The sequence below is a fragment of the Pan paniscus genome, chromosome 21 (genome assembly GCF_029289425.2).
Source record: "Pan paniscus chromosome 21, NHGRI_mPanPan1-v2.0_pri, whole genome shotgun sequence".
NCBI classification, from domain to species: Eukaryota; Metazoa; Chordata; class Mammalia; order Primates; family Hominidae; genus Pan; species Pan paniscus.
In genome coordinates, this window is record NC_073270.2 from 55,525,604 (window position 1) to 55,809,992 (window position 284,389).

At 48.5% G+C, this 284,389-nt stretch overlaps 4 protein-coding genes, 2 long non-coding RNA genes, 4 other non-coding genes and 2 pseudogenes across 13 annotated transcripts; 9 read left to right on the plus strand and 3 right to left on the minus strand.

Annotated features, from left to right (window-relative positions):
• Positions 1-18,195: 18,195 nt before the first annotated feature.
• Positions 18,196-18,299, plus strand: LOC112438064 (U6 spliceosomal RNA). Its single transcript, XR_003026561.1, has one exon. It is a non-coding gene; the product is annotated as a U6 spliceosomal RNA (small nuclear RNA).
• A 14,819-nt stretch (positions 18,300-33,118) lies between these two features.
• On the plus strand, positions 33,119-112,484 carry SLC9A8 (solute carrier family 9 member A8). Of its 2 annotated transcripts, none has more exons than XM_003809261.5 (16): positions 33,119-33,430; positions 35,488-35,669; positions 43,534-43,614; positions 59,905-59,963; positions 65,417-65,500; positions 69,939-70,040; positions 71,171-71,205; positions 75,802-75,945; positions 83,275-83,413; positions 85,074-85,179; positions 95,057-95,173; positions 98,341-98,423; positions 101,290-101,401; positions 104,213-104,433; positions 106,997-107,143; positions 108,074-112,484. In XM_003809261.5, the coding sequence occupies exons 1-16, from the start codon at positions 33,405-33,407 to the stop codon at positions 108,179-108,181; spliced, it is 1,746 nt and encodes a 581-aa protein (XP_003809309.1). In that variant the 5' UTR covers positions 33,119-33,404; the 3' UTR covers positions 108,182-112,484. The 2 variants fall into 2 exon arrangements, with proteins under 2 accessions (XP_003809309.1, XP_034803610.1); XM_034947719.3 differs by lacking the exon at positions 33,119-33,430 and adding an exon at positions 34,631-34,749.
• Positions 43,622-51,692, plus strand: LOC134729685 (cytokine-like nuclear factor N-PAC; annotated as a pseudogene).
• On the plus strand, positions 48,464-48,525 carry LOC112438009 (U7 small nuclear RNA). Its single transcript, XR_003026517.1, has one exon. It is a non-coding gene; the product is annotated as a U7 small nuclear RNA (small nuclear RNA).
• An 11,144-nt stretch (positions 112,485-123,628) lies between the features above and the next one.
• On the minus strand, positions 123,629-137,299 carry SPATA2 (spermatogenesis associated 2). 2 transcript variants are annotated; one of them, XM_003809257.7, is made up of 3 exons: positions 135,571-137,299; positions 128,355-128,792; positions 123,629-127,045 (listed from the first exon to the last, which is right to left on the minus strand). In XM_003809257.7, exons 2-3 carry the CDS (start codon positions 128,688-128,690, stop codon positions 125,819-125,821), a joined length of 1,563 nt encoding a protein of 520 aa, XP_003809305.1. In that variant the 5' UTR covers positions 128,691-128,792; positions 135,571-137,299; the 3' UTR covers positions 123,629-125,818. The 2 variants fall into 2 exon arrangements, with proteins under 2 accessions (XP_003809305.1, XP_034802792.1); XM_034946901.3 differs by lacking the exon at positions 135,571-137,299 and adding an exon at positions 133,680-135,469.
• Positions 135,736-148,932, plus strand: LOC130541072 (uncharacterized). The gene is made up of 3 exons (XR_008955116.1): positions 135,736-136,276; positions 140,790-141,001; positions 147,152-148,932. It is a non-coding gene; the product is annotated as an uncharacterized LOC130541072 (long non-coding RNA).
• Positions 148,933-154,700: 5,768 nt separating this feature from the next.
• On the plus strand, positions 154,701-171,903 carry RNF114 (ring finger protein 114). Its single transcript, XM_003809256.4, has 6 exons — positions 154,701-154,958; positions 159,953-160,103; positions 163,755-163,861; positions 164,515-164,629; positions 167,292-167,399; positions 170,095-171,903. Exons 1-6 carry the CDS (start codon positions 154,819-154,821, stop codon positions 170,158-170,160), a joined length of 687 nt encoding a protein of 228 aa, XP_003809304.1. The 5' UTR covers positions 154,701-154,818; the 3' UTR covers positions 170,161-171,903.
• On the minus strand, positions 158,680-158,784 carry LOC112438033 (small nucleolar RNA U13). Its single transcript, XR_003026537.1, has one exon. It is a non-coding gene; the product is annotated as a small nucleolar RNA U13 (small nucleolar RNA).
• A 118-nt stretch (positions 171,904-172,021) lies between the features above and the next one.
• Positions 172,022-188,100, plus strand: LOC129394914 (keratin, type I cytoskeletal 18-like; annotated as a pseudogene).
• Positions 188,101-190,167: 2,067 nt separating this feature from the next.
• Positions 190,168-190,274, plus strand: LOC112438060 (U6 spliceosomal RNA). The gene has a single exon (XR_003026558.1). It is a non-coding gene; the product is annotated as a U6 spliceosomal RNA (small nuclear RNA).
• Positions 190,275-196,617: 6,343 nt separating this feature from the next.
• SNAI1 (snail family transcriptional repressor 1) lies at positions 196,618-206,956 on the plus strand. 2 transcript variants are annotated; one of them, XM_003809255.5, is made up of 4 exons: positions 196,618-199,274; positions 199,589-201,202; positions 201,885-202,412; positions 205,942-206,956. In XM_003809255.5, exons 2-4 carry the CDS (start codon positions 201,121-201,123, stop codon positions 206,124-206,126), a joined length of 795 nt encoding a protein of 264 aa, XP_003809303.1. In that variant the 5' UTR covers positions 196,618-199,274; positions 199,589-201,120; the 3' UTR covers positions 206,127-206,956. The 2 variants fall into 2 exon arrangements, with proteins under 2 accessions (XP_003809303.1, XP_054960705.1); XM_055104730.3 differs by having other exon boundaries at positions 196,618-201,202.
• Positions 206,957-260,104: 53,148 nt separating this feature from the next.
• LOC130541096 (uncharacterized) lies at positions 260,105-261,049 on the minus strand. The gene is made up of 2 exons (XR_008955128.1): positions 260,774-261,049; positions 260,105-260,445 (listed from the first exon to the last, which is right to left on the minus strand). It is a non-coding gene; the product is annotated as an uncharacterized LOC130541096 (long non-coding RNA).
• Between the last annotated feature and the right edge of the window lie 23,340 nt (positions 261,050-284,389).

Genomic DNA, 284,389 nt, shown 5'->3' on the forward strand with positions numbered 1-284,389 from the left:
GACGAGGTCTTGCTCTTGTCACCCAGGCTGGAGTGCAGTGGCGCGATCTCGGCTCACTGCCTCCGCCTCCCGAGTTCAAGCAATTCTCCTGCCTCAGCCTCCTGAGTAGCTGGGATTACAGGTGCCTGCCACCTACACCCAGCTAATTTTTGTAGTTTTAGTAGAGACGGGGTTTTGCCATGTTGGCCAGGCTAGTCTCAAACTCCTGACCTTTTGATCTGCCCTCCTCAGCCTCCCAAAGTGCTGGGACTATAGACGTGAGCCACCACACCCGGCCGCTTCCAGGGTTTTACAAGGCGAAAAAAATCTTACATTGAAAATCAAGGGAGCATTAATAAATACTATAGCACTGGGTGCATTGCCCACAGATAGGCAGGCAAGTTTTGTTCAACTGGAGGCACTTTATGACTAGGTCTAAAGTCGCCATTTATCTGACATTGTCCTATCTCTAGCAGCTGGGTCTCATTTCATGCTCAGAGGAAACTTACGAGGAAAATGCTTTTGCTATCCCCACTTCACAGAAGAGAACTGAAGCCTAGAATGTAAGACACTCGCCTCAAATCTCATATACCCGATCACTTTTTTTTTGGAAACAGGGTCTCAAGCAGCCACCCCGACTGGAGTGCAGAGGCTGGAACACAGTTCACTGCAGCCTTGACCTCCCTGGGATCAGGTGATCCTCCCACCTTAGCCTCCCGATTAGCTAGGACTACAGGTATGCACCACCACACCTAGCTAATTTCTGTATTTTTTTTTCCGAGACGGAGTCTTACTAAGTTGCCCAGGCTGCAGTGCAGTGGTGCGATCTCAGCTCACTGCATGAGATTGTCTGCTGGGTTCAAGTGATTGTCTTGCCTCAGCCTCCCAAGTAGCTGGGATTACAGGCATGTGCCACCACACCCGACTAATTTTTGTATTTTTAGGTATTTTTAGGAGAGACGGGGTTTCGCCATGTTGACCAGGCTGGTGTCAAACTCCTGACTTCAGGTGATCCACACACTTTGGCCTCCCAAAGTGCTGGGATTACAGGTGTGAGCCACTGCACCCGGCCGCCTGGCTAATTTTTAAAAATTATTTGTAGAAATGAGGTCCTGCTATGTTGTCTAAGCTGGTCTCTAACTCCTGGGCTCAAGAGATCCTCTCATCTCGGCCTCCCAAAATGCTAGGAGTATAGGCGTGAGCCACTGTGCCCAGTCATGGTCTTTGTTTAATCTTTACAATAGAGCATCCCCATTCACGATATGGGAAAACAGAGGCCCAGAGAGTTGAAGCAACTTGCCAGAGACATAGCAAAAGTAAGGGAGTGCTCCTACACTGCTGATAGGAATGTAAAGTGGGGCAGCCACTTTAGAAAACAGGGTAGTAGTTCCTCAAAAGGCTAAACAAGCCGGGTGCAGTGATCCAAGTGCCTGTAATCCCAGCACTTTGGGAAACTGAGATGGGAGGATCACTTGAACTTGGGAGTTCGAGACCAGCCTGGGCAACCTCGATAGTGAGACTCCGTCTCTATTGAAAAAAGAAAAAAAAGTGTAAACATAGGGTTACCATATCATCCAGCAATTTTCCCCCTAGGTATATGTCCAAGCATTGAAAACATACGTCCTCACAAAATTTGTACATGAAAGTTCACTGCAGTATTATTCATTATAGCTCAAAGTGAAACCAATCCAAATGTCCAACAACTGATAGATGGATATATATATTTTAGACAGAGTCTCCCTCTGTCACTCAGGCTGGAGTGCAGTGGTGCAGTCTCAGCTCACTGCAGCCTCCACCTCCTGGGTTCAATCAATTTTCCTGTCTCAGCTTCCCAAGTAGCTGGTATTACAGGTGCCCACCACCACACCCAGCTAATTTTTCTATTTTTAGTAGAGACGGGGTTTCACCACATTGACCAGACCGGTCATGAACTCTTGACCTCAGGTGATCCGCCTGCCTCAGCTACCCAAAGTGCTGGGATTACAGGTGTGCGCCACCACGCCCAGCCTATAAATGAGTAAATAAATGTATGTATCCATACAATGGAGTCTTACTGAGCAATAAAAAGAAATAGAGGCTGACACTTACTACAATACAGATTAACTGGAAAAACATGTTAAACAAAAGAACTGGCCGGGTGAGGTGGCTCATGCCTGTAATCCTAGCACTTTGGGAGGCAGAGGTGGGCAAGAGTTCAAGACCAGCATGGGCGACACAGTGAAACCCCATCTCTACTAAAATACAAAACATTAGCTGGGCGTGGCAGCGCGCACCTATAGTCCCAACTACTTGGGAGGCTGAGGCAGGAGAATTGCTCGAACCTGGGAGGCGGAGGTTGCAGTGAGCTGAGATCGTACCACTGCACTCCAGCCTGGGCGACAGAGCGAGATGGAGTCTCCATAAAACAAACAAAAAAAACGAGCAAAACACAAAAAACAAATGAACAGCGTAAAGGAGCATATGTTACATGATTTCATTTATGTGAAATGTCCAGTATAAGCAAATCTGTAGAGGCAGAAAGTAGATTAGTGGTTGCCAGGGCAGGGGGACTTGGGAGAAAATGGGGATTGACTGCTAACGTGTATGGGGTTTCTTTTGGGAGTGGTGAAAATGCTCTAAAATTGATTGGGGACTTGGTTGCTCAACTCCAAATGTATGAAAATGAAAACCCATGAAATCATACACTTTAAATAGGTAAATTATGTGGCATCTGAATTATATCTCAGTAAAGCTCTTACAGGAAAATGTTTTAAAAAGTAATAATAATAGGGGCCGGGTGCACTGGCTCACGCCTGTAATCCCAGCACTTTGGGAGGCCGAGGTGGGTGGATCACCTGAGGTCAGGAGTTCAAGACCAGCCTGACCAACATGGAGAAACCCCATCTCTACTAAAAGTGCAAAATTAGCCGGATGTGGTGGCACACACCTGTAATCCCAGCTACTTGGGAGGCTGAGGCATGAGAATCGCTTGAACCCAGAAGGTGGAGGTTGCAGCAAGCCGAGACAGCACCACTGCACTCCAGCGTGGAAAACAAGAGGAAAACTTTGTCTCAAAATAATAATAATAATAATAATAATAATAATAGGCCCCAGCACAATGGCTCACGCCTGTAATCCCAGCACTTTGGGAGGCCAAGGCAGGTGGATGACTTGAGGTCAGGAGTTCGAGACCAGCCTGGCCAGCATGGCGAAACCTGGTCTCCACTAAAAATACAAAAATTAGCCTGGTGTGGTGGTGCATGCCTGTGGTCCCAGCTACTTGGGAGGCTGAGACAGAAGAATCTCTTGAACCCAGGAGGTAGAGGCCACAGTGAGCCGAGATCACACCACTGCACTCCAGGCTGGGTGACAGGGCAAGACTCCATCTTAATAATAATAATAATAATAATAATAATAATAATGGGGTAGGCTGTGATCATGACCTAAACCATGATCTATGTTTGAACATCTGCACTTACTATGTACTCAACTAGCCTGAGCCAAAATGAGCAAGGAGGGGAACAGAATATATTAGCTCACACAGTTGAAAAATCCAGGAGTATTTCAGGCATGGCTGGATCCAGGAGCTTAAGTAATGTCAGTGGGACTTTGTCTTGCTCTATTTCAGATTTGCCCTGTGCTGCCTTCCTTTTCAAGTAGGTGACAAAAATGGCCTTGGCAGGTCTAGACTGCTGAGCTCTTACTACCCTGAGGGAGTATCTTTTTCCTTATAGTGTTTAGTAAAGATCTGATGGAAGGTTCACACTGATCTGACTGGGGTCACTTTTGAATTAATCGCCATAGCCAGGATAATTTTCTGCTCTGGTGGGCTAAGACTGGGTGATACGACCCATTCTAGAGCCAGGTTTGTGGTCAGCTTCACCCAAACCATATAGATTATAGGGGTGGGGTAGTTCCCCAAGGGAAAATTAGGATTCTGGGCAGGCTCAAGTCACAGATACCCACAGTATTTGGACACTGTGGACCCTGCTGCCCAGGTTTGACCCTTGCTTTTTCCACATGCCAGCTATGTGACCTTGGCAAAGTTCTTTTTTTTTTTTTCTTTTTCTTTTTTTTTTTCCTGAGATGGAGTCTCATTCTGTCACCCAGGCTGGAGTGCAGTTGTGTGATCTTGGCTCACTGCGACCTCTGCCTCCGGGGTTCAAACGATTCTCCTGCCTCAACCTCTCAAGTAGCTGGATTACAGGTGCCTGCCACCACACCTGGCTAATTTTTGTATTTTTTGGTAGAGACGGTGTTTCACCATGTTGGGCAGGCTGGTCTCAAACCCCTGACCTCAGGTAATCTGCTCGCCTCAGCCTCCCAAAGTGCTGGTATTACAGGTGTGAGCCACTGTGCCCAGCCTCCCCAGATTATTATTATTGTTATTATTTTTTTGAGATGTAGTCTCACTGTGTCACCCAGGCTAGAGTACAGTGGCGCAATCTTGGTTTACTGCAACCTCCGCCTCCCAGGTTCAAGCGATTCTCCTGCCTCAGGCTCCTGGGTAGCCGGGATTACAGGCGCAAGCCACCACGCCAGGCTAATTTTTGTATTTTAGTTAGAGACGGGGTTTCACCATGTTGGCCAGGATGGTCGCGATCTCCTGACCTCGTGATCCACCTGCCTTGGCCTCCCAAAGTGCTGGGATTACAGGTGTGAGCCACCGCACCCGGCCCCCCAGATTATTCTTTACAATGGACAATCCACAGCCACAAAGCTAAGAGCCAGGTGCTTGGTTTTTCCATTTTTTTTTTCTTTTCTTTTCTTTTCTTTTTTTTTTTTTTTTGAGACGGAGTCTCGCTCTGTCACCCAGGCTGGAGTGCAGTGGCGCGATCTCGGCTCACTGCAAGCTCCGCCTCCCGGGTTCACACCATTCTCCTGCCTCAGCCTCCCGAGTAGCTGGGACTACAGGCGCCTGCCATCACGCTCGCCTAATTTTTTGTATTTTTAGTAGAGACGGGGTTTCACCGTGTTAGCCAGGATGGTCTCAATCTCCTGACCTCGTGATCTGCCCGCCTCGGCCTCCCAAAGTGCTGGGATTACAGGCGTGAGCCACCGTGCCCGGCCTGTTATTTTTTCTTTAAACAGTGAAGAGGGTTTCAAGGAATCTCTCCTTAAAGGCAAAGACCCTGCCCAACTGAGTGTTGAGGCCTTTGTAGTGGACTGACCTGGGTTAATTTCTGGCTCTGGGTTCTGCCTTGGGCAAATCACTTTCTTTCTCTAAGCCTCAGTTTCCTCCTCCATGCAATGGGCAGAGTAGAGGGGAATAAATGAGAATCATCTCAAGTATTGACTAGCTCAGCACAGTGCCTAGAATCTGTGTCTAATAAGTGAACTTTTATTTTCCCTTTTTTTTACTTGTTTATTTGACTACATGAATACCTTCAAAGAGTACAGAGTGAAAGTAAAGAGTGAAAAATGGATGGGTCTCCCTTCCTCCCTGTTCCTTTACCCACCCACTTCCCTTTCAGAGATATAATCAGGATTACAGGTTTCAAAACGGTTTTGAATTTATAGGACTATAACAAGAATAATTCAGAGAATTCCATATACCCTTTACCCAGAATCACCTGTCTTTACTATTTTGCCATGTTTGTTTTATTATCTTTTCTTTCTTCATGTGACTATGTTTATTATTTATTTTTCTGAACTGTTAGAGTATAGTTTTCATACATCACGCCGCATTTACCTCTTAATATTTCCACATATGTTTACTAAGAACACGATATTATTTGCTGTAACCACAGCACTGTTACCAAATTCAAAAAATTTACCTTGATGCCCCATTTACCTCATAATATTTCAGCATGTATTTCCTAAGAACAAGATATTATTTGCTATAGGCTGGGCGCAGTGGCTCACTCCTGTGATCCCAGCACTTTGGGAGGCTGAGGTGGGTGGATCACCTGAGGTCAGGAGTTTGAGACCAGCCTGACCAACATGGCGAAACCCTGTCTCTACTAAAAATACAAAACTAGCTGGGTGTGGTGGTGCACACCTGTAACCCCAGCTACTTGGGAGGCTGAGGCAGGAGAATCGCTTGAACCCAGGAGGTAGAGGTTGCAGTGAGCTGAGATTGCACCACTGCACTCCAGCCTGGGCAACAGAGTGAGACTGTCTCAAAAATAAAATAAAATAAAATAGATATTATTTGCTGTAATCACAGCAGTGTTACCAAAAAATTTACCTTGATTACCATCCATACGCCAATTTTGTCAGTTGTGGTAAAAAAAAAAAAAAAAAAAAAAAAAAAAAAAAAATTCCTTACAGCTTTTTCCCGCCTAGTGCAGGATCCAGTTCAGGACCATGTTTTGTCTGTCTTTTTTTTTTTTTTTTCTTGAGACGGAGTCTTGCTCCGTCACCCAGGCTGGAGTGCGGTGGCACAATCCTGGCTCACTGCAACCTCCACCTCCTGGGTTCAAGCAATTCTCCTGTCTCAGCCTCCCGAGTAGCTAGGACTGCAGGCGCCTGCCACCACGCCCTGCTAATTTTTGTATTTTTAGTAGAGATGGGATTTCACCTTGTTGATCAGGCTGGTCACAAACTCTTGACCTCAAGTGATCCACCCACCTCGGCCTCCCAAAGTGCTGGGATTACAGGCGTGAGTCACCGCGCCTGGCCTAATTGTCTCTCATCTGAAATGATACCTCTGCCTTGCTTTGTCTTTTATGACCTTGACATTTTTTGAAGAATACAGGCCAGTTATTTCATAGAATGTTCCTCATTTGGGATTTGTTTAACAGATTACCCCAAATTTCTGTAGGATAGGAATTCAGGAAGGGCATAGTGGGGAAAAATTCTATCTGCTCTAAGGCTCACTCCTGTAATGCCAGCAGTGAGGCCTCAGCTGGAAAACTCAAAGGCTAGAAGCGAGAGTTACCTGAAGTCTCACTGTCTGGCAGCTAATGCAGGCTGCTGGCTGGGGCTTAGCTGAGGCTCCACACACAGCCTCTCTACGTATCCTGAGCTTCTTTCCAACTATGGCGGCTGGGATGGAAGGGCAAGCATCCAAATGGAGAAAGCCATACTGTCTTTTTTTTTTTTTTTTTGAGACGGAACCTCGCTCTATCGCCCAGGCTGGAGTGCAGTGGTGAGATCTCAGCTCACTGCAACCTGTGCCCTCAGGGTTCAAGTGATTCACGTGTCTCAGCCTCCCAAGTAGCTGGGATTACAGACACCCGTCATCATGACCAGCTAATTTTTTTGGAGACAGAGTTTTGCTCAGTCTCCCAGGCTGGAGTGCAGTGGCATCATCTCAGCTCACTGCAACCTCCACCTTCTGAGTTCAAGTGATTCTCCTGCCTTAGCCTCCCGAGTAGCTGGGATTACAGGTATGTGCCACCACGCCCAGCTAATTTTTGTATTATTACTAGAGATGAGGTTTCACCATGTTGGCCAGGCTGGTCTCGATCTCCTGATCTCAGGTGATCCACCTGCCTCAGCCTCCCAAAGTGCTGGGATTACAGGTGTGAGCCACCGCACCCAGCCACTAATTTTTATATTTTTAGTAGAAATGGGATTTTGACATGTTGGCCAGGCTGGGTTTGAACTCCTGACCTCAAGTGATCTGCCCATCTCGGCCTCCAAAGTGTTGGCATTACAGGCATGAGCCGCCACACCTGGCCTGTCAATATTGTTTTAATGATGGTTGCTCCTTCTCAGGCTTTCCTCACATACTGTTTTTTTTTTTTTTAGACAGGTTCTGGTTCTGTCACCTAAGTCTCCTGAGTAGCTGACATTACAGCTGTGTGCCACGAGCTTGGCTAATTTATTTATTTATTATATTAAATATATATATTTATATATAATATTAAATAATATATAAATATATATTTATATATAATATATATAAAATAATATATAAATATATATTTATATATAATATATATTAAATAATAAAATATATTAAATAATAAATAAACAAATAATTTATTTATTGTTTTGTAGAGATGGGAGTCTCACTATATTGCCCAGGCTCATCTCAAACTCCTGGCCTCAAGCATTCCTTCCACCTCAGCCTCCCAAATGGCTAGGATTACAGGTGTGAGCCACCACACCCAGCCCTCCCTCATACCTTCAAATGGCCAACTCCCTTGGCTTCCTCAAGTCTTTGCTTAAATGCCACCTTCTCAGGAAGTCATTTTCTGAACACTCTATTAAAAATTGCAACCTGCCCCCAAACACGTCTTGCACTCACCGTCCCTGTCTCTGCTTAAATTTTCTCTGTAGCACTCATACCATCTAACATACTGTGCGTTTACTTGTTTATTTTTATTTTTTTGAGACAGGGTCTCACTCTGTTGCCCAGGCTGGAGTGCAGTAGTGTGATCATGGTTCATTGTAACCTCTGTCTCCTGGACTCAAGCAATCCTCTCACCTTAGCCTCCCAAGTAGCTGTTACCACAAGTGCACATCATCACACCTGGCTAATTTTTGTATTTTTTGTACAGAAGGGGTTTCGCCATGTTGACCAGGCTCATCTCAAACTCCTGGGTTCCAGCGATCCACCCGCCTCAGCCTCCCAAAGTGCTGGGATTATAAGTGAACCATCATGCTGGGCAATTTATTTATTTATTTTCTGTTTCCCTCTACTAATGAATCAGCTCCAGGAGTGCAGGGACCTTGTCTGTTTTCTACACAGATGCGTTCCCAGCACCTAGCACAGTGCCTAGCAGGTATGTGAATGAATGAATGAATGAATCCATGCATGCATGAATGAAGTATCTTTGTACAAACCATGAACCATGTACATGTTAGGTGTCTACAACTTGTCATTTGAATTAATGAATAAAAGAACAAGCAAGGCGCGGTGGCTCACACCTGCAATCCCAGCACTTTGGGAGGCCGAGGTGGGCGGATCATCTGAGGTTGGGAGTTCAAGACCAGCCTGACTAACATGGAGAAACCCTGTCTCTACTGAAAATAGAAAATTAGCCAGGCGTGGTGGCGCATGCCTGTAATCCCAGCTTGGGAAGCTGAGACAGGAGAATCGCTTGAACTCGGGAGGCAGATGTTGCGGTGAGCCGAGATCGTGCCATTGCGCTCCAGCCTGGGCAACAAGAGTGAAACTCTGTCTCAAAAAAAAAAAAAAAGAAAGAACAGACAGCACCAACCCTCCTTGTAAGTTCAATATGAGGTTGATCTGAAGCTGCCACCCAAGGCTACTGATCAAAATATCCTTCTAAACAAGTCTGTCCCACAGTCCCGGCGTCTGATAATATGGACAGTCAGGCTGGCTGGCACCAGACTGGACCCAGATGAAGGAATGGAATCAGGCCACATTACAGGGGCAAGAGGAGCCTTGTGGCCAGAGGCTCTAGAGGTCAGCAGCAAGTCATGCATCTGAAGAGGAAGTTGATTGCTGTACCTCAAGCTGAAACAGAAACTGCGGTGGCTAGCAAGGAAGGGTCCCCACCTGTGCGCCTCAGCCCCTCGGCCATTGCCAGCTTCCAACAGACCACAGAGACTTTTGGGGGAAAACTTTTTTATTGAAGTGTAACAGACATACAGAAAAGTGCACAAATAAGGAAAGTGCACAGGGGAGCGATGGCTCGATACATTTTCACAAAGGCAGACAGCGGCGTAACCAGCCCCCAGCTCAAGGAACAGAACATTCCCCACCCCGGAGAAGTTCCCTTCAAGTCTTTCCCATCCTAAGCGATAACCGTTATCCTGATTCCAACAGCAGTGACGATTTTTGCCGTTTTTTGAACTTGATGAAATGGCAGCACATAACACGTATTCTTTTGTGTAAGACTTACTTACTACAAACTTTGTATGTTTGTAGCAACAGCCTTTTGACCCTGTCTCTTCCTCCATGCCCTCAAAGAGAAAAAGGAACCTAATAATAACACAAAATAAAGCGAAAGAATACTTGCTTGACTGGTTTAAATGTGCCATCTGGCTGGGCACGGTGGCTCACGCCCGTAATCCCAACACTTTTGGAGGCCGAGGCGGGTGGATCACTTGAAGTCAGGATTTCGAGACTACCCTGGCCAACATGGTGAAACCCCATCTCTACTAAAAGTACAAAAATTAGCCAGGCATGGTGGTGGGCACTTGTAATCCCAGCTACTTGGGAGGCTGAGGAAGGAGAATCGCTTGAACCTGGGAGGCGGAGGTTGCAGTGAGCAGAGATCGTGCCACTGCACTCCAGCCTGGATGACAGAGGGTGACTCCATCTCTCAAAAAATAAAATAAAATAAAATAAAATAAAATAAAATAAAATAAAATAAAATAAAATAAAATGTGCCATCCATTCTTTCATGCTTCAGCCACCCAGTGGGCTGGAACTGTTACTGCTTCCATTTCAAATATTGGGAGGCTGAGGCACAGAGAGGTTAAATAATTTGCTCAGCCAGGAAGTGAAGGTCTGTATTTAAAGCCAGGTCTCTCTGATCTCCAAGCTCATGTTCTAACCCAGCATACACTCCTTATCAATAAAATGACCATGTATTGAACACCCTCTTTGGACTGAATACTATACTTCAACTTTATGTCCATTGTCTTATTTGATTTTCCCAGCCGTTGATGAGTAATATACCATTATCCTTGCTTAGCAAATGATGAAAGCAGGGTTCAGAGAGGTTAAGGAACTTTCTTAACGTCATACAGCCCAGGAAGGCATGAAATAAAAATTTAAACTCTATTTTATTGATTCCAAAGTCCAGTGCAGAACGATATCAGTACCCAGCATTTATGCGCATCTTTCAAATATGCCTTCTGAGGCCCTGCAGGGTGGCTCATGACTGTAATCCCAGCACTTTGGGAGGCCGAGGTGGGTGGATCAGTTGAGGTCAGGAGTTCAAGACTAGCCTGGCCAATATGGTGAAACCCCGTTTCTATTAAAACTACAAAAATTAGCCGGGTGTGGTGGCACACACCTGTAATCCCAGTTACTTGGGAGGCTGAAACAGGAGAATTGCTTAAACCCCGGAGGCAGAGGTTACAGTGAGCCGAGATTGCACCACTGTACTCCAGCCTGGGTGACAGAGCAAGATTCTGTCTCAACAGAAACAAACAAACAAAAACAAATATACCTTCTGAGTTTTTCAAAAAAGAGACAACAATAGCAGTTACCTTTTATGGATCATCTCAGAGTCAGTTGTTTTGGTCAAAGATTGCAAATGATCCCTTAATTTGTGTTCCTGTCTTCTCTCTCCTAGTAAGAGTATACCTGATTTTTAGCTTGGCACATGGCTTCCCATGGCTTTACTACCTATCTCAGCCTTCCTTGCAGCTAGGGGTAGCCACATGACTAACTTATAGCCAGTGAAGAACTGTTCCCCGACATGCCCACATGGCTCATGTCAACCCCAGCATTACATCATTTGTTTAACCTCTCAGTTTCTCTGTCTTGGAAATAGGGATTTAAATATTTATTTAAGCCAGGTGTGGCTGAGGTGAGAGGATCACTTGAGGCCAGGAGTTCGAGACCAGCCTGGGCCACACAGTGAGACCCCTGCCTTTACAAAACAATTTTTAAAAAAAATTAGCTGGGCATGGTGGCGTGTGCCTGTAGCCCCAGCTACTCAGGAGGCTGAGGTGGGAGGATTACTTAAGCCTGAGAGGTTGAGGCTGCAGTGAGCCTTGATTGTGCCATTGTGCTGCAGCCTGGATGACAGAGCAAGACCCCATCTCAACATATGTGTATACATCTATCTATCTATCTATCTATCTATCTATCTATCTATCTATAGCTATATCTGTCTCATCTCTCTCTCTCTCTGTCTATATATATATATATAAATATGTTCTTTTTTTTAAATTTAACAAAAGCAGGAAGTAGACAGACACAGTGGGTGGTTCATGCCAGTAATCCCAGCACTTTGGGAGGCCAAGGCGGGAGGATTGATTGAAGCCAGAAGTTTGAGACCAGCCTGGGCAATATAGTGAGACCCCTAACTCTACAGAAAGTTTTAAAAAAAAAATCAGCTGGGTGTGGTGGTATATGCCTGTAGTCCCAGCTTCTTCACATCACTGCACTCCAGCCTGGGCAATAGAGCATAACCCTGTCTCTTAAAAACAAAAAACAGGAATATATGTATTAGAGTCACCTTGAGTGTGGATTGGGAGAAGAAGCTAGGACAGGAAGGACACTAATGGGTTTGTGTTGGGTAAACAAACCCTGTTTATTGGGAGACCACCTGCTCCAGAAGAAAAGACACCAGGTGAAGACAGGAAGCTGGGTGCTGCTAACTGAATGAGCTGGGACAAGGCCCTTCCCTTACCTAGGGATAGATAATAAAAAATATTTTATTGTATATTTTTAAGGTAGTAGTTCCTTGTCTGCAGAGTGGGGATTTAGATTACATCTATCCTTTTGGTTTTGTCTACTCACTATGAATTCCCCTATCATAACAGCATCCTAATTTCTCTGGGAGCCCCCTTCTTTACTCTCTGTCCATGTGAAAGGCATGCAGCACTAATTTTATCCTTGGTTCCAGGAAGGCCAAATGCTCCATGCTGGCCAATCAGCACCCCTCATTTCTCTGCCCATAGGGATTGGCTCAGAAATGGGCACCTGCCCCAAGTGGACCAGTGAGTTATCCCTCAGGTTTTTACTGGGATTGTTTTGCTTCTGCTGCGCTAGGCTGGTGTGAAGAGGGTCTGAAGCTCAAAGGTAGCCACCATTGTGAGAGTGAGAGAAAGACTGAGCCCTGATAACTTATGAACCCCTGAATCCAGCTGTACCTGAAGGCAGCCACATATTCCTGAACATGTTATTCTCCATGAGTCAATATGGTTCCTCTTTGTTGTTTTTTTGTTTTTTGTTTTTGAAATGGAGTCTCGCTGTCACCCAGGCTAGAGTGCAGTGGCACCATCTCAGCTCACTGCAACCTCCACCTCCCGGGTTCAAGCAATTCTCCTGCTTCAGCTTCCTGAGTAGCTGGGACTATGGGCACGTATCACCACGCCCAGCTAACTTTTTTGAATTTTTAGTAGCAACAGGATTTTGTCATGTTGGCCAGGCTGGTCTTGAACTCCTGACCTCAAGTGATCCACCTGTCTTGGCCTCCCAAAGTGCTGGGATTACAGGCATGAGCCACTGCGCCCATCCTCAATATGGTTCCTCTTTGGACTTAAGTCACTGTAGCAGATGACGTGGCTTCTGTGTCCATATCCCCTTGGCATTCATCCTTTTGACCCACAGTGAGTGGATGGCTTCAAATTTCCACGCCTATGTTTGCAGCCTGAGGGCTTTGCTCTCATATACACTCTGCATACACAGTCTGAGAATGCTGGGGGCTTCACCCTCCCCTACAAGCAGCCCTTAACCAATGAGTGACAGGGGCTGGTGGATAAATGTCCCCACTCCCTTGCCCTTCACCTGGATAATTCTGAGGTGTATCGCACTCTGTGTCCCACAGTTCCCCAGCAGGGTTGAGCCCCAGCTGCCCAGAGTGATAACCTGCTCAGTAACTTACCTTCTATTGGCTTCTTTCCCTTCCCTGTCCTACTTCCCTCCCCGACCAGAGCTTCCTGGGATCATTTCTCAAGTAAACAATTTAATATCTGCACACAAATCCTTGTCTCAGATCTGCTTCTGCAGGAAACCAACCTAAACGTTTCATAAGATTGGTTTTCTGTCACGCACAGCTAAAGCTGCTCTGGCAGACGCATGGTTCAAGAATTCTTTTAAAATATTTGCCTCATAACTGTATTTTTCCAGCCTGCTTTTCAGCTCAAAGGAAGTATATGCACTGTGAGTTGACTTATCAGTGTGCATAGCAGAAAGGGACCCAGTAAGAGAAAGCCCCCTGAGAGGCCCTGGGACAGCTGAGTGATCCACCCTGGCTGCCTCCTCTCCACCTCATTCTCACACACTAACCTTTCCCAAGCCTTTTCATTCCAAGGCTCCTAGCCAGCGCCCCCCACCTGCCTTAGGAGATAACCCCAGTTCCTTCCTCGGATTCTTTCATCTGCAAGGCCTCAGTGTTCTTGTCTGGCCAGTGATAAGGACATTCAACGTCATTTTCCTGTCCCTGACCTTTGAAAGAACCCTACCCATCCGGGGCCTGTGATGTAGACTCAGACTGAGATGTTCCATCTTGGGGATATAATCAGTGGGAAAGAGAGAGATTCCTAAGAGGTCATCATTCATTCATTCATTCATTCATTCAACAAATATTTATGGAGTGCTTGGGCAAGGAATTCTAAATTGCAGAGTCAACTAGAGCCAGCTTAAGCAGATAAGGATTTTTTTTTTTTTTTTTCTAAGATGGAGTCTTGTTGCCCAGGCTGGACTGCAGTGGCACAATCTCGGCTCACTGCAACCTCCCTCTCCAGGGCTCAAGTGATTCTCCTGCCTCAGCCTCCCAAGTAGCTGGGATTACAGGTATGCACCACCACGCCTGGCTAATTTTTTGTATTTTTAGTAGAGATGGGGTTTCACCATGTTAGCCAGGCTGGTCTCAAACTCCTGGCCTCAAGTGATCCACCTGCCTCAGCCTTCCAAAGTGCTGGAATTATAGGCATAAGCTACCGTGCCTGGCCCACAAAGGGATTTATGAAAGGTAGAAAGTACTCTAGATGTTAAATAGCCACAAACGGTGCAGCCAGGAGCATCGATGCCAGGAGCAACACTCACCTTCACTGTTGAACTGTTCTAATCAGAATATCACTGCTGCTGCTGCCCCCCTCTCCCCAAACTCAGGACCTAGGTAGCTAGAGACAGGCTGCTAGAATTGCCCCATGCTTCCCCAGAAGGACCAGATACCTCTCCCACTGTGCTTGCCAGAAGACTCCACCACTTGGCATCCTTCTGCTTGCTTCTGTCTCCAAGGCTTACTAGGGGAACCCAGATCACATAAGGCACTCTTGCTGCAAAGAAATCTCAGAATGTAGTTTTTCTCTGTCTGGCCTTTACAGTACAGGAGGTCACATTAAAGGGGAATGGGATAGGTGAGTGAGCCAATCTGTAGTATCTGCCATAGGCTCACAACAATGATAAAGTCAGGGCTGGGCACAGTGGCTCATGCCTGTAATCTCAGCACTTTGGGAGACCAATGTGGGAGGCTCCCTTGAGGCCAGGAGTTTGAGACCAGCCTAGGTAACAGTGGGAGACCACTCCATCTCTACCAAAAAGAAAAAAATTAAGTGGTGGTGTGTGCCTGTAGTCCCGGGCTGAGGAGGGAGGATTGCTTAAGCCCAGGAGTTCGAGGCTACAGTGAGCTACGATCGCACCACTGTACTCCAGCCTGAGCGACAGAGCAAGACCCTGCTCTAAAAAAGAAAAATTAAAATAAAAAAATTTTAATGATAAAATCAGAAGAGTCCCCTGCTTTCCAGGAGCTCACCATTGAGAGGAGGATATCAACACCAAGCAATTCCAGGAGGGAGAGCATTCCAAAAGGGAAATTATAGACAGTTACACACACATAGACCAAGAAAACTCAACCTATTCTAACAGGACCTCCTGAAACAGGTGCCGTTGTACATGATGTGTGAAGGTGTTTAGAGGCTAACCAGGCAAAAGAAGGGCAAGAGGGAACAGCACTTCAGGCAAGGGAAAATCTCATATGCAAAGGTCCAGTGGCAGGGAAGGTGAGGGGTGCAGGAGGAAGTGAGAGAAGGCCACTTCTCTCTGACTGGAGAACAGAGAACAAGGGGAACAGAGGGAAGGAAGAGGGGCGGTAAGGGAATAGACCATGACCTTGTGGTCCATGATGTGGAATTCAAACTGTCTCCTAAGGCCAGTGGTGACCACTGAAGGCTTATGAGTAAGGCAGTGACATAATAGCAACTGCTAATATTTATTTATTTATTATTTTGAGACGGAGTTTCACTCTTGCTACCCAGGCTGGAGTGCAATGGTGTGATCTTGGCTCACTACAACCTCTGCCTCCCAGTTCAAGCGATTCTCCTGCCTCAGCCTCCCAAGTAGCTAGGATTACAGGAGCCTGCCACCACGCCCAGCTAATTTTTTGTATTTTTAGTAGAGATGGGGTTTCGCCATGTTGGCCAATCTGGCCTTGAACTCCTGACCTCAGGTAATCCCCCCACCGTGGCCTCCCAAAGTGCTGGGATTACAGGTGTGAGCCACCGTGCCCTGCCTGCTGATATTTATTGACCACTTATTCAGTGCCAGACTTTTTTCTAAGCTGCTAACATGTATCATTTAGTATGTATTTGCAACAACCCTGTAATTAAGGTTCTCCAGACCACGAGCAAATTACTCAGCCATTCTGTGCCTCAGTTTCCTCATATGCACAATGGGAGTAATCATAGAACCTACCACAAAGAGTTAGTATGAGGGTTACAATGAGTGCTTGGCACATGGGAAATGCTGTGTATGTATTAGCTTTTGCTACTATTATTCCCATTTTATAGATGAAAAAGCTGAAGCCCAGAGAGATGAATCAGTTTGTCTGAGGTCACACAGCTAATGCTAATAAGGCATAGAATGAACAGGACAGGTGTGGGTGGAAGTGCTGGTGGGCGTGGAGAAGCCACATCTTCATCCTAGGAGTGATGGAAGTGTGGACCACCCATTGGGACCCATGTGGCCAGCCTCTGTTCTGACTGGTCAGTGCCTAGGTCATGCCAGTTCTTAAATATTTCATTATCACCCCGTTATTACCACATATATGACATTGTTTTGTGGATTTAATATTTACACAAATGGTATCATACTAAATGTTAACTTCTGCAAGTTCCTTTTCTCACTCAACATTATTGTATGTTTAAGATCTGTTTAGATCTAGTTCATTCATTTTATTTTCTTTTTTAGAGATGGGGTGTCACTATGCTGGCCAGTCTGGTCTTGAAATCCTGGGCTTAAGTGATCCTCCCACCTCGGCTTCCCAAAATGTTGGGATGACAGGCGTGAGCCACCGTGCCCAGCCATTTATTCATTGTTTTTTTTTTTTTTTTTTTTTTTTTTTTGAGACAGAGTCTCGCTCTGTCACCCAGGCTGGAGTGCAGTGGCTCACTGCAACCTCTGCCTCCTGGGTTCAAGCGATTCTGCCTCAGCCTCCTGAGTAGCTGGGACTACAGGCACATGGCACCACACCTGGCTAATTTTGTATTTTTAATAGAGAAGGGGTTTTGCCATGTTGGCCAGGCTAGTCTCAAACTCCTGACCTCTCAGCTGATCCACCTGCCTTGGCCTCTCAAAGTGTTGGGATTACAGGCGCGAGCCACGCCATTCATTGATTTTAATTGCTCACTAGTATTCCTTTACAGGAACACGTCATGGTCTCCTTGCCCACTATCCCATGGATGCCTATTTAGTCCACTGCACTTTGGACCCATTGTAGGCAAAGCTGCCACACCCAACTTTGCATATGTTGGAGCTTCTCTAGGGTGAATACCAGGAAGTGGGATCACTGGTCTCAGAGTTCATACGTTTCAACTGCCAAGCAGCAGTGCATGAAGAGTTCTTGTTTCTGCACTTCCTTACCGATGAAAATAATACCACTACCCCACATGACACTTACTATGTACCAGGCATCTTTCTAAACATCTAACATGAAATAACTCATTTAACCTCTCAAAAAACTTTGAGGTGAGGTACTATCATCATCTCCACTAGATAGATGGAGAATGAAGACACAGAGAGGGCAAATAACTAGCCCAAGGTCACTCAGCTAGGAATAGTAGAGCATGGCATGAACCCAGAGAGGCTGGTTCCAGAGCCTGGGCTGTTCATCACTCTTGTAGGCCTTGGAATTTTCTGGTTTTCAAGTTGCTGCCAGTTTATGGCTGTGAAATGTCTCTAAGTGCTTTAAGTTGCATTGCCTGCTTAGAAGGGACCTTGAGGACCTTTCCGTCCATTTTTTGGCCAATCCAGCATCCTCTTCAGAAAAATGCCTCTTTCTAGCCTTGGCTGTCCCTGAGTTTCTGATCTTTTCTGCAAGTATGCCTGGAGGCCAGGACTTGGGGCGGGGCCTGGCACAGTGAGGGCACTTGGTAAAAATGTACCAGATTCACCAGGCGTGGTGGCTCATGCCTGTAATCTCAGCATTTTGGAAGGCTGAAGCAGGCAGACTGCTTGAGCCCAGGAGTTCAAAACCAGACTGGTCAGTGTAGTGAGACCCTATCTCTACAAAATAAAAATTAAAAATTAGCTGGGCGTGGTGGCACATGCTTGTAGTCCCAGCTACTCAAGAGGCCTCTGAGATGGGAGGATGGCTTGAGCCCAAGAGGTCGAGGCTGCTGTGAGCTACGATTGCACCACAGCACTCCAGCCTGAGTGACAGGGCAAGACCTTGTCTTTGGGAAAAAAAAAAAGTGTTCACTTTGGCAGCGCATATACTAAAATTGGAACAATACAGAGATTAGCATGGCCCCTGTGCAAGAATGACATATAAATTTGTGAGGTGTTCGATATACAAAAGAAAAAAGAAAAAAAAGTGCCAGACTGACTGGTGGTGTCTTTCACGTCTTTCACCCTCTCTTCCTCCTGGGAGGCCAATGCTGATGAATAAAGCTTCTGCTTAAGTCACTGGCCCACATCTGTGCTGTGCTAGGCACGCACAGTGGCCCTTTTGCCTCAAGCTCATTTCCTCTTCTGTTATCTGACCCTAATCTAGTTCATGATCTGACCTCATCTCCTTCGACTCTCCTTGTCTCTTGTTTCTCATGAACCCCACTGGCTGTCCTCCTGTCTCTTCAGTGGCCAAGTTCATTTCTACCTCAGGACTTTTGCATGTGCTGTTTCCTCTGCCTGGAACACTCTTCCTGTAGTGGCTCCAACTCATCCTTCAGGCCTCAACTCAAATGCCACCTCCTCAGAGAGACTTTCCTGATCACTCTGTTTAGAAGAAACAGAGGCATGAAGAGATTGAGCATAGTTGTCAAAAATTGTACAGCTGGCTTATTGATGCGATTTTTGAATTATGTTATCTTATTATGTGCCTATATTTCTAAATTTTTTCTACAGTGGTGATGTATTCCCTGTGTGAATTTTTTAAACCTCAAATTTAGGCTGGACATTGAGGCTCATGACTATAATCCCAGCACTTTGGGAGGCTGAGGCAATAGGATCGCTTGAGCTCAGGAGTTCAAGACCAGCCTGGGCAACATAGTGAGACCCCATCTCTACAAACGATTTTAAAATTAGCCAGGAATGGTGGCATGCACCTGTAGTCCCAGGTACTGAGGAAGAAGAGGTGGGAGGATGTCTTGAGGCTAAGAGTTGGAGGCTGGAGTGAGCTATGATCACACCACTGCACTCCGGCCGGGATAATAGAGCAAGACTGACTCTTAAAAAAAAAAAACAGGCCAGGTGTGGTGGCTCACGCCTGTAATCCCAGCACTTTGGGAGGCTGAGGTGGGCAGATCACGAGGTCAGGAGATCGAGACCAACTTGGCTAACACGGTGAAACCCCGTCTCTACTAAAAATATTTAAAAATTAGCCAGGTGTGGTGGCGGGCACCTGTAGTCCCAGCTGCTCAGGAGGCTGAGGCAGGAGAATGGTGTGAACCCAGGAGGTGGAGCTTGCAGTGAGCCGAGATCGCGCCACTGCACTCCACCCTGGGCAACAGAGCGAGATTCCGTCTCAAAACAAAAACAAAACAAAACAAACAAAAAAAGCAAAAAAGAAAGACCTCAATTGTTGTTGTTGTTGTTGTTTTGAGATGGAGTCTTGCTCTGTTGCCTAGGCTGGAGTGCAGTGGCACGATCTTGGTTTACTGCAACCTCCGCCTCCCAGGTTCAAGCAATTCTCCTGCCTCCGCCTCGAGAGTAGCTGGGATTACAGGTGCCCGTCACCATGCCTGGCTAATTTTTGTGTTTTTAGTAGAAACAGGGTTTCTCCCTGTTGGCCAGGCTGGTCTCAAACTCCTGACCTCAGGTGATCCGCCCACCTTGGCCTCGCAAAGTTCTGGGATTACAGGTGTGAGCCACCACACCCAGCCAAGACCTCAAATTTAAAATGAATTAAGAGCCAATCCTGAGAGAATACGAATGAGTGTCTGGGGCTCTGTTTCTCAAGCCTCCTGGGTCAGGATAAGATCATAGCATTCTTCATCCTCCGTGATTTCCTTACTGCCCACTTTCCCACGCCTTTCCATCTGACGGTCGTCCCTCTTGGCTCTGAATCAGAAGGCTGAAAGCAAAGCGTAGGTCCACAATCCTCTCTGATAATCAGCCTCCCCTTCCCTACAGATGTTTCTCATTGCAAAATGGGAATAATGCCAGGTGTGGTAGCTCACACCTGTAATCCCAACACTTTGGGAGGCCGAGGAGGGAGGATCACTTGAGGTCAGGACTTCAAGACCAGCCTAGCCAACATGGTGGAGCCCCATCTCTACTAAAAATACAAAAATTAGTTAGGTGTGGTGGCGTGCACCTATAATCCCAGCTACTTGGGAGGCTGAGACAGGAGAATCACTTGAACCTGGGAGGTGGAGGTTGCAGTGAGCTGAGATTGTGCCACTGCACTCCAGCCTGGGTGACAGAGGGAGACTCCATCTCAGAAACAAAAGGGATAATAAAAGACCTACTTCACAGGGATTCAGCATGATGGGGCTGAAAGACATTTGGCGGAAGGAAGACTATTGCTGTGTGGGAACCGTACTGTGTGGTGAGTTTGGAGTCAGATAAACTCTGGATCAAAGGCCAGCTCACTGTGTGATCTCAGGCAACTCAATCTCTGAGCCTCACTCTCTCTGTAAAATAAGGACAATAAAAATACCTACTGAGTTATTTAGAATGCCTTTCACCAGAAAGAAGTGGGTAATAAAACTCAAGCGTGCTTTACTGGAACAGGCTCCCCTGGCTCCCCACACAGGACACTTCTAGGACTGGGGAGCAGGAGATCCAGCAGCCTAGTGATCTCATCCTGGAGCCAGGCTTTTTCCATGTCTCCGTCCACAGTGTTGGTTTCATCCTCAGGCTGGTCCTCCTCGTGATCGCAGGATGACTGCCAGGAGCTATCAGGGCCACGGGCATCCTCTTTCATGTCTGGTAGGAAAATAGATTCACTTCCAGGCCATCTTCCTGGAAGAGTGAGGAAGAACTTTCCCAGAAGCATCTGGCAAACTTCTCTCCACTTCTCATTAGCCTGAGGTAGGTCAGAGGCCCATTCCGAAACCAAACTCTGGCAAAAAGATGCAAGTCTCATGATTGGCTTAGACTCATTGGTTCCAGTGCCTGTGGCTGGGCTGGGATGGAGGTCGAGGAGTCAGTCAACAACATTGTCCTCTCTACCTGCCTCGAACGGTTACTGGGAGAAGAAAATGAGATCATGCTTGCAAAGCTTAGCATACAGTAGGCGCTCAACTAATAATAGCTCTTATTACTATTACAGGCTGAGTATCCCTCATCCGAAATGCTTGGGACCAGAAGTGTGTCAGAATTCAGATTGTTTTGGATTTTGGAATATTTGCATTATATTTACCAGTTGAGCATTCCTAATCTGAAAATATGAAATCCAAAATGCTCCAGTGAGCATTTCTGTTGAGCATTACATCAATGCTCAAAAAGTTTGGGATTTTGGCACATTTCAGATTTCAGATTTTCAGATTAGGGATACTCAACCATATTATTATTATTTTCTTTTTTGAGACAAGGTCTTGCTCTGTCTCCCAGGCTGAGTACAGCAGTGCGATCTTGGTTCACTACAGCCTCAACTTCCCAGGCTGAAGTGATCCTCCTGCCTCAGCCTCCCGAGTAGCTACCTGGGACCGCAGGTGCCACCACACCAGGCTAATTTTGTTTAGTTTTTGTAGAGAGGAAGTCTCACTATGTTTGCCAGGCTGGTCTTGAACTCCTGGACTGAAGCGATCCTCCTGCCTGGGCCTCCCAAAGTGCTGGGATTACAGACATGAGCCACCGCACCCAGGCTTCAACAGTATTCTGATTATTATCAACATCACCATCATCCTTTGGGGGCTTTGATGTCAGGCAGGCTCTGATCAAATCCCAGTTTCTCCACTTCTTAGCTGTGTGGCCTTATGCAAGTTGCTGAGCTTCAGTTCCACCCTGCAAAATGGGAATGATAAGTGCTCCTATCTCTTGTCATTACTGTATGGCAATAGTTAATGCTCCATATGTGCCGATAATGCATTCCTTTGGCCTTCCCATTAGGAATTTGGGTGGCCTTTTCCTGCCCTCAGTAGATGTGATTCAGGTGAGGGAGACTCTCCCTTCTATTCCAGAAGTGGGCACATTCTCCTCACTTGAATTCCTGAATCCCTCAGGTCGATATGATTGGTTCAGGGAGCCAGAGAAAGAGAGTCTGTCTATCCTCTAGAATTGCTGGCTGGAAAAGTGGAAGCTAGGAGCTGCGGGAAACCATCTTGGGGAGAGCTGGCTCGAAGTGGAGCCAACAAGAGAGGAAGCAGAGATGAGAGATGGAGAGAGGCAGAGGACTGTTGACTCTGTTGAGCTCCTGGATCCAGCCATGCCTGAATCGGATTTACCACTGGACTTTTCATTATGTGAGCCAATAAATTCCCTTTTTTTTGTAGAAGAAGCCAGTTTGAGGCGGGGGTTCTGTCACTTGCAGTGATGTGTGTGGAGTCTAGTCCAGACCAGGCAGGATGGGGAATTAGAAAAGGAGATAGTCCTCTGAGGGCAGAATTATGCCTACCTAAATCAGCTTGGTATTCCAAGAGTTTTGCCCAGGCCAATGCATAGAATGGAACTCCAGAAGTATTAGGAGTTAAAAGCATAAATAGGCTGGGCCTATTTGTGCCCTATAATCCCAGTACTTTGGGAGGCCTAGGTGGGAGGTTCGCTTGAGTCCAGGAGTTCAAGAGCAACGACAACAGCCTGAACAACACAGTGAGACCCCATCTCTGCAAAAACAAAAATAAAAAATTAGCTGCGAATGGTGGTGTGCACCTGTAGTCCCAGCTACTGGGGAGGCTGAGGTAGGAGGATCGCTTGAGCCCAGGAGTTTGAGGTTGCAGTGAGCCACTGCACTCTAGTCCGGGTGACTGGGCAAAACCTCATCTCTAAAAGTAAAAAAAATAAAAATAAGAACACAAATAGAGTCTAGTGAGTATCCCTCCAGACTTCTTCTCTGTGCTTAAATAGTCATATACAAACACAGAAGAATATTTTTACAAAAATGGAAGCACACTCTACATTTTCAGTTCAAACACTCCCTCCCCAGTGACCACCCCATCTGAAGTGGCTCCATCTCCATCATGCTTTCTTGCATGCTAGCATTTTTCATTCCCTAAATTAACTTATTCAGAGCAGACATTTTTCTCTGTTTGCCACTGCTGTGTCATCAGTACCTTTCACAACTGGCCAAGTATCCAATACACATTTGTTGAGTAAGTATCACTCTGTAGTTTGTGTGTTTGTTTTAACTTGTAGCGAAGTAGACATGGATCTGCTTTGACCTTTGAGACGAATGCATGGAGATCTATTGATCGGATGGGCCACGTTTGTTTCCCACACTTCGTTGAAAAATTGGGGGTGAAAAAAACTGGGAGTGAAAAAATGGCCAAACCAAAAGAAGGGTGAGTCATTCCCTCCTACCCCAAAATACAGAGGAGAGGGTGAAGAAGGAGGACCGCCCCTCCTCGCTCCAATAAAGCCTTTAACAGGCCCATCCTGATTTACAGGGAGCGGGCTTGGTTTCCTGTTCAAGAATTTCCAAGGCAAAAACAATCCTCAAACACATGAAAATGAGGTTGGGCAAATAACTCATTGATGGTCTCAACGCTGGAGGGCAAAGTTGTTTATTAAGCTCCCGACCCTCAAAGGGAATTACTTACATTTTTTTCTTGATTATAAAAGTAGTATTCCAGCCTGGGCAACAAGAGCGAGACTCCATCTCAAAAAAAAAAAAAAAGTATTGGCTCATCACTATGAAAAAGCATTTTCAGAGAATACAGAAAAGTGTGAGGAATAGAATAAAAAACAGTCATAATTTTGGAGCATTTTGTAAGTTAGCCCATAGATTTTTTAAATGCATACACGTGTACTTAATTCTAAAGTGAACCTGTGCTATTTTTTTATTTAACAGTAATCCTAAGATTTATTGAGTATGTACAATGCATATGCTAGTTGCTCTCTGTGTATTAATCCATTTTATATTTACAGTAGTCCTGTGTGATAAGCACTATTATTAACTCAATTTTATAGATGGGGAAACTGAGGCAGAGAGTGGTTAAGTGATTTACCCAAGATCACACAAGGTGGCCAAGCTGGAATTCAGAAACAAGTAATCTGGCTTCAAGGCCCATGACGTTAACTGTTATACTACATTGCTAAGGCAGAGCAGAGACCCCTCCCAAGTTAATACCCATAGATATGAGTCATCCTTTTTAGTGCCTGCACTTATTCTTCTATTACTAGATAATTGGGTTTTTTCTAGTTTCCCCCTCCTAGGAAATAGAGAGAAACTTCCTTTTTGGGCTTTAAATTAGACAAGAAAATATGCGGTTAGATGTCACCACAACTTGTACTTCTTTTTTTTTTTTTTTTTTTTTGAGACAGGGCTCGCTCCGTCACCCAGGCTGGAGTGCAGTGGTGCGATCACAGCTCACTGCAGCTTTGACCTCCCAGGCTCAATCTATTCTCCCGCCTCAATCTATTCTCCCACTTCAGCCTTCTGAGTAGTTGGGACTACAAGTGCACACCACCGTGCCTGACTATTTATTTTTCTTTTCTGTAGACATGGGGTCTCACTGTGTTGCCCAGGCTAACAACTGCTATTTCTAACCCAGGAGAAGCAATGAAGGGCTCAGCCCTACTTTGAAGCAATCGCCCCATTATGCACATATATATTGACTGGGGGAGGTTATTTTATTTAAGAAACATCCATGAAGTACTTATGTGCCAGGCAGACATGGCTTCAAGAATTTCTGAATAGGCTGGGCACGGTGGCTCATGCCTGTAATCCCAACACTTTGGGAGGCCGAGGCGGGCGGATCACGAGGTCAGGAATTCGAGACCAGCCTGGCCAACATGGTGAAACCCCGTCCCTACTAAAAATACAAAAACTTAGCTGGGCATGGTGGTGGGCGCCTGTAATTCCAGCTACTTGGGAGGCTGAGGCAGGAGAATTGCTTGAACCCAGGAGGCAGAGGTTGCAGTGCAGTGATCCGAGGTCACGCCATTGCACTCCAGCCTGGGCAACAAGAGTGAAACTCTGTCTTAAAAAAAGAAAAAAAAAGAAAAGAAAAAAGAACTTCTGAATATTAGCTCACTTCACCCAAAAATAATACTCTGAAATACATACCAGGGAAACTGGGGCACAAGGGGGTTAACTTGCCCAACATGACAGAGGCAGTAAGTGGCAGTGCTGAGATCTGAACCCCGGAAGCTTGGCTCCAGTGTCTGGGTTCTTAACTCCCAATCAGCCTCTCTGTCTACCCCTTGGCCCAAGAGAGCTGGCCCGCCCTGGGGTACTCAAAGCAAACCCACTTTCAGCTGAGGACTGAAGGCAGCAAGGTGAATATATCTATTTTTCCTTTTAAGTGATACTCATATATTAGCTCACAGTTCTGTAGGTCCTAAGCTCATGCAGGCTCTGCTGTGTTATACGTTCAGGGCATCACATGGCTGAAGCAGAGATGTCAGCTCACTGGAGTCCTCATCTGGAGGCTATGGGAGGAATTGGACTCTTTTCAGATTGTTGGCAGAATTCAGTTCCTTGCAGTTGTAGAACTGAAGCCCCCATTTCCTTACTTGCGATTCTCTCTGCAACTAGAAGCTTCCTGCATTCCTTGTCCTGTGGCCCCTTCTTTTTTTTTTTTTTTGAGACGCAGTCTCCCTCTGTTGCCCAGGCTGGAGTGCAGTGGCGCGATCTCGGCTCACTGCAAGCTCCGCCTCCCGGGTTCACGCCATTCTCCTGCCTCAGCCTCCCGAGTGAGTGGTGCCCGCCACCACGCCCAGCTAATTTTTTTTTTTTTTTTTTTGTAGTAGAGACGGGGTTTCACCATGTTAGCCAGAATGGTCTTGATCTCCTGACCTCGTGATCCACCCATCTAGGCCTCCCAAAGTGCTGGGATTACAGGCATGAGCCACCGCGCCCAGCCTATATCTTTTTATTTATGGCAAATATTTTAACTGTCCCACAGATTTGTCTTGAATAAGAAGCAAAGAGACGGCAAAACCCCTTAGAAACAGGTGTGTAATGGGACTTTTCTTTTGTTTCCGTTTTGGTTAAGGGCTCCGTGCTGAGGTACTGTGGCTCTCTCTAGAGACAGCTAAATGTCTGCTGAGTTAGAAAAGGGGAGACTTCCCCAAACCGTCTATGAACCCTTAGCCCATCACCTGTCTTGAGGGTGTACCGGGAAGACTTGAGGATTACTGAGGGGAAAATAGAGGTTATGGAGAAAGTTTCCCCTTCATTGAAAATGCCTGGGCCGGGTGCGGTGGCTCACGCCTGTAATCCCAGAACTTTGGGAGGCCGAGGCGGGTGGATCACCTGAGATTAGGAGTTCGTGACCAGCCTGGCCAACGTGGTGAAACCCCATCTCTACTAAAAATACAAAAAATTAGCTGGGCGTGGTGGTAGGCGCCTGTAATGCCAGCCACTTGGGAGGCTGAGGCAAGGAGAACCCAGGAGGCAGAGATTGTGGTGAGCCAAGATCGCGCCATTGCACTCCAGCCTGGGCAACAAGAGTGAAACTCCATCTCAAAAAAAAAAAAAGTTTGCAAAAATAAAAAAATAAAAAATAAATAAAGGGCCGGGGACAGTGGCTCACTCCTATAATCTCAGCACTTTGGATGACAGAGGCTGGCAGATCCCTTGAGCCAGAGTTCAAGACCAGCCTGAACAACATGGCGAAAACCCGCCTCTACAAAAAAATACAAAAATTAGCCAGGCACAGTGGTTGTGCCTGTAGTCTCAGCTACTTGGGAGGCTGAGGTGGGAGGATCACCTGAGCCCAGGAGGTTGAGGCCAAAGTGAGCAGTGATTGCACCACTGTACTCCAGCCTGGGTAACAGAGTGAGACCCCGTCTCAAAAATAAAATACAATAAATAAAAATTAGAAGAAGAAATAATTGAAAATTCTGAAAAACGTAAAATAAAAAAGACAGTTTCCTTGGAGTTTTCTGTGCTACTGTGGACATAGTACATAGTAGGTGCTTAATCCATACTTAATGATTTATGTCAGGTGCTAGTCTCGGTACTAGACCCCCTGTGAGCCTAATGGGGATGACAGGTCACAAGGAAGTAAATTTGAAAAAGAAACAACATTGTTCTAAGTGAAAGAAGCCAGTCATAAAATGCCACAGATTTTATTCCACTTACATGAAATGTTCAGAATCCGTAAATCCATAGAGACAGAAAATAAAGTAATGATTGCCAGGGGATGGGGCAGCAGGGAGTGACTGCTGATAGGTGCAGAGGTTCTTGTTGGGGTGCCAGAAATGTTTGGGAATCAGACAGTTGTGATGGTTGCGTAACACAGTGAATACACTAAATCCCACTGAATTGCACATGTAAAAATGAAGTTTTTGTTATATGAGTTATATTTCAATATTTATTTAATTTAATTTAATTAATTAATTTATTTTTTGAGACAGTCTTACTCTGTCACCCAGACTGGAATGCGGTGGTACGATCTCGGCTCATTGCAATCTCCACCTCCCAAGTTCAAGTGATTCTCGTGCTTCAGCCTCCCAAGCAGCTGGGATTACAGGTGTGCACCAATACATCTGGCTAATTTTTGTATTTGTAGTAGAGATGGGGTTTTGCCATGTTGGCCAGGTTGGTCTCGAACTCCTGACCTCAAATGATCCGCCTGCTTTGGCCTCCCAAAGTGTTGGGATCACAGGCATGAGCCACCGTGCCGGGGCCATATTTCAATAATAATTTCAAATATGTTTTTTTAAAAAGGACAAAACAGAGTAACTTCACATAATAGGTACCACGAGGACAAGAGAGTGAAATGCTGGAAGATGCAGTGGCTGGCTGGGGCAGGTGGGAGACGGCCTCAGTCAGGTTGCTTCCATTGTATGGGATCTGAATTATGACTAGGAGGCAGCTCTATGTATATCTAGAAGGTGATAGACAAAGGAACAGCAAGTGCAAAGGTCCTGAGGTGGGGAGGAGCATGGCATGTTCAAGGAGCAGATAAGTGAGTTGGGATGCAGGGGAAAAGGGACAAGAGACCCCTTCAGGGAAAGGGAGCTGACCAAACAGGGCCTTGCAGACTGCCAAGAGGAGTTTGGGTTTTGTTTGCAGTAAAATGGGGAGCCGTGGGATGATTTTGAGCAGAAGAGTAACATGATCTGATACATACTTCAAAAAGACTGCTTGGGCCAGGCACCGTGGCTCATGTCTATAATCCCAGCACTTTGGGAGGCTGAGGTGGGAGAATCACTTGATTGAGCCCAGGAGTTCAAGATCAGCCTAGGCAACATAGCAAGACCCCGTTTCTACAAAAAATAAAATAAAACAAAAAATTAGCCAGGAACGGTGGCACATGCCTGTAATCCCAGTTACTTGGGAGGCTGAGGTAGGAGGACGGCTTGAGCCAGAGAGGTTGAGGCTGCAGGGAGCTGTGATCCCACAACTGCACTGTAGCCTGGGGACAGAATGAGACCCTGTCTCTCAAAAAAAAAAAAAAAAGACTGCTTGCACTGTCATTGTAAGGTAAATACAGCTACAGACATACAGATATTTTGGTCAAAGATAGACCACAAATACAATGGTGGTGTCATGAGGTTATAATATGATACTTTTACTGTGCCTTTTTTGTGTTTAGATATGTTTAGACACACAAAATCTTGCCATTGTGTTACCATTGCCTGGAGTACCCAGTACAGTAACATGCCGTACGGGTGTGTAGCCTACGAGCAATAGGCCATACCATAAAAGCCTGGGTGTGTCATAGGCAACATCATCTGGGTTTGAAGAAGTCTGCTCTAGGATGTTCGCACATCAAGATCGCCTGACCACACGTTTCTCACAATGGATTCCTGTCCTTAGGTGATGCATGACTGTGGTAGGCAGGTAGGAGTAGAAGCAGAAAATGTAAGTAAATCCGTTTGACACTGTGCTTGTGACCTGCAACACTCAGTAACTGCCAGTCATCTTTCATAAACTAGAAACAAGCCAGCTTGTCATATTTATTTCAATACAGAAAGTCAAGGCCGTGGGTATTTTAATCTTTCTGTCTTGATGCTGCCTCACCTCCCTGTTCTGAGTCACCAGCCCTGTGGATTCTTCCTCCTCCACCCTCACCCGCTTTGTGTCCTCCACACTGTCCCCACCCTAAGACCTGATGACCGATAGAAACACTTGCATCCTTGGCTTACCTTTTTTCTTTCCCCCTTTAAAAAATATCATAGTTTTGGCTGGGTGCAGTGGCTCACGCCTGTCATTCCAGCACTTTGGGAGGCCGAGGCAGGAGGATCACTTGCACCCAGGAGTCTGAGGCCAGCCTGGGCAACATAGTGACACACTGTCTCTATTTTTATTTTGTATTTATTTATTTATTTATTTTTGAGACGGAGTCTCACTGTATTGCCAGGCTGGAGTGCAGTGGCATGATCTCGGCTCACTGCAACCTCTGCCTCCCGGATTCAAACAATTCTCCTGCCTCAGCCTCCCAAGTAGCTGGGACTACAGGTGCACACCACCACACCCGGCTAATTTTTGTATTTTTAGTGGAGACGGGGTTTCAACATGTTGGCCAGGATGGTCTCAATCTCTTGACCTCATGATCCACCTGCTGCAGCCTCCCAAAGTGCTGGGATTACAGGCGTGAGCCACCGCACCTCGCCTATTTTAATTTTTTTAAAAAAATCATATTTTAGTACCTGTAGTCCCAGCTACTTGGGAGGCTGAGGCAGGAGAATTGCTTGAATCTGGGAGGCAGAGGTTTCAGTGAGCCAAGATCACGCCACTGCACTCCAGCCTGGCAATAGAGCGAGACTCCGTCTCAAAAATAAATAAATAAATACAAAATAAAAATAGAGACAGTGTGTCACTATGTTGCCCAGGCTGGCCTCAGACTCCTGGGTGCAAGTGATCCTCCTGCCTCGGCCTCCCAAAGTGCTGGAATGACAGGCGTGAGCCACTGCACCCAGCCAAAACTATGATATTTTTTAAAGGGGGAAAGAAAAAAGGTAAGCCAAGGATGCAAGTGTTTCTATCGGTCATCAGGTCTTAGGGTGGGGACAGTGTGGAGGACACAAAGCGGGTGAGGGTGGAGGAGGAAGAATCCACAGGGCTGGTGACTCAGAACAGGGAGGTGAGGCAGCATCAAGACAGAAAGATCAAAATACCCACGGCCTTGACTTTCTGTATTGAAATAAATATGACAAGCTGGTCTGTTTCTAGTTTATGAAAGATGATTGGCAGTCACTGAGTGTTGCAGGTCACAAGCACAGTGTCAAAGGGATTTACTTACATTTCAAATGACGTGTCATTTGCAGAAAAAAGATATTAAAAATACAAATAAGCAAAAGGAAAAACAATATCCATGACCCACAATTGAGAAATAACCATTATCGAAACAATATTTCAATATGTTACTCCTGTCCTTTTTTATTTCTTGGTTTAAATTTTATTTGTATTGAGGTCATAAATGCACATAAATTGAAGAGTCAAATTTTCTAAAAATAGGAATCCCCACTTCACTCTCTCCTCTCATTTCTGCCTCCCCAAAGATAATCACTTTGAGCTGATTTTTTGGGTATTTAACTCCATGTCTTGGAATAACATGCTTCTATCGCCACTTCTTAGTTTTTCTGTTTTCAGTAAAATCTGCTTTCCCACTCTGGGCAATAAGGGTTCTGCCCTCTTTCCCTCCCCTCACCTGCCCAGCCCATGCAGAGACCCTTCCCATCCTTTATTCTCTCAATATACTTATATGGTTATTCTTGTGAGATTGACATTTACAGTCTACATTATTGTGACTATGTAAATGCCATTCACAGCTGAGCTCCGTGGTAAACTATGATGACCTTTACTTTTCTCCTTTTCTGCAACTTTTCATTTTTCTTTTCTTTTTTTTTTTTTTTTTGAGATGGAGTCGCCCTCTGTCGCCCAGGCTGGAGTGCAGTGGTGCGATCTAGGCTCAAGGCAACCTCCACCTCCCAGGTTCAAGTGATTCTTCTGCCTCAGCCTCCCAAGTAGTTGAGATTACAGGTGTGTGCCACCATGCCCGGCCAAAACTATGATTTTTTTTTTAAAGGGAGAAAGAAAAAAAGTAAGCCAAGGAAGCAAGTGTTTCTATCGGTCACCAAGTCTTAGGGTGGGGACAGTGGGGAGGACACAAGGCGGGTGAGGGTGAAGGAGGTTTTGAACTCCTGACCTCAGGTGATCTACCTACCTCGGCCTCCCAAAGTGCTGGGATTACAGCTGTGAGTCACCATGCATGGCCTGGAATCTGGATTTTTTTCACAAACTTTCTCAGAGAATTACACCTGACTCCACTGAATTCTACAAGCCCAGATTTTCTATTTTTGCTTAGTAATTCTAGTGCCTGTTACGTGCTAAGTGGCCAGGGCCAGATTAAAATGTTAGCATCCAAAGGTATTAAAGAAATTATGCCCCACTTGTTCCCATGTATAAATCAATATGAAATGATAATAAATAGCAAAAATACATGAAGAGGGCTGGGTGTGGTGGCTCACGCCTGTAGTCCCAGCACTATGGGAGGCCAAGGCGAGCAGATCACCTGAGGTCGGGAGTTCGAGACCAGCCTGACCAACGTGGAGAAACCCCATCTGTACTAAAAATACAAAATTAGCCGGGTGTGGTGGCACATGCCTGTAATCCCAGCTACTCGGGAGGCTGAGGCAGGAGAATCACTTGAACCCAGGAGGTGGAGGTTGCAGTGAGCCGAGATTGTGCCATTGCACTCCAGCCTGGGCAACAAGAGTGAAACTCCGTCTCAAAAAAAGAAAAAAAAATACATGAGGAGAAGTCCAACAGATCTTATTTTTCCTATGGCGTGGTGGGTAGGATAATGGCCCTCCAAAGATGGCCACGTGCTAATTGCTGGTCCCTGTGAATATGTTACAGGGCAAGGACGAATTAAGATTGCAGATGGAAATAGGGTGCTAATCAGCTGACTTTGAGATGGGCAGATTATTCTGATTATGTAGGTGGGTCCAATGTAGTCAGAAGGGTCCTAATAAGAGAAAGAGGGGCTGGGCACAGTGGCTCATGCCTGTAATCCAAGCACTTTGGGAGGCCAAGGTGGGTGGATCACCTGAGGTCAGAAGTTCAAGACCAGCCTGGCCAACATGGTGAAACCCCATCTCTACTAAAACTACAAAAATGAGCTGGTGTGGTGGTGGGCACCTGTAACCCCATCTACTTGGGAGGCTGAGACGGGAATCGCTTGAACCCCGGAGGCGGAGGTTGTAGTGAGCCGAGATCATGCCACTGCACTTGAGCATGGGCGACAGAGCAAGACTCAGTCTCAAAAAAAAAAAAAAAAGGGGGGGTGGAGGGGAAGAGGAAGAGGAAGACAAGAGAGTCAGAATCAGAAGCAGAGCATGGGGTGAGGCAGTCCTTGGCTTTAAAGATAGCGAGTGGGCCATGAGACATGGGATGCAAGCAGCCTCTAGGAGCTGGAAAAGGCAAGAAAGTTTATTCTCCCCTAGGGCCTCCAGAATGAATGTGACCCTGCCAACACCTTGATTTTAGCCCAGTGAAAATCTTTATCTTCTAACCTACAGAACTATAAGATAATTCATTTGTGTTGTTTTAAGCCAATTCCTTGCCATAAAGCTCTTAAAATATATCCCCTTTTGGTTCTGCTTCCCTGATTGAATCCTGACTGATACACATGGTAACCAATTTGATTCCCTGTTTAATAAAAGCATTAAAGATCAAATTCTTAGCCAGGCACAGTGGCTCATGCCTGTTATCCCAGCACTTTGGGAGGCTGAGGCAGGTGGATCACTTGAGGTCAGGAGTTTGAGACCAGCCTGGCCAATATGGCGAAACCCTGTCTCTACTAAAAATACAAAAATTAGCTGGGCATGGTGGCACACGCCTGTAATTCCAGCTACTTGGGAGGCTGAAGCAGGAATCGCTTGAACCCAGGAGGCAGAGGTTGCAGTGAGCCGAGATCGTGCCACTGCACTTGAACCTTGCACCACTCCTGCTCGGGTTGGGGAAGTGTCCCCCTGGGGTCTCTCCGCTTAGGCTGCAGGCTGGGCATCCTTTTTCAAACTCTTTGAGCACAGCGAAGTCGAGGGCACTGGGTGGAAGGTGCTTGCTTGCCCTCAGGGTGAGTCACAGTGACCTCAGAGGAGTTTCCCCAAAACGTCCCCGCCCTGTGATGGGGAAAAGCCGGAATCTCTCGGTCCCAGGTGGTCATGTGGCCCAGGCCGGACAAGCGTCCCGAAAGCCCCGGGAGAGACTAAGAAGCAATCCTCCCACGCGCTTTCTCCCACCCTCGGGCCACTGAGACGGAGGGACAGAGGGCCGCCCTCGCGCGGCCGAGGCCCCGCCTCCCGCTCGCCCGCCCGCGCCTCCAGCGGAAGCCGGAAGCAAAAGCGGGTCCTGCTAGCCCCGCGGCTCCGAACTCGGTGGTCCTGGAAGCTCCGCAGGATGGGGGAGAAGATGGCGGAAGAGGAGTGAGTGGGCTTTTTCCCGGGCGGCGGAGGCGGCAGGGCTGGGCCCCGGCGGGTGACAGCGAGCGCCTCAGGCCGCCCTCCGGCCCCGGAAGGCGGAGCCTCTTTTGCTGGTTGGCCAGGACTGACCAAGCCGGTGCCTACGAGGAGGGCGGGATGGGCGGGCCTGGGCCCAGGTGGGCCTTGCTTTCCCCTGGAGGTCGGTCCCTCGAGCTGGGAATCTACTGCCCAGCGCAGGCCCGGAGAGCCGTCTTGCGGAAAATACAAACCATATTTACTTTCCCAGTTTTCGGTAATCTCATGGTTACTGAGCCCTCTTCCGCCTCCTCCAGGAAGTCGTCCGGGTTCTCCACACCCACCTCCTACGTAGCCAGTCGCCTCCTCTATAACGATCAGTTTTCATGTCTTTCTCCTTCACTAAGTTTCATTTAGTCATTAACTGTTAGCCATCTACTCAATTCCAGGCCCTGGGCAGGTGGTAGGAAAGGAGGCCGACCAGGAGCCGCTCTCTGGGAGCTTCCATTCTAGTGGGAAAAGAAGACCATAATTAGTCAAGGTGGTTTCAGATCGTGATTAATTAACGTTCTTTGTGCCTAGTGTTCCATTATTGGAACGCTAAGCATGTGGGAGTTATTTATATCCTACTGCTCAAGGTCATCGCCAAGGTCTGATTTTTCTCACGTCTGCAGTTCTAAAAATTGCAACCTCTGGCATGAATGGGTTAAGTGTTCTGAAGGAAGCAAAATAGAGTTAAGGTTGGGGAGTCCACTCAGGAAAAAGTGACATTCAGCAGAAACTTGAATGACCAGAAGGAGGGATAGGAGAAATAACATCAGGTTCAAAAGGCCTGGCTCAAGAAAGAGTTTAGTGCTTTTGAGTGACAGGCAGCATGGCTGGTGTGTAGAGAGGAAGGGGGTTAGCTGGACAAGGGGAGATGGGGAAGGACGGGCTGTGTCCTCCAGGTACTTTTGGGCAAGTCCAAAAGTCATCTCCATACCTGCAGGGCAGAGTCTGTTGCAGATTGTAGATGCCCTCTCACTGTTTGTGGAATGAGTATGTGAAGATGAATAAGGAACCCCTTCATTGATACTGGAGTCCTTCACCTGATAACTTTTCAAATATATTTCTTGGCCATGTGGGGGTCATTTCATGTAATGAGTTATTTATTGAGCAGCTGCTCCATCCCAGACTAAACGGCCTCAGCAGCACAAAATAAAAGAGGCAATATAGCCCAGCGATTTCAAGTTTGGGTTTTCAGCTTGATTCTGCCACTCACTGAGATGTTGGTGAAGTTTTGCAACCTCCCTGAGCCTTAGTTATGCGTGAGTAAAAAACGGAAAGTAATCATACCCAATCAGACATGTTATACCTATTAAATGAGAGGTAGTGTGTTACCTAGTTTCTGGAATAAAGCAATGCTCATAAAATAATAACTTTTGTAGTCACAGTAACAGTTATTATAGCAATATTGTAGTAGTTCACAATCCCAGCACAGTGTGAAAGAGCTGTGGGAACATACGCAGTGGAGTGGGTAAATTCGGGTGTGGTAAGATGGGGTAATAGGAGGTGACATTTGAGCCGTTTGAAATCTGAGAGGGATTTTGTAAAGTAGGGTAGGGCATGCCCAGATCAACAACTGGGCAAATTCAGGTGGCTTCTTCAACTTGCAGAAATAATGCCAGGAAAATAATGTAAATTGGAGAAACAAAGGTGCTAAGTAAACAGTGTTGGACCTTGGAAAGTGATGAGACTCCAGTTTGCCTCCCTTTAAATCCCCCAGTATTTGCCAAAGAGCAGGCAGCATTTCATTTCTATACGAGCTCTGATTCCCTACCGTTCTTGTCCTCTAAGTGGCTGTATTCAAAAGCACCAGAGGCCACTGGTACCCTTGTGCTGTGCAGGCAGGGATTTTCTTAGTAGGTTTCTCTCGAAGGCCTGCCTGTTAAAGACTTCTGAATCCCATAAAGTTCTTGGACAGCTTCTCTTTCTGGTGTGAGGTGTGTGAATTGATGTTTTGGGACCCTTTTCCATTATCTAATTATGCTTTCTATGTCCTCCAGGAGGTTCCCCAATACTACTCATGAGGGTTTCAATGTCACCCTCCACACCACCCTGGTTGTCACGACGAAACTGGTGCTCCCGACCCCTGGCAAGCCCATCCTCCCCGTGCAGACAGGGGAGCAGGCCCAGCAAGAGGAGCAGTCCAGCGGCATGACCATTTTCTTCAGCCTCCTTGTCCTAGGTGAATATGGACACTGTCATCCCCATCATCTGCCATCCCGTGTCTGTGTGCTCGGTCTGTGTGTTTAACCCTGTCACTCCACTTGACTGTCAAGTTTTCCTCCCATTTGGTTTTCATATCAAACACTGAGGGAACATGATCAGTTTATAACATCATTAACAGGAAACTCTCTTCTTTATAAAATCATGGTGCTTAGCAAGTTCTGAAGAGCTCTTAATGTAATATCTTAGCCTTTGAAAGAAGGATTAAAAAAATTTTGGCCTAGAAAGAATCTTGAGGCCTGGCGCGGTGGCTCAAGCCTGACATCTCAGCACTTTGGGAGACTTGGGTGGATCACTTGAGGTTAGGAGTTCAAGACCAGCCTGGCCAACATGGTGAAACTCTGTCTTCACTAAAAATACAAAAATTAGCTAGGCGTAGTGGTGTATGCCTGTAATCACAGCTACTCAGGAGGCTGAGGCACGAGAATCACTTGAACCTGAGAGGCAGAGGTTGCAGTGAGCCGAGATCACGCCACTGCACTCCAGCCTGGATGACAGAGTAAGACTGTCTGGAAAAAAAAAAAAAAAAAAAAGAATCTTGAACATCTAGTTTAATGGATTTCAAGTTCTACTCAAAGGAGTATGCGCCTGTGCAGGGGATAAAGGAGCAGGGGGTGGGGTGGCAGGAGGTGGGAGGAGTCAGATGGGAGAATATCTGACCCCCTGCTCCTGGCTTCAATCAGAGCAGCATTTTGTGTTCATATTTATTTGACTTCCATGTGAATTTTATTTAATGGTTTTGCTGCTGATTGAAAGAGCAGAAACCCTTGCCCCAGCACCCTGTTTTCCTTAACCTCTGTCATTCTCATTAACCATGGTCATGACTTTTGCCATATCTATGCACCACCTGTATTGTTAATTTAGTTATGTACTATTTTTGATTAAATGCATTCACTCTCTGAAAACCTCATTTTGGGCCGAGTTTGGTGGCTCATGCTGGTAATACCAACACTTTGGGAGGCCAAGGCAGATGGATCACTTGAGGTCAGGAGTTCCAGACCAGCCTGGCCAACATGGTGAAACCCTGTCTCTACTGAAATTACAAAAATTAGCTGGGCGTGGTGGTATGTGCCTGTAATCCCCGCTACTCAGGAGGCTGAGGCAGGAGAATTGCTTGAACCTGGGAGGCGGAGGCTGCGGTGAGCCAAGATCGTGCTACTGTACTGTAGCCTGGGCGACAGAGTGAGACACTGTCTTAAAAAAAAAAAACAAAAAAACCCAAAAAACTAATTTTGTTCAACCTTCTCTTTTAGTGTGTGAGGAAATTTCAGCATAGAGAAGTCAGGTGGTTGTCATACCGGGCTGATATAAGACTAGAGACTGATAACCAGGTTACCAGATACCAGTCGAGAGGTTTAGATAAAAGACAAAAACTTAAATGCCTCCCAGTGTGCCTCCATCTCAAAAAACAAACAAACAGACAAAAAAGAAATCCAGTTGAAACTACACAACCACTTTTGATTAGCTAAGGAATAAATAGCTTTGAGTTTGACCCAAGTTCAAATTCTTTTTTTTTTCTTGAGATGGAGTCTTGCTCTGTCGCCCAGGCTGGAGTGCAGTGGCATTATCTCAGCTCACTGCAAGCTCTGCCTCCCGGGTTCACGCCGTTCTCCTGCCTCAGCCTCCCAAGTAGCTGGGACTACAGGTGCCTGCCACCATGCCCAGCTAATTTTTTGTATTTTTAGTAGAGTTGGCATTTCACTCTGTTGGCCAGGATGGTCTCAATCTCCTGACCTCGTGATCCACCTGCCTCGGCCTCCCAAAGTGCTGGGATTACAGGCGTGAGCCACCACGCCCAGCCAAGTCCAAATTCTTGTTTGGCCGGGCGCCGTGGCTCACACCTATAATCCCAGCACTTTCGCGTGGATCATCTAAGGTCAGGAGTTCGAGACCAGCCTGGCCAACACGGTGACTCCATCTCTACTAAAAATACAAAAAATTTTAGCCAGACGTGGTGGCGGGCACCTGTAATCTCAGCTACTCGGGAGGCTGAAGCAGGAGAATCACTTGAACCCGGGAGGCAGAGGTTGCAGTAAGCCGAGATCGCGCCACTGCACTCCAGCCTGAGTGACAAGAGGGAAACTCCATACCCCACCCCCCCAAAAAAACAAAAACAAATTCTTGTTTGAAAGTGAAACAAGCATTTCATTTGCTGCTTTTCTTTAATGATACCAAAGTCATACTCCTAATGAGATTAGGTCTTTTCAGAAAGTTAAAAGGTGCAACTGTTTTTTTTTTTTTTATTTCTCTGATGTGTATTAGGACTGTTTATTAAGGAAAAGTATAACTTCTCTTACATTTATATTCTGTCTCTGGTGAGTGGTCAAAGAATTTTAATAATACACTTGAGGCCAGCGATTTGAGACCAGCCTGGGCAACATAGTGAGACTCTGTCTCTACAAAAAATAAAAGATTTTAATAATACAGTCTTTTTATTTGAAATCCTAGGACTCATCCTTGTCTGTCATAGTTTTAGAAACTTTTAAACCGATACTGAAAAAGTACACAGACCAGAAGTATACAATGTCTCATATAGATTTAATACACCCTGGTAATTTTTTACCCTGTAAATGTAGTTGAATTCTATTTCTAGGGGATTACTTCAACAATGAAGGACTCTCTTTTGTTTTATTTTCTTTTTCTTTTGTGATAGTAGTCGAAGACAAAGAAGAAAAGCATTTCTTTTCTTGATTGAGAAATCTTTAGTAGCTGAAGTCTTCCTTCAGGATTAAGGAGTATTATTAGTCTATTTACACTGCTGTCAATTTGATATGTTAGACAATATAAAAGGCGGGCCTGGAAAAAAAAACTTTTGTAATCACTTTTTTTTTAAGGGAAATTGAAAAGTATAATATGACTTTTAAAGTAACTTCCAGGGCGTGGAGCATTTAAGATTAGCTGAACAAAAGACCACAAAACAGGTTTCTATAATGTACTTTTTAAACCAGGCAAAATCCTGCCCAGTGTTAATACATCTTTGGGGCCAGAAAGGCTGAACTTGCTGTATATTTCTCTTGGATTGCCCTCTCCAAACAGATTATAAACCTAGACTCTAGAGTCACACCAATGTTAGATGGCTTTCATTTTCACCTAATCAGATTCTTGATAGTTTATGAGTTAGTGTCTCTGCTTATGTGGAGGTTAGCATGTATTACCTAAACAGAATGATGCTTTCTTTTTAAGTAAATTTAAGGCATTGTTTGCCTGTTGCATGTTATTTTATTTCTGATTAGATATCCAAACATTGAATTTTTTTTTTTTTTTTGCCCTGAGATGGAATCTTGTTCTGTTGCCCAGGCTGGAGTGCAGTGGCATGATCTCACCTCACTGCAACTTCTGCCTCCCGGGTTCAAGTGATTCTCCTGCCTCAGCCTCCCAAGTAGCTGGGGTTACAGGTGCCCGCCACCACACCCAGCTAATTTTTGTATTTTTAGTAGAGATGGGGTTTCGCCATGTTGGCCAGGCTGGTCTTGAACTCTTGACCTCAGATGATCCACCTGCCTCAGCCTCCCAAAGTGCTGGGATTATAGGCATGAGCCACCACACCCAGTTCAAACAATGTAAATCTGATGGTGTTTTAAAAATTGCTGTTATTAGGTAACTTGCTAATTCATGAATAAATGAACTCAAGTGAATTAAGGGAAATTAGCCCATAGTTTATTCTAGACCTCAGAACTCCTGACCTGGAATTCATTTGCCACTTTTTGTTACTCTTTTAGTTAATTCAAATGAAATGGTAACTTTTGTGTCCTGTAAGCACATGACAGGATTACAGTGTGTTCCTCTTTGTTGAGAAGGGATGACAAAACTCTGTAGTTACTTTTGATTTTTAGAAGCTTGAAATCAGTTGACTTGCATTTAACCGTTGTTGATCTTTGACTCCACAAGAAAAAATGGGGAATCATTGTTATTTACGTACACTAGATTAACAATTAACATTATTTGACACATACATTTTATGGGCCTTGAAACTTAATGGAGTTATTATGATTGATATGTGTTTTATATATTTTCCATAGTCATTACTCCAGGCATGAAAAATTGAAAGCACACCCTCCATACCACACAGAAGTGTTTGCCCTTTCTTGCTCGGTTTTTTTCCAAGTGTACTTGAAAACGTGCTTGTTTTTGCATATACAGATGTATATTCGTAAGTACATGCAGAAACACAAATAATACATGTTTGGAGTTGCGAATTTGTTTTGACATAAATGGGGTCCCATAACTTGCCTTTTCATCTCACAGAATGTCTTGGAGATCATTGTATTGGTATTTTTTCTGTCTACCTCATTCTTTTTTTTTTTTGTAGTAAATACGTAACATACATTTACAATTTTAACCACTTTAAAATGTACAGTTCAGCAGCATCTAGTACATTCACAATGTTGTGCAGCTATCACTACTATCTAGTTTCAGAACATTTTCATCACCCCAAAAGAAAACCATTAAAAGCAGTCATTCCCCATCCCTCCCTTTTCTAGTCCTTGGCAACCACTATTCTGCTTTCTGTCTCTAGGAATTTGCCTATTTAGAATATTTCATATAAATGAAACCATATAATATGTGGCCTTTTGTGTCTGGTTTCTATTACTTAGCATAATGTTCTCAAGATTCATGTTATAGCATATGTTAGAATTGCATTCCTTTCTATGGCTGAGTAATATTCCACTGTATGGATATGCCACATGATGTTTATTCATTCATCAGTGAACATTTGGATTGTTTCTACCTTTTGGCTGTTGTGAATACTGCTGCTGTGAACATTTGTGTATAGGCTTTTGTGTGGATAAACGTTTTTATTTCTTTTGGATATATACCTGCAAGTGGAATTGCCGAGTCAAACGGTTACTGTATGTTTAACTTTCTCAGAAACTGACAAATGTTTTCCACGGGGGCTGCACCATTTTACAAGGGTTCCAGTTTCTCCATGTTCTTGCGAACACTTGTTTTCTGGTTTTAAAAAAATGATAGACTGGGCGTGGTGGCTCATACCTGCAATCTCAGCACTTTGGGAGGCTGAGGCGGGCAGATCACTTGAGGCCAGGAGTTCGAGACCAGCCTGGCAATATGGCGAAACCCTGTCTCTACTAAAAATACAAAAAATTTAGCTGGGTGTGGGCGTGGTGGCATACACCTATAATCCCAGCTATTCGGGAGGCTGAGGCACTAGAATCATTTGAACCTGGGAGGTGGAGGTTTCAGTGAGCTGAGATTGCACCACTGCACTCCAGCCTGGGTGACAGAGTGAGACTCTGTCTCGGGGGAAAAAAAAATTATAGCTATCCTAGTGGATATGAAATTGTATTTTTGTTTTTTTTTGTTTCTTTGAGATGGAATCTTGCTCTGTCTCCCAGGCTAGAGTGCAGTGGCATGATCTTGGCTCACTGCAACCTCTACCTCCTGGGTTCAAGTGATTCTCCTGTCTCAGCTTCCCATATAGCTGGGATTCAGGTGCGCACCACCACACCCTGCTAATTTTTGTATTTTTAGTAGAGACGGCATTTCACCATGTTGGCCAGGCTGGTCTTGAACTCCGACCTCAGGTGATCTGCTTGCCTCGGCCTCCCAAAGTGCTGGGATTCCAGGTGTGAGCCACCGCACCAGGCCCTCACTGTATTTTTTAAAAAATCTTACATGTCCTTCCAGTGAATCATTGTATTTTGATTTTAGTTTCCCTTGTGACTATTGATGTTGAGCATCTTTTGTCTATTCATGTCCTATGCCCGTTTAAAAGCTGTGGTGTTTGTCTCTTGGCTGTTGAGTTTAAGAGTTCTTTATATATTGTGGATAGTACACCTTTATCAGATATATGATTTGCAAATATTTTCTCCCCTTCTATGGATTGTCTTTTCTGACTTTATTCTTTTTAATGGCTGAAGGCTATTACCTGGCATTGATGAGCCTTATATTAACTCTTTCTGTTAATAGTTTCCCCTTTTGCTCTTAAAGCCGCAAAGAGTTGTTTGACCTATTTATGAGAATAACTTAAATTTTTAAAAATCTAGCTTGGTACAAAGGAAGAGCAGAAACTGGTTCAACTCTCTTGGTCTATTTTCTGTCCACTTATGTGCTTATTTGCCGTTTTTTGTTTTGTCTAGACATTGGGCATGTTCATTAGTCACATGTTATGTTTATGCACTGGAACTTTTTTCTTGCCATTAGTATTTAATGTAGGATTTCTAACTAGGTTAAATATTTATATAAAAATAACACCACAGATTGATAGTTTAAAGCACAGAATGAAAAGAGGACAAAATGTCTACATTTACAACACTCTGGCCACCTGGTGTTTTTTGGTGGGATTAAAGAAACCTAATTTGTCAATGCAGCCTCTGAGGGTGACCAGTTAACAGGCATGTGGATTGTTTAAACATTTCCTTGAAAAAAATAACAAAATTAATGTTAGTCCTGTTAATACTGTGGTTGATGAGCTGGTATACCATCTAGGTGCCCAATAAAAGAAAGACATGCACGCTAACATTTGGATTAGGAAATTGCATTCAGGAATAATTTTTGTGAAGTACCCATTTTTTTTGCCGGGGGGTTGGGGGGGCCAGAAATATCCCTTTCAAATAGTTTTATTTTACATCTTCTTATTTTCTTTCATAACAACACCTCTGTGAGGAAAGTTAGACATTATTCTCTTTTGGAGGTTGAGGAATGAAGGCATCCAGCCAAGTGGGAGGTGGTGGGGTATGCTGTGGTTAAGAGCACAGATTTGGAATCTGACTCAATACTGCAGCACCTACCAGTGGTGTGACGGGGGCTGTGATGTCTAGAAGCCTCAGTTTTCTGATCTGTAATCAGAGAAGATAGTGGCAATGACAGCTAATTCCGAGGGAAGTTGGAGGATTAAATGAGAGAGTATTTGGGGTGTTCAGCCTAGTTCATGGCTCATGGGAAGCCCTCAGCCGATGGGAATGGCAGGACACAGCTGCACCCAGCTGGGGAGCAGGAGTGTTCCATATTCAGATCTCTGATGTTCTTGTCACCAAACCATTTACTTTTTCCTGTTTGTAAAACCCTTACTTCCCTCTATGTTAAGAGCCAGTCACATGATGGCAAAATAATTTGTGTCAATGCAATCTGTTGCAGTTACATTTATGTAAAAGTGATTGATTTCATTGACTTCCTCTTCACCATATGGTGTTCCAGTTGATAATCACTTCCAAAAAGTTGAAGACCATTTCTCAGAATCAGAAAAATTTGAATAATTTTAAATAATTGTATAAGGTTTAACAGCTTATATAAAAAAATAGGTTCCTGGCTGGTCACTGTGGCTCACGCCTGTAATCCCAGCACTTTGGGAGGCCAAGGTGAGTGGATTGCTTGAGCCCAAGAGTTGGAGACGAGCCTGTGCAATGTGGCGAAACCCCATCTCTACTAAAAATACAAAAAAATTAGTTGGGTGTGGTGTCATGTGTCTCTAGTCCCAGCTACTTGGGAGGCTGAGATGGGAGAATCACCTGAGCCTGGGAAGTTGAGACTGCAGTGACCCTAGATCATACCACTGCACTCTAGCCTGGATGACACAGTGAGACTCTGTCTCAAAAAAGTTAGATTTCTGTTCCTCTTCCAATAACTACTGGGAAACAAACTAGTTCAGGCAGACAAAGAAGTATAGAGAAAATATAATAAACATTGTAAATGTACCTCCAGTTTAAGAAATGAGACATGAAAAACACAGCTGAAGTTCACTGTGTTATTCCAATTGTCCATTTCTGTGAGGACCCCCCCAGAAATAACCACTGACTTGAACTTGGTGTTTATCATTCAGAATTGGGTGTTTTTTTAAAAACATTGTATTATTTTTTTTTCCACAGCTATCTGCATCATATTGGTGCATTTACTGATCCGATACAGATTACATTTCTTGCCAGAGAGTGTTGCTGTTGTTTCTTTAGGTAAGTGTGTATTGGTGATTCCATAATAAAAGCAGTAACAATAACTACCATTTTTTGAGTGCCTCTTTAGTGCCAGGAACCACAAGAGATGCATCACATCCCTGATCTCATTTGATCCTCGCTGCAACCTGCCCTAAGGGTGTTATGATCCCATTTTACAGATGAGGACACTGGGGCTCAAGAAGGGTAGTGACCTCCTAAAGGTCATGTAGAAGCCCAAAGGCCATACAGCTCTGTACAGCTCAAAGGCCCTTTCTTAGCCTTTTGCTTCTGGTAGAACTACCCTTGGGGAACATTGACCTCTACTGCTAGGCTAGGCTGACATCCAACTCAACTAAGATAAGCAGTGACACTTCATAGAGTCACTCAATTTTATAGACAGAAGGGACTCTGACTTTACAGTTTAGGAGGAAGGAATGGCTCACTTAATGCCAGAGTCAGGTCTAAAGTCTTCAGAGAGCATTGTGCTCTACCCCACTTACATTTCTGTTTTGTTTCCTGTGCCAATTAACTGTTGAGATCTAGTTGCAGTGAATGAACCCGTGTAATAACAGGTGTGAATGCACACACAAGTTCATTGAAGTGGTTAGTGAAGGAAGAAGTGGGGAATTTCCGTAAGTGTAAATTCAAGGCTAAAATGTGGGTGGAGACATGTAAGGCACAGTAAATAAAGTCTTACTAAGGTCAGCCAAAGCTTTTTATCAGTTTATTATGTTGCAGTCACTTTTACTAGTTTCTACTTGCCTACTGATGGTATTTAATTTTTCCTGATCACTGCTGATGTTTAGAAATTAACTTTCATTGCCTGGTAGATCTTTAGTGGAGTAGTAATTCTTTCACAAGATAGTTATTGTTTAGGTTAGCTTTGGAAATGATTGTTTAGACTGTTCACTAGCCTCCCCCTCCTCCCATCACCCCAGCAGTCCTACTACCTTGGTTCAGACTCTCCTGTATTTTCCCTGGACTTCAGTACTAAGTGCCAGATCCTGGCTTGTGAGGCTTCACATTGTCATCTATCTCATTTATGCCTTATGACCTCCAGGTGATGCCGTATTTTAAGGAATGGGCACCACTGGATAGTGTTGACCTTGAGTACAGGTTTCAAAACCAGTTTTACTCAAAAAGTTCTTGTTCTGTTTTTAGCATGTTTTTTAGCAATATATCTTGGTAGATTCTAACAACCTTAGCTAGTAAGATAGTCATAGAGCTCTAAGAATAGGAGCCTTGCTCATTAACATTCCTTTCTGCTATTAGGCATGTTGAAAAGAACCTATGTGACTAATACCCATAATTCTGGGACATTCGGTAAAGGCTTAAGAACTACTCCAAGGAATTTACAGTTGTGTGGTCAGTTTTATAGCTTCTTAAATAAATTTGTTATCAAAATTATGGTTGGTGTGTATTTAGATATTATACACATGAAAATTAAAATGATAATTCTTATAATTTCGTTTGGAATTTCAAGCTCCTCATGTTTCTTGAATGTTTGGGTAACTGCAGCTTGCTGAACACCAGTGCTTCTATTAGGACTTAGAGCAGACATTGTTGGTGGCTTACCAAAGAGTCATTTCCCCCTTCTTCTTTGAAAATAGAACCCCAAATTTGATCAGGTATCTTGCCACAGTGTGCTCAAGGAAGATGGGCCCCTCCAAGTCAAGATTGGTCTTTGCCATCATGTTAATTTCACTCTTCTCTGCCAATCATTAGTTGAGGGGGTGGAGGCGGCAAGGCAGTGCGAAACCCAGTTCTGGCCAGTGACACCAAGGGGAAGCGTGATGAGGTAGTGGGTCCTGGAAAATATTTTCCTCTCAGATAGTAATGAGAAATTTCCTCTTCATTTCTTTGATGCTGCTGAATGAGGGTGTGATGCCTAGTGGACTGGTAGCCATCTTGCAACTACTGTGGCTCAAAGACAAAAGCCAGAATGCTAAGGATTGCCAAGGGGACAGATGGGAATCCCAGATTATTGATAGCATTGTTGCTTTGTTGAGTTGATAGCCCTGAAACTTCCTATCTTAGTGCTACCTTTTATATGAGATAATAAACATCTATTAGCTGTTGTTGACTTGGAATAAAGAAAAAACCAAAACCAACAACTATTGTTTAAGCCATTTTTAGTCTAGGTTCTTTTACTTGCAACTAAAAGCATCTTAACTAACATAGAACTCTTTCCATTCAAGGGACAAAACCCAATTCAAAAGAAAATAAATTGGCCAGGCGCGGTGGCTTACGCCTGTAATTCCAGCACTTTGGGAGGCTGAGGTGGGTGGATCGCCTGAGGCCAGGAGTTCAAGACCAGCCTGGCCAACATGGTGAAACCCCTGTCTCTACTAAAAATAGAAAAATTAGCTGGGCATGGTTGCAGGTGCTTGTAATCCCAGCTACTCTGGAGGCTGAAGCAATAGAACCACTTGAGTCCAGGACGCGGAAGTTGCATTGAGCTCCAGTCACGCCAGGGCACTCCAGCCTGGGTGACAGAGCAACACTCTGTCTCAAAAAAAACAAACAAATAAACAAAAAAAATTGGTGGGGGTAGGGGCGCTCACCTCTTGACTCATGTAACTGGCAAAACTACAGGTAGTATTAGCTTGAGACTTAGCTGAATCAGGTCTCCTGGACCCAGTTCTTCTCCATGCCTCAGCAGTGAATCCCTTTTCCCCGGCTTCGCTGTCAGGCAGGCTCTCTTGCTGTGGTACTCTGATCCGCTCTCAGACAGGCTCTTGGTGTGGTAAGCCCTTAAAGCAGTAACTGCAGTGGGAGAGAGGACCTCCTCTTCTTTCTGGCACCAAAAGTTACAGGATGAACTCTGACCACCTGGCGACCTCAATTGGGAGTGGGGTGGAATGGTGTTGGGAGTCAGCCAGAGCGCTCCATCTACAAGGTTCATTTCTTCACTGATGTTGCAGAAATAATTGTAGCCTGAATAGCCAGGTCTTGGGAGAAGTGATGGAAAGGCAGTCTTGCTTTCAATGCTTACTTGCTAACTCAGGTGACTGGAAACCCAAGAGCACTTCCAGGGAGAGTGCTGAGGTCCAGAAAGTACTTTTTAAAAATTTTGTTAGAAGACATTTGGTTAGAATTTGTAAATGCTGACATAGCTATCAAAGTAATTCTATATTTCATAAAGCTAAAGAAATGGAAGGAAAATGTTTTTCCCCAGCTGGAGCAAAGTGTAACAAAATATTGAGATATCTACCATTTCAAGAATTTCCAACTTTTGTGCCAAAAAAGAATCTAGAAGAAGTTGCCAGAGAAAGTATGGTTTTCATTCTTTCAGGGATAAATTTTCCTCTCCTGCCAGAAGTTGCTTTGTAGCTTGCAGTCATTTCGAGACATTACTGGTCTTTTGCTTTATAGTTAGGTGTTCAGCGTTCCTAAGAAATTCTCAGTATAGAAAAGGACCATCTGCACTCCAAAAGCACATGTCCCCTCCTTCTACTTTACTGTATTTTTAAATGAGTGTCTGTCTGGCCACTTTTCATTCTTTATAAAAATACAGTGTCAACCTGAAGTTCTAAAGAGTTCCTTGGCCCCTGTTCAAAGCTTTCAGGATACTTTCTATACTTTATGGAATTCTGTAGTTTGGGCCTTTTAAAAACTAATTTCTTTTGCACAGTTAAACAACTACTATATATAGAAAAAAGAAAAATCCTGTTTATTGACAATTATTTTTATCTTGTTTCATTCTCTTCCAGTCCATGTGTAGACATGTCCATATGTATTAGATGACTTTATACAGTTTAATTTGAGTTTATATCATTTTTTCTGTTCTTTCCATGTATTAGTTGAGTTCACATATTTATTTATTTATCTTTTTTTTTTCAGACAGAGTCTCGTTCTGTCACCCAGGCTGGAGTGCAATCACGATCTTGGCGCACTGCAACCTCCGCCCCCTGGGTTCAAGCGATTCTCCTGCCTCAGCCTCCTGAGTAGCTGGGATTACAGGCACATACCACCATGCCTGGCTAATTTTTGTATTTTTAGTGGAGACAGGGTTTCACCATGTTGGCCAGGCTGGTCTCGAACTCCTGACCGCAAGTGATCTGCCTGCCTCAGCTTCCCAAAGTGCTGGGATTACAGGCATGAACCACTGTGCCCGGCCCATATTTATTTTTTCACTGGCTGTGTAATGCTGATTCATGTATATATTTTAGGCTAAAATTTGTAAGGAATGAAAATGAGGCTGGGTGCAGTGGCTCATGCCTGTAATCCCAGCACTTTGGGAGGCCGAGGCGGGCAGATCACCTGAGGTCAAGAGTTCGAGAACAACCTGGCCAACATGGCGAAACCCCATCTCTACTAAAAATAACAAAATTAGTCAGGTGTGGTGGGGCACACCTATAGTCCCAGCTATTCAGGAGGATGGGGCAGGAGAATCACTTGAACCTGGGAGGCAGAGGTTGTAGTGAGCTGAGATCGCGCCACTGCATTCCAGCCTGGGCAACAGATAGAGACTGCATCTCGAAAAAAGAAAAAGAAAAAGAAAATGAAATACTTGTAAGCGTATGGCCAGCATCCTCTGTTGAATAATACCAAAGACAGGAGTTTCCCCCTAACCCCAAAAATCATGCTTTATTTTAGAGTGAGAAAAGGCCAGATTAGGGTTATAAGTGGAGGGCTGGAAGTTTGACTTTCAGTTGCCAAAGTTTAGCCTTAATACTGCTGATGATTAGAAAAACTGTGATTTAACTTACAAACTAGATTTGATTGAATCATTGGGTAAATAGAATATACAAAAGTGCTCCCCTGTCATAACTTTTTAAACCATATTTGTGCTACTTAATTCTATTCCTTCTTGTTTTCTACTAAAATATTTTAATTTTTTTGTTTTTTAAGGATAGTACTTTTGGCCAGTTACAGCTCTTTCAGAATTTGTCTAGCAGGCTTTCTGGTTTTTGTTGGAAAGCTCCCGTACCCCCACCAAAAAAAAAAAAAATTTTTTTTTTTTTTTTGAGACAGAGTTTCACTTTTGCCACCCAGGCTGGAGTGCAATGGCACGATCTCGGCTCACTGCAACCTCCGTCTCCCTGGTTCAAGTGATTCTCCTGCCTCAGCCTCCCGAGTAGCTGGGATTACAGGTGCCTGCCACCACGCCCAGCTAACTTTTTGTATTTTTAGTAGAAACGGGGTTTCACCATGTTAGCCAGGCTGGTCTTGAACTCCTGACATCAGGTAATCCGCCTGCCTCGGCCTCCCAAAATGCTGGGATTACAGGCGTGAGCCAATGCACCCCGCCTAATTTTATATATATATATTTTTAGTAGAGACGGGGTTTCTTCGTGTTGGTCAGGCTGGTCTTGAACTCCCGACCACAGGTGATCCACCACCTTGGTCTCCCAAAGTGTTGGAATTACAGCCGTGAGCCACCGTGCCTGGCCAAAAAATTGTTTTTAATTAAAAAAAAAAAAAAAAAAAAGGACCTGGCACAGTGGCTCATGCCTGTAATCCCAGCACTTTGGGAGGCCGAGGTGGCCGGATCACCTTGAGGTCAGGAGTTTGAAACCAGCCTGGCCAACATGGCAAAACCTCATCTCTATTAAAAATACAAAAATTACCCAAGCATGGTGGCATATACCTGTAATCCCAGCTACTCAGGAGGCTGAGGCAGGAGAATCACTTGACTCGGTAGACGGAGGTTGCAGTGAGCCAAGATTGTGCCACTGCACTCCAGCCTGGGTGACAGAGTGAGACCCTGTCTCAAATAAATAATAATAATAATAATAATAATGTATTAATATATTTTACACATAGCATGGCACACAGTATGGATACGTGTGTGTGTGTATGCATTTATTTCTTTTTAACACAGTGCAAATACATAGGTGTGTGTGTATGTGTATATATATATATATATATATATTTTTTTTTTTTTTTTTTTTTGAGAGAAAGAAAACTTGTGCTGGGATTCTACACTTTGTAACCTGATTATTAATACATTTGAGGATGTTTTCGGTGGCCCATGCGTCGGGGATGGTTGGATAGTAAGATGGGGACTGTGAGTTCGCTGCTCAGCAACCTGATGTGGGGGAAACTCGGCTGGTATCCTCCTTCACCAGGAAAGATCGTTAATCCACCGAAGGACTTGAAGAAACCTCATGGGGCCGGGCGCGGTGGCTCACGCCTATGATCACAGCACTTTGGGAGGCCAAGGTGGGCGGATCACGAGGTCAGGAGGTTGAGACCATCCTGGCTAACATGGTGAAACCCCGTCTATACTAAAAATACAAAAAAAAAAAATTAGCCAGGCGTGGTGGCAGGCTTCTAGTCCCAGCTCCTCAGGAGGCTGAGGCAGGAGAATAGCATGAACCCGGGAGGTGGAGCTTGCAGTGAGCCGAGATCGCACCACTGCACTCCAACCTGGGCAACAGAGCGAGACTCCATCTCAAAAAAAAAAAAAGAACCTCATGGAAAGAAATGCTTCTTTGTGAAATTTTTTTGGAACATAAGATCATGCCTGGATTAAAGTGAAACAGCTGAAGCCATATCATGCTCATAAAGAGGAAATGATGAAGATTCTCAAGGGTAAACTATTCCAGCAAGCGGTGGATGCCGCCAAAGAGTTTCTCAGGAGAGCCCAAAGGGAAAGATCAGACGTCATCCCACAATTCTGCTGATGACAAGAATCGGCTTAATTCCAGTGAGGAGAGAAGCAGGCCAAACTCAGGTGATGAGAAGTGCAAACAGCCTGTCTGAAGGAAAAGTGAAGAAGATCATGGGAGATGGAAAGAAGGGGGTGTCTTCGGGCTCTTCAGAGACAGGCTCCAAATCCCCTCTGAAAAGAATCCAAGAGCAAAGTCCCCAGAAGCGGGGTCAGCCCCCAAAGAATGAGAAGAATGTCACCATCCTGGAGTCCGGTACCTTGAAGTGGATGATGGCCGGACCAGTGGCTGCATTTAAATGGCAGCCGACCAGAAGCGAGCCTGTTAAAGATGCAGATCCTCATTTCCATCATTTCCTGCTAAGCCAAACAGAAGCCATCTCTGTCTGTTACCAGGCAATCACAAAGAAGTTGAAAATATGTGAAGAGGAAACTGGTTCCACCTCCATCCGGGCAGCTGACAGCACGGCCGTGAATGGCAGCATCACAGACAAAAAGATGGGATTTGGGGGCCTTGGTCGCATGAGAAGTGGAATCGTCTCTAACTTGCTAAAAATGGGTCACACAGTGACTGGAACCGCACTGCCAAGAAACGTGATTTGTTCATCTAGGAGGGGGCCTGCCTGGGAAGAACCCCTGCTGAAGTCCTCTCAACCTGTGACATCACTTTCGCCCGTGTGTTGGATCCCAAGGCGGCCAGGGACCTGGTGCTGGGCCCCAGTGGTATGCTGCAAGGGCTCTGCCCTGGAAAGTGCTACGTGGACATGTCAACGGTGGACGCTGACATAGTCACTTAGCTGGCCCGGGTGATTGCGTCCAGGTTGGGGGGTCGCTTTCCAGAAGCTCCCATCTCAGGGAATCAGCAGCTTTCTAATCACGGAATGTTGGTGATCTTAGCAGCTGGAGACAGGGGCCTATAGGAGGACTGCAGCAGCTGCTTCCAGGCGATAGGGAAGACCTCCTCCTTCCTAGGTGAAGTTGGCAACGCAGCCAAGATGATGCTGATCGTGAACATAGTCCAAGGGAGCTTCATAGCCATGATCACTGAGGTGCTGACCCTGGCCTAGGTGACAGATCAGGCCCAGCAGACACTCTTGGACATTCTCAATCAGGGACAGTTGGCCAGCATCTTCCTAGTCCAGAAGTGCCAAAATACCCTGCAAGGAAACTTTAAGCCTGATTTCTACCAAAATACATGCAGAAGGATCTCTGCTTAGCCATTGCGCTAGGCAATGTGGTCAACTGTCCGACTCCCATGGCAGCTGCAGCCAACCAGGTGTACAAAAGAGCCAAGGCACTGGACCAGTCCAACAATATGTCTGCTGTGTCCTGAGCCTACATACACTAAGCCGTCGGACCCCCCGCCCCCAGCCCTCTAATCTCTCCGCTAACTCCCTCTTCCTCACATGGGGTCAGGGGCCTGGGACTTTGCTCTGGACCAGCCCACCTGTCTCCATTTCCTTTTACACAGACTTTGAGACTTGCCATCAGCACAGCACACAGCAGCACCCTTCCTTTGAGGCTGGTATGGAGGAGACGAGTGTCAGCAGGATTGGCTCATGGGAAAGCTCTTGAGCAGGGCACTGGCCTCCACACGAGGAGGTGGCTGTGTGTGCACATACACACATACACACACACACACACACACGAGGAGGTGGCTGTGTACACACACACACACACACACACACACACTCTCTCTCTCTCTCTCTCTCTCTGTCTCTCTCTCTCTCTCTCACCCCAGGATAGAAACTGCCCAGAAACAGCTGCCTGGCTTTTTTTCTTCTTCCAAGCTTGTCTTATCTCAAACCCCTTCCAGTCAAGGAACTAGAATCAGCAATGAGAGTTGGAAGCCTTCCCACAGCTTCCCCCAGAGCGAAGAGGCTATAGTCATGTCCACTTCCCCCACTGAATTCTCTGCAGGGAGAGGACTTGGGCCCAGATGAGCCAGACCAGACTCCAGACGGAGGGTCCCGTGGGGCCCCCAAACTCAGGTGATGAGCTGAGAAAGAGAAAGATGTTCACGTCTAAGCGTCCAGTGTGCACCTAGCACTCCTTAGACGCCTTTGTGAACTGAAAAGAGACTGGCAGAGTCCTGCGAAAATGAGGCCCTGGCTTTCCAGGGAGTATGGTGAGCATCTGGCCTTCGCTGCCTCGAAGTGACACCCCAGACACCACTGCCACAGTGGGCGCTTGCCCCGCCCTGGGCTGTTCTAGTATTTGGATTTGCATTCCAGTCCTTGGGAGGGGGTCCTCAGGGTCATTAGTGAGGAGCCAAGAGGAGTGGGGTTGGGGGACACTCCTTCCTGTTTCTGTTAGGCCACAGACTCTTCACGTGCCTCTGAAGAGCTGCTCTGACCTTGGTCTCCTCCCCGCAGTCCCACATTCTCCAGCCTGCCCAGCCAAGCCCCCTGCATGCCCACTGCTCTCTGTCCTCCCTTCTCCCCGCCTTCCTCTCATGGAGACAGTATTTCTTTCTGTCTGTCTGTCCCTTCTTTGGCCCAGACCCAGCCTGACCAACGATAAGCATTTCTTAGGCTCAGCTCTTGATATGGAAATGAGTGTCTTCACTCCAGCCAGCATCATGGTCTTCGGTGCTTCCGGGCCTGGGGTCTGTCGGGGGTGAAAAGAACTGGCCTGACCTACCTGAACTGACTGACCCTCTGGGGTGGGTCTGGGACGGGTCTGGGACATCCTCGAGGCCCTAGCATTTCTCCTTGGATAGGGGACCAGAGGGCGCTTGGGATGTTGCATAAGAACAGGAAGTCACCCAAGGGATGTCAATTTCTTATCCCTCTGCATGGGTTGGATTTTCCAAAATCATAATTTGCAGAAGACCAGCACTTATGGTGGAATGTATATTATAAGGCAGCCACACTGGGGCAGGGTCCCTCCCCTCTCCCCACTCACGGCTTTGGCCCTTTCACAGATTAGAACCTAGGTTAGAGGATTGCAGAAGACGAAGTGGGAGGGCAGGGAAGATGCCTGTCAGGTTTTTAGCACAGTTTATTTCACTGGGATTTTGAAACATTTCTGTTTGAACACAAAGCCTGTTCTAGTCTTGGCAGGACACATTCTGGGGGTGGGGGTGGAGGAAGATGTGGTAATGTAACCGGTTAGTCAGTGTTGTCTTAATATTGTTGACAATTCTGTAAAGTTCCTTTTTATAAATATTTGTTAAGCTGCTTCACCTTTGTTTTGAAATCCTTTCCTTTTTTTTTTGGAGACAGAGTCTCACTCTATCACCCAGGCTGGAGTGCAATGGCGTGGTCTCAGCTCACTGCAACCTTCCCCTCCCGGGTCCAAGCGATTCTCCCACCTCAGCCTCCCAGGTAGCTGGGACTACAGGCACGTGCCACCACACTCCGCTAATTTTTGTATTTTTAGCGGAGACGGGGTTTCACTATGTTGGCCAGGCTGGTCTCGAACTCCTGACCTCGTGATCCGCCCACCTTGGCCTCTGAAAGTGCTGGGATTACAGGTGTGAGCCGCCGTGCTCAGCCTGTCCTTCCCTTTTAAGAAGAAAATGTAACACTTGTGAAAAAGCTTGTAAGACAGCACTTCCCTTTTTTTCCCTTTAAACCTTTAAATGACAAATCTAGGTAATTAAAGTTGTGAATTTTTATTTTTGCTTTGTTTTTAATGAACACTTGTCTTTCAGAATAGGAATGTGTGATAATGTCTAAATGGCAAAAACAAAACATGATTTTGCACAATTAACAAAACTACTGCAAGAAAAATAAAACATTTCTTGGTAACAAAAAAAATTAATACATTTGAAACATTTTTCATGTAACCTTACTGACCAGGAATACTTATATTTTACAGTCATAATGGTAGCCCTGCAGTGCACTCTGGGAGTGAGCGAGCGAGCATTGGCAGTTCATTGTAGTAGTGTAGGCAGCCTGCAGTAGTGCAGTCTCCTGTGTCTTTAGCATGATGAGATGGTAGGATGCACCCGAGCCAACGGGCCAGCATCCTTACTGGCCCTAAGCTCTCAGAAAAGCTTCTTAAACTCTCTGAGCTTTCCTACAGTGTTCTTTTGAGGATTAGAAGTAATTGAAAGTGACAAATCTGAAAGAAGCAGCTCAACAAATAATCATTAATTGCTCCTGATCCTCTGAATGAATTGAGGGGTGTCCTTAATTAGTTGTATGCACAAAGATCAACTAGGAGCAAAGGAAAATGTTAGAACTTGTGTTTCTATTTATTTTTAACCTCACTCTTTTACAATTTCTATTTTTTTGTGAATATTTTTAAATATAAGCTGGGCGCAGTGGCTCATGCCTGTAATCCCAGCACTTTGGGAGGCTGAGACAGGCGGATCACCTGAGGTTGGGAGTTCAAGACCAGCTTGGCCAACATGGTGAAACTCCGTCTCTGCTAAAAATACAAAAATTAGCCGGGCGTGGTGGTGCACGCTTGTAATATTAGTTTGTCTCTCTCTCTCTCTCTCTATATATATATACACACACTATATATATATATATATACACACACTATATATATATATATATACACACACTATATATATATATATACACACTGTATATACACACTATATGCACTATATATACACTATATATACACAGTATATCTATATACACACACTATATATACAGTGTATATATATGTATACACTATATATATACACACACACACTATATATATGCCATATATAATATCTGGTGGCCAGTTGTGTGAAATACATTCATTTTCTCTGTTGGGTAGATTGATTTGACCTAACTTTGAGCCTCAATCTCAAGAGGTAAAGTGGTAGTTTGCCAGTTTAATGCTGCACAAAGGATTATTTAAGTAATAATAACAATAATATCACATTGTATTTTACAACGCTTCCTAGTACATCATAAATAATAAAAAGACGCAGGCTTGGGCAATAGAATAATTACTGATTTTTAAATGTAACTGCTTCATGTGTGATTATAAACGAGGTAATCATGGCATTAAGGTTTGGTATACATTTAGAAGGGAAAAAGAAAGTTGAGGTTTTAGTAAAGCAGAAAAACACTAAGCTTTAAAAATGAAGCCTGAAACCATGGAAAGAGGTTTAACTTCCCTAGTAATCAGGATGATTGCTGAATGCAAATTGAATCAAATACAAATTGAAACATTAAAGTACAATTTTTTGCCCACTATGTTGGCAGAAATGTTAACATCTGATGATTATCCAGCGCAACTGAGGATGTGGGACGCTTTCTTGTGGAAGTGTAAGTCGGTACAACCACTTTGGAGGATAATTTGGCAATATTTTCAGAGTTAAAAATGCTCATGCTTTGTAAACCTGCCATTTGTAGTCTCTGGATCTGCCCTAGGGAGATAGTCTGGGTTTTTGTGGGTTTTTTTTGTGAATGTCTTCCACAGGGAGATACTCTTAACACAGAGTGGCATGTACAAGCATGTTCAATGCAGCACCACTGTTAATAGCAAACAGTTGGAGGCAACCATCAGTGGGGCAATGGTTCAAAAGGTTGTGATTTTAAAAAAAAGGTACAATATAATTCACATATCATAAATGTCACCATCTTAAAGTGCACAATTCAGAGTTTTTTAGTATATTCACAGAGTTGTACTACCATCACCTCTACCTAATTCCAGAACATTTTCATTACCCCAAAAAGAAACTCATACCCATTAGCAGTCACTCCCCATTTCCACATTTCTCCCTTCTCCCATCCCCTGGAAACCACCAATCTACTTTCTGTCTGTGAATTTGCCTGTCCTGGACATTTCATATAAAGAAATAGAGTCATACAATCTGTGGTACTTTTTATTTGGCAACAGCTTTATTGAGATGTACTTTGTATGCCACACAATTCACCTTTTTTTTTTTTTTTGAGATGGAGTCTTGCTCTATCACCCAGGCTGGAGTGCAGTGCTACAATCTCAGCTTACTGCAACCTCCGCCTCCTGGGTTCAAGCGATTTTCCTGCCTCAGCCTCCCCAGTAGCTGTAATTACAGGTGTCCGCCACCACGCCCAACTACTTTTTTTGTATTTTTAGTAGAGACGGGGTTTCACTGTGTTGACCAGGCTGGTCTTGAACTCCTGACCTCAGCCTCCCAAAGTGCTGGGATTACAGGCATGAGCCACCACGCCCAGCCAATTCACCCATTTTAAATGTACAACAATTTTTAGTATGTTCAGAGTCGTGCAGCCATCACCACAGTCAATTTCAGGACATTTTTATCACCTCAAAAAGAAACCACATGCCCTTTAGCTCTCCTCCCTATCCCTGGGCAACCATTACTGTCCCTGTAGATTTGTCTATTGTGGACATTTCATATAAACGGAATGGTAAAATATATGGTCTTTTGTGTCTGGCTTCTTTCACTTGGTGTATTTTCAAGATTCTTCCATGTTCTGGCAGGTACAAGTACTTCATTCCTTTTCATTGCTGAATAATATTACATTGTATGGATATACCACATTTTGTTTATTCACTCATTAGTTGATGGACATTTGGGTTCTTCCCACTTTTTTTTTGAAACGGAGTCTCACTTTGTCACCCAGGCTGGAGTGCAGTGGCGCAATCTCGGCCTACTGCAACCGCCGCCTCCCAGGTTCCAGCGATTCTCTTGCCTCCCAAGTAGCTGGGACTGCAGGTGCATACCACCATGCGCAGATAATTTTTGTATTTTTAGTAGAGACGGGGTTTCACCATGTTGTTCAGGCTGGTCTTGAACTGACCTCAAGCAATCCACCCACCTGCGCCTCCCAAAGTGCTGGGATTACAGGCGTGAGCCACCACACCCGGCCTCTTTCCACCCTGTGACTGTTTGAAATACTGCTGTTAGGAACATCTGTGTACAGGTTTTTACATGAACATGTTTTCAGTTTCTTTGAGTAGAATTGCTGGGTCATAAGGTAACTTTTGAGGAATTGCCAAACTGTTTTCCATGGTGGTTGCCCCATTTTACATTCCCATCAGCAATGAGTGCGTGTTCCAATTTCTCTATATCCTTGCCAACACTTATTTCTCATTTTTAAAATTATAACTGTGAAAGGAAGACAAATCTTGGGACCCTAAAATCACTAAGCTAAAGGGAAAAGTCAATCTGGGAGCTGCTTAGGACAAACCTGCCTCCCATTCTATTTCTAAAAAGATAGCTACTAAGATAAAAAAGTTACATACCTCCCTCTCAATTTGTACACAAGAAAATCCTTGTGGACAAAGGACAGAACTCAAAGTCACCCCTCTCTTTGTTGAGATAAATGCATATCTGATTGCTTCCTTTGGAAAGGCTAATCAGAAACTCAAAAGAATGAAACTGTTTGTCTCTTATTTATCTGTGACCTGGAAGCCCCTTCCCTGCTTCTAGTTGTCCCACCTTTCCAGACCAAACCAATGTACATCTTACACTGTTGATAGATGTCTCATGTCTCCCTAAAATGTATAAAGCGAAGCTGTGCCCCGACCACCTTGGGCACATGTCGTCAGGACCTCCTGAGGCTGTGTCAAGGGTGGTCATCCTTAACGTTGGCAAAATAAACTTCCTAACTTGACTGAGACTTGTCTCAGATACTCTGGTTTACATAACCATCCTAGTGGGTATGGAGTGGTATCTCATTGTAGTTTTTATTTGCATTTCCCTAATGATTTATGATGTTGAACATCTTTTCATGTGTTTCTCAGCCATTTGTATATCTTCTTTTCCAAAATATCTATTCAATTTATTTTTTATTATTTTTATTTTCATTTTATTTTATATAATATTTTGAGATGGAGTCTCACTCTGTCCACCAGGCTGGAGTGCAGTGGCATGATCTCAGCTCACTGCAACCTTTGCCTCCTGGGTTCAAGCGATTCTCCTACCTCAGCCTCCTGAATAGCTAGGATTAGAGGCGCCCGCCACGCCCGGCTAATTTTTGTATTTTTTTAGTAGAGACTGTATTTCACCATGTTGGCCAGGCTGGTCTCGAACTCCTGACCTCAGGTATCTGCCCGCTTCAGCCCCCTAACGTGCTGGGATTACAGGCGTGAGCCACCACGCGCGGTCGGTTCTGTGTGGCATTTTTATACTATCCTGCCCAGCTATTAAAAGGAATGAAGCAAATCTATACATAATAATCCCTGACTAGATCTCTAAGACTTAACGTTGAGCAAAATAGCAAGTAGTAGGATGATACATTATACTACCATAAATTTTATATAAATAAATACACTGAGGTGTGCCATGCATACACTTACACACACACACACACAAACACTCACACCCTGGTACTGTTCAGTTAAATATATATATGTAAGAGGATAGAGAAGGGCCTGATATAATATTTCCCAAACTTTCCAAGATAGTTTGTTACCTTGGGCCAGGAAGAGAGAGAACGAAGATGGGGGTGGAAGTGGGGTATGATCTAAAGGGGCTTTTGTCTTATTTATGACATTTTACATAGTATCCGCATACTATTTGGCCAATAAAACATGTAAAAGCTCCTTAAAATGTAATTACAACCTGAAAAAATAAGAACATGGGAGCTGTTGGGGAACTGTAGCAGGAGATGGGTTCGAATCCATGCTCCATGCCCCCTGGCAAGGGAATGTGTATTCATTGACTCCTTTTATAGCTCAGCTTTATTTTGTCTTGGGTCCTTCCTCTTTTTCAAAATAATTTTATTATTTTTTAATACTATATAACAATTCAAATAGCATGGAGGTTTATAAAGTGAAAATGAACTTATCTCCCCTCTTCACCTGAAACTACCCACCCTGAGATAGTGTTAGTGCACGTCCTTTTCCTGCTCAACTTCTGTGTTCTGGTATTGTCTCCTGCCCACCTAGTAAGCTGTGCTTCCATCTTCTCGTTGATGGCGAAAGCTCCTTCCTCCATGGGAAAGTGAAGTCTTCGTTTTGAAGCATCCATGGAATGGCCTGCAGGCTTGCTTTGTGTCACCTCCTACCCGAGATTGTGATTGTGTCACCTCCTACCGAGATTGTGAACTCCTACCCTACAATGAGTAGGTCTGGAGTTCTACTTGGGCGTCTTTATTTTATAAAAAGTTCCCATGGTGATTCTGGTGAACCAACAGAGGGTTAAGAGTCATTTATCTAGGGAGTAGCAGAGCAATCATAAATTGTGCCCATGCTGCTTCTTTGAGAATTATTTTTGGTAGCCACTTTATGAGAGTGATGAGCCTGTCAGCTTTATGGAAACATGCCTGAACTTAGATGGTCTGTTTTCTTCCAGGAATTTCACAGAACTTTTACTTTAGGTTATTTTCAGCATTTGTGTTTTTCTAGCTAAATATTCAACATGGAACTGCTGTTTGAGTCTGAGAAAGTGATCATAGATTCTTTTTTGAAAATGATGGAAATAAACAGTACACGGCAAACTTAGCTTGTAAACTCTGCATTTCACATTGAAAATGGGTGGATATAGTAAAAATGATAGGCGGTAAATCTTCACCAGGCAGAGTGTCCTTGGGTCTTGCTTTAAAATACTTTTCCTCCCCCACAGCCTGACTTTTGTATTTCATTTTAGTGTGTTTGCCTGAGATGTGAGTGAGAAATTCATGTGATAGATGTCTCATGTTTCCCTAAAATGTACAAAACGAAGCTGTGCCCCAACCACCTTGGGCACATGTCGTCAGGACCTCCCGAGGCTGTGTCATGTCTTAAATTTGAGTAATCTTTCTCATATCTTAAATTTATGTTAAAGTTTACATTTTCTCTTGTAGGTATTCTCATGGGAGCAGTTATAAAAATTATAGAGTTTAAAAAACTGGCGAATTGGAAGGTAGGTTTGCCGTTTGGTTGTTCTTAATTTTAGTAACATTGATCATTATGCTGGCTTTTTTGTAATTACTTGGCTATCAGTGGAGTTATTTATATTATTATATTATATATCCCATTACTTTTTAATTTTTTTATTAGATACAGGTTGATGCCTTTACATCTGAGTTTTTGCAAAAGCATAAGTCTCATGCTGTTTCAAGTGAACATGGGCGCCAATGTCATTTTTTTTTTGTTATTATACTTGGCATTTTTGTAATCCTAGACTAACCTACTTTTTTAGGCAGGAAAATTCTCTAATTAGCATTAAACATTAAATACTGTTTATTGCTCCCAATTCCATTTTGACAACTGAGGATAATAAAACATACTTGTCCAGTACTGTGAGACACAGTACTTTATATATTGTAGCTCATGTTATTCTCATGACAGTCATGTGAGGTGGATTGTCTGGGTATTGTAATATCATCACCTCGTTTTTACAGATGAAAAAAGTGACACTCAGGGAGATTGGGATGTATTCAGTGTCACAGAGCTAGAAAGAAAGTGGCCGAGTGGAGTCTTGTGTCCAAACCCTCTGGCCTGAATATGCAGTGTTTTCTCCACCATACCACCCCGTCCTCAGTTTGCTGATATATATACCCTTGTGTTAAAGAGGTTGTTAGAGTATGAACATCATCCTGGGGTGCAAGTACTCAATGAAACTGGAATTTCAACATAAACTTGAGTATCCATGTTGAGTAGGGCGAGATTAATAAGTATGCTACAAAATTGATTTTGTGGAGGGAAATAAGATTCATTTCAAAATAATAAAGAATTATATGGCTAAAATTGATCACATTTAAGCCCTTCCTACTTTGATGAAGCTCCTAGGTGCTAGGATTAATTGACCTGTGAAACTGTAGAGTGTAAAATTAGCAAGACAAACCTTATAGACTAACGTAAAACACAATTTGAAGCTGTTATAAATAGTAGTAATGAAATATTTTATATATTAAATAAATTTTCAAAATGTATATTGAGCTCTGGAGAGTGATAAGACACACCTCTGCTGGGGAGGCCCCACTGGAGCGCATTGCATGTGGGATCTCTGCCTTCCTGCTACTTGGTTACATTTAACCACCCAAGAGTGGGTCATGACTGAAGAGCCTTTTTCTATTCCTAGGCTGGATATAGCCTGATGTGTAGATTTTGCCCACTAACCCATTTTGTTTGATCTGATTTAAAAATCATTTGATCAAGGCTGGGTGTTGGCAGCTCATGCCTATAATCCCAGCATTTTGGGAGGCCAACGTGGGTGGATCACCTGAGCTCAGGAGCTCGAGACCAGCGTGGGCAACATGGTGAAACTCTGTCTCTAAAAAAATACAAAAAAAAAAAAAGATCAAAATTTGAATTGACTTTAAAACAATTAAAAATTGTTAGATTTTGGGCGGGTGCGGTGGCTCATGCCTGTAATCCCAGAATTTTGAGAGGCTGAGTCGCGTGGATCCTCTGAGGTCAGGAGTTTGAGACCAGCCTGGCGAACATGGTGAAACCTCATCTCTTCTAAAAATACGAAAAAGTAGCTGGACGTGGTGGCACGCACCTGTAGTCCCAGCTACTTGGGAGGCTGAGGCAGGAGGATCGCTTGAGCCCAGGAGGATCGCTTGAGGCTGCAGTGAGTTATAATTGCACCACTGCAGTCCAGCCTGGGCAACAGAGCAAGACCCTGTCTCTAAAAAAAAAAAAAAAAAAGTTGGGGCAGGCTTCCTGGAGGAGCCTGCATTTGTGGAGAGTCAGAGTGAGAAGCAGGATACCTGCCTGGAAACCAGATGTGCAGGGAGCAGTGGGAAGTCAGAAAAACAAGAGGAGCTGGTGGTTTCTTTCCCTGAAGTTCTGATTGCAAACTGACCTGCTGGGTCTGCCTTCTACCTGTATTATCATGTGCTTAATATTTTTCTATCAACTTGCTTTTTAATTATATGTATATATATATATAAATTATTTATTTATTTCTTATTTTCTTTTTTTGAGACAGAGTCTCTCTTGGTTGTCCGGGCTAGAGTGCAGTGGCACGATCTCGGCTCACTGCAACCTCTGCCTCCCGGGTTCAAGTGATTCTCGTGTCTCAGCCTCCTGAGTAGCTGGGCAAGAGAACAGGCATGTGCCACCATGCCCAGCTAATTTTTGTATTTTTAGTAGAGACAGGGTCTCACCATGTTAGCCAGGCTGGTCTCGAACTCCTGACCTCAAGTAATCCACCCACCTTGTCCTCCCAAAGTGCTGGGAGTACAGGTGTGAGCCACTGCGCCTGGGTGTGGCTAATTTTTAAAAAAATTTTTTGTAGAGACACGATGTCACTATGCTACCCAGGCTGTTCTCGAGCTCCTGAGCTCAAGTGATCCTCCCACCTTGGCCTTCCAAAGTGTTAGGATTACAGGATTGAGCCACATGGCCTATATATTTATTTTCTTTTTTTTTTTTTTTTTTTTGCTGGGGAGTGGTGGGGAGCAGAGTCTCACTATGTTATCCAGGCTGGAGTGCAATGGCGTGGTCTCAGCTCACTGCAACCTCCGCCTCCCAGGTTCAAGCAGTTCTCCTGCCTCAACCTCCTGAGTAGCTAGAATTACAGGTGCCTGCCACCACGCCTGGCTAATTTTTGTATTTTTAGTAGAGATGGGGTTTCACCAAATTGGCCAGGCTGGTCTCGAGCTCCTGACCTCATGATCCATCCACCTTGGCCTCCCAAAGTGCTGGGATTACAGGCATGAGCCACCACGCCTGGCCATGTTTATTTTCAAGGCAACATTACAGTACTATTTCAATTCAGAAACTAATATTGTTTTGTAAACATGATAAAAATGAAGTAGTACAGATGCCTGCTGAAGCATCAGAGGTCAAGTCTGCTCTCTGTCGAGGGAGATCAGCACGTTGGAGAGAGCCCTTAGAAGCGGTATTGCCATCCTAAGGTGTCTTGGATTTATTTGGGCCTGAAGAAATAATCAAAAGGGGCTGACTCTCTCAATCCATGAGGTCAGTGGTATTTGACACACACTGCTCAAGTGCCACCTAAAATCACCTCAGAGCATTTTGGGGGAGCCATTGCCAAAAGGAACTGTAACACTATTTCCCTGAAAGGCAGTGTGTTCATAAGGGCTGCAGTAACAAATTATCAAAAACTAAGTGGCCTAAAACAACAGAGATTTGTTTTCTCACAATTCTGGAGGCCAGAAGTGAGAAGTCAAGGTATCAACAGGACCAGGTTCCCTCCCAAAGACTCTAGAAAAGAATTCTTCGTTGTAGCTTCCAGCTTCTGGTGGCCCCGGTTTTCCTTGGCTTGTGGCCGCATCACTCCTGTCTTTGTCTCTGTGCTCACATGGCATTCTTCTCCACGTGTCTATGTGCCTTGTTCTGTCTCTTACAAGTCGATGTTTGCTGCCTTTGGCCTTCCCTTATCCAGTGTAAGGTCATCTAGATCCTTACCTTCATTAGATCTTCAGAGACCCTATTTCCAAATAAGGTCACACTCTGAGGTTCCTGGTGGCCATGAATTGTGATTGGGGTTGGGGGACACTATATAACCCCACTATAGGTAGATTCTCCTTTTTCCTGGGGTGGGGGGGGCTAGTTTTTATACCTCCAAAAGGCTGTATATAGTGGTCCTGCTGCACAGATCCTGAGAATAGGTTGCCCCGTAAAACACAGAGCTCGGCTCATTTTTTTTCACACAGTCCCAGTCTGAATCATGAGCTTGAGCTTGTTGTACATGCTGCTATTTTAAGACTTAATAAGGCATTTCAGAAGTCATCATTTGCTTCTATTTTGAGCCTTTTTTGAATTTCTTTTAGTCTTTATGGTAACAGCTGTACATTTGTAAGAATACATTTAGGCATTCTTTGGAATAGGCATTTTGACAAGAAATCAGACTGTCAAAATTGTGACATGGGAAAATATTCATATGAAAAAGGGCCTGATTTTGCATTTTTAAATAGACTGTGTATTACACATAACCATTTTGGGCTTGAGGACCAATATATATTTCCCCAAAATTCTACCAACAACTAGAGAGATATATTAATAATATAGAAAATGAAATTGTTATTGTTTCACCCCTCCAAAGATGGCTGTATTCTAGAAACACCTTTCATAGTGGCACTTAATAATCAAATCTGGAAGCATGGTGCTATGGTTTGGGCATTTGTCTCCCCAAACCTCATGCTGAAATTTGATTCCAGTGTTGGAAGTGTTTGGGTCATGGGGGTGGACCCTCATGGATAGACTGATGCCCTTGCTGGGGGAGGGAGGTGAATGAGTTGTTGCTCTGTTCGTTCCCTATACAGCTGGCTGTTAAAAACAGCCTGGTCCCATCCCCGCCCCCGCTTTCTTCCTCTCTTGCCATGGATCTCTGCACACTCTGGCTCCCCTTCTCTTCCCCCATGAGTGGAAGCAGCCTAAAGTTCTTATCAGATACCCAGTCTTGAACTTTTCCAGACAGCAGAATCATGAGCCAAATAAACGTTTTTCCTTTGTAAATTACCCAGCCTCAGGTATTTTATAGCAAGACACATGGTAAGGGGCTGTCTTTGTATCGAAGTCTCAAGTCGAAAGAGCATCCAGTGTGGACTGTTTTATCACATCAGACTTTGGAAAATGGCAGAGTTGTCTGTGATAAGCAGAAAGAAGGCAGAGCTATTTTAACCATATATAGGATTTACTGTTCCTCTGAGTGGATTGTTTTAGGGCTTGCCATTACCTTTTTCCTGGAGGATTCCAATTTGTGGAGTTGTTTTTGAAAGTCTGCAACCAGAATTGAAATTTTCTGTATTCAGATTAATTTTCTTTCTGTACTAAGGAATAAAAAACATACTACTGTGTATGTGTGTTTGGAAGTAGTTTGTTGTGCTGTTTCTTTTCACTGATCACCTTTAAAATCCTTGTCTTGGCCACGCATGGTGGCTCATGCCTGTAATCCCAGCATTTGGGGAAGCTGAGGTGGGAGGATTGCTTGAGGCTAGGAGTTTGAGACCAGCCTGGGCAACATAGCGGGACCCTGTATCTTAAAAAAAAAAAAAAAAAAAAAAAAAAAAATTAGCCCAGCATGGTAGCACGCACGTGTAGTCCCAGCTACTCAGGAAGCTGAAGTGAGAGGATCACTTGAGCCCAGGAGGTTGAGGCTACAGGGAGCTGTGATTGCACCACTCCACTTCAGCCTGGGCAACAGAGCAAGAAAGACTCTGTCTCAAAATAATAATAATAATAATAATGATAAAAATAATAAAATACAGTTTCATTTTTTTTTTTTGGTGGGGGAATCTCTCATTCTGCTTGATTTTATTATCAGGTAGTTATTTAAACATTATATGTTTCCACTAGGCCAGGCCCTGAGAGAATAATTATTTTGGCTCTTTATTGATTAATTTATTTCTTAATTACACAAATTCCATGCCTCTTAAGATACTCATTTTCTATTTACAGGAAGAAGAAATGTTTCGTCCAAACATGTTTTTCCTCCTCCTGCTTCCCCCTATTATCTTTGAGTCTGGATATTCATTACACAAGGTGAGACTCAGGCACACATTGGTGCTTTGGTCTGGACAGTTTCTCATGTTTGTAAGGCAAGTTCCTTAAAAGCTTGGGTATAATTTAGCAGCAGCAGCAGCAGCTCTGCTCCTTCCTGGTTGTGCTCAGTGGAAGCTGGACTGCAGTGCCTGACTTCTGGAGAGGAGCAGACATGATGAATTGGCTGCTTTAATGGTTTCAGGCAGTGTGGCTCACTGAGCCAGTGTTTGCCATAAATGGGTGCTTTGCCCAGGAAGATGGCTGAAGTGATGTTAAGTGGCTCACAGATGATGCATTGACTCGTCTTCCTGGACACAGACTGATAGATGTAAAGAAGATAGACTGTGTCCTGGGACGACGGGGACATGTGCCCCAGGACTTTTGTTTCTTTCAGCTCCCCCACTGGGGCCTTTCTAACCTTCTCAGGCCCATCCATCCTTCCATGTCTCCCTCTCGGTGCCCTCCCCTGGCCTCAGACCCCAGCTTGATATTCCCCTTCATCCCTCAACCTCTATCGCTCCTCGCCCACTCCCTGGTCCAGCTTCTCCTTCCCAGGCTGGAGCCCCATCCTTCCCTGCCTAGTCCCACAGTTGCCTGCCCATTCTTGCCTCCCTGTCTTGGCGAGCAGTGGCACTGGCCCCTACCCACTTCTCTGCTTTGGCTTGGCCTTGACGGCCATTGCCTTGCAACTCCCAGTGTGAGTTTTTTTTTTTTTTTTTTTTGAGATGGAGTCTCACTCTGTCACCCAGGCTGGAGTGCAGTGGCATGATCTCGGCTCACTGCAACCTCCACCTTGTGGGTTCAAGTGATTCTTCTGCCTCAGCCTCCTGAGTAGCTGGGATTACAGGCACACGCCACCTTGCCCGGCTAATTTTTGTCGTTTTAGTAGAGACGGACGGGGTTTTACCATGTTGGCCAGGCTGGTCTCGAACTCCTGACCTCAAGTGATCCACCCACCTTGGCCTCCCAAAGTGCTGGGGTTACAGGCATGAGCCACCACACTCGTCCCCTAGTGTGAGTCTTTCTGCCTGAGCAGGAGCTTCTCACTTTTAAGCCTGCTTGTGTGCGTGCATGGTTTTTTCCTTGTCTGTGAGTTTTCTTTAAACATAAATGTATTTAAGTTTTAAAATAAAGTGATTCAACTTAAAATACTAGTATTAATAATACAGCAGCTATTTTGTGAATGTGATTTTTTAAAAAACTGTGAAGATTGGAAAGTTTAGGCCAGCCCTTGGAGAGAGAAAAGCCAGAGACACAACACAGATCTAATCATGCGCTGCCCCCTGCAGGTTTCTTTTTGGTAAAGTAGAAACCAAAAACCCCAAAACCCTACCTCCCAGGGTGCTTTGAGAGTCACACTAGATGAAAGAACGTAGGCAAAGCACCACCCACCACACTAAATAAATGGAGTGCTGCTGCTTGTTATTAATGATAAAAATGTCATTTATTATTAATAACAATATTACCACCAGTAGTAGTAATAATAATTTATTAAGCTTAATATGGTCGGGCCCAGTGGCTCATGCCTATAATCCCAGCACTTTGAGAGGCCGAGGTGGGTGGATCACTTGAGGCCAGGAGTTCAAGACCAGTCTGGCCAACATGGTGAAACCCCATCTCTACTAAACATACAAAAATTAGCCGGTCGTGGTGGTGCGTGCCTGTAATCCCAGCTACTCTGGAGGCTGAAGCATGAGAATCATGAGAATAGCTTGAACTCGGGAGGTGGAGCTTGCAGTGAGCTGAGATCACGCCACTGCACTCCAGCCTGAGTGATAGAGGGAGACTTTGTCTCAAAAATAAATAAATAAAAATAAACTTAATTTGTCGTTGACATGGTATAAAATAAATACATAATTTTAAAAAATGAGTTAGATTTGTCTAGAAATGTTTGGTAAAAACATAGAAATTAAGTCTTTAATTTTCCTGTACTAAAACAAAAGCATATTAAGATGTTCAGCCCAGATTTTTTTTAAGTTATTGTTTTATTGTGCATCTATCCAAAGAAAAAGTGAAAAGGAAATTTAATGTAAAAAATATTCGCAAGTCTTACAAACTGTTACTGACATCAGATAATTTTTAACAAGGAAACATAAGTTGAAGGTCACCATGTCTTTCCTTTCACTTTGTAAACAAATCTTAACTGTAAGCAGATATGAAAATATTTCAAAACATGCTGAGGAAATTGACTTGATTTTGACTTAAAAACATGACATTTTGAATATTAGAGCATGTAAAGTTTTTATTTTCTGTTTTTTTTTTTAAGAGGGAAGGAAGAGAAACTTGTTCAAAATTTGAGGAAAGTAATAGTTTTTTAGAAAAACATTTTGTTGAAGATGACTTTCCAGCAGAAAATGTGACAATTTATATGAAAGGGACTGATAGGATTATGAAATGCTACTTCTGAAACTTCTATCCACTTTCTACCCTCCCCCAAAGATGATAGGAAGTAAAGTTTGAATATTTTGTTTTAATATTGTGATATTTGCTAATGTAAATTTGGACTTAGAATACAGATTACAGTAAGATTATCATCAGTTGATATGCATTAGCTAGGCAGCAACTGGTTCTTTGAATTACAAATATTACACAAATCACAGGATGTTAATTATGTCAGAGAGAAACAGATAAATTTGCTTTATGTAGCAGAGGAAAGTTCTTGTATTATGGTAACTTTAATTTGGGTAAATGTTCAGGATCCAGATTAATATTAACCAAATATATAAATTATATCAACATTAGATCTCTGCAAACAGGTCAAAACTGATTAGTCTGTTTTTTTTTTTTTTTTTTTTTTTTTTGAGATGGTGTTTTGCTCTTGTTTGCCCAGGCTGGAGTGCAATGGCGCGAACTCGGCTCACTGCAACCTCGGCCCCCTGGGTTCAAGCGATTCTCCTGCCTCAGCCTCCCGAGTAGCTGGGATTACAGGTGCCCATAACCACACCAGCTAATTTTGTATTTTTAGTAGAGATGGGGTTTCTCCATGTTGGTCAGGTTGGTCTCGAACTCCTGACCTTAGGTGATCCACCCGCCTTGGCCTCCCAAAGTGCTGGGATTACAGGTTTGAGCCACCGAGCCCAGCCTAATCTGTTTTTAAATAACAAAAGAAAACAGCGATTTGCAAAGAGCAACTCATAGATTGAAAGCCCTTTGTTTTGAAAAACCAAATCATTGTGTTTTAAAATTCTTTGTGCAGTAAAGACTGATATGCCAAACAAAGGAATTGAATGTCAGATGATAGGTAGCCAAGTCAAAATTGCAGCTTCTAGGAGGTGGGCTTAGTGGGGCAGTCAGTGTTCAGCTGAGGACACTCTTTCACAAGTGGGCTTTAAAATAGCAGGTCTCGATGTCCATGGTTTGGTGATTTCTGAGCTAAAAACAAGATTCTTGTTCACAACCACAATCGGGGGTGATCAAAGACTCTTGGTAGCTCCTAAGTGGAGTTCATAGGGTTATAATAAATAGCTTAATTTCCTTAATTTTATGGAAATTTGAAAGATGCTACCATGCTGCTTGGACTTGAATATTTTATCTTAAACGCTGTGAAGTATAGATAGAAACATTTTATCTGACATAGTTAATGATGATACTAATAGAGTGAAGTAAAATTGTTTAAAAGACCTGGCCAGGAAAAAGGAATATCTGATAGTGTATCTTGGTATCCTAATAGTGTGGAATTTGGATGTGAAACACAGTTAATTCCTTCAGTGCCTGTCTGTTGGGCATCTTCCATCTGACGGGCATTATGTCAGGGACCGTGTTGTGCGAAAGCAGGTGGGGTCATTGCCCAGAATGAGCCTGCAGCTTCATGGGAAGGTAAGACATCAGTACATGAATAAGTGCAAAATTGCAGTCTTGTCAACTGCTACAAGAGAGGGTGACTGTGCACTGAGAGCACAGACTAGGATCTGGGAAGAGTTGAAATGTCCTGAGATCTTGGGATGATGAAAGCTTAACAAGCAAAGAGGGAGCACAACCTGCTCGAAGCCACCAGTGGGACTGGAACCCAGAGAACAAAGGCGAGCATGGTGCCAGATGAGCCCAGAGGCCTCCCCAGGAGTCAAATCATTCAGGGTGGGGGCTAGCTGCATTTTAAGTGGAAGTAGGGGTCCAGGTGAAGGCAGCACAATCAGATTTGTCTTTTGGGAAGATCATTCTGGAAAGACGGGAGAGTGGAGGGAAAGGGGCCCTGGGGGGTTGAGGAGACTTGTGCGAAGCTATGCGGTGTTCCAGATGAAAGATGGTGTGAGTGATGGGACACTGCAGTAAGTGCGGGGGTGCAGGAAGACTCCCAGGCTCCCAGCTTGCCACACAGGATGGGCAGTGGTGCCTTTTACAGAGAATCAAGTCTGCACGGAGGGCCAGGTGTGCAGGCCGTGCCTTCACTGACAGGAATGGCTTTTCTAATCATTTCCCTGATTTCTGCTCTTTCAAACAGGGTAACTTCTTTCAAAATATTGGTTCCATCACCCTGTTTGCTGTTTTTGGGACGGCAATCTCCGCTTTTGTAGTAGGTGGAGGAATTTATTTTCTGGGTCAGGTAAGAAAATCATCTTTGAAACACTTTGAAAGTCTTACATTCTTAGAGCTAGTGCAGGGAGGTGGGAAGGTGAAATGGGGCCACTTTGTGGGGCCTGGGTTTCACCCTTAAGGTAAATTCCTTCTGGAAGGAAATCCTAGCTTCATATGAGGCACAGTAGAGGCATGCTAAATTGTTTCAAAGTGTCCTCCAAGACCTTTGGTGTCTGGAATTGAGTAAATCTTTTCCATAATCCCCCCCAAAGTATTTGAGTTTATTTGCAAACCAATACTGTCTTAAATTAGAATACCTAAAAATGAAGCCAAATATATGCCATCAAGAACTTCAAACAGTTGTGTTGTCAGGTAGACTGAATTGGGGTTGAATGCTGTTTTTTGATAAAAATTTGTATTTAAAAAATCAAAGATGTGCTTTTCTGCTGGCATTGGAGAAATAATAAAATCAAAGGTGATGCTGAATCTCTTCACTCAATTCTAAGCTGTCTACCTGTAGAATTATATACTCTGGATTTTCCACAATTGCTAAACCACTTCCCAGTGGCATCAGTTGGGTGGTCTCTACTTTAGACTTCAAATTAATTTAGACCAAACATCCCTAGGAAGGTAGTATCTGTAGTTTTGTATTATGCATGTCCATGCATGTCACATTCTTTTCCTTTATTGTCAGTTGCAGAAAGTTTGCCTGTCTCAGTTCTGAAAATTAAGTTGAGGGTCAGGTATCTGAGTGACTGGCAGATTTCTTTAACACATCAGCTGCTTTCTTCTCTCAATAGCCAAAGCCCATTCCATCGGATTTTCACCTATATTGCAGCTTTGATGGCACCAGAATAAATCTGTCTGTCATGCAGCTTTCTTCATTGCTCAGCTTCTAGTATTAAGTAAGAATAATCTTAAGGAAACTACAGTTAATTGGGCTTGAAGAATGTACCATTCTTTTCCATACTCTCGTTGCATGCTGATGGAATGCATGTTTCAGCTAAGGCTTAGGAGCCTTTATTTTTCAAGTGGTTTGGGAACTGAAGATTAATGTCCTTATTAGTTTTAATAAAGCACTAATGGACATTTAAATCTTGGCTGTTCTCCAGGGTTTTTTTTGTGTGTGTCTGTGTGTTTGTGTGTTTTATTTTACAGGCTGATGTAATCTCTAAACTCAACATGACAGACAGGTAAATCCTTCATACTGTAACACCCATGCGACTGCTTTTCAGACAGGGGAAATGTTTCTCCACATTGCTTCCTGGGTGTGGTACTGTTCTGTTCTCTCTCTGTGTATTTATTTTTGGTAAGGATTTCTGCCATAGAATCTTACTCTGAGTTAATTTGTATCTCTGAAATGAATCAAAACTATCCTAAAGACTTTTGAAGATCCCTAGTGGGGCATTGCTGATTGGAATGATTTAGTTTAAGCTTGGGAGGGAGTAACTCTGCTCAGCTAACTGCCCTGCCTGTGTGCACGCGTACACTGTACCATTGTCTTCTTATTATTTACAAGACTTTTCAGTCACCGTAACAAAAAGTCTTCTTGACAGATTAGAGATGGAGAGGGGGAGTGACGGAGAAACTTTCCTCTGGGATTCCCACGAAGCCTGTGGTGGGGGAAGCAGGGCCAAGACCTCTATTGTGGATATTGTAGAAAGCCCCTCCATCTGAAGCCATTCCCGTGAGCACTTCCCATGAGCCCCGTCCAGGATTTCCCAGAATTGCATAGTGAGAAGCAACCTCACTAGGTTGAGGCAGTTGTCTCTCAGAAGGTACCAGATCTAGTGCTGAAAAAGTGCCCATGCTGAGCATAGTCTGGGTTCCCCCCTCTGAGAGCGGACAGCCTTGCTCAGTGTGTCTGCATTTGGTCTTGTGACATGGCTGGGGAGCTGGGCAGCAGGGTCACATGTTCGTCCCCAGATCCTTGCCGTGGGGCCCGTCAGAGCTTTCAGGATTTAGCAGCAGTTTAGCAGCTTGGGACTAGAATCTGGGAGCCCTTTTCATGGGAACTGTGTCTCTGATAACAAATCCAATGCTATTTCTACCTCCACTCACCACCCACCCCAGCCCAGGACAATTTTGGAGCTTTTGTTGTAAGACAGTTTTGATACATAAACAAGTAGTCCTATTCCATGGGAGTTGGAAATAAAGCAGAACTGATGTCCTGTGTTTGGTAGATATTTTGCAAATAAAAATAAATGCCCAGTAAAGGAAGGTATCACAGTATTCAAACCTTCCACTTGTTTTGGGGGCAACTGGTTAGAGATACAGAAAATGCTGGATAACTTCCTGTGAAGTTGAATTGAATCAGTGGTTGGGATGTTCAGGTGGAGGACAGGAAAGGAATTGCCCTGTAGACACACTGACTTAGAGCCGGGTAGTGTTTTCCTCTCCATGTGCAGAAGTTTCCTTTGCTGTTAGAAAGTGACGATCCCTCAGATGGGGACTGCTCTGGGGTCGCAAACCCACACAGCCGCAGGGCCTGGCAGAGCACTTAACAGAGGGAAGCTGGCCAGCTGTGAGTCTAGACGTGGGGCAGCGGCCAGTGGGAGAACACACCCTGTATGAAGGGACAGCCACTTCTCAGCGCCAACTCATGATTACCATGTGGAAATCTGGGCCCAGAATTGGTGGCTATTTTAAATACTTTTTTTTCAAAAAGAGGCTGGGTTTCTAGATTTTTATAGGGAATTTTCCAGTTTTTCAATGTCGACAACTTGCTCAATTTTTCACAAATACCATGCAGACCAAACATGAGAGGGGACCACAGACTTTTTGCAACCTCTGCACTGTAGAAAACATAAAAATAACTTTGTTGCACACGTTTTGTTTTGTTCTAGTGATATCTTGTTGGAGAGAGATTTCACTCTTAGAGATCCTGAATTATTTCGCTGCCTTAGTTCATTTCTTTTTCATTTTGTTAATGTTGCTATCTTTTGGGGCTATGGGATAAAGAAAATACATTTTTAAGTTGAACTTCTGGCGTTTAAAAGGCGAGGTCTTAAAGATGTGAAGTGGAACAGCTGACAGCCAGGTGAAATAACCGTTTTTCCATACAGACCTCTCAATGATTCAGCCGTTTGTATTTCAGACTTCTCATCTTCACTGTCAGAAATACTCTGCCTCAATTTAGATTCCCAAGCAAACTGTGTAACATGATTTATACAAAGCATTTCCCCCAGCCTTTTGTTTGTTTTGTTTTTTTCAGTTAATTTAGAAAGTTTATTTTGCCAAGGTTGAGCATGCGCACCCGTGACAGCCTCAGGAGGTCCTGACGACATGTACCCAAGATGATCAGAGCACAGTTTGGTTTTATACATTTTAGGGACACATGAGACATCAGTCAACTTATGTAAGATGGACGTTGCCCCAACCTTTTATTATGAAAAATTTTAAACATACAGAAAAGGTGAAGCATTGTGAAGTGAATACCCATAAACAAATTTTTAAAATATAAAAGGTGTATCCTGCAGGGGTAGGAGAGGCACAGGACAGGGAACTTGGGAGCCTGTGGTGGGCCTGCGCTTCACTGAGGCTGGAGTATAGTGGCATGATCACAGCTCGCTGTAGCCTTAAACTCCTGAGCTCAAGCTGTCCTCCTGCCTCAGCCTCCCGAGTAGCTCGGACTACAGGTATGTGGCACCACTTCCGGCTAATTTTTGTGTGTGTGGAGATCGGGTTCTCTCTCTATTGCCCAGGCTGGTCCTGAACTCCTGAGCTCAAGCCATCCTCCCACCTCAGCCTCCTAAAGTGTTGGGATTACAGGCGTGAGCCACTGTGCCCGGCCCAGGATACACTTTTTAGACATCATCCTCCTTCCTTCACGGCCTCTGGTGATGGGGCTGTGGTTGATGAGAGTGAAAATAAAAGAGCGACCAGAAGCTCTGTCTGTGTTGTGGTGCAAGGGCCTGGGGACCAGCCACCAATAAAATAGGATCTCCCAGATGGGCAGTTGTTTAGTGGAGTTACCTTCCCTTTCTTCCTTCCCTTTCTTCTTCCCACCTGCCTGCCTGCTTGCCTTCTGCAAGTGTCTCTGGGCCATGCCCAGTACAGACCCTGGGAATTCACCCATGACGAAAATTCAGCATCCACTCCCTTGGAGCTCACAGGCCTGTGATGACCTCTGTGAGGACAGGCGAAGTCTGGGAACTGAATCCTCAGCCTGGGATCCGGAGGCACTCTAGGTTAATGCGCATGAGTCACATTCACAGGCAGCTACCATGGAAACCAGAGGCCAAATGATTGACTTCTGAAGAGAACTGTACCTGGCAAGGCAGCCAGGCATTTCCTCAGTCAGCTCTCCTCTCCCTGACCCTGCAGCCAAAAGATCACCCATTGAAGGCTGCTCAGCCGAACATCCTTTTCCCCCTAGACCCAGGCTTGGTGAGGGTGGGAAGCTCAGGGCAGTCGTCTCTGGCTGATGACTGACACAGGCTGGCCATTGGGTCTCCATGTTTTGGCTGGTGTTGTGGAAGGGGGCAGACCCACCATTCTGCTGCCCTGGAAAGAAAGTTGCAACAGGCATGGCACAGAGGCTTGTGGGAAAATCACCAAAGGGCAGGGAGAGTGAATTGTCCAGGCTCATGTGGCACATGAGGCCCCTTGAGGGAGCTGGTCCTGCCTCCCTCGCCAGCCTCTTAGGGCTCCTGCCACTCGCCCCACCCCCACCACCACATGCACCTTCCTTCTGTTCCTCAGGCAGCAGGCTTGCTCCCACCGCAGGAGTCGCTTGCTGTCGCCTCTGCCTGCAGCTCTTGGCCTGGCCAGCTGCTTCTTAACATGTAGGTTCTTGCTTACATGTGTCATCCCTTCACAGAGGCCTCTCCAGACCGCCCCATCTAAGTGGCTCCCACACCCACACCCCCACCCCACCTTCCCACGTCACCTCAATTGATTTCCTGGGTCACACGTGGTATTGTCTGAATTTGCCTTCATCTCTGGGTATTGCTGTATCTACTGTTGGGGGTAGGAGTACCAACTCTGGGCAGATAGCCTGGCTCTGCTACTTGTTAGCTGAGTGACCTTGGACAAGTTACTTCATCATCCCGTTGTCCCTCGGTTTTCTCCTCTGTCATCGGGGCAGTAGTAGCAGTCTCATACAGTCACTGTCTGGATTGTTGAGTCACCGTATGTGAAGTGCTTAGAACAGTGCCGGCCATGGTAGCCTCCATTCCTGAAACATGTTAGACAATCAGCACATATCTGCTGGGGGTGATAAGATCTTCACGGGGACTGTCAGTGAGGTCACTGGCCCAGTTGGGAGATGGCCTCAGTGTTTCTCTCGGCTGTCTACGCCACTCACCCCCAAAGCACACTGGGGTTGCTGCTGCTTTTTGACACTTTCTTAGATCTTGCAAATCTGAGTGCAGGCTGGGGTCGGTCACAGACAGCATTCCAAGGGGCTGGTGGCGAGGGGCAGAGCAGAGGTCAGATGCAGGAGCTCATGGGCCATTTGGCTCCAGCTGCTCTGACCCGTGGAACTGGGCGGTGTATGATAAATATATCTAAGCAAAAGTCTCCCTTCCATCATTGGTCAAAGTCAAGTCTCCGTGCTGACACTAGAAAACCAGGCCATTCCTAACAACTCAGTTTAGAGTGGGCCTTTCATATTCCACCCACAAAACAGCAGATAAGTGGGGAAAAAATACGCTACCTTCTGTAGTTACTTCAGCTCTAGCGTGTAGTATTGCTTTCTGTTAAATATGGCCTTTGACTTTAATGCTTTAATATGTGGACCAAGTGACACACATTACAGAATCTCCCCTTCCCTCTGTCTCTTACAGTTTTGCGTTTGGCTCCCTAATATCTGCTGTCGATCCAGTGGCCACTATTGCTATTTTCAATGCACTTCATGTGGACCCCGTGCTCAACATGCTGGTCTTTGGAGAAAGTATTCTCAATGATGCAGTCTCCATTGTTCTGACCAAGTAAGTACGGGGGCAGAGAACAGACTTTTTTCATGTGACAGAACTAAAGGTCCTTGTAACAAAGGGGCAGATATTTCTACACAGCATGTGTACAGTTGCTTGTCCTCTGGGTGATCAGTTCACCCACTCTCTTTCTCTGTATTTCTGTCCTGACAAGACTTGATGTGCTGCAAGAATATGGTCAGGTTCCAGGGGTGGTTAAAAGAGGAGAGTCCACCTTTTTTTTTGAGACAGGGTCTCGCTCTGTCACCCAAGCTGGAGTGCAGTGGCTCCATCACAGCTCACTGTAGCCTCAACCTCCTGGGTTCAACTGATCCTCCCACCTCAGCCTCCCGAGTAGCTGGGACTTACAGGCACGTGCCATCACGCCCAGCTAATTTTTTAAGAAGTTTTTGTAGAGATGGGGTTTCGCCATGTTGCCCAGGCTTGTCTTGAACCCCTGGGCTCAAGCAGTTTGCCCACCTCAGCCTCCCAAAGTGCTGGGATTACAGGTGTAAGCCATTGCTCCTGGCTTTGCCCACCTTTTTCGACCTGCCTTTTAGTAGTGGTTTCTGAGCCCAGCTTGTCGACATCACTGAGGGTGCTTATTAAGTGTGACATTCCTAGGCCCCACCCTCAGAGCTTCTGATTCATTTGGTCTGGGGTGAGTCCCAAGACCACGGGTTTTTAATAAGTTCCCCAGATACGATGAAGCGGCCTGTTCAGGGGTCAGTGTTTGGGCAATATTATTGGCGACAAAAGCAATAGAGGCCCCACTAGCTGATGCATGTCACCTTCCTTTTCACAGCTTTAAAATAAGGTAGGAATGCTGATAGGAGCCCTGCCTTAAGATGCTATTGTGTAAACTCTACTTTGGAAACTACAATTTGTTTTCAAATATTTGTTGGTATTACTGCCCTAATTGATGGGATCTGAGAAGTTAAAGATGAATAATAAAATGTCAAGAAGTCATTGGGGGCCAGGAGCAGTGGCTCAGTCCTGTAATCCCAGCACTTTGGAAGGCCAAGGCGGGCGGATCACCTGAGGTCAGGAGTTCAAGACCAGCCTGGCCAACATGGTGAAACCCTGTCTCTACTGAAAATACAAAAATTAGCTGGGCTTGGTGGCGGGTGCCTGTAATCCCAGCTACTCCGGAGGCTGAGGCAGGAGAATCACTTGAACCTGGGAGGCGGAGGTTGCAGTGAGCCGAGATCATACCACTGGATTCCAGCCTGGTGACAGAGCGAGACTCCGTCTCAAAAAAAAATTTAGCTGGGTGTCATATCACGTGCCTGTATTCCTAGCTACTAGGGATGCAGTGAGCTATGATGGAGCCATTGCACTCCAACCTGGGCAACAGAGCAAGACCCTGTCTCAAAAACAAAACAAAACAAAATCACTGGGAAAAGGAAATGCATTTAAGATAATCTCAAATATATTTTTCTGATGCAGGGATATTTCCTTGAACTCTGCATTTTATGGTGGTCATTAACAGGCAGGCAAGAAACCCAAAGAATTTTGCCAAAACACAGATGTTTGAGACCAGTCTGGACAACATAGCAAGACCCCATTCTCCCACCTTCCCGCAAAAAACTCCAAAGCACGTGGAGAAAAGAGCCCTGGATAATGTATCAAAAATGAGCTAAGAGAATCTTAGAGGCCAGTGTGTGTTCTGTTAGATAATAGAATTTCCATTTACCTGAATACTGACTTACTGCCTTTGCTAAAGCATAACCACTCTGTGGTAGCTGGCATTTTCTTAGAAGTTTTTTTATAGACTATATTCAGAATTCTTATGTTGGAATAAAATGCCTCAGCCTAGGACTAGATTTGAGGACTGAATAGTTAAATAAGGTACTACAGGGCTGGGCGCGGTGGCTCACGCCTGTAATCCCATCACTTTGGGAGGCTGAGGCGGATGGATCACTTGAGGCCAGGAGTTCAAGACCAGCCTGGCCAACATGGTGAAACCCCATATCTACTAAAAATACAAAGATTAGCCAGGTGTGGCGCACACCTGTAGTCCCAGCTACTCGAGAGGCTGAGGCAGGAGAATCGCTTGAACCTGGGAGACAGAGGTTGAAGTGAGCCAAACTCACATCACTGCATTCCAGCCTGGGCGTCAGAGTGAGACTCTGTGTCAAAAAAACAAACAAACAAAAGGGTACTATGAGAAAAGCATCCAGCAATGGGTAATGTGACATCCTTTCCTTTTCTTTCCCTGCCCCTAGTTGCTGTTTTCACCACATTTGCCCAGTTTTTGCCCTGTTTTTGCCCTTCCTTTGCAGGAGGAGCTTACCAAATACTGCCTGATGGCAAGAGGTGCTCAACAGGCCTTAAAAAACAACCAAACTTATAAGTATTTTTGTTATTCTAAATGTAGTACATATATTCTTACAAAATTTAGGAAATACACAAGCAAAAAAGAGAGAAGTATCACATACATTGCTACTACCTAGAGATAATTATGGTTGATAATTTGGTGTAAATATATATACATTTTATTTAAATAGGCTTATACCCAAAATATTGTACTCTATTTTCCATTGAACACAATTGATAAAACAGTCTTCTGGAAAATAATTTTACTGGTTACGGTGTATTTCTTTTTCTGGGTTTACTATGATCTACTTAACCAATTTCCTACTATTGGCTTTTTCATGTTTCTCTTGGCAGAAATTTCTATAGCTTTATTAGGATATTATCAAACATCATGCCACAAGACCTTTAAAAAATCCAATGGCAGTATTTTTTCTTATTTAAGATCTACTCTGAAAGCTGCCTAGCATTCTGGTTTTTACTTTTATCTCGTATCCTGGCTACACATATTCAACATTTGTGACAAGGAATTTTGCCTAACTTGGAGGTGACATCATGAGTTATTTTTATGCATTGGGAGCTAAACTCAATTGCTTTGTCTCTGATTTTTTTAAAGAAAAATAATTTTTCAGAGGTAGGATCTTTTCTGAACTTTTCCAGTTGTCTCTATTATAAAAGCCAAAGATAGGAGACTTTTTCTATTTAAGATGGGAAATGATGGAGTCATCGTCGGTAGCCAGAGGTTCTTACTGGAAAAGTGCTTTGGAAACCCAAGATGGGGCAGGCATGGTGGCTCATGCCTGTAATCCCAGCACTTTGGAAGGCCAAGGCAGGTGGATCACCTGAGGTCAGGAGTTTGAGACCAGCCTTGCCAACGTGGTGAAACCCTGTATCTACTAAAAATACAAAAATTAGCCCGGCATGGTGGTAGGTCCCTGTAATCCCATCTACTTGGGAGGCTGAGGCAGGAGGATTGCTTGAACCTGGGAGGCGGAGGTTGTAGTGAGCCAAGATCGCACCACTGCACTCCAGCCAGAGCGACAGAGCAAGACTGTCTCAAAAAAAAAAAAAGAAAAGAAACCAAGATCGTCTGTGGTAACAGTTCCCACGGTTGGATCTGTGGAGCATGCATGTATAGTTTCCAGTCTCCTCGTCCACCAGCAGCACTGCTACTGCTGAGGCCACGGTTGGATCTGTGGAGCATGCATATATAGTTTCCAGCCTCTTCCTCTACCAGCAGCACTGCCACTGCTGAGACCCAGGCTGGCTTGAGAATCAGCCTCACAAACTCTCCAGCCACGGCTGGTCATCTGCCATCAGCATTTGGTGAGGGACCTCTGTGTGCCAGACACTGCTGAGAGCCAGGTGGATTTGACAGTCGGTCCATGATGGGCAAAAGATGCCTGTAGAGAAGTGAACCTGGTGCCTTAAGCATGAGGGGGCTCAATGACCAGACCATGAAGGATATGAGGAAGGCTTCTCAGAAGGAACGTCTTGTGAGCCAGGCCTGGGAGGCTTATTTTCAGACAGAAGATACAGAAAAGGGGCATGTCAGACTTACCCCCGCCTCCCCCTCCACCTTTTTTTTTTTTTTTTTTTTTTTTAGTACAAAAGAAAAATATGCTCCTGGGAGCTGTTGTCACCTTTCCTTGGTTATCAGAATCATACCTGGTTTTCAAGAGGTATACTTCATAAACGATCATCTCCAAAGTGAGCTGACACATTTATCTTTGCAACTGAATATGTAAATGAATTACCCCCTTTTTGATGTTGTTACCTTCATGAATGCCAGAAAGCAAATGTCTTCTGTTTCTTCAGTAACTTGAATTCATTTTCAGCTTTGATTTGTTGCTATGATAGTGTGTTCTTAAAGTCACTGCTGTAGAGGAAACCTTTTGTTTTCTCCAGCTACAGCTTAAGCTTATGAAATGGACCCTGAAGCAATACTCCCTTTTATTCTTTAAGGTATGAGAAACATGACCTTAAGAAACAAAATGTAGAAAATTACCAGGCCAGAAAGAGTCCAAATTCTACTTTCATTACCTGGAGTTCAGAAACCATTGCCCCAGCCCTGGATCTGCTGTTAACCCTTTGTGTGACCTTACCCAGTGACTCACTCTCTTTGGGCCTCAGGCTACTCTGTATAAAAAGCAGTGAAACCAGCCTGGGTACCTGCTGTGGTAGTGATGTGGGCTGAGGCTGGGCACTGTATGTGTGTGACCTGCAGATCCATTTTTGGGAACTATGGGTGATCATGGCCTTCAAAAGCACTTTTCCAATATGAGCCCTTGTTGGCTGCCACATTCCTCATGGTGGGATGTTAACCTGTGATCTGCTAGAAAGAAGGGGGATTGGGGAGATTGTTTGTTCAGATGAGTCTGCAAAGCTTTCACGTGAAGAAAGTTAGATTTCTTTTTTGCAAGACTTCTCAGACCTTTATTATGTTATTTTGGGCTGTGAATTTCCTCGAAAGGCTTTCTGAGGTTATTTGACCAAGCTACCTTTTCATCTTATTCTGCTTTAAAATGATACCAATCCTGGGGCCTGGCATGGTGGTTCATGTCTGTAATCCCAGCACTTTGGGAGGCCAAGGCAGGTGGATCACTTGAGGGTAAGAGTTCCATACCAGCCTGGCTAACATGGTGAAACCCCGTCTCTACTAAAAATACAAAAAAAAATTAGCTGGGCACGGTGGTGCGCATCTGTAGTCCCAGCTACTTGGGAGGCTGACGCAGGAGAATCGCTTGAACCCTGGAGACAGAGGTTGCAGTGAGCTGAGATCGCACCACTGCACTCCAGCCTGAGCAACAGAGCGAGACTCCATCTCAAAAATAATAATAATAAAAAAATGATGTCGATTCATGACATGGTGATTGATGAAGCTGAATATTACTGTTGACTATTCTTTGTTTCATTTACTGAGTCAACAAAAAGGTATTGACTGTCTTTTGTGTGGGAGGCTCTGCTTTAAGCCCCGGACATAAGGCAGCGAACAAGTTGGACACAGGCTTCATCCTCATGGAATGAGGCACGACAGTTTCCCATGCTGTGAAGGAGAAGTCAAGCACCATGACAACCTTTAAATGGGCAGGCCTGCGTGAAGGGATCAGGGCAGGTGTGCCTGAGGGAGTGGCACTGACCCTGGGTTCTGAGGGATGAATAAGGGAGTTAGCTGGGGCAAGGAAAAGTGAATGGTGACCACCTGGGAGGTGCCAGTGACAGTGTGGCCCAGATGTTTAGATTTGGGGAGAGGAGGTAAGGTCAGAGAGGTATGGCAGGCAGGAGCCAAGTCAAACTAAGACTGGGCTTCCTGATAACGTTGGGAAACTGAGTTCTGAACAGGCTGGTAACCTGATCAGGTGTGCCTTTGAAAAGGATCAGTTAGGGCCTGTATTTCTAGCACTTTGGGATGTTGAGGCAGGCGAATCACTTGAGCCCAGGAGTTCGAGACCAGCCTGGGCAATATGGTGAAATCCCATCTCTACAGAAAATACAAAAACTAACTGGGTGTGGTGATGTATGCTTGTGGTCTCAGCTACTCTGGGGCTGAGGTGGGAGGATCACATGAGCCTGGGAAGCAGAGGTTGCAGTGAGCTGAGATCACGCCACTGCACTTCTGCCTGGGTGACAGAGTGAGACCCTGTCTCAAAAACAAAAAGAGGGGGATCATCTAGGCCACTGAGTGGACAACGGGGTTGGTCTGTAGGAAGGCAAGGATGTCTAGAAGGAGATCAGTGAGACTTATCCCTGGGAGTAAAGGGCAGTAGGGGAGGGAAGAAGGGAATGGATTTGAGAGACAGGAGGAGGATATTTAATGAGAATAACTCGATGTTCATGGTGTAATGGTTTTATCTTTAAGGACAAAACCAACAATTGAATTTAATAACATCTGACATTTTACTTTGTTCTGTTACAGTAAAAGGAAAGTTCTTTCTTTCATTTCTTCCTCCTTAATGTCTCCTAAATCTTCCCTCTCAGCCTGAAACCTCGGACATTTCTTCTTTGGGTAGCTCCATTCTAATCTGACTTGCCATAGCCTCAATTTCAGGTTTTATCACAGGATTTCTGTACTGAAATCCTTCCTATCGACTCCCCAGGCCTTCAAGCTGAAATACCAGCGCCTTTCCTGGGCTCTTTCCTGTCCCTCTGCCACTCTTCTCACCTTGCCTCCTGCCACTGTCCCACCCCCACCCCACCGCTGCGTTTTAGCTGCACTAATCTCGGTACTTGAAAGTTCCTACAATGGGTTGCATATGCATGGGCTCTCTTCCTTTGCAGATGCTGTTCCCTCACTGGGTGCCTTCCCCCATTTCTTCACCTGGGCAAGTCGTCTTTATCCCAAATCTAAACCCAGCCCCCCGCCTTTTTTATTTTTTATTTTTTTGAGACAGAGTCTTGCTCTGTTGCCCAGGCTGGAGTGTAGTTGTGCGATCTTGGCCCACTGCAACCTCTGCCTCCTGGGTTCAAGCGATTCTCCTGCCTCAGCCTCCCGAGTAGCTGGGATTACAGGCGTGTGCCACCACACCCGGATAGTTTTTGTATTTTTAGTAGAGACGGGGTTTCACCATGTTGGCCAGGCTGGTCTGAACTCCTGCCCTCAAGTGATCCGCTCACCTCGGCCTCCCAAAGTGCTGGGATTACAGGTGTGAGCCACCACGCCCGGCATCAGCCCACATTTTCTCAAGCACCTTCCTTGAGCCCGGCCAGTCTGAGTTAGTTACCTACCCACCCTGCTTTTCTACAGCCCTCTACCCCTCCCGCAGATTGTCATTAGTGTTCATCTTGTTTTTCTCCCTCATTAGCCTGAGGGGAGGCGCTCCTTAAGGGCAGCAACTTTGCTCTCATCTCTGAACCCCAGAAAATAACAGTACCTGGGACAAAGTAGGTGAACAATAAACGTTTGGCTGACTGAATGAATGATGGTATGAATGAATGAATGAGCAAATAAGCAAGAAATAAGTTTTAAGTTAATTTCTAAGAACTTTGTGTATATAACATTTTAATTTATTTCTGTTTTCTTTCATTTCCTAGCACAGCTGAAGGTTTAACAAGAAAAAATATGTCAGATGTCAGTGGGTGGCAAACATTTTTACAAGCCCTTGACTACTTCCTCAAAATGTTCTTTGGCTCTGCAGCGCTCGGCACTCTCACTGGCTTAATTTCTGCATTAATATCCTTTTAATGTGATGAACATGCAGGGTTAAAATTATTCTTGATAACTTCTGTCTCTAGCCAGTTTCTCCTGTTTTTTAAGGGGGCCAATTTTAGATGAAGATTTTGCTTAAAGGAGGATTTTTTGCTTAGTTTTTGTTTGAGAAACACTCCAACTCAAGGATTTTTTAATCTAACGTGAAATTTAGGATGTCACTTTTCAAAGTTTAAAAAACATGTACACTGTTGGATATCAGATGTGATTTTGGGGACCTCTCAGTTCCCAGAGTATGATAACCACACTCCAATGATTTTCGTTTTCTGCCATCTTACTTTTCACATTTGGAAAACTGGAAATTAATTTTCTTTGAAAATGTCAAATAGACCAGGTGCAGTGGCTCATGCCTGTAATCCCAGCACTTTGAGAGGCTAAGGCCGGAGGATCGCTTTCGCCCAGGAGTTCAAGACCAGCCTTAGCAATGGAATATAGTGAGACCTCATCTCTAAAAAATACACAAATAAAAATAAAATGTCAAATAGAGAAAATTTTTATCCCACTGAAAGTGTTTATCCAGAAGGATTGCAAAAGGGGCTTTCAAAGTGTTATTTGCACTGATTTTGTTGTTTAACAACCAATAAGCTTTTCCAGCTGGAGATGGAAAGAGGCTTGTTAAGGCCAATGTCACCTTTATTGCTGTAGAAATTTCATTATGTTTAAAATAGTAACAGGCAGTAGACCACTTCGGTGCGCACCTAAGCCTACATCTCAGGGAGATGGCCACCTGGCCCGCCTCCACGAGCAGTTTGTGTCACAGATGGCCGGAAGAGACTCTTTTGCCTGGTTACAGGCATGTTTTTCTGCCATCCTGTTGAATTTTCCCATCAACTCCTTTGTCCAGAAGTCTAAGGGCTCTATTGAGTTGGCTGACAGCTTCTCATATTGTACCAATAAACAGAATGGAAAAGAAAATTTTTTCCAGTTCAGTATTTTCCTCTATATTTATCTTTTTCTTAAAAAAATAAAGTATCTATCAAAATGAAGTGGAGCAAATGGGTACTGTGGGCTCCAGTATAGGCATTGTGAATGATGTTTCAATATATAGAAGGCTCTCTCCTTTCACAGGGGCATGAGTTTGGAAATCTCCAGGAATAGGAAATACTGTGCTTCAACAGGGCCTCGAACCTCAGTTTGAACAGCGATTCACACTAGTTGTCTTTGACTCAAAACTGATGGGGAAAGCAAGATGGGTAGCATTAGTGATCTCATCCGATGTTGTTGGAGGAGTGGGGGTGATACCGGCCCTGGGAGGAACCTGGCCAAGTGAGCTGTCCTTGGTGTGTCTGCAGCCCCAGCTTCGCGCCATGGCCCGGCACATCCCCAGCCCTCTAAGTCAGCGTTTTTAAATGAGTTGACTTAGGTTGATTTTCATCTTCCACCACCATTTATCTCTGGAATTTACATTTCTTAGTGTTTTGTCAGATTCCCTTTCTTATAGCAACAGTCTCCCTACAAAGGAAAAAATCCATAATGACAAATTTCCATTTGTAACCTTGGGACATTCTAAAATCTTCTACATCTGTTGTTTACTTCATATATTTGGAAAGCAGCAGTTTTGTGACTTCTCCACATCTCCCATCAACTCTCCCTCGATTCTCCTTCCTTGACAGTTGTCATTTACGTGCTGAAGCATATTGACTTGAGGAAAACGCCTTCCTTGGAGTTTGGCATGATGATCATTTTTGCTTATCTGCCTTATGGGCTTGCAGAAGGAATCTCACTCTCAGGTAAGTGACAGAGAGCCTGAAAGTGCTGTGTTGATGGCATCTTGTCCTGCCTGGGGAAAGAGGCTTTGTCAGTTGGGTCACTTTTAGTCACAAGAGACAGTCACAACTCAGAAGAGCTTAAGTAATAAAGGAAATCTACTGGTTCCCTAGAAACACATCTGGATTTAGGCCTGCCTGGATCCAGGGGCTCAAACAGTCACATTGGTGTCACGGTCACATTTTCTCTTAACCTGCCTTCTCTCATTTAGCCCATCAGTCCTGTGAGGCTCCCTCAGAGGAGGGTAGCCTGTAGGAGGGAGGTACTGTGAAGGTCCCTGTTTTACTGATGAGAAAACTGAGGTTGAGTGAGATTAAGTAAATTACTCAAGGTCACAGCTGGGATTGGTGGAACAACGATTCAAACTAGTTGTCTTTGAGTCAAGAACTAGTGCTTAGAACCCTCTAATACAACTCCCTCCAAAACAGATCATCATGAAACCATGTACTCAGTGCTACATAGAGGGACAAGCAAAGTGTGGTGGTGGCGTAATGTTGGGCGTTTATTGGACACACTTTACCAGTATTCAATTTTTTTATGCTGCTACCAGCCCTGTGAAGTAGGTACTAAGAGGTTGTCATTAGCCCAAAGCTGCACTGCACAGGCAGTGGTGGCAGTGAGATTGACAGTGGAAGCCCAGAGCCTTTTCCCTGCACCCCATTGGAGGAGGGCACACAGCTCTCAGCAGCAGAGACGACTCTGATGCGGCCCTAGAAGATGATGCTCACCAGCTGGAGGAGGGGTGGCCACTCACAGCGTAATGATCTTGGAGCCGTCACCTGGTAATCACTCAGCAGCCCCATCAGGCTTGGCTTAGTTGGGCTTTCTGCCTACAAGTGGCAGTCAAGCTTGCGTCCACAGCTTGTTACGTTGTAAGGATGTTGACCTGAAAATGGAGTGTGACTCACCCCTGTTCCTATGTGAGGGGGCAGCCAGTTGGGAAGGGCTCTGCCCTGGAAGTCTGATCCCATCCTTTGAGTGAAGGCCCTTCAGAGGCCTTGTTCTGGAAAGGAGGCACTATTGCAGGGATGTTTTGATCTGTGCCACAAGATGGCAGAGATTTTCTTTTTTATTAACTTCGTTGAGGTATAATTTACACACAATACATGGACCCGTTCTAAGTATATAGTTCCATGAATTTTTGCAAATGTGGACAGTCATAACTACCCCCACAGTCGAGGTGTGGCATGTTCTTATCGCCCAGTGTGGCTCCCCTGTGCCCTTCTGCAGTCAGTCCACCTGCCTGTCCTGAGCCCTGGCACCCACTGATCCTGCACTGTCATTGTAGTTTAAATGAAATCATGTGGTACGTAGTCTTTTGTGTCTCCTCTCTTTCAGTTACGTTTTTGAGAGACATCCGTGTTTTTGCGTGTGGCAGTAGTTTATCGTTCTTATTGCACCACAGTTTGTCTGTTCATCATTTGAAGGGCATTTGGGGTTTTCCAGATTTGGGCTAAGAACAGTGTGCATGTGTTTTCATTTATCTTGGGTAAATACCTAGGATTAAGGCTGCTAGGTCATATGGTAAGTACATTTTTACTTTTTTAGAAACTGCCTAGTGTTTTTCGAAGTGACTGTATCATTTTACATTCCTCAGAATGTATGAGAGAGTGCCAGTTGCTTCATATTGCCACCACACTTATTTTAATTTAAAAAAGTTTAGCTGTCCTGATACGTGTGTAGCAACTGCATTTAGATGTGCTTTGGAGTGGTTATTTTTATATTCGTCTTGGGTTCATTGAGTTTTTTGGGTTTATAGTTTATATGAGTTTATAGCTTTCATCAAATTTGGTAAGCTTTTGCCCATTTCTTTATCAATATTTTTTTGTTCCGCCTTCCTCTTCCCCTTGAGACTTCAGTTTACTCCAGTTATGAGAGGTAGCATGCTATTGGCCCACAATATGCTTTGCCTTTTTTTCTTTTTTTCCCTATGTGCTTAATTTTGGTTATTTCCTGTTGCCGTATCTTCAAAGTCACTGATCTTCTGCCATGTGGAATCTCCTGCTAATCCTACCCAGCGTATTTCTCATTTACATATTTTATAATTCATCTACAGCAGATCCCTTTAGGTTATTTTCATTTCTTCCATTTCTCTCTTCATCATGTTCATGTTTTCTTCTATATTCTAGAGCATATGAAACATAGAAATTTCTGATAGCTGTTTTAATGTCCTTGTTTGCTAATTCCGTCATCTCTGTCAACTCTAGGTCTGTTTTGTTGTTGATTTTTCTTGTGCTTATAGGTCACATTTTCTTGCTCTTTGCTTGTTATTAAGTTTTGATTGGATGTCAGTCATTGTGAAGTTTTATGTTGTTGAGTACAAGATTTTATTGTATTCCTTTACAGAGTTCTGGACTTTTCTTTTAAAAAAATTTTTTTTGTTTGTTTTTGTTTTTTGTGTTATTTCTGGACTTTTCTTCTGGCATGTATCTAAGTCTCTTGACATCAGTTTAATCCTTTTTGAGGCTTACATTTAAACTTTTTTAGGGCTGTTGCAGAGTAGCAGGGCCCTAACTAAGGTGTCTCAGGTACTGTGAGCTCACTCCACTCTGGCTGGTGGGAACGCAAACTATTCCCACCCATGTCAGCTTCTGGAATTGTTCAGCCTACTTCTTTTTAATGGTTCTTTCCCCAGCTTCTTGTTTCATCCGACATATTTACTGATCAGTATCAGTCAAAGACTCAAGGGGACTTTACAGTAGATGTCCAAGAGCTCTCTTTCTGTGCAGCTTCCCCGACTCAACAGGACAGCCCTCTAAAGCCTCAGCCTCAGGCAGTCAGCTCAGCAGGGGGCCTAGGGAAAGAGTGGCCACCTTTGTCTCCCTTCCGGCAGGAATCACAGTCCTACCCTATCTTTTGTCCCATGTCAGAAAATAGTTTTGTTTCATATCTTGTATCAGGTTTTCTAGTTATGTAGAGCAGGACAGTGTTCTGTGTAGCAGTAATTTCTTCAGACGCAAAGCTGAAGGCCCAGTGGTCTCTAGTGACTCAGTTGACAGAACTTTTCTACCCAGTCGCTATCCGGAGTCACACGTGGGTGCTGCATGAGCAGCACAAGGAGGAAGCAGAGTGGACTCACCATTTTCAGGGTTTTGTTTTTCATCGCAGACCAGTTCACCAGGGTAATTCCATCCTGGTGTCTGCCATGAGGTTCCCTTTCTTTACTGAATGTTGGCACTTACAAAAACGTTACCTGTGAGTCATTCGGCTCTAGCCTAGCTATTTTTACATCTGTTTTTCTAAATTGTTCCTCTACCCACTTGAGAAGATCATTGAGTACCTGTTGGCAAAGATGTGTTTCATGCATCTGTTTGGAATCTGTGATTAAAATAAGGGAGTGTTTTTCTTACCTTCTTTTCAGACTGGCAGTGTTTCCTGTTGAGAGGGGTTTCATTTCCTTAGGGACCTTGCTCCACACACAGCAGTGCAAGCCAGGAACACCAGATCTGCCTCTGGGTGAGGGAACCTGCTCTGTCCACACTTTGCCTTTTGGGTATTTGTCACGCAGGGTTTTCAGAGAGGGGCAGGATGGCCCTGTGTGGTGTGTGGACGCCCCACATTGCACTGTGAAAGCACAGATGGAAAGCGTGGTTTCTGCTGTCTTCACCTTCCTTTGTGTGCTCCCCTTTTCCTGACTATCACAAAGGACTGATCTCAAGTGGTTCCCAAGACCATGGAGCAGGACATTCTCTTCCTAGGAAGTGGGAATTATTTACCTAAATCCACATGTAGGGAACACAGTTGCTAAGGACTGGGGCTGGATAACAGACAGACTTGGATTTGAATCCCAGCTCCACCTCTTATTGGCTGTGTAACCTCAGATTACAGACTTAACCACCCCATGCTCTACTTCCTCATTATAAAATAGACAAAAGGGCCAGCCTGACGCTTTTGCTGAGGAGTGGGGAGCGATGCAAGTGAGAGTCCTGACGGGGCATCTGTGCCACTGCTGGGGTGGCCAGAAGTCCTGGTTTGCCCTCTGTCTCAATATGATGAATTAATAATATCCCCTTTTATTCTAAAAAATGTCCTGGTATCCACAGCAAATCAAACAGTCTCCCTAATTATTACTCAGCAAGCGTTAGCTATTCTCAGAATATTCGTTCTGACTGTATCCATGTTAACTATTTTTATTGTTCAGTCAAGCCAGTTTTGAGGGCCACTTTGGCCTCTGACACTAAAGATTCAAAGATGAATAGACCCCACTTAGGCAGAGCAGTTAGCGAACACTGGGCTTGCAGGGGATGGGAGAGAGTGACACTCTGTCAAGGTGAGTCACAGAGGAGGGGACTTTGGGCTTGAAGGATGAGTTTGCAAGATTAATCATGAGATAACTCTTTCTTGCTTTCTTGCTTGCTTGCTTGCTTGCTTGCTTGCTTTTCTTTTCTTTTCTTTTCTTTTTGAGGCGGAGTTTTGCTCTGTAGCCCAGTCTGGAGTGCAGTGGTGCCATCTCGGCTCACTGCAACCTCTGCCTCCCAGGTTCAAGCAATTCTCTGCCTCAGCCTTCCGAGTAGCTGGGATTACAGGTGCCCACCACCACGCCCGACTAATTTTTTTTTTGTATTTTTAGTAGAGACAGGGTTTCACCATCTTGGCCAGGCTGATCTTGAACTCCTGACCTCGTGATCTGTCCGCCTCGGCCTCCCAAAGTGCTGGGATTACAGGCGTGAGCCACTGCGCCCGGCCGACATAACACTTTCTTAAGATGTTGGCATGGGCCAGGCGCAGTGGCTCACACCTATAATCCCAGCACTTTGGGAGGCCAAGGCAGGTGGATCACGAGGTCAAGAGATCAAAACCATTCTGGCTAATATGGTGAAACCCCGTCTCTACTAAAAATACAAAATATTATCTGGGCATGGTGGCACGTGCTGGTAGTCCCAGCTACTCGGGAGGCTGAGGCAGGAGAATTGCTTGAACCGGGGAAGCAGAGGTTGCAGTGAGCCGAGATCCTGCCACTGCACTCTAGCCTGGCGACAGAGCAAGACTCCATCTCAAAAATAAAATAAAATAAAAATAAAAAGATACTGGCATGAAGTTGGCCAAAGATAGAATGTATGGTGCAGTGCTCTTCTGCACAGATATCTAAGGAATTCCATTGCAGCACTGCTTGGGAGAGAAAAACTGGAAGGAACTATATGTTCATCAGTAATGGAAAAGATCAAATTCCAGTCCATTTGCACTATGGAATCCTGTGCAGCCACTTAAAAAATGAACTTGACCTGTCTGTACTGCCATGGAAAGAATTTGACATATTGTTAAATTTTTTAAAAGTAAGTCGAAAAATCAAACTCTCGCCCATTCAAGGAATATTTATTAAATGTCCACCCTATGCTGAGAACTATCCTTGCTGTTGGGGCTACATTTATAAACAACACAAGATCAGTTTCCTTTTCTTGCAGAAGAAAGCCAGAATTTAAGCAAACCCATACAACAATTCCAGGTGGCAAGAAATGACAAGAAGAGAAATTAAAGCCATGTGACAGAGAGTGGCATGTGGTAGAGAATGGATGGGATCTCAGGCAGTCAGGGAGGTCTCCCCTGGAGGTGGCACTGGAGCCCAGACCTGTGTGGCGAGAGGAGCCAGCCCAGGGACGCTCTAGGGAAGGAGGGTTTTGGCAGCAGGAACTGCAGGAGCCAGGGGTCTGAAGATAGATGTGCGGGAGTGTGGCATGCTCCAGGAAGAGAAGGAAGACCAGTGTGGCCAGGACGCTGCCTCACAGGTTCTGCAGGCCTGAGAAGGAGCTGGGTTTCTAGTATATGCACCACGACAAGAGAGTTGGAAGCCCTTGAAAAAAAATCACTCTGCTGGTAATAGGCACCATATATGTGATGGGATCCTGTTTATTACTTTAGTTTTATTTTATTTTAATTTTATTTTTTGAGACAGGATCATGCTTTGTTACCCAGGCTGGAGTGCAGTGGCACAATCACGTCTCACTGCAGCCTTGACCTCCCCACGTTTAGGTGATCCTTCCACCTCAGCCTCCTGAGTAGCTGGGACTATAGGCACGTGCTACCACACCCAACTAGTTTTGTATTTTTTGTAGAGCCAGTCTCACTCTGTTGTTCAGGCTGGTCTCAAACTCCTGGGCTCAAGCAATCCACCCACCTTGGCCTCCCAAAGTCCTGGGATTACAAGTGTGAGCCACCATGCCAAGCCTATTACTTTCAAGATAAACTTTATAGTCACATGGTAAAAGAACTGGCAGTCTGCATATTGAAGTGTTAATAGTAGTTAAGAGTAGTTACCTCTGAGCGGGCAGTGTGAATAGATTCTCTTTTACTCTGTACCTCAGTGAGTCTGAATGTTTTATGGCAAAATATGTTTATTATTGAGTAATTAACACAGCGTACTCATTATGGTTTCACTCAGCCCTCAAGAAGTATGTCATATTTTACATACAGTAAGGCACGGTACAGTGTAAATTGTACCATGATACCTTTTCACTGCCTTTTGGACTTGAATCCCATACTGTCTTCCTTTATTACATCTAGAACAGTGGATGTAACCATAAACAGAAGTGGATTTCCTCTCTCCCTTTCTTCTTTTCTGCCATTCTTCCTTCAGGAGGCTGAACGCTTTTGCTGCATTTGCTTTCTTAAACGATTTTGCCTAATTCTTGAAGGAAATTCTTCCTTAAGCGTATTTTTTTAAATACCATGCCTTTTACCTCACTTAAAAAAGTTATCCTGGTTTGCACCAACCACCGCTTTTGTGTTTCTGTAGCCTGCTCCACTGGCCGCAGATGAGGGTGATGTGGGTGGTGGAGAGTCCCCTTTGCTTCTGGAGGGCATATGAGGCAGATACTTGAGCCATCCCTCTGGCTTTTGTGCCTGCTGCTGACCCTCTTTCCTTTCGCCTAGAACTCAAGGTGCCCTGACCCCACACTAGCCCAGGGTAAAGCCCTCTGGGATTGTCCAGATGGCCCAGTGCCAACAGTGGGTCAGGTGCACAGGTGGCAGCTGTGGTCCAGTCTCAGCCCCCAGACAGGGCTTACTTATCCATATAGAAAAATCCAAAATGTTTGAATTTGTTGCCATCCTTAAAGATGGAGATTTCCTGTAAGGAAAACCAGAAGGAAGACTGGTCCATGTTAGATCCTCAATCCCACAGGGCTACTGTCAGCCTTTGTAGACAGGCTGAGCCGAGACTGCGCCTCTAATCCCAGCTGCTTGGGAGGTTGAGACAGGAGAATCGCTTGAACCTGGGAGGCGGAGGTTGCATTGAGCTGAGATGGCACCATTGCACTCCAGCCTGGGTGACAAGAGTGAAACTCCATCTCAAAGGAAAACAACAACAAAAACACTCTTGAGCTTCAAAGAGCCCTAAAGGAGCAGGTAAAGAAGTCTCCTACCCTCTCATTTTCCTTCGCCCACCATGTCAGGTGTGTCTTACAGGAAGCATGGCTGGAATCTCCCTGTAGGGGAAACTGAAGAGCAAAGGCATTTGCTGTTTCCTAAGAGGGTTAGGAGATCAAATGTCCAGCTCCTGCTGTCACTCAGCCAGCCCATACCTGCTGGGGCAATACAAAAAAGTAGGGTATTGTGTTACAGTAAGCTTAGCAGTTGACAAGTCTGTAATACAGTGCTGTGATTTTCACCCTTTTTTTTTTTTTTACAGTTTTTTGTTTGTTTGTTTGTTTGTTTTTGAGACAGAGTCTTGCTCTGTCACCCAGGCTAGAGTGCAGTGCCGCAGTCTCGGCTCACTGCATCCTCCACCCCTCCAGGTTTAAGCAGTTCTCTGCCTCAGCCTCCAGAGTAGCTGGGATTACAGGCATGTGCCACCACGCCCAGCTAATTTTTTGTATTTTTAGTAGAGACGGGGTTTCACCATCTTGACCAGGCTGGTCTTGAATTCCTGACCTCGTGATTCACCGCCTCGGCCTCCCAAAGTGCTGGGATTACAGGCATGAGCCACCGCGCCCGGCCGATTTTCACCCTTTTATACACGGAAAGTTTGCCAGATAGTCACTGTTTTCACAAAATGGCAGAAGTGAATTAAAACTTTGCTTTTAAAGTTTGACTTGCAGTTAGTATATGTTGGCAGCTTATTTGATGATTTTTTAAAACAATCTCAGCTTCCTTACATGAAATAGAGACCCCTTTCCTGCTCCCTATGCAGGGAGATGCTGAGAAGAGACCTGTGAGTTCCTCAGGAGTGACTGAGGGCAGCGGATGAATGTCGAGGCTCAAATCCTGTGTAAGCACAGAAGGTTGTACACACCCTCGTGCAGGGCTCTGAAGAAAAGATGCATTACCTTTTTAAATAACAGTTCATGATTATGGGAAAATTCAAAGTTAAGGAAAAGTATTTTAAAAGTCCATCAAAATCCACACATTTAGCTGGGTGCAGTGGCTCACACTTATAATCCCAGCACTTTGGGAGGCCGAGGCAGGTTGGATTGCTTGAGCTCAGGGGTTTGAGACCAGCCTGGGCAACATAGTGAAACCCCATCTCTACAAAAATACAAAAATTAGCTGGGCGTGGTGGTATGTGCCTGTGGTCCCAGCTACTTGGGAGGCTGAGGTGGGAGGATTGCTTGAGCCCAGGAGATGGAGATTGCAGTGAGCTGATACGCCATTGCACTCCAGCCTGGGCGACAACGCGAAACCCTGTCTCCAAAAAAAAAAAAAAAAAAAAAAGAGGCCGGGCATGTTGGCTCACGCCTGTAATCCCAGCACATTGGCACAATCCTGAAGTCAGTAGTTCGAGACCAGCCTGACCAACATGGAGAAACCTCGTCTCTACCAAAAATACAAAAATGAGCTGGGCATGGTGGTGAACACTTGTAATCCCAGCTACTTGGGAGGCCGAAGCAGGAGAATTGCTTGAACCCAGGAGGGGGAGGTTGCAGTGAGTCGATTTCACGCTATTGCACTCCAGCCTGGGCAAAAAGTCTGAAACTCCGTCTCAAAAAAAAAAAAAAAAAGAATCCACACATTCTCCATACACAGATTCTTAGGCTCCTTTCTGCCCCCCAGAGTGGTTTGCTTGCCCCCCTTATATAGTCATCCCTCAGCATCTGTGGAGGATCAGCTGTAGGACTCCCCACGTATAGAAAATTCATAGGTGCTCAAGTTCCTTATACAAACGGTGCAGTTGGCCAGGTGCAGTGGCTCACACCTGTAATCCCAGCACTTTGGGAGGCCGAGGTGGGCAGATCACCGAGGTCAGGAGTTTGAGACCAGCCTGGCCAACATGGTGAAACCTCTTCTCTACTAAAAATACAAAAAATTAGCCAGGCATGGTGATGCGTGCCTGTAGTAGTCCCAGCTACTCAGGAGGCCGAGGCAGGAGGATCACATAAACCTGGGAGGCAGAGGTTGCAATGAGCCAAGATCGCACTATTGCACTCCAGCCTGGGTGACAAGAGCAAAACTCTGTCCCCCCCAAAACAAAGGGTGGAGGGGGGGGGTAGTGCAGTGGGCCCTCAATAGCCACAGGTTCCACATCTGCCAACCCTATCCCTGGATGTCAGTGATGGTCCACACCTTTTTAGCTTTGGTGCTGTGAAGGGGACTTTACATGGCTTATTTTCACTCACCCTCCTAACAGTTCTGTGAGTGGCTACTATTAGTCCCACTGTACAGAAGTGGAAACTGAGGCTCTGATGGGGGATATAATGTGGCTCAAGGTCACCCAGCTAGTAATGAGGCTGCCAGAGCGAAGGGACCCATAGTATTTTTTCTGAAGCCTCTGGGAGGCTTCAGGAATTCATTTATTTTCCTTTTTCTTAAACCCTCTAATGCTCTAGGTCCCAGGGCCTTGCAGGCATTGTGAGATCTGAGTTGGGGATCACACGGCAGTGCTTTCTGTTCTGTTCTCTCCCTCTCTAGGCATCATGGCCATCCTGTTCTCAGGCATCGTGATGTCCCACTACACGCACCATAACCTCTCCCCAGTCACCCAGATCCTCATGCAGCAGACCCTCCGCACTGTGGCCTTCTTATGTGGTGAGTTCTGCTTCTGTGTGGCCATGAGCAGGCCCACCCAGAGCTGATCTTGCTTCCTTATCCTGTTTGAGAAGTCAGTTGAGACTTTCCCTGGCAGCAGGGCAGCAGCTTCTCAGAGCCAGATCCCTCACTCCCTTATCTTTTGTTTGTTCCTCTGGCTTTGAAATTTCATAAAGTAAACCAAACACCTAATAAATGAACATCTGGCGCCTACAATTTAAAGACCAAAAATAGTGAGAACCAATTATGAACATTTGATACATGCATTTTTAATGTATTAATGTGACATTTCCATAAATGTATTCCTTGGAAATAAAATATTAATGATGGTTTGGTGAAAATGGCTCCATAGTCAAGCAAGGCATGGGGCTCACACCTGTAATCCCAACTGCTTGGGAGACTGAGAGGATCACTTGAGCCCAGGAGTTCAAGGCTTCAGTGGGCTATGATCTTAAAAAAAAAAAAAAAAAAAGAAAGAAAGAAAAACATAAAGCTTTTGTAGTCAAACAAGAGTTTAGGAAATCCTGGTTAAATAAAATTTAACATTTATGAATTGCCAGACTTTTCAGCAAATAATGGATTGTCAAATCCTTAACGGGGGATATAGTTATAGAATTTTCCAAACTTGTCCACAGAATCCTTTATTCACAAGAGCAGCCTGAGGGACATCACTCGGGGACAGTTCGCAGTAGAGGTGTCATTTGTTGGGCTAGGATAAACCACGATGGCTTTGTCTTTAAGCAGTTTGTTCAAGCTCTTGTTCCCCCACGCTCAGACATACCCATGTATCTCCCCACCAACTTTATACTTGGAAGTGGTTGGAGTCGGGGAACAACTCTCACCATGTCCCTTTAAGCTGGCCCCCAAGTGACTTTGCCCTAGCTGTCATCAAAATCACCCCTGGCATTTTGAGGGACTTGTCTCTTTTTTTTTTTGAGATGGAGTCTTGCTGTGTCGCCCAGGCTGGGGTGCAGTGGCGTGATCTCAGCTCACTGCAAGCTCCGCCTCCCGGGTTCATGCCATTCTCCTACCTCAGCCTCCCGAGTAGCTGGGACTATAGGTGCCCGCCACCATGCCTGACTAATTTTGTTTTTTGTATTTTTAGTAGAAACAAGGTTTCACTGTGTTAGCCAGGATGGTCTCGATCTCCTGACCTTGTGATCCGCCTGCCTCGGCCTCCCAAAGTGCTGGGATTACAGGCAAGAGCCACCGCACCCGGCCACTTGTCTCATTTTTAATTGCTACTTCCACACTGTTAGCGTGCTAGGAGGCAAAGGCAACCCAGGCAGAAACTTCAGCAGATAAGGAGGCTCAGGTGAGGAGTAGTCACATGACTTGCCCATGGTCTCATGGCCAAGAAGTGGGTATGCAGGCCAGGTCTCTTTATTCCTGGGCCAGAGGGTATTATTTGTACAGCACCTCTCTCAGAAAGCCAGGCTACAGATTCTGACCCTGAGCCTCCCAGTTAAAGACACATAAAGCAAATCATCCATCCAAAAAGATTCTATTTTGTACCCAGCAGTTTGGCAAATGTTAAGTTTGATAATACCCACTTCTGGCCTTGGCGTGTGGAAAACAGGCCTACTGGAATCTTTTCTGGAGAGTCATTTGCCACGTCTGTCTGAATTTAAAAGGCACGTGCTCTTCGGCCCAACAGTCCAACCCTGTGGAATTTAGCCCGTACTGGGGTGTTTGTTGAACCTCTCAGAAATAAAAACAGTCTAAATATCCATCCATAGAGGATTGGGCATTAGCATTAGAAAAATTGTCGAATTTTGACAATTTGTCAAATGTGACAGAAAAACTGTCAAATTTCTCTGCAAATAAACATTATCCCGCCCAGGGAAGATGATAAACACAATTCTGCCTGTTTGCTGAACACCTTCATTAGCAAGGGTCCCAACTGTGGCAAAGTGGCAGAAATTCAGAGCAAATGGATACCGTGATGTATCCAGATCCTGGAGTTGATGCTGTTAGGGAAAAGCATCCACTAGATCTGAATGTCTTCTAAATGTGCTCATTTGGAAAGATCACACAAATATTAGATAAGAAAAAAATTTCAAAGAGAGAAGGGGGGGTAAATTCTCCAGCTTGTGGACTTGTTTTAAACTTGGGTACCATTCAGAGGAAAAACATTGTTAGAATGTAAAACAGCCTTGCTGTTTGTGATCAACTATGTTAAAATACAGTTTTAGGCCAGGCGCGGTGGCTTATGCTTGTAATCCCAGCACTTTGAGGGGGGCCAAGGTGTGCGGATCACAAGGTCAGGAGTTTGAGACCAGCCTGGCCAACACAGTGAAACCCTGTCTCTACTGAAAAAAAAAAAAAAAATTAGCTGGGCGTGGTGGCGAGCGCCTGTAATCCCAGCTGCTTGGGAGGCTGAGGCAGGAGAATCGCTTGAACCCAGGAGGCGGAGGTTGCAGTGAGCCGAGATCGTGCCACTACATTCCAGCTTGGGAGACAGAGTGAGACTCTGTCTCTAAAAATATATATATACAGTTTTAATCTCTTTAGTCATTATGCTGTTCTGAGGGCCATCACAGTTTAAGCAGAGAGCCTAGTGTTAGAAATTTATAAGGTGCTTTTTCTTAATATATACAAGTTTGTGTGACAGAGAGTAAATATTGGGCTCTTTTTGGCTTGCAGAGTGGAGCCAGGAGTTAGCAATGAGTCTCACTCTGCAAATCCTGCTGGGTGTGAGCTGTGTTCTAAACCTTGTGGCAATGTTAAATATATTAAGCTAATCATGTGGAAGTTAACCAGAGGCCCCTTCACATTTGTCATGTGGCGTCTGCAGTCATTTGCTCTGAATTTTTGCCACTTTGCCGCAGCTGGGGCCCTTGCTAATGACAGTGTTCAGCAGATTGACAGATTCTTGTGTTTATCATATTCCCTGGGTGGGATCGTGTTTATTTGCAGAAGTATTTGACAGTTGACTCATTACATTAAGAGATTTCTGAATACCAGGGACATGTAGCTTATGTAATAGAAAAGAATGAGAGAATTTAAGCACAAGTTTGACCAAGATACTGGCTGCAGGATTTTCAAGAAAATAAGGAAAGTGTTGTATTGGATTCTGACTGTGAATGTTTGCTTGCTTAATAGTTTAGTACCATATTGGAATGAAATCATTGGGGTTGAATAATCCATTCTTTGGTTTGTTTCAGAAACATGTGTGTTTGCATTTCTTGGCCTGTCCATTTTTAGTTTTCCTCACAAGTTTGAAATTTCCTTTGTCATCTGGTGCATAGTAAGTATTTTCCTTTTTTTTTTTTTAAATTTAATTACTTATTTGTAGATCAATAAACACATGTTCCGGATTCATTTATGTAACTGTTAACTGTTCAAAGTCAACAGCTACATAGACACTCTTTTGTTTAAAGTTTCTTTTGTTAAAAAAAAAAAAAATCACAAACATACAGTAAGGGGGCAGGGGTAGAATTAAGTGAATAAATATCCCCAGAAAGGACTTTTGCTTGTTTTTTAAGATTTTTAATGGCCTTGAATATTATGGTCTTTAAATAAAAGTACAGGTTTGTAAGTTTTTGTGTGAGGAGGTAAAAGCAGATTTCAAAATTGAATATGTAATCGATCATAACCATGTAAAAATATTATGCACAGAAAAAAGAAAATATGTATAGAAAATATAGCCACATGTTCACAGTGGTCATAGAGTTGGGATTTCTTTCTCTTTTCTGCTTTTTCTGGATAATTTATTATGTACTTCTTACTGCAGTTTTCTTCAAATTTGTCTATTTATATTTGTCTATTTGTCTGTTTATAAGATATTCTTCCTGCAACCTGGGTACTTCCATCTCTGTCAGCAAGAGCTCATTGCTCTTGGTCACTGTTATTTGTCCTCCAAACTCAGGTTTCAGGGCAAGAGAGAAGCAGCAAAAGTCCTTTACAGAAAGTATAATAGCCTAGGCTGGGCGCGGTGGCTCACGCCTGTAATCTCAGCACTTTGGGAGGCCGAGGCTGGTGGATCATGAGGTCAGGAGTTTGAGACCAGCCTGGCCAACATGGTGAAACCCCATCTCTACTAAAAATACAAAATTAGCTGGGCATGGTGATATGCGCCTGTAATTCCAGCTACTCAGGAGGCTGAGGCAGGAGAATCGCTTGAACCCGGGAGGCAGAGGTTGCAGTGCAGTGAGCTGAGATCATGCCATTTGCACCCCAGCCTGGGCAAAAAGAGCGAAAGTCCATCTCAAAAAAAAAAGTATAATAGCCTTTAGTGTGGCCACTGGGGAAAAGGGACACATTTGATCAAACCTGAAACAAGTGTAGGCATGGAAGATTGGATTTCAGTGGGTGAAACAGGGAGGTGACTATTTCAGCCACAGGTTGGGAGGAAAATGAAAGGATGCCCTGGGGTGACAACTCAGTTTTCTCTAAGCAGTTAGGCCCAGGCTGGCCCTGCAGCTAGTGGAGATGGCCTATTCAGGTGGGTTACAGTTCCTGCCCTGTAAACTCAATTTAGTGGGCAAGAGCATGGGCTTTGGGGTCTGAACCAGATTTGAGACTTGGATCCATTACTTCCTGCCTTGTCAACTTGGACCAATTACTTCATCTCTCTATACCTCAGTTTCCTTGTCTATAAACTGGAGACAACAATACCTACTTTGTAAGACCTTTGCAAGGATTTAAATTTAGCAGGATAATGCATGTAAAATGATTAGCATGTTGTCTGGCATAGAAATGTTTGATGATTGGAAACATTTACTCTTGGCCAGGCATGGTGGCTCACGCCTATAATCCCAGCACTTTGGGAGGCTGAGGCGGGTGGATCACTTGAGGTCAGCAGTTTGAGACCAGCCTGGCCAACTTGGCGAAACCCCGTCTCTACTAAAAATACAAAAATTAGCCGGGCATGGTAGCACACGCCTGTAATCCCAGCTACTAGGGAGGCTGAGGCAGGACAATTGCTTGAACCCGGAGGCAGAGGTTGCAGTGAGCCAAGATCACGCCACAGCACTCCATCTCAAAAAAAAAAAAAAACTCTCAAATTCATGCTTGTTAAAGGAATAAACTTAAAGCCTAAAGAATGTACTGTACATGTCTATATCATCCTTTTCAAGTAGTTATGGTGAGAACCAAGATGAAGAAAATGAAAGTAAAGTAATAAATGTCCTAAGAATCCACTTAGATAAGATTTAAACTTTAGGCTGGGTGCAGTGGCTCACACCTGTAATCCTAGCACTTTGGGAGGCAAAGGCAGGAGGATTGCTTGAGACCAGGAGTTTGAGACCAGCCTGGGCAACATAGCAAGACCTCATCTTTAACTAAAAAATTTTAAAAAGTAGCCAGGCATGGTGGTGCATACCTGTAGTTCTAGCTACTTGGGAGGTTAAGGTGGGAGGATCACTGGAGCCCAGGAGGTTGAGGTTGCATTGAGCCACAATCACACCACTGCACTACAGCATGCGAGACAGAGCGAGACTTTGTCTCAAAAAAAAAAAAAAAAAAAAAGATGTAAACTTTACATAAAGCTGTACTTTGCCAAGACTAGCATGCCTTTGGAGATGGAGAGGAACCAAAAGCCACAGCAAGCAGCTGGCAGGCTAAGCCGGGGCATGTGGCCTCCTGATAGTCCCTACCTCTGCGTTCCTCTTGCTCAGAGAGCAGTGTTTCCATGCATGGGAGGTCCTTCATAGCTGCCCTCCTTTCCCTGAGGGAGAGGCAGAAACACCTTGTCTGTCCCCCTAGTGCTGGAATGATCAATGCAGGCCTGTCCCAAGGAGGGGCACCTTTGGAGTCAGGTTGCCCTTAAACTAATCTGTGAATACTTCTGTACAGCCTCTTGGCATTCAGTTTTGTTCTGCTGTCATTACTAAAGCCCTTCCTGATACCTCGTCCGTCCTCTCTTTTCTGGCTACTGAGAAAGGTAACGTACAAAGCTTTATCCTTTCCTAGATGCATAGAATCCCGCAGCTGTGGCAGCACGCCCATGCTGGGTCTCTGACGAGCATGGTGTTGCTCGTGTCTTTTGTGGCTGAGGGGAATACTGCATTTGTACGGGATGTGTTACACAGTCTGCATTAGCTTCATCCAAGAAGCTTCAGCTTGAAGAGCCAGATGTTTTCACCTAAGACTTAGTTTGTTGCTATCAACAGGTGCTTGTACTATTTGGCAGAGCGGTAAACATTTTCCCTCTTTCCTACCTCCTGAATTTCTTCCGGGATCATAAAATCACACCGAAGATGATGTTCATCATGTGGTTTAGTGGTAAGTCAAATCTTGGATAAATGGGGTGGGGAAGTACCTGTTAAAAGCACGCCCCATACAGGGAGAGCTGTGGTTCTCTGCTAGCGCCCTTGGCAAAACCACAAGTAATCAATACTCCCGTTTAATGGCACCCACTGCAATCAAGATGGTGCCCCTCACCATGGTGCTATGAAGTGGGTGAGGCTTGGTTGGAAGAGGGCAAACGTCATGCCCAGGGTCACGTGACCACTGGAGGCAGAGCCGGGATTTCTGCCACTCTCTTCTGAACACCATAGTGCAGTCCGGGATGCAGCTGGGCGTGCTTCAGCGCCTCCCTGGGGGTCTTGTAGGCTGAAGTGATAATGGTCTCAAGGTAGAAAAGGTGAAAGTTGAAACTGTTTCATACCTTAGGTTAGTTTTGGATATTTTTCCTTTTAGTCACAAAGTTCTAGTAGTTTAATTTGAATGTTTCAGTTGCTATTTAATCACTTTTTAAAGGACGGAAATGATTTCATACATCTTTGCTTCTAAAGAACTGGATCCATAGGCATCCTTAAATTTATTTTTGAGCAATACATACTGTTCTTTATGCTTTCTTGCTTAAATATTATAATTAAAGTATTTTCCGTGTGGGTTGGGTTATAGCAACACACTATAATGTTCTCTATCCAAAGGCATATCTGCAAGTTTGTCTCAGATTTCTCTTCTTTCAAAAGGCCATGTTTAAAAATGTATATGTTTCATATATATGTACGTATGTGTATATATACATATACATTTGTATATGGTGAGAAAAACTCATTTTTTTCCTAATCTCTTTTGCCAGTGAGGCAAACTACTTTGTAAATGGTTGCAGAAGTGTGTCAGAGGTTTTTGAAGTGATGTGGGCTATTTGGGAAGGGGGGCATGAGGATAAGAGAGCGTTATGGGGAAGGTTGGAGTGTATTTGAAATGGCGGGGGCTGTCGGCTCCTGTTCTCTCCCAGGCTCCCCGGGCTCTTGCTCTGTGGGTTTCCATCCAGGCTTTCCTGGATCCTCAACGAGGGGCACTGAACAGGCCTCTGCTACCGGCCCCTCCCATCATCATTTAAGCAATCAGAGCTTCTCCTCCTTCCCACAAAACACCAGCAACTTCAGCCAGAGTTCCTCCTCACGTCCCCCGCAGCTGCGTCCGCACCTCTTTCGCCATGGCCAGACCCTTGCGAGTGAGCCGTGCTCGCTCATTTTCTCCACTTCTTCACCGCCTGTCCACGGGGCTGGAATTGGCCTTGGCAGGTCACCAGTGACCTCCCGCAGCCAGACCTGGAGGGGAGGCGTCCGCCCCCATCCTAGCCTACCTCCTTCCCACTGCCCCTACCTTCTGGCGAGGACCACTTCACTCTCTTCCCCGGCCTCTGGGCCATGCTCCTCCTTTCTCTCCTTTGACGTCTCCTTGGGCTCGTCCCCCTTCGCTGACCCCTCAAATAGTGGCTTCTTCAGGACTTGGCCCCAGCCCCACTTCTGTTCATGTGTTCTGCACTTCACCGAGTGCGCTCACCCGTCCACTGGCCTTCACTTCCACCTAGTCCCAAAGCTGTTCCCGCGAACCCAGACCTCCCTCTGGGATCCGTACTCCTGTTTCCAGCTGCCTGTTTGGATGCCGTGGAGATGCTGTCATCCCTATGCCTTTGCATCCCCCTTGCCCAAGAAATCCTACTTTGAATTGCCCCGTGGCCTGGCTAGCCGGTACTAAGCACTTGCTGGGTACACACCCTGTTAAAGCACATTACATGTCCCGTGTCACTGAATCCTCTGGCCCGTGACAGGTTTAGAGAGGCTGAGAGTCCCTTATCCTCACCATGTCTCTGTATTATGTGCCCTTTGCTCTTGCCCTGCCGTCTCCCCATCTGGGTCTGGCCTGCAGCAGTCTGGCTGCCCTACCCCATGGTGATGTGAGCCTCCCCGCTTTCCTGTCTGGGGAAGGTCCTGGTGCTGTCTGCACCATGCCCCCCAACCCCCCACCCCCCTCCCCCCACCATCTCTTCCAGGTAGCATTTCACAGCCCTCATTTGCTGTGTCTCCTCCCAGCTGCTCTAGGAGCTCCCCAAGGGTGGGACTAGGACTGCCTGTCCCCTCCGTATGGCACCAAGGAAGCCAGGAAGCTTCTAACAGAGGAATGTGCTGTTTTCCAGCTCAGTCCATGCCCCTCAGTTGTGCCCTAGTAGCCTCACAGAGGACCAGCCAGCCTGTCATTACCACCTAAGCAGCCCACAGCCCCATCAGTGCCACCAGGGGCCTCCACAGGGACAGCATCTCGAGATAGGAGGGGTACTGGACACATTGCATCTTGTGCTGTTGTGGGTATTAGTTGAGTGGCCCTGGGCGGGCCATGCTGCTCTTGGCCTCCATCCCTCATCTGTGTGTTGTGGACAAGAGTAGCGCTGCTCGGTGAGGATTCCTGTGAAGATCCAGTGATGCTCTGCACGCTGAGCACCTGCCCAGGCCTGGCGCACACACAGGGAGGGCTCAGCCCACAGCAGCTGTCCTGCAGTTTCCAAGACACGAGCATCAGGCTTGCTAAGTCCTCCCGCACCCGCATCTGGGGCTCTGTAGCTGGGGCAGGCCACCTCATTTGATCTGCCAATGTTGGAATGGAGGTGAGTCTGTGGTCCCCACATCTCTGCCACCTGCTCTTTACACCCCAAAGCCTCACAGGGTGAGCACACACTCTTCAGCAGGGCCATTAGAATAGTCAGCTGGTCGTGGTGCTGGGCCGGCTGGATTTCCAGGGAAGCCAGCCCATGAAGCTGCTGCCTCTTCACTGTGTCCTCTCACACTGTTTGCTGTCACCCAGGCCTGCGGGGAGCCATCCCCTACGCCCTGAGCCTACACCTGGACCTGGAGCCCATGGAGAAGCGGCAGCTCATCGGCACCACCACCATCGTCATCGTGCTCTTCACCATCCTGCTGCTGGGCGGCAGCACCATGCCCCTCATTCGCCTCATGGATATCGAGGACACCAAGGCACGCCGCAGGAACAAGAAGGACGTCAACCTCAGCAAGACTGAGAAGATGGTTAGTACCATGCGCCTGTGGGGGTGGGGCAGGGGGCTGGCCTGCTACGCAGCTGGTGGTCCCCACTGTCAGGAAATGGGGAGATGAGCCTTGCTTTGAGGATGCCCAGCACCTCCACACACGTCACACACACACACACACACATACACACACCGGTCGTCCCCCCTGAGAAGGAGGTGACGGAACTTGAGTTCTGAAGCATGGCTCTTGGGGTGGGGGTGTCTGGTGGCCTTGTGACCTGCCGCAGCCAGGGGGGCTGTGGACGACCCCATCTGCTCCCTCTCTGAAGCTCCATGGGGCACCACAGGAGTCTGGACCTGTGCCACTCTCCCAGCAGTGCCTCTGCCCTGCCAGCAGCTGAGACACCTGTCAGGGCCCAGGTTTGAGGGTTTCAAAATCCTGTCATTCCCCAGTATGGTTTTACTAAAAACCACCTGTTGGGGGCCTGAGGAGGGGAGGATGTCTTGCGGTGGCTGTGAGGGCCGTGAGAGGGGTACTTCCCCAAGGACAGACATGGTGTGGGGCTGGAGGTACCCAGGCCCCAGCTGTAGGGAGAGCTGAGGTTCTGCAGCCTGCCCACCTCTTCTTCCTACAAGCCACCGCCCCTGCCACCAGGCTGCCTTCCCGCCCTGTCTTCACCCTCAGGACCCCTGTGCAAAGCTAGGCCCTCTGACCGAAGCAGAGGCTGCTGTAGGCTCCAGCCCAGAGCATCCCCTGCTGATCACCATGCATTTCTGGACATGCATCTCTTTCTAGTTCCCGTATTCTAGGCCTCAGTAACTTTAATCAGTCATCAGAGGCCCAGGAGTCCTCACGTGGCCATCCACGGCTAACACTGGAGTCAGGGCTGGCAAGACCATGGCCTCCAATCTCCATGCTCGGCTGGGCCCCTCACCCAGTGCAGTGCTGCTGGGAGGAAACTTCCAGATGGCTGTGAGGCCTGGCTCTGCAGAACTTCCATCACACTAAGAGGCCCTTTGCCCCCACCCCCTATCTACCAACTTTTTTGTTTTTCACAAAAGCTCTAGCTTAGGCCTTTCTGGGTATCAGAATCGGTGGGGGGCTTGCTACACACAGGCTGCTGGGTCTCACACCAGCATCTCATAGGTATGGTATGGGGTCCGAAAGAATTTGTGTTTCTTCTTATTTATTTTTGAGACAGGGTCTCACTCTATTGCACAGGCTGAAGTGCAGTGGCGTGATCGTGGCCCACTGCAGCCCAGACCTCTTGGGCTCAAGCGATCCTCCCACCTCAGCCTCTGGAGTAGTTGGGACTCCAGACAGGCGTGACCCCACCCAGTTAATTTTTTCTTATTTTTAGTAGAGATGGGGTCTCACCATGTGGTCCAGGCTAAGAATTTGCGTTTCTAACAAGTTGCCAGGTGGTGCTGCTGCAGCTGATCCTGTGAACACGCTTGGCGAAGCACAGCACTAGCAGAAACAGGACAGCTCCTCTGAGGATGAACCGCTGAGTTTCTGGAATGTTTTCTGTGGCAGTCAGTGTGCTTGCGTTTTCCTTGGATGATCTCAGATTGTCCCCATAGCCTGCCAGAAGCTGGCGCTTTCATTATACCCACTTTGCAGATGAGAGTGCTGAGGCACCAAGAGAATCAGACAGCTGTGGGCACAGACTCCCGAGCCTGCCCTCTTTACTACCACGCTGATCAGCAGTCCTCAAAATGGGCTCCCCAGACTAGCAGCATCACTGGAAACCTGTTAGATCTGCAGATTCCCAAGCCCATTCAGACCTACTGAATTAGCACCTCTGCAGGTGGCTGCGGTGGGCTCAGTATTTTGTGGTTTCACAGGCCCCCCAGGTAGATTCTAATACAGACCAGTGTTTGACAACCACTGCTTCACGGCATCTAAATGCCCTCCCCTCCCCGGCCATCCTCTGCCCTCCTTGCACCTGCCCCGTCCCCCTCCCCACCACCTGCAGTGAAGCTGCAGAGCACACTTCACTGTGGTCCCACTGAGACTCCTCCAGAAGAGCAGGCACTGCACTCAGAGCCTGTCTGCTTTGCTCCTACCTATGACCCAAGTCCTGCCTCTTTACCTCCGTCTCTCCCCTCTACATGGGGTCCTTTTCTTCGTCCCTCCCCAATTCCTACAGGATGTGTCCCTCTCCCCTCTCCTCTCTTGACTTGATTGGCAAAAGCCTGTCCACGGTGGAGTCCTAGCTAATAGAGCCACAGGCAAAGAGACAAAAAGCCTCCCTGTGCGATTTGCTGCTAATGAAAAGCCCAGAACAGCAGTTCCAGTCCTGGTTGCATGATAGAATCACCCAAAAGCTTGAAAAGCTTAAAGACCAAGCCCCAGCCTGGCCCAGTCCTTCTGTTTTAGCTGTCCTAGGTGGGGTCCTGGGCATCCATTGTGCCCTGATGGACGTTCCTGCCTCCCTGCAGGCTCCCAGGAGGCCGTCTGCTGCCCATCACCCTGCATTGATGGTCAAGTGAAGTTAGGGTTGGGGACACTGGCGGCCTGGGTGGTGTGGGGGCTTCCAGGAGGTGCCCCCCGATGGTGCCAGCTGGTGGCCTTCGGGCCGCCTTTCCTCCCTGCTCAGGGCAACACTGTGGAGTCGGAGCACCTGTCGGAGCTCACGGAGGAGGAGTACGAGGCCCACTACATCAGGCGGCAGGACCTTAAGGGCTTCGTGTGGCTGGATGCCAAGTACCTGAACCCCTTCTTCACTCGGAGGCTGACGCAGGAGGTGGGATACCGGCCAGGCCACACTTTCTGGGGGTCCCTTGCCTGCCTCCTTCAGGACCTGCGGTGGCCCAGGGTGGGGTGGAGGAAGAGTGGGGAGGCAGGAAAGCTCACGTGGGCCCGCCAGGCCGCCGCCTCCCGATCTGGAGGCTGGACGTGCTTGTGGAACTCGGCATCTGCTGTTTTTCCTTCGCTGCCACATTTAGTGCGAGGTTAATAATAGATTTGTTAACACAGTTTGGTTTTCCTGGATGATAGACTCGGGGTATTGATCAGCTACTGAATCGGAGCTGAGGAATTTCAGACATACCAGGGCCTCAAGCTGTGGCCCAAGTCTGCCCCCAGCTCAGGGCTCTGGTTCTGTCCCTCGGGGCACTGCTGGCCTCTCTTTAGTTGGAGGCCTTGGGTAGGGGTGGGGCTCTTCCCGCTGCTGCCCGCTTTGTTTCTGAGCAGGCCCATTTTCCACTCTCCGGCAGGCCTGAGAGCTGCCGGTGTGTGCGCTCTTCCAGGAGCCAGGCAGCTCCAGTGACTGTGACCACGACCGCTTCCTTCTCCAGCATCCTGTGCAGTGGATGCAGCTGTGTCCCTGACAGCTGAGGAGTTGGAGGCCCAAGGGGGTGCAGTAACCCCGCAAGGTCACAGCCAATATGGGCATAACTGGGAGCAGAGCTAAGTGTGTCTGACTCCAGAGACCACATGTTCAGCCTCAAGCCATGCTCCCTCCTCCTTTCTGAATGACACCTCCTGTGACCTCCACCCCCACAAAGAACAATCCCAGCTCAGTTTGTTCAATTGAAACTGAAGTTGCCTGTGGCCATCACCCTGCCTCCCACCTCCTCCCTAGACACCCCACACAAAACACCCAGCAGCCTCCCCTCCCTTCCATGGCCCTGCCCCTGACGCCCTGACGGCTTGGTTGTGTCTCTCGACCCAGGACCTGCACCACGGGCGCATCCAGATGAAAACTCTCACCAACAAGTGGTACGAGGAGGTACGCCAGGGCCCCTCCGGCTCCGAGGACGACGAGCAGGAGCTGCTCTGACGCCAGGTGCCAAGGCTTCAGGCAGGCAGGCCCAGGATGGGCGTTTGCTGCGCACAGACACTCAGCAAGGGCCTCACAGAGATGCGTGCATCCAGCAGCCCCTTCAAGACATAAGAGGGCGGGGCGAGGTACTGGCTGCAGAGTCGCCTTAGTCCAGAACCTGACAGGCCTCTGGAGCCAGGCGACTTCTTGGGAAACTGTCATCTCCCGACTCCTCCCTGAGCCAGCCTCCGCTCAGTGTGGCTCCTCAGCCCACAGAGGGGAGGGAGCATGGGGCCAGGTGCCAGTCATCTGTGAAGCTGGGGCGCCTACCCCCCCACCCAGAGGACCCCTGCGGCCCCCTGCCTAGAGGAGCACCATCTACAGTTGTGCCATTCCCCAGCCACTGCCTTCATGCTGCCCCCGCCGGACTGGCAGAGCCAGGGGTCAGCCACCTGCCTTTGAGTCATCAAGATGCCTCTGCAGCCACAATTCTGACCTAAGTGGCAGGGCCCAGAAATCCTGAAAACCTCCCGCTGCCTTTTGTGATACTTCCTGTGCTCCCTCAGAGAGAAACGGAGTGACCTTTTGTCCTTTACCTGATTGGCACTTCGCAGTCTGTCTCCCTGGGTAGCAGACGGCGGCTGCCCTTCTCTGGGCATGTTCTGAATGTTTACACTGGTACCTTCTGGTATCTTCTTTAGAGCCCCCTGCAAGCTGCAACTCTAGGCTTTTATCTTGCGGGGTCAGAGCGCCCTCTAGAGGGAAAAGCTAGAGGCACAGGGTTTCTGCCGGCCCACAACTGCTGTCTTGATTTGCATTTTACAGCAAAGTGCTGAGAGTCTCCAGTCGCCTCCTGCCATCTGATCTCCCTCCCCACCATTCCCGTACTCGGTTGTTCTTTTGTCTAATCGGAGGCCACTGTGCTGAGGCCCTGCAGTGTCGGCTCACTGCTGCCATCTTCGCTGCTAATCAGGGTTCCATCCTCTTTCCCCTCTCCCAGTTCCCTACCACGTTGGATCCCATTCGTCACCCATGCTAGGGTCCCCAAAGCACTGGGGCAGGGGCCAGAGCAGCAGCACCCAGTTCTCCCTCCTCTACTCTGACCTGGGGCCCCAGCATCCTGGAGCACACGCTCCACGCACACACACCCCAGCCCTGTCCCAGGGGCCTGGCCCCCTCAGCCATCTCAGGGTGAGGAGCTGCCAGTCATGTCCAGATGGAATGACTCCCATCCTCTCCTCATCTCCCCTTTGACGAGCCTCAAACTGCTCAGCTCATCAAAGAGCCATTGCCAACTTCCGTATGTGGTTCTGGGTCCCAGGGAGCCTTGGAACGTGGCACCCTGGGGTGGTTTAATTCATCATTAAGAAGCATTCCTGCTTCTCAAGGGACACAGTGGCCTGCATGGGCCAGCGTGGACCCTGGGCTGATCATGTGCATTCCTGCTTCTCTGGGGACACAGTGGGCCCACATGGGCCAGCATGGACCCTGGGCTAGAGCAAACACATCTCCATCTCTTCCACCTCAGGCAGTGTGGCTCCAGATGTCAGGAGGGACTGACCTCAGGACCTTCCAGGTTCCTCTGTGCCAGGAATGAGAGGCCAGGCCCGATCCTACCACCTCGCCTTGACCCTGAAGTCAGAGCAGGCCAGCCGAGCAGGAAGCACACTGTTTACTTTTTGCATGAAAAGTAAATGTGTACTTGATAGAGCTAAAATATGATTTTTTTTAATTCCTCAACCCCATAATTTGAGCCATTGCCTTGCTTAATTTTGGTCTCCACCATTTCCTTTTAGTGGAGAAGAGAGGAAGTCAGAGGGTGGGGACCTTTGCCTGCCCCTGGGCGAGTGGGGGCAGGGATCTGAGACCAGATTGTTCTCGCGCCCCTGCCAGAACTCACTCTCCCCTGAAGTTTAGGGTCCCATCTCCCAGATATAAGTTGTTTTGCAAACTCAGTTTGCCAGGATTTCTTTCTTTCCTAATCTTAAATTCACAGATAAAGCAATGAAAAGAGTCAGATCCCATTTCCGTCTGCCCCCTCGTCACCAGGTGTGATAGCCCTTAGCCACGTCACACCTGGCCTCACACTTTCAGCTGAGACTTGAAAACGATGCTGTGGCGGAAGAGCATGTGGGGCTTGGTGGAGGGGCCCCAGGATTTGTTGGGGGCAAAGGGGGTGGCGGGACCGTTCCCAGGAGGTACCAGCACCTGCCTCGATCTCCTCTGAGCCTCTTCTGCCCCCTGTCGGCCAGGTGAGGTCAGCAGCCTGGGAGAGTGCCCCCAAGAGATGAGGGCACCCCGTGTTCCTTGGCAATCTTGGCTCACCTTGGTAACAAAAGGCCATAGAAGTCTGTTTTTCTGGGTCAATTTTTTTTGCCTGAGAATAACAAATTGCTGCTGTCTACCTTTAGCACACCCAATAATTCTATTTGGGGCAGTGAATGCATAGAAGATATAAAAATACGCAGCTTAACTATATCTTCCTGCGTGTGTATTTATTTTCTTCTGGGTCTAGGCCATGGTACAGGAGAACTGTGGCGTGTAGGAGGAATACTTCAGGATGAGTGAAGGCTGGAGCCAGGGAGCGCTGGAGGAAACCAGCCCTTTAGCCAGCAGCCCCTCCACCACAGGCGCTGCTGTGTGGAACGAGTTCTTGGAATGAATCCCATGCTTTCTGCAGCCTGTAGTTGTTATGACCCCTCGGAACAACCACCCCCTGTGGCTTGTGTGAGGTCTCGCAGGGAAAAGGGCTTGGCTTCTAGGTCCCCGAGGTAAGTGTGCAGGGGGATGGGCCAGGGCCAGGCTAAGGGTGGCTCAGTTCCATCATCTGCAGGTCAGACACACTGTCCAGAGGCAGAACTGAAGCCCTCTCGGCCCCTACCCTAAGCCAGCCACCCCTCTTCACAGTGGGTGAGCTGGGCCGGGCTGGCTGGCATGAGGCCAAGGGGCAGGCCTGAGCGCCAGAGTCGCCCAGGTTAGCCCACAGGATTCCTTTGTGTGCCATGGAATGCTGAAAGATGGGTGACTGGGGACCCTTCTTAAAACCTTTGGCAAAGGTGCCATCGGCAAGGCTTGGCCTCATGAAGTCTCAGGTCCGTGTTCCCGCAGGGCGCACATGCTTGGAGAGTCCTCAGCAGGGTAGCCGAGGCCAGGCCACTTCTGCTGAGGATGGGGCAGGCTGGGGTGTGGGTGTGGCCTGGGGTGGCTCAGGGCTGGAACTGCTGCCTGATTCCTGTGTGGGGAGAAGCTCAGTGGCCGTTTGCTGCCACTGACAAGGATTTCACATGCAGAAGAGAAAAGGCCCCCCTCCACCCCCCGCATTCCCTGCCGAGTGAGTGCCAGTGTTTGCTGCCCTTGCTGGGGGCGGGTAGGAAACCCTGAGCTTCCTGATGCGGAGTCATGAAGCAGAGTCCTCGGGAAGGCATCTCCACAGCCCCGGGTCCTCTGTCAAACGCCCTCCGTTTCACGCCCTCCATCTCACAGTCAAGATAAAGGCCTCGAGAATAAAGAGCCAGCCCCCTTCCATTTAGTCTCCTGCCATTTCCCAAACAGTTGTCCAACAGTTAGACATTGAGGGGCTTCACTGTTATCAGGCATGTAACAGAAGGAGAAAGACTAACACACACCCCCTGCCCCATCCCATCCCCCTCTCCCGAGCTATTTTCTTGCTGTGGTCTCTGGTGCCCTTGAGTTGGTCTCCCCGGCTGCTCTGCGGGGGCTTCACTGGCTTCGGAGTGAGCGCGAAATGCTGGTGAGCAGTGGGCCTGTGATTGGATGGGAAGATGTGCATCCGTGGTCAAAAGTCAGCTGCCAGCCCTGCGGAGCCAGAGCCTCAGGCTGGGATGGGGAGGCCTCCCTGCTTCCACCTGCATGGTGGGCATGGCCTGGCTTACACCAAAGGCTTTGACGGTTTCTCCAAGTAGGGATCTGCAAATCTTGAATTGTCCTCAAAATGACGAAGCTTGAATTGTCCTCAAGATGGATGTGAATCTTACATTCCTTTTCATCATTTCCTTTGTAAAAATGACGAGTGCTGGGTTTTTGTTTTAAGAAGCATTATGAAGGCCAGACTTACTCATTTTTCTCCCCCAAGTGAGCTGCAAGAGGCCCGTTAGGCCCCTGTTTCCTGAGCAGTGATGTGCTGCTCTTCTTGGTGGGGCTTTGGGCTGGGAGGGGAAGGCGGGTCAGAGATGGGGGACCTGTGGCTGCCATGCAGGAGCCCCTGCGTCATCTCGTTGGACTCTTTAAGGGAGTCAGGAATAGATGTATGAACAGTCGTGCCACTGGATGCCTATTTAGAAATAAAGTGTATGCTGCTGAATTGGAGCCAGTGTCTGTGTTCATGTTCAGGTGGCTTTGCAGATGCGCAGGTCACACCTCCTAGACTGGGCTCTGTGGCACACAGCTACCCAGCCCCTGGGCCGGTGGCAGCCATGTCACCAGGAAGTACAGTGCTTAGGAGCAGGGCTGGGTCAGGCTGGCCTGCGTCTGGTTCCCACCTTTGGCCCTCAGTGAGGAGCATGTGAGGCTCAGCCCCTAGCCAGGCTCAGCTTCTCCTCACGATGCTGGGAGCCCTTCCTCCCTGGGTTCGCTGGCTGTTTGCCCAGGCTGCAGGGCCGCCTGACCTCCTGCTCGGGGCTTACAGATCAGTCCCCCACAGGCCTTTGCCTGATGGTGGAATGGGGAAATTCTGTCATTGAACCTGCCCTGCCGCAGGAGCGGGGGCATCCATAGCCTCTGATCAGAAGTGGTGGCATGTGGGGCAAGAAGGGTCGTGAGTTCATCTATACCCCCACGTACTTCCAAAGGCATCCAAGCTGCTGAAGGTAACAGGCACGAACCAAAAATGCATGTGATGTAAAATGAAACCAGTCAGGAGAAGCTGTCCTGGCCCCAGCCAGGGGGCAAGAGCTGAGTTTCCTGGTTCCTTCCCACACTGTGCTTCAGCCCACCCCAGGGGAGACTCCCGAGGCCACAGTGGGCTCCCCGTGGCCCGCTTTTGGTGGAAACCCAGATTCAGAGAAATATTTCTCCACCATAATAAAAACTGCAAGTGTGATGACAAGTGGTAGCTGACACTTGGCCTCAGTGTCAGGGAGGCACCACGAGAGTGATAAGGACTCTGGCTAACAGCAGAATTTTCCAGGCCAGCCCTGCCTGCGAGGGCGGCTGGGAAGTGGAGCTGCGCTGTGCTGAGCAGAGTGTCAGCTGGGACGGAATGGAGTGCTGGCAGCAAAGGTGGGGGGTGGTCCTGAGTGGGCACCTCGTTCCCACGGAACAGGGTATGTTTCATTTGTATTTCAACCTTCTCAACTCCTAAAAAAAGCTCTCAGGGTAGAGGGGAGCAATCGAGGCAAGAAATATTTTCCTTAGAGGCTAGAAAGCTGGCGGGGGGTTGGAGGGTCACGCACAAAGTTGAGGGTCCTATAACCCCCGCTTATTATTCCACAGGGCACTAGGGGAATGAACCTGGCCTGGAGCGGGGCCCCACTGCCTCTTGGAGGCAACCCCCCACCCCAAGCAAGGGACAACACAGCCCTCTGGCTCTAGCCAGAGAAGATGTGAGACATGAAGGGCAGTGGGGGTCAGGGGCCAGGGGCCAGGGGCCAGTACAGTCATCTCAAGGCCCTGGGTGACAGTAAGTGCCCCGTAAATGAGGGTCCTCTTTGTAAATATTTATGGACCTGCAGGAGAGCAGGCAGGCATCAGCCACACTCCCCCTGCCTGGGGAGGCCGCCTGGCAGACCTGGGGGGTCTTAGCATCAGTTGGGACCAGTCTGGTGCTGGGGACAGAAGGAACCTCTGCGCATACAGGCAGCTGCCAGCTAATACCCTGATGTAAATGGGGAAGAAAATAAGTCTTTGCTTACAGAAAAAAAAGGGCACAGAAATGTAGTTGGTTCATTTTGTGGCGAAGATGAGCCATACGCTCCTATCTGCTGGTGGGAGGGCAGCTGGCTCACACTCTCCAGAGGACACTGTGGTGACAACTCTCCAAAGCCTGAAAACGGCCCAGCAGTTCCACTCATGGGGCAAAAGGAAAGTGCATGAAAACTGCACTCCAAGAATGGTCATCCCGGCAATATCTGAATGAGGATAAATGGAAAACAACTTCCTTGTCCATGAATGAGGGACTGGTGAGATAAATGATGATAGAATATTTACCAACAGCTCAAGATTCTAAGGATGTGGAAAAAGGTTTAGAACGTTATCAGACCAGCATTTTACCACCTTTAGGGAGAGAGAAACATTTCACCCTCTCCTTAAATGCTGTTTGAGATTTTAAAATGACTAAAAATGAAAGTAGAAATTTTAGTACATCCTTTTATAAAAATACACACACTGGTACTCCAGCACGCACCCATTCATCCCTAATATGGAAGACCTGGTGGTTCCTTTCAACCACCACTTCTTCCCTGAGCCCTGTTGTCTTTGCTAAGAGAACCCATGTGGTTCGTGTAATGGGTGACTGTATGCTTCAAGGGGAAACAGAGCCAGTTCTCAGTTCAGGTTGTTCCTGGTCATTCCCTCTACTTGTCTGAGATTGGCTGAGGAATGGGTCTGTGACCTTATTTGGCAGGAGAATGAAGCGATTAAAAAAAACAAAACAAAACAAAAAACAAAGTCTCGCTCTGTCGCCCAGGCTGGAGTGCAGTGGCACCATCTCAGCTCACGGCCACTGCAATCTTCGCCTCATGGGTTCAAGCGATTCTCCTGTCTCAGCCTCCTGAGTAGCTGGGATTACAGGTGCCCGTCACCACGCCCAGCTAATTTTTGTATTTTTAGTAGTGACAGGGTTTTGCCCTGTTGGCCAGGCTGGTCTCGAACTCCTGACCCCAGGTGATCCGCCCACCTCGGCCTCCCAAAGTGCTGGGATTACAGGTGTGAGCCACCGCGCCTGGCCTGAAGCAATCTTTTGAGGAATTTCTAAAACTTTCCTTACTCTCAAAAAGACACTCAAGGAAGGGACATGTTCTCTTCCCATTGTCTGACCTTTGCCTCCCATTACTTGAGGATGTAATGCCTCTACCTGCTGCAGCCATTTGGAGACCAGGAGGGAACACCTTGCCACCATGCTGAGGATGGCAGAGCAGAAAGACAGAAGGCTTGTATGTTGTTAAGGACACTGCTGGAGCAGTGAATTAACCAGTCCTGGAACTGACCTCCCTCTGGATCTCATTACGTGGGGCAATACATGTTCTGTATCTGCCATTTCTGGTTGGGTATTTTGTTACAACAGAAATAATGCTGTTATAACTTCATGAACTGAGAAAAGCAGATTTCAGAACCATATCAATAGATGTGGCTCTATAAATTAAATTAGCAGTATGTGTATATAGGAAAAAAATCTTAAAGGATAGACATAGAGTTTTAACTTTGGTTCTCTCCAAGTGGAAGGATTATAGGTAAATTTTTTTTTTTTTTTGAGACGGAGTTTTGCTCTTGTTGCCCAGGCTAGAGTGCAGTGGCACGATCTTCGCTCACTGCAACCTCCATCTCCCAGGTTCAAGAGATTCTCCTGCCTCAGCCTCCCACGTAGCTGGGACTACAGGCCCCTGCCACCACGCCTGGCTAATTTTGTATTTTCAGTAGAGACGGGGTTTCACCATGTTGTTCAGGCTGGTCTTAAACTCCTGACCTCAAGTGATCCACCTACCTTGGCCTCCTAAAGTGCTGGGATTATAAGCATGAGCCACCGCATCTGGCCGATTATAGGTAACTTTTAAAATCTTGCTGTTTGCATATATTTTCTATTTCTCTCATAAAGAATATTTATTAATTCAATAATAAGGAACACACATGTTCTTTGACCAGAACTAGAGGAGCAGTGCATTAGATGGAGTGACTTGAAGGCCCCTAGGGAAACAGGTGAGGGTCCAAACTGATGCAGTCACCACGGAGAGGCCTGTGGCCCTTCCACCCACGATTCCTCTTCTAGCCCTGGGGCAAAGATTGGCAAATTACTGCCTGTGGCCCAAATCCAGCCCGCCTCCTGTGTCTGTACTACCTAAGAGCTAAAAATGGTTTTAACATTTTTTAAAGGTTGGGGAAAAGAACAGAAGAGTAAGGCCAGGTGTGGTGGCTCACACCTGTAATCCCAACACTTTGGAAGGCCAAGGTGGGAAGACTGCTTGAGCCCAGGAGTTTGAGACCAGCCTGGGCAACATAGGGAGACCCTGTCTCTCTATATATAATTAAAAAAAACTAGCCAGCATGTTGGTGTACACCTGTGGTCCCAGTTACTCAGAAGGCTGAACCCAGGAGGTCAAGGCTAAAGTGAGCTGTGATCGTGCCACTGCACTGTAGCCTGGGTGATAGAATGAGACCCTGTCTCAAGAAAAAAAAAATCATAGATTCACAAGAAGTTGCAAAAAAAATAGTACAGAAAGGTCCCATGTACCCTTCCCCCCGTTACCCTCAGTGGTAACATCTTGCACAACTACAGAATAGTTTCACAACCAAGAAACTGGCATTGCCACAGTCCACAGATCTTGTTCCAACTTCATTAGTTTTACAGGCACTCGTGTGTGTGTGTGTTTAGTTCTACACAATTTTATATCGTGTAGATTCGCATAACCACCATCACAGGGAAGTTGCCTTTTATAGAAGTATTCCAGCTGCCAAACAAAGAAGAAATCATTGAATTGGAATATCTCTATTTTGTAACTTCCAGTGAAATAATGGATCTAAGTGGGAAGTAACAGCCTTAATAGCTGCTAATTCCCCAAAGGGAGAGAACTCGACATAATATGCCTCCTGATAAGAGAATACGCATCAAGTATTCTTACCACAGAGATCAGACCCAAATCCAAGCAAACCCCAACAGCCAGCTACCATGCAATACATGCACACATTCAACACCCTTTCACGATCGAAACACTCAACCACCTAGGAATAGAGGGAAACTACTGCAACACAATACAGGCCATCTAGGATAACAGCTGACAGCATACTCAATGGTGAATGACTGGAAGCTTATCCTCTAAGATCAGGAACAAGGCAAGGATACCTACATTCACCACTTCAATTCGACGTAGTACTGGAAGTTCTAGCCAGAGCAATTAAGCAAGAAAACCAAAGAAAAGATACCCTGGTTGGTAAGGAAGAAGCTAAAATTATCTCATGGATGACATGATCTTATATGTAGATAACCCTGAAAATTCCACAAGAAAAAAACTGTTCAAACTAATAAATAAATTCAGCAAAGTTGCAGGATACAAAGTCAACACACAAAAGTCAGCTGCGTTTCTATAAACAGTGGACAATCAGAAAAGGAAATTAAGAAAAAAATCCCATTTATAATAGCATCAAAAAGAATTAAATAGGAATAAATTTAACCAAGCAGCAAGAAAGACTTGTACACTGAACACTATAAAACATGCTGAAAGAAATTTTAAAAGACACAAATAGGGCCAGGCATGGTGTCTCACGCCTGTAATCCCAGCACTTTGGGAGGCCAAGACCTCCCAAATCACTTGAGGCCAGAATTCAAGACCAGCCTGGGCAACACAGTGAAACCCTGTTTCTACAAAAAAAATTTAAGAATTAGCCATGCGTGGCACATGCCTGTGGTGCCAGTTACTTGGGAGGTTGAGGTGGGAGGATCTCTTGAACCAAGAGTTCAAGGCTGCAATGAGCCAAGACTGCACCACTGCACTCCAGCCTGGGTGACAGAGCGAGACCCTGTCTCAAAAAAACAACAACAAAACGATCTATACTGCCCAATGTGGATCTACAGATTCAATGCAATCCCTATAAATGGTATTTTTTACAGAAATAGAGAAATAAAACCATCCTAAAATTCATATGGGATCTCAAGGGACCCTGAATAGCCAAAACAATCTTTAAAAAGAACAAAGGTGGAGGCGTTACACTTCATGATTTCAAAGTATATTACAGAGCTACAGTAATCAAACTAGTGTGGTACTGGCATGAAAACAGGTATACACTCATAGACCAACGGAATGGAATAGAGAGCCCAAAAATAAACCCTCACATATATGGTCAAATGATGTTCGACAAGAGTACCAAAACCACTCAATGGGGAAAGGACTGTCTCTTCACCAGATAGTGTTGGGAAAACTGGACATTCATAAGGAAAGGAATGAAGTTAGACCCCTACCTTATTCTGTATACAAAAATTACCTCAAAATAGATAAAAGACCTAAATGTATGACCCAAAACTATAAAGACAACTTAAGGGGAAACTTCATGACATTGGATTTGGCAATGATTTCTTAGATATTATACCAAAAGCATAGGTAGTAAAAGCGAAAATAGACAAATGGGATTACATCAAACTTTTTTTTCTTTTTTTTTTTTGAGACAGAGTCTTGCTCTGTTATCCAGGCTGGAGTGCAGTGGTGCAATCTTGGCTCACTGCAATCTTTGCCTCCTGGGTTCAAGCGATTCTCCTGCCTCAGCCTCCTGAGTAGCTGGGATTACAGGCATGCACCACCACACCCGGCTAATTTTTGTATTTTTAGTAGAGATGGGGTTTCACCATGTTGGCCAGGCTGGCCTCAAACTCCTGACCTCAGGTGATCTGCCCACCTCAGCCTCCGAAAGTGCTAAGATTACAGGTGTCAGCCATCACGCCCAGCCGACTACATCAAACTTTTAAATTTTTGCACATCAAAAGAAATAACAGTATGAAAAAGATAACCTATGGAATGGGAGAAAATATTTGCAAATCATGTATCTGATAAGGGATCAATATCCAGATTATATAAAGAACTGCAAATAAAAAACAAAAAATTTACCCAATTAAAAAGTGGGCAAAGGGCTGGGCACAGTGGCTCATGCCTGTAGTCCCAGCACTTTGGGAGGCCGAGATACGAGATAATTTGAGCCCAGGAGTTTGAGACAAGCCTGGGCAACATAGAGAGATCCCGTCTCTATTTTTAAAATAACAAAAATTAAAAGTGAGCAAAGGACTTGAATAGACATTTCTCCAAAGAAGATATATAAATGGCCGAAAAGCATATGAAAAGATGCTCAACATCACTAATCATTAGAGAAATATGAATCAAAACAATAAGATATCATCTCACCCCATTAGGAAGGCTGCTATAAAAACAAACAAACCCCAGAAAATAACAAGTGTTAGCAAAGAGGTGGAGAAATGGGGACTCCTGTGCTGCGGGTGGGAATATAAAACGGTACCGCTGGCCGGGTGTGGTGGCTCATGCCTGTAATCCCAGCACTTTGGGAGGCCGAGGCAGGTGGATCGCTTGAGTCCAGGAGTTTGAGACCAGCTTGTGCAATATGATGAAACCCCGTCTCTACTAAAAATACAAAAAAATTAGCCAGGCATGGTGGCGTGCCTCTGTCATCCCAGCTACTCCGGCGACTGAGGTGGGAGGATCACCTGAGCCTGGGAGGTCGAGGCTGCAGTGAGCTAAGATCATGCCAACTGTATTTTAGCCTGGGTAATCGGAGTCAGACTCTATCTCAAAAAAATAAAATATATTAAGTTCAGGGGTACAATACGAAAATTAATTAAAATATAAATAAAAATGATAAAATGGGTACAGCTGCTATGGAAACAGTATGGAGACTCCTCAAAACATTAAAAATAGAACACCGTATAGTCCTGCAGTTCCACTTGAACCGCCTCCTCCTCCTCACATAGGACCCGAAATGTGTTACCAGTGGAGATTCGCATGTCTGAAAACCTGGACCTACTCCCATCCCTTAAGCTCACCCCTGCCTTAAGTGATTTCCTCTCATCTCTCATTTATGAAGCTGCAGCCTTGAATCATTCCCATAAGAAGTATTTATTTTTCTACTTTTGCACAATATGTGCAAATAAACAGTAGGAAATTGGAGGTAAACAGAGAGAACAACTACTCCCAGTGCTAAAACAACAAGCAGGCTGAAGTAAACATTTAGGCTCTGGCAAACTCTAAAGGACAAATAATCCAGTTTCCTCAACAAACACGTCGCAAGAAAAAAGTTAGATGTGAAGGTAATACTGTCTCAGCCTGTTCAGGCTGCAAAATACCACAGACTGGGTAGCTTTTATACAACAAAAATTTATTTCTCTTAGTTCTGGAGGCTGAGAAGTCCAAGATTAAGGCACTGGTAGATTCAGTGTCTGGCAAGGGCCCAATTCCTGGTTCACAGACGGTCAGCTCGCTGGGTCTTCCTGTGCTGGGAGAACTCCGTTCTCTTCAGCCCCTTGTAAGGGCACCCATCCCATTCGTGAAGGCCCCACCCACATGACCTAATCACCTCCCAAAGTGCCCTCCTAATACAAGCACACTGGGGGGATTAGATTTCAACATTTGTTTTTTCTTGGGGGGACATATGCAGTCCATAGCAGGTATCATGTTTTAAAAGCCCTCGTCTCTTAGATAAACACTGAAAAATTCACAAATGAGACAGACATCTAGAATTTGCTTCAGAAGAGTTCAGGAGCAGGAAAGTGGATGGCCAGGGTAGAGACAAAACCAGATTGGCCACAAGTTGGTAACTAACTGTTCAATTGCTGAAGCTGGGATTCATTATACTAGTATCACTTTTTTGCTTTTTTTTTTTTTTTTTTTTTTTTTTTGAGACAGGGTCTCACTCTGCTGCCCAGGCTGGACTGCACTGGTGCCATCACAGTTCAGTGAAGCCTGGAACTTCTGGCCTCAAGTGATCCTCCCACCTCAGCCTCCCAAGTAGCTGGGGACCAAAGGCATGTGCCACCATCCCAGCTAATTTTTTTAATGGGGTCTCACTATGTTGCCCGATTAGGCTTCATGTCTTTTGTAAACAAAAAGGTTTTAAAAACAGACAAATTAGGCCGGGCGTGGTGGCTCACGCCTGTAATCCCAGCACTTTGGGAGGCCGAGGCGGGTGGATCACGAGGTAAGGAGATCGAGACCATCCTGGCTAACATGGTAAAACCCCGTCTCTACTAAAAATACAAAAAATTAGCCGGGCGTGGTGGCAGGCGCCTGTAGTCCCAGCTACTCAGGAGGCTGAGGCAGGAGAATGGTGTGAACCCGGGAGGCAGAGCTTGCAGTGAGCCGAGATTGCGCCACTGCATTCCAGCCTAAGTGACAGAGCGAGACTCCGTCTCAAAGAAAAAAAAAAATAGACAAATTGGGGCTTAAGTGAGATAACAGTTTATTTTTCATATAACAGACCTAGAGGCAGGCAGCACGGGCAGGCCATGGGGGCAGCTTCCAGAGCATCAGGGCCAGCTGCTGTAGCTGCTGCCCACCCCTTCCTCGCTTGGCCCCCTCAGCTTCATAGAGCAGCTCCATCTCCAGCCATCACAGCCATTCCAGCCAGGAAGAAGGGCTGGGTGGGAAGGGCAAGCTCCCTTCCTTGAAGGCCATGCCCAGACACCACACAAAGCACCTCTCCATCCAGGGACCAGACAGTCATCTGACCACACGTGGCTGCAGGAAAGGCTAGGGAAGGCAATCTTTACTATAGGTGGCCACAGATTTGAAAACCGGGGCTTCTACTACCAAGGGGGAGGGGATGGAGACTGGGGTAAGATTTGGTGTCTGCCACAGCTCTCATCCCTGAGATTGGTAATCTAGCATCCTAGGTGCCACAGATCGGCCAGCAGAGCTAATGCTGTCCAGCTGGTGGGCCCAAAGAGGTTTAAATATGTTTGTCATTTACATGTACATGTAATGTCCATGAAGCAATCTGCTCTGAAGTCTCTGTTCCCTTTTGGATGGGGAGCAAGCACCTGGCTTCCTTAGCTCTCCCAGGGTAGGTGTGCGTCTCCAGGAAACTGCTACCCCTGACAGCCAGGGTGGCAATGCCGCTTCCTATGCTGTAGCTCAAAGCAATCCAGCACCTAAGCCTGGCTTTGGCCCAAGGCCTGGGTATTTGTTCAGCCAGCAAATGAAATGGAGAAACCTGTTCAGTGTCTGCCCTGACAGCTGAGCTGCCTGGTAGGAGCCCACACAGCAGCGTGGTCAGTGGGTGGGCACAGGCCTGCTGCTGCTGCCTTAAGGTTTCTGCCATGTATTTTGCTTTTAAGTCAATCCTCACTTAAGAAAAAAACACCTTTTTTGTTTTGTTTTGTTTTTCCGAGATGGAGTTTCACTCTTGTCACCCAGGCCGGAGTGCAATGGCACAATCTTGGCTCATTATAACCTCCGTCTCTCGGGTTCAGGCGATTCTCCTGCCTCAGCTTCCTAAGCAGCTGGGATTACAGGCACCCGCCACCATGCCCAGCTAATTTTTGTATTTTTAGTAGACACGGGGTTTCACCATGTTGGCCAGGCTAGTCAACCTCCTAACCTCAGGTGATCCTCCTGCCTCGGCCTCCCAAAGTGCTGGGATTACAGGCGTGAGCCACCGCACCCGGCCCTTAAATTGATTTTTAAAGCAAACCTATCACTGTTACAATGGAAAAGTAGTATGGCCTGCCCTGGAAGGTAACAAAACCTGGCTAAGAGCCTGCCACACGCTGTGTCTGATGCCAGGTTTCTCTGTTAAAGACAAGGTAGCATCGAACTGACTCCCTCCTCAAGACAGTTAAATGGATGGAAAAAAATTCAAATGGAATTAACTTTTAAAAAACATCTTCCAATGTTATTAATGCCTCTTTGTCTCTACTAACAAGCATTTCTCCTGGATGATGCAGTCCCCTCTTTGGGAAACATCTGAACTCTGTGTACCGCCATTTCCCCATATGTAAGATGGAGATGGTAACAGTGCCTATTTAATAGGATGACTGAAGCTAGTAAACAAGATCATGCATAGTGTCAGGATACAAACGCCTGGCGGGAGGATCACTTGAGCCTAGGAGATTGAGACCAGCCTGGGCAATATAGTGAGACCCCACCTCTACAAAAAATTAAAATTAGCCAGACATAGTGGTGCCCACCTGTAGCTACTTGGGAGGCTGAGGTGGGAGGATCACTCAAGTCCAAGAGGTCTAGGCTACAGCTAGCCATGATCACACAACTGTACTCCAGACTGGGAAGTAACAGAGCCCGTCTTAAATTAAAAAAAAAAAAAACACGGCCGGGCGTAGTGGATCACACCTATAATCCCAGCACTTTGGGAGGCCGAGGCAGGCAGATCACGAGGACAGGAGATCGAGACCATCCTGGCTAATACAGTGAAATCCCGTCTCTACTAAAAATAACGAAAAATTAGCCAGGCGTGGTAGTCCCAGCTACTTGGGAGGCTGAGGCAGGAGAATGGCGTGAACCCGAGAGGCGGAACTTGCAGTGAGCTGACATAGCGCCACTGCGCTCCAGCCTGGGCAACAGAGCAAGACTCCGTCTCGAAAAAAAAAAAAAATTTTTTTTACAAAAAATTTAAAAAATAAAAAGTGCCAGGCTCACAGTATAGCACTCAAATGCTATTTGTCAGTTTCATGGAAGAGAAAATTTAAGTCTTGTCATTAAAAAACTAAATACAGCTTGAGGAAAAATAAACTCCCAAGTAACCAAACTTCAAAGCAGGGCCAGGGGACATAAAACCCCAAACACTTCATTTAACAATGGAAGACACTTTATTATTATTATTTTTAATCATCTCTCAACATTTCAACTCTTGGTAGAAATCAAATGCAAAACATCTGCATTTTTAAATTAGCATGTATTTAACTATCTCAATCACAGCAACCTCATCCAGTAAGATGCACACCTGGGAGCAGGGCTGTAGTATTTCATATTCCAGTCTGTGACCACAGTGCGTCCGTGATGACAGGTACACTGGACTTTCCCTCCTAGGATGTGTTAGTCATTCCTGCTTTTGTCCATAGGGTAAGTTACGTGGCATCACGGTTGGTTAGAAAGAGTTAGTTACTGTAATGCTGGCGCAATCTGGAAATGGAAAACTAGAAAACTAGAGCTCTCAGGAGTGGGCCAGGCATTGCCGATTCTGAAATGTGAAAAGGAAGAACATCAAAGATGAATGCCCTGCTAGGCTGGTCTTAGTAATAAAGTTGGTTGAAATTCAGCTTAATATACACACTGTACATCTACATGTGATCTACCAGATATATATATATATATATATTAAAAAGAGAGCCATAGAAGATTTGGAAAACCTTAAAATCACTCAACTGAGTTGGAAGAACATCAGCAATTTCACAGTGGCCTCAGGATTCAGCCAGACTTAAACTTGCTCAAGAGCTGAATAACTTTCTCCCAGAAAAGCCCACTGCATATAAATCCCTTAACATTGTGTACATCACAAACAGTTATGGCTAAAATATAGTTAGTTCACAAGGAAGCGGCTTTATTTTCAAACTCTTGCCCCACTCCTGCTCTTGTACCCCCACAAGGAAAATCCAGGGGTTGGTAATTCACATGAGAAGCTGAAGGGGCCTTCAGGCTTGGAAGCGCTTAGGCTTAGCTGAGCATCTGAGGAGCCGTCTGTCTGATGGGCACATGCCAACTCCTGCCCACTTTTAGTGCAAAAAGATTGCAAATGTTGCAGATGAGTCCTGGAAACTGGTGAAGAGAAGAGGATTGAGATGGAGGGGCAGTAGGAATCCCAAATGATTTTCCTTCTGAAACGAGACTCAAGAAGTGTGAAGTGCAAGGTTCCTGCTCAGCAAGCTATAGGTCCGACAGGTGAGGTCCCTGAATTGTCACTAGGTTAGCAGTCTGCAGGCACACAGACCTCGACACCCGCGCTCACCCCCTAAGTGCACACTGGAGGTAGGTGTATAGATAGTTACTGCAGGGAAGACAGTGGCTCTCCACCAGCTCAAGAAAAGGAGGCTTCATGTCTGTTCCTCCCTGCCCCAAACTCTCCTCTCCCCTCGGGCCGTAGTGAGTGGAGGATACAACACGAATGGGCGCGAGGCCCTCCCTTGGAAGACTAAAGAACCCAGGGCATTTAATAAATAGCTACATAATTCATTTTTTTAACCACGTTGAAACACACAGCAAGTTGAATATTTATTTAAAAATAAATCTCAAAAGTATCTATTGACAGTACAGTAAGAGGGGCATGTGCAAACAACAGAAAGGGGGAAGTCAGTCCTGCTGTGGGAAGCCCACACATCAGTGTGTTGGAGCAAAGTTCACGAAGGCCATGGGCTGACTGAGCTGTGGTGTACGAAATGACATTCAGCTAATACTGGACTCGGTTCACCTTTGACACCTGGAGAGGTGGGGAAGCCAGGGGGTGGGGAGTCCAGCTGGGGATCCTTGTGTTTAGGAAGGGGGCGGCCAAGGGATGAGCCTTTGGGAGAGGCCCCGTGTGGCAGGAGGGCTCATTTCACAAGCCAACAGGCCTCTAGCTCGCCGCTCCAGGTGGATGTTTGGTGACCTGAAGGGCCCTTCCCAGTCCAAGTTGGCTTTGCAATGGGAGGGGTAGGTGCGGCGAGGGTCCCAGAGACAGAAATCCTCTTTAAAGGAAAAAACAAAACAACAAAACAAAACCAAACCCCAAAAAAAGAACCAACTGAACAGGGAGTGGAGAGATTAGCAAAATGAATCTGAACGGAAGTGCCACCTTCTCCCTTGTCAGACAACAAAGCAGCCATTGGTTGAGACATCTGAGTCGCTAAGTGAACTCCCACGTGGACACAGCCAGCCCACGATCTCTGCCACCTACATGGTCAAGTGCAGGCCTCCGCCTCTGAGATCAATGCGTTAGTACTTCTTCACCGTGAAACCCGAAAGGTCGGTTGATGTAGCCCTTGGAGCTGGAAGGGGCGAGGCCGGTCTATCTGTACACGAGATGGGAGAGCTGGGTGGACTTGTAGTTCAGCTGGTTGTTGGGCATGAACTTGTGCAGCTCACTCTTTTTGTAGCAGGGGTCATAATGGTAAGCGCTGAGGCAGGCGTCACATGAGACTTTTGAACACTGGGTGCAGGTGTTGGTGGCGCCTGGGCGGTTGCAGAAGCCACAGCGGGAAGTGGGCGTGGTGGAGGGCTTGGATTTGGAGTGAAGGTGCGGGAGGCGGTCGAGGCCCTGAGTCTGGCCTGGGTACTTCTCCCGCAGAGATGCCCCATGGGCCAGGCTGTCATGAGTGGAGGCCTTGCTGGGGAAGGCGCTGGGCTTGGAAGCTGGAGGACAGGTGAGCAGGCTGTCACAGCGCTGGCAGAGGGAGGAGCTGCAGGACAGCCCGCAGCTTTGGCACTTGGAGAGGGCGGACTCTTTGGCAGGGGGCGAGCGCTTGTGGTAGAGGGAGTGGGCATCGTTTCTGAGCAGCCACACATCCGGCCGCAGAGCATCCTGCCGACGGTAGGTGGCCCTGGGTTCAGAGTCTGTGTACAGATCCACGTCATCCTGAGTGGAGAAGTAGGTACCGCGCAGCAGGGCCGGGCCGTTGCTGGGGGAGGCGGGTGGAAGCACATCCGGGCTGCCGTGGGGGGAGCTGGCCATGGTCAGCAGCGAAGGGGATGGGCGGATGATCTCATCCTTGAGGTCGTCCCCCACATCCGTTGCCACAGGCTCCTTCCGAAGACTCAATGAGGCCTTCAGGGGTGGCTTCCGGCTCTCCCAGTAGCTGTCATAGGCATCCACTGACCTCGAGGGCTTGGTCACGCGGGGCTTGTAGTAGTCCTTGGCCGCCCGCTCGCTGGCCGACTTCTGGAGTGCCACTCGTGACATGGAGGCCGTCAGGTGCTCCCGGCCCTCCGCCCGCCGCCGCAGGGCGTCCGAGCAGCCGCGCACATCCTCTGCACTGCTCTTGCGCTCGCTCACAATGTCCAGCTCGGAGTAGCCCTTGTCCTTCACTTGTGAGTGGATTTCTAGCATCTGCTCACACTCGACTTTGGCCAGAAAGAGCTCAAAGGAGACCATCTTCACCTGGAGGGTCTCCACGAGCTCTCTGAGCTTGTATGCAGTGCCCAGCTCAGGTGTGTAGCCCATGCAGCTCAGGATGGCTCGGATGTCCTCTTCCAGTAATGTCGACTTGACATAATAAACAAAAGGGCCCGTGTAGGTCTAGAAGGGAGGGAGTAGAAAAGAAAGGTGGGGTTTTCTGTCAGAGACACAAGACAGAGACTATGTCAAAGCAAAGGATGTCCAGCTCTGAAGTGGGGCGGCGGGGAGAGGGCAGGGCAGGGAAGGATCTCGACAGCCTCACCCTGCGGGAGGCAGAAGATGCAGGGGCTGGGGCTTGCTAAGCACTCAGGAATTGTGCAAGGAAATGACCCAGCAGCTCCTTTTTTTTTTTTGAGATGGAGTCTCGCTCTGTCACCCAGGCTGGAGTGCAGTGTCGGGATCTTGGCTCACTGCAACCTCCGCCTCCTGGGTTCAAGCGATTCTCCTGCCTCAGCCTCCTGAGTAGCTGGGATTACAGGCGCCCGCCAACACGCCCAGCTAATTTTTCTGTTTTTAGTAGAGGCAGGGTTTCACCGTGCTGGTCAAGCTGGTCTCAAACTCCTGACCTCGTGATCCGCCCGCCTCGGCCTCCCAGTGTGCTGGGATTACAGGTGTGAGCCACCGCGCCTGGCAGCAGCTACTTTCTTAAACACAGGAAGCAAAACCTCTCGCTTCCTAGTGGGGCATGAAGACTCTACTCCATATGAAGAGGGAGCCTGGGCAAACATGGCTGAATAAAGGGGCCAGATTACAGGCAGAACGCGATGACAATCAGAACATTCCTCTCTGGTATTTCCATGAGGGGCTGAGTAACACGGCAGACTGAAGGGCCTGGCTAGGTGACAGCTCTCCTGTGCCATCCCCTCTCTTGATTACCACTCCTCCCATGGCAGAATGAAGAAGCCTGGCTAGGTGACAGCTCTCCTGTGCCATCCCCCGCGTGGTCTGATTCAGGATCCCTCTCTCAATTCCCCCTCCTCCTCTACTGTTCCCACTTAGTACAGAACACCCCTCAGCTTGCTGGGACCGCTGAGAAGCTTCCTAACTGCTCTCCCCATCCCTCCCACCTCCCCCCACCCCTCTACAGCCTACTTCCCATACCACAGCCAGAATGACCCTCTTCAGATGCAAGCCAGATCCCACACTGCCTCCTTCCCCGCCTACTCAGAACAAATCCAAGCCTTGCCCTGGGCCACAAGACCCTGCATAACCTGGCTGCCCCTGCCTTCCCAGCTTCTCTGCTTAAGGTGTGGCAGCCAGGCCAGAAACGGTTCAGAGGTGATGCTGGAGAGACGGGGAAGGTTCGGAGCCCGGAAGGATCTGAGAGCAGAGGATGGACGGGATCAGACTGGCATAGCCTCTCAGGAGGGACTGCCAGGGGCAGGAAGAGAGAAGGAGGGCCTGTATGGAGGCTGCTCCAGGACCTCACCTTGATGCTTCTGAATTCCTTCTTCCACGGGTAGAGGAAGAGGTTGATGCCCACCGTCTCCAGCATGCTGAAGGCGCCGTGCAGAGCCCGCAGGCTGGAGGAGCTGAGCGAGCGCAAGGAGCTCTCCACCACCTCGTAGAACTGGATCAGCCGGAATCGATAAAAGGGATCCACCTTGTGCAGGCTGAGCAGGGTCGAGGCTGCCACCCGCAGGCACTCATCGCTGCCAGGCCGCTGCCTGCTGGTGGTGGCATCCACTTTGCTCTCATGGAACTGCACGTACTTCCGAAATAAGTCATCCTTGAATTTAGTATCCATTGAACTGGGCTTCCCCATCCGATCGAGGGGGGCTACCTTATCTCCTCCATGGCTTCTGGATTAGAGGCAGGGACATCACTAAAAGCATGGACATGTTGCTGCCTGGACCAGCGGAGTGCTCTGGAAGGAGGGGAACAAGAAGCATGTCATTCCTCGATACGGTCGCGCTTCGGCTTCAGGTCGCTGAGGCAAAATGAACAGCAGAACTGGCCTGGGCTACACTGGACCCCAGCAGCACACTACAGAGCATGTACTACAAGCAGGGTTACAACAGAGGCCAGAGAGAGATGGACCTTGACTTTGTTGTGCTCACAAATGAAAAATACGATTAATATTCCTGAAAGAGAAATTCGGGTGAGTACAGCAGGGGCTCCTGTCCTGGTTTCGTTGGGGAAGGGCGAGTTTAGGAAAGCCCTCTTGAGACAGCAACAGACCTGAAGGATGAGGAGTTTGCCAGGCCAAGAGGCCGGGGAAGGAGTCGCAGTAGAGGAAGGCCCTGAGCTAATAGTACCAGAGGCTCCAGACATGTGACGAGCTTCACACACACTAACTCGCTTACTTTTTTTTTGAGACGGATCCTTGCTCTGTAGCCCAGGCTGGAGTGCAGTGGCGTGATCTCAGCTCACTGCAACCTCCGCCTCCCAGGTTCAAGCGATTCTCCTGCCTCAGCCTCCCAAGTAGCTGGGATTACAGGCACCTGCCACCACGCCTGGTTAATTTTTGTATTTTTAGTCAAGATGGGGTTTCACCATGTTGGCCAGGCTGGTCTCAAACTCCTGACCTCAAGTGATCCACCAGCCTCGGCCTCCCAAAGTGCCAGGATTACAGGTGTGAGCCCCCATACCCAGCCTCACTTTTTCTTCTTAAACAATCCTAGGAGAGAGACGCTACAGGCAGCCCCAGTGGACCATGTGCAAACTGAGACACAGACATTAGAAACTGCTCAAGGTAGGCCAGGCACAGTGGCTCACACCTGTAATTCCTGAACTTTGGGAGGCTGACGGGGGAGGATGGCTTGAGTCCAGGACCTCGAGACCAGCCTGGGAAACACGGTGAAACCACGTCTCTACAAAAATACAAAAAAATTTTTAAGAAAAAGAAACTGTCCAAGGTTATAGAACTCTCAGGAGGCAGAGAAGCTGAGCTCAGAACCCAGGCAATCTGGCTCCAAAGTCCATGCCCTTACCCACCACACCCTGCTTTCCTGAGGCAGGAAGCCTGGAACAGTAACAGAACTGCAGCCAGTGAGGCCGAGGCCACGAGGGCAGGGGCATGAGGAGAGGCAGATGCCAGCATCAGCGGGACCCTCAGCCCCAAGGCCGCAAGAGCACGTTCAGAATTCGATATTTTATACAAAGAGCCACGTGAAGCCACTGAAGAGTTTACAGCGAGGGGAGAGAGATACGGTCTTATTTACAATTTTCAAAAGAGGCCACCGTGGCTACCGGCCCCTGGAGTGCTGTTACCGGCCTTTGACAACCTGCGGCCCCTTTATCACCAGAGCGCTTGACAGCCCCCTGTTGGGAGAGGATAGAATGTTCTGAGCTGGGACACAGGCTTTATACAATCTTGTCATCTGCTTAGCCACTTGTTAGTAGAACAGGCACAGATCCAGCAATATTCTTGTCACCACAATGCTGGGAGCGAATCCGGATTAATGGAGGGACACTGCCAGGGCCAGGGGAGACAACAAGCGCAGGGTCACGGACACGGGGTCCAAGGCCAGGCACCTGCAAGCAAGGCCAGGGCTGCTTCTCCAGGTTACTTGGGCAAATTGCTCCACCTCCCTGGGTGTCGGTTTTCTCCTATAAAACGGGGTTAATAATAGCGCCTCTGTCCAGAGCTGGCGAGAGGATTATGCAGGATGGAATATGAAGCTGCTCAGAGAGCCGGCTCGGGGAAGTCCTTGATGGCCATTGCTGTTGTCTGAAGTTGCTGTACCCCTAAGTGGACAGGCCTTCTCTGAGTGGGGCAAATACCTCTGACTGGGTGGTAGATGTGCATTTTCACATGCTCTGGTCCTGCTGCTCCTGCCCAGAAGCTCCGTGGGTGCAGGCCTGTGACCATCTTGCTCAGTAAGGTGACCTGTGTGCTTCATGTCTGCTGAGTGTGGGAGACAGCAAGGGGCTGAGAGAAGCTGCAGCAGGACTGGGCCTGGCATGTGGGGGACTCCTTTAGCAGACCTGTGTTCAGCTAGGAAGGTCCTACGAGCCCAGCAACTATCAGGAGGTCAACAAAATCATCCTCATCTCAAAGAGCCAGTAGTCTGGCTCCTCCACGGATTTTGTCCCCAGGAGGAGACTCCTGGGAGTACTAATGGTGCGGTGAGAGGTGGGATGTGTAGCAAAACTAGGGACACAGAGAGGCCACTGTCTCCAACACACTGCACTGCTGAGGGAGCCCAGTGCTACAGCGACAAATAAGGCTGAGGAGTACAGGAGGCAAACACATCCACTTAGGGGCCAGGTGCGGGGGCTCACGCCTGTAATCCCTGAACTTTGGAAGGCCAAGGCAGGAGGATTGCTCAAGGCCAGGAGTTCGAGACCAGCCTGGGCAACATAGCAATACCCTGTCTTTACAAAAGAAAACAAAATCCACTTGGGATAAAATTCTGCCTCATGAAGATTCTCATCATTCAGGCCTCAGCTCAAACATCAGCCTCTAGAGGTACCACCCTATCTCACCTTCCCAGTTCCACATTGTCACATTCTCCTACGATAACCACAATCTGAAACTATCAACTTCATTCATTTATTAGCTTCCTCTCTTTGTCCACCCCTCACCCTCCCTGGTAAGCTGGTAAGCTCGTGGTAAGCTCCATAAAGGCAAGGACCATGTCTGTGTTGTTCACCACGATGCCTAACACAGAGCCTGCCTGTGCTTGATAAAGTAGGTGAAATGGATGCTGCAGCCAGGCACGGTGGCTCACGCCTGTAATCTTAGCACTTTGGGAGGCCGAGGCAGGTGGATTGCCTGAGCTCAGGAGTTCGAGACCAGCCTGGGCAACACAGTGAAACCCCGTCTCTACCAAAATTAAAAAAAAAAATTAGACGGGTGTGGCAGCATGCACCTGTAATCACAGCTACTCGGGAGGCTGAGGCAGGAGAATTGCTAGAACCCAGGAGGCGGAGGCTGCAGTGAGCCGAGATCGCCCCATTGCACTCCAGCCTGGTCAACAGAGCGAGACTCCGTCTCTAAAAAAAAAAAGAAAAAGAAAAAGAAAAGAAAAAAAGAGAAATGGATGCTGCAAAGGATGTCTGCATTCACGATGCCATCACTTTAGTTTCTCATTGGTACCTCCCAAGAATCCTGGGAGATCAGCTGGAGAGCAAAGAAACGGGCTCAGAAAGATGGCATGAGGTACGACAAGTAGCTCAAGGTTAGCAGATGATGGACCTGATAATCCAAGCCTGGCCTTCTGACTTGGAACCTGTATTCCTCTCACCACCCCACGATTCCCAGGTCCAGCAAGCATTTCTGCAGCCCCCACCCTCTGCCTGAGCTGGACCCAGTCGGGGAATGGGGATGGGTGGGACAGGTAGAGGACAGCAATAAAGGAGACACATCCTGCCTGCAGCTCTAGCTGGAAGAGCATACCACCTAGTATCAAAGTAGGTATGTGCTCTAACTTCATACTGTTCTGTCCATAAAAAAATAAACAATTTAAAATGTATATTCTCTTAAAAAATAAAAATATAGGCCAGGCGCGGTGGCTCATGCCTGTAATCCTACAACTCTGGGAGGCCAAGGTGGGTGGATCGCCTGAGATTGGGAGTTTGAGACTAGACTGGCCAACATAGCGAAACCCCGCCTCTACTAAAAATACAAAAATTAGCTGGGCGAACACCTGTAATCCCAGCTACTCAGGAGGCTGAGGCAGGAGAATGGCGTGAACCCAGGAGGGAGAGGTTGCAGTGAGCTGAGATCGTGCCATTGCACTCCAGCCTGGGCAACAGAGCAAAAACTCCATCTCTACATAAATAAATGTATTGCACCACTGGAGAGGATAGTCACACATGCATTTACCATTCTTGACTTATCTAAGAGAAGCTGCCATCACGCCTCTGGCCCCAGGGTCTGTTTTTTGGTAGTCTGAGAACCATTCAAACACAGAGACATTAAGCTTCCGAATACTGCTGTAATTTTTCTCCAAGGAAGTCAGCCTTGAACTCAAAGAGACTGATTTTTTACAAAGTCAGCCAGTCTCAAGCTCGGCTCAGCGTCTGCTGCTCTATAATCGCACCACAGTCCACACCCTTGTTTGTTGCTGAAAAACAATAAATAAAGGAAAGGGATCCAAACAGCCCAGCTGATGTTCAAAATACTCACAATAAGGACAGGAAGCCTATCTAAAACAAATCTCAAACCAACCTGGGTAGGTGAGGGAAAAGGCGGAAGAAAGTAAAAGCTAAAAGATAATTAAGGGCAAGACAAGCCTGGACAACATAGTTAGACTCCGTCTCTACAAAAAAAAAATTAGGTGGGTGTGGTGACACGCACCTGTAGTCTTAGCTACTTGGGAGTCTGAGGTGGGGGGATCCACTGAGCCCAGGAGTTTGAGGCTGCAGTGAGCTATGATGGCACCACTGCACTCCGGCCTGGGTGACAGAGCAAGACCTTGTCTCAATCAGTCAATAAGGAAAGGAAAGAAAGAGACTAACAATTACTGAGGTTCTACTATGTGCTAAGCATTGGGCTTCCCACTTTACCTACATCATCCCATTTAATCCTCACAACTCTATAAGGAAAACAGGCTCTCCCATTAAAACAACCTGCCCAACAGAGTTTGAAAGGGTCAGAGCTGGAATCTGAACTCTTGTTGGGAGGCCCTTGATGCCTGGGCTTTCTCCAATTTACCTCACTCATTTATTGTTACATCAGTACCATTTACCAAGGGATTACTGTGTGGCATCCCTCTGCTAACTGCTCTGTGAAAACCAACGAAATCCACAGGATAGATCCAAGGTTAAAGAGGAAACTGAGGCTCGGAGAGGCCAACTCACTTACCGTAAGTCGTAAGGCTAGGAAGAAGTGGATCTGAGCTCTGAACCTAGGTCTAACGCCAAAACTCCGACTCTTGCAAAGCCATCCTGCTGCATCTGCTGGACAGCTCTACTCGAAAGTGTCTGGCTAAGTTAGAATGCCTTATGGCGGCGCAAGCAGAGTTGAGTTACAAAAATTCCTGTAGTAGCAAAATTCCCATCTTCCCACACCGAATGGGGCTAGGAGAGCTAATCTCTATATGATGTAAGCTCAAGGGCCAAGGAAAGAGGCTGGTCAGAGACATCGGCCAGTGATGAAGCAGCTGACATCATCCCTGCCGAAAACATTTTCTGAGAATACAAGATGCCTTGTAGCTGGTCATAGCTGGTGTTTTTTCTGAGCACAGAGCCAGCAATTCATTCCCAGCACTCTGCAAGAACAACAAAATACGCTCTCTGCAAAAACATCGTGGTTACAGGAGACCGAGACAGCCCAGCGACAGAAGCTGTTAATTTCTCCAAGCAACCCAAGGATTGGAACGCCAAGCCGTGCCAGTCTCGTGGAAAAAAAAAAAACAAAAAAAACCCCAAAAAACAAAAAAACAGCACTGTGAATATCCTGAACACAGAGACAGGCAGGTGCCCAGAGTCAACGGCTCCAGTCAGCACCTCCTGCACCCAAAATCTAGGTACCTTCTTGAAAAGCAAGTCAATGGAAAAAGAGATACTGCACAGTCAGGGAGGCAGTGGCTTCTTTAGTTATTTTTTGAACATCTAAGAGGAAAGCTGTATCTGTTTAGAGTCCCACTGCATGGAAGTGAAGTGATTCCGAGTAGCTAAGCATTAGCTTGGCTTTACCTCAGCTGGCCCATTCAAGCAGAAATGTTCCCCAAGCAGCATTTGAAGGCGCCCCCTCTCTGCACAGGCAGAGCTATTTTGGTCTGTGCACTGCCCCTGTCCACAGGTTTACACATCCCTGGTCTAGCTCCATCAGCCTCCAAACAGGAGACGGGGAAGTCAGTTCAACCCCCTCCACCTCCCCACCCACACCAATGCACTCGTTCCAAGCAAGAGGCTCCGAGAAACATCCAAGGCACCTTCCACTGGCTGTGAAACACCAGAAGGTCCCCACACTCCTACTAGATTCCAAAGAAATTCACACAGAGTCCTTCCAAACCTCTGAAAATAACCTCAGCGGTGCTGAAAGAAGCTTCCCTAGTGGCAGCTGCCTCTCTCGGAGAAGCTCTGAAGGAAGCTGTTTCCCTCCCTGCAGGGGACAGAAGCTGGCGGCTGCTAAGTCCCAGCTCGGTCATTCCTACAGCCTCGGGGGGCCACGTCAGTTGTGAAAAACAGCCCCGTCTCAAATTCTGGCCCCCCCTACGGGTTCGTGAATTGAATGAACTAACAGGAACTATCACTTATTGGACGCCTGCTGTATGCCAGAGGCCCTGCATGATCTCATTCCATCTCCACTCCAGCCCTAGCAACCAGGTTCAATCACTTAAATAGGCAACTGAGGCTCTTAAGATGAAGTGACTTATCCAAGGTCACACAGTGAGTATAAACCCAGGTGTGCCGCCAGAGCCTGAACTGGGAACCCCTGCGCGGTAACTGCCTCGTGGCGAAATTGGGGTGTCCTCCTGTTTGGCCAGTCGCCGAAGAGGGGTGTTCCTCTTGAGCGGCCCTGAGCCACCCTCGGCGGGTCCCAGGAGCCTGCGAGGCAGCTCCCGGGAGAATGGGGATCCTGAGGATAGGCTGGGGGTCCCGGGAGCGCCGAAACAGCGGGCCCACCTGTAGTCCTGCCTGCCGTGAGGGTACCCCGCTCCCGGGCCAGCCGAGCCCTGCCGCTGTCTGGCGCCCCCTCCGCCTGGGGAAGCCCCGAAGGCAGTTTCCGCCCGCGGCCGCCCGTCACTCACCCTGACACTGCCGCCGAGGACGGCCCGGCCGAGGGAAGCAAGCGAGAGGCGCGGCTGCCGCCGGAGCCGGGCCCCGTCGGGCTCTAGCCTCTCCGGCCGGCTGCAGGGGTACTGAGACCAGTACCCGGGGGCCAGCAGCGACCCGGAAACACTCGGCCCGGAAATGATGTCACCAGGAGGCGGGCCCGAAGAGAGGGTGGACCACGGCTGCGCGCTGGCTCCGGGAAGCGGTCGATGCCCGCGGCCGACGGAGACTACAACCCAGAGGCGGAGGACAAAGCGGAAGGCCGAAGAGCGAGGACGAAACCGGCGGAACCGCACTTTGGAGCCTAACGAGCCATCGCTGCGTCTGAGACTGGGACCCGGAAGTAAACAGGCCGGACGTGACGCAAGCCGCTCGGCCTAGGGATGGTGGCTGGCCGGGTTGTCATGGAAACCGCTCCGGAGCCGGGAGCTGGGAGCTATGAGTGCTGACTGCGTGAACTCGGCCTCCACTTCCCGGACCTGCCACTTATCATGATCCACGAGCTGTACTCATGACTCCGCACAAGCAAGCAGGGGCTGACGGTCGGATCCCTCGCCCCCATTTTACGGACAGAAGTACCGAGGCTCAAAGAGAGCCAGTGAGATGCTGAAATCACGCGTGATTGGAATCCAGCCTTGCTAGGGCTGCGGGTGTTACGGGCCGTGGGCGGCGGTTAAGAGCGTGGGTTCTATTTTTAGTTTTGCCACTTACTAGCTGTGTGACCTTGGACAAGTTACCTAACCTCTCTGAGCCTCAGCTTTCTAACCTGTAATATTAAATAATAAAGCCAGGCGTGGTGGCACGCGACTGTAGTCCCAGCTAGTCGGGAGGCTGAGGCGAGAGGATGGCTTGCTCCCAGGTGTTCGAGACCAACCTGGGCAACATAACGAGGCCACGTCTCTTAAAAAAAAAAAAAAAAAAAAAGCCGGGCACGGCGGCTCACGCCTGTAATCCCAGCACTTTCGGATAAACTATATATATATATAATCTGACATCCCCACCAGACCCTGAGCTTCTTATTCATCTATTTCCCCCCGAGCTCTGCACATGTCTGATAAGGAGGCACACAACAGATGTTCATTGATTGTAGGATTCTCACTCTGAGTCTTGGTGACCCCAGCTAAAACCGGTGGGGCTTGTGTGATGAGTCAGTGACACAATACTGGGAAACGTTTGGAGAACCAGCAATCTGCTGTCCAAACAGTAGCATTACTGTGTTTACCTGTCGTTGCCTGAGCACCGCTCAAGGTCCCTGTGTTCTTTATCAGCTCATGTTTAAGCTCCTCTCTTAATTATCTGCAATGTGATGATGTTCACAGGAATTCCATCTGAGACAAACTGTCCCACCTTAAGTCTGCCTCTTACAGCAACTCAGCACTCTGGTTTGGTAGCTCTTACAATATTGCATTTTCACGTGGGGCTGCTTAAAAAAGTCCCCTCCAGCTCTGTGGGTCTGTGACAGGCAAAAGAGAAACAAAGATTTTGAAGAAGGGCTTTACCAGTAGGAAACCCTGGTCATCGAAACTTGGTGGTATCTACTATCAGAAAAGACCCAAAGTCTCCAAAGACAGTCACATTTCTCAGTTTTTTTTGTTGTTGTTTTTTTGAGACGGAGTCTCGCTCTGTCACCCAGGCTGGAGTGCAGTGGCACGATCTCAGATCACTGCAAGCTCCGCCTCCTGGGTTCACGCCATTCTCCTGCCTCAGCCTCCGGAGTAGCTGGGACTACCGGCACGCGCCACCACGCCTGGCTAATTTTTTGTATTTTTAGTAGAGACGGGGTTTCACCAAGGTGGTCAGGATGGTCTCCATCTCTTGACCTCGTGATCCGCCCACCTCGGCCTCCCAAAGTGCTGGGATTACAGGCGTGAGCCACTGTGTCCGGCCATGTTTCTCATCTTTTAAACACAGTTGAAGGCTTGTGATTTCTCTACTTGGTGATGTAGAAATGACAGGAGCGTCCTTTCCCGACTTTATTATATAATGATTAGCAGATTATGTAAGGGTCACGTGACAATGATTAGGCACTTCTACTTCCGAAGAGCCAACAACACGAACAATCTACCTACCTCTTTCTATTTTTTAGTTTTTTTTTCCATCACCAAAGTAATACATGATTCCAACAATACAGAGGAGTATAGAACAAAAAGCAAAACAGAAAAGCTACCCCATGACCCAGCAATTGGATTTCTCAAAATCTGCTAGAGAAACATACACTGTGCCCAAAGAGACCTGTTGCATCATTGTTTCTAATGCAAAAGCAGTAATAGGAAATATTTAAATCTCCATCACTGGGGTAATGGTATATCCATACTAACAAATACTGTGGATCACTTAAAAAGGGTGATGCATGGCCGGGCGCGGTGGCTTAAGCCTGTAATCCCAGCACTTTGGGAGGCCGAGGTGGGCAAATCACGAGGTCAAGAGGTCGAGACCATCCTGGCTAACACGGTGAAACCCTGTCTCTACTAAAAATACAAAAATTAGCCGGGTGTGGTAGCGGGCGCGGTAGCGGGCGCCTGTAGTCCCAGCTACTCGGGAGGCTGAGGCAGGAGAATGGCATGAACCTGGGAGGCAGAGGTTGCAGTGAACCGAGATGGCACCGCTGCACTCCAGCCTGGGCTACAGAGTGAGACTCTGTCTCAAAAAAACAAAACAAAAAAAGTCAACTGGGGACAGGAACACAGATACAGATATCTGTCTTTCATTCCACAAACACACATTTATGTGATCTGTATTAATATCTTTCTCCCCCAGAAGTCAGTGAACTCCATGAGGACAAAACTATGTCTGTTTTGTTCACAATTATATTACTACTACCTGACATATATGCACTACCTAGCATGCAATAGGTTGTTCAACATAATTTGTTTCTGACCAGAATTTTCACTGAATACCTACCATGTGCCAAGTTTGATGTCAGATTTTTTTTTTTTTAATTGAGACAGGGTCTCTCACTCTGTCACCCTGTCTGGAGTGTAGTGGCATGATCATAGCTCACTGCAGCCTCAACCTCCTAGGCTCAAGCGATCCTCCCACCTTAGCCTCCTGAGTGGCGGGGACCACAGTTGCACACCACCACATCTGGCTAATTTTGTTAACTGTTTTGTAGAGGGAGGGTCTCGCAATTTTGCCAAGGCTGCTCTCAAACTCCTGGGCTCAAGTGATCCTCCCACCTTGGCTTCCCAAGGTGCTGGGATTACAGGCATGAGTCACCATGCCCAGCCTGATGTTAGGTTTAAAGGGCATAACTGTGAGTGAGACAGACACAGTTCCTGCCCTCACAGAGCATCCAGCCTCCTTAACAGAAAGAGAATATTCATAACATAGGAGTAGGATTAATAAAACCCTAGAATTCAGGATAGAAGATGGTAAATGATATGAGAGGGGTATAGAGCTTAGAGCATGGAGAAGTGACCTCTGACAGGGTAAATGAAGGATAGCCTCCAGGAGGAAGTAGCATTTGAGCTGGGCTTTGAGTGACCTGGACCTGTGAGGCTGTCCAGCTTTCCTTCCAGCTGGAGTAAAGGGAGCAATCAAAGGCAAGGACCTGAGATCAAAAACTCGGCTACCTGTGGCTGGGCTCAGTGGCACAAGCCTGTAATCCCAGCAATTTGGGAGGCCGAGGCAGGCGGATCTCCTGAGGCCCAGAGTTTGAGACCAGCCTGACCAATACAGTGAAACCCCATCTGTACTAAAACCACAAAAATTAGCCAGCCTGTAGTAGTGCCCACCTGTGGTCCCAGCTACTCAGGAGGCTGAGGCTGGAGAATCGCTTAAATCTGGGAGGCGGAGGTGGCAGTGAGCCAAGATCACGCTACTGCACTCTAGCCTGGGACACAGAGGGAGACCCTGTCTCAAAAAAGCAAAAACAAAAACAAAAAACAAAAACACAAACTCAGCTACCTGCAAGCACATAATGTGGGCAAATACGAGGTACTAGAGTACTATAGCCTCACACTGCGTAGGACCAGAAATGAGTAACGTAATCCAACATGGTACCTGGCTCACAGTAGGCATCCAATAAGTACTTCAGTGAGAAAACAAATATTGTTGAATTCCTTCCATGCTTCAGCGACTTGTGGCCAAGATCCCCGCTCACCAGGCATGACCAGATACTCTGATTTTTGGAGAGGAGTTAGAGATCCAGATTGTTTGTTTATTTATTTATTTAAAGATAAGGTCTTGATCTGTCATCCAGACTGGAGTACAGTGGCATGATCATGGCTCACTGCAACCTCAAACTTCTGGACTCAAGGGATCCTCCCACCCCAGCCTCCCACACAGCTGGGACTACAGGCTCATGCCATCATGCCCAGTTAATTATTTTCTGAAGACATGGGATCTTGCTGTGTTGCCCAGGGTGGTCTCAAACTCCTAGCCTCAGGTGATCCTCCCACTTCGACCCACCAAAGTGCTGGGATTACAGGCACCAGCCACTGCGTCCAGCCTGGAATCCAGATTTTTAAATAAAATTTCTTAATTATAAACAATATTTGTAAATATACCTCCTGTTTCTACCTGTTGAGAGGGCCTAGAAGAAATGGCACACCTGTAGCAACAAGCACGTAGACTAAGACTAACCAGATCTTAGTCCATGGAACCAGGGCTTCCTGGAGAAATGGCTGATTCCCAGGGGTAGGTCAGGGAAATTACAACATGAGGTTGGAACATGTTATTGAGCCAGAAAGTAGGAAGTGCCCAAAGAATGATGGGACGTGTTGAAAGCACACAAAAGCCAGGATGGAGGGTCCCTATTGGCCAGATATGGGGCAATGTGAGTATCAAAATAAATAATAATAACAGATTATAATAACTTAATTGTGAGGAGAGAAGTTATGAGCCCATACTAATGCTAAACATAAAATATCATGCTTCAGCCAGGCATGGTGGCTCATGCCTGTAATCCCAGCACTTTGGGAGGCCGAGGCAGGTAGATCATCTGAGGTCAGGAGCCTGGTCAACATGGTGAAACCCCATCTCTAGAAAAATACAAAACAAAATTAGCTGGGCATGATGGTGGGTGCTTGTAATCCCAGCTACTTGGGAGGCTGAGGCAGGAGAATTACTTGAACCCAGAAGGTGGAGGTTGCAGGGAGCTGAGATTGTACCATTGCACTCCAGCCTGGGTGACAGAGCGAGACTCTGTCTCAAAAACAACAACAACAACCATGTTTTATTTTTTATTTTTTAGGCTAGTCAAGTGAAGCAATGGGAATGGAGAAGAAACAAATCTATAACTGGTTGTGATGAATTAGTTGTAAGCAACACTGCAATTGGACCAGTCAATACCATGGTTATCACAGGAGCGTGGCTGAGGCTGTGTTTGGCCCTGGGTGCCAGGTCTGCACCCTGCACTAAGGATGGGTGAGGAACGACAGGCAGTCGAGCTGGTTGGTGCTACAGGTAACGATAGTACCTACCAAAATACAGGTTAAATGAGATAGTCCTTGTGACATGATAACATGTTAATTACTCAATTAGCATTAGCTATCATTAATCAATCTTTTTATATGTTTTAAAGCCTAGAGAAGCACTTTATCCACAGTGGCTGCTTATTACATTTATTACATTTCTCTTGATTGAATGAAATGATACAGTTTTGCTAACTACTAGCTCTTACTTCCCATACTGTTTTCTTTTCAGGATCCTCACTCTGATCTAAGAGCATAATTTAATTGTGTTGTCAGACAGCTTATCTTCAGGGTTATGACATGGAGTCAGACTGCCTGAGACATCATATTTATTTATTTATTTATTTATTTATTTATTTATTTATTGAGACAGGGTCTCTCTCTGTCGCCCAGGCTAGAGTGCAGTGGTGCCATCTTGGCTCACTGCAACCTCCACCTCCCAGGCTTAAGCGATCCTCCTACCTCAGCCTCCCAAGTAACTGGGACTACAGGCGTGCGCCACCATGCCCTTGTATTTTTTGTAGAGACAGGATTTATTCATGTTGCCCAGGCTGGTCTCAAACTCCTGAGTTCAAGCAATCCACCCGCCTTGGCCTCCCAAAGTGCTGGGATTACAGGCGTGAGCCACTGTGCCCAGCCTCATCATCTTTCTAAGCCTCAGTTTCCCCACCTGTAAAATGGAACTGATCATAGTATCTTCTTCATAAGGTTATTTTGCATATTGAATGGGATAACATGTGCAAAGAAGTTCCCCCAGTGCCTGGAAGGCAGTGATCCTGCAGCAAATGTTATCCACGATTAGGATTCTTGTTGTCCCACATGAATTTGCTGGGTGCTACAGATTCTGTCTGGCTCCCAAAGCTCAGAATTCATCCTGGCCTCCCACGGGTGGAGGCAGGGTTTGGGGGAGGTTTGTAACTCTAAAGATGGCACGTCTTGAACTGAAAGCTGGCGCTGTCAAGCTTCTTCACAATCAGTAAGAACGGCTTTCTTCCCCCTTTTCCCTAAATATAAACCCAACTGCCAATCGCTTTAAAGTCTTCATGTCTGCAGCAGGAGCAACCCACGAGTCCAAAGGTGAGGCAGCTGGCAGAGGGCTGTTGTTAGTGGGATCCACCCAGCCCAGCCCAGCTCCAAGGAGACACACTTCATGGGACTGGATGTGGGCAACTCAGCATTTCTTCCTTATGATTCTTAATTGCTCCTGAAAACAGTAACCCCAAAGTTACGAGCCCCAGTGTGTACTATAACAGTCTCTTAAAGTACTGGGTTTCAGGGCTGGGCACAGTGGCTCACTTGTGTAATCCCAGCACTTTGGGAGGCCAAGGCAGGCGGATCACTTGAGGTCAGGAGTTCCAGACCAGCCTGGCCAACATAGTGAAACACCATCTCTAGTAAAAATACTAAAATTAGCCGGGCATGGTGGCGCATGCCTGTAATCTCAGCTACTTGGGAGGCTGAGGCAGGAGAATTGCTTGAACCAGGAGGCGGAGGTTGTAGTGAGCCGAGATTGCACCACTGCACTCCAGCCTGGGCAACAGAGCGAGACTCCATCGCAAAAAAAAAAAAAAAAAGTATTGGGTCTTAGAAGACGGCTTGCTGGAAGCAAACATCTTTGTCCTTCCCTCTCCCTTGAAGCAAGCAAAGGAAAGCCACACACAGGTTGTCCTTATTACATAGCAACATTATCCCTAGACCAGAAGTCGAAGTAGGCTCTGGAGCCGAAAGGCTTAAGTTCAGATCCTAGCCCTGCCGCTTTCCATCTGTGTGACCTTGGACAAGCTAACTAACCTCTCTGGGACTGCCTCTATTTCCTTATCAGTAAAATGGGATTAATAGTACCCCTGAGGATTATTGAGAGATTAAATGAGCTAATAATATACAATGCCAAGTGCAGAGTGAGCATTCAACACAAGCTAGATATGACTGACTCAGTCACAGGGCTTGCCAGGCTGGGGTGTAGAGTCAGCCTCAGACCAATGGGGAACATAATGGGACTTATGCCATTATGGTCAGGCCTTGACACCTTGCATTTATGCTGCTCAAAAGAGTAGGATTTTGACTAGGGGCCATGGCTCACGCATGTAATCCCAATGCTTTGAGAGGGTGAAACTGGAGGATTGCTTGAGGCCAGAAGTTGGAGACCAGTCTAGGCTACATAGTAAAGCCCCATCTCTCCAAAAAATTTTAAAAATTAGGTAGACACGTAGCATGAGCCCATAGTCCTAGCTACTGGGGAGGCTGAGGTGGGAGAATCTCTTGAGCCCAAGAGTTTGAGGTTACAGTGAACTGTGATGGCACCACTGCACTCCAGCCTCAGCAACAGAGTGAGACCCTGTCTCTAAAAAAAAAAATAAGTTAAAAAAAGTGTAGAATTGTATAATATCCAGAATATATGAAGAATTTCTATAACTCAACAACAAATAGACAACCCAATTTAAAAATGGGCAAAGGTGGCTGGGCATGGTGGCTCACACCTGTAATCCCAGCACTTTCGGAAGCCAAGGGGGGTAGATCATTTGAGCTCAAGAGTTCAAGACCAGCCTGGCCATCATGGCAAAATCCCATCTCTACTAAAAATACAAAAGTTGGCCGGGCACAGTGGCTCACACCTGTAATCCCAGCACTTTGGGAGGCCGAGGCAGGAGGATCACCTGAGGTCGGGAGTTCAAGACCAGCCTGGCCAACATGGTGAAACTCCATCTCTACTAAAAATACACCAGGAGCAGTGGATCATGCCTGTAATCCCAGCACTTTGGGAAGCCAAGGTGTGTGGATCACCTGAGTTTGGGAGTTCGAGACCAGTCTGGCCAACATAGTGAAACCCCGTCTCTACTAAAAATACAAAAATTAGCCAGGCATGGTGGCATGTGCCTGTAATCCCAGTTACTTGGGAGGCTGAGGCAGGAGAATCGCTTGAACCCAGGAGGCGGAGGCTGCAGTGAGTCGAGATTTCGCCATTGCACTCCAGCCTGGGTGACAACAGTGAAACTCTGTCTGAAAAAAAATAATAATTTTTTTTTTTTAAATACAAAAATTAGCTGGGTGTAGTGGCAGGCCCCTGTAATCCCAGCTACTTGGGAGGCTGAGGTGAGAGAATCATGTGAACCTAGGAGGTGGAGGTTGCAGTGAGCCAAGATCTCACCATTGCACTCCAGTCTGGGCAACAGAGTGAGATTCTATCTCAAAATAAATAAATAAATAAAATTAAAAATGGGCAAAGGACTTGAATAGACATTTCTCCAAAGAAGATACACAGATGGCCAATAAGCATGTGAAAAGATGTGTGTCATCACTAATCTTTAGGGAAATGTAAATCAAAACCACAGTGAGATTCCACTTCAAACCCTCTAGGGTGGCTATAATAAAATGTTTTTGAAAAGGAAAATAACAAATGTTGGCAATGATGTAAAGAATGGAATACTCGTACTTGCTGGTGGGAATGTAAAATGGTGCAGCCACTGTATAGAACAGTCTGGCAGTTCCTCAAAAAGTTAAATACAGAATGACCATATGACTCAGCAATTCTGCTCCTAGGCATATGCCTGAAAGAATTGAAAATAAGGACTCAAAACAGACACTTGTACATCAATGTTCATTGCAGTATTATTCACATTAGCCAAAAGCTAGAAACGACCCAAGTGTTTGCTGACAGATGAATGAATAAACAAAATGTGGTACATCCATGCAATGGAATATTATTCAGCCTTAAAAAGTGAGGAAATTCCAATGCTACATCATGGATAAACCTTAAAAATATTATGTTAAGTGAAAGAAGCCAGTCACAAAAGGACAAATATTGTGTGATTCCACTTAGATGAGATGTCTGTAATAGGCAAATTCATAGAGACAGAAAAAGGATTAGAGGTTACCAGTGGCTGGAGAGGGAGGAATGGGGAGCTATTTCTTATAGATGGAGTTTCTGTTTAGGTTGCTGAAAAAATTTTGGAAACAGAGGCGATGTTTGCACAACATTGTGAATGTAATTACTGCCACTAAAGTATATGCTTTATGGTGGTTAAAATGGCAATTTTTATGTTATGTATGTTATCACAATAAAAAAATTTTGGGGGGGCCAGGCCAGTGGCTCACACCTGTAATCCCAGCACTTTGGGAGGCTGAGGTGGGTGGATCACTTGAGGTCAGGAGTTCAAGACCAGCCTGGCCAACATGGTGAAACCCTGTCTCTACTAAAAATACAAAAAAAAAAAAAATAGCTGGATCTCATGACACGCACCTGAAATCTCAGGTACTCGGGAGGCTGAGGCAGGAGAATTGCTTGAACCCAGGAGGTGGAGGTTGCAGTGAGCCACGATCACACCATTGGAATCCGTGCACTCCAGACTGGGCAACAGAGCAAGACCCTGTCTCAAAAAAAAAAAATGGTGTGGCTGGGCACAGTGGCTCATGCCTGTAATTCCAGCACTTTGGGAAGCCAATCTGGGTGGATCATTTGATGTAAGGAGTTCGAGACCAGCCTGGCCAACATGGTGAAACCCTGTCTCTACTAAAAATACAAAAAAATTAGCTGGACGTGGTGGCACACACCTGAAATCCCAGCTACTAGGGAGGCTGAGGGAGAAGAATTACTTGAACCGGGAGGCAAAGGTTGCAGTGAGCCGAGATGGTACCACTGCACTCCAGCCTGGGAACAAAGTGAGACTCCATCTCAAAATAAATAAATAAATAAATAAATAAATAAATAACAGAAGATCTGGACAGACACTTCACAGAGGTAAAACATACAAAATGGCCAATAAACAAATGAAAAGGTACTCAACGTCATTAATCATTATGAAATCTAAAATTGCACAGTACCACTACACACTCACTAGAATGGCTAAAAGTGTCTGACAACCAAATGTTGGTGAGGACGTGAAGCAACTCATACCTTGTTAGTGGTCATGGGAAATAGTTGGAAAATGGCTTGGTTTGGCAGTTTCTAATAAAATTAAACACACATTGGCCGGGCACGGTGGCTCATGCCTGTAATCCCAGCACTTTGAAAGGCCAAGGCGGGCAGATCACCTGAGATCAGGAGTTCAAGACCAGCCTGGCCAACATGGTGAAACCCCATCTCTACAAAAATACGAAAATTAGCCGGGCATGATGGCAGGTGTTTGTAATCCCAGCTACTCAGGAGGCTGGGGCGGAAGAATTGCTTGAACCCAGGAGGCGGAAGTTGCAGTGAGCCGAGATCGTGCCATTGCATTCCAGCCTGGGCAACAGCAAGACTCCATCTCAAAAACAAACAAACAAAACAAAACAAACAAACAAACAAACAAAACAAAAAAAATTAAACACACATTTACGAAATGACCCGGAAATTCTACTTCTATGTGAATGCTTAGTTTTGAAATGTCTTGTTAATTGTGATGACTTTCTTCTATCCTTAGCCAATGTCTCAAGTCACAATATACACATGAGGTGCAGTTTATTGTAGATGAAGGTGGATTCAAATCCCCTATTTCAATGTCTTCTTGTTAGTATTCATTATTTGGTTGTAGTTCTTGTCAGATATTATGAGATCGTTATGTTTTTACCTCATTATGTGGCTGACCCTTGATATAATAGAAACTGTAAAATGCTATGAGCTGGTGGGATAACTGATGAAATGCAATTTTCTGGAGGCAGTTTTTTTTTAATTTTTTTTTTTTGAGACAGGCTCTCACTCTGTCGCCCAGGCTGGAGTGCAGTGGCGCAGTCTTGGCTCACTGCAACCTCTGCCTCCTGGGTTCAAGCGATTCTCCTGCCTTAGCCTCCTTAGTAGCTGGGATTAACAGGCATGCGCCACCACACCCGGCTAATTTTTGTATTTTTTTGGTAGAGACCGGGGTTTCACCATGTTGGCCAGGCTGGTCTCAAACTCCTGACCTCAAGTGATACACCGGCCTCTGCCTCCCAAAGTGTTGGGATTACAGGCTTGAGCCGCTGCACCCTGCCAGGGGCCGCATTTTTATGTGATCATCCCCGCGTGGCTTTCCTGTTTGAGACTGAATAATTCACTGTTACATTTCCAACACTTACCAGGATACTTAGCACATAGGGTTATTGGTTGAATGAATATTTACATGCCAGTGTCTCCTCTGTTAAGACTCCTTTTAGGCTGAGACTCTTTTTTTTTTTTAATTTTTGTTTTCAGGCAATGTACAGTAAGCCATGATGGGCAGAGGCAGGAAATACTTAGAGAACTGGAAAGAATAAAGGAGCCGGTGTTCTCTTCGCAGGGCCAGGTGAGTCTGTGAGATGCTCACACGCCCCCTGGTGGTGTCAGTAGGAATTCTTCCTGGCGCTCAGCAATTTGGCAATCTTGAAGAACCGGCTGAAATCAAGATGAAATTATCTGCCCACAGGTTTAAAAATGTAGCAATACATGATGGGGTAAATTATGCCTAACTTAGACAAGTATAGCGATAAATTTTACATGTGGACTGAGGCTGATAGAACTGTGACGCCTGAGAGTTACAGGATTTGAGGGCTGGAGTTACTTCCGATTCATCTTAACTGTTCCTAATGCATCATTGTTTATTTTTTCTTTTTTTAAGAGAAAAAAAAGTCACCCAGGCTGGAGTGCAATAGCACGATCATGGCTCATTGCAGCCTCAACGTCCTGGGGTCAAGCAGTCCTCCTCAGCCTCCCCAAGTGCTGAGCCCACATGTGCATGCCCCTATGCCCAGATATTTTTTGTATTTTTTGTAGGGATGGGATCTCGCTATGTTGCCCAGGGTGGTCTTGAACTCCTGGGCTCCAGGCAATTGCCTTAGCCTCTCAAAGTGCTGGGATTACAGATGTGAGCCACCTCACCTGGTCCCGAATTTTTAATTAAAAAGTGGTGCATGAACTTGATATAAATATTTAGACAACACAAGAGGAAACAGAAGGAGAAGTCTTTCTCCAGGCCCAGAACCTAAGACCCAGTCCCTTAGCTCCCCTTTTGTTTTTTGGTTGTTTGTTTGTTTCTTTTCATATAAAATAGAGACAGGGTCTTGCCATGTTTCCCAGGCTGGTCTCAAACCGCCAGGTTCAAGTGATCCACCTGCCTTAGCCTCCCAAAGTGCTGGGATTACAGGCGTGACCCACCACACCCGGGCCATTTTCCCTTTCTAATAGGAACCATTGGTACCAGATTCTCAGAAATCTTCCCAGGAGGCCGGGCGCGGTGGCTCACGCCTGTAATCCCAGAACTTTGGGAGGCCGAGGCGGGTGGATCACCTGAGGTCAGGAGTTCGAGACCAGCCTGGCCAACATGGTGAAATCCCGTCTCTACTAAAAATATAAAAAAATTAGCCGGGCGTGGTAGTGGGCGCCTGTAATCCCAGCTACTCGGGAAGCTGAGGCAGGAGAATTGCTTGAACCCAGGAGATGGAGGTTGCAGTGAGCCAACATGGTCCCACTGCACTCCAGCCTGGGTGAGAGTGAGACTCCGTCTCAGAAAAAAAAAAAAAAATCTTTCCAGTAGGGCAATTGACTCATCCTGTTTTGCCCGGGACTTTCCCAGTTTTGGCACTGAAAGTCTCACATCCTGGGAAACCCCTCACTCCCAGGCAAACCTGGACACTTGGTCACCCTACTTTCCAAAGGCATCTATTTATCATATACAAACATATACATATATTAGTTGCATTACTTGGCATCTTGATGTTGTTTTAATTAAAAATATTTTTTGGGCCAGTTGCAGTGGCTCACACCTGTAATCCCAGCACTTTGGGAGGCCAAGGTGGGCAGATCACTTGAGGTCAGGAGTTCAAGACCAGCCTGGCCAACATGGTGAAACCCCGTCTCTACTAAAAATACAAAAGTTAGCCAGGTGCAGTGGCGCGTGCCTGTAATTCCAGCTACTCGAGAGGCTGAGGTAGGAGAATCTCTTGAACCCAGGAGGCAGAGGTTGCAGCGAGCTGAGATCGTGCCACTGCACTCCAGTCTGGGTGACAGAGTGAGACTCCATTTTAAAAAAAAGTTATATATATATATGTGAAATGATTCAATATCAGCTTCATATTTATTTAACAAATATTTATGTAATTACCTAGCATGCACCAGGCATTATTTTGGAAGCTGAAGATACAGCAGTAAACAAAATTGACAAAACCTCCTGACCTCATGGAATTGATATACTAGTAATTATATCTATTGCATTTATTTAATCACCCCCCAATCATCATTTTGGTTGCTTCCAGTATCTTCCTAGTGTGACAACGCTGTCCTGGATATCCGTGTGCATGTAGCTGTCTCACATGCATGAGGGTATCTATAGCAGCGCTGTCCAATAGATCTTCCTGCAACGATGGAAATGTTCTGTGTCTGATCTTTTCAATATGTAGCCACGAGTCACTTGTGGCTATTGAGCACTAGACATATGGCTAGTAAGACTGGGGAATAGAATTTTATATTTTATTTAGTTGTTTTGTTTTGTTTTGTTTTGAGACAAAGTCTTGCTCTGTCGTGCAGGCTGGAGTGCAGTGGCGCAGTCTCAGCTCACTGCAAGCTCCGCCTCCCGGCTTCACGCCATTCTCCTCCCTCAGCCTCCCGAGTAGCTGGGACTACAGGCGCCCGCCACCACGCCCGGCTAATTTTTTTTGTATTTTTTAGTAGAGACGGGGTTTCACTGTGTTAGCCAGGATGGTCTCGATCTCCTGCCCTCATGATCCATCCACCTCGGCCTTCCAAAGTGCTGGGGTTACAGGTGTGAGCCACTGCGCCTGGCCTTTTTTTTTTTTTTTTTGAGAAAGGGTCTCTGTCAGTCAGGCTGGAATGCAGTGGCACAATCATGTTTCACTGCAGCCTCGATCTCTAGAGCTTAAGCAATCCTCCCACTTCAGCCTCCTGAGTAGCTGGGACCACAAGTGTGCACCACCACACGTAGCTACTTTTTTTTATGTAGAGATGGCGGGGTCTTGCTATGTTGATTAAGCTGGTTTCAAACTCCTGGCCTCAAGCGATCCTCCCATGTTGACCTCCCAAAGTGCTGGGATTACAGGTGGGAGCCACTGCACCTGGCATTAATTTAATTTTATTTTTTTTGAGACAGGGTCTTGCTCTTGCCCAGACTGGAGTGCAGTGGCAAGATTACAGCTCAATGATGCTTTGAACTCCTGGGCTCAAGCAACCCTCCTCTGAGTAGCTAAGACTACAGGCACATGCCACTGCACTCAGCTAATTTTATGTTTGTTTGTTTGTAGACAGCAGGGTCTTGGTACGTTGCCCAGGTTGATCTTGAACTCCTGGCCTCAAGTGACCCTCCCACTTATTTTTGTATTTTTTGTAGAGATGGGGGAGGGAGTTGGGGGTGGTGGGGTGTCTCACTGTGTTACCCAGGATGGTCTTAAACCCCTGGACAAAAGTGATCCACCCCCCTCAGCAACCCAAAGTGCTGGGATTACAGGCGTGAGCCACCATGCCCAGCCCTTTCTTAAATTTAAGCAAACAAATTTTAATAATGATGGCTGACTCCTGTAATCCCAGCACTTTGGGAGACCAAGACAGGAGGACCATTTGAGCTCAAGAGTTCGAGACCAGCCTGGGCAACATGGTGAAACCCTGTCTCTACAAAAAATTTAAAAATTAGCTGGGTGTGGTGTGCACGCCTATAGTCCCAGCTACTTGGGAGGCTGGGGTGGGAGGACGGCTTGCGCCCATGAGGTGGAGGTTGCAGTGAGCCAAGATTTTGCCATTGTCCTCCAGCTTGGGCAACAGAGCCAGACCCTGTCTCAAAAAAGAAAAAAAAAGCCTAGGCAACATAGTGAGACCCCATCACTACAAAAAATAGAAAAAATAGCTAGGTGTGATGGCACATGCCTGTAGTCTCAGCTACTCAGGAGGCTGAGGCAGGAGGATCACTTGAGCCTGGGAAGTCAAGGCTGCAGTGAGCTGTGATCACACCACTGCACTCCATCCTGGGTGACAGAGTGAGACTCTGTCTCAAAAAAAAAAAAAAAAAAGGAAAGAAAGAAAGGGAGGGAAGGAGGGAAGGAAGGAAGGAACGAAGGAAGGAAGGGAAGGAGGGAGGGAGGGAGGAAGGAAGGAAGGAAGGAAAAAAGGAAGGAAAAATTTAGGCTGGGCGCAATGGCTCACGCCTGTAATCCCAGCACTTTGGGAGGCCGAGGTGGGCCGATCATGAGGTCAGGAGATCGAGACCATCCTGGCTAACATGGTGAAACCCCGTCTCTACTAAAAATACAAAAAAAATTAGCCGGGCGTGGTGGTGGGCGCCTGTAGTCCCAGCTACTCAGGAGGTTGAGGCAGGAGAATGGCGTGAACCCAGGAAGCGGAGCTTGCAGTGAGCCGAGATTGTGCTACTGCACTCCAGCCTGGGCAACAGAGGGAGACTCTGTCTCAAAAAAAAAAAAATTAATTTAAAAGAAATTTTTTTTGAGACTGAGTTTCACTCTTGTTGCCCAGGCTGGAGTCCAGTGGCTCGTTCTCCACTCACTGCAACCTCTGCCTCCTAGGTTCAAGTGATTCTCCTGCCTCAGCCTCCCGAGTAGCTGGGACTACAGGCATGCACCACCAGGCCTGGTTAATTTTTGTATTTTTAGTAGAAACAGGGTTTCACCATGTTGGTCAGGCTGGTCTTGAACTCCTAACCTCAGGTGATCCACCCGCCTCAGCCTCCTCCTGCTGAGATTACAGGCATGAGCCGCCATACCCAGCTTTTTTTTTTTTTTTTTTTAAAGAACATGATTCAACTGTATTGCTGTCTATAAGAAACTCACTTTATAGACTGGTTCTGAAAGGATGGAAAAAGATATTTCATGCAAATATCTTTTTGCTTGACCAAAGAAGAGGAGGGCTGGCAATACTAATATCAGAAAAATTACTTGTCCAGGCCGGGCACGGTAGCTCACACCTGTAATCCTAGCACTTTGGGAGGCCGAGGCGGGTGCATCGCCTGAGTCAGGAGTTTGAAACCAGCCTAAAAAATATGGTGAAATCCTGTCTCTACTAAAAATACAAAAATTAGCCAGGCGTGGTCGTGCATGCCTGTAGTCTCAGCTACTCAGGAGGCTGAAACAGGAGAATCACCTGAACCCAGGAGACAGAGGTTGCCGTGAGCTGAGATCACACCACTGCACTCCAGCCTGGACGACAGAGCAAGACCCTGTCTCAAAAAAAGAAAAAAGAAAAATTACTTGTCCAAAAGGTTACAAGAGATAAAGAAGGCATTGTATGTTAATAAAAAGTTCAATACAGCAAGAAGATATAACAATTATAAACATTTATATACCTAATAACAGACCATCAGAACATATGAAGCAAAAATTGGTAGAATTGAAGGAAGAAATAGACAATTCCACAATAATAGTTAGAGACTTCAATGCCCCACTCCCAAGAATAAATAGAACAAACAGGAGACAAGTAAGGAAATAAAGGACTTGAGCGACACAGTAAGACAACCAGGTCTAACACATGTCCAGACACTCCCCAGCAACAACAGCATCCACATTCTTCTCAGGCACACATGGGATATCCTCCAGGATGGACCATATGTTAGGCCACAGATTAAGCCTCAAGAGATTTTAAAAGGTAGACATCAGCCAGCCGTGGTGGCTCAGGCCTGTAATCCCAGCACTTTGGGAGGCTGAGGCAGGAGGATGGCTCGTGCCCAGGAGTTTGCGACCAGCCTGGGCAACACAGCAAGACTTCATCTCTACGAAAAGAGACAGAAGAAAAGGAGAAAGAGAGAAAGATAAGAAGGAAAGAAAGAAGAAATAAAAGAGATCATACCAAATATCTTCTCCAAGCACAATTGGATAAGGCTAGAAATCAATATGGGGGGGTTAAAAAAAAAAGAAATCAATATCAAAGGAAAACTGGAAAATTCACAAATTTGTGGAAATTTACACACTCTTAAAAGAACCAATGGATCAAAGAAGAAATCACAAGGGAAATTAGAAAATACTCAGAAACAGGCCAGGCTGGGTGGCTCACACCTGTAATCCCAGCATTTTGGGAGGCCGAGGTTGGCAGATTACTTGAGGTCAGGCGTTTGAGACCAGCCTGGCCAACATTGTGAAACCCTGTCTCTACTAAAAATACAAAAATTAGCCAGGCATGGTGGCAGGCACCTGTAATCCCAGCTACTTGGGAAGCTGAGGCAAGGGAATTGCTTGAATCCAGGAGAGGGAGGCTGCAGCGAGCAGAGATCGCACCAATGCACTCCAGCCTGGGCGACAGAGTGAGACTCCATCTCAAAATAAATAAATTAATTAAATAAATAGAGAAAATATTGAGAAACAAATGAAAACAAAAACACAGCAGGCCAAAATTTACTGGACACAGTGAAAGCAGTGCTCAGGGGAAATTTTATAGCTATAAGTGCTTCAAAATCATAGACAGAAAATTGCCAGGGCCTGGGGGTATGGGGATGGGAGGAGGGAAGAGGAAGTTATTGTTTAATGGGGACAGAATTTCAGTTTCAGTTTAGCAAGAAGACCAGAATTTTAGAGATAGCTGATGGTGATGATTGCACAACATGAAATGAATGTACTTTGTTGTTGGGGTTTTTTGTTTTGTTTTGTTGTTGTTGTTGTTGTTGTTTGAGAGGGAGTCTCGCGCTGTCGCCCAGACTGGAGTGCAGTGGCGCGATCTTGGCTCACTGCAAGCTCCGCCTCCCAGGTTCAAGCCATTCTCCTGCCTCAGCCTCCCGAGTAGCTGGGACTACAGACGCCCGCCACCACGCCCGGCTAATTTTTTGTATTTTTAGTAGAGACGGGGTTTCACCCTGTTAGCCAGGTTGTGTTTTTTTTTTTTTTTTTTTTTTTTTTTTTCAGACGGAGTTTCGTTCTTGTTGCCCAGGCTGGAGTTTAGTGACTGTTGGAGTGAGTGAGCCATCTTGGCCCACGGCAACCTTCGCCTCCCAGGTCAAAGGCTTTTCCTGCCTCAGCGTCCTGAGTAGCTGAGGCTACAGGCATGGGCAACCACGCCTGGCTAATTTTAGTATTGTTAGTAGAGACGGGGTTTCACCATGTTGGCCAGGCTGCTCTAGTACTCCTAGGCTCAAGCGATCCGCCCACCTCGGCCTCCCAAAGTGCTGAGATTACAGAAGTAAGCCACCTTGCCCAGCTCCTTTGTATAAATAAATGATACTGATTTTCTTCTTGCAGCTCAGGAATTAGATCTGTTATTAGAATTTGCTTAAATTTAAGAAATGGCTGGGTACCGTGGCTCACCGCTGTAATCCCAGCACTTCGGGTTGCCGAGGCAGGCGGATTGCTTGCGTCCAAGAGTTCAAGGCCAGCCTCGGCAACACAGTGAGACCCGCCCGCTCTCTGCACCGCTCCTTCCCCGCCTCCTTTCCCCGTCTCTACAAAAAATACAAAAATAAATAAATTAGTCCGGCATGGTGGTGACTGCCTGTGGTCCAGCTACGCAGGAGGCTGAGGTGGGAGGATCGCTTGAACCCCGGTGGTCGAGGCTGTAGGGAGCCATGATCGTGCGCGCCACTGAACACCAGCCTGGACGACAAAGCAAGACCTTGTCCCAAAATAGATTAAATAAATAAATAAATAAATTTAAGGAAAAAGCAACTTGATTCGAAGATAAATAGTGATAGTGCCAGTGGTGCCGAACTAACGATAAATTTGGAAAACAGCGGCCCACGCGCAGAGCCCGTCCCAATTCTGGCAGCCTTTGGATTTGGCTTCCACGTTTTCCAGATTTCCCTCGCCCTCTAGCTCGCTTGCGTCAGAGGGGCCCCGAGGGGCGGCCCACCCGCTAGCCCCGCCCCCAACCGCTCACCGCCCCGCGAGCCCCGCCCCCTCGGCCTCCTCCTCATCGGCCGCCGTTGCGCGGCGCAGAGCGGCAGCAAGATGGCGGCGCAACAGCGGGACTGCGGGGGTGCTGCGCAGCTGGCGGGGCCGGCGGCGGAGGCTGACCCCCTAGGACGCTTCACGTGTCCCGTGTGCTTAGAGGTGTACGAGAAGCCGGTACAGGTGCCCTGCGGACACGTGTAAGCGGCGAGCCCGGGCCTGGTCGGGGGGCGCTTAACTGGGAAGGGAATGGAGCCGAGGAGCGAGATGGGTCTCAGGGCGGGAGCCAGAGGACCCACCCAGAGGGGCCTCCCGGGGGTGTCCCCCGGGGCTCCTAAGGGCCGTGAAAGCTGCCGGGGCGCTCTTCTGTCCCGCCCCGCTCACTCCTAAGTATCCCGTCCCTCCGCCCGTCTTAGCGGGGCAGCTGCTGTCTGTTGAGCGCCTGTGATGTTCCAGGCGGCCTGTCAGTCTCCTTCCCACACGTGATAGTGGACTCGTGCCCTGCGGGGACTTTAGGCTCCGAAGTCCGCCCTTGGAGAGCCGACGTTTCCTTTCTAGTCCACGTCGCTCTTAAAGCATAGGACATTTGGCGTCGTGTCTAGCTGTGGCGAGTTATTCTACTGTGCACTAAAGTCGGGAGAAACGCTGAACTAGACTAAAACAACAAAAGGGAAGTCTTTATGGGGATCTGGCCAGTTTGCCCTTAGCTGTGAAAGGGGGGTGGGAGTTGGCAGATGGGATTGTTAGCATTCTACTTCCTGTGTAGGAGGTTTGTTTCTTTCAGTTTTCAATTAAGCCTTCATGACCTGAATACTGTGAATAGAGTGGTTATAATGATTAAAGCAGATATGTGTATAAATGTCCAGTCCAGGTCCTGGGCTGTGGCCGGGGCTTTCGAGGTTGGTCGATTTGAATCTAAGCCTTGTTCCATCAGACGCACAAACACATCTGAGTTGAAAGAATTGTAGACAACGTGGCCACCTGCTTCTTGCCTCAGAATTGGCTTTTCCTCTGGCCTCTCTCAGTGCTTATCGTGGGATCACCTTGGCATTGGTCTTGGCAGCGGGCTCAGTAGCCACTGCACTCCATGGGCATTATTCTTTAGCCACCCTGCAGCGGGGGAGGGTTGGCAGCCATTTTACAGGTGAATACACTGAGGGTCCGAGGCTCTCTTAGGGAAGGGTCACCGTGGCCTAGCTCTTCCCAGATGTACTGCAGGTGACCATTTCAATAGTCCAGAGAACAGTGGTTGGCATCTAGCTGGCTGCTTTTTGCTTCATCATGTTGCTTTAGGCTATTCATCTTTGCAATTCGGTTAGCCTGGAACTCTTCCCCCCACCCCTCCCTTTTCAGGCTTCAAGTCCCAGGTTAAGTTACCTCACCAAATACCATCCCCATCTAAATTCCCCCACTTCCTTTCTGGGACTTAACTTCCTTCTCCTTGCTTGCACAGAGCAAAACTTAACAGCTCATGACGGAGTGGCCATATCTTTATTGCCCCTGAACTGACTGGAATGGCCTCTGTGTGCCAGATTTTGGGGTAGACTCTGCCTTCAGAGTTTAGTCCAGTGAATTGATTATAAATAAGTACCAATGACTGGTCAAACTATTGTAAAAATTCATTCTGCAAGTGGGAGGGTATTTCAGGGATCACACCTCTGTGCGTGGGGTGAGTGATCAGGTAATGGTTGCATGAACTAATAAGTCGTGTAAGCAAGCTTCACGAGAGTTGAAGTGGTCTTTAGCTTTTTCATTGAATCCACTTATCCTTGGATCAGATTTACCTGATTTTGGATTAATTCAGTGGATTTCATTTACTATTAACATTTGTAAAAAGGCTAGACCCAGCACAGTTTGCTAAATGAAGAGCAGCAAAATTTGAGATTTTCTTGAGCTTGGTGAACCTTTCCTAGGTCAGAGGGCAAGGAACAGTACTGGTTTTCAAACCTTGGCTCTTCTCTATCCTCGCTGTCCTAGCCCCACGTGATCAGCAGTTCAGTGCAAATTGAAGACAGATGGAAGCACCTCTGTGAGGGCAGCCCAAATCCCCCTTAGCTCCAACCGACTGCTTTCTCCTGTGCCTAGTTGATTTTTACCTTTTGTGCTTGGAAAGTTGAGCATCACTGCAACTCTGGCTGGGGCATTGGATTTTTATAAAACTTTATTTCAAGCCCTGAATGACTGTGTTCTCCAATCTGGTAGAATACAGCTGGAGAAAGGCAGCTGGCTGGGTGCCCAAGAGAAGGGAATTTCTTCCTAGCACTGTGACGGAGTGGAGCATCGGAAGGCTGAACTAGAAAAGGGCGCATAAGTAGGAAATAGAAACTGAAAAGCCATCCCAGGATATTTGAGTTGTTCAAAAGCAGGCTGGTAGTTTGGGCATGTCTCAGGCACAAAGTGACTCGTGAACATTTGATAGATGAGCTGTACCTGTGTGTGTGCTTGAGAAGAGACTTCGAGCTGCTTTTATCTGCATGCTGGGTTTGGTTCCATTATACTCACTGGACCCTCTGTGCTCTCTTGGGTTCCTCTTGTCATCTGCCTTTGTGAACAGGCAACACAAGTGATGGCCACAGGCCCTGCCTGTCTCTACTGCCTCATTGCTTGCCCTTTTCACCATGGTCTACCGCATCGTGGCCCCCAAGGTCTGCCTGCCTCCCTTTCCAGTCCTCATTTGTGTGTGGCGTGATCTTGGTGTGGAGCTCTGCACCCAGATCTGTGTGGCTGTCCTCGTAATCAGGTCCCACCCAGCTCAAATGCCAACTCCTCAGAAGCAGCTTTCTATGATCACCCCAGCTGGTCTGTTTGCCATATTTCCTTCATATTTTTAATCACTATCTGAAATTAACATTTGTGTTTCCCTTCACTCTAGAATGTAAGCATCATGAGAACAGGGCTTTGTCAAGTTTCCATTGCCCTCAGTGGTGAATGAATAGACTCCCTCACCTTCTCTGTACCTGGTCTGGAATTTTGCCTAACAGCATTAACATCTAACTTAATGACAAGGAGGAAGGAGATTCTTAGAGGCAGTAGAAAATGGTCAAGTGTTCAGAAGATGGCCTTTCATTATATATCTTTAGTTCTTTCTGGCAGATTTGGTTATACTGTCTTAATCTATCAGGTTGGGTAAGTAGCCCAGGGTGTCTTCTCCATTCTTTCTGTATGCCTTATCTCAGCATTACCATCTTCCTAGGCTTCAGGATAGGAACTCGGTCATCTTTGACTTCTTTTCTTCAAAGTAAGTAAGTTATCAAGTCCTCCTGATTCTACCTTTCTGTGAATGGTTTCCTGAATTCATCCCCTGCTGCTTCAGTCAGACCCTCACAATCCTCTGCCTTTAGCCATCTGTTTGGTTTCTACTTTGTCTCTTCTCACCTTCTCACCTAAAAAAAAAAACTATAGGGCTGGGCTCAGTGGCTCACACCTGTAATCCCAGCACTTTGGGAGGCCAAGACGGGTGGATCACCAGAGGTCAGGAGTTCGAGACCAGCCTGGCTAACGTGGTGAAACCCCGTCTCTACTAAAAATACAAAATTAGCTGGGTGTGGTCATGCGCGCCTGTAACCCCAGTCACTTGGGAGTCTGAAGCAGGAGAATCGCTTGGACCGGGGAGGCAGATTTTGCAGTGAGCCGAGATCGCACCATTGCACTTCAGCCTGGGCAACAGAGCACGACTCTGTCTCAAAAAAAAAAAAAAAAAAAAGTAACAAAACTTTGTTTTCCATGATAGCACAGAGATATTTTTCTGAAACCTGGATTTGGCCTTGTTTTGTTAATACCTTCCTTTTAAACTCCTGGCTCCCTACTGTTTATGAGGAAGTCTGTTAGATTTTTATTTCCTCAGATACATATGAATTTTAAGCCTAAATTAGGCCTAGAATAGTCTTCCCTTCCTCTGCTAGCTGACCTCTTTTTTTAAAATGCCAGATGGGTAATGGGCCAACATCTGTAACAAGGTTTGAGGGTGGCACATCTCACACATGCGCATGAACACCCAGTCCTCAGGTTCATGAACTACAAAAGGATCCACCTGAACCCTTTTTTTTTTTTTTTTTTTTTTTTGAGACGGAGTCTCGCTCTGTCTCCCAGGCTGGATGGAGTGCAGTGGCGCGATCTTGGCTCACTGCAAGCTCTGCGTCCTGGGTTCATGCCATTCTCCTGCCTAAGCCTCCTGAGTAGCTGGGACTACAGGCACCCGCCACCACTCCCAGCTAATTTTTGTATTTTTAGTAGAGACGGGGTTTCACTGTGTTAGCCAGGATGGTCTCGATCTCCTGACCTTGTGATCTGCCCGCCTCGGCCTCCCAAAGTGCTGGGATTACAGGCATGAGCCACCGCACCTGGCTGAGCTGAACCCTTTTAAGGCTGATCAGAGATGCCGTCTCTGCAGTCTTCCCCTCCACCCCCCCCTTGAGACAGAGTCGCACTCTGTTGCCCAGGCTGGAGTGTGCAGCCACCTCTGCCTCCCAGGTTCAAGCAATTCTCCTGCCTCAGCCTCCCGAGTAGCTGGGATTACAGGCATCTGCCACCATGCCTGGCTAATTTTGGTATTTTTAGTAGAGACGGGTTTCACCATGTTGGTAAGGCTGGTCTCAAACTCCTGACCTCGTGATCTGCCCGCCTTGGCCTCCCAAAGTGCTGGGATTACGGGCGTGAGCCACCGCTCCCAGCCTTCACTGCAGTCTTACCAGCCCTTTCCTTCTCAGGTCACTAGTTGCTTTTCCCTTTATGTTCCTGTAGTGCTTTGCCTTCACCTGTAATGATAGCAGCTCCCGTTTGTGGTGCGTTTTGTACGTGCTGGACACTCTGCCAGGGGTCTGCTATACAAACTGTATCCTCCCAGCAGTCCTAGAGGTAGGTATTACTCTCTCCATTTCACAAAGGAAAAAATGGAGATTCAAGAAACCCCACTGAGATCCTTCAGTAGCAGGGCCTAAGGCTTGAAGCCTCAACCTTAACACCTTCACTGTGTCTATCACAGGAGTTTGCATTTGTTTCTGTAGTTGTGTGTTCTTTGTAGTCCACTCCTATCCCTCATTTTTTCTGGCTTGGAAAGACTTAGTATTTGAACTGGGAGGAGAGAGCAAGTTGTTTTTTACTCCATTATCCATTGATGTCTTTTTAAAAGTTGATCCATATTTGTCGTCTTGTCTCCATGATGCGTGACAGAGGTTCTCTGTATGTCTTGTTCTAGCTTTTGCTCTGCATGCCTGCAGGAATGTCTGAAGCCGAAGAAGCCTGTCTGTGGGGTGTGTCGCAGCGCTCTGGCACCTGGCGTCCGAGCCGTGGAGCTCGAGCGGCAGATCGAGAGCACAGAGACTTCTTGCCATGGCTGCCGTAAGAATGTATGTGGAAGTGATGTGGAAGAGTCCATGTCTTTCCATGATAAGTTGGGGTAAAACGTACAGCTGCCATGTTGTTGCTGAAGTTAGAGCATGACTAGGTCACTAACAGCACGCGTGCATGCCAATTACCTGTGGTGATGGCTGGGCTGGTTTGTTTTCATAACCTTACTGGTTTTTGTTTCCTTTTTTAAGAGTTGGTTAAGTATATATTTTAGGTTTGAAAGCCATAGAAATCAGTTATCCCAGTTTTTTCCTATAAAAGATCAATTATGGCCAGGCGTGGTGGCTCATTCCTGTAACCCCAGCTCTTTGGGAGTCCAAGGCAAGAGCTTGAGGCTAGGAGTTAAGAGACCAGCCTGGACAACATAGTGAGACCTCATCTTTACAAAAAAATAAAATTAGCCGGGTGTGGTGGTATGTACCTGTAGGCCCAGCTACTCAGGAGGCAGAGGCCAGAGGATCACTTGAGCCCAGGAGTTTGGGATTACAGTGATCTATGATCATGCCACTGCACTCCAGCCTGGCTGACAGCAAGACCCTGTCTCTTAAAAAAAAGTCAATATGAAATCATTGGATTGTAATAACAATAGCTAACATTTGAAATGCATCCATGCTCTTGTATAATCAGAGTCAAGTATATTTATTTTCATACCTGTTATAACTGCTACTGGAAAGGAAAAATACTGTTGTCTTATTTTCCAAGAGATATACACAGCCTTGTTGATTTTAGAATCATTAAAATTTTTAAAATTGCAGACCGTACAAAAATACACAACAATGTAGGCTTGTTCCTCATTCCAGAGATTACTTCAAAATTCGTTCAACTTAAGGCCTGGCAAGGTGGTTCATGCCTGTAATCCCAACACTTTGGGAGGCCAAGGTGGGTGGATTGCTTGAGTCCAGGAGTTCTAGACCAGCCTGGACAACATGGTGAAACCTCGGCTCTACTGAAAATACAAAAAACTAGCAGGGCATGGTGGTGTGTGCCCGTAGTCTCAACTGTTCGGGAGGCTGAGGTGAGAGGATGGCTGGAGCCCAGGAGGCAGAGGTTGCAGTGAGCTGAGTTCGTGCCACTACACTCCATCCTGGGCGATAGAGCTGGACCCTGTCTCAAGGAAAAAAAAAAGTGATTCAATTTCGAAAGCTGCATAACATTTTCTGCCCTTTGACAAACACTGTAGAATTTTTACCAACCAAGTTGTAGGATTTTTGCAAAATGAGATTATACTATAATATATATATTTCTTCAACTTTTTTCACTTTTTCAAATGTACATTCATTCCCAACTTTTTTTTTCCACTTTCAGGTTTTTTTTCTCTTACATATTGGACAGCCTTGCATGTCAGTTTCATTATTTTTAACACTTCGGTATGGATGCCCATAGTAAGAATATACCTTACCATCTCCTTTTCAGCGTGATTTAGTATTAGGGATGCATAGTAGGGCCATTTCAATGCTGAATAGGGCTATTTTCTGTGTCTTAATTGGGGGCTTCACTCTTGAGGCTGGGCATGGTGGCTCATGCCTATAATCCTATCATTTGGAGAGGCCAAGGCAAGAGGATCACTGACCCCAGGAGTTCGAAATCAGCCTGGGCAACATAGTGGGACTCTGTATATACCAAAACAAACCAACAAACAAAACCAGCTGTGTGTAGTGGTGTATGCATGTAGTCCCAGCTCCTTGGGAGGCTGAGGTGGGAAGATTGCTTGAGCCCAGAAGTTTGAGAGCAGCCTGGGGAATATAGTGGACCCAGTTTCTACAAAAAAAGGAAAAAAAATTGAGGATTCCTCAGTTTGTAGCTTAAAGTCAAGTTCTTGAGCTGGAGGTGAGACAATCATCATGGTAAGCTGGAGCTCAAATATTGGAGCATTTTTTCCCCCTTTGAAGTTTACTTTTAGAAACTCAAGATATTGAAATACAATTCCCTACTGCCTTCTTTTTTTTTTTTTTTTTTTTTTTTTTTTGAGACGGAGTCTCACTCTGTTGCCCAGGCTGGAGTACAGTGGCGTGATCTCAGCTCACTGCAGGCTCCGCCTGTTGGGTTCACGCCATTCTCCTGCCTCAGCCTCCCGAGTAGCTGGGACTACAGGTGCCCACCACCACGCCCAGCTATATATATACACACACACACACACACACACACACACACACAGATATATATATATATTTGTATTTTTAGTAGAGACAGGGTTTCACTGTGTTAGCCAGGATGGTCTCGATCTCCTGACCTCGTGACCCGCCCGCCTCAGCCTCCCAAAATGCTGGGATTATAGGCATGAGCCATTGCACCCGGTCTCTTCATCTTTATTTATGCATGCATAATGTGGTTTTTGGTTTTGTTTTGTTTTTTTTCTGAGACAGGGTCTGGCTTTGTTGCCTGGGCTGGAGTGCAATTGCGTGGTCTCAGCTCACTGAAACCTCTGCCTCCCAGGCTCAAACCATCCTCCCACCTCAGCCTCTCAAGTAGCTGGGACTACAGGCATGTGTCACCACGCCTGCCTAATTTTTTTGTATTTTTAGTAGAGACGAGTTTTGCATGTTGCCCATGCTGATCTCGAACTTGGGAGCGTGAAGTGATGGCCCACCTCAGCCTCCCTCAGGATTACAGGTGTGAGCCACCGTACTCCGCCCATGATGGGCTTTTTGTTTGTTTTACTGTATGCTTTTGCCTTTCTCCATTTTCAAGATTAGTGATTGTACTGTTGGCATGCCTCTGAAAATGTTTTTCTTTCCTTTATCTTCCCTCTTTTCTTCAACTCTTAAAACTTTCTTTCTTTTTAGAAAACCTGTAATGAAGCACTATTCTCTGGGTTTTCTTCTCTTTCTGTTTTACTGTTGCACAGCCTAGATTTTATATGAAAGGCTGGGCCGGGCGTGGTAGCTCACGCCTGTAAACCCAGCACTTTGGCAGGCTGAGGCAGGCAGATCACTTGAGGTCAGGAGTTCGAGACCAGCCTGGCTAACGTGGTGAAACTCCATCTCTACTAAAAATATGAAAATTAGCTGGGCCTGATGGCACACACCTGTAATCCCAGCTACTCAGGAGGCTGAGGTGGGAGAATCACTTGAACCCGGGAGGCGGACGTTGCAGTGAGCCGCCGAGATGGTGCCACTGCACTTCAGTCTGGGCGACAGAGTGAGTGAGACTCCGTCTCAAAAAAAAAAAGAGAATTTAGATTTTAAAGATTATTTCTCAGAGGCTGGTGATAGATACTTTAACCAGGGTTAGTGGCTTTTATATGTTTTACCTAAAGGATCACTTTTCTCTGCTGCACATAACAGAATGTGGTTTTTGGCTTGCTGTAAGGAGACTAGTTTAAATGCTAGTATAGAAAACTTTTGAAAACATCCTAGATTTGGAGCTTGTCTGTGAGCAGACAGCCTATCATGAATAGGAGCAAACCTCTAGGAGAGTTATTTTGGAGTGGAAGTGGATATCCTGATTTAGTCGAATAAAATAGCAGCCTTGGTATTAATGGGAAATCTGCAATAATCAGGGTTTCAGCCCCATCAGCACAGTCAGGAGTTTGGTGAGATTATTTGCCAGGGTGGTGTAGGTCTAGTTTTCTTTGTGCCCTTGTTTGGGACTATATTTTGCCTGTTGCAAGGTCCTCACTAACTTGTGGGCTCTGATTCTTCCTATTTGAGTTCTTCCTGTCCAAGATCCGGTCCCACGTGGCTACTTGTTCCAAATACCAGAATTACATCATGGAAGGTGTGAAGGCCACCATTAAGGATGCATCTCTTCAGCCAAGGTAAATGACTCAGTCTCCCCTTAGGTGGAGGTCATCTCTTGCTATTAATACAAAGAGGTTGGACACCTTGCATGCCCAGGGGTTTAGTTGTATGAATTGTTATGCTGGCTAAAGCTGATACAAGTATTTTGGGAGGAGTATGCAAGGGAGGACTCTGGTGTTCACTTCAGATGTTAGCTGAGCTATATTTTTTTCTTTTTTGAGACGGAGTCTCGCTCTGTTGCCCAGGCTGGTGTGCACTGGTGCAATCTCAGCTCACTGCAACCTCTGCCTCCCGGGTTCAAGCGATTCTCCTGCCTCAACCTCCCAAGTAGCTGGGATTACAGGCACCTGCCACCATGCCCGGCTAAATTTTGTATTTTTTAGTAGAGACAGGGTTTGTCATGTTGGTCAGGCTGGTCTTGAACTCCTGATCTCAGGTGATCCGCCTGCTTTGGCCTCCCAAAGTGCTGGGATTACAGGCGTGAACCACCACGCCCGGCCAGCTGAGCTATTATTTTCACAACACTTGACCTGAGTCTGAAGTGATCATCAGCATCCTTATCATTACACATTCGGTGAGCTTTGCTCCTTTTTGGAGTGTACTGTGGTTGAAGTTTAATGGAAAGGTACTCACAGAAAAGTTTTCTTTTTTCCTGTGTTTCACCTTCCAGGAATGTTCCAAACCGTTATACCTTTCCTTGTCCTTACTGTCCTGAGAAGAACTTTGATCAGGAAGGACTTGTGGAACACTGCAAATTATTCCATAGCACGGATACCAAATCTGTGGTGAGTAACCTTTTTTTTTTTTTTTAAACTTCATTAAGGGAAAGGATCAAGCTTGGAGAAAAATGACGGGATTAGTAGAATGAACTCCTGTGTGCCCTTCACCTAGATTGACAGATTGTTAACATTTTACCATATTTGCTTAACCATGCTCTATAGTACACATTTTTTGCTGACCACTTGGGAATAAGCTACAGATACCATGACCATTTTTGCACCCTGAATACTTGGCACCCTGATACAGGAGTGTGTATGTCTTAAGAACAAGAATGTTTTCTTGGAAAATTATATTTTTGTGTGTATAATTAATCACATTCAAGAAATTTAACATTGATTCAATCTAATGTCTAATGTGAAATTCATGTTTTAATTTTAACAATTGTAATGTCTTTCATAGCAATTTCCCCCTCCCCCCAAGGCAGAGGCAGGGATGGTACACGAGTTCTCTGTCCTCTGGGTGCTACATTAAGTCATGTGATGTCTGTTGTTGGTAACATTAACTTGGTTCCCTTGGTGTCCACCAAATTTCTCCATGAAGCTGCCATTTTATTTTTGGAAGTAGCTTCTTCATAGTTGTGGGGAAAGAGGATTTAGGTGAAATTATTAGGAAAAGGCTTATCAATCCTTGGACATTTTACTCAGATATCACCTACTGGCATGTGTAGTCTCCTTTAAAAAAAAAAAAATGTAGGCTGGGCATGGTGGCTCACACCTGTAATCCCAGCACTTTGGGAGGCCAAGGCGGGTGGATCAGTTGAGGTCAGGAGTTCAAGATCAGCCTGGCTAACATGGTGAAACCCCATCTCTACAAAAAATACAAAAATTAGCCAGGCATGGTGGCGGGCACCTTTAATCCCAGCTACTTGGGAGGCTGAGGCATGAGAATTGCTTGAACCTGGGAGGCAGAAGTTGCAGTGAACTGAGATCCTGCCACTGCACTCCAGTCTGGGCAGCAGAACAAAACTGCCCCCTCCCCCGCCTCCCAAAAAAAGTATTTGTTCCATCTTAGCAATGTGTTACCTTTCTCTCTCAATGTGATTGACAGACCAGGTCTTTTTTTATAGTTAGGTGTATACTTCCTCTATAGTTTTAATTTTTCCATTTATCTCATACTGCTTCTCTTGAACTACATACTCTGTTGTATGGGCAGCCTTCAGCTCCATTGCTGTAAACAGTGGTGCAGAAATTTTAGAATTTTAATGAGCTTTTGTGAGAGTACTAGGGCAGCTATCAATGCTCATCTTAAGATGGAACTGGCCATTTTGAGAAACATATCTTTGCCTGTATCTATGTATGTTTATAAGCTAAAGTCTTAGATACAGATTGACTTGGTTAAATGTTACTTGCACTCATAATTTTGTTGGATACTGTTATTGCTGAACTTTTCTGGCATGGCAGCCTAATTTTCTGTCTTTTTCCCCTCCTTTGGCTTCTGAAATCCCTCTGATTATGTTGTCTATGTTGAGGCCTTCTCTTCAGCCTTTGGCCCTCTGTTCTGTCTTCCTCTCCCTCTGCAAGTTCTTAACTCTGCGTTTCTCCCTTCCCTTTGGAAGCCATCTCCTTTTCAGTCTCTAGTCCCACCCTATGTTCTAGCTCCCCAGCTACAGCTGCCTGCCCACCTTTTCCACTCAGTCTTCTACCATCCCAGATTTCTCTCTTGTCAATCCCCTTTATCACTGTATCTTCCTTGCTGTGGAGTAGGGTTCCACCTTTAAGTGGGGGCACTTAGGTCTTCTCTCTCCCTGGCATGAGTTTTCTGCACTCACTGGTCTGGTTGTTTACATGTGTTGACAGTAACTGCCGCCTTCTGGCCTTTTCTCCGTGCTGCTGCCTCTCTTCTGGAGCACAATTTTTTTTTTTTTTTTAAGACAGAGTCTCACTCTGTCACCCAGGCTGGAGGCTGGAGTGCAGTGGCACAATCTTGGCTCACTGCAACCTCCACTTCCAGGGTTCAAGCGATTCTCATGCCTCAGCCCCTCAAGTAGCTGGGACTACAGGCGTGTGCCACCATGCAAGGCTAATTTTTGTATTTTTAGTAGAGAAGATGTTTCACTATGTTGGCCAGGCTGGTCTCAAACTCCTGACCTCAGGTGATCTACCGCTTTGGCCTCCCAAAGTGCTGGGATTACAAGTGTGAGCCACTGTGCCCGGCCTGGAGCACTCTTTCATGTCCTCTTTGCCTTTCCAAATACTTCCCAATCTTGAAAAACCAAATCAACCTTTTGTGTGAGGGCTTTTCAGCCTGATCCCCCTCTTCTGAGCATTTCCTTTGTTAAGATGCATGTAAGGCTGTGTTTTACTTCCCTGGGACATTGCTCATCGGCTTATTTTCTTAGTTTTCCTCATGCTTTTGGATTGTCTTGTGTGCTGGATTGGAAGGCCAGTCTAGGCCCCCCACCAGGCTGACTCACTTCTCTGCCTACAGTAGGGAATGAGAAAGGGTGGTATCATGATTTGAACTTTACCCAGTCCCACGTGTCATTTGACTTGAGCTGGAAATTTGCAGTTTTTTTTTTGGGCTGCTGATGTGCACAGGAAGGAGTTACTGGCCCTGGACAGTATGTCAGGAAAGCTGTCCTGGAAGAAAGGAGGCCAGACACAGGCCACAGAGGGCTGGTGCAAGCTTGGAAATTGGGTGCCTAAGACCTTGCTTTTGTGTTGAAAGGTTTGTCCGATATGTGCCTCGATGCCCTGGGGAGACCCCAACTACCGCAGCGCCAACTTCAGAGAGCACATCCAGCGCCGGCACCGGTTTTCTTATGACACTTTTGTGGTAAGTCTGGAGCCTGGGCTCTGATCCCTCCCCTGGGGGAGTGGCACGGCTACTTCACTCTTCTCAAAAGGGGAAATGGGGATCCCCAGTGTTGAACTTTGTCACTGTTGTGATGGGCTTCCAGTCTGTATACTGGATACAGTGATAAAGGGGATTGACAAGAGAGAAAAGAAGACTAAGTGGAAGAGGCGGGCAGGCAGCTGTAGCTGGGGAGCTAGATGGGCTTCCAGTCTGTATACTGTAGCTACTATACAGTTTCTATTCATGGGCCAGGCAGGTGGCCAGAGTGACATTTATTTACTTATATGAGATGGAGTCTTGCTCTGTTGCCCAGGCTGGAATGCAGTGGCGTGATCTCAGCTCACTGCAACCTCCACCTCCCGGGTTCAAGTGATTCTCCTGCCTCAGCCTCCTGAGTAGCTGGGACTACAGGCGCATGCCACCATGCCCCATTGCTTTTTGTACTTTCAGTAGAGACAGGCTTTCACTATGTTGGCCAGGCTGGTCTCGAACTCCTGACCTCGTGATCTGCCCACCTCGGCCTCCCAAAGTGTTGGGATTACAGGCGTGAGCCACCACGCCCAGCCCAGAGTGACATTTAAGAAGATGATCTGGGCTGGGCGCGGTGGCTCACACCTGTAATCCCAGCACTTTGGGAGGCCGAGGTGGGCGGATCCTGAGGTCGGGGGTTCGAGACCAGCCTAGCCAACATAGTGAAATCCCGTCTCTACTAAAAATACAAAAAAATTAGCCAGGTGTGGTGGTGGGCACCTGTAATCCTAGCTACTTGGGAGGCTGAGGCAGGAGAATCGCTTGAACCTGGGAGGCAAGGTTGCAGTGAGCCAAGATCGTGCCACTGCACTCCAGCCTGGGCAACAGAGCAAGACTGTCTCAAAACAAACAAGAAGATGATCTGGTCAGTCTTTGAGACAGAGACAGTGATACTTGCTCTTTCCATCTCCTAGCCCTGCCACCAAATTTTTGTCTACTTTTCTTGTGGTTTATATAATTTCTGCCTGTTATAGAACTTGGTTTGGGGACAGGTGCGGTGCAGTGGTTCATACCTACAATCCTAGCATTTTTGGGAGGCTGAGGCAGGTGGATCGCTTGAGCTCAGGAGTTCGAGACCAGCCTGGGCAACATGGGAAAACCTTGTCTCTGCAAAAAATACAAAAAGTAACCAGGTGTGGTGGCTCCTGCCTGTAGTCCTAGCTACTTTGAGGGAGCTGGGACAGGAGGATCTCTTGAGCCCAAGAGACGGAGGTTGCAGCAAGCTGAGATCATGCCACTGCACTCCAGCCTGGGCAACAGAATGAGACCCTGTCTCAAAAAAAAAAAAACAAAAAAAAAAACACACACACACAACAACAATTTGGACTTGGGAGGCTCAATCTTGCATGTCCATGGGGACCATAATTGAAATGATCCTCCTGAGGATTTCCAAGCCAGGTGGTGCCTGACTCGTTATGCTGCCATCACCTTGTTTTCCTGTGGAAATGCAGGCGCAGCATTGCCTAGCTTCTCCACCCCCCCATGCCCAAGCAGGACAGGAAAATTTCACAGGAGGTTTCACAGGTTTTAATTATCTTCAAAAATACTTCAGGTCAAATAGCATATATCCACTAGCCAAATACGGCTGTCAGGTTTATATTCTTTCCCTAGAGCTGGATGGTTTCAAAGGGGCACACTGTTGTCTTGCCATTATAGTAATAGGTAAATTTGGCCAACTATATCAAGTAAACCTCTTACTTACATATATAGATGTCAAGTTAGGATTTTAGAGTGGTATTCGGTCTTGATGGCTGAATTTCAGTATCTAAGAAAGAAAGCTCTCTGCTAAATTGTCATAAAGAATATTTATTCTCAGTCTGACAGTGTCTGAAACTCAGACTTCAGAATAACTGCCCTTTTTGTTAATGTGACACAGATGAATTACATTCATCTGTGTCACATTAACAAAAATGACTCATTAAAGAGGGCTAGTTGCGCTATAGTTTCTGCTGTACTGTATGGCTCTAAAAATCTGATTCTGTACTGCGCACTGATTCCACCTCTCAGAAACAACTCTTCAGCTCAGTGCATCTGCGTGCTCTGTTCCGACAGACTTACAAACGTTCTGAGCACTTGGTCTGTGCCAGGCTCCATTCGTGTGCTGTCTGGGTTTCTCAATCTCCATTTAAGGGAGGCATCCTTAACTTCATTTAAGAATCAGGCAGCAGACTGGGTGCAGTGGCTCATGCCTGTAATCTCAGCACTTTGGGAGGCCAAGGCGGGTGGATCACGAGGTCAAGAGATTGAGACCATCCTGGCCAACATGGTGAAACCCTGTCTCTACTAAAAATATAAAAATTGGCTGGGCATGGTGGCGCACGCCTGTAGTCCCAGCTACTCGGGAGGCTGAGGCAGGAGAATCACTTGAACCTGGGAGGCAGAGGTTGCAGTGAGCCAAGACTGTGCCACTGCACTCCAGCCTGGCAACAGAGCGAGACTCCATCAAATAAAAAAAAAGAGAAGGCAGCAGAGACAGATTAATTTTCCCAAAGTTACATACTTAGCATCACAAACAGTTGCACTGGGGATCCGGTCCCTGGCAACCTGCTCCGGATCCAGTTGCTAGGCTGTCCTGCTTCTACTGAAAGCCAGTCTTTGCATCTGGAAACAGTTGCTGAGGCTGCATGTCTGTTTTTGCCCTTAGGATTATGATGTTGATGAAGAGGACATGATGAATCAGGTGTTGCAGCGCTCCATCATCGACCAGTGAGCAGAGTCCGTGCTTGCTATCTGTCTCATGTTACAGAGCTTCCATTACATATTAAACGTGAAACCTATGACTCCTGTACCTTACCTGTTCAACAGACCTGAAAATGAGCCATGGCATTGGAACAGGGTCACTTCTGACAGGGGAAGTGGGTCCCCAGGTCAGCCCTTCTCTTCCCTTTGGGCTCTTGCCAAAGCTGTCTTCCCCTACTGTTAACCTTGTTTGTCACACGGTCGAGTTCGTATTGGTTCTCGGCTACTTCCTGGAGCTTCTGCCGCCTCCTGTGGAAGATAATCTAGCTTCTCCACCTCTTGTTTCACACTCATTCCTCCCATCCAGTGTTTGTCTCTTGGGTCCTTCAAGCCAGCCAGGACCTTTTCTGGGTCATGAATAGCACAATGAAGCAAGTGTCTCCTTTCCTTGTCCCCAAGGTGTGCAGACTTTGGCAGCCGTGCACCTGACCAGAGCTGAAGCTCCCGCTGGGCTGTGGGGTTGCCAGAAGCTGGGGTTGCCATCCCGGGGTACATGTCACCAGTCCTCTTGGGGTTTTGTACCATCTGATGCTGGAAGTTTTGATTAGTGATATTTTCTACTACTACATACTTAGAGTTCACTGGTTCAGTCTTAAATGCCTGCATGGTGCCTTTTTAGGATAAGGTATAACCATACATTTTTGGTGGAAGTGTTTCTGGGTTAGGGAAGTTAAAGTCTGTTTATCCGTAAGTGGGGAGGAGGGTCAGCTAAGAGAAGTGGGAGGGCCAGAGCTTTTTGTTTCTGATTTACAATTAATGAAGTAGTTTCAGACAACGCGGTCATGTTTACCTCTCCATTTGGGAGCCTGCCTACATTCTTGTTCTAGAAGCACAAAAAATCCTCAGATGAATTAGAAGAAAGAGGTTTGGGGACTCAGCGGGTACTAGTTCTTTTACCTTCTGCTTGGTAACTTAGATTAAACTGAGCATTGTTTTTCTGTCACAAATGTTTTCCTTATGACACTGGTTTCGACATGTAAAATGTGTTTGAAAACCTGCTTTGTAGATGCAGAGAGAAGCTATAGGAAACCCAGTACCACCCCTGGTCTGTTCTGACGAGACATCGTTCATAAGGCACAGCACATCGCAAGATGAACAGTTGTTAATAAAAGCTGTTGCTGGAAACTTGCTTTAGGAACAGCTCAAGAACCTTGGAGTTCATATTTCACAAATATTAATAAAAATAAGTCCAAGAGCTGTCAGCCTAATCTGTAGGAGCAGAACCTCTGATTGACCAAAAGGCATATGGGTTTAGGTTGGTTCTTTGATGTCATATGTCTCTGATGGGGCTGCAAGTGCTACCTCGCGCTTGTACACTGCTGCTGTGGGGCTCCGCGCCTGCCGGTGAAGAGCTGCAGATGCCGAGAAGCCAGCAAAGACAGGGCCCACTGGAAAAAAATAGTTTTTTCATTAGTATTTCTCGGGAGGACCCAAAAGTTAAGGTCAGCTTGTTCACTGTAATTTCTGGAAAAAGTTCACTCAGACCTTCCTGAATTTAGATCATCTCAGAAGTCTGGAGGGAAATCTGGCGAAACCTTCGTTTGAGGGACTGATGTGAGTGTATGTCCACCTCACTGGTGGCACCGAGAAACTTACTTCCTTGTATTAAGTGCACTTCTTGTATTTCTAATAAGATGACTTTCCAGAAAGTGAGATTTGTTATGTTCTGGCTTTTAAAAGGTAAAATATAAATAAATTTCATAACTTAATCTAAGTGGTAAGCTATGGTTCTTGTTTTCATTCAACACATTTGCCATAGCATGGGCTTGGGGAGTCTCCAGAAGATGGTTACCCTTTCTAGAAGGGAAGTTCTTGCTTGTTGCTGAGTCCTGTTTGGCGTCAAATCTCAGCTGATGCCACCAGCTGGGCCTCATGGTGCCTGTCCTCTGGAAAAAGAACACTTGTTACAGTTGGGAGGCTCTGGGAGGTGAGAAGTGACAGCGCTCCATATAGCAAGGCTTTAGACATGCGGCTTCTGCTACGTGCGGATAACAGCAGCAGTGCTGAGGGCTTGTAGTAAAGGGGCTCCGCAGGGTCAAGTTTCAGGTCCTGGATGTGTTTAAGTTCATACTCTGCTGTTAGCTGTGGGGCATCTAGTGAATATTTTCTGAACCTGTCTCCTATGAAGTGGGGATAATTTTATCTGCCTCTTAAGGATGCTAGGATCCAAGGAGCAAAGTATACAGAGCTCTCCCTGCACAGCGCTGCATCGTGGGTGCTCACTGTAGTGTTTGGCTGCTTGAGCTTCATTCCAATCCCATAGAAATGTTATTTTTTAATTTTTTTTAGTAAGAGGGTCTCACTATGTTGCCCAGGCTGAGCTTGAACCCCTGGGCTCAGGTGGTCCACCTTGGCCTTCCAAAGTGCTGGGATTACAGGTGTCAGCCACCGAGCCTGGCCTGGAACCTATTTGTTTTGTTTTGCTTTTTTGAGTCAGGGTTCCGCTCTTTTTGCCCAGGCTGGAGTGCAGTGGCACAATCTCGGCTCACTGCAACCTCTGCCTCCCAGGTTCAAGTGATTTTCCTGCCCCAGCCTCCCGAGTAGCTGGGATTACAGGCACCCACCACCATACCCGGCTAATTTTGTATTTTTAGTAGAGGTGGTGTTTCATCATGTTGGTCAGGCTGGTCTCCTGACCTCACGTGATCCGACTGCCTCGGCCTCCCAAAGTGCTGGTTTTACAGGTATGAGCCACTGCACCCGGCCCTGGAACCTCAAATTTAATACAGCCGAGACAGTTCAGCATCTCCAATCTTCACCCATGCCTTCTTTTGTATTATTCCATCTTGCAGTGGTAACTACCCAAGCCAGAAACCTGGGAGGCCTCTTCCTCCCTCACATCCGTGCAGGCCACCTCTGTCTAAGTATCAGCTGAGTCCTGGACGCCAGTTACCTCAGAATATTGCAATTTGTGCCTGTTTCTTTGAGGTCTGACATCCTCTGGAAATGAAATCCCGTGTCATGCCAAAACAGGTCGAGAAAATGACACTTGAACTGAGACCTGAATGAAATGGGGAGAAGCCCAGTGACCATGTTGGGGAAGAGGATTCCTTGCAGAGGGAACCAAGTTCAGAGGCCTTAAGGTGGGAGCACATGGGTTACACTTGAGGCCCTGCAGCAAGGAGGCGGCTGGTAAGCCCATGGTGGAGTGAATGAGGGAGAGAATGAGGCAGCGCGGGGCAGTCTGGAAGGCAGACCAGAGGGGCTGTGTACACATGGTCAGGCCTTGGGCTTTTCTCAGCATTCTTGGGTTCTAAGTGAGGTGATCCAGCTTAGATTCCTAAAGGATGCTTCTGGCTGTGTTTGGAGAAGGGACTGTAGTAGGGAAACAGGAAGCAGAGACCAGGGAGGCGGCTGCAGGAATCCAGGCAGCTGGTGATGGGGGCTTGGAACTGCGTGGTGATGGTGGTGGTGGGATTTTGAAGTAGTCTGATGTGGTCAGGTATGTTTTCTGTGTTTTTTTTGAGACAAGGTCTCACCCCGTCACCCAGGCTGGAGTGCAGTGGCACAATCTTGGCTCACTGCAACCTCTGCCTCCTGGGCTCAAGCAGTCATCTCACCTCAGTCTCCCGAGTAGCTGGGACTACAGGCGTAGCCACCACGCCCAGGTAATTTTTGTATTTTTGGTAGAAACGAGGTTTTACCATGTTGCCTAGGCTGGTCTCGAACCCCTGGGCTCAAGCGATCCTCCCGCCTTGGCCTCTCAAGTACCTGGGAGGCCGAGGCAGGAGTTCAAGACCAGCCTGACCAACATGGAGAAACCCCATCTCTACTAAAAATACAAAATTAGCCAGGCGTGGTGGTGCATGCCTGTAATCCCAGCGACTCTGGAGGCTGAGGCAGGAGAATCACTTGAACCCGGGAGGCGGAGGTTGCAGTGAGCCAGGATTGCGCCATTGCAGTCCAGCCTGGACAACAAGAGTGAAACTCCGTCTCTAAATAAATAAAGGCATTCTAAGTTCTGCATGGCTCAAACTGAACTCATCCACCACCTTCCTACCACCCCACGCTGTGTGCTCGGCTTCTCTTTCCCGGCAGACGTAACCACCATCCTTCTAATTGCTCAAGAATTAACCCACACCTCATCTTTAACTCCTTTCCACCTCCATGCCCCATATTACCAAATCAAGTTAATTTTATTTATTTTTATTTTTTTGAGACAGATTCTTGCTCTCTTGCCTCAAGTTAATTTTAGCTCTTAAATAACACATTTGGGCCAGATGTGGGGGCCCACACCTGTAATCCCAGCACTTGGGAGGCCTAGGCGGGCAGATCACTTGAGGTCAGGAGTTCGAGACCAGCCTTGCCAACATGATGAAACCCTGTCTCTACTAAAAATACAAAAATTAGCTGGGCATGGTAACGGGTGCCTGTAGTCCCAGCTACTCAGTAGGCTGAGGCAGGAGAATCATACGAACCCTGGAGGCAGGGGTTGCAACGAGCCGCAGTTACACCACTGCACTCCAGCCTGGGCGACAGAGTGAGACACCGTCTCAAAAAAATAACAAAAAAATAAATAATGTTGTTGGCAAAGCCTGAGTCCTGTCCTCTCGCTCTCCCCACTGGACAGCATGACCTTCACCACTCGCTCCACCTTCTCCACTAACTACCAGTCCCTGGGCTCTGTCCAGGCGCCCAGCTATGGCGCCCGGCCGGTCAGCAGTATGGTTAGCGTCTATGCAGGTGCCCGGGGCTCTGGTTCCCGGATCTCCGAGTCCCGCTCCACCAGCTTCTGGGGCGGCATGGGGTCCGGGGACCTGGCCGGGGGGATGGCTGGGGATCTGGCAGGAATGGGAGGCATCCAGAACGAGAAGGAGACCATGCAAAGCCTGAACGACTATCTGGCCTCCTACCTGGACAGAATGGGGAGCCTGGAGACCAAGAACTGGAAGCCGGAGAGCAAAATCCGGGAGCACCTGGAGAAGAAGGGACCCCAGGTCAGAGACTGGAGCCATCACTTCAAAACCATCGAGGACCTGAGGGCTCAGATCTTCACAAATACTGTGGACAATGCCTGCATTGTTCTGCAGATCAACAATGCCCGTCTTGCTGCTGATGACTTTACAGTCAAGTAGGAGACAGAGCTGGCCATGCGCCAGTCCGTGGAGAGCGACATCCATGGGCTCCGCAAGGTCACTGATGACACCAATGTCACTTGGCTGCAGCTGGAGACAGAGATCGAGGCTCTCTAGGAGGAGCTGCTCTTCATGAAGAAGAACCACAAAGAGGAACTAAAAGGCCTATAAGCCCAGATTGCCAGCTGTGGGTTGACTGTGGAGGTAGATGCCCCCAAATCTCAGGACGTCAGCAAGATCATGACAGACATCCAGGCCCAATATGACGAGCTGGCTCAGAAGAACTTGAGAGGAGCTGGACAAGTACTGGTCTCAGTAGATTGAGGAGAACACCACAGAAGTCACCACGCAGTCCACTGAGGTTGGAACTGCTGAGATGACTCTCTCAGAACTCAAACATGCAGTCCAGTCCTTGGAGATCGACCTGGACTCCATGAGAAATCTGAAGGCCAGCTTGGAGAACAGCCTGAGGGAGGGGGAGGCCCGCTATGTCCTGCAGATGGAACAGCTCAGTGGGATACTGCTGTACCTGGAGTCAGAGCTGGCACAGACCCAGGCAGAGGGACAGTGCCAGGCCCACGAGTAGGAGGCCCTGCTGAACATAAGGTCAAGCTGGAGGCTGAGATCACCACCTACTGCCGCCTGCTGGAAGACAGCGAGGACTTCAATCTTGGTGATGCCCTGGACAGCCGCAACTCCATGCAAACCATCCAAAAGACCACCACCCGCCAGACAGTGGATGGCAAAGTGGTGTCTGAGACCAACGATACCAAAGTTCTGAGACATTAAGCCAGCAGAAGCAGGGTACCCTTTGGGAAACAGGAGGCCAATAAAAAGTTCAGAGGTAAAAAAAACAAAACAAAACCCACATTTGTGTTTTCTTATCATCCCACTGGCACCTACATTTTTTTTTTTTTTTTTCCGAGATGGAGTCTTGCTCTTTCGCCCAGGCCAGACTGCAGTGGCGCTATCTCGGCTCACTGCAAGCTCCGCCTCCCAGGTCCACGCCATTCTTCTGCCTCTGCCTCCCGGGTAGCTGGGACCACAGGCGCCCGCCACCGCACCTGGCTAATTTTTTGTATTTTTAGTAGAGACGGGGTTTCACCGTGTTAGCCAAGATGGTCTTGATCTCCTGACCTCGTGATCCACCCGCCTCAGCCTCCCAAAGTGCTGGGATTACAGGTGTGAGCCACCGCGCCTGGCCGACACCTACATCTTAAAAGCCACTGTGATCTCATCTGAAATACTGCCACAACTTTCCATTTGACCTCTCTCCATTGCTGCCCAGCCAACATCCAGTCCTCCGCCACCAAGCAGCCAGAAGGATCTTCCAAAAATCCAGATGTGACCGATCATATCCTTTAACACCCTTCAGTGGCTTCAGTTACCCTCAAAGCCCCACACCTCACAGGGTCCTCAAGACCCTGTGACCTCTGCCAACTGCCTACGTCTCCAACATCGGCTTCTTGTGAAAGGTCAGAATCAAAATGTAGTCACCAGTATTAAATAAAACAACCCTGACACCAAGAGCGAAACTCCGTCTCAAAAAAACCCCCAAAAAACCCTGACACATAGAGTCAGGGAAGGCTATGCAGTGAATGCTTGCATGCCTGATAACAAAAACCATCACAAAAGACTGCAAAAACACAACCTTGCACAAAGGCCATCGCAATGCAACTTTTTTTTTTTTTTGAGACAGTTTCACTCTTATTGCCCAGGCTGGAGCACAATGGCATGATCTTGGCTCACTGCAACCTCTGCCTCCCAGGTTCAAGCGATTATCCTGCCTCAGCCTCCCTAGTAGCTGAGACTACAGGTGCGCAGCACCATGCCTGGGTAATTTTTGTGTTTTTAGTTGAGACAGGGTTTCACTATGTTGGCCAGGCTGGTCTTGAACTCCTGACCTCAGGTGATCTTCCCGCCTCAGCCTCCTAAAGTGCTGGGATTACAGGCATGAGCCACTGCACCCAGCCCAGAATGCAACTTAATACAAAAAATACTTCTACAAGGACATCTGCCCGGCAACTGCCTATACAACCTCATGCTGCCTTCACCCTTGTTAATGATCTTTGTAGCCAAAGATAAATCTTCAAAAAAATTATGTGCCCAGTGCAGTGGCTCCCGCCTATCATCCCAACATTTTGGGAGGCCCGAGGCAAGAGGATCACTTGAGGCCAGGAGTTAGAGACCAGCCTGGCCAACATAGTGAGATCTCGTCTTTGAAAAAAAAATTATTTTTAATTATGTAGGCTGGGCACAGTGGCTCATGCCTATAGTCCCAGCACTTTGGGAGGCAGAGATAGAAGGATTACTTGAGCCCAGGAGTTCAGGACCAAAGCCAGACTAACCTCTTAAAAAAAAAAAAATTAGCTGGGTGTGGTGGCACCCGCCTCTGGTCCCAGCTATTCAGGAGGCTGAGGCAGGAGGATTGCTTGAGCCCAGGAGGTCAAGGCTGCAATAAGCCAAGATTGTACCACTGCACTCCAGCCTGGATGACACAACAGGACCCTATCTCAAAGATAAAAAAAAATAACAATTTTTAAAAAGTAACCCTCATTTTGTCCTTTAAACAACTTTGTCTGTTCCATAGCTTGGTTGATACTTGATCATCAAAAAGAACCAACCTTTGTCTATCCAGCTGTGGTGGCACGTGCCTGCAGTCCCAGCTACTCAGGAGGCTGAGGCGAGAAGGTCACTTGAGCCCAGGGGTTCAAGGCTTCACGGAGCTATGATTGTGCCACTGCACTGCAGCCTGGGCGACGGGGAACTTGTTTCAAAAAACAAAACAAAAACTTTTGTCTTCCTTTACCTCCCTGAATATGCAGTAGTTTGCTATGACACATGTATTCTCATGGTAATGCTCTATTCCTGACTAAATATCTTTTTCTTCTAGGGAGCCTCTCTCTGTTATTTAGGTTGACATACATGGTGTCTGAAATGGGACCTGAAAAAGATTAGTACTGGAAGAAATCGGTGATTCTTGGAACTGGTGTACAGTATTCACTAGAGCCCTTTGAGCGCACTGCTTCCATGGCTCACCTTTTCTGCCCTGGTGAGTCTTCTCTCAGGTTGAGCCTCCCTCTTTTTGGTAGAGGCTTTTTTGTTTTGTTTTGTTTTGTTTTGTTTTGTTTTAGAGACAGGGTCTCACTCTGTCCCCTAGACTGGAATATAATGGCACAATCATAGCTCACTGCAGCCTTGAACTCCTGGGCTCAAGTGATCCTCCTGCCTCAGCCTCCCAAGTAGCTGGGACTATAGACATGTGCCACCACACCCACCTAATTTTTTTTTGTAGAAGCGGGGACTCGCTATGTTGCCCAAGCTGGTCTTGAACTCCTGGCCTCAAGTGATCCGCCCTCCTTGGGCTCCCAAAGTGCTGGGATTACAGGCGTGAGCCACATGCCTGGCCGAAAGTGTGCGCTTTTTTTTTTTTTTTTTTTTTTTTTTTTTTTTACGGAATCTCACTCTTTCGCCCAGGCTGGAGTGCAGTGGTGCAATCTCTGCTCACTGCAAGCTCTGTCTCCCGGGTTCACGCCATTCTCCTGCCTCAGCCTCCCGAGTAGGTGGGACTACAGGCGCCCGCCACCATGCCTGGCTAATTTTTTTATATTTTTAGTAGAGACAGGGTTTCACTGTGTTAGCCAAGATGGTCTCAATCTCCTGACCTGGTGATCCGCCCACCTCGGCCTCCCAAAGTGCTGGGATTACAGGCGTGAGCCACCACACTTGGCCAAAAATGTGTTCTTTATTGAAAATAAAAGAATAATTTTGTTTAATTTGGAGGTTATGTAAGTTTTTTGAAAATATGGGCTGGCTGGGCGCGGTGGCTCACGCCTGTAATCCCAGCACTTTGGGAGGCTGAGGCGGGCAGATCACCTGAGGTCAGGAGTTTGAGACCAGCCTGGCCAATATGAGGAAACCCCATGTTTACTAAAAATACAAAAATTAGCTGGGCGTGGTGGCACGTGCCTATAGTCCCAGCTACATGGGAAGCTGAGGCAGGAGAATCGCTTGAACCTAGGAGGAGGAGCTTGCAGTGAGCCGAGATTGCGCTACTGTACTGCAGCCTGGGCGACAGAGCGAGACTCTGTCTCAAAAACAGAAAAGAAAAAAAAAAGAAAATATGGACTTATGAAGGAAATAGAAACAAGATAGTAAGAAACCAATAACTGAGAGACAGAGATATGAAGGAAGTTATGGATATGAAGATATATTTTTTAAAAGGAAAGTTAAAAAGAAAAGAATAATTTTGTGTGGGAAAGAGTCTCTGGTAAATTTATGTTCTAAAGTAAAATGATTGGTACTTAATGAAGAGGCAGTATAAGACAGGGCACAGAGTCAAAGCACATCATCAATGGTCCGAATAAGTCATGATGGTGTTCATGAAGGGAAAACTTATGAAAGGCATTTTGTGTGTGATCAAGTTGGCTGTAATTAGAAGGGAATTATTTATACGTCTTTCTAAAGATAGATTAAAAATACACTGATACAAAACTAAAAAATTCATATCCCCTATGTTAAAACAACTAGGTTTTCTTTTTTCTTTTCTTTTTTTTTTTTTTTTTGAGACGGAGTCTTGCTCCGTCGCCCAGGCTGGAGTGCAGTGGCACGATCTCAGCTCACTGCAAGCTCCACCTCCCAGGTTCACGCCATTCTCCTGCTTCAGCCTCCCGAGTAGCTGGGACTACAGGTGCCCACCACCACGCCCGGCTAATTTTTTCCATTTTTTAGTAGAGACTGGGTTTCACTGTGTTAGCCAGGATGGTCTCAATCTCCTGACCTCGTGATCCGCCTACCTCGTGATCCGCCTGCCTCAGCCTCCCAAAGTGCTGGGATTACAGGCGTGAGCCCCTGCCCCTGGCCCAGGTTTTCTTCTTCTTTTTTTTTTTTTCTCTGAGACAGAGTCTCGCTCTGTCACCCAGGCTGGGGTGCAGTGTCGCGATCTCAGCTCACTGCAACCTCCGCCTCCCAGGTTCAAGCAATTCTCCGTGTCTCAGCCTCCCGAGTAGCTTGGACTACAGGCACACTGCCACGCCCAGCTAATTTTTGTTATTGTTGTTGTTGAGACAGAGTCTTGCTGTGTCGCCCAGGCTAGAGTGCAGTTGCGTGATCTCGGCTCACTGCAACCTCTGCCTCCCTGGTTCAAGCCATTCTCCTGCCTCAGCCTCCTGAGTAGCTGGGATTACAGGCGCACACCACCATGATTTTTAGTAGAGAGAGGGTTTCACCATGTTGGTCAGGCTAGTCTCGAACTCCTGACCTCAGGTGATCTGCCCCCCTCGGCCTCCCAAAGGGCTGGGATTACAGGCATGAACCACCTTGCCTGGCAGGTTTTCTTTTTCTTTTAAATTTGTATTTATTTTTTGTTGTAGAGATGGGAATCTCACTATGTTACCCAGGCTGGTCTGGAACTCCGGGCCTCAAGCAGTCCTCATGTCTCAGCCTCCCAAAGTGCTGGGATTAACAGGTCTGAGTCACCACACCCAGCCAATTAAGTCTTTTTGAACTGGAATGAACTTAGGGATTTTGCAGTTGGGCCAATGGAGGGCCTCTAATGATGTATTTCTCAGCTTGTAGAGATATTAAATGATTAGGTTTATCTGGTAAGTTGTACAGGAAGCATTGTCAAGTGATAAGTGATTCTATTACTAGATCTTTCAGTTACATTTATGGGTCTGTTATTGATATAAATATTTCAAAAATCATATAAATTCATAGATACCTAATGTTATCTGTCATAATTTTGGTTATGTTAATCTCTTCTAAAGTTAAATTTGTATGGATATTTTATTAATGTGAGTTTGTTTTTTTTTTTGAGATGGAGTCTCGCTCTGTTGCCCAGGCTGGAGTGCAGTGGCACAATCTCAGCTCACTGCAAGCTCCACCTCCCAGGTTCACACCATTCTCCTGCCTCAGCCTCCAGAGTAGCTAGGACTACAGGCGCCCGCCACCATGCCAGGCTAATTTTTTGTATTTTGTTTAGTAGAGACAGGGTTTCACCATGTTAGCCAGGATGGTCTCGATCTCCTGACCTCATGCTACACCCGCCTCGGCCTCCCAAAGTGCTGGGATTACAGGCATGAGCCACCGCGCCCGGCCGTGAATTTTTTTTTTTTAATTTGAGACAGAGTCTCACACTATTGCCTGGGCTGGAGTGCAATGGCACAGTCTCAGCTCACTGCAACCTCCGCCTCCCGGGTTCAAGCGATTTTCCTGCCTCAACCTCCCGAGTAGCTGGGATTATAGGCACCCACCACCAGCCTGACTTATTTTTTGTATTTTTTAGTAGAGACAGGGTTTCCCTATGTTGGCCAGGCTGGTCTCGAACTCCTGACCTTGTGATCCGCCCACCTTGGCCTCCCAAAGTGCTGGGATTACAGGCGTGAGCCACCGCGCTCAGCCAATTAATGTGAATATTCTAAAGATTATATTCAATTTATAAAAGTCTGATGTTTCTTGTGTGACTGTGTCAGTCATGATTCTGGTTGTTATCTTAAAATACTGTATATGGCCAGGTGCAGTGGCTCATACCTGTAATCCCAGCACTTCGGGAGGTGGAGGCAGGAGGGATAGCTTGAGGCCAGGAGTTCTAAACCAGCCTGGACAATATAGCAAGACTCCACCTCTATAAAAAATTAGCCAGGCATGGTGATGCACCCCTGTGGTCCCAACTACTCAGGAGGCTGAGGACCCTTTCTCTTTTAGAGAGCCTCTCTCTCTGTTATTTAGGTTGATATTGTCACATCTACTTCTGCACTCTTTTTACTCCAACCACACGGGCCTTCTTTTTTTTTTTTTTTTTTTCTTTTTTTGAGACAGAGTTTCGCTCTTGTTGCCCAGGCTGGAGTGCAATGGCGCAACCCAACCTGGCTCACCGCAACGTCTGTCTCCCAGGTTCAAGCGATTCTCCTCCCTCAACCTCCCGAGTAGCTGGGATTACAGGCATGCGCCACCATGCCCAGCTAATTTTGTATTTTTAGTAGAGACGGGGTTTCTCAGGCTGGTCAGACTGGCCTCGACATCCTGACCTCAGGTGATCCGCCTGCCTCGGCCTCCCAAAGTGCTGGGATTACAGGGGTAAGCCACCACGCCCAGCCCCATACAAGTCTTCTTTCTGCACCTCAAGTGGGTCATGTTCCCCACCTCAAGGAGTACACACGTTCCCTTTCCTCTGGAATATTTGGTGCCCCAGGCCCATCTTTGCCTTTTTTTAAAATTTTTTTTTTTCAGATAGGGTCTTGCTTCATTGCCCAGGCTGGAGTGCAGTGGCACCATCACAGCTCACTGCAGCCTCTACCTCCTGGGCTCAAGGGATCTGCCTTGGCCTCCCAAAGTACTGGGATTATAGGCACAAGCCACCGCACCTGGCCAAATACTTTTTTAGTATAAATATTTTCCAAATATTGCATACGAGTGTGAATAATTTGCACAAGCAGGCCAGGAAGTAAATGCCAGGAATATTCATCCTAAAAATTATTTGCTATTTATCTGAAATTCACAGTTAACTGAGCATTCTGTATTTTTATTGGTTAACTCTAGCAACCCTACTCGACATGTTTGCAGAACAAATGTTCTGAACATCTGCTCTGTGCCAGGCAACTCACACTTTCTCATTAAGTTATTTGTGCAATTACAAGAAATTAAGCTCTTGAGGGTAATGGCTGTGTCTGTCTTATGCACCACTGGCCTCCATGCCTGACCCCGGGTAGACTCAATAAATGTTTCTAGAATTGAAATAGAACTAAAAAAGAATTTCCAGTGGTTACTTTCTTAACATGGCAGCTTGTCCACCCTGGAAGGAGTCTGGTGCAGCAGTAAGGAGAGCCTGAAGGGGGCAGTGTCACCCCCTGGCTCTGGCTTCCTGTTGTCCATCACCATGGGGAGGCAGGGCCTCAAATCGGAAGCACATGAAACCGGAACTTGGAAGGCAGAGGAGGCAAGACAGGTGGGCAGGCAAGATGGCTACTGCCAAGGGGGTCTGACCTGCCCAGGTCCTCAATGTGGTCCCTTTATTCCTCCCTTGTTATTCCTTGGCTTTCTGCAGTGTCTTCTGCTGAATGTCCCATGCAGGGCTCAGCTGGGCCCTATGAATACAAGAATAGCAACAATGATGGTAATTATTTTCATTCCTGGTTCCTGACAATAATTTTGATTTAATCCTCCCCACTTTAGGCCCTGAAAGGTGATCAAAACCAGGCATTCAGTTTCTGCAGGAAAGTGGATCTCATGGAATTATCTTAGCCAGCATTGGTGGAGGGATACTAAATAGCATTACCTTTACAGATGAGGGAATGGAGCCCAGAGAAGCTGAGGTCATTTGCCCAGGACAAGAAGTGAGACTTGATATTCCAGTGCAGAGGTGCAATTAGGTGTATAGTCCCCCACACAGACTGTGTGGAGTCTCCTATTCCCAGCATCCACACTCACTAGCTGATCTAGGGGTCAGCTGATCACTCACTAGCTTGACCTTGGACAAGTTATTCTAATCTGTTTGTGCTTATCTGTAAATGGGGCTAATAAGTGTCTTTCTCATAGAGTTGTGGGAATTTAGTGAAATAATCCAGAGCATGGCACAATGTAAGTGCTTAATCAATGCGAGCTACCAATGTCACTATTGTTTGTCCCCTCCATTCCTGAGCCCTCTCAGGGCCCAACCCCACCCCAGCAGGCTAGCTGTTAATGTTTGATGACTAAACATTACTATGAAGTGAAGTGATTCCCTAATTTGGCCTGAAGAGATGAATTACCTGGAAGGCACTCGCTACAGAAATCTATTCTCAGGTCCCTGCCTTAGAGATTCTAATTGGTGGGGCCTGGGAATCTGTATCTTTAAAAAAGCCTCGGGTGAAATCTATCTGTAGGCTGATTTTGAAAGTCCTTATGTAATGTAAAACCGGAAAGGCAGGGCGCGGTGGATCATGCCTGTAATCCCAGCACTTTGAGAGGCTAAGGCAGTTGGATCACGAGGTCAAGAGATCGAGGCCATCCTGGCCAACATGGTGAAACCTCGTCTCTATTAAAAATACAAAAATTAGCTGGGTGTGGTGACATGCTTCTGTAGTCCCAGCTACTCTGGAGGCTGAGGCAGGAGTAATCACTTGAACCCAGGAGGTGGAGGGTGCAGTGAGCCAAGATCATGCCACTGCACTCCAGCCTGGCTGACAGAGCGAGACTCGTCTCAAAAAAAAAAAAAAAGAAAAAGACCGGATAGTGCTACAGCAAACACATTGTGACAGGGGTGGGGTGGAGACGCCCGGTGATTAGAATCAGGTGGACTAGCTCAGCCCTTACAGGTTACAAGAATTTAAAGTAATGATTACCTTTTCTGATTATAAAAATCATCTAGGGCTGGGCGTGGTGGCTTACACCTGTAATCCCACCACTTTGGGATGCCTAGGTGGGAAGATCGCCTAAGCCCAGGAGTTCGAGACCAGCCTGGGCAACATGGTGAAACCCCATCTCTACAAAAAAATGTAAAACATAAGCCAGGCTTGGTGGCGCACACTTGTAATCCCAGCTAGGAGGCTGAGGTGGGAGGATCTCTTGAGCCGAGGAGGTGGAGGTTGCAGTGAGCCGAGATCCTGTCACTGCACTCCAGGCTGGGCAACAGAGTGATACGCTGTCTCAAAAAAAAAAAAAAACAAAAAACAAAAACTAGTCTATTTACATGGTCTCAGATGATCACATACATTATTTAGAAAGGGAAAATTAGTGACTTTGTAGAATCACTGCTAGTGGTGAAACCTAGCTAATCCCATCTTAACTAAGCGATGAAAGTTACTATCACAGATAATGGAACAGACCATAGATGACTCAATGGGATGCACTGAAGAGGCAGCACCACTTCTGTGGTTCCAGGCAGGAAAACATACAAGCTCAGTGTCGTCATAAGGAAGCACCAGGCAAATGCAATTGAGGGACAGTCCACAAATCTTCCAAAATGTCAAGATCAGAAACTACAGATGCCTGACAACACTGCAATGCTGCATGATCCTGAATTGAATCTTTGAGGGTGTGGGGGTTGCTATAAAGGATGTTATTGGGCCAGTTGAATATGGCCTATGGAATAAGGAATAAGTAATTGATCCATGTTAGATTTCCTGATTTTGATAATGATATCAGAGTTACATAATAGAATGTCCTTGTTCTTAGCAGACATACACTAAAGAGTATAGGGGTAAAGGGGCATGACATCTCTAATCCACTCTGATATGGTTTAGAAAATAATAGTGTATGTGCATATAAAAATATATATACACACATGAACATGCAGGTAGGGTATAATAAAGTAAATATGCAAAAATGCACAGTGTTAAAAATTATAATGCCGCTTGTTAAAAATAACCGGGAAGAAAAATATAAAGAAGAAAATGGAAGCCACTGCTCCTCCTACCCCCCTGCCCCCACTTCCCTCCCTGCCTCCCCCTATCCCCCGTCCCCGAGACAACCAGGATGACTATTTCAATCAGCAGTGAAACTCTTACATGTCTTTGGGTCATTTTATATATATGTATATATGTGCATATATATATGTATATATATATGTGTGTGTATATATATATGTGTGTGTGTGTGTGTATATATATATATATTTTTTTTTTTTTTTTTTTTTGAGACAGAGTCTTGCTCTGTCACCCAGGCTGGATCAATGGCACGATCTCGGCTCACTGTAACCTCCACCTCCCAGGGTCAGGGTCACAGGGTCAAGTGATTCTCCTGTCTCAGCCTCCCGAGTAGCTGGGATTACAGGCACATGCTGCCATGCCAGGCTGATTTTTTTTTGTATTTTAGTAGAGACAGGGTTTTACCATGTTGCCCTGGCTGGTCTCGACTCCTGAGCTCAGGCAATCCACCCGCCTCGGCCTCCCAAAGTGCTAGGATTACAGGCGTGAGCCACCTCACCTGGCCTGGGGCATTATATTTTTGATTGAAACTGAAATGCGTGAATGCTTTACTTTCCATCTGTAAGTTGTGTTTTTCACTCTGATATATGTCAATATCTTTCCATGTTAATGTGGTGGTGTTTCAAATGGCCGCATGATGCTGCCTGGTAGGGACAGAGCATACTTTGTTTATCAATAGGTGTTTAGGTTGTTTCCAGCTTGACTCCTACAGACAGTACTAGAGTGAGCATCCTTAAAAATACATCTTCCCCAACTTGTCAGATTATTTTGTTTGCAGAGCTGCTGGGTCAAAAGGAGAGAGTCTCTGAGAAGGGACAGAGGCTGACAGTCGGGGAGATTGCAAGAGAAAGACTGAGAGAGAGAGAGATCTATAGAAGCAGAGAGAGGGGGAAAGAAACAGATGGAGAGAGACAGAGGCTGGGTGCGGTGGCTCACGCCTGTAATCCCAGCACTTTGGGAGGCTGAGGTGGGCAGATCACTTGAGTTCTAGAGTTTGAAACCAGCCTGGCCAACATGGCGAAACCCTGTCTCCGCTAAAAATACAAAAATTAGCCAGGCTTGGTGGCACATGACTGTAGTCCCAGGTACTCAGAAGGCTGAGGCACAAGAATCGCTTGAGCCTGGGAGGCAGAGGTTGCAGTCAGCCGAAATTGCACCACTGCATTCTAGCCTGGCCAACTGAGTGAGACTGTCTCAAAAAAAAAAAAAGAGATGGAGAGAGACAAGAAAGAGCAGGGTTGAGAGAGAGCAAGATTGGGAGGGTGACAGGGAGTTGCTTTCGATGGAGACTGAGAAGGAATTCCTCTGATCCATGGGGTCTCTGTGGCCACAGGAATCCAGTCAGGAAAGTGACTAAGTGACTTTTAGGAACACACCCAGCAGATACAATCGTAGATGAGGTCAGAGTCCTTTGTGCAAGGATCTTCACGGGGCTATTGTTCCTGGAAAGCAAAAAATGGGAAACGACCTAATTGCCCATCAACAGGGGACTGGTTATAGATTGTGCTGGAAATGCTGATAGAAGCCCATCTCCAAGTAGGGTTGGCAGATAATAGCAAATAAAACCACAGAAGGCCCAGTTAAATTTGAATTTAAAATGAAGCATATGTCTCATGCAGCCTTCCTTATACACTAAAAACCTATTTGTTGTTTATCTAAAATTCACATGTATATTTTATCTGGAAACTATTAATCTCCAAGATAAGTGAGAAAAGCCAGGTGAGGTCAGGAGAGGGGTTGCTCTTGGTGAGGGTGTGTGTGTATTTGGGCTGCCGAGGTGGCCGTCAGTTTCAGCTCCTGTCCTGGGTGTGGTTACAGTTGAAGGGAAGGGACTGATCCGGGCTCACATAAGCAGAGGTTGAAGGGCTAGGCTCCACTCCAGGGTCCGTGCTCTGTAGTGATTTGTATGTATGTGTTAAAAGTGTTAATGTTTTCAATAAAAGTATGACAAACAGACCACAATTTTCTAAACTCCATTTAAACATTTCTGATTTAAAAAAATAATACTAGCAGTCTCAGCTGGGTGTGGTGGCTCACACCAGTCATCCCAGCACTTTGGGAGGCCAAGGCGGGTGGATCACGAGGTCAGGAGTTCAAGACCAGCCTGGCCAAGATGGTGAAACCCCGTCTCTACTAAAAATACAAAAATTAACCGGACACAGTTGCAGGCGTCTGTAATCCCAGCTACTTGGGAGGCTGAGGCAGGAGAATCACTTGAACCTGGGCAGCAGAGGTTGCAGTGAGCCAAGATCACGTCATTGCACTCCAGTCTGGACGACAGAGTGAGACTCTGTCTCACCAAAAAATAAAATAAAATAAAATAAAACAACAACAACAACAAACTGGCAGTCTCAGAAACTCTAAGGGGACTCCCTGAACATTTTCATTTCCTGGAACACTCATCTGCCCCTGGACTTTTTTATCACTGTCACCTGGAATGCCCTCTTACCCCACCCCACCCCCAACCCCCTCATTCACCTGCTCATGCCTGTGACCTCAACCTGGAGTCAGCCTGGTTCTCACTCCTCTGAGTCACCTTAGGTGCCTTGGAGTTGCAAGAACACTGAACCAGCTGTTACCCCCTTTCCCCCCTCGCCTGTGAGCTACGCAGGTGCAGGAACCTTGTCTGTGCGCAGCTGGTTTATCACAGTATCCTAGCCCATTCAGCCAGGTACACGCCACAGCTTACTCACTACACCTTGGACATGTTAGTAAAGCGTCTCTCTGAGCCTCAGTTTCCTCATTTGTAAAATGGAGCTGATCATCTTGCCTACCACTCAAGGCCAATGTGACAGAGATGGGAAAGGGAAATGGCATTAGCATCACTAAGGTAATATTTCAACTGAGGCCAGCACTGGGAAGATCTGGGGAAGGGTATTCCAGGCATCCTTGGGGAAAAAAAGGAGACTGCGGGCAGCCGTGAGAGCCAGGTCACTGTGGTCTGTGTGGCAGCCAAGTCCCTAAGAAAAAAAAAAAAGAAAAAACAAAAGAGTTTGCTCTCATTTTCCCCTTCTTGCCAATACCTCTCACCTGCTGTGGGTCAAAGGTGCACAAAGCTCTACAGGTATGCAAGGTAGGTGCAGGTAGGGGAGCCAGGAGACCCTGGGGCTTTCCTGGAGGTAGGTTCAGCCTTCTGCGAGGAAGATGGAGAGAGCAGGGCTCTATCAGTGCAGTCTGATGGGTAAGGGGCCAAGGCCTGAGACAGTCTGCGAGCAAGTGTGCGTGTATGAGCCCCTGAGCCCGCCCACCCTGCAAGTGCCTGGAGACTCACTGGGGAAGGTGTGTTTTGCACTATAGAGATATCCCAATGGCCTATCTCAGTCCTTGAGCTCCAGAGGCATCGATCTCCCAGGTGTAGAGCTGGGCTCTGGCAGGTGTGTGATCGGACTCGGGCAGGTGCAGAGAGGCCTGGCTTCAGGGCCCAGCTCAGCCCCCACATGTCCACCCTCGAAGGCTTCCACAGCTTTCTGTTTTCCAAGGTGACCACCTCATCCCACTTTGTCCAGGATTGCCCCAGAACACCCTCAGTGCCAGGCAAACTGGGCTGGTTGGTCACCAGACATATTACTCCATTGGACAGAGGAAGAAGAGTCTCAGAGGCTGTCAGTATCTGCCTCATTTTTGGGGGCTGGGTTTTTTTCATGAAAAGTTTATTTGAAATGGTGACACATATATCTGAAATAAAACATTCATATTCTTTAAAAAAGGCTTCTAGGCCGGGCACAGTGGCTCACGCCTGTAATCCCATCACTTTCAGAGGCTGAGGCAGGTGGATCACCTGAGGTCAAGAGTTCAAGACCAGCCTGGCCAACATGGTGAAACCTCATATCTACTAAAAAAAAAAAAAAAAAAATTAGCTGGGCGTGGTGGTGCACACTTGTAGTTCCAGCTACTTGGGGAGGCTGAGGTAGGAGAATCGCTTGAACCCAGGAGGCAGAGGTTGCAGTGAGCCAAGATCGCACCACTGCAGTCCAGCCTGGGTGACAGAGAGAGACTCCACGTCAAAAACAAAAAACAAACAAAAAGGCTCCTAGAGGCCGGGCGCAGTGGCTCACACCTGTAATCACAGCATTGTAGGAGGCCAAGGCAGGTGGATCACCTGAGGTCAGGAGTTCGAGACCACCCTGGCCAACATGGCAAAAACCCGTTTCTTAAAAAAATACAAAAATTAGTTGGGCACGGTGGCAGGTTTCTGTAATCCCAGCTCCTCAGGAGACTGAGGCAGGAGAATCACTTGAACCCGGGGAGGTGGAAGTTGCAGTGAGCCGAGATCGAGCCACTGTACTCCAGCCTGGGCAACAGAGCCAGACTGCATCTCAAAAAAAAAAAAAAAAAATGCTTGTAGAAAAAGAAGACATCTTTCTACCCCACCCTGTTCCTGTCCTCTGAAGCAGTCAGCTTCTTGGACCTCTCAGAGACAGATATTATTTACATCTGCACAAAAGGCAGCCTATTACATATGCTGTTCACCTGATATATTTTTTTAAGAGATGAAGTCCTGTGCTTGCTTCAGCAGCACATACGCTAAAATTGGAATGATACACAGAACATTAGTGTGGCCCCTATGCAAGGATGACACACAAATTCATAAAGCATTCCATATTTTTAATTAAAAAGAAAGAGAAAGAAAAAGCAACGGAGTCTTGCTCTGTCACCCAGGCTGGAGCGCAGTGGCATGATCATAGTTAACTGCAGTCTCCAACTCCTGGGCTCAAGGGATCCTCCCACCTCAGCCTCCCAAGTAGCTGGGACTACAGGTGTGTGCCACTATGCCCAACGAATCATTGATTTTGTTGTTGTTGACACAGAGTCTTGCTATCTTGCCCAGGCTGGTCTTGAACCCCTGGGCTCAACTGATCCTCCTGCCTTGGCCTCTCAAAATGCTGGGATTACAGCCGTGAGCCACTGCACCCAGCCCACTTGAATTTTTTCTTCTTCTTTTTTTTTTTTTAACACCTGATATTTTTTTCAGTTAAAAATATGAGTTCCGGCTGGGCATGGTGGCTCATGCCTGTAATCCCAGCACTTTGGGAGGCCGAGGCGGGCAGATCACCTGAGGTCAGGAGTTTGAGACCAGCCTGGCCAACATGGTGAAACCTCATCTCTACTAAAAATACAAAAATTACCCCAGTATGGTGGCTCGCACCTGTAATCCCAGCTACTTGGGAGGCTGAGGCACGAGAATTGCTTGAACCTGGGAGGCGGAGTCTGCAGTGAGCTGAGATCATCCCACTGCACTCCAGCCTGGGCAACAGAGCAAGACTCTGTCTCCAAAAAAAAAAAAAAAAAAAGCATATATATACATGTATATATATGTATATATACGCACACACATATATATATATGAATTCATTCATTTCATTCAGCTAATAATTACTGAACCAGACCCTGTTCTTGGTGCTCAGGTCATAGTAGCAGACAAGACAAAGTTCCTGCCTGTGTGGAGCTGTCTAGAGCAGAAAGTGAATGCTTAGGTTTTGCAGACTTAAATAGCAAGGATGTTATGTCAGTACTCATATAACAAGAGAAAACAAATTCCCACAAAATTTTTATGGACAATATTTATAATAATATTTGAGTACAATTTTGTTTTTCATTTTTTTAATTTAATTTTTTTTTTGAGGCAGGGTCTCTCATTGTCACCCAGGCTGGAGTGCAGTGGTGCAGTATTGGCTCACTGCAGCCTCGATTTCCCAGGTTCAAGCAATCCTCCCACCTCAGCCTCCTGAGTAGCTGGGACTATAGGTACACACCACTACACCCGGCTAATTTTTGTATTTATTTTTTGGTAAAGTCAGGGTTTTGCCATGTTGGCCAGGCTGGTCTCAAACTTCTGAACTCAAGCGATCCACCCTTCTTGGCCTCCCAAAGTGCTGGGATTACAGGCGTGAGCCACCGTGCCCAGCCTGTCTGTTTTTAAAATATAAATAATAGAGATAGGGTCTTGATACATTCATTGTCCAGGCTGGTCTAGAACTCCTGGACTCAACTGATCCTCCCGCCTTGGCCTCCCAAAGTGCTGGGATTACAGGTGTGAGGCACTGGGCCCAGCCAGTTTTTTTTGTAAGCATGAATTATTATTATTATTATTATTATTAATTCAAGACAGAATCTCTGTTGTCCAGGCTGGAGTTCCATGGCACAATCACCGCTCACAGCACCCTTGACCTCCTGGGCTCAAGTGATCCTCCCACCTCAGCCTCCCAAGTAGCTGGGACTACAGGCACATGCCACCATGCCCGGCTAAGTTTTGTACTTTTTGTAAAGATGAGGTTTTGCCATTTTACCTGGGCTGGTCTCGAATTCCTGGGCTCAAACAATCCGCCCGCCTCACCTTCCAAAGTGCTGGGACTGCCGGCATGAACCATGAGGTCCAGCAAGCATGGAATTTTGAAGGTTCACATATTGCCTTAATTGAGGTTCCAAGTAACTGTTATCTATCATTAAATCGGTTGCAGTGTTCATCTGTAGAAGCTACTCTTAGCTCAAGGACCATACAAGAAACAAACCTTGGTCAGATTTGGCCTGAGGGCTGTAGTTTGGCAACCTCCAGTCTAAAGGGAAATCAACAAAATCAGTGAAACATACACCATGCCAGATTATGAGCGAAGTGGAGAAAAACTAAGCAGCAAGAGGGGAAGGCGTGCCAGAGGGAAAGGGAGGACAGGGGGATGAAGTGGTGGCCTGGGAGGCTTTGCTGCGATGGGGGGTGAGCCCTGTGGCTATCTGGGAGAAGAGCTGAGAGGAGACAGGGAACACCAGATGCAAGGTCCCCAAAGCAGAAGCATGGCTGATGTGGTTTGCCCTGCAGCCGGAGCCTTGTGGGCGATAGTGAGTATGGGGGCTAGGGTGGGGAGCTCAAGGGGCCACAGGGGGCCAATCCTGTAGGGCCTTGTTGTGGGCCATAGTGAAGGCTCTGGATTTTCCTACAAGAGAGCTGGGACCAGGGAGGGTTTATGTACCCACAGAACAGCATCAACATTTTTTTTTTTTTTTTTTGAGATGGAGTCTTCCTCTGTCACCCAGTCTGGATGGAGTGCAGTGGCACGATCTCGGCTCACTGCAACCTCCGCCTCCTGGGTTCAAGCAATTCTTCTGCCTCAGCCTCCCAAGTAACTGGGATTACAGGTGCCTGCTGCCATGCCCAGCTAATTTTTTGTCTTTTTAGTGGACATGAGGTTTCACCATGTTGGCCAGGCTGGTCTCGAACTCCTGACCTCAAGTGGTCCTCCCACTTTGGCCTCCCAAAGTACTGGGATTACAGGTGTGAGCCACCGCGCCTGGCCGAGCATCAACATAATTTTTTTTTTTTTTTTTTTTGAGACGGAGTTTTGCTCTTGTTGCCCAGGCTGGAATGCAATGGCACAATCTCGGCTCACTGCAACCTCCGCCTCCTGGGTTCAAGTGATTCTTCTGCCTCAGCCTCCCAAGTAGCTGGGATTACAGGCATGCGCCACCATGCCCAGCTAATTTTGTATTTCTAGTAGAGACAGGGTTTCTCCATGTTGGTCAGGCTGGTCTCGAACTCCCGACCTCAGGTGATCCATCCACCTTGGCCTCCCAAAATGCAGGGATTACAGGCATGAGCCACCACGCCTGGCCAGGCGTGAACATTTTAACAGTCGTGAAAGATTCCATTGATGGGCCTGTTTTACACTCAACAGTTCCTCTATCATGGACGACTTTTTTTTTTTTTTTTTTGAGACGGAGTCTTGCTCTGTCGCCCAGGCTGGAGTGCAGTGGCGTGATCTCAGCTCACTGCAAGCTCTGCCTGTTGGGTTCATGCCATTCTCCTGCCTCAGCCTCCCGAGTAGCTGGGACTACAGGCGCCTGCCACCATGCCCGGCTAATTTTTTGTATTTTTAGTAGAGATGGGGTTTCACTGTGTTAGCCAGGATGGTCTTGATCTCCCGACCTCGTGATCCGCCCGCCTTGGCCTCCCAAAGTGCTGGGATTACAGGCGTGAGCCACTGCGCCTGGCCGTATGGACGACTTTTGCTACTCTATTAAAAATTAATCCAATTGTCCAGATTCGTGGCTCACACCCGAATTCCAATACTTTGGGAGGCCGAGGAGGGAGGATTGCTTGAGCCTAGGAGTTCGAGACCAGCCTGGGCAACATAGCGAGACCCAGTCTCTAAAATAATAATAATAATAATGCCGATAATACTTGTAAATGATAAAAAATAAAATCAAGACATGGGAAAGGATATTTAGTAAAGAATCTTCCTTCCACCCCTGCTGACAGCTACCAGCTACTCCTCAGAGACAGGCACATTACCCTCTCTCCAGAGATGGTTTAATGTCCTAAGAAATACCTGTATAATGGTGTTTTGCACCTTGCTTTTTTTTTTTTTTTTTTTTGAGACAAAGTCTTACTCTGTTGCCCAGGCTGGAGTGCAGTGGTGCAATCTCGGATTACTGCAACCTCCACCTCACAGGTTCAAGCCATGCTGCCTCAGCCTCCCAAGTAGCTGGGATTACAGGCGCACACCACCGTGCCCAGGTAATTTTTTCCATTTTTAGTAGTGACGGGGTTTTGCCATGTTGGCCAGGCTGGTCTTGAATGCCTGACCTCAGGTGCTCCACTTGCCTCATCCTCCCAAAGTGCTGGGATTACGGGCGTGAGCCACCGAGCACAGCTTGCACCTTGCTTTTTAGCACTTAATATCTTGATATGATTTCATTACATCCAGAGCTTTTTCCTTCTTTTCGGGGCAGATGGGTAATGTATTCATTGGTCCCCGCATGGCCTCGGCCTGTATGCAGGAGCCTAGAATACAACTTTGGGATGCTATAGGGACATCCCTGAGGTGAGCCTCCTACAACGAGCCTGGCACCCAGCAGGTGCTCAGTAAATAGGAATGAAAAGGCTAGCTGTAATACTAGTACTTTGGGAGGATTAGGTGGGAGGTTCGCTTGAGCCCAGGAGTTTGAGACTAGCCCGGGCAACATAGTGAGACCCCCATCTCTAATTTTTAAAATGATAAAAAATAAATACCATTTTACAAAGTCTTGCATAGCTTACCTTGGAGCCTCCCCCATGGGTAATGCCCAACAGACTCAGACCTCGACCCAGAAACCTCCCTTAGAAGCAATTTGTATTCTGAAATGGTGACTTCACAGAGGGCTTATTGGATAAGGCCCACGGCTGAATCACTGTTTGTTTTTAGGCAAGTGTGAGGCATAGGAAGAGGTTAAATCCAGGATGAGGATGGCAGTAGAGCATTGACTCATTCATTGAACTTTCTGTAGACAATGTCTTTCTCCTGGTCAAGATTAACTTTCCAACTCCTGATCAATTCATTCACTGATAACGAGCTAATCAACAGGGGCCACCAGTCTAATAAAGAGCTCTTAGAAATTAAGAAGTTCATTCACTGGAAGGACATGCAGGATTTTAAAAAAGGAAAGAAATCAAGTTCATCAATTTGGTGACCAAAGGACATGAAGCAATAGTTCAGAACACAGAGAAACAGAAATGGCTTTGGTGTATGTAAAAAATGCTCCACACTGCCGGGCGTGGTGGCTCACGGCTGAGCGCGGTGGCTCATGCCTGTAATCCCAGCACTTTGGGAGGCCGAGGCAGGTGGATCACCTGAGGTTGGCAGTTTGAGACCAGCCTGACCAACATGGAGAAACCTCATCTCTACTAAAAATACAAAATTAGATGGGTGTGGTGGCACATGCCTGTAATCCCAGCTACATGGGAGGGTGAGGCAGGAGAATCACTTGAACGTGGGAGGCGGAGGTTGTGGTGAGCCGAGATCACACCATTGCACTCCAGCCTGGGCAACAACAGTGAAACTCTGTCGCAAAAAAAAAAAAAAAAAAAAAAAATGCTCCACCCTAGTCATGTGAAATGCAAATGACAACAGGAGATCCCATTTTACCTTATCAGACAGGCAAAGATAAAAAAGTTAAAGGCCAGCAAGGTGGCTCATGACTGTAATCCCAGTACTTTGGGAGGCCGAGGCAGGTGAATCACTTAAGCCAAGGAGTTTGAGACCAGCCTAGACAACATGGCAAAACCTCGGCTCTACAAAAAAAAAAAAAAAAAAAAAAAAATGCAAAAGACAATTAGCCAGATGTGATGCCTCGCACCTATAGTCCCAGCTACTCTGGAGGCTGAGGTGGGAGGATCACTTGAGCCTGGGAGACGGTGGTTGCAGTGAGCAGGGATTATGCCATGGCACTCCAGCCTGGGTGACAGAGTGAGACTGTCTCAAAAAATAAAAAATAGACAGGGTCAGGTGTGGTGGCTCATGCCTGTAGGCCTGTAGTCCTAGCTGCTCAGGAGGCTGAGGTAGGAGAATCACTTGAGCCCAGGAGATGGAGGCTGCAGTGAGTTATGATCATGCCACTGCACTCCAGCCTGGGCAACATAGCGAGACCCTGTCTCAAAAAAGAAAAACAAAAAGACAATACTCTGTGTTGGGCAACTTTTGAAAAGGGGCCCTCAACTCCCTGCTAGTGGGAGTATAGTTCAGTTTAATCTTTTTGGATGGCATTTGGACAAATGTATCAACATTTTATATAACATACCATTTGATGTGGAGTGCAATGATGTGTGTAGAGGGCATTCATTGAAATTGCCACATTATTTGTAGTAGCCAATAAATTGCAATCTAACCTAAATGCCCATCATGAGTCTTCGTGTTAGGTAAATTGCGTGACTGTAGTATAATCCATACAATGAATAGTCCGCATCCCTGCAGAAAATTAAGGGAGCTGCGTGTAATGATATGGAATGATTTTCAAAACACTGAATATTGTTATAGCATTACCCATGTGATGACGATTCAAAACAAAAAAATGTTACTATAGCAAGGTGTAGGTTAGTGTGGAGGTTCCTATTTGTAATACATAAAGGGCTGTACATATATATATATATATATATATATATATATATATATGTATATATATAGTTAAAGACAGGATCTCACTCTGTTGCCCAAGCTGGAGTGCAGTGGTATGATCTTGGCTCATGGACGCCTCTACCTCCCAGGCTCAAGTGGTCCTCCCACCTCAGCCTCCCGAGTAGCTGGGACAACAGGCATGTAACCTGCCTATTTTTTGTTTTGTTTTGTTTTGTTTTTTTGAGACAGGGTCTTGCTATATTGCCCGGGCTTGTCTCAAACTTCTGGGCTCAAGCGATCCTCCCACGTTGACCTCCCAAAGCTCTGGGATTAGAGGTGTGAGCCACCACGCACTGCCCATGCACATATTAATATATACATAGGCCATCCCTGGAAGGTCATACAAGACACTGGTTTAAAAAAAAAAAGGTTGCTTTGGGGAGGGAAAAGTTGGTCTGGAATGGAGGGAGACTCTTCTTTTAGTTGGGTAACTGTAAATCACATTATTTAGCTACTGGTTTTACTTCTAGTGGGAGATTGGCACCTGCAGAAAATGCAGGTGTCTATTCAAATGTACCTTCCTTCCAGAAGCCTTTCGTGAGCACACTAGGTATTCCCAGATTGCCCTCCCGGCAGTTATACCAGCCTTCACCTCCCTGAAAGGCGCGTTCCCCCTGCACCCCGCGACGATTGCAGGGAGGCGCCTTGGCCAGCAGAGGGCGCCAGAGGACCGCGCCCCAGGCCTGGGGCGGGACCCCTCGTGCGGGAAGCTGGGGAGGGCCTGGCCCTGCCGGGTCCCAGGCCACCTGGGCCGCAGATGTCGCCCATTTCCGGGAGGACCTGACCCCACAGTATCAAAAGTGTCACCTCACCTTCCCCTGCAAAGGGAGCTGGGTCTGCGGCCGAGAGGCCTGGCCCGAAGCCTCCTCTCACCTCGTGGTCTCCGCCGCCTGCAGGAGGGAGTGGAGCGAGGGCGGGCCTGGAGGGGGCGGCGGGGACAATTCGATCCGATCTGAGCAAGGCCCCTCCCCTCTGCGTTGCCTCCCACCCCCATGCCCCGCGCAGGTGCCTGACCACTGAAGGAAAGTGGAAAGCGGGAGGCCCAGGCAGTGGCTGCCTGCAAGTACTTGATTGAGCCCCCATTATGTGCTTTGAAGAAAACAGAATAAGACAATGAGAGAGAAAGGTGGGCTGGGCGCGGTGGCTCACTCCTGTAATCCCACCAAGTTGGGAGGCTAAAGTGGGAGGATCAATTGAGCCGCAGAGTTTGAGACCAGCCTGGGCAACATAGTGGGACCCCATTTCTACAAAAAATAAATTAGCCAGGCATGGTAGCGCGTCTCAGTGAAAAAAGGGGGAAAAAAAGAAAAAAGAAGGTGGGTGCTGGGGCAAGGGTGGGTCCTACTTTGGCTAGGGTGATCAGGGAAGGCTCCCCTGAGGAACTGACTAACATTTTTTGTGTTAAATATATTATTCATACCTAAAAGTGTTTAAATTGTCTCTGTACACTACCATGTCATGAAGATACGGTAAAATAGTCTATGTACAGTAGAAAGACTAACAATAAAGATCCCTCCCTGCCTAGGAAACAGATCATTACCAAAATTCTAGAAGCTTCATGTGCAGCCTGTTCTTGCCTCCCCTCCTCACCAGCCACTCTTCAGAATTTTGTATCAAACATCTCCTTGCAGCCGGCATAGTGGCTCACCCCTGTAATCCCAGCACTTTGGCAGGCTGAGCTCAGGAGTTCCAGGTGGCAGTGAGCCGTGATTGTGCCACTGCACTCCAGCCTGGGTGACAGAGCAAGACCCCGTCTCAAAAACAAAACAAAAAAACACTTCCTTGCTTTTCTTTCTAATTCTACAACCCCCACATACATCCCTAAATAATATAGGGTTTCGTTTGCCTGCTTCAGAACCTCATATAAATCCAAATAACTATGCATTTGTTTGTGACCTCTGCTCGACATTGTGTTTTTGAGATTTATCCCTGTTGCTGCATGGAGTTGTAGTTCATTTTTATTGCTGTATAGTATTCTATTACAGGATTGCACCAGGGTTCATTAATCCAGTCTACTGTTTATAAACATTTGTGTTGTATCCAGTTTTGTTTTTGTTTTTGCTTTTTTTGCTATTAGGAACGAGGGTACAATGAATATCCTTTTTTGTTTTTTCGGGGTTTGGGCTGGACAACAGTTCTTTACTTTGCTTGGTTGCTCATTATAATCCCCAGGGGAGTTTTTTAAAATGCTGAAGCCAGAGGCCCCACCCAGACTAATTAAATCAAGATGTAGGTGGGGGTGGGGTGGGCCGAGGCTTAGGTGTTTTAATCCTTCCCTGTGGGGATCTAATGTGCTGCCAGAGCTGAGAACCCCTGGGATGCAGTTGGTTTGAGGACAGACTTGTCAGCTGCAGCCCCTGGGATGCAGATGGCTTGAGGACAGGCAGGGAGAGGAGTCACCTGTTGCTAGCTGATGCCAAACTTTTCCAAAGTGACTATGCCCACCGACCCTCTCGCCAGCTCTCACCTCCTCATCAACTCTTGATAGTGACCAAATTTTTCCTTGTTGTCCTTCTCATGGGCATGAAATGGCAGCTCACTGTGGCTTGGATTTGCCATTTCTCTCTTTACTAAACGAGGCTGAGCAGTTGGTGAAGTTGCTGCTGAAACAAAGAATGAAAGGAAGCCAGCTTGAAGATCTAGGAGCAAGAGACGTAGAGAAGAGGAGGAAGAGCAGCAGGTGCCAAGGTGGGAAAGGTCTGGGATGTTGGAGGAACAGAAGGAAGGCTGGGGGCGGGATCCTTGTGCATGGGGGAGGGAGAGAGGCTCAAGCCAAGGTCAGCTGGGGTCAGAGCAGCGGGGCCGAGTTGGCTGAGAAGAGGACTTTGGCTTTTACTCTGAGACAGGCGCATGGGAGGGTTTGAGCAGAGGAGGGGGTGATCTGGCCTCACTCTGGCTTCAAGCAAAGGATCCTGATTGGAGCTAAATTGACACGGGACAGGGAGTATTCCGCTTAATGACTGCTTACTGCTTCTGTCCCCCCCCTACTCCCCGCTCTCCAGCTAGAACCAGGGGAGGACGATTTTGTTCACGGCTGTCACACCCGGCACCAAGTGACTAAACAGACAGTAGTTCTGCCCTTCAGGTTGGTGGTGGTGGTGGTGTGGGGTGCTTATAGGTTTTTATAGTCTTCCTTCACAGGTGGAAACAAGAACGGTGAGACCTGTGAGGTTTATTTCAGCGCCACCCCCGGGCCTGGTACGCCTCCCAGGGAAGCTGGGGTGGGGGTGCAGCTGCCCCTCACTTGGGCCCACCCCACATGCATTCAGTCAGGGCCCCTATGGAGCCGTGTTACAGCCTTTAGACACAGGATCGAGGATCTTCACGGGGTGAGGAGACACGCCCGGCCCATGCCTTCTTTCTCCCGCCAGCCTACAGGGATCTTTTTCAACGAAACTCTAACCAGGTCCCTCCTCAGCTGAAAATCCTTCGGTGGCTCCCCAGTGCCCTTGAGGCAAAGTCCAAACTCCTACGAGGCCCTGGGGCCCAGCACATCTGACTCCTCCGGGCATGCCCATCCCACCCCATCCCTGGAAGCTGCTCTCTAGGAGTTACTCTGAAGCAGTTGCCACTTCTTACCTCGGGCCTTTTCCCTTGATAATTCTTCACTTCCTCTGGGAAGTCACCCCGACCCCCTGTCAGGTGACCCGCCTCTTAACGGTCGCCGCGTCCCGTCTCTCCCCCACCAAAGCACACTTCCCTTTGCATTGTAATTATCTGTTTACTTCGTCTGTCTCCCTCACTGGACCAGGAGCTACCCTTCGGGAGAGGCTCTGAGTGTCCTGTCCGGGGCTGTGCCCTGGCCCCAGGTACAGTGCCCCGCACGTGCTGGGCGCTCCGTAAACACTGGATAAGGGAAGGAACGGGTGCTCTTGGCTAGCTGGGCCAGGCTGCTTTGCAAAAAGGCCGTGGCATTTCAAGCCGCCGAGAGCCACGTGCGGGGTCCCTTTCCTCGCTTCCTCCCCAGCGATGTGCGTTTCCCTCGTCAATGCCACGCTCTCCAGGCGCCAGCCGGGCGGAGGAAATTTCCGCCCCCTCCCAAGCCCGAGGCGGGGGCGGGCGTCGGAAGGTCAGGTGTCCCGGCCGGCGCGCAGCGCCAGGGGGCGTCAGAAGCGCTCCGACCACCGGGCGCTGAGCCGGTGGGCGCGCGGCGCCCTGCCGGGGTCCCACCTCGCAGGGGCCTCGCTTCGCTTGACGTCCCGCCCCGGACAGCCCCAGCAGGGGGGACGACTCGCGCTGCGCCAGCGAACCCCGCCTCGGAGGAGTCCCCGCCCGGGCTCTCACCGCCACGCGGCGCGAGCCCGGCCGGCCCCCGGCGCACCTGCTCGGGGAGTGGCCTTCGGCGGAGACGAGCCTCCGATTGGCGCGGAGGTGACAAAGGGGCGTGGCAGATAAGGCCCCTCCCCTCCCACCCCCCTGGAGTATTTAAGGGAGTTGGCGGCGCTGCTGCATTCATTGCGCCGCGGCACGGCCTAGCGAGTGGTTACTCTGCGCTACTCCTGCGCGAATCGGCGACCCCAGTGCCTCGACCACTATGCCGCGCTCTTTCCTCGTCAGGAAGCCCTCCGACCCCAATCGGAAGCCTAACTACAGCGAGCTGCAGGACTCTAATCCAGGTGCGTTGGAGGGGTTCTGGGCTCCAGGAGGTTTGGGGGAGACAGGCGAAGGCTGCGTGGGGGGCACCTGAGGGAGGCGGCCTGCCTGAGCCAGGATCGAGTCACAGGATGTTTTGTGGACCATTGCGGGCTCGGGAGACCGGGCAGGTGGGTCCCCAGTTCCGGGGATCTGTCTGGGTGGTTGGGGGAGTGCCGTGTAGAGGGCAGGGGTCTTGAGCTTGGGGGGCCTTTGTAGCCGGCGAGAGGCGGAGGAGCTCCGCAAGAGGGGAAGGAGAGGAGGCCTGTGTCAGGAGGGCCCTCTGGACGCTGCTGGGGAGAGTCCGGAGTCCAGAGGGTTGAGGGGAGGGGTGGGGAGACGAGATGTGTGTGAGGAGGGGGATTGGGGCAGGGTGGTGGCTCCGGGGCTGGGATGATGGGGTTCTGGCCTCAGGCTGGAGACTGGGGACTTAGGAGAGGGAGATCAGGAAATGACCTCCTTCAACTGGGGGTCCGACGTGTGAGAGACTCAGATTGGGTGACCTGGGCGAGGACGGCAGGAACCTGGTCTGTCCTGTGGATAATTTTTTTGATCTAATTATGTATTGAGAATCGGCCCCACCCAGCCCCTGGCCAGCGGTGGGCTCATGTTTGTTGATTGAGTGAATGATTTAATTAACGCCTGACTCTGCTTTTTCTCCCTCAGAGTTTACCTTCCAGCAGCCCTACGACCAGGCCCACCTGCTGGCAGCCATCCCACCTCCGGAGATCCTCAACCCCACCGCCTCGCTGCCAATGCTCATCTGGGACTCTGTCCTGGCGCCCCAAGCCCAGCCAATTGCCTGGGCCTCCCTTCGGCCCCAGGAGAGTCCCAGGGCGGCAGAGCTGACCTCCCTGTCAGACGAGGACAGTGGGAAAGGCTCCCAGCCCCCCAGCCCACCCTCACCGGCTCCTTCGTCCTTCTCCTCTACTTCAGCCTCTTCCTTGGAGGCCGAGGCCTATGCTGCCTTCCCAGGCTTGGGCCAAGTGCCCAAGCAGCTGGCCCAGCTCTCTGACGCCAAGGATCTCCAGGCTCGAAAGGCCTTCAACTGCAAATACTGCAACAAGGAATACCTCAGCCTGGGTGCCCTCAAGATGCACATCCGAAGCCACACGCTGCCCTGCGTCTGTGGAACCTGCGGGAAGGCCTTCTCTAGGCCCTGGCTGCTACAAGGCCATGTCCGGACCCACACTGGTACGTGCCCCTCCAGGCGCCCCCCACCGTTGCTCTCTCTGGCAGCTTTTGTGAATCTGGGCTTGCTGTTCTCATTCCCAAAGTTGTGGACACTGAGGCCCCGAGTCTTCTAACTTCTAGCTCAAGTTCCAGGGCCTGGCTCTCTGGAAACGTTTGGCAGAAACTTTCTTCATCAGCTAAGCAGATGGGCAAAGCAGACACCTTCCCAATCCCCTGCAGCCTGTTTCTCAGCCAAATGGGTCGGAGCTGGATATGGGAAAGGTGCAACCAACACCTTGCTGTGGGGGCCAGGTGTGAAGGGGCCCACCCGGCCACACCCTCTCCCGGGTCCGCCCCCTCCCTAGCCAGACAGGATGTTGTCAGACCCCCCGCCTGGCTCTGAATCCTTCTTTGAGAACTTTCTCAAAGCTTAGGCTGATGTTTCTCTTCTGTGAGCCTCATTTTCTCTATCTTTCAGATGGGCATGAGAACAGCTTGTGGGGTTTCTATACAGGCTAAATGCAGGAATGCATATGGGAAGCACCTGGCAAAGTGCCGGTACCTGCTAAACTCTCACAAAAATGGTTCCTTGGCATTTGCTCTGCTTCCCTGCTGTGTGACTTTGGGCAAGCAACTTAACCTCTCTGAGCCTCAGGGGAAAACTATGATAGCGTATGTTTTAGAGAGTGGCTGTAAAGGTGGCTAATCACTTTATAGTAATTTATTATACCCGAACGGTTCTCAGGTCGGCTTCCCCACCCCCACTCAATCCTAGCACACAGACCAGGAAACGGCATCTTTGGGGCAGAAAACACAATCACATCTTTCGAAAATTTACTAAATGTGTAAAAAACTTTCTGGACATGGAGAAAAGGTAGAACTTTTTAGAACTTGAATGGTGGCAGCCACTGTGCCTGGAGCTGCTCTTCGGAGAGTGACAGTTGAGGGAGAAGATTCCACAGGGTTCAAGCTGGCCAGGTTCTGCCATTTCCTGGCCTGGCGCCTGACCTCTGAGCGGTGAGGGTCAGTGAGGTATCTGGGAGGACTGGCATTTCGCGGGCTTTATTGGCATCTTATTCAACTAAGGCTACCCATTTCTCTTCCTTCGTGCACCAGTTGCTCTGATTTTAACATGTAAAGGTCCAACTGCCTGGCCTCCTGGGTGCCTGCCCAGCTCACAGGGCTCTATTTTGGGACAGTTGAACCCCTCAGGGTGCTGCAGTCCTGCCTGCCTCTCTCACCTCCCATCCGGACATTATTTTAATGTAAAGCCATGGCTGAGACACAGAAATCCCCTTGAAATGTATCATTGCGGTCCTCATTGACTCCCATTGTGTGCCTTAATGGTGGGCCCAGTGGGTGGGGGCTGGGAGGGGTGGAGCAGGTGCATGGGGCAGCGGTGCCCAGCACCTGTTCCAGTCACAGCTGCTGGCCCACTGCATGGCAGACCCCTTTAATCCGGGGATATCGCATGTACAGTGCCCCCCTCGGCGCCCTTTGTCCCCGCCGGCCTGGTGCCGATTTCACACTTGCCAGGAGTACCATGAAGGCGTCTGGGGGGCGAGGGATCCAAGGAGTGGGGGTCTGTGCCTCCTGCGTGTGCACACAGCCCCCGCCCCCAGCCCATCATGTCCTAGAATGTTTCCTTCCCCTTTTGTTCGGGTTCAGGTCTCATCACACTTTGGGCACTTACTGTGCAGGAGGTAGTGCTCAGGACTTCACCAACAGCCCTGGGAAGGGAAGGGAGGTGCTGTCGTAACTCTGGTCTTACAAATGGACTCCAGCCCCTTTTCCAGATCTCCAGAGTCAGCCCTTAGTTCACAAGGGTGAACTTACCCTTCTCATTCACATGAAGACTTAGAATGCAATCAACAAACCCTTCAGGCGTGGCGTGTGGAGGCTGCTGAGTAATGGCAGAGTGGAGTAGTGCTCAGGCACCCCTCCCCCAATCCTCTATGTCCCCCACCCTTTGGAGTGGCGAGTTTCCATTTCTGCCCCATGAGACTGAGTCCAGCTCTCAGGCGCTCCATAAGTCCCTATTGAATGCATGGGTCCCATTGGAGCCATCCTCTGGACTCTCTCCTACCCTGGTAGCTCAGTGTGGCACCCTAGGCACCCAGGAGGTGATGGAATGAATTCACTCTCAGCTCTTAAATTCCATCCAGCGCTGGGATTTCACAGGCGGGCCCTGACCTTGCGGGCATATCAGACTGGGCGTGAGGGGATTGGAGAATTGCATGTTTTTTAAAAAGACTATTCAGTATTATGGAATAGTGTCTAGCACTTAGTAGGAGCTCAGTAGATTAAAAAAAAATTATAGACAGGGTCTTGCTTTATCGCCTAGGCTTGTCTCAAACTCCTGGCTTCAAGCAATCCTGCCTCACTCGGCCTCCCAGAGTGATGGGATTACAAGCGTGAGCCACCACACCCAGCCTCAATAGATTTTTGTTTAATGAGTTACTGTTATGACCTTTTATTTGGAAAATGCTGCATCCCCCAGAAAAAAACAAATCAACATTATTGGTGTTTTTGGAACTATATAGCTTTTTGGTTGGAGCAGGGATTGTTATGAGGCATGAGTGAGGGGGCAGACTCCTCTGAGGCCTCTTTAATTTTTAAAAGAGACTTATTTATTCTCTAAGGGCTTGTTGAGGATTTACTGGGCACCCAGCTCCATGTGCAAGACTTTTCCCAACACAGCCTTGGCCAGGCAGATGGTGTGTCAGGGCCACAGGTTTCCGTAGCCTCTTGGGTGATAGAAAGGGTCCCAGGCCCTGGGCTGGGGCTTAGAAGGGACTCAAAGGAGGCCCTTGCCCTTATGGGACTCAGCCTGATTGGAGAACAGACAAGGAGATTTGGGATTACAGCGCAGGAGGTGGGGTGGTGAGGAAAGCAGGCTGCTGGCCGGGCCCCAGGAGTGGCCTAACCAGCTTGGAGGTGGGGGTGGGGAAGCCTCTTAAGGCTGACTCTGGCTTTGGCCCCCAACAGAGTAAATCAAGGAATGACTCCAGGACTGATCGTAAGGACACCAGTCACGTCCTCCCTTGACTGAAGGCAGTAAGGGCAGTAGGTGAAATCAGAGGCTTTGGGGTCCTGCCAGGGGACCCTGAACATGCTACTTCTGGGCCTCAGTTTCACTGTCTCTGAAATGAGACCACAGTAGGATCAAGTGACAGTAGGATGAATCAGTAAAGGTGTTGAGTCATTGTTCACCACTTCGCACGTCCCTGCGGGATGTGGATGAGTACCCTACCTTCTGTCACTTACCAACCCCTATGAGTGGGGGGTGAATAGCCCCATTTTACAGGTGGGAAAATGGAGGCTCAGAGAAGCCAGACAACTTGCCCAGAGTTGCACAGTGGGAAGCAGCAGAGCTCCGTCAGGTCCCGGCCTTTGGACCCTGGCTGCGTGTTTGACGGAGGCCTGGCTTTCCTGGGATCATGGGATTCCTTCAGGGTTTGGGGTATGCGGGGAGGGATTCCCATCACTGCCAGCTGTTGTCCCACGGCTCACTCGGCCTTTCTCGGCCTTTCTGGCGTTCTCTCCCCAGGCGAGAAGCCCTTCTCCTGTCCCCACTGCAGCCGTGCCTTCGCTGACCGCTCCAACCTGCGGGCCCACCTCCAGACCCACTCAGATGTCAAGAAGTACCAGTGCCAGGCGTGTGCTCGGACCTTCTCCCGAATGTCCCTGCTCCACAAGCACCAAGAGTCCGGCTGCTCAGGATGTCCCCGCTGACCCTCGAGGATCCCTCTTCCTCTCCATACCTGCCCCTGCCTGACAGCCTTCCCCAGCTCCAGCAGGAAGGACCCCACATCCTTCTCCCTGCCATGGAATTCCCTCCTGAGTGCCCCACTTCTGGCCGCATCAGCCCCACAGGACTTTGATGAAGACCATTTTCTGGTTCTGTGTCCTCTGCCTGGGCTCTGGAAGAGGCCTTCCCGTGGCCATTTCTGTGGAGGGAGGGCAGCTGGCCCCCAGCCCTGGGGGATTCCTGAGCTGGCCTGTCTGCGTGGGTTTTTGTATCCAGAGCTGTTTGGATACAGCTGCTTTGAGCTACAGGACAAAGGCTGACAGACTCACTGGGAAGCTCCCACCCCACTCAGGGGACCCCACTCCCCTCACACACACCCCCCCACAAGGAACCCTCAGGCCACCCTCCACGAGGTGTGACTAACTATGCAATAATCCACCCCCAGGTGCAGCCCCGGGGCCTGCGGAGGCGGTGGCAGACTAGAGTCTGAGATGCCCCGAGCCCAGGCAGCTATTTCAGCCTCCTGTTTGGCGGGGTGGCACCTGTTTCCCGGGCAATTTAACAATGTCTGAAAAGGGACTGTGAGTAATGGCTGTCACTTGTCGGGGGCCCAAGTGGGGTGCTCTGGTCTGACCGATGTGTCTCCCAGAACTATTCTGGGGGCCCGACAGGTTGGCCTGGGAGGAAGATGTTTACAGTTTTAAAGGTACACTGGTATTTATATTTCAAACATTTTGTATCAAGGAAACGTTTTGTATAGTTATATGTACAGTTTATTGATATTCAATAAAGCAGTTAATTTATATATTAAAAAGTCTTTGGTGTCATAGAGGAGTGGGTATTTTGAAAGGTCTTTGATAAGGGAGGAGGGGACAGGAATTCCTGAAGCTTAGATATTTCTGACACAGCCTTAAATCTTGTCCTTGGAAACATAGGGCTTTGGAGTCCTGGGTGTCGCTGTCAGGGACCTTATGAGACTGGGTTTTCCCGTTGGCCTGGGTGTCCTGTCTGCTGCTGTTTGGGTGAGCCAGCGGCATCCATACGAGCTCTTCACTATACACTGTGGCTTTTTACTTTCTCGTTCTTGAATTTTGAAGTTGATCTGGCCCACGGAGTGCAAAGCTGGCTTCCTGGGTCTTATCAACTAGACAGGCTGCAAAGCTCTGCCCCAGCACTGCAGGTCTTTTGGGGTGGGATTGTCCGCTTCCCCCAGATGCGAGTGGAATGCGACCAAGGAGACAGAGGATGTCCTTCCTGTTTCCAAGGGCTCCAGGCCCCCTTGGGCCTCCTTGTCAGTCCCACACCTCCGTCTTGCTGCTGGGTACCAAATGGCCTTTGATGCGAGGAAATTGGCTGGCTGGAGCCAGTAGGGTGAGAAGCCAGGCCAAAGGGTAGGGGTCACTCAGCTTCCTGCTCCGAGGACGGCGGGACGGTCAGCTTGCGTCTTGGGCTAGGGTAATTCATTCCCCGCCAGCCGATGGTGGTGACCTCACCACTGGGGGCCTCTTGGGGCCAGGAGAAAATGAGTGTCCTTTTTGAACACAAAAGGTGCTGGAGGTGCCAGTTTCCTGTGAGGAGCTGAGGCGTCCCAGAGCTTCGGAGCCCCAGAGTCAGGCTGGGGGTGGGGGGAGCTTCATGTTCCAAAGGAGAGATGATTCTTTCTTCTAAACAGGAAATGGTGACCCACAGGCCGGGAGCAGCCCTTAATGACTTGCAGCTTTCCTCCCAAAAGGAAAAAAAAAAACGTTCTCTAACAATCGCCAAATTGTGGCCTGCCTCCCTGAAGGGAAGTTAGGGAGTTGGGGGGATGGGGGTTGGGCATCCATGAGCTGAAGGCCTACTGTGTCCTGGGTCCCTGCGGGTCCCTCTAGGTCGTCTCCATCCACCCACAGTAGGTGCTGAATGAATGATTTCATGACTTCACATAATCCCTGGGGGTCGGGCCTCCGGAAAATGAGGCACAGAGGTGGGCTTGCCTGAGGTCACCAAGCCCGGCCCCTCAGGTCATCCTGGGAGTTCCGTAGGCTGGGCTCATGCCGCTGACTCTCAGGGCACTTGGAGTAAGGCTCTCTCCCTCTGGGGGCCCCAGTTTCTGTGTCTATAAAACAGGGTGACAGTAGTGCCTTCCTCTCGGAGACTGTACAGAGGCATTCATTCATTCAGGGGTTTCGAGGGTACCATGTGTGCCAGGCCCTGGGGTTACACCCGTGAACAAGACAGGCCATCCCTGCGTTCATGGGACGTATGTTCTGGTCGGGGAGAGAGAAAGCAAACAAGTGATTAAATAAACAAGCCGCTTTTCTACAGTGATGGTGCCAGGACAGAATGAAAGGGTGCCAGGCACTAGAGAACAACGGGGTGGGGCTCCCCAGGCCAAGGCAGTGAGAGCCCTGGAAGAGCTGAATTCCAGCCCGGACCTGAAGGAGGAGAAAGATGCCGGCAGGGAAGGATCTGGGGGAGGGAATAGCAAGCCTGCTGGAATGTGCTGCCCCCATGAGAAAGACCAGGATGGCGGAGGGACTGGGAAGACAGGGTGGGAGAGGAGAGTGGGCCCAGCTCTGCAGAGCTTGTGGTGCTAAGCAGGTGGGAATTTTGTCTAAGCCCCTAGGGCAGCCACTGGGGCTGTAAAGCAGGAGAGTGCTGAGGCCTGCTGTACCTTTCCTACAAAGATCTCCCTGGCTGCTTGGGAGAATGGATCTCAGGGATCCAGGAGGAGAAAGACAAAGGCAGGGAGACCATGAGAAAGCCAGAGGGGGCCAGGCACCCTGGCTTATGCCTGTAATCCCAGCAATTTGGGAGGCTTAGACAGGCAGATCACCTGAGGCTAGGAGTTCGAGACCAGCCTGGCTAACATGGCAAAACCCCGTCTCTACTAAAATAAAAAATTAGCCGGGCATGGTGGGGCATATGCCTGTAGTCCCAGCTACTTGGGAAGCTGAGGCAGGAGAATCGCTTGAGGTCGGGAGCTGAGATCTCGCCACTGCACTCCAGCCTGAGTCACAGAAGGAGACCTTGTCTCAAACAAACAAACAAAAAAGGGCCAGAGGGGAGGGAGGGAGGGAAAGGAGGGAGAATGGTGGCCTGGTTCAGGGTGTTGGTGGCCTTGGAGATGAAGCCTGTATTTAAGAAACTTGTGGCAGTTGTGGCCACCCAGCCCATGGCCCAGCACACCTGAGCCCTAGTGGGTGAGAGTTATTTAGTATTATTATCTGGGGAAGCTGGGCATGGTGGTTCACATCTGTGTAGTCCTAGCTATTTGGAGGCTGAAGTGTGAGGATTGCTGGAGCCCAGGAGTCCAAGGCCAGCCTGGACAACACATCAAGACATTGTCTCTACAAAAAAATTTAAAAATTGGCCGGGCGAGGTGGCTCACACCTGTAATCCCAGCACTTTGGGAGGCCAAGGTGGGGCAGATCACTTGAGGCCAAGAGTTTGAGACCAGCCTGGCCAACATGGTGAAACCCCGTCTCTACTAAAAATACAAAAATTAGCTGGGTGTGGTGTCATACGCCTGTAATCCCAGCTACTTGAGAGGCTGAGCACGAGAATCCCTTGAACTCGGGAGGCAGAGGTTGCAGTAAGCCGAGGTCGTGCCACTGCACTCCAGCCTGGGCTACGGAGTGAGACTCCGTCTCAAAAAAAAAAAAAAAAAAAAAAAAAAAAAAAAGGCCGGGCTTGGTGGAGCACACCACCAAGAGGATGTTGGATCTAGTGGGGGTAGATACTATGAAGCTGAGAAAAGAATGGGGAAAGCCTCTATATTCTGATCCTGAGCAAACCCCAAAGCACTAAGTGAAAAAGAAATCACCGGCAGATGTGCTCCCTTCTGTGGGCAGAAGAGGGATGAAAATCATCAACACGTGATTCATTCTTGTTTGTATTTGCATACGGAGACTCTGGAGGTTAGGACAATATACTAACAAAAGTGGTTCCCTGATGGGTTGCAGGAGGTGGGATTGGGGTGGATAAGGACTGAAGGGAGGGAAGAAAGGAGCCATTTTTCAAAGATTTTAAAGACGTTTTACTTTGAAATAATTGCAGCCTGACAAATTGCAAGAAACAGTAAACTGGAATCGTACATTCAGATTCTTCAATACGTTAACGTTTTATCATGGATACATCTTCCCTCTCTTCCTAGACATACACACACATTATTTAGTTCTGAACCATTTGAATTTTTTTTTTTTTCCAGATGGAGTCTCACTGTGTCACCCAGGCTGGGATGCAATGGCGTGATCTTGGCTCACTGCAACCTCTGCCTCCTGGGTTCAAGCGATTCTTGTGCCTCAGCCTCCCCAGTGGCTGGAATTACAGGCATGTGCCACCATGCTCGGCTAATTTTTGTATTTTTAGTAGAGACGGGGTTTCACCATGTTGGCCAGGCTGGTCTCGAACTTATGGCCTCAAGTGATCTGCCCGCCTCAGCCTCCCAAAGTGCCGGGATTACAGCTGTGAGCCACGGCGCCTGGCCTGAACCATATGAGAGTAAGTTATAGACACAATGCCCCTTTACTGCTAAATATTTAAGCTATGTGTCCTAAGGATAAGGACATTCTCCCATAGTTTCATGATCAAAATTAGGAAATTTAACATTGGTGCAATGCTACTCTGTAATCCATAGTCATAATCACATTTCTGCAAGTGTCCCAATGATGTCTTTCACAGCATTTTGGGGGGCGTAGCTGGTGGGGAATGACCAGGATGCAATGCAAGGATCACACACTGCATTCACTTGTCCTCATTCTTTTATTTATTTATTTAAAATTTTTTTTCTAACAGAGACAAGGTCTCACTCTGTTGCCCAGGCTGGTCTCGAACTCTTGTGGGTTCAAGCAATCTGCCTGCCTCAGCCTCCCAAAATGCTGGGATTACAGACATGCCCAGCTACTTGTCCTGACTCTTTTTTTTTTTTTTTTTTTGAGACAGAGTTTCTCTCTTGTTGCCCAGGCTGGAGTGCAATGGCATGATCTCGGCTCACTGCACCCTCCACCTCCCGGGTTCAAGTGATTCTCCTGCCTCAGCCTCCTGAGTAGCTGGGATTACAGGCATGAGCCACCACGCCCGGCTAATTTTGTATTTTTAGTAGAGATGGGGTTTCTCCGTGTTAGTCAGGCTGGTCTCGAACTCCCAACCTCAGGTGATCCACCTGCCTCGGCCTCCCAAAGTGCTGGGATTAACAGGCGTGAGCCACCGCTCACTTAATCTCTTTTTACCCAAGGCAGCTCCTCAGCCTTTCTTTGTCTTTCACAACATTGACGTTTTTTGAAGAGTACAGGCCAGCTGTTTTGTTGAATGCCCTCCAGTTTTTTTCCTGATGTTTCCTCATAATTACATTTGGGATATGCACTTTGGGCAGAACCACAGAAGCAGCATGTGTCTTGTTTGGTGCAAGGTGTCATGAAGCACATGAGGTCGGCTCATCCCAGACTGACATCAACTTTGACTGCTTGGTTAAGGTGGGGCCCGCCAGGTCCCTCCTTGCTGAAGTTCCTCTTTTTCCCTTTGCGCTCAATCTGTATCTTGTGAAGAGATACTTGAAGACCATGTGATGCCTCCGAGTATCTCCTCACAAGATACGGAAAGGACCATGTGATCCTATGATGCCTCAAACTTCCATCCACAAGTTTCATCCCTTTCAGGTTCTTTTTGCCTAAATCAATTACATTTTACTATGGTAGTTACCAAATGGTGATTTCCTTTCTTTTTTTTTTTTTTTTTTGAGACAGAGTCTTGCTCTGTCGCCCAGGCTGGAGTGCAGTGGCACGATCTTGGCTCACTGCAAGCTCTGCCTCCTGGGTTCACGCCATTCTCCTGCCTCAGCCTCCCGAGTAGCTGGGACCACAGGCACCCTCCACCACACCCGGCTAATTTTTTGTAGTTTTAGTAGAGACGGGGTTTCACCGTGTTAGCCAGGATGGTCTTGATCTCCTGATCTTGGGATCCGCCCACCTCGGCCTCCCAAAGTGCTAGGATTACAGGCGTGAGCCATTGCGCCCGACCCAAACGGTGATTTTCTAACCCCATCATTCCTTCTACTTCACTGGCTGGCTTTCTCCTGCAGGACTTCCCCTCTGTCGGGGCAGCGGCTTAGAGCTGTGGGTTGGGAGAAATGGGGCCAGGAGCAGCAGGATCTGGCCAGGCCATTAGATCCTCCCCGGGGATTTTCTTCAAAACGAGTCCAGGAAATAAACTGGCTATAAAGCCAGTCTCCATGCAAGTGTCAAGGCAGGCAGGTCTGGGGCCAAGGCCATCTCTGGGCACACCTGGGCTGCATTAGTGACCTGTTGGCTACTTATGGGTGTCCTCTGAGCTGGGACGAGGGTCTCCTGGTAGACAGGGATCAGGACTGTCCTTGTTCTTCTTTGCTTTCAAACTGTTTATTTTTTTCGTTTTTCCTTTTTTTTTTTTTTTTTTTTTTTTTTGAGACAGAGTGTCACTCTGTCACCCAGGCTGGAGTGCAGTGGCTCAATCTCAGCTCACTACAGGCTCAACCTCCTGGGCTCAAGAGATTCTCCCAGCTCAGCCTCCTGAGTAGCTGTGACTAAACACACACGCCATCATACCCGCCTAATTTTTGTGTTTTTTGCAGAGATGTAGTTTCGTCATGCTGCCCAGGCTGGTCTTGAACTCCTGGACTCAACCTATCCTCCCACCTCAGCTTCCCAAAGTGCTGGGATTACAGTCATGAGCCGCTACACCTGCCCAAATTGTCAGTTTCATAAATATTACAGGAATGTATTCCCTCTTTTAAAAGAGTGAGAAGGTGACATGTGAAGCTCCAGTGGCATGTGATCAACACTCTCTATCCTTATGCCTTTACTGTCCCCAGCATGACGCCATGGAGATCTTGGTTTACATCTTTGTCAGTTAAAAAAATTAGCAACTGGCCGGGCGTGGTGGCTCACGCCTATAATCCCAGCACTTTGGGAGGCCGAGGTGGGTGGATCATGAGGTCAGGGGTTCGAGACCAGCCTGACCAACATGGTGAAACCCGGTCTCTACTAAAAATACAAAAAAATTAGCTGGGCGTGGTGGCGGGCGCCTGTAATCCCAGCTACTCAGGAGGCTGAGGCAGGAGAATAGCTTGAACCCAGGAGGCGGAGGTTGCAGTGAGCCGAGATTGTGCCACTGCACTCCAGCCTGGGCAACAGAGCAAGACTCTGTCTCCAAAAAAAAAAAAAAAAAAAGCAACTATATTTCTTTTCTTTCTCTCTCTCTGTCTCTCTTTTTTTTTTTTTTGACAGAGTCTCACTCTGTTGCCCAGGCTGGAGTGCAGTGGCATGATCTGATCTTAGCTCACTGCAACCTCTGCCTCCTGGGTTCAAGTGATTCTCCTGCCTCAGCCTCCAAGTAGCTGGGATTACAGGCGCCCACCACCATGCCCCACTAATTTTTGTATTTTTAGTAGAGACGGAGTTTCACCATGTTGGCAAGGCTGGTCTTGAACTCCTGACCTCAGATGATCCACCTGCCTCAGCCTCACAAAGTGCTGGGATTATAGATGTGAGCCACTGCACCCAGCAAAAAAAAAAAATGAGCAAATATATTTCCATGCATACATGGCTCCGTCTCACCTGGTTCCACAAGGGCCTCCACCACCTCTACCTCATCCCTTTCCCCGCCCCCCTCACTCCTTCCAGCCACACCAGGCTCCCTGCTCCCTCAGGGCCTTTGCACTGCCACTCCTTCTGCCAGGAGCACTACCCTAGAGAGCCACATGGCCACTCACCTCCCATCCCTCTCCCTTTCATTCCAACCCCTTTCCCTGTTGTTATTTTCTCCATCTGACAAAACACTCATTTCCCTGTTCAGAGTTTCTCTGTTGACTGTCTTCCCCCACCAGAATGTCAGCTCCATGCAGGTGGAATTTTTTTTTTTTTTTTTTTTTGAGATGGAGTTTCGCTCTTATTGCCCAGGCTGGAGTGCAATGGCACAATCTCAGCTCACCACAACCTCCGCCTCCCGGGTTCAAGCAATGCTCCCGCCTCAGCCTCCCAAGTAGCTGAGATTACAGGTGCACACCACCACGCATGGCTAATTTTTGTATTTTTAGTAGAGACGGGGTTTCACCATGTTGGTTAGGCTGGTCTCGAACTCTTGACCTCATGATCCTCCCGCCTCGGCCTCCCAAAATGCTGGGATTACAGGCATGAGCCACCATGCCCAGCCATGCAGGTAGAAATTTTGTCTTCTTCGTTCACTGTGCAGTGATCCCTGGAGTCCCTTTCACATGTGGGAGGCACACGCTCCGGGAAACATTGCTGAAGGAATGATGAGTGAGTTGATATGTGCCTGTCAGAAACACTGTGTGGTCACCATTTTTTTTTTTTTTTTTTTTTTTGAGATGAAATCTCCCTCTATCTCCTAGGCTGGAGTGCAGTAGTGTGATCTCAGCTCACTGCAACCTCCGTCTACCGGGTTCAAGCAATTCTCCTGCCTCAGCCTGCCGAGTAGCTGGGATTACAGGCGCCTGCCATCATGCCTTTTGTTGTTGTCGTCTTTTTAGTAGAGATGGGGTTTCACCATGTTGGCCACGGTGACCTCGAACTCCTGACCTCAGGTAATCCACCTGCCTCAGCCTCCCAAAGTGCTGGGATTACAGGCGTGAGCCACTGCGCCCAGCATTTTTTTTTTTTTTTGAGGCAGAGTCTCACTGTCACCCAGGCTGGAGTGCAGTGGCTCGCTCTCAGCTCAGTGCAACCTCTGCCTCCTGGGTCCAAATGATTCTCATGTCTCAGCCTCCCAAGTAGCTGGGATTACAGGTGTGTGTCACCAAGCCCAGCTAATTTTTTTTGTCTTTTTAGTAGGACGGAGTTTCACCATGCTGGCCAGGCTGGTCTCAAGCTCCTGGCCTCAAGTGATCCGCCCACCTCAGCCTTCCAAAGTGCTGGGATTACAGGCATGAGCCACTGCGCCTGGCCCATTTTGAATTTTTGTTTTTGAGTTTGTTTGGTTAGACTTCCTTCTGCTGTGAAACCCACAGTTGGGTGATATATTAGTTTCCTAGGGCTGCCCCCACCAAATTCCCATGAACTTGGTGGGAAGAGCAGAAGTTTATTCCTTCATGGTCCCAGAGGCCAGAAGCAGGACATCAAGGCATCCACAGGGCTGTGTTTCCTCCACAGACTGTAGACGCCTTCCTTGTCTCTTCTCTGTGTCTTTGTTTCTCTTTTTTTTTTTTCCAAGATGGAGTCTCACTCTCTCGCCCAGGCTGCTCACTGCAACCTCTGCCTCCTACTTCAAGCGATTCTCCTGCCTCAGCCTACAGAGCAGCTGGGATTACAGGCATGTGCCACCACGCCCGGCTAATTTTTGTATTTTTAGTAGAGAGAGGGTTTCACCATGTTGGCCAGGCCGGTCTTGAACTCCTGACCTCAGATGATCAGTCCGCCTCGGCCTCCCAAAGTGCTGGGATTACAGGCGTGAGCCCCTGCGACTGGTTAGCCGTCTCTGTTTCTCTTAAGACACCAGTCATTGGATGTAGGGGCCACCCTAATCCAGGATTATTTAATCTTTACTTGATTGCATCCACAAAGATCCTATTTCCAGATAAGGTCACATTCCCAAGTCCTGGGAATTGACTTGAACATATCTCTGGGTTCTACAATTCAACCCCAGGTGTACCGGTGGCTACAACCAAAGGCTTGGCAAGGCTTTCTCAGGGTCTGGAATGAATCCAGGTGCACTTATCTGTTTATTTATTTGGAGGTCGGCAGAGGTGGGGGGGGGGTCTCACGCTGTCGCCCAGGTGGAAGTGCAGTGGTGCAATCACAGCTCACTGTAGCCTTAAGCAGATCCAGGAAGTTTTTATTATTCACTCACCAAACCCTGTAGGAGGGTCAGGAAGGTGGCCTGGAGGAGGGGACCCTTAGGAAGAGACTTGGGAGGTGAGTAGGATTTTGCCTCTGTGGCTCCAGGAAGAGAGAGAGAGCCCTAGGTCAAAGCTCCACCAAGCCCTGATTGCAGAGGTTACTGCATGAGCAGGTACCCCAGGGTTGGGTGACAGCCGCAGAGGGAGAGGTCAGCTTGCATCAGGGCCAGGCCATGCGGGCCTCAGAGGGGGGAACTACAGATTTATCCTGAGGGCAATGGGGAGCCATGGGAGGGGCTGGCAGGGAGGGGACTGAGTGGGTTTACTCTTTGGAAAGATCCCTGGGGCCACTGTGATGGGAGCAGGTCTGGCAGCAGGAAGAGCAGTTGAGGAGGTGGCCACGGCCCCGTGATGGTAGCAGATGAGGCAGGGGTGCTGTTTGGCGACACATGGATGAGCAGACTGAGGGAGGAGACAAGGATGATGCCGGGACAGGATTTTTCGCCAAGTGAGGGAAATAAGGACCCAGGGAGGCAAAGAGCAAACACTCAGGCAAATAATAATGACGATGATGGTAACAGAAACACTTCATTCCAGTTCACTACCTGTTTTGCACCGATTATTTAATTTAATCATCACAACAGCCTGAGGCAATAGGGGTATAAGAGAAGGTTCTATAGAGTTTAGGGGCTCTAGAGTCAAACTTCCTGGGTTCAGTCTCTGCTCCATTGCCTACCTCCTGTGTGACCTCGAGCAAGTTGTTCAACCTCTCTGAGTGTCCATTTTCTTATCTGACAAGCAGCCTCTCCTTCCTGGGGTTGTTGTACAGATTCAGTGAGTAAATCCTTGTAAATTGGCCGGCACAGTGGCTCATGCCTGTAATCCCGGCATTTTGGGAGGCCGAGGTGGGCGGATTACCTGAGGTAGGGAGTTCAAGACCAACCTGACCAAAATGAAGAAACCCCATCTCTACTAAAAATACAAAATTAGCTGGGCGTGGTGGCACATGCCTGTAATCTCAGCTGTTCAGGAGGCTGAGGCAGGAGAATCGCTTGAACCCAGGAGGCGGTGGTTGCGGTGAGCTGAGATCGTGCCATTGCACTCTAGCCTGGGCAACAAGAGAGAAACTCTGTCTCAAAAAAAAAAAAAAAAGAAAAAAAGAAAAAAAAAACTTGTAAATTGCTTGCCCTCGGGCCTGGAAGAGTAAGCTTTAGTAAACAGTGGCTGTAACTATGCCCATTTTACGGATATGAAGAAAGGGAGAGTAGTAGCGAAGCTTTCCAAGTTCATCTAGAGGATAATCCTACGGTTTCAGGCACTCTGCGTCTCTTACCAAAGTCTGGGGACCTGAGCTGGCCTGCAGATCCCAGGGTCTGGCATCCTGTTTCATCCCCTGGAATCCTGAGTGCCAGGGCTGGGTAGCCCAGACCTGGAGGAGCCGGGACACTTGCCGTGCACACTTCCTCTCTGGGTACAACCTGGAAGGTCCTCAGGCTAGGGGACGCAGGGCACCAAACTCAATTCTATTTAGCTGGAGCTATGGCCTGAAATAAAAGCTTAAATGGGGCTGAAAAGGTAGCAGCAAGGAGAAATGAAACCCGTGTGTCACTCATGGGGGCCCTCGGGACGGGGATCCCTCAGAGAAACTCATCTTTACCCCAGGGAAAGACCCAGTGCTGGGCACGGGGCTTTCCCAAGGCTGTCAATCTTCTGCTTGCAGTTACAAATGCCACCAATGTCTCACTTTGTGACCCCGGATGAGTCCTTGCCTTCTCCAGCTTCACTTTGCAGGTCACCAAAATGTGCTTGACTTTTGACCCAATAATAAAATAAAAAGCACTTTAACACACACATTTTACCCAGCACGTTTCAGTAGAGCAAACACCATCAACAATCTACATGCCCAGCACAAGTGGATTGTATACGTTACCTGGAGTCCTGGTGTGTTCTGAAAACTTTGCAATTATAGATGATTATACAATCCCTAAAATATACATGGTATGTATATTTTTCTCTTTTTTTTTTTTTTTTTTTGGAGACAGGGTCTTGCTCTGTCATGCAGGATGGAGTGCAATGGTGAGATCTCGGCTCACTGCAACCTTGACCTCTCGGGCTCAAGTGACCCTCCCATCTCAGCCTCCTTAGTAGCTGCGACTACAGGTGCATGCCACCATGCCTGACTAATTTTTGCATTATTATTATTATTTTTTTTTTGTAGAGACGGGGTCTTGCCACATTGCCCAGGCTGGTCTCAAACTCCTGAGCTCAAGTGATCCTCCCACCTCAGCCTCCCAAAGTGCTGGGATTACAGGCATAAGCCACCATGCCCGGCCCATTATATGTATCTCATATGAACAGAGAAAGAATAAGCCTGGCACATGATTAGCAGCCCAAAGTGCTTTTTTTTCTTCTTCTCGAGATGGAGTCTCTCTCTGTCACCCAGGCTGGAGTGCAATGGCGCAATCTTGGCTCACTGCAATCTCCACCTCCCAGGTTCAAGCAATTCTCCTGCCTCAGCTTCCCGAGTAGCTGGGATTACAAGCATGCACCACCACATCCAGCTAATTTTTAGGTTTTGTTTTTTTGTTTGTTTGTTTGTTTGTTTTTTCAGCTGGAATCTTGCTCTGTTGCCCAGGCTAGAGTGCAATGGTACAGTCTGACCTCACCACAACCTTCACCTCCGGGGTTCAAGAGATTCTCCTGCCTCAGCCTCCCCAGTAGCTGGGACTACAGGCACACGCCACCACGCCTGGGTAATTTTTGTATTTTTAGTAGAGATGGGGTTTCACTATGTTGGCCAGGCTGGCCTCGAACTCCTGACCTCGTGATCCGCCTGCCTTGGTTTCCCAAAGTGCTGGGATTGCAGGCATGAGCCACAGTGCCCGGCCCCAAAATGTTTCTTGAACAATTAAATGAATGAACGAATAAGCGGTCAGTACTCAGTGAATATTTGTTGACAGAAAGGAAAGGAGAAAAAGAAAGGAAAAAAGGAAGGATCTGGAAGGTTTGTACCCACAGTCACAGTGATTTTCTGGGAGAGGAGGCTGAGGCAATGGCGAGGAGGAGGGCATTTCCTGTTAGGTAATGTTTAACCTCTTCTGCGTCTGTATTATGATAGCTTCCCCTAAGGGAGCATCTTTTAGTTCACAAGCAAGCAGTCAATAGTCCCACGGACAAACTCGATTGTCACACATCGCCTTGAGAAGGTGCTGACAGGCAGAAAAAGCAGTTTGCCAAGCAGCCTGAAAAAATGATATGGCCCCATTTCTTTTCTTTTCTTTTCTTTTTTTCTTTTTTTTTGAGAGAGTCTCATTCCGTCACCCAGGCTGGAGTGCAGTGGCACGATCTCAGCTCACTGCAACCTCCATCTTCTGGGTTCAAGCAATTCTCCCACCTTAGCCTCCCAAGTAGCTGGACCCACAGGTGCATGCCACTACACCTGGCTAATGTTTGGTAGAGATGAGGTTTCACCATGGTGCTCAGCTGGTCTTGAACTCCTGAGCTCAGGCGATCCACATACCTCAGCTTCCCAAAGTGCTGGGATTGCAGGCGTGAGCCACTGCGCTTGGCCAAGGCCCCATTTCTATAAAATTTTACCTCTAGCTTTATCCATCCTTGCCTTCACACAGAGGGAAGCGCCTGTCTGCCCTGGGGGTCAACAGTGGTTCTGTCTGGATAGTGGGGTGGCTGGGGTTAAGTTTTCTTTTTTATAGGTCTCTGAATTTCTGTAATGAGCATGCACCAGGCATGGGTTTTGGGTTTTTACAGGCTCACACCTTTAATTCCAGCACTTTGGGAGGCTCAGGCAGGAGGATCCCTTAAGGCTAGGAGTTCAAGGCCAGCCTGGGCAACATAATGGGACCCCACCTCTACAAAAAATAGTAACAGTAAGGAGTATGTATTTTTCTTTTTAAACAGAAACACACACACAGAGGAAAAACATGTAACACTTGGCAATGTTCCGGGACGTAGGGGGTCTGGCACTCTGCAGTCATGGCCACCCTGTCAATCTTGAGGGCCATGGAGTGACATTTGGGTGCCCTGTGGTGCCCACCCTGAGCACTGCCAGTGAACTGAATCCATCCTCTACCTCAGTATCTATGGACAGCTCATTCTTCAACTCTGGGGGGCCGATATTCACCAAGACCACGAATATTCACCCAGACCACGAATCTTCACCAAGACCACAAATCTTCACCTTGCAGGTGCTCACTGCTGTGACTCAATCATTCCAGGGAATGAGCTGCATGGGGTGACAGCCCCTTCGAGAGAGTCAGGGACTGAGCTCAGAAAAGACAAAGGACTTGTCCAAGAATGCACAGCCATTAGGTAAGTGGTGGCACCAGGTTTTTTTTTTCTTTTTTTTTTTTTCTGGAGATGGAGTTTTCCTCTTGTCGCCCAGGCTGGAGTACAGTGGTGCGATCTTGGCTCACCACAACCTCCGCCTCCTGGGTGCAAGCGATTCTCCTGCCTCAGCCTCTCGAGTAGCTAGGATTATAGGCATGCGCCACCACGCCTGGCTAATTTTTGTATTTTTAGTAGAGACAGGGTTTCTCAGGCTGGGTGCAGTGGCTCACACCTGTAATCCCAGCACTTTGGGAGGCTGAGACAGGCGGATTACCTGAGGTCGGGAGTTTGAGACCAGCCTGACCAACATGGAAAACCCTGTCTCTACTAAAAATACAAAATTAGCCAGGCGTGGTGGCGCATGCCTGTAATCCCAGCTACTTGGGAGGCTGAGGCAGGAGAATAGCTTGAACCCAGGAGTCAGAGGTTGTGGTGAGCTGAGATCGCGCCACTGCACTCTAGCCTGGGCAACAAGAGAGAGACTCTGTCTCGAAAATAATAACAATAATAATAAAAGACAGGGTTTCTCCATGTTGGTCAGGTTGGTCTCGAACTCCTGACCTCAGGTGACCTGTCCGCCTCGGCCTCCCAAAGTGCTGGGATTACAGGCGTGAGCCACTGCGCCTGGCTGGTACCCGGATTTTTTTTTTTTTTTTTTTGAAATAGAGTCTCACTCTGTCACCCAGGATGAAGTGCAGTGGTGCGATCTCTGCTCACTGCAACCTCCACCTCCCGGGTTCAAGTGATTCTCCTGCCTCAGCCTCCCAAGTAGCTGGGACTACAGGCAAGTACCACTACGACCGGTTAATTTTTTTTTTTTTTTTTTTTTTTGTATTTTTAATAGAGATGGAGTTTCACCGTGTTAGCCAGGCTGGTCTCAATCGCCTGACCTCATGATCCACCCACCTCGGCCTCCCAAAGTGCTGGGATTATAAGCATGAGCCACCACACCCGGCCCTGCACCAGGATTTTAAAAAATGGCTATATTGAGATATAACTCACATGCCACACAATTCATCCACTTAAAGGCTACATCCACTTAAAGGATATTCAGCAGGCTTTAGTATCTTCACGAGGTTGTGCAACCATCATCCCTATCTAATTCTAGAACATTGCATCACCTGAAGAGGAAACCCCATAGCCATGAGCAGTCACTCCCCATTTCCTCCTCCTCTCAGCTCCTGGCAACAACTAATCAGCTTTCTGTCTCTATGGCTTTGCCTATCCTAGACATTTCATAGAAATGGCATCATAGTAATGGATCATACAAGTCATCACGTGGTCTTTAGTGTCTGGCTTCTCTCACGTAGCATAATGGTTTTGAGGTTCATCCATGTTGCAGTGCATAACAGAACTTCATTATTTTTGTGTCTGGATGAATACAGCACATTCTATTTGTTCATTCATCAACCGATGGACATTTGGGTTCATGAGTGGAAACACTTTGGGGCTATTATGAAGAATGCAGCTGTGAACATTCCTGTCCAGGTTTGTGTGTGGACTACGAGCAACATTTCAGAGAGCTGAAGTTGTTCTGCACCCTTGTCAGCACTTGTCATTATCAGTTTTATTTATTTATTTATTTATTTATTTGAGATGAAATCTGACTCTGTCACTCAGGCTGGAGTGCAATGGTGTGACCTCGGCTGACTACAACGTCTGTCTCCTGGGTTCAAGCGATTCTCCCACCTCAGCCTCCCAAGTGGCTGGGATTACAGGCACGTGCCACCACTCCTGGCTAATTTCTGTATTTTTAGTAGAGATGGGGTTTCGCCATGTTGGCCAAGCTGGTCTCAAACTCCTGACCTCAGGCGATCCACCCGCCTCGGCCTCCCAAAGTGCTGGGATTACAGGCATGAGACACCGCACCCAGCCCAGTTTTAATGTTTTGTTTTGTTTTTGTTTTTTGGGGACGAGGTCTCACTCTGTCACCCAGGCTGAAGTGCAGTGGCATGATCATAGCTCACTGCAGACTCGACCTCCTGGGCTCAAATGATTCTCCCACCTCATCCTCCTGAGTAGCTGGGACCACAGGTGTGCACCACCATGCCTGGGTAATTTTTTAATTTTTTGTAAAGATGAGGGTCTTGCTATGCTGCCCAGGCTGGTTTCAATCCCCTGGGCTCAAGTGAGCCTCCCACCTCAGCCTCCCAAAGTGCTGGGATTACAGGGATGAGTCATCACACCCGGCCTGTTTTTATCTTTTATTTTAGCCATTTTAGTAGCTGTGTGTGCGTAACAGTTTTCGCAAGATGTAATTGACAAATAGTAAAGTGCCATATATAAAGTACAAAATTTGATAACTTTTTCTTTCTCTTGGGAAATAAAGGAGTGGCATTTCTGGGTCACGTAGTAACTCTCTTTAGGCACCAAAATTTGAATGGGATCTGTCCTGTGGCAGGGCTAGGGTCACTTCTGCTGGAGAGTCCACCGCCTTGGGAAGGAGAAGCTGAGCCCTGGCTCTCATCCCGACTCTTCTCTGGGAAGGGGACAAGTCTGCAGAAGGTTCAAGGATCCAGCTCTGAGCCCCTGCAATCATAGCTCAGTCCTTCCTGCATTCACCACATGTGCCCTCAGTCCTAAGGTCGCCAGGCCAGGAGTGACACAACAGGGAACAGACAAGTCCCTGTTCTCAGGATGCTGACAACTCACCTTGGCTTGAGAAGGACACAGCCTTGGGCCAGGCGCAGTGGCTCACACCTGTAATGCCAGCATTTTGGGAGGCCAAGGCGGGTGGATCATGAGGTCAGGAGATCAAGACCAGCCAGGCCAACATGGTGAAACCCCGCCTCTACTAAAAATAGAAAAATTAGCCAGGCGTAGTGGCGTGTGCCTGTAGTCCCAGCTACTCGGGAGGCTGAGGCAGGAGAATCGCTTGAACCCGGGAGGCAGAGGTTGCAGTGAGCCGAGATCAGGCCACTGTACTCCAGCCTGGGCGACAGAGCAAGACTCTGTCTTAAAAATATATATATGCGCTGTTTGAGAAGGATACAGTCTGTCTGGGGTCCTGGCTGAGGCAAAGCAACTGGTTCTGGAGCCCAGGAATAGGTTCTCCCTGCAGCCCTTCAGAGAAGCACAGTGCTGTTACTATCACACCCCCATTCAGACAGATGAGGAGGCCCAAGTCCCAGAGGAAAGAGGGATTTGCCCAAGGTCATTCCAGGTGATAATGGCTGAGCAGGGATTCGAACCCATTTCTCAGGGAAGGGAGTGATGTTGCCCGGGAAGAGTGCAGGGTGCTATGGGAGAGCCACGGGGGGCACCAGCTTAGTCAGAGACTTGGGGATATTAGGCGGAGCCTTCCCAGAGATGGAAGAAGTAGGAGTTACCCAGGCAAAGATAACTGGAAGAGGGGGAGGAAGTTGCAGGCAGAGAGCATGACAAGTGCCAAGGCCCTGGGGTGGGGAAATGTTTGGGGTGTTGAAGAAATGGCAAGAGGTCAGTGTGGCTGGGGGAGAGAGGTAGGAGGAAGGCGGGCAGGGGCTGGCATCCCCCAGGCCTCATAGGCCACAGCCAAAGGCCAGGCATTTGGATTTTATTCTAAGCTGTGGGAAGCCACCAGGGGATTTTATGCGGAGGAGTGACTTCCCTCTGGCTGCGTGTGGGAAATAGGCTGTGGGGACTGAAGGAAGTGGGAGGCCGGGGAGGAGGCACCTGCAGCTTGTGGCTTTCCCTGGCAGGTCAGAGAGGAAGAAGGGGTGGGAGCTGTCTTTGTGGATGGGCTGGGTGGGGTTGGAGAGTGAGTGAATGCAAGGACCAGGCTGGAGAAGGGTTGCAGCCCTCATGAAAGGGTAGGGGGATGGTGGCACCAAGACTGGGTGCCCAGGGGAAGAGACAGGGAGGAAAACGTAGAAATGCATTTTACTTCTTTTTTTTTTTTTTTGAGACGGAGTCTCACTCTGTAGCCCAGGCTGGAGTGCAATGGCACGATCACAGCTCACTGCAACCTCTGCCTCCTGGGTTCAAGTGACTCTCCTGCCTCAGCCTCCAGAGTAGCCGAGATTACAGGCGCCCGCCACTTTGACCGGCTAATTTTTATATTTTAGTAGAGACAAGGTTTCACCATGTTGGCCAGGCTGGTCTCGAACTTCTGACCTCAGGTGATCCACCCACCTCAGCCTCTCAAAGTGGTGGGATTACAGGCGTGAGTCACTGCGTCCGGCTGCATTTCCTTTTTTTTTTTTTTTTCTTTTTTTTGAGACAGAGTTTCGCTCTGTTGCCCAGGCTGGAGTGCAGTGACGCAATCTCAGCTGAGTGCAACCTCTACCTCCCGGGTTCAGGCGATTCTCCTGACTCAGCCTCCCAAGTAGCTGGGATGACAGGTGCGCCTCACCCTACCCAGCTAATTTTTATATTTTTGGTAGAGACAGGGGCTGGTCTTGAACTCCTTACCTCAAGTGATCCACCCACCTCGGCCTCCCAAAGTGCTGGGATTAGAGGTGTGAGCCACTGTGTCCAGCAAAGGCTTTTTAGAAAAATAAAAACATAAAGGCCCAAGGGACAAGAAAGAATTCCTCTAAGTACAGGGTCTTCCACAATCTATCTATCTATCTACCTTTTTTTTTTTTTTTTTTTTCAGAAATGGGATCTTACCCTGTTATCCAGGCTGGAGTACAGTGGCACAATCATGGCTCACTGCAGTCTCAAACTTCTGGGCTTAAGCTATCTTCCTGCCTCAGCCTCCTGAGACTACAGGCATGTGCCACCACCCCTGGCTAATTTTTTAAAATTGTATTTTAGAGATGGGGGTCTTTGTATGTTGCCCAGGCTGGTCTTGAACTCCTAGACTCAAGTGATCCTCCCGCCTCAGTCTCCCAAGTAGCTGGGATTATAGGCCCCAGCCACTGTGCCTGGCTCAGAGTATTTTTAAGCATAAATACAGACGTGTTAACACTTGTGTCTGGTGGCCTCCGTGGAGGAAACTTGGGGTTTGTTTCAGGGCAGGAAGGAGACTGACTTGTTACATTTTTTTCTTTCTTGAACTGTCTGGATTAAAAAAAAAAAACTTTAACGAAAGCATGACAATATAAAAGATGCAAATCAGAAGTGTCCATCCCCCAAAATAAAAAAGACCAGAAGTGTTCATCTCAATGCCTGTTTTCAACGTGAACCCATTTGTGTGATCAGCACCTAGATCAAGAAACAAAACATTTCAGTCCCACACAAATTAGCTTCTTTTTAATTATTATTATTTATTTTGATTTTTGATTTTTTTAGAGACAGGATCTTGCTCTGTTGCCCAGGCTGGGGTGCAGTGGTGCAATCATAGCTTATTGTGGCCTTGAACTCCTGAACTCAAGTGATTCTCCTGCCTGAGCCTCCCATGTATCTGGGACTACAGGCACAAACCACCATGCCTGGCTAATTTATTTTTCGTAGATACAGGGTCTTGATATGTTGCCCAGGCTAGTTTCAAACTCCTGGGTTCAAGCAATCCTACCACCTCAACCTCCCAAGGGGCCACCACGTCTCGCTTTGATAAGTTTTTTTTTGTTTGTTTTTTGTTTTTGAGACAGGATCTCGCTTGGTTGCCCAGGCTGGAGTGCAGTGGCTGGATCATAGCTCACTGCAGCCTTAACCTCCTGGGCTTAAGTGATCCTCCCATCTCAGCCTCTCAAACTGTTGGGATTACAGGCGTGAGCCACCACACCCGGCCACAGGTTCGTTATCAGACACATGGTTTCTTTCTAGTCTGTGGGGATTGCTTTTCTGATTATCCTTTGCCCAGCTTTTTATTGGGCTATTGAATGGTGTTACTGATGTTTAAGAGGGCTTTGTATTTCTTTCTTTTTTTTTTTTTTTTTTGAGACGGAGTCTAGCTCTGTTGCCCAGGCTGGAGTGCAGTGGCTCAATCTTGGCTCACATCAAGCTCCACCTCCCGGGTTCACACCATTCTCCTGCCTCAGCCTCCCGAGCAGCTGGGACTACAGGCGCCTGCCACCACGCCCGGCTAATTTTTTTTTTTTTTTTTGTATTTTTAGTAGAGATGGGATTTCACCATGTTAGCCAGGATGGTCTCGATCTCCTGACCTCGTGATCCACCCGCCTTGGCCTCCCAAAGTGCTAGGATTACAGGCATGAGCAACCGCGCCCGGCCCGTATTTCTTTCAATCTTCAATTTCCAGCTACAAACTCCGCCTCCCTCACTCAGGAGGTTGAGTTGGGGGTGTGGAAAGAGAAACACCGTGTAATCCAGGGACAAATTCTATCTCTGCCCTTCACTGCACCTCACACAGCCTCAGTTTGCTCATTCATGTAATGGGGATAAATAAAGTAGCCTCACCTCTTATTCCACTCACTCAATTCCATGTGAGTTTCCGCATGGAATATGCTGGAAACACTGGCTGGCAGTTTTATTACTGTCATTTCCACCACTGTAGCTGTCTACATGTGGCTTACAGTGCAAGTGTTAGGTCTCAAATCCCAGCTCTGCCACTCCCTGGCTGCATGACTTTGGGCAAGAGACTCTCCCGTGTCCCGGTCTCCCCATCTGTAATGTGGTAGATATGAGGCTTGAATACATGACTTACATGAATGCATGGCAAGTCCCCGGTGCAGAGTAAAGGCTCAGAAAAGGGTTTTGTTTTGTGTTTTTGAGACAGAGTCTCACTGCTTGCCCAGGCTGGAGTGCAATGGCGCTATCTCAGCTTACTGCAACCTCTGCCTCCCAGGTTCAAGTGATTCTCCTGCCTCAGCCTCCTGAGTAGCTGGGATTACAGGCGTGTGCCACCACACCCAACTAATTTTTGTATTTTTAGTAAAGACAAGGTTTCACCATGTTAGTCAGGCTGGTCTTGAACTCCTGACCTCAAGTGATCCTCCCATCTCGGCCTTCCAAACTGCTGGGATTACAGGCGTGAGCCACCGTGCCCGGCCAAGAAAAGGATATTTTTATTGCATGCATCTTCACATAGAGATGAGCCACCAGGAAGAATCCTACCAATGGGTGTGGAGGTGGGCATTGTTCTCAAACTCTTCCTCTCTTTTGTCCCTCCCTTGCTGCCCCGGACAGTCCCTGTGCTCAAGGATAGGGGATCAGAGGTGAATCAGACCTGACCTTGCCCGGTCACAGCAATGTACCAGCAGGAGAGACCCTGGTTCAACTCTCAGCTTGGCTACTGACCTGCTAGGGGGTCTCTTAACCTCTTGGTTCACCCTCTTAACCTCTTTGAGCGTCAGTGCCCTCAGCTGGAAAAGGAACATTCCACAGATTCCTGGACTGGCAGAGTGGTTGAAAGGGATAGAAAGAAAGCATGAGAGGTACCTATAGTAAATGATGAAGGAATGATAGCTAAGCATGGTCTTTCCACAGGGCCTTTGTGCATTCTATTTCTGCTTCTTGGAACACTCTTCCAGGAAGATGCTTTAATGAGGGGACTTCCAGCAGCATCACCAGTGGCAACAGGACAGCAGGGCCTGGCGGGCAGGGTCTAGCTGTCCACAGGACTCCATCCCTCAAAAAGACCTTCTGGCCAGGCATGGTGGCTGATGCCTGTAATCCCAGCACCTTGGGAGGCCAAGGCAGGAGAATCGCTTGAGGCCAGGAGTTCGAGACCAGCCTTGGCAACATAGTGAGACCCGTTTTTATTTAAAAGAAACAAAAACAGGCTGGATGTGGTGGCTCAAGCCTGTAATCCCAGCACTTTGGGAAGCCAAGGTGGGTGGATTACTTGAGATCAGGTGTTCGAGACCAGCCTGGCCGACATGGAAAAACCCCGTCTTTACTAAAACTACAAAAATTAGCTGGGCGGGGTGGCAGGTGCCTGTAATCCCAGCTACTCGGGTGGCTGGGGTAGGAGAATCGCTTGAACCTAGGAGGCGGAGGTTGCAGTGAGCCAAGATCCGGCCACTGCACTCCAGCCTGGGTAACAGAGCAAGACTCCATCTAAAAAAAAAAAAAAAAAAAAAAAAAAGGGCCAAGCACGGTGGCTCACGCCTGTAATCCCAGCACTTTGGGAGGCTGAGGCAGGTGGATCACGAGGTCAGGAGTTTAAGACCAACCTGGCCAAGATGGTGAAACCCCGTCTCTACTAAAAATACAAAAATTAGCTGGGCGCAGTGGCAGGCACCTGTAATCCCAGCTACTCAGGAGGCTGAGGCAGGAGAATCGCTTGAACTCGGGGGGCGGAGCTTGCAGTGAGCCGAGATCGCGCCACTGCACTCCAGCCTGGGCGACAGAGTGAGACTCCATCTCAAAAAAAAAAAAAAAAAAAATTAGCTAGGTGGCGCATGCCTGCAGTCCCAACTACTCAGGAAGCTGAGACAGGAGAATGGCTTGAGCCTGGGAGGTGGAGGTTGCAGTCAGCTAAGATGGTGCCACTGCACTCCAGCCTGGTGGGCAGAGCAAAACTCTGGCTCCAAAAATAAAATAAAATAAAACGAAAAATAAAAGAAAGAAAAACAAAAGACCTTCCCTGACCATCCCAGGAGCCATTTCATGCCCACCACCGTCACTTCCCAACCCCCTTCCCTGCATTATTCCCCCCGCCCCGCCCCCCACGCCCCTGCACTCACTGGCACCTGACACTTTATTTCAGGGGTTTCTTTGCCAATGTCTGGTTCCCCCGATGGAATGTCAGCCCCAGGAGGGCAGGGAGGTTTGCATCTGTTCACTGCAATACTCCAAGCCCTAGAGCAGTGCCTGGCACGAAGCAGAGGCTCCACAACGAAGCTGGGCTGGGAGCCCGACTCATTGTAATTGCCCCATTCCTCCTGCACAACCTTGGACAACTTCTTCCAACCTCTGAGCCTCCTCTACCCTCCTGCAAAGGCTCAGAGAAGGCTTTGCCACCCAGGTCGGCTAGGAGGATGCCATGGGTTCTGAAGCCCCTCCGCACCCTTAGCAGGGCCCAGCGCAGGCTGGCTGCGATGTTTGCTCTGTCTTTACGGTGTTTCTGAACTTGGAGTTCTGGAGGCTGCGCCTGCCGGGCCGAGGAGGGGGCCCTTTCTGCAGCCGCAGGGGGAGGCCCCTCGCAGCCCGGGCGCCCCTCCAGGCCGCGGCCCCGGCGAGACGAATGCAGCACACGGCCGCCTTTATGGGGCCCGCAGACAGCGCGTCGCCAGGCTAACCCTGCGTGGAAAATTCGGAGGTGGAAGGCGAGGCGCCTTAATGAGGGGGCGGCCAGCGGCGGCGGCGGCGGCGGCGGCGAGGGGGCGGCGGGGGCTGTGCGGCCCGGGCCGGAAACGTGAGCCGGGCTGGGGGCGGCGACCACCCCCGCGCATTCCCCGGCCCTCCCGGGACCACCGCGCGCCCCGGCCGGCAGGTGGAGGAGCAGGAGGCGCCCTCACCGTCCCCGCCCTGGGAGAACGCCTTCAGGGCCAAGCTCTCCAGGCCTCGTTGACCCCCTCCGCTGAATCGGCCCTTCCCTTTTGGGGCGGCAGGACTAAATTGCGGCCTGGGGCCCAGGACACTGGAGCAACCAGCGACACCGGTCACTTACGGATGCTGTTAACACGATGGTCCGCCCCATGGACCACAAGTTGAGGCTGAGACACTCAGGAGACGGTGGCACACTCAGATGCCAGGGCCGTGCCCCATGGCCTAAGGGGACACCTGAACCACACTAGAAATTGGAGCGGCCCCTGAAAGTGGAGGTCATTAATAAGATCAAAGTTAAGGGCCCAGGACCTGCAGGTGCCCAGCCCGGAGCTGCCATGGTGGGGCTGGAGCCACCCCGAGGTACCTCTCTGAACCTGTTTTCTCATCTGTCAAGTGCGGATGGGCCAGGCACTGTGTCAGAAGCCCAACGAAGAACAGAGGGCAGGAGCCACTAGCTTCTTGACTCCTGGGTTTCCATCCCAGGCAAGGCAACAGACGGATGCCCCTGGCAGAGGGACATAGAAACAAAAAGTCAAGCCCGGCCCAGTGGCTCAGGCCTGTAATCCCAGCACTTTAGGAGGCCGATGCAGGAGGATTGCTTAAGCCCAGGAGTTCAAGACCAGCCTGGGCAACATAGCGAGATCCTCTCTCTACAAGACATTTAAAAATTAGCTGGGCATGGTGGCACGCATCTGTAGTCCCAGCTACTCGGGAGACTGAAGTGGAAGGATTGCTCAAGTTTGGGAGGTTGAGGCTGCAATGAGCTGTGATCATGCCACTGTACTCCAGCCTGGGAGACAGAGCGAGACCCTGCTTCAAAAAAGAAAGAGCCGGGCGCAGTGGCTCACGCCTATAATCCCAACACTTTGGGAGGCCGAGGTGGGTGGATCACCTGAGGTCAGGAGTTTGAGACCAGCCTGCCCAACATGGTGAAACCCTGTCTGTACTAAAAATACAAAAAATTAGCCGGGCATGGTGATGTGCACCTGTAATCCCAGTCACTCAGGAGGCTGAGACAGGAGAATCGCTTGAACCCAGAAGGCAGAGGTTGCAGTGAGCCGAGATCGCGCCACTGCACTCCAGCCTGGGCGACAGAGCGAGATTCTGTCTCAAAAAAGAAAGAAAGAAAGAGCCGGGCACAGTGGCTCACACCTGTACTCCTAGCACTTTGGGAAGACAAGGCAGGCAGATCACAAGGTCAGGAGTTCAAGACCAGCCTGGCCAATATGGTGAAACCCCGTCTCTACCAAAAATACAAAAATTAGCCAGGCATGGTGGCAGTCACCTGTAGTTCGAGCTACTCGGGAGGCTGAGGCAGGAGAATCACTTGAACTCAGGAGGCAGAGGTTGCAGTGAGCCGAGATTGTGCCACTGCACTCCAGCCTGGGTGATAGAGTGAGACTGTCTCAAAAAAAAGAGAGAGAGAGAGGAGCGAGGAAGGGAGTGGGGGAGGGGAGGGGGAGGGGAGGGGAAAGGGGAGGGAAGGAGAGAGAGGAGGGGAGGGGAGAGGGGAGGGGAGGGAAGGGGAAGGGAGGGGAGGGGAGGGGAGGGAAGGGAAGGGAAGGGAAGGGAAAAGCTGCACAGGTTGCATATATAATTAACACCCTGGGTCCTTGGATTGGAAGGAGAGAGGAGGCATGAGAGGATGACTGGAGGAAGGGGAAGGCAGGTGACCCTCCAGGATATGGGACTTGGGGAAGGGGCAAACCCCTAATTTCTTTTTTTCTTTTCTTTTTTATCTTTTTTTTTTTTTTTTTTTTTTTTTTTAGATGGAGTCTTGGTCTGTTGCCCAGGCTGGAGTGCAGTGGCACAATCTCGGCTCACTGCAGCCTCGGCCTCCTGGGTTCAAGTGATTCTCCTGCCTCAGCCTCCCAAGTAGCTGGGACTACAAGGACCCCCCACCATGCCCGGTTAATTTTTGTAGTTTTAGTAGAGACGGGGGTTTCACCATGTTCGGCCAGGCTGATCTCGAACTCGTGATCTCAGGTGATCCTCCCACCTTGGCATCCCAAAGTGTTGGGATCATAGGCATGAGCCATCACACCTGGCCCAAAGGACCAATTTCAGACTCAGACTCAGAGAAGGCAGAAGTGAAGCTCAGGGTAGCCAGGTGTTGATTTTTGCATTTGCCGTTCCCTCTTCCTGGAACACTTTCTTACCCCTGTTGTCTCTGCAGCTGTTTCCCTCACTTCCGCTAGGCTGGGGCTTGAAGATCGCCTCTTTAAAGAAGCCTTCTCAGACCATGTGTCTAAGCCCTGCTGCCTTGGCCCTTCTCTTTGCCCCCAGCAAAGATACTTATTTCTTTTTATTATCTTGCATGCCTTTGGTTCACTTGCTTCTTGTCTGTCTCCTCCACCTGCCAGTGAGCTCAGTGAGGGTGGGACTTTGTTCACAGCTATAGCCTCTGCCCCCAACCCAGCACACAGTAGGTGCTCAAGAAATGCTCAAGCAGTGAATGAATGAATGGACGAAGCCAGGCCGTGGAAGACAAAGAAAGCCTCAGCTTTCTTTCTGGTGACTTGGTTTCTGGCTAGCAGAAGACAGGTTTCCTGAGTTACAGATAAGCAGAAGGTCAGGTGAATCAACGATAAGGGATGATAAGGCTCCAGGACCCACCGGCTGTTCCTGCCTCCTGGGGCCCCACAGAGGAAGCTCATTTTCAGCTTACTGCAGAACCTCCAGCAGAGCCGGGGCCTGGGAGCTGGGAGCCTACTCTGACTGCCACTGCTGCGGGGTGAGAATTCTCACACATTGTAAACGCTGCCCTGGCTCCTTTCTGGCTGGGGCAGCCAGGTGGACCTGCCCTGGGCTGGACAGGAGGTTTCCAGGTCCCCAGGATGGATGGTGTGTGTGACGGGGCCTCCCAGACCCCAGGATCCTCTTCCTGGGGGTGGGGCTTGGGCACTGGGTTCCCACAGATAGAATAGCTTAGAGCTCAAGGGTGAGCCAGCTGCCTGGGTTCAAATCCTGGCTCAGCCATTTAGAATTGGGCAAGCTATTCCAGCTGTACTGTGGTCCTCACTGTAAAAAGCTATAATAGTAGAAGTGTGTAAGAATACAGTACCTGGGCCTAGTTCGGGGCTCTGATCAGCTCCTGTGCCATAGATCCCTTTTTTATTATACATTTAGATTCATGTGTGTGTGTGTGTGTGTGTGTATATATATATATATTTTTTTTTTTTTTGAGACAGAGTCTCGCTCTGTTGCCCAGGCTGGAGTGCAGTGGGGCAATCTCAGCTCACCACAACCTCCACCTCCCGGGTTCAAGCAATTCTCCTGCCTCAGCCTCCTGAGTAGCTGGAACGACAGGCACGCGCCACCATACCTGGCTAAATTTTAGTAGAGATGGAGTTTCACCATGTTGGCCAGGCTAGTCTCAAACTCCTGACCTCGTGATCCGCCCGCCTCAGCCTCCGAAAGTGCTGGGATTATAGGCATGAGCCACCACGCCCAGCCTTAGATTTACCTTTATAAATGAACTTGTATAGCATTAAAGTAAAACATTATATTAAACTAAAGTCATTAAAATATTTAATAGCTGAATGTTTGATATGGTGACAGCTGTGCTTTTTGGTTTTTGTTTATTTATTTATTTTTGAAACAGGCACTTACTCTGTTGCCCAGGCTGGAGTGCAGTGGAATGATTATGGCTCACTGCAGCCTCCACCACCCAGGCCCAAGCAATCCTCCCACCTCAGCTCCCTGAGTAGCTGGGACCAGAGGCCCACACCACCACACCCAGATAATTTTTTGTATTTTTGGTAGAGACAGGGTTTCACCATGTTGCCCAGGCTGGCCTCAAACTCCTCAACCTCCCAAAGTGCTGGGATTACAGGCGCAAGCCACCATGCCCAGCCAACTATGGTAATTTTGAAATCAGGAAGAGGACGAATGCTCTTTCTATGACACTGTAAAGAGATATGGACAAGGGATTTCTGATTGACAAAGGCACCGTCCAGCTACTGCCACTGTGGTTTCCCACGTCTGCTCGTAAGGGAAGGAAATGCCAAATTCCAGTTGGCGGTTAGTGAAAATCAGGACATCCCTTTTTTTCCCCCAGTCCAAGTTCACAGATCCCTGAATTCTCTTCGAGGGCCCTGGAGGTGGTGGTGAGTGATAGGATCTCACTGGGGATGGTGCAGGTGCCCAGAAGGAGGGGAGTCAGATGGGGGCTCCCTCAGGGGTTTGAGCTGGAGTGCTGAGTGCCCAGTGTAGGTGGCCTGGGTTGGAATCGGTCTCTGCCCACACTCCCTGGAGACCTCGGCCAGTGGCTGCTGGTCTCCAGGCCTCCTCTGAGGAATGGCCTCCTCGGCCTCTAGGGTTGAATAAGGAGGAGGTGGGACAGCATGTGGCCTGTGTTGGCACAGGGGTCTGGGCTCTTGATAGAGGGGTTGGGGGAGAGGCCATCCTGTGCCTTGGAGGGGGCCCCTTCCCCATCCAATGGCCTCTCCGAGGTCTGGGCCTGTGTGGAAGTCACCGTTTTGTGTTTGTATCATCTGGGTAAGCTGGTGTGTCTTTGTGTGTTGGGGTGGATGTGTGTGTGTGTGTGCAGGTGTGAGTGTAGGGGCACATCTGGGAAGGGTATCAGGCGGTGTGAGTCAGCGTGTTGTGTGTGGCTGTGTGTGTGAGCAGGGGTCTGTCCTGAGAGTGCGTTGTGTACGTGTGTGTGTCAGGGTTTGGTATGGCGTTCACTGGTGTGTGTGTGAGAGTTGAAAGTCTCTGGTGTTAGTTGATGGGAGTGAATGTGAGACTGTGGGTGTATTTGGGGACGTGGGGGGTGGACTGATGTGTGTGTGTGCGCACACATGCAGCAGGGTTGGTGGGCGGTGTCCAGTGTGTGTCTGTGTGAACGTGTGTGGCCCTGTCACCGCCGGCTCCAGGCCCAGCCACATAAACTTCACACCCCTGCGGGCGGGCTCCAGCGGCCCCGCAGCAGCCGCGTAGGGCAATGGGAAGCAGATGGGCCAGGAAGGAGGCCATATGGGGCTGGGGGTGGGGGCGCATTCCTCCCTCCCAGGGCCGCCAGGAAGCCCCCTGCCTGCCGGCCCCCCCATCGGGGTGGGAGCTAGAACTGACACAGTAACAAATGTCCTGTAGCCAGCGTGGAAGGAGTCAGCGTGGAGCCGGCATGGAGGCAGCCCCCGCCCCACAGCGGGGGGTAGAGAGAGATAGTATAAATGAGGGGGATCCAGGAGATGCCGGCGGGGAAGACGCTGCCCTGATAAGCCACACCTGACCCCACGGCTGTGCACCCTTGGGCGCCGCACATACCCCCTCCGGGCCCATTTCCTTGACAGGGTGGCTGTTGGGGATGGAATATAGGGAAGTTCCCCCCACCCCCCACCGCGCCCCCTCGTCCCCTCCCCTCCTCCCCCCCGCCTCCGTTTCCAGACCAGGGTAGGACCCTAACTCCAGAAACCCTGGTAGATGTCAACAGCAACAGGGTAAGGAGCTGCTAACCTGGAACTTGACTGCATTCCGGCGCTGGGGAGTGGCGAAGAGGTGGGCTCTGGAGCCAGGTCTGCCTGGGTTCCAGTCCCTGCTCTGACACTTCCTGACTGTGTAACTATCGTCTGGCAAGTCACCTCCTCTGTGTCTCAGTTTCTTCTCTGTAAAGTGGAGGTAATAAGAGCACCTCCCTCCCCGCAGGCGGTGATGAAGGAAGTGCTTGCTCATCCTAGGCCAATCCCAGGTTTTGGCCAGGCTTAGGGCTTCGTAAATGTTAGCTACAAGCACCAGCTCCTGGGGGCTTCCCACACCCCCAGCAGCTTGCCTGGACGTACTTTGCAGAGGAGACCAGAGAGGTCAGGTACTCGCCAGTTCACACAGGATTTAAGGGGCAGAGATGGGTTCAAACCCAGGCCTTCCATCCCCGGCGCCTGCTCTCCTCACCACTCCTCAGGGAGCATGGCTGGCGCCTCCCTTCCCACCCTCTCCAGCTCCGCCCCTGCCCTGTCTAGGGTGAGCTGCTGGGCTGTTTCTTGTCACATCCAGATGAGAGCAGAGGCTGGGGCCCTCTTCCAGCTGAGACAAGGTCCAGGAGGTCGCTGGAAAGGCGGCAGGCTCCTCCCACTGTAACCCTGGCCCCGACGGTGGGAGCTAGCCTTGCCTTTCAGGCCCTAATTAGATTTAGGCAGCTCTGGGTGCAGACCCTGGCTCCCCTCTCCCTGCTGTGTGACCCAGGGCAAGTGCCTGGAGCACTCAGAGCCTCAGGGGTCAGCAGGGACTCAGCCATGGGGAAACGGCAGCGACTGTTCTTGCAGCGAGTGTCTTATGAACGGCCCCTATTAGTTCCCCCCTCGTGGAGGTCGAGATCAGGCAGGGCCGGGGTGGAGGGAAGGGCTCAGAAGCAGAGCTTGCTCTGAGTGGCCTTGGCCTGGTCTGTTCACCTCCTCCAAGGCTCCCTTTCCTGTTTCCCAAAGCAACATCATCAGGCAGGTTTGTCGGGAGGCTTAACAGGATCATGTGAAAGCACTTGGCACATGCTAGGTGCTCAACCAGTGCTGTGTTGGCTTCTCTGTCTCTCTCTCTCTTTTTCTCTCTCTCTCTTTTTTTTTTTATTGAGACAGGGTCTCACACTGTCACCCAGGCTGGAGTGCAATGGTGTGATCATAGCTCACTGCAACCCCCACCTCCCAGGTTCAAGGGATCCTCCTGCCTCAGTCTCCTGAGTAGCTGAGATTACAGGCATGTGCCACCACGCCCAGCTACTTTTTGTATTTTTATTTTATTTTATTTTTTGGAGACAGAGTCTCGCTCTGTTGCTCAAGGTGGAGTATAGTGGCAAAATCTCAGCTCACTGCAACCTCCACCTCCCTGGTTCAAGCAATTCTCCTGCCTCAGCCTCCCAAGTAGCTGGGACTACAGGCACCCGCCACCATGCTTGGCTAATTTTTGTATTTTTAGTAGAGACGGGGTTTCGCCATGTTGTCCAGGCTGGTCTGGAACTCCTGACCTCAAGCGATCCACCCACCTCCACCTCCCAAAGTCCTGAGATTACAGGCCTGAGCCACCGTGCCCAGCCAGTGGCTTCTCTCCTATTCTTGTTCCTTGTGGGCCCTTGTAGGGACATCTGTTTTAAGTTCCCACCCAGCATGGACTCTTCTTTTCTCTGTGCTTTAGTCCAAGGGTTTTGGGTGGGGCATGCCCTCAGTACTGACCAATCAGGACACTGCATCCTCTCAGCCAATGAGAGACAGGCCTGGGATTTTTGCTGGACCCATGGGGAAAGAGGCACTTCGTTTCTATTGGGGTTGCTAAATGGGCTGGGTGGAATCCTGGACTTGGGGGTTCATCCTGCCTTGTTGAGGAGAGGCTTGGCTGAGTGGAGGCTGCAAAGATGGAGAGGAGGCAAGTCCCATGGATGAAATGTGAATGCCCAGATGCAAACATGCCTGGGACTGTTGTTGATTCCTGCTTTGTGGGAGAGAAACTGAGGCCAAATCCAAGGTCACAGAGCCAGGAAGGGGGCAGAACTGGGATTTGAACCCAGGCCGACTGGCGCCAGTGGCTGTGTCCTTAACCTCCAGACTCTACAGAGGCCTTTGGTATAAATCCCTCCCTGTAGCCTGAAATCCTCACCCAGCCTAGTTTTTGAGCTCAGCTATTTCTGAGCTTCCCAAGGGAGAATGTTTTCTGCCTCTGGCAGAAAAATCGGGAGAAAATGAAAGCCCTGTGGTCTGGCTGCAAACTCAGTTTGGGCAAGCTTGGGACAAATGAAAATTCTTTCCTTCTTTCGTTCTTCCTCTTTCTCTCTTTCTTTCTCCCCCTCCCTACCTCCTCCTTTCCTTCCTCTCTTCCTCCACCCATCCCTTCCTTCCTCTCTCTTCCTTCCCTTCTCCCTCCTTCCTTCCCTCCCTCCCTCCATTCCTACTCCTTCCCTCTATCCTTCCTCCTAACCCCTTCCTCACTCTCCTTCCTGTCTGAAATAAACCAGAGCTTACTCCAGCCCATATCACATCCTGGTCCTGCTCTCACCTCTGCCTGGATGACTTGCATCTCTGCCCAGTTCCAAGCCTAGTTGGCCGTGTTGGGCCCCAGTACAGCCATCACCAATGACACCTATTAAAATGCAGATCCCTGGCAGGGCGCAGTGGCACATGTCTGTAACCCCAGAACTTTGGGAGGCCGAGGCGGATGGATCACCTGAGGTCAGGAGTTTGAGGCTAGCCTGGCCAACATGGTGAAACCCCATCTCTACTAGAAATACAAAAAATTAGCCGGGTGTGGTGGCACATTCCTGTGATCCCAGCTACTTGGGAGGCTGAGGCAGGAGAATTGCTTGAATCCGGGAGGCAAAGGTTGCAGTGAGCCAAGATCGTGCCATTGCACTCCAGCCTGGGCAACAAGAGCGAAACTCCGTCTCAAAAAAAATAAATAAAATGCAGATCCTGGGGCCCCACACCAGCAGATGCATATTTGTGCGTTTGGGGCAAAGGCAGAGGAGATGAACACCCAGTGGACATTCAGATGCAGGTGGTTCTTGGGACACTGGGTGTCTAGGGTCTTGTAGGGCCTGGAAAACCAAGGTTAAAGGTTGTGCTTAGGGGCCAGCCATGATGGTTCATGTCTGTAATCCCAGCACTTTGGGAGGTCAAGGCAGGTGGATCACCTGAGGTCAGGAGTTCAAGACCAGCCTGGCCAACATGGTAAAATCCCATCTCTACTAAAAATACAAAAAATTAGCCCGGCGTGGTGGCAGATCTCTGTAATCCCAGCTACTCGGGAGGCTGAGGCAGGAGAATTATTTGAACTCGCGAGGCTGAGGCAGGAGAATTGCTTGAACCTGGGAGGCGGAGGTTGCAGTGAGCCGAGGTTGTGCCACTGCACTCCACCCTGGGCAACAAGAGCAAAACTTTGTCTCAGAAAAAAAAAGAAACTGAGTTTCAGAGTGGTCAAGCCTCTTGCCCAAGACCACACAGCTGGTGGGTGGTAGAGCTGGGACTTGAACCCAGGCATCTGGCTCCAGACTCTGTGCTCTTACTGGTATTGTAGGAAGCTTTAGTTTTGCTTATTTTATTCACTGCTGCATCTCCAGTCCCTGCCTTGTGCTGGGTCTTAATAAAGATTTGTTGAATGAATGAATGGATGGATGGATGGATAGATTGCTCATTGAAGGAAGTTGACTCAATTAGTAGGTGTTCTGCAATTGCTCTTTCTCTCCTAAATATGTTGTCTAGGCTGGTCTCGAACTCCTGACCTCAAGCCATCCACCCACCTCGACCTCCCAGAGTGCTGGGATTACAGGCGTGAGCCACCGCACCTGGCCGGGAGATCTTAGAGCAGTGCTAATCCTGTGGCAGAGTCCTGGCCTTCTCTTTCCACTCTGTGTAGCAGGGATAGTAGCAGTCCCACTGCTCAGGGCTGTCATGACTTAGGTGAGACAGTGCCAGGACTGTGCCCAGCACAGGAGTATATGCTCCATGGGCTGTAACAGGTTTGATCAGTTTCCCAGGCTCTTCTTTACTCGGATTTCCTTGTCTGATCCTATCTCCCTCTAAGGCCAAACAGGGCCACACATGGTGCCAGGCACACAGTAGTTGCTCAGGGAAGAAGGATAGCTACATGAGCGCTTGCTGTGTGCTAGGCTCTTTTTAAACACTCATGATCTGATCTACTTCTTCCAACAGCCAACAAGGAATGGACCCAGTGTTTGGCCCAGCAGACCCTCCATAAATGTTTGTTGAGTGACTGAATGAAACAGCGCTGGCTACATTGGCAGAGTGCCTGGCACAAGCTCTGCCAGCCTCCTACCTGCTGCCAGCTCACAGACAGGCCTGGGTTTCTACATCTGCCAGCGCTGCCAGGAGATGAACTGGCCTTGGGGGAGGTAGTTCCCGGCTGTGGAGCCTGAGGGAGCAAAGCTGCAAAGGAGGATTTTCCTCCACACAGTTCAGCCTGGACTGAGTAATTGCTCACTGGGTCTTGGTCCAGTGGCGGCCAGGGCAGGTAGGCATGGGGCTGCAGGAGTCACCAGTTGATAGCCAAGCCTGGAGTTCTGCCAGCCACAGCTCTAGGGCCCCTGGATGACAGCAGCATCCTGGAGAGGCCACCATGAGCTCAGAGGGGTCCCATCACTTCTCTGAGCCTCAGTCTCTTGGTTGGCAGTTGCCCCAGCTCCGTGGGGCTGTGTGAGATTTGAAGGGGTTCTGTGTGTGAGGCTGGGACAGGTGTTATGATTGTGTGGAGGGCAGAAGCTGCCTGGAAGTGTGAAAAGGCCTCGACCTCGGATGCAGACAGGCCTGGAGGGCCTTGGGTGAGTCATTTCCCTCTGCAAGCCTCGGCTTCCCCCAGCCTGCTGTCATGAGCCCAAGAAAGGAGAAAGATGGTTCTCAAAAGCAGGAACTTTTGAACCATAAGTGAGAAAAGAGTAATAACCGTAGTAATAATGCCTATAAAAAAGGGCTTTCAATCACTCATTCGTTTTTGTTTTTCTTGTTGTTGTTTTTGTGAGACAGAGTCTCACTCTGTCGCCCAGGCTGGAGCACAGTGGCGCAATCTTGGCTCACCGCAACTTCCGCCTCCTGGGTTCAAGCAATTCTCCTGCCTCAGCCTCCCAAGCAGCCAGGACTACAGGCATGCACCACCACACCCGCTAATTTTTGTATTTTTAGTAGAGATGGGCTTTCACCATGTTGGCCAGGCTGGTCTCAAACTCCTGAACTCAGGTGATCCACCTGCCTCGGCCTTCCAAACTGCCGAGATTACAGGTGTGAGCCACCGCGCCTGGCCTATGAGAGTCCATTTTTATGTTCTCCATATTGTCGCTTGATGCTGTTTCTCCAGCTGCCTTTTTGGTGTCAGATTCACAAAGAAATATTGGCAATCTTAAAATTTACATTGATTCAATTGATTAAAGTGCCAGAGGACCAAAACATATGTTAGAGTATTTTTGAGTTTTCTCATCTGTCACACTTCTGTTCTTTGGCATATGTGAGTTTAATTTTTTAATATATTCACTAAAATGTTTTGTTTAATGTATCATGATTTTGAACTTATACTCTCTATTTGGGATGGGATAAGCTTCTCACTTGTCACTGATAGATCCATAAGTCTACAGGATCTCTGAATTCCAACAATACTTGGACTTATGTCCCTGGAGTAGACCCTGAAGTTCTATAACTAGGATGTGGTTAGGCCATTTGGAATTAAATGCTCTTTTGTTTTGTAGAAAGTATTGATGTGTTAACTTTGTATGCAGTTTTTAAAAGGTTTAGAATATTAGTAACTTGCTTTCATACATATTTTATGAAACAAAGTTCATTTTATAGTGAAGAATTCTTTGACTTGTGTGGTTTGGGTGAGAAACCAGTTTTCCTTCATTAAAAAAAATTGTTAAGTTTCCCTAAAATTCTATTTATTAAAAATAAAACTAACTATCAAATTTTACTTATCTTAAAGTAAAAAACCTTACATATGTCAATTATATGGTATCAGTGTCCAGTATTTTGGACCTAGTAGACCATATTAGAGTTTACAATAGGGAAGGAAGGAGATACTGCCATTTCTTTGATCACTCATTCATTTTTGTATTCCTTCAGCCAGTACACTTTAGCTTCATTCATTCATTCATTTAGAGAACATTATTGAACATTTATTTCCTGCCAGACTAGGATAGTCAGATTTAGCAAAAACAGGCTGGGCACAGTGGCTCACACCTGTAATCCCAACACTTTGGGAGGCCGAGGCGGGCGGATCATTTGAGGTCAGGAGTTCGAGACCAGCCTGGCCAACATGGTGAAACCCCGTCTCTACTAAAAATACAAAAATTAGCCAGGTGCCATGGCTCATGTCTGTAATCCCGGCACTTTGGAAGCTGAGGCAGGTGGATCACCTGAGGTCAGGAATTCAAGATCAGTCTCGCCAACATGGCGGAACCCCGTCTCTATTAGAAATACAAAAATTAGATCATGAGGTCAGGAGATCGAGACCATCCTGGCTAACACAGTGAAACCCCGCCTCTACTAAAAATACAAAAAATTAGCCGGGCGTGGTGGCGGGCGCCTGTAGTCCCAGCTACTCGGGAGGCTGAGGGAGGAGAATGGCGTGAACCCGGGAGGCGGAGCTTGCAGTGAGCCGAGATCGCGCCACTGCACTCCAGCCTGGGCGACAGAGCAAGACTCTGTCTCAAAAAAAAAAAAAAAAAAAAGAAATACAAAAATTAGCTGGGCATGGTGGCATGTGCCTGTAATCCCAGCTACTCGGGAGACTGAGGCAAGAGAATTGCTCGAGCCTGGGAGGTGGAGGTTGCAGTGAGCTGACATGGCGCCACTGCACTCCAGCCTGGGCGACAGAGCGAGAGTCCATCTCAAAACAACAACAACAACAACAACAAAAGATTTAGCAAAAACAAAAACAAGAAGATCTGGCGAAGCATAGTGGCTCACGCCTATAATGTCAGCATTTTGAGAGGCTGAGGGGGGCAGATCACTTGAGCCCAGGAGTTCAAGACCAGCCTATCAGCCTGGGGAACATGGCGGAACTCCATCTCTACAAAAAAAAAAAATACAAAAATTTACCAGGCGTGGTGATTTGTAGCTGTAGTTCCAGCTACTCGGGAGGTTGAGGTTGGAGGATCGCTTGAGCCTAGAAGATGGAGGCTGCAGTGAGCCATGATTGTGCCATTGTATTCCAGCCTGGGTAACAGAGCAAGATCCAGTGTCAAAACAAAACAAAACCCAACAAGATCAACAACAACAAACCCCAGAATGCCTAGTTAAATTTGAATTTCAGATAAACAACAAACACTTTTTTGGTAGAAATATGTCCCATACTCTATCTCTTAGTGAAAGTGTGTCCTATGCAACACTTGGGCAAGCCCGTGGGAGGTGTTTTGCCCGTGCAACCCCATTTCTTGCTCACATAGCCCTGAGAGGCGAGAATTATTGCCCGTGAGGAAATGGAGGCTCAGAGAAGTGTGTCCTTCTGCTCAGGCTCATGTGGACGGGCATTCTGGCTGAGCTGGGGGCTTCGGTAGAGTCCCAGTGTCATGGGCACTCTGTCACCCCTGCTCACTTCCTGGATGGCAGTTTCGGGAACAGAGAGCCCGTCTTGGCAGCCACCTGACACTTTCCCCTGCCCCAGCCCTCACCTGTTGGGGAAAGTCCCTATGGGTCACCCACAGCTGGAGGCTGGTGTAGCCAGGATGCAGGCTAGGGAGTGGAGTGGGCAGAAATCCTAAGCTGTGCGGCGGAGGGGGCATCAGAGGGAAGGAGATAGGTGGGGCAGTGGTCCCCAAACCTACTTTGGCCACATAGCTTCCTGCCTGCCCCACAGCTCCTGGTCAATAATCGGCCTTGCTTACCCTCCAGGTGGGGCCTGGGCAGAGAGAGGGCCCCTGGAGTCACCCCTCTCCCCACCTGTGTGTCGTTGGGGGAAGTCTTGGCCCCTCTCAGGGCCTGAGCCTCCACCTGTCTACAAAGAAGCATTCATTCATTCACTTATTCACACATTTATTCACTCATGTATTTGTGCTTTACTTCTATAGATATTTCTTGAGCACCTGTTATGTGTTGGGTTCTAGGCATGAGGCATGGGGATATGCCAGAAAATGAGACAGACTGAAAGCCTCGCTCTCATAGAGCTGATGGTCTGATGGGGGAGACAGATCATAGAGACATAAGGAAGATAATTGTGGGTGGGAAAAGTGCTAAGATGGAAACAAGGCAGGGGAAGGTGATGGAGTGTGACTGAGACCAGGCAGTCTGGGAGGGCATCCCTGAGGAGGTGATATTTGAGCAGAGACCCAGATGGTAAGAAGGAGCCTGGCTGGGCGTGGTGGCTCATGCTTGTAACCCCAGCACTTTGGGAGGCTGGGGTGGGCAGATTATGAGGTCAGGATTTCAAGACCAGCCTGGCCAACACAGTGAAACCCCGTCTCTACTAAAAATACAAAAATTAGCTGGGCGTGGTGGCAGGCGCCTGTAATCCCAGCTACTCAGGAGGCTGAGGCAGGAGAATCGCATGAACCCAGGAGGCAGAGGTTGCAATGAGCTGAGACTGTGCCACTGCACTCCAACCTGGCGACAGAGCAAGACTCCGTCTCAAAAAAAAAAGAGAAGGAGCCTGTCCAGGGAATGCGTAGAAAGGGAGCCTGGTGGGGCTGAGGTGGGAAAGGTGGGTGGGGGTGCATCACCTGGAGCTTCGAAGGTCGCAGTTAGAGATCCACTTGGCTCCTCCTTTGCTTTGTTCAGACTCTGTGTCACCTCCTCTGAGGAGCCTTCCCTGATGACCCTGGCTAAACCAGGCCCTTCTTTACCCCTTACCCTTATCTGTACATGGCATCATAGTATCTGTTTATTGGGTGTGTGGGGATATGTTGTCTTTCCTCCTCCACAGTTACAAGGCCAGCTGGGTAGAGTTATCATGAGATGCCTATTGACTCCCCCGTGGTGCAGAAAATGTGGCCACAAGGATCCCAGCATGGGTGCTGTTGATGGATGGCAGGGAAAATCAGTGCCGTGTTTTGTGGATTGCAGTTTTGACTCAACTTAAGCCTCAGAAGCCAACTCTGGAACCCAAGCCTTGAGCCCCAAAAGATTCCCCCAAAATCACAGTGACAATCATGACTTTCACTGGATGCTTGCTGCATGGCACGCACTGCTATGCAACCTTTCAACATGTGCGATTCACTGGTATTTAGTACATCTGCAGTATTGTGCAACCACTGCCTAGATCCAGAACATTTCCACCACCCCGAAAGGAAACCCTGGACTCACAAGCCATCACTTCCCATCCCTCCAACACCCCAGCCCCTAGAAACCACTCACTTAGTTTCCATCTGTGTGAATTTGCCTTTCCATATTAATGAAATCATGTACTATGTGGCCTTTCACATGTTCACCCATGCTGTAGTGCGTATATGGTATGTAGCATGTAGGTACACATTTTATTTCTGCATCAGTTGATGGCCATTTCAGTTTCGGTTGCCTCCACTTTCTGGCTATCATGAATAGTGCTGCAATGAACATCTGTGTACAAGTTTTTTGTTGGTTTATTTTGAGATGGAGTCTCGCTCTGTTGCCCAGGCTGGAGTGGGGTGGCGGGATCTTGGCTCACTGCAACCTCTGCCTCCCGAGTTCAAGCGATTCTTGTGCCTCACCCTCCTGAGTAGCTGGGACTACAGGTGTGCGCCACCATGCCTGGCTAATTTTAATACAAAAAATAATTTTTGTATTTTTAATAGAGACGGGGCTTCACGATGTTGGCCAAGCTGGTCTCAAACTCCTGACCTCAGGTTGATCCACCTGCCTCGGCCTCCCAAAGTGCCAGGATTACAGGCGTGACCCACTGTGCCCGGCCTGTGTATAAGTTTTTGTTTGAATATCTATCTTCAGTTCTTTGGAGATATACCCAGGAGTGGAATTACTGGATCATATGGTAATTCTGTTTAATTTATTGAGGAACTACCACCTAAGCACTTCAAATATATAAATAGAGATGGGATCTCACTATGTTGCTCAGGCTGGTCTTGAGCGCCTGGGCTCAAGCGATCTTCCTTCCGTCTCAGCCTTCAAAGTGCTGGGATTACAGGTGTGAACCATTGTGCTCAGCCGACCTAAGCACCTTTTAAAGCACTCATGATCCTGGGGAATGCTCACAACAAGGCAATGAGGGAGGCTCTGTGCTGCCCCCATTCTGCAGATGAGGAAACTGAGGCTCAGAAAGCAGAATTCATGAGCCAAGGTTACAATGGTGAGAAATGATGATGTCAGGCCTGTTGGATTCCAAACCAACTTGAACCTAAAGCTGAGAAGGAAGAGTGTGAGAAAAAAGAGAGATTATGAGAGCAGTAACAAGGGTGACTTCGGTCCACACTTAGCCTCTTGAGTTGCCATCTGTGGAAAAGGTGAGGAAAGAGGTAAAAGTCAGTGTTTCTCTATCAAACTTGCATGGATTCCCACCCCCTCCTGCTCCGTCCTGGCTGAGTGAGGTTGGGCAAGCTGGTTCACCTCTCTGTGCCTCAGTTTCCCCAGTGAATGGTGCTAAGGAGAAAAACTCCCTCAAATGGTGAGGATAAGAATGAAATAAGGCCAGGCGTGGTGGCTCATGCCTGTAATCCCAGCACTTTGGGAGGCCGAGGCGGATGGATCACTTGAGGTCAGGAGTTCAAGGCAAGCCTGGCCAACATGATGAAACTCTGTCTCTACTAAAAATACAAAAATTAGCTGGGCATGGTGGCAGGTACCTGTAATCCCAGCTACTTGGGAGGCTGAGACAGGAGAATCACTTGAACCTGGAGGCGGAGGTTGCAGTGAGCCAAGATCATAGCCGCTGCACTCCAGCTGGAGAGGCAGAGCAAGACTCTACCTCAAAAAAAAAAAAAAAAAAAAAAAAAAAAAATTTAATAAGGCTGGCCTGCTGCTATGGTTATCAATGTTGTTATTATCCTTTTCTACACAAGGGTCCCCCCAGCCCCAGAATCCCATGCTCTTGTTTCGGGTGCAGCTCTGGGGCACAAGGGAGTCAGGGACCCCCAGAATCTTCTCCCCAGGGTTGGAAATGTTGGGTGGCCCAGAAGTAGAAGTAGTGTCTACTTCAAAAGTCCCATGTCCATGCTACAACTGAATGTTCCAGATCAGAAAACAGCACATAGTTTTCCAGAAATGCTGGGACCTTATCTCCTCAGGAGAGAGAGTAGCCTGGACCCATTAATTCACCAGAAACACATTGTATTTTAGGCCAGAAACAATAATAACTGTGGCCTGTTAAGTGGATGTCAGAGAATAAAAATCTAATCTGAATTTGTAACTCCGTCAGAAGGAATGGGGTGACCGAGAATTCCACAGGCGAGTTTTCAACATGGACACAGGGTGGGGGTCCCTGAGCCTCTCTGCTGAGGTTTTGCACAGATCAGGGCTTGTGGAGAACAACGCGGACATTCTTTGAGCACTTGCTGTGTGCCAAGGCACAAAACAACCCTGGGAGGCTGTACTGTTAGAAGTTCCGTTGTTCAGATGGGAAACTGAGGCCCAGAGAGGTGGAGACGGTTGCCCAGAGTTGAACAGCTAAGAAGCGGCTGAGATGGGGCTTGAACCCAGACAGTCAGGATCTGACTGGAGCCCAAACTCTGAACCACGTGTGTCTTTCTCAGAGAAGGCTGGAAAAATGTGGTTTAGTGTTCTGCACAATGAAGTAACTTGTTCAACTGAGGTCACTGGCTGATGGTGGGGGTCACTGATGGAGGAAATGGGGAGAGGGCCCAGGACCCCCAGGAAGTGTCCCCTGTCTCCTTTGCTGGGTATTTTCCTTCCCTGACTCTTGGCCTGTTTCTTTCTTGGTGAGTGTATGTGGGGTGGGGTTAGTGAGAAAGGGAGACCCCAGCTCTGGCATTGCGGGAGTGTTAGGATCCAAGGCCAGGCCTGCAGCCCTGGGTCCCTCCTGCCTGGGAGGTACCTGGGGAAGTCTGCAGCCTGTCTACACTGGTGAAGCCTCAGCCCCAACCAGCCCCCTGCCCTGCACTTGCCAACTGGGCACCGCCACTGTCAGCACCACATCCCCAGGGTGTGTAACAAGTGTCACAGCCTCACCGAGCCTCAGTTTCCTCCCCTGGAAAATGGGGATAGCCACGGCACGTGGTGGGGAAGGTTATATTTACATGACCTGGGCTGTTACTCTTATTCCTGCCTCCAGTAAGAAGCCACGTGGAGTGTCTGCCATGCTGAGGAGAGGGCACCCCTGGCCGGAGCCCAGCTGGACGTCAGGCCTGAGGCTGGATGTCAGGCCAAAGCTGGCTCCAGCCCAGGAGCCTGACACGAAGGGGAGGGAGGCCTGAGTCGGCCAGACTCCTGAGTCACTGTTTCCCGGCTCTGCCAGGCCAGGCGGGAAAAGGGGGAGCGGGGTGGAGGGAGGGGAAGGGGATAATCTGGGGGAGGGAGGGAGTGGAGAGTGAGACACCAGTTGTAACCATTGTTGGGTGGGACAGACAGAAAGCCACCTGCCGGGGGGCAAGGAGATTCTGGGGTGTCAGAGTGGGGTCCTTGCACTTCCCTGCATTATAGGCTGCAAACTCCTCCCTCCCTCGCCACCAACACATACACACACACACACACACACACACACACACACACTGCACTCAGCTTCACAGCTTTCCTTCTCTTTCTTGAGTGTGTTGACCAGGTTCCAGCCTCAGGGCCTTTGCACTGGCTGTGTTTTCTGCCTGGAACACTTCAAGGTTCTTTCTCAAATCTCAGGCTTCAGCTTAAATGTCACCTCTTCAGTGAAGCTGTCCAGGCTGGAGTGCAGTGGTGCCATCACGGCTTACTGCAGCCCCGACCTCCCCGGGCCCTGGTGATCCTCCCACGTCAGCCCCTTGAGTAGCTGGGACCGCAGGCGTGCACCATCACGCCCTGCTAATTTTTGTATTTTTCTGTAGAGATGGGGTTTTGCTGTGTTGCCCAGGCTGGTCTCGAACTCCTGAGCTCAAGTGATCCACCAGCCTTGGCCTCCCAAAGTGCTGCGATTGCAAGCGTGACCCACCACACTGGGGCCTGCCTGAGCTTTCTTTTTTTTTTTTTTTTTTTGAGACAGAGTCTCGCTTTGTCGCCCAGGCCAGAGTGCAGTGGCGCAATCTCGGCTCACTACAAGCTCCGCCTCCCAGGTTCACGACCCGGGTTCACGCCATTCTCCTGTCTCAGCCTCCCAAGTAGCTGGGACTATAGGCACCCGCCACCATGCCCGGCTAATTTTTTGTATTTTTTTAGTAGAGGCGGGGTTTCACTGTGTTAGCCAGGATGGTCTCCATCTCCTGACCTCGTGATCCGCCCGCCTCAGCCTCCCAAAGTGCTGGGATTACAGGCGTGAGCCACCACGCCCGGCACCTGCCTGAGCTTTAAGTGTGCTCTTCCTACTCCCCCTCCCAATTCCTTTAGTTCATCCATTCATTCATTTATTTGCCCAGAAGGTATTGCGCACCTCCTTCGGGCTGGGCCCTGCTTTAAACAGTGAACAGAGTAGACAACCTGCCTGCCCCCATGGAGCCATCACTCCACCCAAGGAGATGGCACAATGAGCACACTGCACACTGGGCTGGAACAGGTGCCTCTGGAGGAGCCAGGCACAGGTCGGGGAGCCAGGCACAGCTGGGGGAGTCAGGACATAGCGCGGGGGCTTTCCCTGTTGGAGGGGGTTGAGTACGGTGTCTCAGAAAGTGATGCCAGGGAGATCTGCAGGACGAATCGAAGGAAGCCATGTGGGTGTCTGCGGAGAGAGAGTTCCAGGCAGAGGGAACAGCCAGTGTGAAGGCCCTGAGGCAGGGGTGTGGTGGGCAGAGTCAAGGAGCAGGCAGGAGGCCAGTCGGGTGGGAGCAGAGTGGGTGAGGCCAGGAGGTGAGGCCAGCAAGGGGACGGGGCGGGCAGGTGGGGCAGGCAATGAGGAGGATGTGGCTTTTGCCTTGAGCCCCTGGAGCGTCCTGAGCAGAGGGGCTGCGGAGACATGGTCAAGTTCCAGGTGGGGTTAGGGCGAGAACTGACCTTCCAGGCAGACAGGCAGGGTCCCCCCACCTTGCCCCTGCCCTGAGATGAAGCGCCAGCCTTGGATCGGGACCCTGTCCAGAGGTGGGCCAGGGCTCTCAAGCCAGACTCGAGTCTGCACTGGGTAGGGACAGCTTCCCACGGCCAGCCTTCCCCGTGGAGGATTGCTTGCGGGGGAGGGGTCCCCTAAGTCTCTTCTTCTCTTTCTCCCTCTCTTTCGTAACCATCAGCCTAGCCAGACCTTTGGTCAGGCCTGGGAGGTGACTGGTGGAGAGAGTGTTCTCTGTCATCATCTGGCCATGGGAAAGGTGAAGTAAAAGCCACCAGTGACGGAGAGAAGCAGCCTGTGGCCAGCCCAGCACCACCCTCACCCCACGCACCCGTAGGCTGAGTGCCTCATCCCTTGGCCATGGTCCCCCAACCTCCAACATAATCAGGCCCGTGGGAGCCTGGCCAGAACTGTGGCCAGTGACTCAGCAGGAATCACCCCAGACAGGAGCCAGAGCCCCGGTGTCCAGACCAGAAACCACCCCTGACCTGTCCGGCTGGGCAGGAACAGGGACAGAGCAGGCGGAAAAGCTCTCAGCCCAGGATAGCCGGGGGAGAGGGGCGTGGGAAGACCCCTGTCCAGATGCAGTTCATGGCCACCCACCCTGATGGTGTCTGCTGAGGTCCAGATCGTAGTTTTAGGAGGGGGTTCGTGGCTGTTCTGTCCTATTCTGTTGAAGCCCTGAGCATCAGCCTGGCTTTGATGGGTTATACTGGGCTGTTGTGGTGTAGCTTGTCTATTCCATTGCATTATTTCTGTTCTATTGTGTGTTCTGGTCTGTTCTAGAGCCTTCCAATCCTTTCTATTCTATTGTGTTTATTCATTCAGCAGATACTTACTGACCACCCCTATGTGCCAGGCAGTCTTCCAGATGCTCGAGTCTCAACTTTGTTTATTTATTTATTTATTTATTTTGTGACGGAATCTCACTCACTCTGTTGCCTAGGCTGGAGTGCAGTGGCGCGATCTCGGCTCACTGCATGGAGTTACAACTTTGGATGAAATGAGACCTCTGCCCCAGGGCGTTCATGGGGAGACCAGCAACTGATAAATATCAGGTAGTGGTAAGAGCTGAGAACAGCAGTAGCAGTGTCAAAGCAGAGAGCCACAGAAGGAGCGAGGTGCAGGCTGCGTTCACAGTGAGGGGAGCAGGGTCAGGAGCAGCCGCAGCCTCACTGGCAAGATGACAGTCTTTTTTTTTTTTTTTTTTTTTTTGAGATGGAGTCTCACTCTGTCACCCAGGCTGCAGTGCAGTGTTGCAATCTCGGCTCACTGCAACCTCTGCCTCCCGAGTTCAAGTGATTCTCCTGCTTCAGCCTCCGGAGTAGCTGGGATTACAGGTGCGTGCCACCACACCCGGTTAATTTTTGTATTTTTAGTAGAGATGGGGTTTCACCATGTTGGCCAGGCTGGTCTTGAACTCCTGACCTTAAGTGATCCACCTGCCTTGGCCTCCCAAAGTGCTGGGATTACAGATGTGAGCCACTGCAGCCAGCCAAGATGACAGTCTTGAGCAGAGTCGGGAATGAGCTGAGGGAGGGAGGCACGCAGATATCACGGGGTCAAGAAAAGCATTCTAGGCAGAGAGAACAGCAAGTACAAAGGCCCTGAGGCTGGAATGTGCCTAGTGTGTTCCAGGACTGGCCAGGAGGCCAGTGTGGCAGCCAAGGGGAGCAGTAGGGAAGATGGGGTGTGTGGGGACATGGCTTGGAGGAGGTTACAGCCAGGTGGGAGAGAGCAAGAGGGACAGAGCTCTCCGCGGTTCTGCTGGGGTGTGGGGCCAGCTGGACGGCCTTGGATGGGGGGTACGTGTGTGAGTGTGTGTCTGTGATGTGGACATGTGCATGTGGGTCCATGTGTGGTGTTGTGCATCCCTGTGTGTCTGTGTGTGCCCATCCGTGCACCTGCATTATGTGTCTCTGATTCAGGCAGTTAGTGCTTCTGTATTTGTAGGTGCCTGTGGGTATCTGCAGTGTATTGTGGGTGTGTGTTGTGTGTCTGGAATTTGGTGTGACTGTATAGGTGCAGGTCTGTGTGTGTCACGTCTTTTTTTGGCAGGTGCCTGGACGTGTGTGTGGAGTGTTTGTCTGCCATGTATGTTGTGCATGTGTGGGTGTGTGTGTGTGCATTAGTCTATGTTTCTGTGATTGTGGCATGGTGACAAGTTTTGGGGTTCCTGGGGGTGCAAAGGCATGGGAAGGAGCCTTCCTGCAGACCCACCCCAGGCCAGCAGCAGCCCCTCCCCATGGCAGCAGATACACACTCACTCTGATGCCCCGGGAGGAGGCCGGGCAAGCAGCCCCAGAGCAGCAGGCAGCATCAGGTGGAGAATGAGGGTGGGAGCTCAGTTCAGCCACCTTTTCTAGGCATTTCAGGGCCTGTCAGAAGCTCCCATGGAAGATGTGGAGGTTGGGGAGCAGTAGACATTCACAGGCCCGGGAATGGGGGTGCTTGAGTATCTGGGGCACCCACGGGAAACTCTGGCCTCCTTGGGCTTAATGGGTGGAGCCGGGTTTGTGCACACACGTAGTGGGGGCGACTACATGTACTGAGCTCATGCCAGAGTATGAGAGGAGACAGTGCCCGACGTATGCACAGATGAACACATGTATGGAAGGATAAGTATGTGTTCAAGCGCGGACACATGTGAACACAGACACTTGTATGTAGGGACAAACATTTGCGTGCGGGGACAGACACACACATCCAAATAGACACACAGGTGCAGGAGCAGACACTTATGTGCACAAATGGATGTGAGTGTACATGGATAGACACACATGATTGTCCTTTGTGGGCCCCAGAACCTCTCCTGCACACACTTGCACACACATACACACTGACTGACATGCACTCACGTGTGTGCAGGGCCTGGTCTACCATGCACACCATGCATATAGGGTCCCTATGCATACAGAAAATCCCCAAATGGGCCTGGCATGGTGGCTCATGCCTGTAATCCCAGTGCTTTGGGAGGCCAAGGCGGGTGGATCACCTGAGGTCAGGAGTTCGAGACCAGCCTTGCCAATGTGGTGAAAATTCATCTCTACTAAAAATACAAAAATTAAGCTGGGTGTGGTGGCAGGCGCCTGTAATCCCAGCTACTCCGGAGGCTGAGGCAGGAGAATTGCTTGAACCCGAGAGGTGGAGATTGCAGTGAGCCGAGATCACGCCATTGCACTCCAGCCTTGGTGACGGAGCAAGACTCTGTCTCCCCCCCAAAAAAAGAAAGTCCCCAAATGTAATGTGTGCCTCTCATCCTCAGTATCAGGAGAGTGCTGAGAGCACACACGGCTGACATTCTCTGTGTGGGGAGCCAGCACATGGCCCCAGGAGCCAAGCCTGGCTGCCTTTTGGCCTTCGTGATCGGGTCCTGTACTGTGCGCTTTACTTTCTGTGCCTTGGTCTCCTCATTTCTTAGCGAGGACTGAAGCTGTTAACCCATGCCAAGTGCTTGGCTTTACATCAAATAGTAAAAGTTACTCTTACTCCTGTCTGGTGCCAGCCTAGGCTCATATTACAGACAAGAGGCCTGGGGCAGTGGCTCATGCCTATAATCCCAGCACTTTGGGAGGCCAAGGCGAGAGGGTCACTTGAGCCCAGGAGTTCAAAACTAGCCTGGGCAACATAGCAAGACCCCATTTCTACAAAAAATTTTTTAAAAAAATTAGCCGGGCATGATGGCATGTGCCTGTAGTCTCAGCTATTCGGGAGGCTGAGGTGGGAGTATCGCTTGAGCCTGGGAGGTTGAGGCTGTAATGAGCTATGGTCATGCCACTGCACTCCGGTCTGGGCAACAGAGGGAGGTCCTGTTTCAAAACAAAGAAACAAACAAACAAAACTGGGCCCAGAAAGAGTAAGGTCCTTGCCTGGGACCGCACAGCCAGGAAATGGCAGATTCAAGACTCAAGTACCCTGGAAGTCTTCTGTGCCCAGAAATACACACACAGGGCCCACACATCCACTTGGAAGGGTACCCAGGACTGTGCATGCATTTACAGCCAGGACCGTGGCCACAGAAAGGCCCTGGGGTCAGCAGAGGCTGGAATGGTCAGTGGGAATGTTCCCTCCCAGCCAGGGCTTGCAAATTCCAGAACCTCCAGCGATAGCTTTCCGGAGCCTAGATTCTTCCTACTCTAACCTCTGCCTAAAATTCCATTTCTTCTTCTTTTCCTTGCTTTAAGCAAGGGTCAGATGATTCCAATGCCTGCAGATGCTAGGCAGGTACTTAAATAAGTTAAGGGTGAAGCAATAGGGGTTGGTGGAGACTGTGATGGGTGTGATTCATTGCCACGTAGGAAAGCCGGCCCGCTGCTGTGGGAAAACGGGAAGTCAGAATTGTAATAGAATTTTTTTTTTTAAAGTGACTGAGTCTTGCTCTGTCACCAGGCTGGAGTACAGTATTGAGATCATAGCCCACTGCAGGCTGGAATTCCTGGGCTCAAAGGATCCTCCCTTCTCAGCCTCCTGAGTAGCTGAGTAGGTGCAAGCCACCACGCCCAGCTAATTTTTGCATTTTTAGTAGAGACAGGTTTCACTATGTTGGCCAGGCTGATCTCCAACTCCTGGCCTTAAGTGATCTGCCCACCTCAGCCTCCCAAAATGCTGGGATTACAGAAGTGAGCCACTGTGTCTGGCCCACACCTGGCTATTAAATTTTTTTTTTTTTTTTTTTTTTTTTTTTTTAGAGCCAGAGTCTCTCCATGTTGCCCTGGCTGGTTTTGAACTCCTGCGCTCAAGCGATCCTCCTGCCTCAGCCTCCCACAGTGCTGGGATTACAGGTGTGAGCCCCTGCTCCCAGGCTGATTTTGTGGGCAAGAAATTCCAGTTGTTTCTAACTCTGTGGGGGTCAAACAAGTCTCCTCTGTCCCTCTGTGGGTCTGGTTGGTCCGAGCACCCCCCGTTTGTAGTCTCTGCCTGTTCACTGAGGCCAGAGGCTGGGTGCTTGCTGTGTGCCCTAGGGAAGGGCCTGGGCTTCTCTGTGTTCAATTTCCTCATGGCCAGACCCTGGGGAGGACACACATGGTAGAGAGCTGAGACTCTCCAGGGGAGAGCCAGACCTGGACAGCAGAGGAAGGACCGTCATGCCTGAAAAAGTCATTTCTCTCCTCATCCCTACTCTGCCCGTCTCCTGCTATCTGCAGGGAACTGAATGGAGAAAACACCCTGCCAGTGCCTGCTTTCCTCTCCATCCTGTGGTGGGTGCCAGCTCCAGATGAGTGACTCAGGGCTTCCCATGGCAGCAGATAAACACTCGCTCTGATGCCCCGGGAGGAGGCCGGGCAAGCAGCCCCAGAGCAGCAGGCAGCATCAGGTGGAGAATGAGGGTAGGGGCTCAGCTCAGCCACCTTTTCTAGGCCTTTCAGGGCCTGTCAGAAGCTCCCATGGAAGATGTGGAGGTTGGGGAGCAGTAGACATTCACAGGCCTGGGAATGGGGGTGCTTGAGTATCTGGGGCACCCACGGGAAACTCTGGCCTCCTTAGGCTTAATGGGTGGAGCCGGGTGGATAGAGGGGTAGGGTGTCAGAGTTGGCTTAAGAATTTCAGAGTGGGCCGGGCATTGTGGCTCACGCCTGTAATCCCAGCACTTTGGGAGGCTGAGGCAGGTGGATCACGAGGCCAGGAGATCGAGACCATCCTGGCTAACACGGTGAAACCCCGTCTGTACTAAAAATACAAAAAATTAGCCGGGCATGGTGGCAAGCGCCTGTAGTCCCAGCTAATCGGGAGGCTGAGGCAGGAGAATGGCGTGAACCTGGGAGGCAGAGCTTGCAGTGAGCCGAGATCGCACCATTGTACTCCAGCCTGGGCAACAGAGCGAGACTCCGTCTCAGAAAAAAAAAAAAAAAAAAGTTTCAGAGTGAGGCAGGTCCCAGCAGGCCAGGGTCATTATGGCAGCCTTCCTGGAGGAGGGGGCTGAAAGTAGCTCTGTGGCTGCTAGCCTTGAAGTCAGGATACCTGGGCTCACACTAGATGGTTGGAAAGCATGAAGGCAGTGACTATGTCATCTCAGTCACTTGTGTCCTCAGCTCCCAGACCAGAGCCTGGTATACAGCAGGCACTCAATAAAGATCTATAGGCCAGGCATGGTGGCTCACGCCTATATTCCCAGCACTTTGGGAGGCCAAGGCAGGAGGATTGCTTGCTGCCAGGAGTTTGAGACCAAGCCCAGGCAACACAGCCTGTCTCTCCAGAATAAAAAACAAACAAAAACATTTAGCCGGGTGTGGTGGCACTCACCCATAGTGCCAGCTCCTCAGAAGGCTGATGGGGAAGGGTCCCTTGAGTTCAAGGCTGCAGTAAGCTATGATGGCACCACTGCACTCCAGCCTGGGTGACAGAGTGAGACTCTGCCTCTAAAAAGGTAATAATTAAAAAAATATCTGTAGGCCAGGCGTGGTGGCTTATGCCTGTAATCCCAGCACTTTAGGAAGCTGAGGCGGTTGGATTACTTGAGGTCAGGAGTTCGAGACCACCCTGGCAAGCATGGTGAAACCCCATCTCTACTAAAAATACAAAAATTAACCAGGTGTGGTGGCGGGCACCTGTAGTCCCAGCTACTCGGGAGGCTGAGGTATGAGAATCGCTTGAACCCGGGAGGACCTTGTCTCAAAAACAAACAAAAAAAAAGATTTGTAAAATGAGATGACAGAAAATAATAGCTTTAGGGAACACTCACCCTGGGCTAAGAACCGTGAACAACCCTATGAGGTAGGTGATATTATTATCTTCTATTTTATACATGAGGAAACTGAGGCACAGAGAGGTTAAGTAATATGCCCAAGGTCATACAGCTAGCAAGTGACAACCAGGGTTCAAACCCAGGCCTGTCTGCAAAGCCCAGGGCATATCACTTCCTGAATGGTTCGATGTCTGTCACTCCCACGGGGCGGTGAGGGCCATAAACGCTGGGCTTATCTGTTTTGGTCCCTGCTCATCTATTTTGGCCTGGCATATAGTAGATGCTTAATAAATACATTCAACAAAATAAATTTATTTTGTTGAATAAATTACAAAAGTCCTTTGGGTCCTCCGACAAGTCACTTCTCTCCAAGCTTTGGTTTCCCCATCTATGCAATGGGCATACTCTAAGTACCAACCTCATTGTGTTGTTTTGACAAAGAAATGAAAGAGTGGAGGAGGATTGTGGCTCTGTAGGAAAAGTTCCAGAGTCAGCCAGACTGGGTTCAGGTCTACACTGCCTACCCTTCCAGCTGTGTGACCTTAGACAAGTTCCCCACCCTCTCTGAGCTGCAGTTTTCTTATCTGTGTGATGGAACAGTTTGGAGGCTGGGAATCTGGGTTCTCTCGGGCCCCTGTCAAGCTCTGCCTCGGGTAACGACTGGCCCTGGATCCTCCACCCCTCAGATCTCAGGGGCACTAAAGCTTCTGAGGAGGTGGCTTCTGGACTCATCTCAGACGGGGCAACTCACCCCAGCAGGCAGGCAGAGAGGATGGCTCTCTTTGGGCCTGACCTGGGGCTAAGAACCTTCTTGTTGGAGTGGGACAGGGCCTGAGCTCAGAGTTCCAGCTGCCTAGCAGGTTTGAGCTTGCACTGGGTTAAGCAACGCCCTACCCCACTCCACCTCCAACGAGGGAGATGGGAGCTCTTTTGAACCAAGCACCTGCTGAGTGCCAGGCTCCTGCTCTGAAACCCCTCAACCTCCCTCTCCTGTGAGGTGGGGGCCAGGGCCATGCCCATTTCACAGACGGAAAAACAGGTTCCCAGAGGAACCTCACCCAAGATCATAGATCCCAGCTCCTCCAGCTCTGAGCTGTCTCCTCTGCCTGACCCTTCTTAGATCGAGGAGGGAGATGGGTGAGAACGTTCTCTCCAGAGAAGGAGGGAGTCTGATGACTCTACAGCAGGCAGGAATGGCAGCTCCAACTCTCTTTAGGGGTCTGTGTCATTTTGCAGCCTTAGGAACAGCTTAATACCATTTTCAGATGAGAAAACAGCAGCCCATCTTCTTCTGCGGGGTGAGCACTCCTTCTCCTCACACTCCCTCTCTCCCTCCCCCTTCCCTCCGAGCCCTGAGTAATCTGCCCCTATCTCTTGCTGTTCCTCAGACATACTGGGCGCTCTTCCACCCCAGGGCCTTTGCTTATACAGGTCCAGCTGCCTGGGACACCCTTTCTCCTCTTCTCCTGGTGGCTCCTTCTCTTCCTTCAGGTCTCAGCTCAAACCTCATCTCTTCGGAGATCCCTCAGCAGCCCTAAAGCGCCCCCAGCTCAGCCCCCTGTTAAGTTTTCTTTCATGTCCTGGTCGTATCTAATGTGATCTCACTGGTTGCTTCCTTTGCTGGTTTCTTCTCTGTCTCCCCACTGGAAGGTGGGCTCCCTGAGACTGGGTCTGTCCATCCCGTTCATGCTGTGTCCCCAGACCTAGCCCAGTGTTTGGCAAGTCCGTGTCTGCTGCAGGAGTCTTCTGAATGAACTTGGGCATAGCTAAATGCCTGGCAAAGTCTCTAGTGACATCAGCTGCCCGAGGGGAGACAAGTTGGAAGAATAGGGAAATCACACAAACTTGGGTTCAAATCCTGCTTGCTGTGTTACCTTAGGCAAGTGCCCTGTGCCCTCTCTGTTTTGTTTTGTTTTCTTTTTCTGGAGACAGGGTCTCACTGTACTGTCCAGGCTGGTCTTGAACTCCTAGGCTCAAGAGATCATCCTACCTCGACTTCCCAAAGTGCTGGGATTACAGGGGTGAGCCACCGTGCCCGGTTGCTCTGCCCTCTCTGCTTCTGGACTTCCATTTCCTCAGCTAGATTGAGGGATGACCACAGTGACTACCTCCAGGATTGTTGGAAAACCTAGAGATTCGATGAGAATGGGAACCAGCCAGCCCCAAGTGGTGCCCATATACTGTCATCCCTGCCACCCTCTTCACCTTCCCAGCCCCGAAGTTCCCCAGCTGGCAGGGATGAGTGGAGAGGCCCCTGCCAATGGTGTCTGTGCTGAACAAGTCCCATTTGCTGCTGCCTCCTCCCCAGGCCAGAACAAACGTGCACCTGCCCCAGGTCACAGAGCACACAGCAGGGAGCCGAGGGGGTGGGGCAGGGAGCTGAGGGCTGGAGCAGGGCTCCTGGTGTCTCTGAGGACAAAACAGTCCATTGTGGCCCTGTGGGTATTGAGGGAATCACAGGGCCTGAATGGCGGCGGGTGAGGAGGCAGGGCAGGTGTGGGAGCAGGTGTCCACGGTCATCCCACGGCATCGCCCCTGGGGGGAAGTGCCCCCGTATGCGTGCCCTGGAACCGGCCTGGCTGGTCGGACACCTGTCCCCTGCAGCTTCTTGTCAGGAGACAACACAGGCGTGAGCCAGGCCCCAGGGGTGGGGTGGGATGAGGGAGTGGGGGGTGGGATGAGGGAGTGGGGGGTGGGGAAGTAGAAGATGGGGAGGATGGGACTGGGGGACAGAGACTCTGGGGTCTAGGGCAGAGAGACCCGGGATAGAATCCCAGCCCTGCTCCTTCAGGCTGGGAACACTGGACAAGTCACCTCTTTAAGCCTGTTTCCTCATTCACAGAGTGGGGCTGAAACTCCCCTCTGTGCCCCAGTGAATTTTCCAGGCACACGCATGGGGCGGGGGATGGGGGGCTTTGATGATTTGGGGCCTCAGTCTGCCCACAGCCTCCCTCCCAGAAAGGGTTCATCATTCTTTTACTGAAGAAACACTTAATTTAGAAAAGGCCGGGCGCGATGGCTCATGCCTGTAATCCCAGCACTTTGGGAGGTCAAGGTGGGAGGATCGTGTAAGTCCAGGAGTTCGAGACCAGCCTGGGCAACACAGCAAACCCCATCCCTACTAAAAATACAAGAAATTAGCAGACATGGTGGCATATCCCTATAGTCCCAGCTATTTGGGAGGCTGAGGCAGGAGAATCGCTTGAACCCCAGAGGCAGAGGTTGCAGTGATCCAAGATGGCGCCACTGCACTCCAGCCTGGGCAACAGTGTGAGCACCTGTCTCAAAACCAAAACAAAAACACACTCTTATTGAGCTCCTACTGTGTGCCAGAACCATGCTAGGTGCTGGGGACACAAAAGTGAGTGGGACAGACAAGTTTTCCTTACTGGGGAAGAAGACAGAACATCCAAAGGATAAAGAATGAGCAAGAGAATTCCAGACAGTGATGCAGGCACCAGGAATTAAATTGAAGTTGTGCTGGAGGGTGACTCCACAGTGTGGTCAAGGAGGGCTCTCTGAGGAGGGACCTGAAGCCCCGAGGAGGAGAAGCAGAAAAGAGGAGCAGGTGGGGAGACCTGGGGGTGGGCTGCAGGCTTCAGGCAAAGGCCTGTGGTAGGACTGAGCTTGCATTTGCACTTGCAGAGGAAGTGCTGGGAGCACCCCAGCCCAGGAGGTATCTGGCCCGAGGGGACCCTCTCAGCCTACCCCTGCCCCTCCCTGTCCCCAGGGGCTGAGGCTAAGAGGCAAGGTGCGGGCCAGGCTGGAGGAAATGGGGCCAAGACCCGTCTGGCCAGCAGACTCTCCTGGGACTGCTAATATCCCAAGTGCTGGTGACAAGACACAGCCCCGGGTGGCAGGGGGCTGGGGGCCTGAGACTCCGTAAACAGCCCTGGCTCGTAAAGCTGATCAAAGCAGCAGGCCTGTCCCAGCCCTGGCCACTTCCTGCAGGGCCCAGAGCCCTGGCCTGTGGGAGATCCTGGGAAGGGCCTCTCAGCAGAGGCTGCTTTGGGGTCTCTAGGCCCTGGGGGCAGGGGCAGGGGCAGGGCCAGGTCCCCGAGCCTGTCCTGGCTTCGGTTTTCCCTCTTGTTTTGCAATGAAGACTGGCTGGAACCTCTGAGAAGCCTGTTTCACTGCGTGTCTTTGACAAAAGCTTGGCCTCTGGAACCGGAGGTCTGGGGGTTTGAATCCCAGTCCTGCTACGGTGTGACCTCAGGCAGTGACACCCGCACCTCCCCTACCGCCCAAAACTGTCCTTAGCTCTAAAATGAGGATAATGATGGTACCTATTTCAACAGCCTTAGACTGTGAAATTTTATTGATATGATTTCTAATTATAGTTAATTAATTATCTAATGACAACAGTGACAGTAGCAGGCATCCTGGTGCAGAAGGCATCCCAGGTTGCAGGACTGGCTGAGGTTTGTGGAGCCAACGGCAAGGATTGTTGGGAAGGTCCCGGCTCCCATGTGCTCCTCCTGGGCCAGGTCTGGGCAAAGAGAGGCCCCGAGGTGGAGGATTTCCAGGCAGAGTGGAGGTTGCCAGGGCTACAGCCCCTGGCCTGACGTGAAGTAGCTTTTCCCAGGCCTGGCTCCAAGACCCCAGGGGTCTCACTCTCAAATCGGCCTGAGAAGATTTGAGGATGAAAACAGACCCAGGACTCGGCCAAGTCTCCCCTCCCTGTTACCCACTCAGCCTGGCCCCACCCTCTCACGCCCGGACCGTTGCAGTGGCCTCCTGGGCTCCCTGCCTCCCATTCAGTCCCCTTCAGTCCCCTTTTGGCCACAGAAGCTAAGTCAGACAGACCCTGTCCCTCTGCTCAGAGCCCATCCAGGGTTCCCACCCCACTCACAAAGCCTGAGCCCTCCCGCAGCCCACAGGCCCAACCAGCCAAGGCGGAGTAGGCCTGTCACCTCCCAACGCCTCCCTGTCACTCACTGAGATACCGCCTCACCACGTAAAACCACCACGGCCCGCATGCCAGCTGCCTCTCCCAGCCCGGTGTTTTCATTTTCTTTAGCACTGGTTCCCTTCTGACGCCTGGTATAAAATCCCTGTTCATCTTCTCCGTCTCTGCCACAGGAGAGTCAGCACCATGAGGGCAGGGATTTTTGTTTTTGTTTTCTTCCATTTTGTTCCCAGCCATATCTATACCCAGTTCCTAAAACTGGAGGCACTTAATAGGTGTCTGTGGGAGGCAGGAACGGGTCCTCACCAGCTCTAGGGGCAGGTACTATCGTTATTTCCACTTTATGAAGGAGGAAGTGAAATTGAGCAAGACCTCACACAGCTGGGAAGTGGAAAGTCAGGGCCTTGATGATCATGATGATGATGATGATAACAACAGCTAAGATATATTAAGCACCTACTGTGTGCCAGGCACCGTTCTGGGTGCTGGAACAATAGCAAAAGAAAAACACCAGGTGCGGCCGGCAAGGTGGTGTGTGCTTGTAATTCCAGCATTTTGAAAAGCCGAGGCAGGCAGATCACTTGAGCCCAGGAGTTCAAGACCAGCCTGGCCAACATGGTGAAACCCCGTCTCTACTAAAAATACAAAAATTAGGCTGGGCGCAGTGGCTCACACCTGTAATCCCAGCACTTTGGGAGGCCTAGGAGGGAGGATCACCTAAGGTCGGGAGTTCGAGACCAGCCTGGCCAACATGGAGAAACCCCCATCTCTACTAAAAATACAAAATTAGCTGGGTGTGGTGGCGCATGCCTGTAATCCCAGCTACGCGGGAGGCTGAGGCCGGAGAATCGCTTGAACCTAGGAGGCGGAGGCTGCAGTGAGCTGAGATCGTGCCATCACACTCCAGCCTGAGCAACAAGAGCAAAACTCCGTCTCAAAACAAAACAAAATAAAACAAAAAACAGCACGACAATTAGCCTGGTGTGGTGGCACATGCCTGTAATCCTAGCTGCTCAGGAGGCTGAGGCAGGAGAATTGCTTGAAGCTGGGAGGCAGAGGCTGCAGTGAGCCAAGATTGTGCCATGGCACTCCATCCTGGGTGACAGAGCCAGACCCTGTCTTAAAAAAAAAAAAAAAGGAAAGAAAGAAAAGGAAAAGAAGAAAAATACCAGGTGCATTGTAAGTATGTTACAGCAGATAACTCTTGGAATCCTCAGTGGGGCCCTCTGTGGAGGGGACTATTACTGTCCCCATTTCACAGATGTGGAAACAGAGGCCCAGAGGGATTAAGTAACCGGTCTCTAACAACAACAGCTCCAACAGCAGCCCCCATGTACTGAGCTGTGCTCTGGGCCCTGGCATTCACCCGGTATCCCTCACCTTTCCTACGCTTTTGGTTATCCTCTACAGCAAAGAACCCAGCCTCTGGAGAAGCGGTAAGTCCCAGCCCATTTCCCAGGCTCTTCTGCCCCCTGGGCACACCTGGTACCAGGCACGGACAGGCCCAAACACCGAGGCCATTGCACATTTGCTGCCTCAAAGAGACTCACCTTGGTGCCTCAGTTTCCCAAGACTCTTCGGGGTCTGGGGCCCATGGAACGGGTAAGCAGTTCTTTCTCATTCACACCTGGGACCCCTGCTGTCCCCAGGGAGGGCCTGAGGAAGTGTTGGCCACTCTGCTGTGTGACCTTGGACAAACTGCTGTGCCTCTCTGATCTTCCAGGCTCAACCAACTCCATGGGGTGGTGGCTTGCTGAGAAAACTGTGGGCTAGGATCTGTGAGCCAGGGTCTGGGAGGAGTGAGGACCATTCATAGAAAGCCTGGCAACTGGGAGCACCTGCGTCCTGCCTGGGAGGACCACATGGAGGGAGCAGAGCCACCTTCACCCCTGTCTCGGGCCTGTTTTCCCTTCCCGCTCTGCCCTGTACTTTGCAAGCCCCCAAGAGATGGGGTTGGGTCCTGTCCACTGCTCCCCCTCCCCTGTTTTGGCCACACTTTCTCACTAGGAAAGAAAATGACCAGGAGGCCACATTCTCCAGGCCCCCAAAGCCTGCACCAGGGTCTCTCCCAATCCACATCATTCCACCTTTTCCCGCTGCCACTCCACCTCTGTGACCCCTTCTCCTGTCACTCAGTCCTTGCAATAACTAAGGATTCAGCCAGGGTTATGGCTCTGCCTCTTTTTTTTTTTTTTTTTTTTGAGACGGAGTCTCGCTCTGTCGCCCAGGCTGGAGTGCAGTGGCACAATCTTGGCTCACTGTAAGCTCCGCCTCCCAGGTTCACACCATTCTCCTGCCTCAGCCTCCCGAGTAGCTGGGACTACAGGCGCCCGCCACCATGCCCAGCTAATTTTTTGTATTTTTAGTAGAGACAGGGTTTCACTGTGTTAGCTAGGATGATCTCGATCTCCTAACCTTGTGATCCGCCCGCCTCAGCCTCCCAAAGTGCTGGGATTATAGGCGTGAGCAATCGCGCCCGGCCGGCTCTGCCTCTTTTGCAGATTGGGGGACAAGTGCAAAGAGGTACCTGGCATGGTTCTGAGTCCAGGGAAAGACAGGATGCCATCCCCAGAGGGCCATGGTGATCTCTCCAGAGGCCAGCCTTCCCCACTGTGCCCTTGCTTGGGGCAATAATGGCTCAGCTGATGGACCATGCGCGGTGTGCACTGTCCCCCATTTTAAGAAAGAGGGAACTGGGCTTCAGAGGGGGACAGCCACCTGCCCGAGGTCACCCAGCCAGGAGGTGGCAGTGCCTGTCTGATGCAGAGCCTGTGAGTATGGTGGGCAGGGGAGAATGAGGCCCAGCGAGAGGAACGGCCCTGCCCAAGGTCACGCCAGCGCTACCAGGGCCCAGACCCCCCAGGCTGGGCCAGTGCTGAGAGCACTGGAATCCCAGGCAGAGTCTTCCCATGACCCTGGGTGGGGGTGGGGGCTGGCCTGGCATTTCCTGTTTGGGCAGGACCCAGGGCATGGCCTGAGTGGGGAGATAGGGAGACTTCCTATGGCCCCTCCCCGCTCAGGAACTAGCCCAGGATGCAGTGCGGGGCAGGGTTGGGGCCCGTGTCCTGGGTCCCAGGCCAGCTCTCCCCTTGATATCCTGGTGGTCTTGTTCTCGTCCCCCAACCCCACCTCAGAGTCTCCACATCCTTGGATTTCTCCATTCTGGGAGTTCACCATTCAATGAACAGATTCAGTTCCAGGTCCTTAGGAGAGCCTGAAGCTATGACCTTGGACAATCACCTCCCCTCTTTCAGCCTCAGTTACCTCCTCTGTCAAATAGGGTGATTGTGAGGATGAAATGAGAAGTCGCCTGCCCAGCACTTTGGGAACCCCACTGCCCCAAGGGAGGAAGTCACCAAGGTCCTGACAATGACCTCATGTGCTTCCCAGACACAGACCCGAGGCCACAGAGGTTGGGGGACCTATGTGAGGGCACACAGCCAGCTGAGGCTTCTCCACTGCCATTTCCTGGGACACAGCCATGAAGTACCAAGAGGGTGCACTATTGTGTCCAATGCACTGAGTTCACCCCAGCCATGCTGCTCACTGGCTGTGAGTGGCACTGGGAAGGTCACCTTACCTCTCTGAGCCTCAGTTTTCTCTTCTTCAAAATGGGAAGAAAACTAACCTGATGGCAGAACTTAATGAGCCGATTAAGTGCACAAGCCACCAGTGGCAGAGTCTGGCACCTGGTAATTCATGGTCTCCCCAGAGGAGGAGGCTGTGGTCCGCTGTCTCGGGTCCCTTCGGGTGGGATGAAGGGCCCCCAGCTGGGAAGGGTCGAGTCCAGCTGAGGTTATTGGGACAGCCAGGAGCAGTGGCTGACCCATGCTCTATGTAAGCAGGACCCAGCTCGTCTGCACCTCAACACTCCACAGCGTCTGCCCTGTCAATGCTCTGGGGTATAGGCCCTGCTGACCTCTCCCACCTTATTCCCCCACCACACTCCTTTGCTAGCACCATTCTCTAACCACGAAGCCCCCTTTGTGTTCCTCCATTCTACAAGCTCATTCCAGCCTCAAGATCTTTGTAGCTAACGGTCTCTCTCCCTAGGTCACACACCCCCACCCCCATATTTCCCCTATTTTATTTTTTATTTGTATGTATTTATTTATTTTGAGACGGAGTCTCGCTCTATCACCTAGGCTGGAGTGCAGTGGCATGATCTCGGCTCACCACAACCTCTGCCTCCCAGGTTCAAGCCATTCTCCTGCCTCAGCCTCCCAAGTAGCTGGGATTACAGGTTCATGCCACCACGCCAGGCTAATTTTTATATTTTCAGTAGAGATGGGGTTTCACCAAGTTGGTCAGGCTGGTCTTGAACTCCTGACCTCGTGATCCACCCACCTCAGCCTCCCAAAGTGCTGGGATTACAGGCGTGAGCCACCTTGCCCGGCTCCCCTATTTTATTTTTATCTTCTATCATTGGAATCTAAAACAGGACCTAGAATAATTTAGGCACTAAATAAATGAAAGGCAATGAATAAATGAATGCATTCTGATTTTGAATCTAATATGAGTCTTTGTTTTTTAATAGACCCATTTAACTCATTTACATTTATTGTTTAAATGGATATGTTTGGTATTGTGTGATTCTGTATTGTGTTTTCTGTTAATTGACTGATTGAACGAATAGATGAATGAATGAGTGAGTGAAGCAAAGTAAATTTCAGGTTGCTGGGGTGGGCTGAAGATTGGGGCTTCTGTAAGCTTTCCTGGGCTATCCAGGGTGAAAAGAGCAATGGCATTGACCCTAGACCCCTCACTTTTGCAATTATTTATTCCACAGCCCTTGATCCCCCAGATGAAGGATCTGTCCATTCTTCTCATCTCCAGCCTCTCCAATGTAACCTTCATCCTGTCCCTCCCAAACCACCTCCCCACACAGGGAGCATCAGGCTTATGATTCTGGGTTGTAAGTTAGATTCTCATTCCCATGCCTGCTCCCCCATTAACTGGTGGTGTGGCCTTGACTTACCTGAGTCTTCATTTCCTCACTTGTAAAATGGGATCATAGTATTTACTTCCTACTATGACTGTTGAAAGGATTACATGGAACAACTTGGGTCAAAGGGCTTAGCACAGTGCCTGGCTTAGAGAAAGCACTCAGCAAGCTAAGATTTCATTATTATTGTTGTTGTACCTCAGTTTCCTTCCATTGTAAATGAAGCTGATTTTCACTTCCTTTCAGGCACCTTAGGATCCCTAGCCTCAAAATCTGGAGCTGGGGAATCTGTCCAACCCACCTTCTCACTGTGTTCTCTACCCTCAGCTCCCAGAGAGGGAATTTCTGGGGACTCTAGGGGATCCTCAGAGGCCTGACCTGCCACCAGGAGGTGGGGAGAGAAGACAGCACAAAAAATGTGAAAGCTTCTTCAGGGACTGGGTGTGGTGGCTCACACCTGTAATCCCAGCACTTTGGGAGGCCAGGGCAGGAGGATCACCTGAGGATAGGAATTTGGGACCAGCCTGGGCAACATAGTGAGACCCCATCTTTACAAAAAGCTAAAAAAAAAAAAAAAAAAAAAGAGCTTCTTCATGCCATCTCTGTGGCCACATCAGCATTATCCCCACACACAGATGAGGAAACTGGGACTGCACTCGCTCATTTAATTCCACAGACACACCCCCCTGAGCACCTACTGTGTGCCAAACTGTGCCAGGCCACAGGACAGGCAGACCAGGCCTCTCTCCCCCAGGGCTCATGGCCCATCAGGGAAGACAGGAAATAGCAAGTCAGCCCGGGAGGATTTAAATCAAGCACCTTGCCCAGCCCTTCAAAGCCTCCTAGAGAATTTTCCAGCATCCCTGCCTGGTGGGCGGCCCTGCTCCCTTGCTCCCTTTTCTCAAAAGAGAAAGCCCGAGGCCAGAGAGGGGCGTTCCCAGCCCGGCTGGAGTCACAGCTTCCGAGGGGTGGTGACAGTCTTCCTGCCTTTGCCCCAGCTGGTGTCCCTGCCGGGAATACTCTTCTCCTGGTGGGCTGCCAGCAGATCCTGCCCAGTGCTGGGACACTGCCGGGCGTCACTTCCTCTGGGACCTTCCTGGCTGAGAAGGCGAGGCGCTGACACTCTTGCTCAGCGCCAGAGGGTTTCCTCTTTCATAATGAGTTTCCTACTCACTAGGAAGGTCTGCGTCCCTTGAGACTCTGAGCTTCACGAGGGGCACAGGCTTTGCCATCTTCCTGGTGCCTCTCACCTGCCCAAGCAAGATGGGAACGAGGCGCTGCTGGGTCCCTTTCTCAGGAAGACGCCCCTACCTCCGCTCCAGGCGTGGATGGCACTGAAGGCCTCTCTCCCTGCATCTTCTCCAGCTTCAATTCTGCACTTGGTTTATGGAATTATTTCTTTTGATTTTTCTTAAGACCTTAAGTGCTTTTTTTTTTTCATTCTTCTTGCCCAGGCTGCAGTGCAGTGGCATGATCTCAACTCACTGCAACCTCTGCCTCCTGGGTTCAAGTGATTCTCCTGCCTCAGCCCCCCAAGTAGCTGGGATTACAGGCACCCGCCACCACACCCAGCTAATTTTTGTAGTTTTAGTAGAGACGGGGTTTCACCATGTTGGCCAGGCTGGTCTCGAACTCCTGACCTCAGGTGATCCAGCCGCCTCGGCCTCCCAAAGTGCTAGGATTACAGGCATGAGCCACCGCACTCGGCCAAGTACTTTATTTTTTTAATTTAAATTTTTGTAAAGGCAGGGTCTTGCTATGTTGCCCAGGCTGATCTCAAACTCCTGGCCTCAAGCAATCTTCCCACTTCAGCCTCCCAAAGCACTGGGATTACAGCCATGAGCCACTGTGCCCAGCCTGTGGGGTCATTTCGTTGTCTAACTCCCTTTCTAGAATGTTGTCTCTGTGAGGACAGGACTTTTGTCTGTTTTGGGCACCACTGTGTCCCCAGTGCCTAGCACGGTGCTTGGCACATAGGTGCTTAATAACTATCTGTGGAAGGAAGGGAAGAAGAGAGGGAGAGAGGAAGAAAAGAAGAAGAGGAGGGAGGGAGAAAGAAGAAGGGAAGGAGACAGGGAAGGGGAGGTTGCCATTTATTTGTCCAGTTTTTCATTTGTTCATTCCACAGATACTTATTGAGCATGTGTGCTAGTTCTGGGGAGAGAATGGTGCCAGACGCAGACACGATCCTGCCGGCAAGGCACTGACTTTCTGGTTAGTGAGAACCAGTCAGATTCGGTGGCGGAAAGTGTGGGGAGGCAAGGTAAGGTGGGCGAGGGGCTGCAGACAGCATGTCGGGGGCACCTGGGCCAGGCTGCTGGCAGGAGGGCTCAGCTGGCAGGGACAGGCCCCGGCTCCCCCTACCCCCAGCTGGCAGATGCACAGGGCTGTGGTAGCTGTGGGCAGCCCGGTTGCCAAATGCCACCACAGCTGCGTCACTGAGAGCTGGGAGGGCCCCGAGGTTGAGGGGGCTGGGAGGGGCCCCCACACCCAGGCTGGCTCCAGCCCCGAAGCAGATAGAACTGGTCAAAGGCCTGCCCTGTGCCCACTGTTCCCCACTCTATGTGATGTGGCTACATGGCTACTTCCTGTTCTGGACCATTTTCAATTTGCAAAAAAAAAAATGGTGCAAAAAATGTGTTAAAAATAAAATGAAAAAGAAAGAAATGGTACTTGAGCCTCTGTACATGTTCCTACCTCCAAGAGAGAAGTTAACCGTGGCAGTGACCGTGGGATGCTCCTGGCATCCTTCTGATCTCAGCCCCTCCCCGCCCCCTCCAGAGGCGACATCATCCTGAACCTGGCATCCATGACTCTGTGTGTGATTTCATAGTGTTACTTTCCTGGGTCTACTTTAGTATGTCCCTGGGCAAATCACTCATCTTCTGTGAGCCTCAGTTTCCTCAACTGTAGGATGGGGATAATAGTCCCCATGTCGGAAGAGTCTTGAAAATTAAATGAGTGCGTCTGTGTAAAGCTCTTTGATGGGCACCTGGCACTACACAAGCATTCGCCAGTGTTGCTGCTGGACACCCAGAACAGGGGGCAGACAGATGTCACTTGTGTCAAGAATATAACTTTTTTTTTTTTTTTTTTTTTTTTCTGAGACAGAGTCTCATACTATTGTCCAGGTTGGAGTGCGGTGATGCAATCACAGCCCACTGAAGCCATGACCTCCTGGGCTTCCTGCCTCAGCCTCTCAAGCAGCTAAAACCACAGGTGTGCACCACCATGCCCAGCCAATTTTTTATAGAGACAGGGTCTCGCTATGTTGCCCAAGCTGGTCTCGAACTCCTGAGCTCAGGCGATCCTCCTGCCTCAGCCTCCCAAAGTGCTGGGATTAGAGGCATGAGCCACTGCACATGGCCAAGAACCCAACCTCTTAAACAAGCTCATGCGCGGTGGTGCCAGGATTCACACCAGTGGCTGGCTGCAGAGCGGCATTACAGAGGAGCTGGGTGCTAGCTCTGGTTTATTCTGTTTCACTTCCTGTCAGATTTGTCTCCCTGATCAGTTCTGAAAAACCAGGGTCAGTGCCTGGCTGGTTCTCTGCTGTCACCCCTGCCCCAGCCCTGGAGACTCCAAGGATGGGTTTGTGGAGTGAACGAAGGGGACTCAGTTTCCTCATCTGTGTGATGGGTCTTACAGGCCGTAGGAAGGCGAGAGTGCCCAATGTGAAGTAGATGCTTTATAAACCCTTGTTTGTTTCTTCCTCTTCCAGCTGGACCTTCTCCCCGTCCCCCAGGGCTGGGCCTGGACCCCACTACCTTCAGGGTAGCCATCATGCTGACAGAGCCCTCCGAGGCAGTCAGACTGGGCTCGTCACTGACTCACTCATTCTTTCATATAATCATATATTCATGCACGCTCGCATTCAACAACTGTTTTGAGCTGTGGCTCATGCCTCTAATCCCAGCACTTTGGGAGGCCGAGGTGGGCAGATCGCTTGGGGCCAGAAGTTTGAGACGAGCCTGGCCAACATGGAAGAACCCCGTCTCTACGAAAAATACAAAATTTAGCTGGGTGTGGTGGTGGGCGCCTGTAATCCCAGCTACTTGGGAGGCTGAGGCACGAGAATTGCTTGAGAATCGCTTGAACTTGGGAGGCAGAGGTTGCTGTGAGCCAAGATTGTACCACTGCACTCCAGCCTGGGTGACAGAGTGAGATCTGTCTCAAAAAAAACCACACAAATGTTTTGAGCACCCACTATGCGCCAGGCTCTGCTCTAGGCTCTGGGGACATGGACGTGAATAACACAGGCCAAAATCTCTGTCATGGTGGGGCTGACACCTGTCCGGGGAGACAACCATCAGACAATGGTTGTGGCACTGGGTGACCCAAGTCAGAGGGAAGGGAGGGGAGGGAGAGGGGGCTGGGCCTTATCCTGAGGGTGATGGGGGCACATGAGTTGGCAGAGGCCAGACTTGATATACGTTCTTCATGCTTCACTCTGGCCCCAGCAGAAGCGTGTGCTGGAGTGAGGCTTAGCACAGATAGAGGTATCCGCAAACCCTGCCGTGTCAGACCTGGTCTGAGTTCCCTAGGAACAGGCCCACGATGTGGGAGCTGGGGCTTCCACAGTCCTCGCAGGGGATGGGATCAGGTGTCAGCACCTCCCCATGGAGGACAGTTGGGCAATGGCCTTGGGCCTGAGGGCTGTTCAGTCCTGTGACCAGCCAGGCCCCTTCTGGGAATGGAACCACACCCCAACCCCCAGGCGATGACGTCCCACCAGGGTGTTCCCCACACAGTTCCCACCAGCCCCAGATGAAAACAACTCAATGCTGCATCCACCACCCAAGGCCTCGTCAAATCCACCAGGATCCATCCAGACAGCAGAATATTCTGGAGTCTCGGACAGGCAGGATGGGGCGGAGTTTTGGACCACAGGCCTGGCCTGAACCTGAGTTCTCCAGTCACTGCTGTGTGGCGTTGGGAAGGTGCCTTGCTTCTCTGTGCTTCTGTTTCCTTATCCTCAAAATGGGGATGATGATAACAACAGACCCTCGGCCAGTCATGGTGGCTCCCAGCTGTAATCCCAGCACTTTGGAGGCTCAGGTGGGCGGATCACCTGAGGTCAGGAGTTCAAGACCAGCCTGGCCAACATTGTGAAAACCCATCTCTACAAATAATTAAAAAAAAAAAAAATTAGCTAGGCATAGTGGTGCATGCCTGTAATTCTAGCTACTTAGGAGGCTGAGTGAGGCAAGAGAATAGCTTGAACCTGGGAGGCAGAGGTTGCAGTGAGCCGAGATCAAGCCACTGTACTCCAGCCTGGGCAACAGAGCGAAACTTTTTTTTGTTTGTTTGTTTGTTTCAAAAACAAACAAACAAAACACAACAGGCCGGGCACAGTGGCTCACGCCTGTAATCCCAGCACTTTGGGAGGCCGAGGCGGGCAGATCACAAGGTCAGGAGTTCGAGGCCACCCTGGCCAATATGGTGAAACCCCGTCTCTACTAAAAATACAAAAATTAGCCGGGTGTGGTGGCGGGCACCTGTAATCCCAGCTACTTAGGAGGCTGAGGCAGAAGAATCACTTGAACCCAGGAGGCAGAGGTTGTAGTGAGCCAAGATCGCACCACTGCACTCCAGCCTGGTGACAGAGCAAGACTCCACCTCAAAATAAACAAATAAATAAATAAACAAATAAACAAACCACAACAGACTCTCATGATAGTTTCACTTCACCCTGGGTTAATGAGTTAATCCATATAAAGCAGTGGTCTCCAACCTTTTTAGCACCAGGGACCAGTTTCGTGGAAGACAATCTGAAAGGGGCTGGGGGTTGTGTGGGGGGTTGTGTGTTGTGCATATCTCTCGTATATGCAATCTGCAATAGGGTTCGCGCTTCTCTGAGAATCTAATGATGTGGGTGATCTGACAGGAGGCGGAGTTCAGGCGGTAATGCTCGCTTGTCTGCTGCTCACCTCCTGCTGTGCAGCCTGGTTCCTAACAGGCCACGAATGGGTACCTGTCTCCAGTCCAGGAGTTGGGGACCCCGATATAAAGCCTCAGATTGTGTCTGATACAGACTAAGCCCTAGAGAAACTTTGCTGTTGCTATGATTATTATTGACATTATCATTAGGTCGGGCACGGTGGCTCACACCTGTAATCCCAGCACTTTGGGAGGCTGAGGCAGGAGGATCCTTTGAGCCCAGGAGTTAGAGGCCGGCCTGGGCAACACAGCGAGACCTCGTCTCTAGAAAAATAAAAAAACAAAAAATTAGCTGGGTGTGGTGGCATGCACCTGTAGTCCCAGCTACACAGGAGGCTGAGGCAGGAGGATCGCTTGAATCTAAGAGGTCGAGGCTGCAGTGAGCTATGATTGTGCCACTGCATTCCACCCTGGGTGACACAGTGAGACTCTGCCTCTTAAATAAATAATAATTAATTTAAAAATAAAAGCATTAGCAGTAGTAGTAGTAGTAGTAGTAGAAGTATGGATTAATCCAAGGGGGAAAAAGGAGGGCGTGGGACTGAGGTAAAGCAAGCTGCTACTTGTAGAAAAAGGTAGAGAAGATGACCAGATAGATGCATGTGTAGATGTTCACACCATCTCCAGAGACCCAAGAGACTGGCGGCAGTGGTGGAGGGAGTGGGGACCTGAGGGAGGGGAAAGGACACCGACTTTCCACCCTTTGTCCCCTTCCACGCTGTTTGGGTTGTTCCTTTTTTTCTGTGCACTTGTGAGGATATTCAAAACCAAACACTACAGAAAGAAATTCTGCAAGAGGTTTCCTTCCTTAGCGAAAGCCCCCAAATCGTCCCTCTCAGCCCCGCCCCCTCCCACCCCCACATCCCGGCCTGTGGGTGGCCCAGTCTGGTCTCCCACCTCTGCTGGTGTTCTGTGCTCCTGGCCTTGGAGCAGGTCCGAGCTGGAATGCCCTGCAAGAAAGGGGGCTCCTCAGAGTCCCTCAGAGTGGCCCTGGCTCTGGGCAGCCAGGGGTGTGGGGCTTTGGGGAGGGGGGTCCCGGCTGACTGATGAGAACTCCAAATGCTCCCCAGCCCCGGCTGCTAATCACTTCCAGATTGGCCGGGTCAGGGCCAGAGCCGCCGCCGCCTGGCTCCATAAACAGCCCGTCGCTCCAGATGGCGGCTGGCTCCAGCCTGGCGAGCAGGTTCATGGGGGACTGGGGGGTGGCAGCAGGTGGAGAACCCCCACCTCACTAGCCACCTCGGCTGCCACACCTCCACACCGCCCTGAGTTGGGGACCCTGGGCCAGAAGGGGTGGCAGAAGTTGAACCCATTGCTCAGAGGAGGGAAACTGAGGCCCAGAAGGGGCAATGTGGGTGGGGGTCAAGGTGGGGGGAAGACAGAGATGTAAGGGGGGGTGCTCCTTGAGGGTTGATGCTGGGTTCACTTTACTTCTGTGAATCCAGCACACCGTCAGGATGCCGTAAAGACCCGAGGAGGGAAGGAAGGGGGGCATCATTGCCGGCTGGGTTTAAATTCTGGCTCCAGCTTTTACTCCCTGAGTGAATAAATTATTTCCACCCCCGGCCTCAGTTTTCTCATCTGTAAAATGGGGATGGCTGGACTACAGGATTGCTGGAAGATTCAATGATTCGGCTCCTGCAGACGGTTTGCACTCCACACACGGCGCAGGCGCTGAACACAGCTTCTCCCTCTTCCTTTTCCGGAAACTCCTTCTATTCCTGCTTCTCCTGCCGCCGGAGAGCACAGTGGCCTCCTCCAGGAAGCCACCTTGACTTTTACTCAGACCTCTCCCTTTGTGCCAGGCACTGTGCTTTTCCCACAGCCTCTCTCACAGGGTCTCTCCTCGACACAACTGGCACCTGACGCTCTTGTCCTTTTGAAAACAAGGAAACAGAGGGTCAGGGAAGTAACTGGTACCTAGTGCTGTTAGGGCCCCGCCCCTTGCAGATGAGGAGACAAAGGGCCAGGGAGGCAGTGGGATGGATATGTTGAGGTCGCCAGGAAAAGACAGCCTGATGTGCACCTGGAGCTGTCTCTGAAGGTCTCACAGAACCTGGCGCAGCGGCAGGTAACCCGGCTGCCTCTCCTGCCACACCCACCAACCCCAGAGCCCACACCTTGGCACAGAAGGAAGAGATCCAGGCTGGTGCTGGGTCGTAATATCCCAGGGAAAGGGGTAAGGAGCCTTGACCTGCTCCCATACCTGCCTGTCTCCAAACTGGGCTGGATCCTGGCTGGGTGGCCGCTGGGTGGTAGCCTTGTCCCAGGACACCCAGCAGCAGGACAAGGTGGGGGAGCCAGTTGCTCTGTGAGTTCCCCTCAGGATCATCCCTTCCTGCTCCGCTGAGCAGAGACACAGCTCCCCGAGGCCTGAGTCCCCATTTTTCACCATCTTTATCCTCATTCCGGGCACAGAAAAGTCTCAGTATCACTTTGTTGAATGTGGTATTGAGTGCATGGGTGAGGCACTCCTCCCAGCAACTTACTACAGTAACTTTTTAAATGTTTACATAGCCCTCTGAGAAGGGGACTATTATTATTGCCCATTTACAGATGAGGAAATGGAGGCTCAGAGAGGTTAAGTGACTTACTGGAAGTCACACAGCTGGAGCTAGGATTTGAACTCAGGTCTCCTAGCTCCAGCGTGCACATTCTTGCCCACATGTCTCTGCTCCCAGGGTAGCAGTGAGCCTGAAATACGTGCAGTGCCTGGCAGGTAGTAGGTGCTTTTCCAAGCCCTTCTTTTGCATCACTCAGCCTTGAGGTCAGCGGCCCGTTCTGCCCTGTGCCTGGGAGGAATGTTCGTGGTGGCCCCAGCCTGGGTCCGAGAAGAAAGGCAGCCTTGTGGGCGAAAGGTGAGCGGCTGGGTGGGCGCGGGCGTGTTTATCCAGGGCCGGCGTGTGGCTCGGGGTGGCGCCGCTGTCAGCCGCGCCGGCTGCCCCAGGCCTGTGCTGGCCTCCAGATGTGAGCTGGCTCCAGCCGGCCGGGCCCCCCCCACCCCACGCACAGAGGGGCTTTATCAAAAGCGGCTGTGAGGAGGCCCAGGAGGCCGCCTGGCTCCAGCCTGCTGGCTCTGAGCCCCGGGCCTGCAGAAGCCAGGCCAGCCGCACTTGTGCTCTTGTGCCCTGGTCTTCGTGTGCTCCACGGCCCAGCTCCTCTGTTCTCCTCGAGTCCCCTGGGGGCCCAGGCGAGGGACAGCCCCTTTGCCAGGAAACTGAAGCTGCAGGAGCAGTCCGGGAGGGGTAACAATGCCAGAACCCTCCTGCAGCGTTTATTTTTCTGCATTCCAGGGGGGTAGAGGTAACCCACACGGAAGAAAAGTGCAAAATTCATCAAAATTCAGGGAGTGCTCAGTGAGACATCAAAGTGTAGACACTCGTGGGAAGGAGAAATTGCAGATTCAGAGAGCCAGTTCTTAGCGGGGAGGAGAGTAACTGGGGTCGGGGGGTTCGCAGGGGCTATGTTTTCTCTGCAGTATTTTCTTTTTTAGGTGGGGGTGGGGGTGTTATTCTTTTTCTTTTTCTTTTTTGGAGACAGGATCTCGCTTTGTCACCCAGGCTGGAGTGCAGTGGTGCCATCGCTGGCTCACTGCAGCCCTTGACCTACTGGGCTCCAGCAGTCCTCCCACCTCAGCCTCGCGAGTGGCTGGGACTACGGGCACGCACCACCACGCCCAGATAATTTTTTTTAAAATAGAGACAGAGTTCTGCCATGTTGCCCAGGCTGGTCTTGAACTCCTGAGCTCAAGCAATCCTCCTGCCTTGGCCTCCCAAAGCGCTAGGATTACAGGCGGGAGCCACCACGCCTGGCCTCCAGGGATGCTATTCTGTATATTTTATTCAGTGGCCTGAACTATTGTGTAATAATAAATCATAATAACTGGGGGGAAAAAAAACAGAGAAAAAACCTGAGACATCCACCTGCTCCCGACCCTCAGCCCTACGCCTGTTAAAAATGGCTTCTAATGCTTTCTAGAGATTGTCTGAACACCCACAAGAAAATCCACATACATTCTCTGTCCTCTTTTGTTTTTGGTTTTATAAATAGTATCAAAATATAGTCTGAGCACAGTGGCTCACGCCTATAAACCCAGCCCTTTGGGAGGCCAAGGTGGACGGATCCCCTGAGGTCAGGAGTTTGAGACCAGCCTGGCCAACATGGTGAAAACCCATCTCTACTAAAAATGCAAAAATTAGTCGGGCATGGTGGCGAGCACCTGTAATCCCAGCTGCTTGGGAGGCTGAGGCAGGATAATTGCTTGAACCCGAGAGGTGGAGGCTGCAGTGAGCTGAGATCACGCCACTGCATTCCAGACAGAATGAGACTCTGTCTCAAAAAAAAAAAAAAAAAAAAAAACAACGCTGCTCTGCGCCTGGCTTTTTTCACTTAGCAGTATACTCCGGCCCTCTCTGCAACTGTCCTTGTTTGCAGCTGTGTGGTATTCCACCATGGGAATGCACCACGTCCAGTTTTCCAGGCCCCTGTTGATGAAGATGTAGGTTGCTGCCTGAGGTTCACTACTACAGACCACACTGACTACGGGCACCCGGTGTCCAAGTCTTCGAGGACTCAGGCAGGTGCTGTCTAGACTCTGATGGTCAATTCTTAGAGGTAGAGCTGTGCAGGGTAGACACTTTTCCTCTTCTGAGAGCCATTGCTAATTTGCTTTCCCCAAAGTGTGCGTCCCTGTGTTGTCCCACCAGCACTGCGGCTGAAAGGGAAACTGAGGCACAGGGACAGTTGGCTGTTCAGAAGGGTGAGAGAAAACAGCTTCATAAGGAATCTCTCCTAAAACAACATGCTTTCTCGGTTTCGTTTCTTTCTGATTGCAAAAGCGAAACACGTCCATTGAACAAACTTTAGAAAATACAGAGAATTGCAAAGTTAGAAAAGAAGGCCCCCTCCCTCCTCCCCACATACCTACCTCTAGTGGCTGGACAAAGACGAGGGTTTGGGCCGCAGGGCAAGCTGCCTGGTGTCCTCGCTATCCCCATGCCTGACTTGCTGTGTGGCCCCAGGCAAGTCTCAGCCTCTCTGGGCCCCTGTGTCCTCATCTGTAACTGGGAATCCAAGGGTGCCAGACTCGAAAGGCTGTTGTAAGGATCAGGTGAGGTCACGTGGGTACAGGAGTGGCCCAGCACAAAAGGTTTCATAAGAGGAGGCTATGACAGGTCCTCCTCCTGCCCCTCCGCTTGTGCGGCTGAATCCAGGATTTTTCCCTTGACTTGCCCCGCACAGTGAGGCCTGGCATTTTCTTCCCGCTCCCCATGCTGGCACGTGACACAGCCCCGGGCACATGGGAGGAACGTGATAAATGCTAATGGATGGCCCGGGAACGCCCTCTCCTCCACCAAGGTCCTGAAGTCTGAGCAGTGGTTGGTGACAGAAGACCTGGATGCGAAAAGGCGACCACCAGAGTCAAGACCCAGAGAAAACAGCAGGTGCCTGAGGCAAGGAAGCCGGGATTCCCAGACTCTGGCAGCCTGGCCCCAGCTGTCCCAGAGGGCACTCCACCAGCCCCTGGGTCCACTCCACCCAGGGTCCAGCCCTGACTGCGCCAATGGCAGCAAAGATGGCAGGGACCCCAAGGGCAACTTCCCAACCACCAGCAGCATTTAGGGAGCACCAACTGTGTACCCCACTCTGGACTGGGCAGCATAGAGATTGTACCCCAGTGAATTCCTGGGGACCAGGGTTGGTGACTTCATTGTCTTCCTGTCCCTAGAGCTCAGCACTGGCTACTCATGGATTCAAACATTTACGGAGCACCTACTGTGTACCAGTGACTATGCTGAGTGCATCTGCCTGCCAAGGGAGGGAATTTCTGGACCATAGATTTAGGGAGGGGAGGAAGACAGTGCACTTTCTTTTTTTTTTTTAATCTTTTGTTGTTGTTGTTGTTGTTGAGATGGAGTCTCACTTTGTCGCCCAGGCTGGAGTGCAGTGGCACAATCTCGGCTCACTGCAACCTCTGCCTCCTGGGTTCAAGTGATTCTCCTGCCTCAGCCTCCAAAGTAGCTGGGATTACAGGCGCCTGCCAACATGCCTGGCTAATTTTTATGTTTTTAGTAGAGACAGGGTTTCTCCATGTTGGCCAGGCCAGTCTCGAACTCCTGACCTCAGGTGATCCACCCGCCTCGGCCCCCCAAAGTGCTGGGATTACAGATGTGAGCCGCCACGCCCGGCCGAGAGTGCACTTTTCTATCAAAGCTTTTTTTTTTTTTTTTTTTTTTTAACTGAAAGCAGTCTTTTCGTAAGTAAATAAACATAAAGAATTCCCAAGTTAAGCCAGGAGCAGTGGCTCATCCCTGTAATTCTAGCACCTTGGGAGGCCAAGATGGGAGGATTGCTTGAGCCTGGGAGTTTGAGACCAGCCTGGGCAACATAGAGAGACACCATCTCTACAAAAAAAATCAAAACATTAGCTGGGTATGGTGGCGCCTGTCTGAAGTCCCAGTTACTCGGGAGGCTTATCGAGGCTGTAGTGAGCTGTGATTGCACCATTCCAGCTTAAGCCACAGAGCGAGACCCTGTCTTTAAAAAAATAAAAAATTCCCAAGTTAGAAAAAAAGACAACCCTCCCACCTACCAGTGATAGGAGGAAGTTCGGGGGCCTTGGGAGCCCCAGAGGAAGCACCTGACATAGCCTGTAGGGCCAGGAGAGGCTTCCAGGAGGAAGTGAGTTCCAGGCAACGACCCCAGGAAGCATGAGAGGGAAGTTGGGTGGAGGGAAATAGGCCTTTGGGAGGCCGCTGCCCGGGCCTGGGCAAGGCAGGCTGGGTGATTGGGTGCTGATGGTCTCACCCATCCCAGCCCAGCCGAAGGTGAGGGCTCTTGCCCCGTGAGTCCCTCTGTCCGATGCTTCTTGGCAGAGCTTATTGCAGTTGTAACGAAAGCATCACTTCTGTAATTATGCTTCTGTCTTCCTCCCTCCCACCCCACCTCTGAACTGGAGCTCTATGAGGGCAGAGCCCGTCCTGTCTGCCTCATCCACCACGCTGTCCCCTGGGCCTGGAGCACACAGTAGGTGCTTATGGTGGATGACCTTCTGTTCCCCTGAAGTTCATGTCTACCAGGAACCTCAGAATGTGACCATATTTGGAAGTAGGGGCATTGGCTGATTAATTAGATAGGGATCTCCAGATAAGATCACACTGGAGTTGGGGTGGGCCTGAAGTCCAATGCCTGGTGGCCTTGTAAGAAGAGGAGTGGGAAGGCCAGGCATGGTGGCTCACGCCTGTAGTCCCAGCACTTTGGGAGGCTGAGGCTGGTGGATCACTTGAGGCCAGGAGTTCGAGACCAGCCTGGCCAACATGGTGAAAGCCCATCTCTACTGAAAATACAAAAATTACCTGGGCGTGGTGTTGCACACCTGTAATTCCAGGTACTCGGGAGGCTGAGGCAAGCGAATCACTTGAACCTGAGAGGCAGAGGCTGCAGTGAGTCATGATCACGCCACTGCACTCCAGCCTGCGTGACAGAGCAAGACTCTGTCTCTTCTTTTTTTAAAAAGAAGAAGAGGAGGAGGAGGATACACAGAGAGGCACAGAGGAGAAGGCCGTGTGAAGACAGAGGCAGGAACTGGAGAGATGCAGCCACAAGCCCAGGGGTGCCGAGGAACCCTGGGGAACACCAGGAGCTGGAATAAGGTGAAGGCGGGTAATTGCCCGGAGCCTTCAGAGGGGCGCACCCTGCTGATGCCCTGACTTCAGACTTCTGGCCTCCAGAACTGTGGGAGGACATATTTATCTGTCTCTCTCTCTCTTTTTTTTTTTTTTGAGACAGAGTCGCCCAGGCTGGAGGCGCCGCCTCCCGGGTTCACGCCATTCTCCTGCCTCAGCCTCCTGAGTAGCTGGGACTACAGGCGCCCGCCACCACGCCCGGCTAATTTTTTTCGTATTTTTAGTAGAGACGGGGTTTTACCATGTTAGCCAGGATGGTCTCGATCTCCTGACCTCCTGATCCGCCCGCCTCGGCTTCCCAAAGTGCTGAGATTACAGGCGTGAGCCACCGCGCCCGGCCTTTTTTTTTTTTTTTTTTTGAGACATGGTCTTGCTTTGTCGCCCAGGCTGGAGTGCATTGGTGCAATCTCAGCTCACTGCAGCCTCGACCTCTCCAGGCTCAAGTGATCCTCCCACCTCAGCCTTCCTAGTAGCTGGGGCTCCAGACACGAACCACCACGCCCAGCTGATTTTTGTATTTTTTGTAGAGATGGGGGTCTCGCCATGTTGCCCAGGCTAATACTTCTCTTTTTCTAAGCCACCACGTTTATGGCAGCCCTGGAAGACTCGTTCGGATTTTGCTGTGTGAATAAATGTGTGAATGAATGAATGAATGAGAGAAGGAATGAATCGAGAGCTCCTTTGAGTTGTGCAGGGCCCGCGGGGTGTGGCCAGATGTCTGCCTAAGGGCCATAGGGAGCTATGGCAGGGTCCCAGCCGGGAGCTGGTTGTCTTCCTAGTAGCTGGGACTCCAGACATGCACCACCACACCCAGCTGATTTTTGTATTTTTTGTAGAGATGGGGTCTCGCCATGTTGCCCAGGCTAATACTTCTCTTTTTCTAAGCCACCAAGTTTGTGGCAGCCCTGGAAGACTCGTTTCAGGGCATTTCAGGGCTGTTGCTCAGGCTGTGTTGGGGGGCTGGATGCTGTCCAGCCAGTGAGGTGGGGGCTGTGAAGAGCTGTTGGGGGCCCGGCCTCAAGGAGGTAACCAGGAAATCAGGTTCTGTGGAACCCCTAATCCCAGAAGCCCATGTCCACACCCAACGTGGACACCCACAGCCGAGATTTCGGGGGTCTCTCCCCTTCTGGTGTCTTGCAGATAAGTTAGAGCCAATGTTTATCCCCGAGTTCTGAATGCACCTCAGAAGGTCCACCCAAGTGAGTCTCATCACCTTCAGCTACAGCCCAGAGCTCAGGCAGTTGGGAGGGAAGTTCTCCACCTGTCTGCCCTTCGTCCCTCTTGCTGTGACTCTGGAAGTCGGGAGGCAGCAGGATGCAGGGGAAAGAGCCTAGATCCTGACTCTGCCCAGTGACTGGAGTGACTGTTCCTCACTAAGCCCCATTTTCCCCATCTGTAATTGGGGAAAAGTCATCTGGCTTTGTAGAAGCTGTTGTGGAGAGTGGAGGCCAACATGGGCTGGCAGAACACCCCGCACATAGTAGGTGCTTGCTAGGAGACGTGGGCCCTGGGTCCCCTCTCCAGGCACAGCCCTGAGTCTTAAAGGGAGACTCTGGCTTTCCCAACCTCAGATCTTTTGAAAGCCCTGACACCTTCCCTGTGGCCTGTCCAGTGGCCCCACAAGGCCACCCTATCCCCCAAGGAGCTTGACACCCTCGGAGGGAGTAAGACTTGAATTTCATGCTCATAAAATGACTGGAATCAAAGCAGGCCTTATGACATGGAGCTGTTTTGAAGTTGGCCCAGGGCAGGAGGGGCGTGAAATTCCTGGCTGTTTTGGCCCCTCTTCAGAGAAACTGGGGGCCCTGGCAGGATGTCTGGGGCCCAGGCAGGAGGTTAATGGCTGGCTACCTGAGGTACCTGCCATTTTAGCAATGATCCAAATGCCAACATAGACTTTTGGGGAAAAAATTCTAAGTTTTAGAGAAGACAAATGGAAAAACTCAATTGAAACCCCCCCCCTTATCTGGGGCTGGAGACGGTGAGGACCCAATGGTTGCAGTGTGGGAACTTGGGCCCTGTAGCTAGGCTTCCCATCCCTGCCTTGCCACTTACTTGCTGTGTGACATTGGGCATATTGCCTAGCCTCTCTGTGCCTCAGTTTCCTTCTCTGTTGAGTGGGCCTAATACCAGTCCTTTCGTCAAAGGCTTGTGGTGAGGGTGACCACATTGACGTCTCCTGCCCTGCTGGCCCAGCCTCTGGGCATCACAAGCTCAGTCACTGACGCTGTTACTAGCATTTTTTTTTTTGAGATGGGGTCTTGCTATGTTGCCCAGGCTGGTCTTAAACTCCTGACCTCAAGTGAACCTCCCACCTTAGCCTCCCAAAGTGCTGGGATTATAGGTGTGAGCCACTGCACCTGGACCAGTTACCAGTATTTTTCCTATAGATATGAACAGCTTCTCCTGAATTGAGGGCTACCTGTGAACCAGCCCCTTCATAGGCCTCCTCTCACCAAATCTTCCTACAGCTGCATGAGGCAAGCCATGCACCCCCCCAGGCAGATGATCAGTGATGTCTGGACACTTGCCCGGGGCACACAGCCGGTGAGAGGCAGGGCCAGAATTCCAGCACCAGTCCTTCTGGTGGCTCAGTCCACATTCTTGGTCACTTTCCTTTAGGAAATATGGAAAGGCGAAGAGAGGAAAGAAATGTCCCCACACCCATACAGGGAGAGCAGGGTTGCTTTTCTTTGATTTTTTTTTTTTTTTTGAGACAGGGTCTTGCTCTGTTGCCCAGACTGGAGTATAGTGGCATGATCATAGCTCACTGCAGCCTCGAATTCCTGGACTCAAGTGATCCTCTGATCCTCCCACCTCGGCCTCCCAAAGTGCTGAGATTACAGGCGTGAGCCACCGTGCCTCATGAGAACAGGGTTTCTCAACGTCGGCCACATTCTGGGCCCAGTGTGTCTCTGTGTGGGGGCTGCCTGTCCTGTCCACCGTGGGATGCTTAGCAGCATCCTGGGCTTCTGCCTACAGATTGGGAGACCCCCCCAGAGTGTGACAACCCAAAATGTCTCCTCCATGTGTCCCAGAGAGGGGTAACCCCTGCCTGAGAACTGGGCTGGAGTACTGGGGTTAAAATGGTGGAGTGTTTTCTTCTGGATTTTTTCTCTAACTACACACACTGGGGAAATACAGACACACACTGGGGAAAATAGGCATTTCGTTGCATGCCTTGCATTTTCTCTTTATTTTTTAATTTTTAAAAATGTTTGTCGACCTGGCCCAGACGTGGTGGCTCACACCTGCAATCCCAGTGCTTTAGGAGACCGAGGCAGGCAGATCATCTGAGGTCAGGAGTTTGAGACCAGCCTGGCCAGCGTGGCAAAACTCCTTCTCTACTAAAAATACAAAAATTAGCCAGGCTTGGTGGTGCGTGCCTATAATCCCAGCTACTTGGGAGGCTGAGGCAGGATAATCACTTGAGAGGTGGAGGTTGCCGTGAGCCGAGATCGCGCCACTGCACTCCAGCCTGGGCGACAGAGTGAGACTCCATCTCAAAACAACAACAACAACAACGACGTCTGTTGACCTGTCAGCAGGAAGAAATTTTAAAATTGTTTATTTATTTACATACCTATTTAGCATTTTCTCATAAAAAATACAGCTGGGTGACATCACACATGCATTGAACTTAGGCGAATCCATGTTCTTGGGCTGGGGTGAAGGAGAGAGAGCAGTACCATGAGTGATAATGGGGTGATGCTGGCATCCGTGACCTGAGCCAGGAGCTGTCACAGGTCCATTGGCTGGGGCTTTCCCCTGTCTTTGCCCTTGTACAGATGGGGAAACTGAGGCTCAGAGACTGGACAGGGTTCCAGAATTCAAGGGGTAAATCTCTGGAACCCAGTGTGGCTCCATAACCAGGGCTGCAGATGTCGTCCCCTCTGGGTCAGGCCCCCCGGTGGCTCCTCAGGGTACCCCCTGTCTGGACCACTTCTGCGCCAGGGGCCCCCAAGAGCAGGATAAGGAATCAAGAGGGGTTGAGCAGGTGGGAAGGAAGTGAGGGGTTGGGCCCAGTGGCTTACGCCTTTAATCCCAGCACTTTGGAAGGCCAAGACGGAGGACTACCTGAGCTCAGGAGTTCAAGACCAGCCTGGACAACACAGCAAGACCCCATCTCTACAAAAAATGCAAAATTAGCCAGGCGTGGTGGCATGAGCCTGTGGTCTCAGCTACTTGGGAGGCTGAGGTGGGAGCATCAACTGGGCCCGGGAGGTCGAGGCTGCAGTGAGTAGTGATCACGCCACTGCACTCCAGCCTGGGCAACAGAGCAAGACCCCCATTTTTTGTTCTTCAGATGGAGTCTTGCTCTGCCACCCAGGCTGGAGTGCAGTGGGGCGATCTCGGCTCACTGCAACCTCCACCTCTTGGGTTCAAGCGATTCTCCTGCCTCAGCCTCCCGAGTAGCTGGGATTACAGGCATGCACCACCAGGCCTGGCTAATTTTTGTTTTTTTAGTAGGGACGGGGTTTCACCATGTTGGCCAGGCTGGTCTCAAACTCCTGACCTCATGTGATCTGCCTGCCTCAGCCTCCCAAAGTGCTGGGATTACAGGCGTGAGCTACTCAGGAGGCTGAGGCAGGAGAGTGGCGTGAACCCGGGAGGCGGAGCTTGCAGTGAGCCGAGATCGCGCCACTGCACTCCAGCCTGGGCGACAGAGCGAGACTCTGTCTCAAAAAATAAATAAATAAAAAATAAATTTTTAAAGGAAGGGAGAGAGGCAGGGTGAGAGGAAGAGGCCCTGCACCCGCCGTCCCCTGCAGCAGCCACTGCAGGGAGGACTCTGCTGAAGGAGGCCCAGGGGCTGCAGCGCAAGGGCCCAGGGCTGACAGCTCCCTCCCAGGCACACACAGAGGGGCCGCTCATTCCCATTACACAAATAAGGACGCCCCTGATGTGGAAGAGTGATGGCTCCCAGGTTGTCTACCCAGGTGGGCCATGTCTGCAGGAGGGGGACCTTTCACTAATCTGAACAAAGGCCTCCCTTTCTCCTTCCATCCAGAGGTGGGGTTGTTTGCCTAAAGTCACACAGCAGTAAATCACGGGCTGGGATTTAAATACAGACTGCCTGCTCAGGAATCC

What these genes read in the sequence shown, in the direction of transcription:
- SLC9A8 (XM_003809261.5), top strand. Translation starts at nt 33,405, where the DNA reads ATGGGGGAGAAGATGGCGGAAGAGGA. An exon ending in AAAAACTGGCGAATTGGAAG is followed by an intron (nt 59,964 to 65,416) that starts GTAGGTTTGCCG and finishes TTCTATTTACAG; the next exon opens with GAAGAAGAAATGTTTCGTCC. An exon ending in TCAGCAAGACTGAGAAGATG is followed by an intron (nt 104,434 to 106,996) that starts GTTAGTACCATG and finishes CTCCCTGCTCAG; the next exon opens with GGCAACACTGTGGAGTCGGA.
- SPATA2 (XM_003809257.7), bottom strand. Translation starts at nt 128,690, where the DNA reads ATGGGGAAGCCCAGTTCAATGGATACTAAATTCAAGGATGACTTATTT. An exon ending in AGGAATTCAGAAGCATCAAG is followed by an intron (nt 127,046 to 128,354) that starts GTGAGGTCCTGG and finishes CCTCCCTTCTAG; the next exon opens with ACCTACACGGGCCCTTTTGT.
- RNF114 (XM_003809256.4), top strand. Translation starts at nt 154,819, where the DNA reads ATGGCGGCGCAACAGCGGGACTGCGGGGGTGCTGCGCAGCTGGCGGGG. An exon ending in GCCATGGCTGCCGTAAGAAT is followed by an intron (nt 160,104 to 163,754) that starts GTATGTGGAAGT and finishes TTCCTATTTGAG; the next exon opens with TTCTTCCTGTCCAAGATCCG. An exon ending in GATGCATCTCTTCAGCCAAG is followed by an intron (nt 163,862 to 164,514) that starts GTAAATGACTCA and finishes TTCACCTTCCAG; the next exon opens with GAATGTTCCAAACCGTTATA.
- SNAI1 (XM_055104730.3), top strand. Translation starts at nt 201,121, where the DNA reads ATGCCGCGCTCTTTCCTCGTCAGGAAGCCCTCCGACCCCAATCGGAAG. An exon ending in GCTGCAGGACTCTAATCCAG is followed by an intron (nt 201,203 to 201,884) that starts GTGCGTTGGAGG and finishes TTTCTCCCTCAG; the next exon opens with AGTTTACCTTCCAGCAGCCC. An exon ending in CCATGTCCGGACCCACACTG is followed by an intron (nt 202,413 to 205,941) that starts GTACGTGCCCCT and finishes TTCTCTCCCCAG; the next exon opens with GCGAGAAGCCCTTCTCCTGT.